Source organism: Haliotis asinina, chromosome 11, assembly GCF_037392515.1.
Source record: "Haliotis asinina isolate JCU_RB_2024 chromosome 11, JCU_Hal_asi_v2, whole genome shotgun sequence".
In the NCBI taxonomy this organism is placed as follows: Eukaryota; Metazoa; Mollusca; class Gastropoda; order Lepetellida; family Haliotidae; genus Haliotis; species Haliotis asinina.
The window spans coordinates 42,030,242-42,318,599 of NC_090290.1; the positions used below are offsets into that span (position 1 = coordinate 42,030,242).

A 288,358-nucleotide genomic window follows, 5' to 3' on the forward strand; every position below is an offset into this window, starting at 1 on the left:
TTTAGACGACACCCCATTTCCCTCTTGTTCCAAATGGAATGTTCTGGAGAGCGTTCCTTATATGCAAATTGGGGTCTTTTGTCAGGCCGTGGCTCATCTAATCAAACAGTAAGGTACTTGCATGTACCATACTCACTGTAAGTCCCCATGGTCCTTAGTATAGTTATCTACCTTAAGATTAATGTTGTATTGTCTTCGAAAATAAAATAGGTTTACCTTTACATGGTAGCTCTAGAAACCATCTGTAATACTCTACTTATATTAGTTTACTGACCTTTAGAGTCAACCGGTACGTATAATATTTAAATTTGTTTTTATCCATTTATAAATCTAAAACTTTCTTAGTCACGATATGGTTGAAATACTGCCGATGTGGCATTAAATTTTAACTCAGTCGCTATTTATACATATCTAAATGTTTTATGTAAAGGACGCACGATTTGTTTACAAGCACTCTCAACAATTAAACTGTGTTAAATATTCGCGAATTTTGGATATCTCATTTTACCCATATTCTTATTATGTTATATTCATTATTCATTTGCCAATTATAGGAACATTTTTTCCGCAAACACATTTCACTCTCTTTTCTTCGATTCAATTCTCTTCAACTTAATTCCATCTCATTTTAACTGAATTACGATATTGATTCTGGTAATTCTTTAAATAAAGTTTTCGATTTTCAATTCCCACTATCTTGTAGACGCTATAAATAGAATATCCCCTTCTGCGTTTCGCAAGGAGTGGTTAAGTATTATTAAATTCAGGAATTATTTGGACAGCTATAAAAACGAGAAGAGATTTTTGTTTAGATAATCAATGTCAGAAGATGAATGACGGGTTCACCGCAGTGGGTGAAAATGACATCAAATTGGTAATTGTCGTTCTTGCTTTTTCAACCAATTGCAACAAAAGGACCTATTACCGATTTCCCAAAGTTTGGCTGTCACATCAATCATACAGAGCTGTAGAGTTGGCCATCTTCCTCTCTGTGTGATCAGCATGGTCGCTGCGGACTGGTTTTGTGTTTCCTATGTATGTGCTTATATGTGAGCGGCCCTGCCATCACACCTGCTGTTCACTTCTAAAAGATTTTTCTGCCATAAATAATCGTGTCTTGACCAGACAATCGGTGACTGACACCAGGAGCATCGGTCTCCGAAATATTGATACGATGTCAAGCCTAAACCAAGTCAGCGAGCCACCTCATCCTCAAGTATGACGTGCTAGAGTGGAATTTCACAAGGAACGTCAGGTCAGTCCCAACAGTACCGAAACAACGTAGATACAAAATTAGTATTTTATTAAATAAGACTTCACCCATGAAGACTCCGATTACAGCTGATCTTCAGCAACCCCTTGATTGTCGTGACAGGCGATTAAGTGGATCGTTGACTTGGTTTACTATCGTCGTATCCCATTTGTGTAGATGGATGGTCATGATGTTGATCACTGGAATGTATGATCCAGACTCGATTATCTGCATAGGACCGCCATATAGCTGAAATACTGCTGAGCAGGGCGTTAAACAACAACCAGTCAACCCCCATGTGTGCATTTTAAATTTTTGGGCCGCTTCCTGATGCCCCCTCCAGCCCCCATTGCACGTGTCATATAACCAATTAACTCTCTGTTTTGTCAGTTAAAAATTATAATCACCTCATTCAGTAAAATAAAGGACGGAAAGAAAACCACAACGCATTGTGAGTAATATATTTGCGGCTTACACAACTGTTGACTCATGGTTTGTTTCTATAGTGAAAGAGTTACTTCCCTTAGATTACCAGCACAGCCCCGCAGTCAATGCGATCTCGTATTTTCTCAAAGTAAACCTGAACTTGCTACGTAATGATAATGATGACAAATAACTTATGGCATTTGGTAAGACTCATCACTGACTTTAATGTTCCATTCATGCAGGTTTCATACCTGTGACAGGTAACATAAACACAGTTTGTCCCTATGTTCTCAATCAGGTGTTACTGATTAGTATGGTTCCATGTATGTTGCATGTGGTGATTTTACTATCCTTTCTTCAAGGAAGTCTAGTGTTTCACTTGTCAAGGTAAGGGGCAGTGGGACAGCTTAATGGATAAAACGTCCGCTCGTCACGCCGAAGACCTGGGTTCGATTCCATACATGGATACACTGTGTGAAGCCCATTTCGAGTGTTCCCCGCTGTGACATTGCCGGAGTGTTACTAGAAGCGACATAAAACAACACTACTCGTTTCATGGAGACAGCGCAATATATAGTATTCCCAGAAATTATTGAGAATCATGTTGCGTCATATAACTCATTACGTTTATTAACTTCTGTCGTTTTACTTACATAAACATGTTAAAACATCATCCATTTACAGTCTCAGTCTTGTTTTAGTACTTTGTTAGACCTCCTCGCTCAGCAATGCATGCCTGAATACGCCTAGACACACTACCCATCAAAGTTTGTAGGTAATCGTGTGACAGGGTATCCCAATATTGGACCACCTCGGCCTTCATATCTTCAATATTTCTCAGTCCCTTTTGGTTTATTCTGTCCTTCATGACTCACCACACATTCTCAACTGGGTTTAGGTCTGGGCTGTAACTGGGCCAGTCTAAAACTTGAACATTTTCGCCCGACAACCACTGTTTTGTGTAGCGCGCAGTGTGTTTTGGGTCATTATCATGCTGGAAAATCCAATCATCTTCATACAATGTTTGTGCTGTCGGAAGAAGGTGACCATTTAGAATGTCAACGTATCTTTCTTTTGTCAAGTTTCCCGTGAAAACACACAATGGCGTCACTCCGCGAGCCGATATGCCACCCACATGTGAAACTTCGGGCTATGTTTTGGTCGCTGGTAGATAGGTTTGACAGTATCTTTGGTCCAAATTTTCACACAATTAGGGAAAAGCCAAACAGAACTTTCATCCGAAAAGAAAACATTATCCCAATCTTGATTTTCATGAGCCCGACACCAGTTTAAACGTTTTTCCTTTTGTGCATCTTTCATCAACGGCGAGGGAATTCCACGTTTTTTCACCCAATTAAGTCTCTGTAATTCCTGCCTAACTGTTTCATTGCATACCTGAAGACTTCCTCTGCTAATCATTTCATTTCTGATGTTCTCAACACTTTTCAAATTGCCCCTACTCACAATCTGCCCAAGTCTTCGGCGATCCACAACACTGAATTTCCTAAGCCGACCTGCCCCTGCTTTGTGCTCTATCCCGGTTCCTGTTTGAATATTCTTCAAAGTTCTGTATACTGTAGACAGAGGTATACCATGTCTACAAGCTAACACTTTAGCATCAGCCTCACCCCTTTCAAAATCATCTAGAATGAGCTTTCTTTTCTCTCTTGCTGTAAATTCTGCCATGTCAACACAGGAAGCCGTCTGCTCAGACAAGGGAGATAACTCTTGACGTAATGAGCTGCCTTCTAAGCCTTCGAGAGTTGTCTCCCTTATTTAGTATGCTTAGTGCATAGTGAAGCCCTTTTCCAATGTTAGCATCATTAGAAAAAAACAAAGATTTTCTCAATAATTTCTGGGAACGCTGTAAAAGCCTTTTTTGTTATCATCATAGTATGATAGTTGATAGAGTAGTTGATGTTTCTTGAACTAGTATTTCTGCTCTGTATTGAATGTATGCTCGATCCAGTCTCTGAAGACAATCCTCTTGCTGTGTCATATCATCCGTAGTATATTCATCTAGATTACAGTACTCGTCACGAAATGGTTCATCTCCCAGATTATTTGTTGTGTCTTCTAGGATAGTATTTTAGGCCTTCCTTCATACCAATTCTGGTATATATTGTGGACAGTCTAAGTGATAAGTTTAATATGACGTATTCAGAGATGCAGTGACAAAATATTCAGCATCGTGTTGTTTCTATGGACACTATGGCGATACTGAAGACTCCATAGGGATTAAGTCTTTGAAGGGCATTTAGAAGTGAAATGCATAAGAATGAAGATTATATGGATATCAACTTCTTTATATGAGAACACAACGTTTCGGAGTTAATGCTTACTCCTTCATCACCACCTGATGAAGGAGTAAGCATTAACTCCGAAACGTTGTGTTCTCATATGAAGAAGTTGATATCCATATAATCTTCATCCATAGGGATTAGATGTTTCGTGGGCATTAACGAGTTGGCAGGCTAATACAAGGCAGTTGTTATGGATATGCAAGTTCTGTATTGTTTACACACAACGTTTCTGGGCTAATACTTGCCCCTAATCCTTTAGGTCATTCACCTGATGAAGTATTAGCCAAGAAACGCTGTGTGTAAATAATAAAGAACTTGGGCATACATAACAAGTGTCTCGTGTTACTCCTGAAGGAGCTGAGAATGATCTATTAACTTACTGAGGTAATAATACAGTAGTAGTAGTAGCAGTAGTAGTAGCAGTAGTAGCAGCAGCAACAGCAGCAGCAGCAGCAGCAGCAGTAGTAGTAGTAGTAGTAGTAGTAGTAGTTGGTGAATGCTCCACCCACCTGTGATAAGGTGTTCACATGAACGTGTACTATTATCACTTACTTTGGACATTGGTTGTCACAGACGAAATGTCATCTTGAATCTTGACCTTTGGTTCCCCAGTTACCTTTGGTAGTTTCAGAATAATAGATTCTAGCCGTGAGAGCATTGTTTGCTAACACCTTTGATCGCTCCTTGATCAAGTGGGGCAGTGGCTAAAATGTTCATTCGTCAAGCCGAAGGTACGGTTTCGAATACAATGTGTGAAGCCCGTTTCCTGTATCAACGTCGTGATATTGCTGGAATATTGAAAAAGCGACATAAAACCGCACTCACTCACCCACTCACGTAGTTCGCGAATAATGGAGTCAAAAGTTGAAAGTTTCGCGAGTTTGCCAATACACTGGATCCCTTTTAAGCAGGTGGTCGACATAATATGTCATAATAAGTAAACTGAAACAAACGGACAGTCACGCTACACTTTCTCCGGCGTTTATGGTTAACATTTCAGAATATGGCATAGAACTACACTAATTCCAGATACCCTCAAAAGTCACATAAATGTCACATACATCACCGGCTCATGCCACACAACACACATGAGTAACGGGGGACGAATTTCTTAAAGTGTATTTATAGGCCCGTTGACGATGGCCATTTCTCACTACAGACGCTAGACACTTTGTGTGAAAGGAAGATAATTTACCGGTGAACGTGGAACACACAGGAAGCCCTATCGGTCGTACTTCAACTCTCCTAGATTCTTCTGGGCACAGTCATTTGAAGTCCCTAGCAGAAACAATGGGCATATCGACAACTACACCCCATCGAGTAGCCCTTGGACACTCGGTCTTAATAGAAAAGTTCTCGGGGGCTCGTCGTGGGTATAAAGAGAATCACGTTAAAGAGCTTTTCGTCTAAATCGACTCTGTTTATAGTCTAATGTATAGCCAAAGCGGTAACAGTAGTCGCGATGCGTATGGGCAAATCTGCTTGACGAATCCTGTACGAGGTCCCTGGTTTGCGCTTATTGTCAAACATAAATCACAAACCCTGCTGTGTACTGGAAAACAGTTTTGATTAACGACTGACTGTGTTTGGTTTGATATCGCTTTTAGCAATATTCCAGCAACATCACGGGGACACTAGAAATCGGTTTCACACATTCTACCCTTGTGAAGATTCGAACCCGGGTCTTCGGTGTGCCGAGCTAACCCGTTAACCACTAAGTTACCCCACCGCCCTCTTGATTAATGAAGTACATTTGGTCTTGTGAGTTAAGTTTTAGTTTACAGATGAGGAATGTTGTTAAGAGGAAAAATATGTAGAATGTTCGTGTAGATAGGATGGGGACTTGTGGGGAATGAGAATGTTGTTTCATTAACACCATACATGGTCACAAGTCACTCACGACTTGTTGGAAGACATTGGCCATGCTGGTGTTTCCTTTATTTCTTTTGGGTTAAAGGTTAGTTTACAAACACGTGGATATTAAGGAGATCAAGTTATAAAGCCTTTACAAATGAGGGCGGGGAAGTTAGGGGATATAAACTGCAGTTTCATATCTAACGTCACGATTTGTTGAAAGACAATGGTCAATCTGTCGTGTATCTTATTTGTTTACTGTTACGTTGTTTACGTGGCTATAGCAAACAAGTGAAACAGCGTTTACAGTGATTACGAGGAAGTGTATGGGAAGAACACTGCTATTTCAGAGACATATATGGGCAGGGCTACCTAAAAGACAATGACCATTCTGTTTTTTCATACGTTTCATTTGTGTTAAGTTTCTGTTTACAATAGTGTTGACAATTGATTGAAATCTCACAATTGATCATTGCTTCAATGCCAACGAGCAATCATCGAAGAAAAGCTGGTTGGCGTCATTTTTCTATTCAGGTTCTCAATGCAGATATGTATAAGATGATGTCTCTTGCTACTTTAAAGTGATGACTGCTACATCATAGAGAATAAGTGAAGAGAGTTTTTTTCTACGAACAAAATATGTTTCCAGCCGCTGACAACTTCGATGATATGTTCCATTGCCAAGTGTTCCAAAGATTGAATCAGTAGTTCCAAAATCGCTTTAAGAAACACCATGTATGGGCAGGACATATTGAAATACTGACCCTCTTTTGCTTTTGTTTTTTTTACTAACACGTGGGTAATAAAGGAAAAGGGAACAGTTTGTAAACACTTTTATCGATACGGTGATGAAATGGAGAGTATGAGAATTTGCTTTTTAGTAGCACTGTGTAAGGTCACGACTTGATGAAAGACAATGACCATTCTTCCGTTAATATTGTTCCTTTGGGGTTAGGTTTCAGTTTACTAGGAACTAATAACAAAGGAAAAAAAAATAAGTGAAACGGCTTTTATCACAATGATGCTGTGGGAGGCTGGGGGCGATAATCTGCTTTACAGAAACGCCATATATGGGCACGACTTGCTGAGAGACAATGGCCATTCTGCTATTTCACATGAATGGCGACTGAAACTCTTGACATCATTAACGCGCCAAGCTTTAGCTAAAGCCAGCGAATGTCCCAGGGATATAGACGGAGTCCGGTTTGTTGTAAGAAAATGATCAGAGGACTAACTGTGTCAGCCCTACGGCGAGCGTTACGTTATTTGTGCAAATGAAGACAGGAATGCTGATACCGACGTTGTATTACTGCACTGACGCATCTCCCCTCAGCGTCGACCTCGTTCAGCATTTCCAGACGACTTCCTAAGACCATCTTTACCCCTAAGCGTGGCAGTTTGTGGTTGCTTTGTTCTGAAATATGTCTAGAGGTCAGATAGCTGAACAAATCAAATTTGGAACGTCCATTTTGGCGTAAGGGCAACAACGAGCTGTATAAATAGGAGTACTTAGAATGCCGCGTGTTTAAATATGAGAATACGAGGTGCTTGTTATTAGCATGCTGGTTTAAAGGTGACATCTGATTGCCTAACGTGCCTTTACAGAAAGACATTTTGGCAACAGTCTGAGATGGTGAATATTCAACTGCCGACGGCGTCTACTTATAGAATCCAGTTACTCTGTTAAGCCACAAGATTATTTTCACATGAATTGTTAATTTAGACAGAAGTAAATCTAAATTTTCATTGCAAAGGTTATTTTGTTAAAGTTAACGCCGCCTTAGGCAAAACTTCAGCTATATGGCGGCGATCTGTAAATAATCGAGTCTAGAATGTTCACGTGTTCAAATGTTACTATTTGAGGTGGATTTTGAGCAAGATTTCAATCACATGACGAAGTTTCAAAAGTCCGTGATGATGCAAGTCAGATGTGATACCCTTTGGTCAAATCCACGAGAACGCCCTCCCCCCAACCACCACACACACACCACCACCACCACACACCATCACCCCTACCCCTTCCACCGTGGTCCCTAATATGATGAGCCACTTTCAGTTATTAGCAACATATTTACTGTTTTGTCCTTTGTCCTCTATAATTAAAATGTTTTAGATGTGATTGCTGGTTTCACGTTTCTATCTCTGATAATCTAGTTCTTCTTCTTCGTCGACAGAATTTTGCAACATAATTCCATTTCTTATAAGTTCATCACTTTAACGTAATGAACTATTGCCGACGTGACTACAATTGTTTAGCTCAGTCACCAACTAAGGGATTGAACTCTACTCAGCAAACTGCGACGTTATCGACGACCGGTAATTCTCTTCATCTATAACTTTCAGACAATGTAGACGCTGTTTGTTGCTAATACTAGTTCAGTCCTTCTCTAGTTATATGTCGGCAGTCTGTAAATAGACGCGTCTGGACCAGATAATCAGGACACTCAGCCTGTAGATTTACGATGGCTCTCGAAGACCCCTTCTTCCTCTTACGACATGCAAGGGTGGCGGAAGTCTATTTCAAACGTCTATCTTCACGTTTCGAGAATGTAACGTAAGCAACCGTGGAGAATTGTTGCAATACAGACTGAAAATGATCAAGTTCGTATGCTCGTCTATGCCGAACTTCATTAGTACCTAGAATGGTGCATCCATCATATGCCAAATCCATGTAGAGTTATTCGGAAAGCGTACAGACTAACTACTGGTGTCAATATTTGAGTGATCCGTGCACCAACGTCAATAACAGTAATACTGTGTGTGTTTCGTCTATTGATTGTTAAGCCCTGATGGGGCGGTCAGTGAATACCGTTAACCCCATTCGCTGACCCCAACAGGTTCACCCCCCACACATCACCATTCTGCTTGATTCCCATCCCCCACACTCCCGCAACCACTCGCGGTGTCCAGTAAGTGCCCCAGAGGCCATTCAGTGTCCGATATCTTCGGACTAATCCATATTACTCGGAGGAAGACGTTCGACAAAGTAGCTGATACTGAAATGTACTCTCGTCCAAGTTCCTGACACAGGGCGTGATGTAGCGAGTTGGACAGTGCCAATCAAGACTGATTGGAAACATAGAAACCGAACAGCTAATCAGCCATAATAGATCATATTCGTGTTAAGATGGTTAACAAGCAGGTTGTCACTTGTCGAAATGGGCTGAGGCTTCATTTCAGAAAGGCAACATTACCTATGAATGTTAAAAGGTTGCCGTGGAGAAACATAATTATGTTCTGAATTATCACAGTCAGTAGCAATACCGAGGTAGTTTTCCATATTCATCCGTGCCATCGGTGTTGGGTTCTGTATTTGCTCACACTATCTGTCAAAACTACATTTATCAAGATCCTATCACCCTGGCTACATTTGCCAGTCCGTGCAGTAGGTGGTGGTATTGTTTTAGGACGTCATGGACCAGAAGTCGAAGTTAAACCGTAATCACTATCTCACTATTTTTATGAAATGACCGGATCTTCTGCTTAATGATATGTATTGATACATCAAGCAACTAATTTTTGTTTCAGAAAAGAAAAACAAAGCAAAAAAAATTACAAACATATTATGTTTATTCAATATAAAGCTGAAATTCAAACTGATAAAAGAAATAATTAAAGTTATAATTTAAGTGCAAAATATATGTCTCGTTTCATGTTTCTACTGACCCGTGAAGAACAGGCCTTCAGCAACCCATGCTTGCCATAAAAGGCGACTATGCTTGTCATAAGAGACGACTACCGTGATCGGGTGGTCAGGGTCGCTGACTTGGTTGACACATGCCATCGGTTCCCAATGGCGAAGATCGGTGCTCATCCTGTTGACCACTGGGTTGTATGGTCCAGGCTCGATTATTTACAGACCGCCACCGTATAGCTGGATTATTGCTGATCAAGGTCAAGGTCTTATACTCTGGTGATTTCAATTGTTTTCAAGGTCAAGGTGTTGTTGACGATTCTGTGGTCATTACACCTGTGATCAAGGTCAAGATGTGTGTTGACGACACTGTGTTGATTAGACCTATGATGAAGATCAAGGTGTCGTTGACTACTCTGTGGTAATTACACCTGTGTTCAAGGTCAAGGTGTTGTTGACGACACTGTGTTGATTAGACCTACGATGAAGATCAAGGTGTCGTTGACTACTCTGTGGTAATTACACCTGTGTTCACGGTCAAGGTGTTGGTGATCAGTTGACTGTTACGTTTACCATGCAGTACTAACGTTCTAGCCGTGGCGTTCCTGTTTTGTAAACTTTATTGATCATTTTTAATTCCGTTACCTTCAACTGATGACGATATATAGCCCGTGTTTTATACTGTATTGTCTTCTTTGATTGGAATGTTTTAGCTTTGCTCGCAACTTTTGTATTTGTAGCTGTGAGCTGTCCATCGTCAACAGGTTGTAATCTTCCATCTGTTTTCACTCTTAATGTATTGATATTTATTTACTGTTTTCGTCACGACGTGACTGAGATATTGTCGATGTGACGTTAAGTATTAACTCTCATTCCCTCACTCACTTGGATTCCTAGATAGAGATGGACGTGTACTACCGTCACTCAGAAGATCTGCGACTGAGTTGCAGGAAGGGTGCAGGGTGTGGAACTAATTCATTGTATCCATTAACAACCCCCTTTCCCCCTCTCCTCACACACACACACACACACACACACACACACACACACACACACACACACACACACACACAACATAACTAACCATAACAAGAAAGACGCACTGCGTGACTTTCTGTTCGACGCAAACAGTTTCCATACATTAATTATATACTCGGTTTCTCTGGATCCCAACAGGACTTGGTAAACGCCAGTATCGTAATTAAGTAAGATGTAATGTGATATGGCGCCTGATACGAGTTTGGGTAGAGTGGACGTCTAGACCACTGTTTTTGCATAAAGACCTAACAAGCGTTCCCTTCGGCCCATTATAAAAATACCTAAATACACTCGTTGCAGATACGTTTGACAGCACATAATATTACTGTTTGGTATCGACATATCCTAGTCTGAATCACGTATATATACATATATATAAATGCAAATCATTTTGGAGATGATGAAGACGTCACAGAAAGCCAATGTAACCTGTTACCATTGATTGAGGGCTTTTGTCTCTTCGACCTCAAAGGCACCCTCTCTATTACAAGAAATTATTCACCCTCGTCTTCAATAACAATGTTATTGTTATCACATGCCACGCTAGTAATTCGATTTAGGCATTAGTTTCCCGTTCCGTCCTAAGGGGTCTGCTAACGAAGCGGAATAATTCCTCAAGGGTCTTTCAAATTAAATTCCGGGTTAGTGTATAATGGGGACAAGCTTCGTCTTGAGCTTATGTCATAGTTTTTCTTCTTGATGAATTCGAAATATTCGGGGTTTCGTGCAGAAAAATGGCACGAGTTGTGAAAGATTCGCCACTTAAGGCGTAATTAACCCCTAAGGATTTTAAATGTTTGAATAAGTCTAATTCATCCGCCCAAAGTTCATATTGGTTGAGATTGATTTTCTTTGTAATTAAACAAAAACTACTCATTTGCGCAGTTCTTCGAATCGGACAACTTGTATGCTTGTATGAAGGATCATATTTTATTCGTTGCACTTACTTTGAGTTCGTACACGCGAATAAATTGAACACTTCCTTTGAGTGTGCGCATTGAGGAAACGGGAAAGAGAGCGTCCCTGAGCTAACACGTTCCACTTAAACTGGTTTGTTAAAAAAATGATAGTTTTAATTGACATGGTAAAAGTATCTAATTTGCTTTTTCACTTATGTCTGTAAAATACAGAGGCCGTGAGGCAGCATAGTCGTGAAATCGCTTGTTCGGCAAGCCAGACAGTCGGGTTCGAATCCCAGCTTGGGTGCAATAGAGTGAGAAAATAAGAACAGTGTGTCAAGCGTACACGAGAGTCGAGACAATAATATCTGATCTGCACATACTGTGAACAAATGTAGTGAGGAAAGTCAAAACTTTATCAGTTGCGCAGTTTTGATGTGAATATCATACACACCATCTCGTACTGAGCACTACAGCACCGATACAATCACGGGTGTAACGGAGGGTATATTTGTGTTGCGTTAATTTTCTTTTATGGAAACTTCCATATAGCTATTTAGAAGGGACCGCTGAGAGTTTCCATACCCCGAGTTCGCACCATGCCCATTACCACCCCTCCCTTTTAGGAAAACATCAGATAAGACACGTTTCTGTTCCTTACCCATAGCTTTCCCAATGACCGCCAGATATATCTTATCGTCCATGATAGGGCCTTAACGATACCATTAGGTATATTTCTTAATCACTGATCAATGTGTACTAGACATGAAGACATGCTGGGGTCAGGGATCCAACCACGTGTATTTTATGCAAATAATCGGTACACACTACTCTTGTTTATTCGAAAGAATTGCACGAGCATGATAAAACCCTATTTACCTTTGTTGAGTTATAAGCTCTGTTTGTTTCACTGATGATCTGTGTCAATGTTCAGTATCTGCATAAAAGCTTTGGATACATTGTCATATTTCATCCGCAACGTTGTACAGATGCAACCATTTCCAGTATAATGAGGTCGGCACACACTACTACTGAAACACAATCATAATTTATCGCTCCACTACATCTATTTGTTAGGTTTTGAATAAACAGGGGGTTCATTGTAGGTCACTAACGAATAAATCGAATATGTGCATATTAAATAGATGCACCACTGCGGCAGGAATGATAATAATCTTTACAATAATATAAAACAACCGTGATCACAGATGACAATAAATGAGTACATGACAAGCTTTACTTAAGTGTTTTTGTAATTACATGCCGCACGGTCATCTGTCCTGTTAGTGGTGTTCGTCAGCAAAGCCAATAAATTCCCCGCCTATATAACAGATGTGACTGTATATCCAGTTGAAACTGTTCCAGCAGAATGCACAACACATGTCGTAAATGCAAGACAAACTGATCATTCAGATCCAGTATTGTAAGTCCGATCATTGTGTAAATACCCTGTGGGACTTGCACTGAGATGAAAAAGCTGTGTGTGCAAATCAGTAACATTAAAGATTAAACATACTCAAAGGCAAGCGTTAAAGTCACATAGATGTTTGTCATTGGAAATCTGAGGAATGGCCTTTTTTAGATTTGAACAAGAGAAAAAGTGTGTTTATATGGTCGACGAAATGCTCCTAAGCAGTTGATTGTCGAATTGCAGGACACTTCACATACTCGAGACAAATAATTCTCATTCTTCACATAAAAGGGACAGCTAAACTAGCGCAACTTTCCACTAAGTTCAGTCATAAGAAGTGCAAAAGGTATAAAAAAATCACCTCTAATTATCTGGACAAGTTCCATATGCCACGCGTACATATATGCTTCGGTCTAATACGTTGCTTGTCGATGTTTCGTCCACAGAAACACCGTTTGGCAATGATGGCAACGTTTGCAGCAAAACCATGAAGTTATATACCCTCGGCGTAGTAGCAACCACCATTAACAACCCATCTTCATGTCCGATGAATTCGGACCCCGCACCTACGGCACAGGATCCACGACTCTCACAGCCCCTGCCATACCAGCAACAGATCAGTATCTGAGAAAACAGTTCGACGAAATCTACGCGTGTACGACATTTGTGGGGGGGGGGGGGGGGGGGGGCGCCAAGTCGGACGACCAATTCTGATGCCAGAACATCGACGCCTTTGTCCCTTGCCATGAGAAGGAGGTAAGAGGAAAAGGGGTTTCTCTTCATCGATGAGGCTGTGCACCTCGTCACTGAATTAGCGGCAGAAAACGTGGCTACGGGCGCAAATTGAACGTTTAATCAGTCCACATGCTCTAACATGATTCAGAATTCGAATTTTTGAAATCCTCGTTGAAAAGGTAAACTGTCAATTAAACAAGAGCATAGTGGAAGAACAAAATATAATAATTAAGTTACGTTGTGCGCTTATATGACATGAAACTTGATAGACAGAGTACAGTGGCATTGCTGCATCCCTGCATACATCGTGGCTATTGAAGACGTAGAAAACAAAAACCTTTGAGATGTATTGACAGACATCTTGTTTTCAAAAGAGTATTGTTTCCAAACTTGTATTACACAAGTCCCCTTGTGATCTTAATTATTTAATGTCCCAGCAAAGATATGAAAGGTTTAGATCAAGTAGGAAACGCCCAGAAGCTTTCACAGAAGCTGAATATGGATTAGTGGCTCCGTTAAAGAACAATCTTGTTTCACATCCTAAACACGTGTGTATCGAAATCTATGGGAGTGCAGGCAAGATTAAAAGAGTTTCGAATCATCTAATGTTCCTTGGAACAGTATAATGTGGTGGTCGATCCATAGAGGGAAACAAAGATAATACATCACTGCATATAATATTTATGGAAACATTCAAACACAAACAACGATGAATGGTTAGTCTGGGATCCATTTCACCATCATCACATCTGCAATGCTTACTTTCTTTACTGGGTACAAACGATCCGCACCTTTGTCAAAGGACAAGCGTGACTGAATCCGTAAGACTTACCTCGAGTACTGGAAGCCTATCCTGACTGGTAATCTCACAGGGATTCTGCTTAACATCCCGTGAGTCTTGCCCTGTGTAAATATGTTTCAGCCTTGAAAGTTGCTGATCCCATAGCTCAACGTTTTGGTTTAAATTGTACTCTGCATATGATACCGAAGCTTAAACTTTTAACGGTGCCGCCATTTTCATGTTTCGAAAAGCGTTTTACCACGTGCGGTTTGTTTGGTTTGCCATGATTCTTGGCAATACTCACACTTTACACATGCTACCAATGTTGGGTCTCGAACCCAGGTTTTCGGCGTGACGAGCGAACGTTGTTACCACTAACGTGCCCCACAGCTCCGTCTCTGTTTAAGGGGAATGTCGATCTGGTTCTGTAAGCTTGATACTAGCGTTGCAAGTGATTTCGATGATGTCATTCATCTTTTACAAATGCCATTATTACATATATATTCGTATTTTTAGATAATTTTCTTGCAAAGCATTTTGTCACCTTTATGCTCATATCCTAAAAATATAAGTCCCAACCTTTATCAGCAAGACAGATTGAATAGCAAGTGCTATATCAATTTTTATTATCAAGACATGGTAATTGATACTGTTCTAATTTGCTAATGTGTAACTGAGGCGACTTTTGCGGTGGCATTGTTTGACAATCACTTAACTGCGGCTTATGCGTCTTGTTCACCAGTGTCACGAACATGTCACAGCAAAAATAACTTGGTTTCCGTTCTTGCGGAAACCTGATGGATACTGGGTAATGTACGTTTCCGCTAGGTTTCAGTTTCAGGAAATGCGCAATGAGAGTTTCCGCATAGTTTCCACAACTGAAACTAACAAGTCTTAGTTTCCGTCATGTTTCCGTCAACTGAAACTGTAGTTGGAAGTTTCCATTTAGTTTCAGTTTACTGAAACCTTTATAGCTGGAGTGAGTAAGTTTCTGGTCTTGCGGAAACCTTGTGGATCTTGGGTAATGTAGGTTTCCGCTAGGTTTCTGTACAAGGAAGATGACGATGAGAGTTCGCTTAGTTTAGAAAGCTGAAATATGTTGTATTATCTTGTTATATTTATTACATATTTATTTGAACAAAAAACAAACGCTGGAAATATTATGATCCAACTGTTTCATTTCTTAGAAAAGCTCACATTTTAATGCAACAGGGCAGTTGCAGTAGTACACAATTCGCTGTATTAAGAAACTGGGGCGCTCAGAGAAGAGTAACAGAATTCTCTGCACACAAGCATTGCTCAGGAAGTAGGCACACTGAATGAAGACGAGCTAGCCAGTACACAAAGTGCTTTGTTCTTCTGTAGATGTTTGTTGGTGTATGCGAGTCCTGGTTAATATCTGGCGAAACATCAGGCTCTCACATTGTGGTGGTAATAGCTCGCAAACCTTGAATGTGCTGTTAATATCTTGGTCACTGTCAGTGTCTGGAAAGGAAAAGGACATTCAGTTTGAATCATCAATTCAACTGAGAGACAATTCAATGAATGAAACACAGCAATATATATGATAATGCAGATAGCATGTATTACAAATATTAAATACGTATTACCATTTGCTCACTTTCAGTTATTACAGTTACATGTATGATACATACATTAAATATATTAAACATGGATGGCAAAGTGACAGTGCAAACTCGATTTTTAGTGAAATCTAAAAATTCTTTGATGACTAACCTGATGAAACATTTGTCATTCACCCGAAAAATCTTTACAAACTAACAAACATCTTGTTACGGAGATGGAGATAACGTGTTTTTCTTGAAACAGACGTCTGGCAGTGAGGACAGAAAAGCCGTATTTCTCCTGGAATTTAAAATATATGTATATATTATGCTTGAATCCATGTACAGTTACACTTTGAGTGAGGTCAAAAAGGTTTGTTGTATGTATTAACATAGTGTCAGCTTCATTATAAAGCTATATGAATAATATTGTTATAAAAGAGATTCCCTTACCGGGCATCATTCTCCGAGTTTGTTGGTCCACAATCCATATCTGTAAATCAAATAACTGGCACAACGATTCTTTCAGAAATATGAAACTTGAGGTGTGATGATAATGTCAATGCATTGTAGGGCTAACACATGCAACATGTACTGATGGACAAGGTTTTAATGGTTATAAAACAAATATCAAACCATGAAACTGATTAACTGGTACAACTGGTACAACTGGATACACAGAACATAAGATACTAGATAATTTGATGAACTAATAAATGTATGATGTGACTTGGTTGAAATATTTCTGGAGTACAGATTATATGAGTAGATATAACGAAGACATATATGCGGAATATCTCTGGGTACCCATGTTAAAACAAATATTGTAGACACCAACCATATTTCAGAAACGTATTTCTCGTGATCTTAGGCTGTTTTTCTTGACAATTACTTGTCGCAATGTCCACAAAGAACTGTGTCCCTGCAGCAGAAAGTGCCACGAATAGTCTACAGAAATTATGCATGTACAAATCATAGCCAAAGGGTCAGTGGGATTGTGCTTCATTCACATTGACAAATGAATTAAGGTTTCAAAGAAATTGTGACACATCACCAAATTATATTAGTAATAGTAGTAAAGTTAACTTAAAGGGTAGATAGGGATAGTAGATCTGGGTGTATAACTGAAAAGAACAAACAATGTTAATATTTCTAACCCCCGTGCATGTTGTGAGCACAGTGCGTAAATTACTTACATGGTACGTAGGGGGGGGGGGGTCCATCCAGCAGAAATATATCCGGATACTACCTTCTCCTGACAGGATTTTAGAAAATAACTTATTTGCCACAATAAAGTTTTCCATGAGTGCTAAATCAGTAGGACTCATGACGCTCGGGCATGTTAAAGTAAGGTGAACATGTTTTCACAATTAATCACTGTTAATAATCACAAGGTCTACATATTGATGCTTGACACTGAGAAAAAGCAATCAGTGACGCTAATGCGATGAAAAGACTGCTAAAACCATAACTGCTCACTGTTGTCACTTTGAGTACTTACATTCAATCCGCTGAATTCCACTTTTCACACTCCCCTTTGATGTCGGCAATGTAAACAAATAAACGAATGGCGACAGGATCACGTCCACGCGAGACTATCTAATTGTTAACAAAACAACTCACAACAGGGTGCACCTTCCTCTTTTGTTGTAGAACGAGGAAATCTACTGTCAAATGGTCACATTAGATTTATTTAAAAAAACACAATGACAAAACTGTCTATTTCCCGTGAGTGTTAGCGAGACGCCATCTTGTTTGGCGGGTAGGAACAAATTTGTTTTCCTAGCAATTATTTTTCAAAACTTTAAGCATAAGATGGCTGCGTCGTGTAAACTTTGCCATGGCCACCTCACTTTCCCCAAAAGCACTCGACGAAAGAATTCGCGACTTGGAGAAGAAAGCAGAGAACGGATGCGAGCAACTCGGAGTACCTCGGATGTGTCAGGTAAGACCGAGGGTATTTTATTGTAAATAACGTTTAAAGAAATATTGCGTTAATGACAGAAATCCGGATAGATTATAAAGTTTATCCCGCGAATGTATATTTTCGCTCGTATTATTTTTAAATGTTATCGTTAAATCTAAGTAAAATAGGCCTGAAAAATAAGTTTGTTTATATTCCATTCCAATAGATCGATATGGTATAGAATACACCAAGCTTGTATTTGTAAGTAACTATCTTAGTACTAACCACAAGTATTTATTTAAGTTTAAAGGGGCAGACTTTTGATTTTAGTGCTCCTGTTAATAGTTTGCAAATTTTAGCGTTGCAACTCGGTTAACACTTGTACAAAAGGTGTGTGGGGGGGGGGGGGGGGGATGAATTACGATCTGCATCAAAAAGATCCGCAATATGTAGTCGTTCACTCATGGGTTTACTGGGTATTGCAAGATGTATTTCACCAATTCAGATATATTTTAAAGAATGATAAAAATGATGGGCTTTTACAATGGCAACATTTCGGTGTAATTTATTAAATGTACTCCTGGATCATTAGTGAAATGAAATTGTTTACCCCCAAATTCGCTCAGAGGGGTCAGATGTGTTTCTGAACTATTTGAGGCAAACACTAAATTCATATAAGAAACTGTTAGCTCTGCGTAGGATACATTTAAAATTTCATGTAATTTTTCAATAATTTAATACATACGTGTTGAGCATAATCATATATATATACCTGTTATATTTAACGTATTTGATTTAATCTTTTAGGCTGTTGTGAGAAAAATCTGGACACGACTGTTCCTGGAGGATCACCCTTGTCTATCGAAGGTATGTGCTCATGTTACTAGGTAATTTCACTTTGAATATTTCATTAATTCACTTCCCTACGTACGTTTTCTCAAAATGAAAAATACATGAAAGTATCATTTGCAAATGGATTCGAATAGCCGGTAAACTAAATCAGTTTAACATTACACCTGTGTGAAATTGCCATCAAACTGACCCCTTGATTTTACAATGCTTAATTGCTGCAAGGTTATGTCATGTGATATAACTAAACTTCTTTTATCATGATCTTTATGTCAGTTGTTCACTTACCGGTTGCATAACTTTGGCAAACAGGATGTACATAGAATTTGCACGAAATAACACAAAGGATGGTTAGCCTTTTTGGAAGTTATTTTAAATAATTTAACTACAAAATGGTAAACTTTCAGAACAATATATGTATTCAAAGTTATAAATCTGCAGTTTACTTGGTTGTATAATTTTCACTGACGATCGTTAATTTTAATAGACATTGTGTTGAATGCATGATTGAATGAAGTGCAAGAAAAATGACATTTGTTTTTATTTCAGTAAAGCCGATGACGAGGACTCTATGAATATAGTAGTCAAAGAAACAAGTGACTATATCACGACCAAGGATGGTCAGTAGGATCTTGTGAAGGTAATTTTCACTCACCTGCCTGTCATTATAAATAGTTAATAATTTAAATAATAGTGTAAAGACAGATTTATGGATGTTAACTTCAGTAACCAAGCCAGCATGGCATATATAAATACCTTTGCCTAACAGATGAACTAAAATGTGTGAAACATGCTGTATAGTACTTTAAACATTTATTTTCAGAAGCGCTTTGTAGAGTGTGGCGGAACAGGCGTGATGATCTCAGTAGACAAGAAACCGAAAAGAAAGTGTCACACAGAACAGCAGCAAAAAAACAAAAAAAACCAAAAAGAATGAAATCCGTAAGTATATCTATTCGAATAATAACATGTAACAATTCTTCTCATTACAATGTGTGACAGATTCTAAGTTCCGGAAATATACATTTAAAATGTTTATGGATTATTGCTTTTTACATTCTTAAGATATGTAACACATGATTCAGATCATAATTTCATAAATCATAACATAAGAATCAAGTCAGTTAATGGTGATATATAAACATGTTATTACACTTCAGTGACTTCATGTCACTTCAGAGCAACAGATTGTGTGTCCATAAGAAAATAGGATATGTCATTAAATGTGATGAACTGCTTAACTTGTGTTGGGGTGATTAATGAAGTAAATAATTTTTCACGACACTTCCTTTTTAATAATTTGCAATCCATCTTGGCATTATGGTTTATCTGTTGATTGATTTTTGTTTAATTTTCAGAAAATTGCACTGCGCATGAAAAGCCTGAAAACTATTGACTGGCCAGATCGACGAAAGGAAAGGGTTTCAACTATACTTACCTTGGAAATGACTTCACCAGTTGTGAGTGATGAAGAAGATGCCAATTCATTGCTCTCTTACCCCTTTACCTGGGAATCTAAACTCAAGATGTCTGCACTGGACTCAGCTACAAAAAAAAACTCCACCACCAAAGCTAAGGCCAACATGAAGACCAGGATGCGGCATCCAACCACAATGACAGAGATATCCGCGCAAGGATGCCCAAGTGGGCTAGTAAATAGCTAATCGATCACATGAACGTAATTTTATCTGTGATCAATTAAATTTGAATTATTCTCAATGTAAAACTTTAATAGTTTTGATATTCTGATTGTATTTCAAATAATACAATTTTATTCAATCTTAATTTTTATCTATTTTCCAAGAGACCTTTATTTACTTTAAATACATTTTTTGTACTTTCAATGTAACCTAAGTTCTTTATTGCATTTTATTTCATTGTTGTATTGTATTGCATGGTGTGTGTTATTATATGTTTAGCATTGACTGACTGGGGTGTTTTTCTGTGTCAGCGTGAGGAGGTGCAGGAGGAGTCAAGGGATGCAACGGTTATAGCATGTTTTTAGAAATATTTTTGTCATAAGTGACAAATATTGATCTGTTATCTAGTGCTATATCTTTTTATTATTTATTAGATATATGTTTGATCCATATTTGTCTGAAAATAAAACAGTGAATCTTATTGTATCTTTTGTTTTTCTTTATGTATACGTGATGATTGTACACAAACTCCTTATATTGTCTTTGCCAACCAGGAGTAACAAGAATGTTATATGCAATGACACACATTGAATGACTCCTGTGAACCCGAGTAAATGAAATGCTGTGGAAAGTTTTCTGGCAACAGAAACTCTGCGGAAACCTGATGGAGTCTTGGTGACTGAAACCCTGCGGAAACCTGATGGATCTCTAACTTAACTGAAACTCAACGGAAACTTGTTGGAGCATGGGTAACGGATACCGTGCGGAAACCCTTAGAAAGTGGGTAATTGACAGTTTCCGTCATTGCGGAAACTCAGTGTAAAAGAACGGAAACTCACTGGATTCTTGGTGGAAACTTAAGTTTCAGTCCACTTTCCATCAGGTTTCCGCACTGCGGAAACCAGGTTATTTTTGCTGTGTGTATATGTTTTTTAACCGTAACAAAAAGACTGCCCTGTCTCTTTCCTTGGACCGTGAACATATGGTCATCTTCGAGTGGCATGAAAGACGTTGGAAAGTATTATATAGATAAACTGTACGGATAACAACTTCTTTGTTTCGAGATTGTGATGTTTCGATACACGGACGGTACACGAAACTGTATGAAAACGTCGTACTCACGAAATAAAGAACTTGGTATCCATAGAGGTTGTTCATACTGGACATACGGTCTTGTGGACAGTTTTCAACATCTACACACAATGTACACTGATATGTTCAAATGTTACATATGTAATATTTGCGAATACACTTTTTTCAGTAAAGTACATATTCTAGAGAGGTTGGTTGGGTCCCATCAGAGATTCGAACCTCTATGGAAATCGGGTATCTAATCACCAGTACACAAAGTCAGCAATTTAACCCGTCCAGCTATCAGGGCTTGCAGCTGCACCTTCTTGTCTTTCCTTTTAAGCCACGGTGGCTGAATAGGTATATCCTAATTCTAAAATATGTTAAATCTTCATCATTTATCACTCTATTTGTTTGGGTTGTACGATACTTTTGGCAAATAGATACAATAGCAATAGCCTAATTGAAGGGAATTTATGCCTTGGTGATAAAGACATAGTTGAGCATCGAGCATCGATCGCGCAGAGGTATCTTAATAGGTAACAAGGCATTCTGATAAATTACTAATGATTTGTATGGATATATTGCAAAGGAGAACAACAAACAGTAGAGACATGTGTTTTATTTATTACATGTGCCTGGGGCTGTGGGAGTCTACTGGTCTTGGAGGACCGTGCTCATTGTTCAGTGGTCCTGCGTTTTCTTTTAATTTATCATAATTTGGAAACACAAAACAAGCAACGTAACCAGCCAGCAAGTATATGACGTTGGTTTGTGATCGAATACGGGTTCACCAGCTGCGGTTTCGTGTCAGTCACACCATGTTCTTACCGCAGGTTTGCTTGTTAAAACCCACACTCGCACTGTTTATCGTAATTGTTAAGGCGGCGAAATGTAAATCTCTCTTCAAATTACAAACCATTAGATGCTTTTGAACTTGCGTTGATCCACAAGCATTCTATCTATGTTGTCACATTGTGTCTCTCGTAGGCTATCCGGGCAAATATTGTGTACATCTTTTAAAGAATTATGATCACGCCATTTATGGATGATATACAAAGTCACTTTGATACACTCTGAAATTAGATACCATGTATCATCATCATCATCATCATCATCATCATCATCATCATCATTTATTTTCTCATAGGATTGGAGATTAGATGTTGATTACATCATACGACTGTGAGAGTACATACAAAAAAGTTAAGAGGTATCAGTTTACTGGAAGTTTGATATTAGTAAGCTAGGATGAATGTTCATCTGGAGTGGCTTGGCTGTCAGTTGCTGGTCACACTTTCTATGGTGATGAGGTGCTGGTATGCAGACATTGCAGACATGAGGAAAACAGAGAGTTAGCGAATGTGGCGGAGCACCTCTGCATCAGTGCACGCTCTCTGTGGACGACCCATGAGCAACTGCAAGAATGTCTCGTCGTCACAGTTGTGGAGATGTGCATGTAGCTTCAGGAGCAGATGATCCAGCGTGTTGTTCCAGAATGTTAGGACCTTCAAGGAGCTTCCACTTGGATACAGACTGTAAATTATGCGACGACCTTCCATAAATGTTATGGGATCTATAATATGTAATATGTAGTTAATGGTCTTGTACCATATAGTTGAAAAGATAATAAAGACTGATTGACTGACTGAGATTTATATTATGTTCATACATCCGTGGTAAGAGTAACGATCCTTAGCAACTGGCTTATCGCCAGTGGATAGGATTACCAGAATCCGTGACACAGCTGATTGCATTTCGTGTGATTGAAGCTGAAAGACGTGGTTTTATCCTAATGAGATCAGCTCATGGACTGTCTGGATCGGACTTTTTTTTCAAACCGCATCCACGTCGTTATGCATTATGGGTAGAACAAGCATGGAACAAGCAATTTTCAGCTACGTGAGAGATCTTTTAACAGTACGGTCACACGGTTACACAAATATGAGACAAGAGCTTGTATGTGCAATCGTGGTTTCAGGATCCTTAGCGAATATGCACCACGTGAGCGTGTGCATGAGATGTCCCCAAATGATACCTGTTGAAAACGTGTGCCATTCTGGCACAAAATTACCTTCCCGTTTGAAATTTCACTAAAAGCGAATGTAAACCCAACACCAATCACATGCACTTGCAGTTCCAACTAAAGATATTTTCATACCGTAAATTTCCATTTTTACCAGAAATTTAAGTATTGAAACGTAGTTAGACGTCAAATATCCAAACGCGAAGCTTTCCAATACAAAGAAATGTCAAGTGGTGGTTAGCAATTCAATATATATCCGTCACGTTTCGAAATTGTTCGGTATGAAAATCACCACACCTCTGCCCATTCACTAAAGCCATGACGGCTGTCGCTGGTTGATCGCTTGGGATCCTTTCTAATCTACCCAGCGGTACAATAAACATGTACATCACATGCAATAATACATTTACAATGGGAAAATCATTAAAACGCCATAACCAAGCCAACACAAACACCATCATCAGCAGTTCAAAGACGTGTCAACGACACCCGCGAGGTTTCACAGAGGAACAGTTATTTGCGTTGTAGCAGCTCCAGGCCATATGGGTATAAGAAGAACAGCCTGCTTAGCATTCGACATGGCGCGATCGTCGTATCGAGAGACACAGGCACAGTTTACCGTTACTGCTTTGTCAATACAGTTGAAAGACAGGTCAACACATCGCCGTTGTCGGTGTTGGATGCTGTGTCATGGGAAGGAGTCCCAGATGGCCACGTTCCTATGTCCACTACCAACAATGGGGTTCCTGCTCAACGACTTGATCTGGTTATGTCTCTCTGGTGTACAGCCCTACCGCCGCACTTGCTGCTATTCACAAGAGGAATATTAAGGTTCAAGATTCTGGAACCGTGACAGTCAGATTCCTAAAATGTCAATCGTACTTACAGCCATTCCGTAACACTTCTTGCCAAAGGTGAAGTTTTGTATCTCAAGAGCTTGTGTCTTGCACCTCATGTGTCTTTTTCTTCTCACATTTACTGCTAAAAAGAATTTAAGAATAGTTGTTGGTGAACTCCAGAAACTTAAAATCGATGAGACTAGTCCTTCCTGGCGTGACCGTGTGTTATTTGCTATTTCACTAATTTGACCATTATTTTTCTTACTTGTGTGCCGCCACTATACGTTTTAAATCGTGTAAGGAAGAATGTAATGTAGTGAACATTTTATAATCTATAATCACAAAAGTTATTTTAACATTTATGTAGATTCTTCTTTCTATGCCAGCTTAGAAGGAACTGGCATCACTTTCCCGAACGGCCTGACTACCATAAGATCCGGTAGTCGCTTCCTATGACAATCATTGGTTAGTGAAAAACTGGGGCTCCTTTCACAAAGCAATCTTTACTGAGGTTAACCTTAACTCCCATTCTGTAACACTGCACTAGGTTACCTAGGTGTAAGATACGAGTCGCAACCTTACAATGTTAAAGAATAGGAGTTAGGGCTAATCTTAGTAAAGGTTGCTTTGAGAAAGGAGCCCCAGTTTTTCACCAACCAATGATTGTCGTAGGAAGCGACTACCTTATGGTATTTCTCGATGATTCAGTTTAAGCATACGTGTTCGATCAGATCGGGGCCCAGGATGTGATTCCCAGGATGGTCTAATTGAGACTGGTGTTTTGGAAACTGACGTCGTACAGCTGCAATATTAGTGAGACAAACACAAGGTAAAATTTTATACAGAATAGTGAAAGAGGAACGTATACTTTCATACAGAATGAAGGGGTGTGGCATTAATGTAACTAGGGCGGGGCATTAATGTGAACAGCCATGGCGAGGTATTAACATCAAATATAAACTGAGAATTGCTGCCTCCACACAAAACGATATGTCACAGAGTGAAATGAAAGTAAATTTCACACAGAGAAATATGGCGAGAACCATTAAACTACACCATCATACAGGAAACGTCTCTCGTGTGAAATTAAATTTAGCTACCACACAGAGCAGTACGATGTGTGGTATTAACGTAAACTGTCACACAGAACAGGACGGTGTGTGACATTAACGTACAATGTCACAAAGAAATGTACGGAGTGTGAAATTAACGTACTGGTCACACAGAACCGCAGGGTGTGTGACATTAATGTACACTTTCACACAGAACAGTATAGTGTATGACACTAACATAAACTGTCACACCGCGGTAAGGTGGGTGTATGACACTAACATAAACTGTCATACAGAGCAGTATGGTTTATGACGTTAACGTAAACAGTTAAGAGTGTCGACAATTACAATTATCGGGACCCATGAAGGTCCCAGGGTAGAATAGGCCTGCAGCAACCCATGCTTGCCATAAAATACCACTATGCTCGTCGTAAGAGCGACTAACGGGATCGGGTGGTAAGGCTCGCTGACTTGGTTGACACGTCATCGGTTCCCGATTGCGCAGATCGATGCTCATGTTGTTGTTCACTGGATTGTCCAGGCACGATTATTTACAGACCGCCGCCATGTGGCTGGAATACTGCTGAGTGCGGCGCAAAACTAAACACACTCACTTACAATTATCGGCTGATACGCATTTATCTCACGAGACAAAAAATACACACATGTATAATGGCTGAGTGTACTGATTACCAAACACATACTGTTGTTTTAATGTTTTAATGTGCTGATTTAAAACCGTACAGGACATATTATCACATGAGCGATGTTTGTCTTAACGTGAGTATATCGGCTGATAGCGACTGTATTAACAAGCATTGCAGGACAGAAAGGTATCACAGCAACGTGGCTGTGTTTCCATGGGGTCGGAGAGCCTTGTTTCCCAGGTTAACATCTCGATGAGGACGTGATTGTTGAAGGAACAAGAAGGACTGGCCTAGATGGAAGGATACATGAATAATGAACAATAAACACATTTGAAAAAAAATAATACAATTAATTCTGACATAGCAGACCTCGCAGGGCCACTGCACATGAATGAACCGTAAAACTGAACAGACGTTAATAATTTCCACATAGTTTCACATATTGATTCTCTCAATAACGATGTAATATTCCTTATTAATGATGCTCATACAACACAATTGGTCCAGGATGAAACATGCATTGCAGGTGTTACGACATTGTTTTAAATAGTTATTCAGGGCAGTCACCGTTGATCTCTTCTTTTTACACCGTTCCTACACACTATTAATATTTATTCACGAGGTTGCCTCAAGTACAAATAGTCTGAGTCAGTCACAAATATAATACTGTATTGTTTGGTACTATACAAAAAAATAAGCTAAACGGAATGAAACGGAACAAGTCATTCATTACCTACATTCACGATATAATTCGCCTTCCAACACAAAGGTGCATTTTTTCTTGGGGTGAAAGTAAAATAAACGAAACAAAGGAACGGACACAAACGTTTTAGTTGTTCCCCAAAACATTTTTTAAAACAGTTGGGAATGGATACCTTTGTGTCCTGTAGATTGAGTTGCAGCTAGCTTGAGGATGTCCAGAGTCGGGGGCCATCGACACGGGACAGCTCAAAGCCTTAGATTCTACCAACGGGCAAGCACATATTAAGCTACTCACGAGATGGAGCAACAATACATTTACAAAAATACCTTTAAACCAATCTGGAACTAAATGTCTATGTCATATCACTTGTGTTGTGTTCTAGACGGCAGCTCGTCAGCATGTTGGTTATATGGATGTATATAGACAAACATCAATGATACAAAGCGAATAATGATCATTCACTTCTATGGGAATGTCAACGTTATGATGACTTTATGTCATACTAAGAATCACCTTAACGCAATGTCCCAAGTTCCATCCAATCCTTCTCGTGAGGGTTAGAATTACCCTCAGTAAATGTCTCTGCTGTCGATTATGTACACGTCCTGGAGTCATTTACTCTACCAATCCTCCTCTGGATCACAAAGCGGTAGACTTACGAGTCCCATAATAGACACAAACAATGCTTGTCATGAAGTAGCGCATTGGGTGATGGCGTTTCAGAGTCTGCAGCAAGGAGCAGCGCTGACGTCGCTCTTGTTTCATCCCCGGGAAATCCTGTTAAAAGTACATTTAGATGCTTTTAATCTCTTGAGCTACACGCCAAGAGCCATAGTGTTAAAGGCCAGGTTGAGAACACTCAAAAGTCACAGCATACCTGCAGTTGCAACATTTCAAAAAGTCATAAAAATAGATACATAAATACTACCACTGTAACACAATACATTGTTGGCACTGCCGAAACTCATACAGTCACTGTCCATGGCGGTCCAATGGCCTTTCAGGCAACAAAACACAGTTGCTGGAATTCAGCTGAGGCCGATTACCTATCCCGGGAATATTTTCCAAACAAAATCTTCCGGAACGCATTTCTAAACTCGGGACTGAAAATTGTGTATATGACTGGATTAAGCAGGCTGTTAAGATACCCAAGCCAAAGAACGATGCTCATGACAACATGAGGGACTTTGTCTGCTTCTCGGAGGAAGGGGTTGACAAGAGCAACGATAAAAAATGGGAGCCAGCACATGATGAAAGCTCCAGTGATGATTGCGAGAGTTCTGGCTGCTTTCCGCTCACGCTTTAGTTCCAGTTTTTCCTTCCGAGACATTGCGATTTTAGATTTTTCTGCAGCGGTTTGCAACATGGCCGCATTGGCGTCATCTTGGGAGTGCTCATTGCCGTTGGGAACAGTTTCGTTCTCCGAGCTGTTCTTTTCCTTCTTTTTCATGCTGTTTTCTGGGGAGCACCCATTGCAGTTGGACACAACACTATATTCTGTTTTGGGCGATATGGTCGTCGTCGTTGCGTCCTCTTTAACCATTTTCTTCTTATCTTTTTTCTTATTAGGGAACTTGTTTTTCCTAATCCTTGCTCTCGCAACTTGGTATATTCGAATGTAGATTATTATCATGACAAGCATGGGAAGATAAAAGGCACAGACCGTTGAGAAAATAGTGTAGCCATGGTCTTGGCTAATAACGCACACGCCGGTTTTATCGGGATCGTTATTTGCGTCCTTCCAACCAAAAAGTGGCGGAATGGATATCGTCATTGCAACCGCCCATACAATAGCAATCATGATGCTGATCCGTTTAGCACTGCGGTTACGAATATACTCTATGCTGGTGACTGCCCAGTATCTATCCATTGCTATGGCAACGAGATGCAGAATGGAAGCAGTGCAGCAAAGGACGTCGAAAGATATGTGCATGTCACAGATTTCAGCTGGAAGGAACCAAACCTTACTAATTTCGGAAACAACAGAGATGGGCAAGACCAGAACCGCCACCATTAAGTCCGCTACTGCCAGTGATAATATCAAATAGTTGGCCACGTTGTGGAGATTCCGCTCTAGGATCACGGCAGCGATCACAAACACGTTCCCTATGATGGTAACCAAGATGAATAGACCCAGCACTGTAGTAGTTATCACTAAATGTTCAAAGCTGTGCATTTGAATGGAGAAAGGAGTGAATACGGTAACATTGTTCACGGCCTCCGTCGTAGGACCCGGAAGCCCTGTCTGATTGAATTCCATGGTAACAAGGCTTTCCGTTTTATGGAGATTCCTGCTACAACTATTGTGCAATACGCTGATCAGTCATAAAGGTAGATTCCCATTGTGGAACATGTAGATGTACACACTTCTAGAATGTTTCTACGCGAACGGTTACACAGTTCACATGTTGTAAAGCACTAGTGTTACGGAAGATGGTTCCCCACGCCGGGCGGCCCAGGTCCGTGGGTTCTAGGGAGGAAACCACTTGATGGTTACGTACGGCATTCACATTTGTGTCAGTCGGTCGTGCGTTGTTTCTGTGTTGCTATAGCCGGTATACGGATCCAGGCCTTGCCGTCATGAGTTGGGTTTCCTCTCTGAAACACGGAAGAAACATCTTGTTTAGTCCATACATTACACCAGACAGGCGGAACATGCTGTGGACACTTACAATGCAGGTGAAGATGCTGGTTCAAGATTATTGCACTTATACGCACGTGTTTGTTTATAGTGCCTGTGTGTGTTTAAGTGTGCCCGGTCGTTGTGTTTGTGTGTGGTGTGCACCTGCTTGAACTCGTTCATACATTTACCGGCTGAAAAGCTTTACCTAACTAGCTAGCCCACCTAGGCACAGTGTTTACTTTACGAGCCACACAGTCCTTGTTTATATCCTGACTGCCAGACATGGTAACGACTACAATTGTCTATTTGTCTACTATTCAAGGAGTACATCTGCGTCACATCAACACCTCTAGGACCTAGCATAGAATGGTTTAAACCGGTGTCGCTCCGATTACATTTAGGTGTGACAGAACCATACCCGAGTTCACGGGCTGTGGTAAACTGATATGATAATTCACATACTCACAATAATCACAAATTATCACAGCTGATATATTATGCGAGACGGCGTGACGTCAGGGAGAAGCATGGGTACATATGGGTACAATATGTGAATGCCATTTCTAGTAACCCCCGCCGCGACATTGCTGGAATATTGCTAAACGCGGCTAAAAACCATACTCACTAAATAGACAACATGTGTTTCCACCTATCGCTCATGCGAATAGACCATCTGTCGAGGGTGAGACGCAAAGGTGATAAGTGCTTCTAAATTACTTTTTCTCAACAAATATAGATCGGTAAACAGTATCTTGCAATGTACAAATGAATGAACCATTGATATACAACATGGGGCTGGGTGTGATTTTCGTAGCAGTAATTGGAATTACGCCAGTGTGTCATTTCAACGGAAAAAGGAGTAATTAAAACGATCGAAACGCAAATGAAAGGTGAAAGAAAACGTTGGTAGCTCGCTTACCATTATGTCTGCTGAGCCACCATGCATGATATTTACTGTTATTCACACGAAGTAAATTAACCTCCCCGAAAGACTGCCAGATGAAGGTGTTATAGCACCATCAAGTTTATTTTTAATCGGTCCATGAACGCTAGACTTTAATTAATGTATTCCGGGTTGTGTTCTCGATACACACATGAGTGCACTATGCAAATACTTATTGATATCATTGTTTACGGGAACGATTTGCCTGAGGACAAATGCATAGTATTTGTATGAACGTTATTGTCGTGGAAATTGACGCTGGTGTATTAAAACAGTATTTGTTTTACAGATCATCAAACAAAACGCCACTACTTAAGCCTCAGCTGGGCAAAACCCGCCCGTGGGTGCATTATCGCATCTCATCCACAACGCCTGACTAATGCAGAATACGTCGATTCATCATGCTGGGAAATCCAAAGAGGATTCATCACACTGATAAATGTTCAAACGCCAGGTAGTGGTAAAGGCAAAGTGTTCATTGTAAGTCATTGGACAGGATGATGAACATTGTTAAGTGAGATGATCTGTTTTCATACCTAATGAATAGCTGAATATGTGCAGTCCTTGAAGTAAAGTATCACACTGCTGGAGAAGATAACACTTGCTGTGATACATATTCCAAAAATGGATTATAATAAATATATGTTTGAGAAACATTTCTAAGTGTTATCATACATACAGCTGTGTAACCATCAGTACTTTTCGTTATTTGTCAGTCGAGCTCATAGATTCCCAACCTACTAGACAGATGTTGCTGCTCCAAAGGAATGTACTATTCATGCCGCAAGCACTTCATCTTTTAAATATTGATCATTTAGGCATAACTGTTGTAGTGAGATCTCCATTTTCAACATATACACATATATATACACACACACGCACACACACACACACACACACACACATACACTTACACACACACACACACAAATGATCAAAAGCATGGAAAAGATAGTTTCATAATAACGACTTCCTTCCACTGTTCTATTCTGCATGACGAGCATGTTTTTTTGAAACACGATCTACAAGAGACCATACCAAGTGTCATTCTTGTCTGTTGTTGTTATATACCTAACACAATATTCCACCAGACAAGGCGATGGAGCGTAAGAGAAGAATCTAAACCAAACAAACCTGTGATTGACATCATGAGCATCGATCCACAAGATTGAGATATCAACGAAATCAGTTAGTCCCAACATTCATTTATTCGTCTCTCCGAGAACGCGGGTCAATACGGGCCTATGCACCAGGTTGCACTAAGTGTAAACGGACAGTTAGACAATATGAGAAACAGAACTCGTCGGCCGAGCATCACTGACCTTGACAGTAGAACAGTGTTTCTACTTTCTCACAGTGACGTACGACGTCTCGTCGAACGCAACCTTTGACCACAACACTGGCTCCCAGCGACTCGGGGGATGTATAACCAACGAGCAAGTCAAAATGGCTGCTTACATAGACAATTGATGGAGCAAAATATAGCGGTAGGCACACAAATTTATAATCTGGAAGGATATTAGAATGATGTGCCCGAAAACAAATGAGATACTTGTAAATATTTATGTAAAGACCGAACGGTCAACAAAGTTGATGGATTAGCGTGGCTGTTTCCGCGGATGACGTTATATTGAATCGCGGAGAATGATGAAGCCGGGTTTAATTATCATCGGACGGTGCTGATTACACTGCGTGATAAATGACACCTTTATTCACACTAAAGTGTAGAGATACAGCGTAACGAATGTAATTACAGTGCATGTCATGTTGGCTGGTTTGTTGTTTAACAACTCAGTGAGTGAGTGAGTGATTCAGTGAGTGAGTGAGTGAGTTTAGTTTTACCCCGCACTAGCAATATTCCAGTATGGCTGCGGTTTGTAAATATTCACGTCTATACCAGACAATCCAGTGATCAACGGCATGAGCAGTAGATTACGCAGTTCAGATATGATGACATGTATCAACCAAATCAGCGAGCCTGACAACCCGATCCCGTTAGTCCCCTCTTACAACAAACATGGGTTACTGAAGATCATTTTTATCCCGGATTTATAAAGGTGTGTAAGACCTATTATCTTACCTCACTTATGAATGTCGCTTTCTGATTGGCTAAGCGCTATTCTACTATTTTCAATGTACCCCACTTACAGGCGATGTATTATTTTCAATGTACACCACTGGGTATGCCGAACTCTTCTGGTGCTTCACGGAAGTGCTTCTTTGCCTTGAATACCACTGAATCACGCACGAAGCACGGAAATAACCGATGTTTTGCGATTGAAAATCGATGGAAAAGGAGATAACTCTAAATCTGTTTACCTTGTGTCGTCTGCAAAATGGCGATTCGCCCATGTGGGGAATCGAACCTGGGTCTTCCACATGACGTTTTAACCACTATTCAACCCCACCGTCCAGAAAAGCCATGATGTCGAAATGAAGTAGTTACAGGAAACGGTCGAAGTGTCAGCGTATGTATGTGGGTGTATTAGGGTTATGCTAACATCAACACCAATGTTATTCACCTACATGGCCATTCAGTAACCATGCTCAGTGTATCTTTCCATCTAGAAAAAGATTTATAAAAAATGTCTAGTCTTCTTTGAAATTTTTGAAAATCTTCATCAATGCCTGCCTTCATATGACAGTATCCATTAAAGAGGAAAACCGCATAAATCTCAGAAAATTTAGTGTCAGTGTCAAATGCTATTTGCAAACATGTAGCAATTTTGCTTGCCCTTGGTTCAAATACTTATTGTTCCGTTTTAGACGCTGAATATTGGTGCCGTTTTGCCGCTGTACAGCTCAGGTCTGATTCTCATCCCAAGTAGAGATAACACAAGAAGGGCAAAAATTCATATAAACACAACAATCAATCATAAATTGAGTGTTTCCAAAATTTGACCTGATCGATAAGTGTCGGTATTCTTCATCGAAGTATGACAAATGGACAAGGGAGATGCTGAGGAGGCGCTTCCGAAAGGACCTTGGTAACTGAACACTGCGTAGAAAATCTATATCATTACTCTCAACACGCAACAAACAGATTTTTTCTACCAATTTGAAACCAAAAAACAGCGCATGTATCTTGCTTCCTGGCAAAAATGACCTTGCGAGCTGCCCAGTAGATAGTACTCCCTCACTTCACTCTACCACTCAACAGAACGCGCCACGAGTGTATTGCCAGGAAAACACTATAGCACCTAAGTGTTAAATCATTTTTTGCTGCCAGATACATTTTTTCAGCTTCTGCGTTTAACCTCCACCGGAAAGTGGAAGTGGGGCTGTCAAATGATGTTACTGTCATCGCCTAAGGCCGTACGCCAATGAATTGCATCGATAGTCTTTGAAAACAGCAGGAGAAATCTGGAGAGCATGTACTGTATCCTCTTAACCACATGAAGAGACCATGGCGAAAACCTTCCTGAGATAATGCAGGTCGGACGTCTGTTAAATGGAGTGTCGTCAATGCATTTCAAGCTCCCCTGCTGAAGGATTCAATACATTAGATGGTGCTGTCTCGGAGTGTGAAGAACCAAGGAGGTAGTCAAAGACACAACGCGTCACAGTCATGGGATCACACACAGCAGAGTCCATCTTAAATTTGCTTGATATAGAAATTGATCGAAGGAAATGGAGTTTCATGCCACGATGAAACAGAAACGTATTTAGATACTTTCCAAGTCATCAGAACGTCTGTTTTTTGTAAAATGGCAGAATACATTGAACTTTTAAACTAATTAGACAGATGTAGATTCTTAGCACACATTTCAAACACACAAATCAAGTCTAACGAGACATGTGAATGCAGCGCCTCCAGCTGATAGTGTTATCACGTACTTTAAATTTGGGTAGATCAACTGTACAACAACTGATAGATAAAGCGACCACTGATGACTGTGTTCCGCTTATGGAGGATAACAGGATTGTAGTTGCTGCCAGAGTATTGACGCTGTAGACAAGCATTACCGTCGATCAGACAGCAGATAAGGGATTCCAAAGACGCCTTAACTGACGATACTGTATCTGATTACAGGAATCCGCTCGCTCTATTATGACTTTATCTAGTCTGATTGTTTCTGGTAATGACAAGTGCAACTGGCGTTTGTTAGACAGCTATCAAATCCATTAAGCTTACCACATTATTCTGCAATTTTCATTTCGGTCGTTTTATCTATTTGACTCAATTAGATCGATACTGGAGAGTTATGAATCCCACAGGAGTTGATGGAAGTTTCAAGAACATATTTTCAGAGAAGTTGGGAAACTTTCATAAAACATTATTTCCTTGATTACCCAATGCCGACAGAAATGAAACCTGCATACGATTGCAACGTTACAGAAGTCCAACTATATACTATTGAAACATAACAGAAATATTTCAACATTTAACTCTGTCTTCTTAGAATAATGTTCATCACTGATAGGGTGATGATAAAATGATCCTTGTAAGGACCACCATGTCACCATGACCATTGTTCGATGTGGGTTTAATCAGTTCGACGATTTGGCAAACATTGTACTTATGCACCGCCATAACACAATGGCGGTTGAGAAAATCATTCCGTGCAAGCCCGGATTTTATACACTAATCAATGCAATCATACGATTCGAAATAACCACCTCATTGAAACCATTGATTCCTACCGGACTGTATGAAGCGCTATGCGCTTAGTACATGTTTTGGACCTACAAGTAGCTCTGAAAAGACCCAAATATACACTTCGCAAAGACGGTGGTTCTCATCCTTAACCTAATTTCAGAAGCAGACACTTTGCGCGCTCTTCAGAAGGGTGGAAATGGTCAAGAGAGGAACCGGCTAAGCCTTGTGTCGATTTCTGATAACTCTAAGAGTCCATTCAGCCCAAGGGAGGGGACTGGCTGTTTGGTTTGGAAGGAACAAGTATTTGCCTTCCCCTTTACAGTTGACAGAGACGGTGAGGTGGGGCACACAACGGCGCTTTGATAAACCCGTCAGCCGACAGACCCAGCACCAGTCTAACACATTCCACCTCCAAGGCTTTGGTCAATATGGTCATCTTTGGACGCCGTTGAGTGTGTCGCTAGCACTGGGCGACTTCTCCTACGGTGGCATTGATGAAACGCAAAGCCGCGTGAACTTCTGGTTCAGACGTTCGGTTCTTGAAACTTACCTCGGGGCGTACCTGTCTGCATGTTTGGTTTGATGCACTGGGTTCTCCGACGTCCACGACCGGCAACGTCCTCAACATACCGCTGTGGTGTCTGTTTCGAGAATGAATCAACTGTGCACCAGACATCGAATGCTTTTTACGCTTAATGTCGAAAAGAGTCCGTTTCGACAGTCAACCGAGACTGTTTTGTTTCTGACATTGACATATAATATTTATGTCGTATGCCAACCAGGCAAACTCTGAAGAGGGCGCTCGTATGTACAAGAGATCGTGCCCATGTATGATACATATAATTCTAGGTATATTTAGTACCGGGCAGAAGAAGGTAAACACCAATGTATGATTGTAATAGTGAAACATACAAGAAAGTGTTACCCTATGGTGATGTACTGAATACGAATGTCATGGTTTATGTAGAAACATCTCGCAACAGGCGACTGTTTTCATCCTGTTATATTTTGTAATGTTTTAATCTCAAATACAACTCCTGTCAAATACGAAAGAAAGTGAATACATTTGTTTCTCATAGAACTCTTTAACGGGTACGCAAGTCCGGGAATATTCGAGGTAAATTTAAAACTTACAAGGATTGAAAAGTAGGTTTTTGTGACTTATAATTTTGGTTAAATTTGAGTACAATCACCAGCGGCACCATCTAGGTAGCAAAAGTTCTCTGTGCCCCTTTTATAGTGATCTACCTTAAGTCGTTTGCGATCTATAGTCCGGCGATCTATATTATATTATATTGTCGTCTTTAAATTTATTACAAAGTTACAGTTCGTCAAACTATGTTTATATTCACTTGTCATACTCTAGTATTTACTATCCAGAATGTTTTCATCTTTATTGTATTAATTGTTCACACGTTGGTCCGAAATTGCAGATGTGACGTTAACTATTAACTAACTCAGCGAATGATGGTGCCACCTGCAATCACAGTTACTGGGTGTACTAGAATACTCGGGAAACTTTGTCACCCATGACAGAGTGACTGCCCAGGTCTCAATCTATGAATAGTTAATAACCATAGTGAATGAGGATTGCGTCGAGGTGAAAGCCTACATCTCGGGTTATGGGTTCAGTTTCGCAAGGTTCAGTCGGCTCCACACTTAACTTTATTGCCTCTATATATATAGCAATACTCCTTATTAGAACATCACCGACTCGGGCCATTGATCATTATAGGTATTTGACCTCTCCTTTCATAATAAATAAACTCGCAAATTACTCGTTAACATCATTGTTGATTCCGTGGCGCCTACATTTACCAGTTCATTTGTCAGCTTTCTATCGTTTTCAGAAACAAGATTATTATTTTACGAGGGTATTCGTCAGTGACTCAAGTTTAGTCCAGTTTTGAAAACATGCGATAGAAACATCACGACTCAAAGAATAGTCTCGGCCTACTGAACTCAGACCAATGCTTTTGGGGTGGCGATTTGTTCCAAAATCGTAATGCTACACGAACCATCAAAGGTGTCAGAATGTACAGTGACTACTCAAGCCCCCTTCATGGAAAACAACAACAACAACAACATAAACCAACATAAAATCTAGCAGTTATGTATGTTTTTTTCCTACTCGGTGGTAAAAACGAGGCCATTTTTCAACGAAGTGTTGGACTCGGCAAGTTAAGCTCTCGGTGTGTCATTGTAACGCGCTAAGTGTTGATCAGAAAGATATTCTTCCCCTGGTGTCATGGGAAGGTCGTAACATGATCAATGCTGTTGCCTGGAGTCACAGTCAGGTGTTGGCGACAACTTTAGCAAGCAAGAAGTCTGGACTCCAGGGACAACCCTTCAGACGTTGTGCCAGATTTGTAACACCTTCAGAGTCATCCTTACCAAGAATGTTGCCTGTTGGTGGTATATTGTCAGAACACGACAGACTATTCCTCTGAAAAAAAATGTCATGTTCCTTTCCGTTGCATCCACAGGATCATTTCAAGGACGTCACCACAATTCCTTATGTTGGCATTTTTTGTATGAAAAAATGAAAAAAGATTAACTTATATCTCAAGTTCTGGCATATGGTTGTCATGGTAACCAGAGTGAAATGTACATAAAATGCACTAAACAAATTACGAAATTATTTTTTTCTTTTAAAATACTGAACAGTGAAACATGTTCTGTGGCCCATCCTTTTTCCAAATAAGAGTGAGTTGTGTAACATTATATGATAACTGTTATATTTCGGCTTTGGAACCACATTACATACTGTGTAATCTAGGAAAGCATTCCTTTACGACGTGTGTTGTATGTTCTCAGGTCACAGTGTTTTGTAATGTGTTCATTGCTGTTTTATGGTGTTTGGTCGTAGTAACATGTTTTCGTGGCATTCCCGATTTCTTACAACTGACTAGCCTTTGCAGATGTTAAAATGATTGATAATATGCTTTCAGCTAAAATTTCATATTGATGTGAAAAGGGTTACCCCTTAATCGTAGTGTGTACAGCTATATCGGTGATCTGCTATCGTCCAATAATCTTAATCACCAACTCCCTCAAACTAGTTTACATGCACAGAAATATCGTATTTAGGTCTGGGCATAAAGAATAGGCGAAATAGAAACATGACACTTTACGATTTCTACAGTTATGGCTAGAAGTAATCCATTAACTTTAGACTTTGGTAAGCTTTTTGAAAGTCGATTAACTGCATCATTCCGCGACTGATGCTAAAATGTTCTTTGATCAAAGATGTCACGACGACAGTTAAGTTGCATTATGGCCATGTGAAGGGCAGTTGCAATCCATGTATAAAAAATGGTGACCGAATAAATTCCCTTTTCCCTATTTGTTCAGGTTAACGTTTGACTTGCCGTTGGATGCACTGACAGTATAGAAGGATGATCTTACACAGCAGCTTCTACCATAACTAACTACTTTATAGTGAGTCATACCCACACACCTGATAAGACAGAAGCCAGTACGGGAACCACAGCTTATGAAGCCAGAATATGAAGTTACAATACCAGCAAATACAGCTTTTATTCATGATAACACAAAGCTATCACACATTGGTTACGCTCTGTCTACCGCAGTGACCGGGTTATTGAAACAAATTCACATCAACTGATTGCTGCCAATTCATCAGATGGACAATGATCGCTTAATGAGTACACTGTAGATGAAGTACTTGAATTGTGTTCAAATGGCATGATATGCTGATGGATATAAATAAAGGAACGCATCGCAATGCGCATATGAACTAAAATCATTTTCAAGCGATGCTTTTTCCAAATAGAAAGGTTTCCTGTGGCATAAATGTGACTTTGTTAAGAATTAAGAGTTACGAAAGATTGTTCATGCCGTTGCCAACAAAGAGAGAATAGACGAACGAGCGATTGAATTCATGTTTTTGTTAAATCCCATGAGCACATGCTCGCGCTCACAAACCTAGGAACACAAAGGGAGATAGTGTGAGTCGAATCCAGGACTTCAAAGTATTGGCTAATCTGGAGGTAAAGCTTACGCGAATTGCGGTTAAACATATATTCATTTATTATAGCACTTTGTGAAAGGCTGAACATCCTCCTTGTCATGACCTTAGTATGGTGATCTACCTTGTTGGTGACATAAATCCCGGTGTTTATATTGTAATATCCACTATTGTGATGAATGTTTTAATGCTTACAAGCTAGTCTTAAATTTCATTCTGTGTCTGTGTACATCTAGTTGTTTTACTGTCCTTTGTTGACTGATTTTAGAAAACAAATTATTCATCATTGAAGTTTATATTATTATAGTCAGGATATGGTTGCAATATTGCCGATGTGACTCTAAATTTTACCCACTCCCTGACTCCTCCTTGTTAAAGATTACACACACCCTTCATCAAACAGTGGGAATCAGATTAAATACACATTCAAGAATAACTCGCTTATTCACTGCACAATGTCTAATCCCAAAAGTACCTACTGTAAAGTCAAACATCAACAGTCAAACATTAAAATTAATGTCATCATATAACAAGGTGTCTAAACGCCTCAGTCTGGCGATATCAAACTTCAAAGTATCATCCCAAAATTTCTGATTCCAAGACAGCTTCCTGCGCGAAAAATGTCCTCTGCAGTACCACTTGCATATCACACATCAAGGTGAGTACTGCATGAAAACAGGCGTCACCTTATAGTTTTGCGGTCACCGCTGGCGTGTGAGAAGGGAGATACAGGCGCATAAAAAATGAGATTATCGTGAGATTGGAAGTTTTGTACGTCAGAAAGTAACGTTGGGGAATACATATACGTGAGTGTGGCACTCTCAAGGACACAATAGCGAGTGTATTCAGCATGGTAGTCACGGAAGCATATAATCTTTCTATTGCAAGGTTACAAATAAAGACCCACCAGCGCTTGATTATCCAAAAAGTATATTTCTTCGTCATCAACATAAATTAGAATATATAATACCAACGGGGTGGTGCTGACAAAAAAAACCCCAAAACAAACCAAACACACACGCACACACAGGTTTGGGCTCTAAGGACGTTACTCTGGTCTAGAAATTGAGACGCCCTAAACGACCAAACGCCCAAAACGTCTCTCATGAACAGAAAACGCCGTTTATCTCCCAGTTATCCAGTCTACCGAATCTCCATTACCGGAGTCTGCAGCAGAACAGGGGGCAGCTGAGATAGGCAGTGTGGGTCCAGAACTATGTAACAAATCCATGTAAACGAACCATGTTTATTGGACTTAAGGAATTGAAACCGTGACGTTTATTGGATTGAAGAAATAGTGCAAAAGGGTTTTATGGCTATTGGTACAATATACCAATATACTTTACCATGGTCTTGTTCTCTAGTATTTGGTTGGCTTGGAACAAGGGATATCATTTCTTGTAATGAATACCATTACTGGAACACTGGAATGAATACCTCGTATGTATATTACTACGTTGTAATCTGTAGGTCGTATATTTGGGAATTACTCTTATCGAGGCTGTAAAGATAGGGTAAGTAACCTAGAACATCGGACCTGTCTGGTTCTGAATTATAGGTTATAAACACACATGCGGGATCTGTAAGTAACCTAGAACATCGGACCTGTCTGGTTCTGAATTAAAGGTTATAAACACGCATGCGGGATCTGTATTGCTGAGGTAATTGGCTGTCGAAATACAGCTGTGTCATCCAGCATCGAAAGACTACCCAATTGGAGAAGTATGATCGCCAGGGGTATGGTAAAGTCAAAGGAACGCTGACAATAACAACAATTGAAAATTATATCCCAAGTACACTGTGGCCAGGGTCCCCATTGTTCTCGTGCCCTTGGATTGGTACCTCCTGATGTCTTGGCGCAGATCAGGAGGGTGCCCGGGTCCTCAACCGGGAACAAAGCCCTTCTGACGCTCGGGGTAATGCAGAAGGCTGCAGTGTTTGGGAGTCTACATATTCTCCTGAACATTCTTGGTTGGTTCGACTAGGCAGCAGTTCCTGGGAGAAGTCCCATCCGCTGTCTGGGTTGAGGGGGCAAGGGGCATGGAGCTGAAGATGAGCCTTACCAGACTGACTGGGCCAGGATCACTCGAATCCTCTCTGCTACATTGTTTGGGGTCCAAATCTGTCAAAATAATAAGGGGATACTTTCTGCACACATTTTCTTTCCTTTTTGACATCAAGATCATTGGCAAGAATTACAAAAGGTGAGATACTTATGCAGACCTTGCCTTTGAAATGCCTGGCATACAACCCATGTACACTGTCGCCCACTGTTGTCGGTGGCCTTGGTTTGGTACCTCCTGATTCCCTGGCGCAGATGAGGAGAGAGCCTGGTTCTCAACCGGGAGAACAGTCTTTCAGCAGTTTTGGAGCCTTCTACATATTCTCCGAACATTTCTCAGTGGGTTCGAATAGAGATAACCATTCCTTGTCTTGGGTGTCGAGGTCCCAGAGCTGAAGATGAGCTTAACAAGCCTGATAGTTCACCTCTTTCTGTGCTGCAGTTTATTTTTAATACGTGAATCAAACTTTTCTAGCGCACCGAGCAAGGTTTGGATACAGCGTTGTAATCATAAGCACATAGTGATGTATAGCATCCACAATATGGAACCAGCTGTACCCGGGTCAGCAATAGTAGATAACAATTTTCTGCACGCAGTAAGGCTCTTTAAAACGTGGTGTTCTAAACACAATATACTTGCAAAATCTTCCACATATCAGAACATAAACAGCTCAACAGCTTTTAGTAGCAACATAAAACAATTTAAGTATCCTTTCAAATAAGAGCGAGTGCGAGCATTTTATTGAATTTCGTCTTTCTGAGTTTAAAGCAATACATCAGATCACCAACCCTCTCCAAATGCACTGTTCATCATCAGAGGCTGTCGTGTGGCCTGCGGGTCGAATATATCAAAGTCTTAGGACAAGCCGTGTCACCGTCAGATGAGCCTAGTAATGCCGTAAACGGGCAGTTGCAACGTGAACGGCAAACGGGGCATCGTGTACGACACTTTACAACGACTTGCTTAATGGAGCGATGACAATCTATACAAGTGTTGCTGTAAACCACCCATCATCTGTGAGTGAGTGAGTAATTGAAGGACCGAGCGCGATGCTGTTGAAAACAAGTTGATTTGTACAGCCATCTGACTTATAGAACGAAGAACGGGGGTCGATGGGCCACTTGAAAGGGGAAGCACTGGCAGCGAAATTAAAGAAGGGGAATTTAGTTAGCGGTTTAAGTTCAGGAAATGCGTAAATTAAATTTTGATTTGCTGCTTGCTGAAATTAAGCATGTACATCTTCTCCTTGGTCCGAGGTGTGATAAAGTGGCTTGTGTTGACGTTACGGGCTCTAAGGGGAGATAATTCACTTTGATCGCTCGCTTAGATACCCAGCCGTATGTAATTTAGTGCGTGTATTTTGTAACAACCTTTAAATCCCATCCCTGCGTTCTCTAATAGTTTGTTTGGATCTCGGTCGATTTCCTTCTGCCTGTTCAACCTTCTTGGGTGTTAGGTTTATCAAGAACTTAGACTTTCAAACTTTCAAGGGGATGGCGGAAATGTTCAATATTGTTAAATCATCCGCGGATCAGCTTTGCTGTCCAGCTGGGTATAACGTTTAGGCAGTTTTATCATCAAAGAAATCTCCCAATTTAAGAGTTTCAGATGTGTAATGGCTATGAAATGCATTAATTGATCGATATGAAAGAGAAAACGTTTGAATTTTTAAAGTTTATTTTCAATTTCCAATGAGTTTCGTCATTGATGGAATGAAGTTAGATAAAAGAGGAAAAAACAAGACATTGTACACTGGGTGACTAATGACTTGATATTCGAAAATAGAAATAGCCTATTAAGGCTTGCTAAGATGCGAATAATGAAATTCTGATTTTTACATATTGTAATTTATTATGAACGATGAATGTTGTCACCTAATGATGCCCAAGATAGCCCTTCAGACGAATTAACAATCTGGATGAAACTGTAAGGAGGCGTTAGTGTCGCTGTGAGCTATGCATCTCCATAATTCGCGAAAGCAATTAAATGTAAATTTAGAGCGTGTTCTAGACTATTTAATCCAGAGCACTATGTTACATTTCTCATCGCACGTCATTGAGGAACGTCATTACGCTTTGGTTTAGACCATTACGCTATGGGCTCAACGAAAAGAAAATATATGTTTGTTACCTTTCCTTGCATGGCAATATAAAGCATCTTCCTAGAAGACGGGTGGATGGATAAACAGGTAGATGGTTAGATACTATGCATAAATAGATGGAAAGGTGGTTAGGTGGATAGATCACTAGACAAATCTATACAAAGATAGATTGGTGAGTGGATGAGTGGATGGATGACATAGAACAAATTTTAGGGACAACAACTTCCTTATTTCGTGAGAGCCACGTTTGGATACAGATTAATATAACCGGTTTGCACGCTATACCCTTTATGTACTCACGGGCTTCCTGAGCCTACTGTGAACCAATTATGGCAATTTTCTTCGTCGATTATGTTGTTTCATTGTTACATTCATTATATATATAAACGGTTCATGAGCCTATTGGTTCACAGTAGGCTGTTGAAGTGTGTGAGTACATAAAGGGTAGAGCGTGCAAACCGTATATGTACAAAGATGTACAAATAAATGATGGTTGTTTGGATGGATGATGGATGGGTGGATAGCAATAAAAGGCGAAGAAAAACAGTTTCACTTAAAGTTCTGTTGCAAATGTCACCTTATATTTATTCAAATTCCTTCATCTCAAGTTTGATTACGTGAAGCAATTTTTTTAAGCTCCCGGTCACTGGATTGAGGACCTCCCCGTCGATTATTAACATGAAGAAAAGCAAACATACGTACGTATTGCTCGCCTCTAGACGAGCGAGAAATAAAACCAGATACTGCATCCACGAAGCTGACAAGTTGCCATCGCTCGTCTTGTCACACTTCATCAGCCTATTTATTATAATTATTATAATTCTAGTTTCCTTTTGTTTATTACCTGCTAATGGTTTTTTGTTGTTGTTGTTATTGTTTTCTTAAAGCCACACTCATATACTTCAGCAGTATGACGGATTCATTTTAATATACATATTGAATTTTAACAAGTTTTATTCCTTATAAAACCACCTGTCAAATCATCGAAACATTAGAAAATGTGTGCAATTTATATTATGTACTTTTGTACACCTTCCACTATCGTTTACGTTATAACTGCAATTTGAAGAAACGTTTAGAGACCGTTTACTTCAACACAGACAGACAGACAGACAGACAGTATTATTTTCAGTACTTCCATGCCAAAAAAAAATGCAAAATGCGCACTGGTATATCATGTTGCACATGCTGTACACATACTGGTCGAAAACAATGTCATATCACAAGCGATCTCCAAGACAGATACAGTGTTTATGTTGTTTCAAGAAACTGTTCCCAACAAACGCAGTAACGAAGTTCTGTGGTTACGAGTAAACAGGAGGGAAGGAATATTTGTCTAAAATCTACATCTCTCACATATTGATAGAAAAGGTAGGCACAATATTAACATTGGATTGTAGATGCTTGAATATTGGTACTGTGAATAAAATTAAATGCACATTCCAGTATCACATTTGTTTCTTCCTTTCTTCATACAATGGAAACGTACATGGCAAACCAATGGGTATATAAAATTGCATCAAAATCCAAAATTCTACCAAATATAATTATCCAGACTTCAGTTAAGGAGTACATGATAGAAGGCATTCGTGTCTCATATATTCATTTACCCACATACTACCATATTAATACAAGTGCTGGCACAATGTTAACATCATATTGAGAATGCAGTATGCACATAAACCCAGAGACATATTTTAAATAGTGATATAATTTGTGGAATAATCTTTCATTAAACGACAGTTTAGATCTGGGAACCTTTGCTCCTATCAGTGAGTTTGGTGTGACGCTTCCATCAACGCCATTGCCTTTTTCTGAAGCTGTCGCTGTCATGCACTACGTATACAACGGCGTTATAACGCCTGAACTTGTTAGCATAACGCCTAAATGAACTAAGATCTGCAATCTTAATCACAACAGATTAGTGCCCCATTTGTAAAATATATTTAGCTTTAGTAAATAAGATTTCACCTACCTTCTAAACTCTTCATCTGGCATAGCATCGATTTCACAAATGTTGATGTCAGTAACGTATCCTAGTAATTGAACGTTTTAACCACACTCTGAGACATAATTACATCAATTATTGACTGTGTTACACATCGTTTATCAAAAAAACATGTGTGCCCCGGAGCAGAATTTTGCCTCGAGGTATGTAATTACAAACCACAGAATTATTAAAACCATGTTAATATACCTCACAGATCTGGCATCTGGACGAATGACAACGAAGAGTAGTATAACTAACCTATTTACTAATCTAATTAGCGTAATACTTCCTTGGTTAATTAACATTTGTCTCATGCACTAGACGACCACCTGCACGCACTGTGTGAATAACACATAGTGAATTATTCATGCTCAATTAGAGGTAATAAACACCGATAGTGATAACTAGCAAATAGGATTAATTCTGGTGTATAAAGGTTCACATGTGATTGCCTAGCACCCCTGGATCTCTACGTGGGCTATGAAAGAAAATGTTTTTCACATGCTCCCACATATTTTCATGATGTGCTAACGTAGTGTGTTCATGTGTCTACAAAACGAGTTTTGATCTTATATTACTGACATGGAGAGAATGAGATTGCTTCTTTATGTGGAGAGAGAGAGAGAGAAAGAAAGAGAGAGATTTTATTATGACTTAGTCGGGGGTAAGGGGGGGGTGGGGGTGGGGGGGGCTAATTTCATTGTCTTTTAGAAGAAGGACCGTTTATCGTTCAGTGATCATATTAACAGATAGCTGATGCAGCGATTTTACTTACATACCTACTAGTACCTTCGATCTATTCTCATACGGAGACATAACTGATTCTGATGTTACTCCGGCGAATGTCTTCTTGTCTCACATGTCACAGCAGATTGATTTCATTATATATGCAAGATAATTTCACGCAGCTTTAGGTACCCGTGAAGATAAGGGGTCAAATAGGTCTTCAGCAATCAATGCTTGCCATAAAAGGCGACTATGCTTGTTGTAAGAGGCGACCGGGTGGTCAGACTCGCTGACTAGTTTAACACATGCCATCTATCTCAACTACGTAGATCGATACAGTTACTTATTCTGGTGATCACTGGATGGTCTGATGTAGACTCAGTTATTTGCATACCTTTGCCACAAAAATGGAATGTTACCGTGTGCAGGGCTGCATACTAAGAGAGCACACATCTTCTTGTGATCCATTACTCATGCGAAGACATGGATAATTCAGTAATGTTACTCATACCAATACACACTTTCCTTCCATTACTCATGCGAAGACCAAGCCGATCAAATGATTTATTAGACGAATACCTAATTTTCACATTACTCAAGTCAAGGCATAGCTGATTCATAGCTCACGGGAATACGAGTATCTCCGCGAAATCCTCACCATCTTCTTGTACACGGGTGAAGACCTTGAAGGCTGAGTTATCTTATGAAAACTGGCTTTCTTTTATTTTACATAAAGACCCGTTCAAGATGTTACTGACGTCATTCAAGCTTGAAAAAAAATGTTTGCAATATCTTCAAGACTGTCAGACTGTGATATTGCTTTTTAGAAAGCAAGCTTCAAAAAATGTTTGCGAGATCTTCAGGACTGAGCATTTGGAACAATACTAATCGGGTGGACGCCCTGAGCAACAAGGAATTGCAAGTTCCTAACATTGCCTCGAGATAGTTTTGCACGGAAGAATATATAGTGTGTGAGTATATAGAGTGAGTTTCGTTTTGCGCCGCTAGTACAGATATTGCAGCATCTGTGCTCGTGTGGGAAATCGAACCAGGGTATCCGGTGTGACGGCAGGACACTTTAACCAGTACGCTATCCAACCACCCTTTTTGAAGTATTATTGTGGAATGGGCGACAAACGAAACGAGGTCGCTTAATGGTTCCCTGCTTCAAAGATTCTCATGCAAGGCCTGGACATAACATGTGTCTAATGAAGCTGTTTGAGACTTAATCTGAACTGACGTGATTTGTTCGTTTTTTTATGTGGTGTATGTTTGTTATTTTTCATGTTGTAAATGGGGCAACGCCTTTTTATTTGCAGCTGAACCGTTAATGGGTTTCCAAGGGCAACATCAGATCTACTGCGACACCTAAGTCCGAGTAACCGAGAACAGTCACGACAACCATCTTTACAAACAAGGGTTCAGCATCTACTCATTATATGAGAGAGCTAGATATTATACAATGTCACGTCTCAACTTGCACAGCATGAGTGTCATATTGGGTACAGCACACGAAGGAAAAGGTTTCAAGCACGTACGACAGATTTCAAATGCCCCCAGAGCATAACCTAGTGGCAACGAATTTCCTTTCAGGAGAAATACTTTACCTGAAACTTCATTGTAGATATTACCATAGATGCAGGAACATGTTGGTGAATAGATTACACTTGACCAGCTCTTAGCCCTCCTAGAAACCATAGAAACCACACACACACGCACGCACGCACGCACACACACACACACACACACACAGACGTTATTCAAGTCACGATATATTGTTGAAATATTGCCGATGTGACGTTAAATCTTAACTCACACACACACTCTGATGTGACTTTAAATTCTCTCTCTCTCTCTCTCTCTCCCTCTCTCTCTATCGCTCTCTCTCTCTCTCTCACACTGTCAACACTCTTGGTTTAGAGCATCATTAACATTAGAATGAATGCACACCATGCTCAAGGTTACCCTCTAAAATATCCACCTCCCTTAACCAAACACGCTCCTCCACACCCGAGCATACCCCATCCCCACCCCCATTCCACCCCACCCCTGCCACCCACTCCCATATTCCATCCCTCAGCTGAGATGATCAGGTCTAAACGGTCGATGCTGGCCAAAATGAACGACAACAAACGTACCGGGGCTCCGTGTTAGCCGTGTAATGAGCTGAGGCTTACCATTGACAGTTGAGTTTGCCTCTATGTCGATGATTGATTTGGGAAGCTTAGCGCTGCGATAGTCGAACTATACCCATTTATCTTTATAAATCTGCTGACAAGTATTTAAACAAATGTTTCAATTGGCGAGACACTGTGTTGTCAGACAAACAAGGGGATTTGCTGCGAAATTAACTCCACAGCAGTGCTTGGATCGAGATGAATTTGGTGAGCATAAACCGGTTTTCTGTTTTTTGAGCTTGTGCCAACGAGAGTGCCTTTGTGCCGAAATGTGCTTGCATACACATGACGTTATCACCGTGATCGTTGTTACAGAAACATAATTAACTAAAGTATATATTAACGCTAGTTTTCCATCATTTACACATATTTTTCTTGTACTAATTCACAGGTTACTGAAATATGTCAATTAATCAATACAATCCTTTCTAATGACGTCTAAAATTACGGAGTAGTGAGCGAGTGTAAATGGGGTACGATGACATGCGTCAACCAAGTCCGCGAGCCTCTCGATCTAATCCTGTTAGTCGCCCCTTGCGACAAGTATTACTAAAGATCCGTTCGAACCCAGATCTTCACAGGCCTATAATAATATTGTAAAGATTTAGCACAGGTCTTTGGTTCTAGTACTTCAAGGTCGCACAATTTGTGGCTCATCTTTGAAGAAACATCAGCCCTACCAAATATTCACGTCTGTTTATCATTATTGCAAACATACGCCGCTGTCGCGCGCTTGCAAGCACGTACGTACGCACTCGCGCATACATAGTGATATTCCATTTTCAGTCACCATTTTCCGGTTCTCTCGAACGTAGGATAATTGGCAGACTTATAGTTTCTTAAAGTTCGGAAGAAATAAATTATTGTCTAAATTATTCCGTCTTGGCCTCTAACACTGTCCCCCTGCCCATGGCATGTGTGTGATGACAAAGACAAGTTGATTCCTCACATGCCCAAACCTATACATGTCTCACAAACCGATGGCGTGTGGGTAATTATTTGGGCTAATATTTTGAAATGGTCTAGCAGACGCTGCTGGTATTCACAACGATATCAGTATCAGCAATAACGTCTTTAGTCTACAACCTAGCTGCTAACCTCATGAAATATACATGTGGGAAAAGCACAAGAATAGAAAATTGGGATTAAGGAATTTCCGCATCGATGATTCTCGGTCTTATTGCTGAAGTATTTCTTATTCAGGAATCCCAAAGGAATCATAAAGAATTCGACTGTGCTGCACATTTATTCAAGATTTCGTGAAGAATCGGACAACGGCTCTTTATCATGTGATAGTATTTTCAACGTCGCTTCCCTGCTAATACTTCACCCATATCAACTATTGTAACGAGCCAGCAAACCATTGAAGTGGATGGTTATGCTTCGTCACCGCTCCAATTGATACTTTGCATTCTCTACAGTAAACGCAAAAAGAGTATTTGTCACGCTTTGGGCGGCCACGTGGTATGTGTTTCTTGTCGATGCCGAGCTAATTTACTGACACAAAGCGACCATGGAGGCGTAGGACTCGGCAGCAGAACAACAGCTTTATGCCAAATGCCAGGCAAATGGGGAGCCCGTCTAAAAGAATGGAGGATGGATAAAAGAGTGCAAGAAGCATAGCATCACATCGTTTTTGTTGCAAAATAATTGCTTTTACTCGTATCCTTGAGTATAAATATGGTAATACGTTAGCGAGTTTAACTCGGAATATTATATTATTGCAACTTAAAAGTGGTAGAAGACTTACTTGGGAGGGTTTACCATAGATTGGTACAGTATTTGAACTTTATGGTAGAGGATTTTCGTTAGTGAGTTTAAGACGATTCGGAATAACATTGAAACTTCCGTTGGTATGGTAGAGGCTGTTGTGGGTTATTTTTCCTCGGAACACTCTTGCAACTTTATTTGGTAATGGTGTTACATTAGTGGGTTTAACTCGGTTTGGGATAGTATTGCAACATTGTGTGGTAGAGGTTTTACGCTAGTGGGTTTAAACTGGCTGACAACATTATTGCACCTTCATGTGGTAGAGGTTTTCCTTTCACTTACTGAGTTTAACTTGGCATACAACAGTATTGCAATATTGTGTGGTAGAGGTTTCACTTTCACGTTACCGAGTGTAACTTGGCATACAAAAGTATTGCAACATTGTGTGGTAGAGGTTTTACATTTACGTTACTGAATTTAACTTGGCATACAACGGTATTGCAACATTGTATGGCAGAGGTTTTACGCTAGTGATTTTAAACTGGCTTAGAAAAATATTGCAACTTCATGTGCTAAAGGGTTTCACTTTTTACGTTACTGACATTAACTTGGGTTAGAACAGTATTGCAACTTTATGTGGTATAGGTTCACGGTAGACTTAGAACAATATTGCAATCCAAGTGATTAATGGTAGGTTTAATGTTAGTGGGCTTCATTTGGTTTAAAATAGTATAACAAATTTATATGGCAGAGGCTTTAAGATGCACAATGTAGGTTTGTTTGATGGTACAAGCCAAGAGCGGAAGTGAGTGTTTGGAAAACTATGTAATTTGCAATTGTCACAATGCTGAGATGGATACTCGCTTAGCATCACTTGCCTTACCATGGTGCATCCCTGTACTCGAGAACCATTCTCCCACACTACCGCATGGTGTTGTAATGAAGAGTAGCAGTTGAAGTCGCTTAACAAAGTACAACGTCTTTCACCCCCTTGGAATGGACCACACGGAATGGACAAATGTAATATCTGAGAGTGCGTCCCACTTTCACCATAGTACAACGTCGTACGAAGAGTAGAAATGTGTTTAGCATTGAACGACCTTGTACTCAAGAACACTGTCACCAACTGTACAGTATGTCTCGTTGCACCTAACCTCAGTCATATCCATTCCTCTCAGTTCGTTTCATCTTTCCTTCCAACCCTAAATTAAGCAAGCTCAGATTTACTCACGTTCAGGTCTGCCATCTCAGTACGGCTCCTTTTCAGTTTAGACGGAATTGTCTTTATCAATCTGAGACTAAGCACTAGTTTACCAAGTGATACTGATATGGTGGTGCATCACCCAGTGTGAGATGACGATGGTCTCACATGTTCACAATAGTGAAACCAACACGAGCAGGTAGGGTGAGCACATGGATGTAGCCATGTCTCCTTCAAAGACCTAGACCCGTGAATGTCCGCGATAGAATATGCCTTCAGCAACCCATGCTTACCATAAAAAAGAGTACTTGTCGTAAGAAGTGACTAACGGGGTCGGGTGGTCAGACTCGGTAACTTGGTTGACACATATCATCGGCTCCCATTTGCGCAGATGCTGTTAATCACTGAATTGTCTGGTCTGGATTCGATCATTTACAGACCGCCGCCATATAGCTGAAATATTGCTATGTGCGGCTGTAAGACACACGGTAAGACCCACAGAATGCATACTAACATATTGCAGCGGTACGTAACCATTCGCGGGGCTTCAGTAGGTTTCATGAGCCCTAACGGTCTGTGTACAAGAACAAGAAAGTGTGCCTTCAGAAAATGCCCCTTCGTGTGTCCGAGAACGACATTCGTTGGCTAATTAGATAATAACATTGTTCTTTTAAATAGATAGAAATGAAATATAATTTGTGCTTTATTAAATAACCACTGTTAATTACAAAATGGCATTCCAGACCAAGCCAAGAATCGGTACAATCTTTGGTGCATAGTTTTGTTGAAGCTTGACTGTTGAGCTAATGGACCAAGGTTACAGAGACGTTCTGACTCCACTATACTCTGCTAACCGAGGATTTATGGCCTCGATCAAACAGTAATTACCCTAATTATATTCAGTTCATGTCTCCTTCTCACAAAGCACTAATTAAAACGTCTAGACTGAGGATGCGGGGGAGAATTTTCTTGTTGAGGAAGTTATGTGATTCAGTGAGTGAGTGAGTTTAGTTTTACCCCGCACTCAGCAATATTCCAGCTGTATGGCGGTGTTCTGTTAATCATCGAGTCTGGACCAAACAGTCCAGTGATCAACAGCATGAGCATCGATCTGCGCAACAGGGAACCGATGGCGTGTCTCAACCAAGTCAGCGAGTCTGACCAATCGATCCTGTTAATCACCTCTTACGACAAGTACAGTCGGATCTCGGATCTTCACGAGTGTGTTTGGTTCAGACAATATTGGAATAACCATCAGACACTACATATGTAAGGCACAAGGTCTTGCAGCATCTTGTGTTCAAGTGTATCGCTGACTGTCAACATGTAAGAAAGTCGTACCAAAGAGTTTCACTCGGATTCAACAACCCTAAAATATAACTCTCTGTTATGTACATCTATTTCTCTTTCAAGGCACTTCCGGTGCTGTCACAACTCCTAGTGTAAAGTACACAACCCAGTACACTTGAAAGAACCCACGAATCATTTGGTATATGACCATATGGTGGCCACGTGAATACATGCACACACCTAGTTGCGGGTACAGCTACGTGCAGTAAACTTGGACAAAATACTGTGATTGTGTCCCAGTTCACCAAACTGTGAATGTCAATACCGCAATAACTAGTGGCTGCAAGAGTTATATGATCCCTGGGGAGTTGAGATTGAAAATATGATGTGCCGTTAAGATTGACATCCAGCGATCGAGTAAAACATGCCAGCGCCTTGGTCATGTACTAGTTGCATGGATAAGTGCGCTTAATTAACATCCTATAATCGTAAAAGTTTATTTTTGGAATCATAAAATAGACGGGCATGTATTAGGTCCTCTGTCCTTCATTTTGGTACACATTTTGCTCTCTTGTCTGTTGTCCTTAAGTGACAAAACAGTCTTTCCTCTCTCTCAGATATTTCAGCTTCAAGCGTATTTTCAAATTAATATTCGTATAGAATTGTGAAATAACCAACATTTAAACTGCTTTGTCTGTCTTCGGTGCAGTATTCGTTTGATAGAATGTTGTATGTTCGGGTAGATCAGGGATAGCGTTAGGGGACGTTCTATTTACCGTACCAGTTGAAATTACAAGGACAGGGACTGTCAAACCAAAAGTCATAATCAGAAAGAATATTTGTTTTGTATTATGCGTTTTGTCTCCATTTAATTAATATCCAAAAACAGGGACACAACGAACTGCATCTCCTAAGAACCGTATGTCTCACTGCCCCTCGCATGGGAGAAAAATATGAATCTAATTTCGGCAGCATAACGAACTGCGTATACTCAAATATCTAAGTACTTCAACGGGTAGCCGCTTTCAAAGTGTACAAGATAACGAGATCAAACCGTACGTTCAACGCAGTGCGTAACCCCGCTTCGCAGTCATTCGTATAATTCGTCCAAGTAGCCATTCCTTTAATGTTTTATAGACCATCTGACTGGTATTTACATCCCATTGGCACTCATTTGCTGAAATATAGCACTGCATCCTGGGTACATTTTGGACGTAATAGCTCAATTCCTTCTCGGCAAATCGCTGGTCTATTACCAAACCGTAACCGCGCCACTGAGTGCAAGCATCGGACCTCTCCACCCTTCCCAGACTGACCTCGGAGGAGGGCCGTCACAGCGGCAGATAAACCCCGGCAGACTCATTACAAAGGAAACCTAAATTCAATAGATGGATGTTTTTCTCGAAATTGTTAATATCCGCATGATGCTATTGCCGAGGAGTCGCGGAAAAGGCTACTGGATTCAGCTTACATGGCTATATTGTCTTCCGCACAAACAGAACACAATTATCGTTAGAGAAATCGATTGATAATCATTCCAAACAAGCATGCACAGAGAGAAAAGATATATGAGAGCAGTTCAATTCAACTTAATAAACCACAGCGCTGCTTCTTAAAGAATTGATGGCGTTGGACATGAAGCTCAAACAATAATGCATTACCACTATTTGACGAAGAATCATGCTTCCTATGTCAGTCAAGCTGTGTTGCCTTGTCAGTTCGACATGACGTAACTCTAGGGATAGACACTCCACTTCATAAATAACAGTTTTTTTACAATGACGTTAAGAAAATAGCTAGATCAACTGAAAACTTATCAGTTTCTTCCATCTGGTATAATATCATGCCGCCATATAGCTGGAATATTGCTGAGTGCGGCGTAAAACTAAATTCACTCACTCACTATAATATCTTGATACTGAAATAAACCCAAGAAGACGTCAGGCATCGCTGGTTTTGCTGAAACAAGACTGTCGAACTAAAGATCTTAGTGGACATTAAAATTTCAACTCTGATATCTGAAGATTTATTACCTTGATCAACCAGTGATTACCGTAATCCCATAAAAGTTACTCCTTTATCTCACAAAGTACCTGCCTGATTCTTGAGGCAGACCCCTGAAGATCCATGATAGAATTGGTTTACAACAGATGCTAGTCGTAAGAGGCCAAAAACGGGATCGGGTCGTCAGGCTCGCTGTCTTGGTTGACATCGTACCCCAGTTACTTAGATCGATGCTCATGATGTTAATCACTAGATTGTCTGGTCCACTCTCAATTATTTACAGACCGCCGCCAAGTAGCTAATATTACTGCGTGCCGCGTAAAACTGAACTCACTCGCTATGCAGCATTTCCTACACACACTCTCCCATTTGCACAGTACCTCCTTTATATGTCCTATTTATCAATAGGATATGTTCTTCATAAACTGTTTCTTGTATACAACATGTCCATGTAATTCTGTAATCAAACCTTCATAAAATGTTTCCTTCCTGCAATATTTCCTTCATATATGTGTACCATACATACACCATATTCTGTTTCCTCTTAACAATACAGGGGCGGTGGGGTAGCCTAATGGTTAAAGCGTTCGCTCGTCACGCCGAAGACCCGGGTTCGATTCCCCATATGGGTACAATGTGTGAAGCTCATTTTCTGGTGTCCCCCGCCGTGATATTGTTGGAATATTGCTAAAAAGCGGCGTAAAACTAAACTCACTCACTCACTCTTAACAATACATCCTTCATAAAACATTCCCTATATATGTATCCATCACAAAAGTTTAAATGTGTACATATATATAATTTTATTATATAACATGTAAAAATCAGGCACGTATAAGGCACGTATCCCAGCCAGATATATTCCGCCTACAACCGTTGTACAATTTCGTAATGTGTTTCCCATATATCTACCAGCTAGGTATTGTTCCCCTTTTCAATCCATTCCATTGCACGGTTTCCTATTTACAATATTCCCTTCAAAAAGTATTTCTGATATACAATACTTCAAAGAAAGTTTCCCATAGACAATATGAAATTCATGAAGCGTTTCCCGTACATCTAAAATCTATTTATTTTCCCGTTTTACAACCCATCCAATTGCACAGTTTTGTATTCACAATGTTTCCGTCTATAACTCTTTCTGATATGCAATCCTTCAAAACAATTTTCCTATAGAATATATAACTTTCGCAAACAGCATATATACACCTAGTTATCCTTCCCGTCTACAAGTCAACCAAATGTTCTGCCATCATGCGATAAACTCGCATGATTGTCGCCAACAAGTCAATATATCGACTCAGGCCATTGGTGTGCTATGAATGGGAATGGTGTGTTTTATATAACAACAACCACGCTCCTCGCATTCATTCATTTCAAACAATATGAACTGAAGGCGGTACTCTCAAGAGTTCACTGAATGTATTACGATCCTGAAAGATGCGCGCGTCTATAGTCCAGTGACAGCCTATGTTTGCAGAATCCATGTGTTTTGTGGCTCCCACGCGATCGCTACCATCATCAGTGACCGCATTGTGACTCCAGTATTATGCGTGCTATCACAAAGCAATCAACCACGGCCGATCAACCCGCTTCAATAAAATAGTACGTTATAACAAGTAATGCACACAGACACCGCCATGAAAAATGAATTAGATGTCTCTGTAGGAATCTTTACCGATGAAATTCGTTTTCGTTGGCCTGCATACTGATGAAGTATTGCAGCACATTACGTAGTGTGTGTCAGGCCAGCTGGTTACCACGTAATCACGGAGATATCTTCGTGCCCGCAATATTGTTTCTTACTGTTTCGTCAACATAACATAACCCCCATACTATGCTGTCTGTGTACAATATATCTCTCCTAAGTCGTTGCCTGTGTACAATGTGTGGCTTATACACCGATTTCTATACATATTTCTGTATACATGTCTCATAACACTGATTTGTATTAATCCTATCTTACAAGGAGATGCGGATCTCTCAATTACTGAAAACCAGAATGTTTTCAAATGTGGACATCTACACCACCTATATGTCCGAAACAAAACACTTTCTCAGTCACCTTCTGTTGTACATTTCCTACATGTCTGTCACTTGTGTACATTGTTGTGAGATGAATGGTGCAATTTATCGGCGGAGGACTTTTTTAAGTTGGGTAACTTGCGCCAAATCCTTTTCTTAATAAATAAAATATTTTTAAAACAAAACATCATAAACTGTTTCCGTTTTGCAAACTGTTTCCTGTGTACAATATAAATCTCATAAACTGTTTAATAACACATGGCTCATAACTTTTTCCAGTGTACAATATATCACTCATAAACTGTGACCTACATATGTGAATATGCTATATCCTTCAATAACTGTTTCGTTAATACAATGTCTCCTTCACAAACGTTTCTGACATATGTCCCGGCAAGATATTATTCCAGTCCCCAGTTCTACAACCCATCCCATTCATTCACTGTGCATCCAAGTTACAACATATCTCACGGTCACTTTTTATCATCCACACAACGCAACCTTACTAACTATATCTTAGACTGATTGTTGTGTACAGTTTACGCTTCGTAGACTGATTTCTATGTGCACTCCATGCTTCATAAAATGTTTCCTGTATGATAAGCTTCTTAAAATGTTTCTCAACATGTGACATGTATTCCCGACCTTTCTTAAGTTTTAATGATGCAATGAATGCATGCAATGAATGCATGCAATGTATGCATCATGAACTGTTTTCTACAAGTTTTCTACAGTCATGCAATATATTCTCCAATGTTCCCTTCACACAACTTTTCTTAAGTTTTAATGATGCAATGAATGCATGCAATGAATGCATGCAATGTATGCATCATGAACTGTTTTCTACAAGTTTTCTACAGTCATGCAATATATTCACCAATGTTTCCTTCACACAACATATGCATATGTTTAATTGCAATTCATTCACCGATGTTTCCTTCACACAACATATGCATCATGAACTGTTTCAAATATGCCATATCGTTATTAACAATTCGATACAGTCAGCCTCATAAGCTGGTTCCTATTTCCAATACATGCCTCAAAATCTGTTTCATACGAACATACAAAATACCTCCTTAACGCATCCTTTCCTGTAAGCAATATATCAATGTATACACCGTTTCCTGTATGGGATGTGTCACTCAATCACACGTCACAGATCCCAAGAGAGGCAGGCGATCGATTCATAGCGAAACATTCAAAAGGAAAGATGCATTCTAATTGCTAGTTTCGAGTTGGTTATTATCTTCTTTCCAATAATCACAACTGCTGCAAACTACTTTAAATAGCATCCTTACTGCCTTCGAGAGTTTAAGCAGCTGTAACTCAAAACACGCATAGCATCATACGACAAGAGCCCTTTTTACATGGATTGTGTGGAATTGTTCTCTTCTTTTGTCCGGTCCAAAGTTTGAATCACTATATATGTTTGCATTACTTACATTTGCAAAACAACATGCAAGAAGTGCGAGAAAAAGTTTAATTCATTAAATTTAACAAAATGTAAGTTATAAAACAAAAGCAAAAAATGACCAGAACGTCCGTGAAAGTGTGCCATACGTGTTGACGTGGCGTTACAGCAGCTCAGTCAACCAATTTAAAGTTTTCGAATGTGAACAAGCATCAATACCGCCACAGAATGATGGGTGGATCGATGAGGAATAGGCATCTAGTTGCAGAAATTCAAAATTGGCATCAGAATCCAGAATTTCTCATTCCATAACAACACATGGGTGATGGACTGACAGAAACTTATGAAAATCAGCACCGAGGACTGTTGAAAAGCCAAACTGAAAGACTGTTGAAAACTTTAATTTAATTTAACATGACAGTTAATGCCCTCAATAGGACTGATTGAATAACAAGTAATATATGTTGCTGCATACGCCATTTTCTTATACAGGTACATTCTTCATACACTACTGACTACAAGCTTCTTAAACGGTTTCATGTAAGCAAAATAAGTTGCGTTCATCATGTTTTATAGACAACGCATCTATAATGAACATTACCTATGCATATGCCTCAGATACAATATCTTCCGTACATGCTGTTTAGTATATGCAATGTAGCCTTCATAGTACACACACTCTAACACGTACTGCCTCCTTAATACACGTTTTTTTAAAACTTAAGACAGTAAATTTCCCCATTAATTATTTCGTATATACACACAACACCTTGAAGATATTGATTCTGCTCTGATCAGTTAGAAATGTATGTCAGGTCCATGTCTAGGTTGAGATGACCTACAAGATCGGTTTAAGTCAGTTTGAACATCGCGTATGGCGCGATTGTGAGTGCCATGTTGCTCCACGCTGTTTCCGGTTCTGCTCTCCATCAACGACGTTGACACGGCCGTCCCTTTTATATTCTTTGATCAGTACTTCACGGAGACAATGCAAATTCAAGCGGCAAGACGAATGTGACACGGCCTAGCGCCCTAATGGTGATTAATACCTCAATTCCTTCAACGGACCTGCAATTTTAATATCAAACGCACCGGGTTTGGCCGTTGATGTACAGAACCTTTTGCAAAAAATACAAGCTTTTCCTCGTAAACACCTCACAACAATCAGGCAAGGTTTCCAAGCAGGCGTTCGCGTCTAATTGCGTGTTTTCAGCCTCTATGGCAAAAATAAAAGTGACCATGTCAATTACTCGCATTACCCGCTTTGAACAATGATCGCCATCCAAATAAGCCCAACATCGAACACATCTGAGTCTCCAGTCAATATTCGACATTCTTTCGGAATACATTACCATAAAAGGTGCATAAATTCCATCCCGGTGACACATATAGAAACAGTCCTTTCACACGCAGCACATGGTACACGTAATGTAAGCGACATTTCATTCAATGTGTTCACAACAATCACTGGTCTATTGAGTTTCTATTCATGCATTGACAAAACTGAAATAGTGCATTAAAATTTACTCGATAATACGCTTGAAATTTCCCGTATGTCAATCGCAAAGCAACAGTCTGTTCAGTTGTTCGACCTACTAAATTTGAACCATAAAGTATTCTGTCAACAACTCGTACACACGTATGATAATTATATGACATTCAAACCAAGCCATAAACAGTTTGCTTGTACTGTTTACCAAATCATCATAAATTTTAGGCTGTTGTGATCATAACGCTGACGGATTTACCGCATATTTCAAATTTAGTATGCAACATCAGGTCAACTTGAATATGATTGATTCCGTCTTCTGTCTCGATGCGTCACACACACCATGTGTGGTATTTTATTGTCAATTTTGGTTTGGATTTCAATCGACTTAAAGACCCTGGACTGTCATAGATAACAGTTTACTCCAGCCAATACATCACGCTGATCGGCAGTGACAAAGTTGAACGAAAGAATGTTCTATTTCAAATGTAACCTGTAAGTCAAGATGACAGACAAGTTTAATATAGGAGGGTTATATTAATATATACACACGATAAAAAGTATCGCAACACACTCCAGTTTTCTGATTGGTCATATATACCATGAAAAAGTAGGGGATATTCCATCTTGCAAGCATAGTGCCCCCATTGCATATGAGAAAAAGAAATGTAATATACATCCATTTCCAGAGGAATGGAATAAATTATCACAATTTCTCTTTATCATCTGTTCCCTCCTTGGCATTATCATCTGCATGTCATCTATCTTGCAAATCAACTATGCCCTACTTCTTGTGATAGTGTATTATCATTAACAGAGGCAATCGAAGTTATCCAAACCTCTGTTTAGCTTACTGTCTGGATGAATTGACTCACAAGAAATAATTAAATCTAAACGCAAAAGGAAGGAAAACTGTAGGTAAATTTCCTTGAAGAAAAGAGAAGCAACATTGACAAAAACATGTTTCATTTTCTCGATAACTCTGCTCGAATGACCTTAACGGTCACGTTCAAGATTCTTGGCAAACACTGCTCAAGGCCCCTCAAGTATCAATAATTGATGAATAATTGATCACAATGATCATTGCTCGTTTCATCTGCCAATTGCAATAACATCTTACCCTCCTCCTCACTGACTGTATCAGACATTGAATTTGACGTTGAGGTATTGCGTTCAATTCTTGATGGAAGTCTTGCCTCGCGGTTTTGTACTTGAGGATCTCTCAGGCGTATTTTGCAACCCAAAATGTCCAAAGCATGTTCTAAGGGACTGAAATGTGGCCTCCTGTCGGGTCAAGGCTCATCTGTCATCGTCTTTCGATGTAAGACGTCGCCAGTGTGCACGATATGGCCTGGCACTGTCATCCATGAAGACTGTCTTCACTTTCTAGGACCTCATCGATGTACCGCTTTCCATTCAGGTTTTGTCTGGTTGTTAGAATTCAGATTTACAGTAGTATGAGAGAAACCATCACACAAACGATGAATCCCTGTTTAACGGTTCTCGATCCATGATATTCCATTGTGTACATGCAGTGTTTCTGCGCTCTGGGCCTAACAACAAAGAGTCGCACGCTGACATCTCTTAACACAGTCTTCAATAACACGCCATAATTGCCATCTCTGAACCAAATATAAGCTTGTTAACAACGTAATCAATTGCTTTTCCATGTGATCGATCTGTAACATCGGTATGCGAAATCTTGACATTGGCTTAATGGCGAGTACACGTATTGCATGTGATGATTCTCTTTGATCTTATGGTAATAACAATGCACCACAATAAGTATAAAAGCAAATATAATTATGATATAAATGAATGTGGCTAAATAGGGTTGAAAATTATAGGTGTTGCGATACTTTTTTCTTTGTGTATAAATATATCTGTGCAAGATGCGTGAGCTGGTATATTTTACGCCCTTTCACCAATGATATAATAATGATATATAATATAATAATATCAAGACAATACCACTACTACCAATACTACTATGCTACTTCCAAAGATACCTCTAAAATGTGCTACTACAGTACTACCAAAACTGACCCGTGAAGTTCCCAGGGTAGAATAGGCCTTCAGCAACCCATGCTTGCCATATTTTTGTCGTAAGAGGCAACTAACCGGAGCGGGTGGTCAGGCTCGCTGACTCGGTTAAGACATGTCATCGGTTCCCATTTGCGCAGATCGATGATCATGCTGTTGGTCAATAGATTGTCTGGTCCAGACTCGATTATTTACAGACCGGCGTCATATGGCTGGAATACTGCTGAGTGCGGCGTAAAACTAAACTCCCTCACTCATTCACTCACTACCAAAACTACTAATATTGCCATTGAAGATAATAATAATTTTGCTTAGTGTATATTATGCAACGTAGAATGAAATCCATTTCAGCGACTTGCTAGGAAGCTGCCAGGTAGGTGGGAGTGTTAGTATAACGTTATGCAACCCTTTGGAACTGTTGCACCGATACTGTATGCACGTCCATTAGCCATCATCAAGCGTTCACGTCTAAAATCGAGAGAGCTTTCAACGATTCAATAGCCGTTAATCCCCTTATGAGAATACGCGACGCGCGAGTGCAGCGAAATTAGCGAGTCACTTGTCAACGTGGTTCGCGACTAAAATACCACTCACCACCAGCATGTGGACCAATGTCAGATACGTGATAAACTCCATCTGCATCTGCCGGTGCACCCTAGAGTTAGATTAGTTTCATATTATCACACTCGCCGGGTTTCCATCAGTCTCACTAGAGGCCGGGATTAACATGAAATGGGCCGACTTTCAAATCCTGTCTATAATCTGTCAATTTGCGTTGCCAATTATAAAATTACGAGTAGTTTACATCTCATACACAAATGGGAAACGGTAACGCAAAAGCCATGTCAGTCTCAGCTTCCATTGGACATAGTTTTGATTAAGTTCTTGTATTCGACACTGCTGCTCCTAAAACAGTGAGTGGCAGACTGAGTCAGTCAGTATGATTTCGCGCAGCTTCTGTCAATATTCCAGCAATATCAGGACAGAGGACACCGGGAATGGGTTTCACAAGTCACCTATGTAGGTGATTGAACCAGGACTTCGTCCCGTACAGATTCTCGTCCCGTTGTCAAATATGAATACAACTATTTTATCACTCTTGTATCAATACCTTGGCCAGATGACAGGACAATAACTTTACCAACATATGTCATATTTGGGATTTCACTTTCTTAGTAAAGTACAAATTCTAGTACTTTTTTTCGGTTGAGTCCCATCCGGGATTCGAACCCGCACCCTCAGAGTCAGGCACCTAATCGCCAGCACACAAAGTCAGCCGCCTAGCCCGCTCAGCCACCGCGACTTCCTGCACTTTACTAAGAAAGTGAAATCCCAAATATGACATATGTTGCATTTGACCACTTTCTAAATGGCATCGTGAAATAATAACTTTACCATTAAACAAGTTGGGATTTTTGAACGTACAAGATTAATAAAATGCACATGATGAAGCCAAAGAGGAAACAGATGATGAAAGGGAAAATGTGACAATGTATTTTCATTCATTTGGAATGTTTCATCTGTATAGAACTGATATATATTCCTTTTTCTGATATACACTGGCACTGGCTAGTGGTATGACACAAATGTACTATCCCCTACTTTCTTTGAGTGGTATATCAATTTCTCCATAATCCATACATCCCATCCCATAAGACTGTATCCGTTCAATGGTTTCGTGATAACATACAAAGCGTTATTCAAACCAACTCAGTGTAGTAACTCATGTGTCTGTTGCATTAACGAAGACACAAACCTGTGCATCAATGCAACATCAACCAACAGCTGTGCTGACACATTTTGGAGCGACCAATTAATCATTCGGTGGAGGTAAGTTGGGACCATGCACTTTTTACATGCAAAACCAGATGAGTTGTTTAATAGAAATCATGCGCTTATGCGCATAACATGCACTTAACATTTTGGGGTAAAAATGTCATTTATGTGACAAATTCGTTACTTTTGAAAAGTATTTTCTAACCCGTGAAGATCAGGGTTTGGTTTTCCTCAACCCGTCTTTGTCTGAAGAGACGACTAATTGGATCGAGTGGTCAGACTCATTTACGGACACATGACATCATATTCCCATTGCAAAGACCAATGTTCATGCTATTGATCACTTGACTGTTTGGTCCAGATTTGATTATTTACAGACCGGCACCACATAACTGGCACATTATTGAGTGCGGCGTTAAAAACAAACACACAAAGTAATTTCTGGGAAAATATATCTTTCTTCGATATGGAAGTGAAGGAAAGTTTCACTCCTCCCACGCCTGTGGTCGTTTACAAGTCCAACTCAAAGTTTGCAATTCAGCAAGCGTATGATGTGACATCAATAAATAATCAATACTCACACAATACCCCAACACCAGAAGATAATCAGTTACGATTATCTGCATAAACAGATTCTATTGGACGTAAAAGGCAGAATAGCGATGGAAGTTATATGAATGAGTGGCGGGAAATCATTGATGGTACCAGGTGCATTTGACATGACACGTTCATGACGTCAGTGTTGTACAATAGCCCTTTTCCATACATTCTAGCCAGTGAAGATACTCGTAAGAATCTGTCTTCATTGACCCATGTTGTAATGGCTATGGAGGCAACCTATCTTGTTTTTATATATCTACACGTGACAGAATGATTTATGTACATATATACATAAACATATAATTGTTTAAAACCAAACCAGAATGGTTTCTGGACGTATGATAGAGTGGTTTACAAGCAAAACAGTATGGCTTATTTACATTTGTCATAGTAAGAATTAATCATAATTACGGATAGAATGTTTTAGAGCCAACCAAGATTGGCGGATATGCATATACTACAACTAGAATAGTTCGAGGCACATGCTGGAATGTCTAGAATGGTTTTAGGCACATGCTAGTATGGTTTGTGACGAAAGCAGAATGGCTTATATACATATACTGGTGGTGTACTTACATACCATGGAATGGTTTGTGCATTTGTACATATGGAAGAATGATGTGCTTGCTTCACGTGTGCTAAAATATTTTATACACACATGCTACATTGTTTTGTCCAGTAAAGGCCTGTGGTTCAGGCGTTTCCCCTGTTCGAGTCCCATGTGGGCACAGCACGTATAGCCAACCAGCCTTCATTGATATAGTGGCTATTGTGATAAAAGCCACTTAAAAAACATCCTTCCAACTTGGCCCCTGGGACAATAACATAAAGTCGGGAACAGAAACTGAATCATTTCGTTATCAGAGCTGCCAGCTGACATTTAATACTGCATTACTTTCAGCTCGCCACTAATCGCCTCATATTGCTTTTGTAGATAGTACTTTCATATACGGTGCACGGTATTCGAATTGCCCTTATATAGGTTAAAGGATGAGACACTAGCCTCGGGAATAATTTCATATGGTTGAACCATAGTGCCCGTAAAGCTACAAACCGATCATTCATTGACAACTAGGAGCCACACGGAAAAGATTTCCGACAAACATACATAACCGATAACCGTGTGTGTAGTTTTTGACAAACATAGTATTGAACAATATCATAGATAACCACATCACTGAAACATTTGCTATATTGAAGTCAAACAGTTTTATGGTTAGACAACTTCATTGCCAACAAACCAATGGTTTACCCATAGGTTCACCTCTCTCCCCCGTCATCACCGAGGTCTACATGGTGGAACTCGAAGACTCCCCTCACCTAGCTCGTCACACTAATTTCTAGGGTTCCGAAAACTTGACGACACCTTTGTTATAATCAACACCACTGATGATCCTAGCTGCCTTGTCAATCATCTCAGTGCCCAACATCAACGCATGAAATTCGCAAGAAACCGACAACAAGCTACCATTCCTAGTCGTCCAAGTAGAAAAAGACAACAACAACGTACAAACTCCACACAAGTGTCTATAGAAAATCAACCAATGTCTACACTTCTTATCTAATCACTCAAGTTGTTTATCCATAAAAGTCTTCATCTTTATCACACCAATTTCTAAAATGCCACTTAAAGAAACTTCATTGCAGTAGATGCGACGTCTCCGGGTAGATGCCAACTCCGTTCCAAACAAGTGATCCACAAAATTATGCACAAGGAATACACAGAGAGATAGATAGCAGTTTGATACGTGGTGTACTGCAAGTTTGGACACTGTCCACGCATGTCATTTTATACCGTTTTACACCAGTCGTGGCCGAGTGACACCGGTAATGGATTCACTCACATGTAGACAATTGAACTCAAATATTATATGAGAGGGACGACTGCTTTAACCGCAAGACTTCCTAGTCGAGCCTTACATGCCCTGAGCAGATAAAAAGCCATCCACTGTATTTATTCATGCAGTCAACAACCGAGCAACTAGAACGCTGTCTTGAAACAGTTTACCGTTGGTAGCAATGACTTTGTATCAGCTGTCTCTAAAATACATCAGAAAGTGTATAAAAGTCGCTTACCTAATGTCCACAGATGTACTCTTGGAAGAAAATCCTGCGCACACGTCCTGCAATCAAATTGGAAGAATTAGTGCTGCTGTTGACATGCATCGCACGTGATTACGTAATGACATTGACACGACGACGCAAGACTTATGATTACTTGGAGAGATATGTAAATTCGTGGTTATATGTACATGTCATCGATCGTTACGTTAATGACCCCGAGCGCCCTACCTGCTGGGGAGGTGGTCGGGCGAGAGCTAGATGTTTGGATCAATGCTCAACAGCACTCCTCTCACGAACACTATAGATTACCATTGTGCGTTTCTGCTGGTTTGATTGACAGCTTGTGCACAGGTAGAAACAGACGGAAAAGACCAACTGCAGTTTTCGTCAATATCAACAATGCTTCCAGTTGAAGCGGGCATGATGAAGGCTGAATGCATGATTCTTTTACGATAATTCCATGCATTGCGTATTATGAGAAATCTGCTCTTTTTAACTCAAGTGAAGAATTGGTGTTTATCGTGGTCTAATGACAATTAGTTGTCAGTTATTACCTTCTCTCCGGCTCATATTGCCACTTTTATTTGGTTTTCTTGAGTGTTACAGTAGAGAGTAGAGTCAAATTCCTGTTATTACGTACTGTTATTTAATAACGTTTATTAGAGGGATAATTAAACGGCGATAACGTGTTATTGATGACGCGTGTTTCCTCACGGAAACATATAGCTATAACATGCTGATGGATTACACCGGTTGAACGGTGATGAAGGGGAAAGAACTGTACGAGTTGAAACGGTGCTTAATCTATTTCAACCTTTGCAATGAGAATGAGTAAGCTCGGTGAGTATAACGTGTTGGCTCTTAATTCAACTTCGTATAATTAATTCAATCAAACATGTGCTTATGATAAAGTGATTCAAGTGAGTTCAATTAGGAATCAGTCGTTGTCATGGTGACAAGACGTAAAAAAGATGTAACGGTAATTTTCGTCACGTGACTCGATAGCTTGGTTGGGTACAGGTTATAGGTTTGTGGTCCTAACGACACACCTTTTGCGTGTGGTTTCAACGATTAATGACAAGTCCTTTGAAGTCACTAAATGTGTGCTGTTGGCGTCGTATTACGGACATATATGGAATGAAGTCAAACAACACATTTAAAGCACCTGATCAACATGCACAAAACATCTCCATCCGGTCCGACATTAAAATGTCACCAAATTTATTTGTGTATACGGATAGATTTTAAAAACAACGAAACACATTGTTGCACACACATCTATAACACCCTCCCTCTCTCTCTCTCTCTCTCTCTCTCTCTCTCTCTCTCTCTCTCTCTCTCTCTCTCCCTCTCTTTCTCTAGGGGACGTGATGTAGCCTGAGGTGAAAGCGTTCGCTCATCATGCCGAAGACCCAGGTTCGATTCCCACACAGGTACAATATATGTGAAGCCCATTTCTGGTGTCCCCTGCAGAAGTATTGCTGAAACATTGCTAAAAGCAACGTAAAACTAAACTCACTCACTCTTTCACTCTCCAAGAGGTCTGTCCCAAATATTCCTAATTCACTCACTCGCCCACTTCACGTAGATGACCAACCAAGCTGCCGCCGCTAGAGGATACAGTCATACTGCCTGCATTCATGCAATACGTCTTCAACTCACTACTCTATCGGGTCATCGATCCCTTCCTATCCTCAAGGGCTTAAACGAATCTCTTAAAGGGGAAAAACCAGTCATATCTCATCATAAATGCACTGGAATTTCTGTTTCTGTAATCTCACTTTCATGACAGATGAAACGTACGTCTCCCAAATATGAAACAGCTTAGACATTCACAATACAATTACGGGACGAATACCATCGCAAGTTTGAATCTTTCTGACAGCTTACACAACAATTTAACACTCGGATTCACAATATCTATTGAAATCAAGTTATCATTGATCACAAGTTTCCGACAACCAGGCAGCCATTTTAGGAGTAATTTTGCAGAGTATGGGCTATTTAAATGGCCATTTGCAGGAGAACGCAACTCCGCGTTGCTAAAGCCCTCTCTTCGGCAACCAATTATTCACAAGATATTTTACCTCAGGTTTGTTTAATTCTGAATGAGAAAATTATGATAATCAAATGGAGTGATTAATAAGATCAATGCTGAGGTATTTTCAGGTTATTTACACATGCAAATTATAGGCATGCTGGAAAAGGTGACAGCTTGACCCACTGGGACCTACTTGCGAAATCTTTCGCAATTACGGACTCAATTTTAACCAGCGACAATGTAAAGAGTTTTCTGTATGGAAAAGTCATTATGCGTCAGTTGTGATTTAAATAACAGTGATTGACCCAGGCAAGCAGCCGTGGTTTATAATTCCACAACACCTAAATCGAGCCACAGGAAATGGTTTGCTGAGAACCCTAAAATAGACACGCGATTAATCATTCACTATGAACTCCTAGGTGCTGTGGGGCTGCGTTACTCGTCACGCCGATGACCTGGGTTCGATTCTCCAGTGGGTGCAATATGTGTAGCCCGTTTCTAGTCTTCGTTGTGATATGCAGGAGTATTGTTGAAAGCGTTATTAAACCTGATCTATGTCACTGACTGAATTGCACGTTTGAGTGAGTGAGTGAGTGAGTGAGTTTAGGTTTACGTTCCTTAAGGTATTCCGGCTATATCACTCTGTGTCGGCTTAATGTGCGACAAAACCCTGAATAATGCAACTCTCAGACGTTTACAAATTGGGAAATCTACTAGTTCGGGTATAATGCTGACAAACGTAGGATTATGGTTGGGTCGATCCTGGATTCGAACTGGTAATATCCTCCCCCACATTTATTTTGATACCGATTTAGAAACTAGTACCAGGGTCAGTACATACGTAATATACATAGTCAATGCAATAAGTGAGTATAAGTATTTGGCAGCACCGAAGTGAGCCACAGATCGTGCAGGATCCGCAGATCCTTGGTTTGAATCCCTGATTAACCTTGATGAGGGTACAGACACAAAGTGTTGCATGCATGTGGTATTCATCATTTCGAGCTTGTATGTCCTCCTGGAACAAGCTTCCCCTATGCAATATAATTAAGTTAAATTATTGTCCAAAGGACGTACCCTTTCAAGAGAATACATTGTATCATCGTCATGAAGACAGTATATATTCTTAATTTATTTTACATGATTTCAGGGGAAACGGATAAAAACGTTTGAGTGTTCTTTCGAACTAGCCTCTATCTGTGATCCCAAAAGGAGACTTGTCCTTGTGTTAACTCCTAACGTCAAGATCAAATCTAACTTGTTCGCAGTATTCATGAGTCGGTGTCCTGTACCACAATCCACTAATGCCACAATCATGTTCGTAATATGATACAAACGTCCATTCTCCATATTAAAAAATTAGTTTTATATTTCATAAAATGCAGTCGTGGTACTAGTGTGTACGCTTCAGTAATATCACAGCTGTTTGTCAGAATGTGTTATGTTTGTTTGTGTTTTTGTTTATTGATTCTTCAAAGGCATTTAGAAGTTGGCGTAGCAATGCAGGACAAATTGTTCTGTCAATTGAACAGTTCAGCTCAAACTGATGAGGGGGCTAGTATAAGCCCCAAAACGTCGTGAAAATAAACTCAAGAAGTTGCTATCCATAAAATTTGTCCTGTATTTTTGTTTATTGTTTAACACTGCACCCCAATATTCCAGGTATATGACGCCCTTCTGAAAATAATCGAGTCTGGACCAGACAACCCAGAGACTTACATAATGTGCATCGATCTAGTGAGTTTAGTTTTACGCCGCACTCAGCAAAATATTCCAGCTATATGTGTCAACCAAGTCACCGAGCCTGACCACCTGATCCAGTTAGTCGCCTCTTGCGACATGCATGGTTTATTAACGGCAGTAAAATGTTACTGAAGACCATTTCGAATCCGGATCTTCACGGGAGCACACAGTAATCGAATCTGGACCAGACAAACCTGTGACTGAGTTTATCCTCATACAATGACCATGACGTCACTGGTGATAACATTAACACATTCAGTCATTACGGACGACTGCAATAGGCCTTATCGTATGTTACACGCTCGCCTTATCGCTTAGTTACGTGAAATGCATTTCAATATATACACCACTAGTATCATTAGCAAGGCTTTTCACATAAATAAAGGCGAGTTGTGTGCAGATCAATCCGAAGATGTGATCGACGCTGACGTTGTTTGACGCTAACACGGAGCACGTGCCATCAAACGCCCGCATGGGCAATAAGGCACGTACAAAAGAAAGCAACATATTTAGTGTCTCTATGAATGGTGAAAGAAAGAGGGGAATTCCACAATATAATATTTGAAAGGCAAATTAAGTTTGTTTCCATCACGTCCCATGCCTTTGTTGGTGATATTATCGTCAGAAGCGTATGGTCCTAAGTGATGTTTTATTTTCGGCTCGTCTATTCTTTTTCGAGAAGAGTTGATACTGGCAAATTTTATAACCCCGAGCTACCATAAAGCACACATTCTCCGCTCCGAAAAAGCTGTATCATTTACATCGCGGGAAAAGGTCTTAAGAGTTGCTGAAACTGACAATAAATAATATAGAAAACTTACACAGTGGAGTGATGAAGAGCCCCACTCAGTCCCGACGCGCCGAACTGTACTTGTTTTTTCTTCTGCTGCAACACTAATTTGCCCTACTTTGAGATTTGCTAATTACGCCATTTTCAGGACATTTGTGTGCGTCCTGATCAAGCAGAGACCCAGACGGCGATGACTGCAGTCCTATCGTGATACAATGCTTTGCTATTTTGAGATTTAAGATATGATTGTGTTGACCAGCTAAGCGTAAACAATTTTTTTCTCCTTTTTTGTAAAATATAATCATTATCTTAATTCACACTTGTGACTCCACTAATGACGTTTCTTGATGAGAATGGGTTGTCGATCTGTTTGATGCACAGAAGGTCCATGTTATTGCTTTCAGAAGGTTATCGCTAACAGAATTCGCACATAATTGCGCTTAAGAAGCTGGAGGGATGCAAAACGTGGCTGGTTAAATCACATTGATAGAATGGTTTGAGACCAGGAGGTAGTTTCAGAGTCAGTGAGTTCGATTTTACGCCGCACTCAGCAATATTTCAGTTGCCTGTATATAATAGAGTCTGGACCAGACAATCAAGTGACTGACATCACGAACAACATACCAGCAAATATAATCACAGGTCATCATCATCATCGTCATCGTCGTCGTCGTAATTATGATCGATTTTTTTTATAAAGACAACTATATGTCCTCAGCTGTTGCAAGAAGAAGAAGAAGAAGAAGAACAACAACAACAACAACAACAAAAACAATAACAACAACGGCGATACTCTGCATAATGATTATTCCTTTCGATCCATAAAGTCGCGAAACGACACGAGTTAGTATAGTAGCGATTGACTAGAACATTGACTTGAGGGGGCAGTAAATAATGCAGCGTCTTGTTGAAATAAAGTCAATAGTATTACCGGTTCACGTATGTTTGTACCACTGTACTCTTATGGTGATGAAAACATTGACACAACTTCGCGCGTATTGGTGACATTTTTCTGCGTTGGTGGTGATAACATTTCACGCATATTAGTGACATCTTCCTCTGCCTGTCATGAAAACACTACCGCAACAAGCCTATAAGAAACATTTTCCTCTGCCTGTCATGAAAACACTACCGCTTCAAGCCTATTAGAAACATTTTCCTCTGCCTGTCATGAAAACACTACCGCTTCAAGCCTATAAGAAACATTTTCCTCTGCCTGTTATGAAAACACTACATCTTCAAGCCTATTAGTAACATTTTCCTCTGCCTGGCCAACACTACAGCCACAAGCCCGTTAGTGACATTTTCCTCTGCCTGTCCAAAACTACAGCCACAATCCCGTTAGTGACATTTTCCTTTTCTGTCACGAAAAGAGCTACACGCCTATTAGTGACAGTTTTATGTGGGAGTGAAGATATCATTCCAACAACCACACGTTTGTTTCTGACATTTTCCTTTTGCTTGTGATGATAACGTTACTGCAACCACGCATATATTAATGACATTTGCCTCTGCCTGTGATGACATTAATACAGCCACGCATAACAATTATAACATTTTCCTTTGCTTGTGATAATAACATTAACACTCCACACACACACTGATGACATTTTCCTTTGCTTGTGTGAAAACAGCATTAAACACCAGTTGTATATTTATGACATATGCCTCTGTCTGTGATAAACATTATTACACCCATGCATATATTTGTCACAGTTTCCTCTGCACGAGATAATAACATTAATCACCACGCATGTATTCATGACATTTTCTTCGCTTGATAATAACATTAAATCACGACGCATATATTTTTTTTATATTTTCCTCTGCTTGTTATAACAACATTAAAACACCACGAATACATCGGTGACATTTGCCCCTGCCTGTGATAGCATTACTATAGCCATGCTTATATTTGTGTGACACTTACCTCTGCCTGTGATGATAACAATAAACGCAACACATATATTTAAGACACTTATCTCTGCTTTTAATAATAACATTAAAATACCACGCATAGGTCATATCATTTTTCCGATGCTTGTAATAATATCATTAAAATACCACGCATAAGTCATGCCATTTGCCACTGCCTGTGATAACATTTCTACAGCCTCGCGTATATTTATGACATTTTCTTCTGCATGTGATGGAAACATTACTATAGACACCGACATAAATCCTACATTATTCTGTGATAATTATGATTACAGTCATACAGCCACGCGCAAATTTATGTCCTCTGGTTGCAATGATAACAGTAAAGCTATGGTGAAGTAGACACCACGCCATCACGGTATCGTGCCAAGACGATGACAGATTGACAGTGGTGGATATTAATATAAAAGAGTCGTGTTCTGCAAGGTATAAAATCGCTGTTAACGCCTGAAACCACTCTGCAGAAATATGCCAAGCTAACGATTTTCTTTAAGTGCAGTTTGATATATTTGAAAAATTCCAGCTGAAATACATGGAAATTCACACTCTTTCAGTGCGTATTGCACTTTGTTGCAACTGTCAAGTCACATTTGACATGCATAGAAATTAAATGAAAGCAATTCAATTACTGAACATTAATTTTTTGTGCCAACTAATATGAAATATCTTGATTGGAAGACCTTTCTGCTCATATGACCCATCATGTCTCTATCAGCTATATCCACACAGGAGAGCGATAATTGCAATAAATGCTATGCTAACATACGTCAGAGCATTTCACAGAACTGTCAGTTATCAAGAGCGTCCATTCAAAGGCATTAACTCACCGAGGTATGGGTAGCTACAAAAACATGGAACGATTGCTATGGTCCACAACAGTTCCATTTCCGAACACTCTCTTCGCAATTGTTCATGGCAGTGTTCTGTTTTCGTGCACACGGCGTAAGTAATCTTTCTGATATCCCCCATCCGCTTGCATTATGGGATGCCCCGAGAGGGCGCTATCATGTCAATTTTTGTCACCCATGGGATAAACACAGCCATCTCAACCGGAATCATGCTGGCTTCCTATTCGTCGCTAATTGGCGATTACGGTATTTGTTGGTATCACAGCAGTGAAATGTATCGGCGGACTGTCCATGGAGGTTTTGCAGTGCCGTTGCCTTATCTTAAATCGCCCGCGTGTATGAAAGGAAAACCCCCCTACTCGACAGGTGTGGTCATTTGAAACCATAAGTGTTTCGCATTGTGAAAAATGCCCACTACCCCAAACCAAATTACAGTTAATTTACAATAGTAACGGCACCGCAGTGTATACGTGTCTTTCAGAATCAGACAACTGTAAGTAAATACGAGCACATTTAAGTGATGAGCTATCATAGTCCGAGGTAATCCTGTACAAATAATGCCACTGTATGCCTATGAATTATTACTAATGCACAATATTGATGAACTGACGTCGGGTCTAGACTGGTTCTCCGCTGGGATTAAAGTCTATAGGCGTACATATCGTCAAAGAAATCATATTCCAAGTCGACAATTTACAGAGAGTCCTTTGAAGTCTTAAGTAAGGCGTCTGTCAGTGTACAAGGGACTCACAGTCTAATCATGCAATACTCTATTGGTTTGGCCTCTTGGCAATGTTTAGCAACATGGCAAAATGAAAAAGTTATTTCGGGTTGTCTGCATGGACTGGCATCAATAGTTTTAGAATTGATTTTTAAGGAATTGTTGATGTGTCGAAAATGGATTTTTTAAACAAAAAACACCCTGCCAGCAAATAGGAACGAAATCGTTATCTCTTGCACTGAACATAGTATGCCACGTTTCGTAAACCCTTCCCTCTTTACACATAAACGCCAATACGCTCGCCCTTGGGACAATGATTAAAATCTGTATTGCAATATGTAAGACAAATGTTGTTTTGTTTGTTCAAGTGAAAGAAAGGTGACAGTTTGGTGGAAGAAACGTGCCTATCCGAAGTTCCCAACGGTAATTATATTTGGTTGATGTTTTACCATCGGCAACTCTCTTCCAGGTTGATACGCCGACGAGGAGACCATATCTCCTAATTGAGTCTGTCCAGAGAGATATATTTATTCTTTCTTCCGGGCCGCAGTCTGACCAAATCTATCCCGGGGTTAAATCTAAAACCCACAGTCTTCTTTCCCCTATTGCAGTCTGATTACAACGGGAACATAAATATAATCGACCAGACAGAGGGTCAACTACGGCATGGACGGACTGTGCCTGTCTCGCCCAGGGGAGGTTGGTACAGTCGACGAGCTACTGATAACTTGTTTGGATACTGTCTTTGGTCCCCGCTAGAAACAGATATAGTAGCATCTCTGTAATTGTCCCTGTGTTGTGGCAGCAGGTGGTATTGAAGATTGGTAGTCATGAAGTGGAGACAAGGCGACGATTTGATTCCATTTATGGACTAAAGCGGGTACACAGGAAATACCAAGACAGTCTGATATAATATCTCCTGGTTATGTTGCCCGTGTAAGACATGGATATGAAATTCATGGGGCATGACTGCCTATTTGGGGACAGCCCATGGGGAATTGTTGGAACAAAGATGTTTTAAATTGATTATGTATAGCTACGTGTTAGCCTTGCCCGTTGGGTGACGTCTTGTTGACAAGCATCTGCAGGGACCCATTGTTAACTGTGATATATGTGTCTCTAGGACTGACATGATGGAGTGCCATTGTCCAGCACTATGCTAGTGTTATACTTCTGCCATATACTGTCGGAAATGGACACGTCAGACACATGACGTTAGTGGGTACATTATAAGTTGTTCACTGCTCACGAGGGGTCCATAGGCTGATGTACCCTCAAGGTTTGTTTATGTTCCCCTCGCCCTGAGCCCATGGACCCAGAGGGACCAGTGAACAACGCATTTATCTTACCGAACACCTAAGTTTTAATTTCTGACTGAAGCACTTCTGTTGAATGCGAGACGAATCGCCATTTTCCAGACTACACAAGGTAAACAGATTTAGAGTTATCTCCCTTCCATCGACTTTCAATCGCAAAACATCGGTAATTGACACGACGAAACACGAATGTTATTCACATCGCTTCAATTGAGCATAATATTAGGTAACATTATGATGCCTTTCTGGACCAAGAAACGCAATATCGTAAATGGATGAATGTTGCTAGTATACGCCCTCAGAAAAATGAATTGGTTTACGAGCGAACGCTACGCGGAGAGGACGCGGAGAGAGTGAAGGTTAAATGAGGGAAGAACGCGGGTAAATGCAAAGAGAATGCGACCTTTCGAGATAACTACCAGCATCAGCAGTGAATCATCGGTGTTGGGGGCAAGGTCAGCATGCAAACCTCTTCAAGTTGCATGATCCCTCCATATCATTACGTAACTAATTGTCGACTAAATGGCCACAAGCAGTTTTAGTTTTACGCCGCTTTTAGCAATATTCCATCAATACCCTACAGGAACACATGAGTTTTCCTTAAAGAATGTACCCATGAGGGAATCGAACCCGGGTATTCGGTGTGACTAGTGAACGATTTAACCACTACGCTGTCCCCAAAGGAGATTCATCGGTACATTATCAGAAATCTATTAACGCACACCGTAACGCTGTGTAACCAAACGTGTTGACAGATGGCTCAACGAAATAAGTTCCTTCGTCAATATTGCTGACATGTACTCAGGTTACATATTACTGGTTCACTGTTGTCCTGGTGTGTTATTGAGCGAAAAGGTACACTCAGTATACTACAATCATAACGGACACAAAGAGACCACTACCTTTTTCGTTATACGAATTTCGACAAAACAGAAAGAGTCGAGAACAATAATTGGTTAGTTATATCAGCCTGTTCGTTGTTAGTGGGCGAGTGAGTGAGTGTGGTTTTCAGGCCAATTTTACCAGTATCCAGCAACATCAAGTCAGAGAGGATCGAACTCGGGTCTTTGAATGCTTTAACCACTAGGCAACCCAACTGCCCCCGGTCGTTATAAGAGTTTTAGTTAAAAACTTATAAACAAATGTATATCCCACCTTATGTCTGTGATACGACTGGCATATTCGTTGTCCGTGGTCAGTATTTCACTCAGTGTAAAACATTTCAGCGTGATTATTGCTGTGCATGTGCCTGTCGACTCAAAAGAACGCGCAGTAAACTACGTAATAAGAGTGACAGGACCTGTCCAAAAGTCTTGAATGATTGCATAAAAGTCCACGGTACAATTCGACAATTGTCAGTCCACGAGTCTAAATAACATGACATTCTGCCATTCTCAAACACATCCTTTGCCTTTACAAACAGTCCTTTGGATGAACCTAACAGTTGCTCTGCTCTGCTCTGTTCTGCTCCAGAACGTGCTCTGGAAGCTTATTTAGCTAGCAGCCAAGAGCGTAGTAGCTGAGATATACTCTCTTACGACCTGTGTTGCTGAGAACAGCTTGTTATGTGCCGTAAGAGGAGATCTTGGTGATTTCTTTTTGAAATTATCCGCTTCCCTTTGATGACTTTAGGTCTGCAAATCGTGCTCTGAGACCTCAGTTCTGAATATTGGTAGACGCGGCGAAATCCAGAAGATTAGATGCACATCGACACTGATCTATGTTACAGTGCATGTTATATCATGCCCGTCTACGTGGGCGTCAAACGATCTTGGACATGGCAAGTTTCAAACAAGGAATAGCTATCCTATATATACTTACAGGAGAAAACAAACGTTCCTTTGACAGTTTTTTCCATCTAGTTTTCATCACCAGCTTTCAATAGCGTTGTGGGAGGAAATCCGATAATAAATTAAGCTATGAAGCGGTGTTCCCTTATTTGTTTGACTTTGAATATGTACATGGACCCTCTCATGTTTTGTAAGATATCAACACACATAGATTACTCGATGTGCATACACCAGTGAACAGAAGACCTCATGCAGGGACAACGTCTTTTTATTCAATTTCAGGGACTAACTAGTCTCGAATATTGGCCGACATGGATTGTATAGGGTGCCGCGGGAAAAACAGTGATAAACATTGATGATGGCTCACCATAATCCTAGCCTATCCTGCTCTTCTGTGTGCAATTATTTAGTGCAGTATTTTTGTTTGCTAACCTGTTTGTTGTCTAACACCACGCTAATTAACATGACAACGGTATTACGGTAAATAATCGAGTCCGCATAAAACAACCCACTGACTGGTACCGAGAGCAAGGATCTGACTTGCAGGAACACCCGACCCTGTTAGTCATCTCTCACAAAAAGGATGGTAGTTATAGAATATTCAATTCTCCTTTTCTTCAACAACGGATTTTATTTGCAAAGAGCAAAATAGCTGTTAAAACGTGAACTCACTACATAACTGATTAAATGTCGATTTTGGCTCAGTCCGTAGACATGTATATAAGCAGCATGTGTATTTTCAAAGGTGTGCGTCAGTTGGTGCAATGAATGTACTATATTGCATTGTTGCAGGGCCATCTGTTGGACCTATTGTTCGAATGGGTGTGGCAATACCGTCGGGCTTTTATCTAAAAACAATCATGCGTTTGAATGCGCAACACTTTATTTTTATCATTTAACATTTCAATAGGTTTACTTACATACACGCTACAGCGCTGATTAGTTTAATATTACACACGTGATCGGACTGTCCGCATTTGTAGCTGTAGAGTAACTCCGTTGATTTAATTAGTTTCCGCAACAGAAGTCCGACGTGCGTATGGAGACGGTCGTGCGCAGTTATGCCTTGGTAAAATTTCATCACAAGATCGTGTAGTGTGTAAAACCACATCAAACTTTCCAACTTGGCAATCCTCAGGAGACAGGAGTGTTGGTATGTCGTCACAAGCTTGAGTTCCTGCTCAAGATTTTCCAGCCTTGCTGTCAAGGTGTACAAGCAGTCAGACTAGCGTGTGACCATGGGCTGCTTTACATTCACCCCTGTCATCCAACTCACCAGCTGGCAGCCATTTTCACAATATGCTGGAAATTCAGCGCCGGAAGGTTCCTGGTCTCTATTTGAGAAGTCAGCTGCAAATTGGCTTCACACTTGCACGAGCACAAACCACTGAAGGACGGTCCTCTGAGTTGAGCTTATGACATTGATTGCTTTGAGGGAAGCTATGTTTATCCGTTGTCTCCCAATAGAGTGACAACGTCTTCATCAGAAGTAATCATAGTAGGGAACGCACTTCACCGCGGAGCTGCAGAGAGGGAAAGAAACCTCCCAGAAGATCTCGACAACTCCTCCGAGCTGTCAGTTTGAAATTGTAACATTACAGATCGTTCATGGGCTGCTCAGAAAGAATGAAGACGATTTTACATGTATTCCATAACGGAAGATTGATCAACCAAGCATGGCAAACACATCAAACTGTACAGCTGTTCCACCTTATAGTTTTATATCAGTTAGCGGTACACGTATGCAATTTATCATATATTTGACATGAAAAAATAATGAGCTCTCCTGTGATTTTGTGCGTGCCATCCTTGCCCAAATAGACAGTTGTTACCAGGAATATATGAGTTGGTAATAAAACAACAAGGGGTCATGGTAATATGCCTACTGTTTCATTACAACAGTCAATAAAACCGATTTCAGACGACCTCATAGGCATGGAGTGTAGCCTAATGCAACTACAACCGTACCGGGGATCCCCGTCCACAGACACCATGTCTAACACTTCATCACGCTACTCTTTCTACGAGAGAATGAGTATTATCTTATGCCGCTTTTAGTGCTATTCTAACAATAAAATGATTGGGGACACCAGAAATTGCTTCACATCCTGGATCCATTTTGGGAATCGAACCAGGTCTTCAGCGTGACGAACTGACGCTTTAAACTTTAAGCTTTCCCATCTCATCTGTTTGACACCAAAGGATGCAAGTATTGCGCTTTTTAACAATGAATACCGAGCTTTATAACAATGAAATAATGTTCAACAAATACGTTCCGGGATATGAACGTAGTCAATGATGGTGACGAACCCGATCCCACTAGTGTTGTAGGCTTTCCTGCTGTGTAGAAACTCATCAATAGCAATTACGTCGTCCTCATTATGGTTAGTGCATAAGTTCTACATAATGTCTACCAGACAACATCCGCTCTAGTTTTGAGTAGAGGTGGAAATCCCTAAGGTCTGCATCTGGTTCGTATAGAAGATGTGCAATGAGACCAAAGTGTAGGTTGTCTACTGTATCCACACACATATGATGTCTGCTCGGCACATTGTTCTAGAATGCATTTTATGACGTTTTCACCACGTGATATTCTTAAGAAGATTAGCATTCAGTCTGACCTTTCGGGGCAGGTACACCATAAGGATTAATTTGATATGGCAGCTAATGGAACAGACTTTGCCATCTTAAAAGTAGCTGACTTTAAAGGCTTCCACTAGTTCTACTGTTCTTTAGGCTCTGGCTCGTAGTGTGAACCTTTGTCTCATTCCAGCTTACAAAAGCGCACGATAACTCTGGCTCGTCGTGAAGTCCCAAGGGAGCTTTTTCGATCAGATGGCAGAAACCTTAGAACCGACGTGCTGAAACATTTGTCATGCCTGCTACATCCATAAGACTTCATCTCCCATGAGAGATGTTTACTATACGAGTTATATCACGTTTGGCAAGTCGTGGATCATCCATACGTACATACTATATCATGTATGTCAATAACATTTTCCTTAATGGTGGCATTTTAAGGTCTTCCAAATCGGTGGCCATCGGCGACGCTTTCTCGTCCCTTTCTACTTCTGTCTCGCAGTGAAACGCTGACAATGTATGGGTGACTTAGCCCTTTCATTTTAAGAGCCGTGTTGTCAGTACTGAAGCCATTTATGATCATTGTCACCATCGGAGGACATCTAGTCAATTTGACGCAAGCTGGAAGATGCTGGTTATGTATTTGATTCAGCATGTAAGTCTGAAAAGCATTTCAATTATTACATGAAACTGGGAGTACTGTAAATTGTGCCCGTCACGGGATTCCAGCTTACTCTCCTATATTGGCCTATACCCAAAAGGTTATGTGCACAGATCAGTAAGTTTGATTTAAAAGGTTACGTTACAGATTAAATGGTAGAACATGCACCAGGGGCTCTAGTAACTATGTTGCGTGGAAATTGCCTTTAGAGTGTTGGAGGATACATATTTCAAATTGAACTTTTCATGTCGATGGAAACGCGAGCTATTAAAGTGAGTCCATGTAACTGAACAGAATACAAGGATACAATAATCACTAGAAGTCTGTCTGTACATCTGCCTCTCTCTCCCGCTGTACAGTGCCAGTTCAGTTCGATATCATGAGAGGGTTATGTTTTAGCAATATCCTAGCTATACGGCGGGGGTCTGTAAATAATCGCGACAGGACCAAATAATCCAGCGATAAAGAACATAGGGACCACCGGATGATGACCTGTGTCCACCAAGTCAGCGAGCCTGACTACCTGACCCCGATACAATGACAGTATAAATTACTAAGCCCCTAAACCAACACTTTTCTTCTATCTAATTCTTCCGAGCTCCAGGCAGGATAGCCACAATTACTCTCTTAACCTCTTTGGGAATCGAACCAGTGATTTACCTTTCTCCGGAAAAAATGCTTCATCTGCATGATGGCAGGGGTGGCCAAATTGGCTGATTGTGGTATGTAAAATCTACCGAAGCTTACGCCACCATGCAACATCGACGGTATGTTTATACACCTTGTTGAGATCAGCGGGGACTCTCGATTAGAAAGACGCGTGATGCAGGAAAAGGAAACGTTCAACTTATTATGAAGACCGCCTCTGTGACAGCGAGGACTTGTTGCATGCAAAATATCTCTTTCCTGCAGGACCGGTGGCGCCACCAGCTGTGTTCACACAGTCGTGACTAATCGTTTGATTCATTGGGCGGACTAGCATATTATATAAACCGTAGCTGCATAAATAGTGATATTGTCGCGATAATGGAGATATTTGACGAACATCAATTTATGTTACGTTTCCTGGATTTTTTTTATTTGTTGTTTGTTATCTCACTCAGCAATAATGTCAATGATGGCGGTTTGTTTTGTTTACTGTTTAATGACACGTTAAAGAATTATTTATGAGGACGATCTGTGAATAATCGAGTCTGGACTATGGTTAGGACGGGTAGGAAAAAAAGAAATTGAGTACCCGCATGTACTAACCCGAATGGGAATCGCGTACCCGGAAATGTAAGGAATAAAGCGTTTCAGTCAACTCTCTTAATTTTCTGTCAGTCATGAGTTGGCAGAGATTAGTATAGAAAGCTTGAAAGGGTGGCACTAAGGCATTGAAATTGACTGCTGGGCTATTTACTTTACGTGCGTTTAACCAATATAGACTGCTAACATTCCTCGCTAAAACACCTTTCGTCCCAGCTGTTACTGTAACTTGAGAACACACTGCTCGTGTGAAGATAACTTACAGTCATTGAAAATAAACTCCATTAACCGGGCAATATGTCAGTAATAAAGAAAGACAAGTTATTATCTTCCCTTGTCATTAAAGAGTTCTCCCCCTTTTTTCGGGTACTCGATTTCTAGAAACAGGACTCGATTCCAACTGGTCCCGACCAGGAGTCGAGTACCCGAATACCCGTCTCTGCCCTAGTCTAGAGCAGAGATAAAGAGCATGAGCACAAAATGGCAAGTCAGCGAGCCTGACCACCTGATCCCGTTAGTCGCCTCTTACAAGCGTGGGGTACTGAAGACTACGCTAAAAGTAAATGTTTGTAAATAGTCGACTCCATATAATCAAGTGACTGACATCATGAACATCGATCTCTGCAATCGGAATACTAGATTTATCACCAACTCACCGAGCCTCACCGTCCGATACGTACGGGTTGCTGAACTCTATCCCACCTCTTCTCGGGTTTCGTGGTCAAGTACTGAAGTGTCAGTGTTGTCATTCGTGCTTGTAGATTCCTCAACAGCTTCATCAAAGCCTCAGTGAAACAGATGGTGGTACAATGGTATTTCATTTCACGAGTAACTATTGTGAAATTAGCGACCTAATTCACAACTGGTGGCATCTGTCATAATATAAAGGCAGCGCCCTCTTTTAGTAAGACATGTCCGGTGGTCGATTCGAGCGGTTCATCGCGTCGGGTTCAATTCTGAGATCGTGTACAAGCGTCTGAGTTGGGTTCACGCTTCTTTGGACAGAATTCTACAGACAGTGACTACATTATGGTGTACGCCAGGAAAGCCAGGAGCAACGCAGGTCTCAGACGTTTAACATTTAAAACACGACCCAACCACTCATCGCTCATCCAATCATCCTTCGCTTATCAAAACTCACCAACTCACGCACACAGACTGGTCCGAATAATCAGATAATGTCATCCATTGTGTTGTGACAGTCTGTACAGAGTGGGGCAGGTATGTGAACGCCATGTGTGGTGTTGAATGGGACCAGCTGCTGCAACCATCATCGCGGCTAATTACCTAGTTTATAAAACTGATGTTTCGATTGGTATACTCAATGGAGATACAATGAGCGGAAAATCCGTCTCCTCAATGACTTCCAAGAGCAACCGCTGTCACCAAGTTACTCTGCTGTCGTTACCCTCCTGCAATCCTTCACTGAGTCATACCTCTAGTCATTTCTATTTTTTAATTTTTTTATTTATCAGTTTTTTATTTATTCATTTATATATTTGCGTAATCTTTTTTTCAACCCGTGAACGTCATTCTTACGATACTGAGGGCACGGCAACGACTTTAGCTGTGCTTGGGTTCTTCCAAGCAGTAAACAGTCTCGAGTACTGAAGGTGTTCCTATATAAAACAAGTACTAAGATCATCGTGAACACCTATAAATATGACGGAAATGCCTCTTGAAAAAGGAACAAGCAACAGTGAAATCATCGCAGCAATTACTTGGGATATCCCTACATCGAACAGAAACACGTACTGCGGAATTCCCCGCAGTGAACAGCAAAACGCACTGGGGAAATATCCGTACTGAGCAGCAACGCGTACTGGGGAAATCACCGCAGTGAACAGCAACACGTACTGGGGAAATCACCGCATTGAACAGCAACACGTACTGGGGAAATCACCGCAGTGAACAGCAACACGTACTGGAGAAATCGCCGCCGTGAACAGCAACAAGTACTAGGGAAATCACCGCAGTGCCAGCAACACGTACTGGGGAAATCACCGCCGTGAACAGCAACACGTACTGGAGACATCGCCGCCGTGAACAGCAACAAGCACTAGGGAAATCCCCGCAGTGCCAACAACATGTACTGGGGAAGTCCCGCAGCGAACAGCAATACGTCCTGGAAAGACCCCTGCAATGAACAGCAACAAGTACCGGGGTATCACTGGAATGAGCAGCAACAGGTAATCGAGAAATCAGCGCAGTAAAGCGCAAAAAGTACTAGGGAAATCCCCGTAGAAAACAGTAACAAGTACTGACAAAGTCCCTCTAGTGAACAACGACAAGTACTGGGGCAATACGTGCAGGGAACAGCAATTACCCGGGAAGCCCGTACATTTAAAATGCAGCAGTTATTGAATAAATTACTATCGTGAACACAAACAACTACGAAGGAAGTCCCTGTAGAAAACGAAGCAAGTAATTGGGAAGTTTTGCCATGAGCAGCGACAAGCACTTGATACTTCAAGTTGTGAAGAAGCTCCTTAATGTGGGACTCCCACAGCTGACAGGTATTGGGTCCAACCTTGTTTAAGTATCTAAGCGTATAATACCTTAACAAAACACCATTACGGCTTCACATCTGATCATTCAAGAACAATATCGTCTTGGAAATTAGTTTTAAAAAGTAAAAAAGTTTGTATTACAAGAGAAGTCTTGAAAGGCCTTTGACGTTCCATGTTTTCTTAAACATAAAACACATCTAACGAAATCAATAAAACACCAAACTTCTTAATCCGAACTTGGCATCTGTAAGCCATGATCACCTTCACAAAGAACCAATTCCTTTATACGAGGACGATAACAGAAATACCTATAGTCACTTTATTCCACAACCAATCATCTGAAACAAACACTGCTACAAAGGAGGAACAGCAGTCTGCCTGACGCGTAACAACTAGATGATTAAACACATGTAGCTTTCTGAATGGTTGTTAGTCCAACGTATTTGGAACTCCCATACCTGTTATAGCCCCTGTCTGTGAACGGTGTTCCTTGAAACATAGTTGATGTTCGCCAACATTTCAGGTTATTGATCCCCCTTCAGTCAGTAGGATGGCGTTGTTTCATCGTAAAAAGTTTCGGCTCGTTACTTGGAGAAGAGTGTGCTGTGCTGTAATCCACGTGGACTGATCGCCGGAGATTGCAAATATACAAGCCCAACCGCTCACTGAAGCAGACTAACATCATCATACCTGCCTAATCGATCGGCGCACAGTCGGAGCACTCATCTCATTTGTAAGCGCCGGTTCTTCAATGAAACCAATAAGCCACGAAAAGACTGACTTGAAGCTTACTTTTGTGCTGTGGCGAGAGGTCTTTAGATACCTACAAGCGTTCATTAACGAAGTAACAACAGTACCAACTGTGCATTGAGATGGTATTGTATGCGATCGTATGTATGTTTGAGCATTGTCCAAGATTCAGCAGAATTGATTAATGTATTAGGTGTGTTATAAAGACGGATGCTTTACTCAAGGAGAGCAATATCCCCCTGATTGTACAATAAAGGAAGAGTGTAGGACAGGATATCAGGGTACGGAAGTCATTACTGGAAGGCCAAGCTGAGCACGAAAGAATGCTGAGGGTAGTTAAAGGGACTGCCCTGAAGAAAGTGATGTGATGTTGAAGACAACTAGTTGGGTTTGAGAAGACAATGATTGGAGATCTATTGGATTTGTCAGCCACTGAAAGAAACGTTTTCGTTTTAGTTACATGACGGGATATTCACTTATATATACTGGGCAGCAAAAGAAACGCAACTCTGGTTTCCGTCAGGGTTTTAAATAGAACGCTTACTTTTACATTTCATTTTTCGTGTGTTGCGTTTCTTTTGCTCTTCAGTACATAATTCAATGGCAATGTGTATATTGGAAAACGCAAACGATGAATAACTTGGTATAGTTTCCATTTATGTAATTATTTTAGCAAGGGGTGGAAACACCACAATGGATTTGCACACTCATGAGAATCCAACCAGGTCATGTCCTGACGAATCAACAAACAATCCAACCAGCCTTAGTATGTGAACAGGTTTGGGAAGAAAGTGCAAACAGCACACAAGCATGTGACTGGGTGAGATTGTTTAGTTTTACGCCGATATGGCAATATTCCAGCAATATCACCACTTGAGGCACCAGAAATTGGTTTCACACATCGTGCCCATGCACATAGAATCGAACCTGGGACTTCGACGTGACGATCGAACGCTTTACCTACCAGCCTACCTCACCGCTTCTACGTAACGTAGCCCATGTAAACTCGTCAACTGACAAAACGTAGTGCCGGGTGGTCAGGGTGGTTGCTTTGAGCAATGGATGACATCCAATCATGTATCCTCGTAGTCAGGACATCAAAAAGTAGATTCGGGCGTCTTGATTATTTCCAACCTGTCGTTACACAGCGGACATGATATTTACTGTGGCGTTAAAGACTACAAAATGAAATTAACTGTACACTCTGTCTGCAACAATTCTCCGATGAACTAACAAACCTATCAATTACAAGAATTACAAAGGTATCGCGTTTAGTTCGGTGTGCTTCTGTGTACTCTGTTTCCCCTGTTTGTGTCCATCCTGAGTACAATGGTACATTGTAGTATAACTAAATTTGAACATGTGAACAATGTGTGTTCAGTTATTCCAATTGCAAAGCCCGCCCCATTAAACTGACAAGGTTTTTAACTTTAACCTATCAGGGAAACAACACAGTATGGCCACGGTAGAATTGTCTACAACAACCCAAACAGCATTGCAAACATGCTTAAATTAAGATGGATGAATTAGCAATGTTTGTATTCCTTGGTGTGTATTGTAGTCACGGTGTTGGATAAAGATGCCCATTGTCATACTTTAAGAGGGCTTAGGTTATTTTCGTTGGCCAAATTGCTTTACAACCAACGTAACTTCGTTCCCGATTGTTGGTGGGAGACTGGTTGACAAATCGAAAGTGAAATGTTTTACGGAAATCTGGTTAATCTGTTCCCTGCGTGGCAATTTGCAGTGTTTTCCGTCGAATAGCGAACGAGCAACTGAAGTGATGAGAGTTTACAACATGGACCATCTCCTTCGGGGCAACAACAAGCCATTGGAGCAACTTCCAACAATGCCAGGGTCAAAGTCTGTTATTGGGTACACAATGCCGTTATTGCAATCGGAGCTAGAACCAAGCAACATTCATTAGTGTCGAGGAATATGCTAGAGCTTCTGTTGAAGAAGCTATAAAAACATCGTTTCTAGAGAGCCAGAATTGGCTGGTTATGACAACAGAAAAGAGTTTGCACGAGAGCACGTTCCTGAGACCATTGCTGGAGTCTAAGTGACTCCGATTGATCGTGTCAGGTTGTTTAATGAAAGAAAAGGTTTAAAATTTCTCCCTTGTGGGTGCCATACAGATCATCAGACCACCTCCGTCTGTCAATGAACGTCGATTGTTCCATGGTGAGGTCGTGGCGCCATTACCTTTCTTATTATTGCCCATAACGAGGATTTTGTTGCCGATGTTCAGCTTGTGTCGAAGTGACTTCACAACATGCGATAATTTGCTAATGCAGCGTATTGACTCTCATTGGCAATTGTCAGTAATGATGTGTTATTTCAAAGCCATTCTTTTGAGAGTTTCACAACTAATGACATATTATAACCTTTCGAAGTATTTCTGGAAGGTTCTATTACTGTCCCTTTCAAGACAAAAACCGGAAATGTATCACAGACAATTCCCCGTCATTATAAAAGAGCTTCCTACCAATATTAACCTCTTCAAATAGTCAAATCAATATACAAGTATATAAATTGATGCCTATTGATATAGAACATCGATCAGAGTATTTCGTCTTGTCTTCAGATGGCACCATTAGCAGAAACGATATAACGGTCAGGAATGGCATTTCGCATCATCCGTCTTGTGTATTTTTAGCCTTGTGGTGTTACACTGTACAATTCACTGACTTGCATATTTCCTTTGATCACTGCCCCGGGGATAGTCGGCGCGTTATCCTGAGAGGAGAGGAAAAAAGGTCTCAAAGACGATTTTGACCCATCTCTTGCCGTTTTCAATCCATTAAGCAACGAGTCCCGACTGGACATCAGAGCAAGGTATGAAATCTGTGTGAAGAAGGGTGAATGTTGGGATCATTTAGCTAATGTTCATATCAGATTTGTCGGCTAATTTTGGGCCTATGTTACCAAAGTGCTCGTCGGTGAAGAGGACATTATGAGATTGCTTCCATTGCTTCCCGAAATGGCAATTTTAAAGGTGTGCTTGCCTATAGTGAATGAGTGAGTGAGTGAGTTTAGCTTCACACCGCACTCAGCATTATTCCAGCTATATGGCTGGAAATAATCGAGTCTGGACCAGGCAATCCAGTGATCAACAACATGAGCATCGATCTGCGCAATTCCGCCATGTGTCAACCAAGTCAGCGAGCCTGACCACCGGATCCCGTTAGTCGCCTCTTACGAAAAGCACAGCCGCCTTTTATGGCAAGCATGGGTTGCTGAAGGCCTATTCTACCCCGGGACCTTCACGGGTCTGCTTGCCTATAGTGGCTGTAGTAGCATATGTAGAGGTATCGTCCCGTTGTGTCGAAGGGAAACACTTCGAGTTATCCGAATTTGAACACCGCCGTTATAATGATTACTATGAAGAAAAATGCAAGGATAATTTCTTTTAAACTTTGCTACAGCTATACGTTCGACACAGAGTTGTTTGTGAAGAAGATGATCACGATCACTCCAGCAAATGGGGCCGCACTTTTGAACAGAGTACCAGCGTATCCGTTTATTCGCCGGTCTTCATAATGTGGCAGGAATGGGAATCGAACCAAAGATAATTGATTCCGATGTCCCTTAGGCATGCCAGAGTTCACCCTGATTATGATTTTTGGTTTGACATCGTCATATACCAATGAACTGAGCCATGTGCAGAATCCAATCCGGCGTGCCGAACGAACACTTCACCCACTAGGCTAGACCATGCATATCGGCAACTCTCACAAGAAGAAGGACGAGTGAGTATGTTTTTTTTCGTCACCTTTAGCAATATTCCAGCAATATCACGGCTTGGGACATAAAAATGTTCTTCATGCATTGTACCCATGTGTAAAATCGAACCCGGATCTTTGGTGTGACGGAGAAAAGTCTTTGTCCACTAGGATACCCATCGACCACTCTCACCCAAAAAATAGATTTATATTCCTGTGAGCAAACCAAGTACCAAGCATACTTCTTGTAACAGAATACAAAACAGCAAACGCCTCATTAGCAAAATGTAACAGTGAGGCATGTCTTTTTTTCGGATCTGGCGCCAAATAAGGTTTAATGGCACATAAAATTGGGCAAATCAAACCTGAAACTCCCGCCACTGCTTCATGAACTGTGGGTCTATTTTCACTCAGCGACTCCGACAAAAACACTCTAAACTCAAGCTGCTAATCAGCGCAAAGAGGAGACATGTACAAGAACTGTCAACGTGATCATTGTGTACGACGCGCTCTGTCCAAACCCTAGCGCCACCTACATCTGTCCCAGAGCAACTAATGAGACTGGCACGACATAGTTTCCTTCGTAATGGTGAAGAAGGCGAGCTGTGAACTATTAAAGGAACATACCTCCATGCTGCATCGGCTTCAGTGATGTGTTGTGACAATTGGCTCTTGGGTCATCATGTAGGTAGAGCATTTATTATGCGCTAGACTCCATTCAATAGGTGAATGCTTATAGCGTTAGCAGTCTGGGCCTAGATTTTAGAAGCTCTCTTCGCCCTAAGACAGTCGTAAGTGCCATACATTAGCATTAATTTACGACCATCTTAGCGCTAAGAGAGCTTCGAAAATCTAGTCCCAGGTAATTATTCCCTCGATTCCCTCTGCCTGTGAGACGCTGGAAGGTTCATATGAAAAATCCCGCCGGGTACCCATTTTCTGCTGAATGAACAGAGGCAATTCTAAAGAAACTCACTTGCCTACGGTGAGATAGCATGTGCTTCGTCATGGGGCTCGACTGAACACCTAGAAGCTCAAATAATTTCCATACTCACTCTCTAATGACCAATAATGACCAAAGTTTGTGCCACGGTATCTGAGATCTAGAGGTGTGAGTATTCGCTCGTCACACTGAAGGTCCATGTTCGATTCAACACATGGTTGCAAAAAGTGAAGTCCATTTCTGGTATCGCAGTGATATTGCCCTAATATTCCCGAAAGTGGCGTAAAGCTAAACTCATGAGTCATAAAGGCTCAATGTTCCACGGGACAAGAATGCTAGCGTCGTTTTCTTGCAATGTTGGTACATGTCTCCGCGTCACCTCTAATTACTTCTAGTTTTTGATCATTTTATGTAATCCACGTGTGACTCATTGTTAAAGCCGACTTTCATCATTTGAAATCAAATTTATTGGCAAGTCTGGATTGCCCTGTCCTATCTTAATATTAAGACAGTGTTCCAAATAACTTTCAAACCAGTAATATGTCAGCCGTGTCATTTCCCAGTCTGTTATCCGTAATTCGATTGATTTGCTGGAGGACTGACATTTCGGGCTATCGCAGCACAGACAATGTTGACGACGAGCCACTGACAGTAATCATAATAGGTAATACGGTAAGCTGCGACGAGTCTCGTCTTTATCACAACGTACAGAAATCGGCAGACTTCGCATTTGCATTCACTATGGAATATAGCAATCAGTCCTCACCGCGCACAGTCTTTATCAAGCATTTTAGACAGTCACTGTCGTCTAGATACTGATGTCTCCATATTTTAAGCCTGTACGCTGGAATGTGATGGTATTAGTTTGACATATTTCATCTGAAATGGATATAAAGCGTAGCCAAATGTCGACGTGGTTAAGTGTGTTCTGTTGTGGAAGCTGGTGCGTGCTGACTGGCCGTGTGATGACATCGTTACGAGTAAAAGGTTCACATTGTTACTGTACCTAATGAGTTGTCTGTAATTCATAGACAATATTGGATGGAACACACTGTCATGGTGATGTGGCTTTATCAATTAGAGGTCTACCATACACTGCAGAGGAAGGATTGCCTGATCTCTCACATATGAATCAGTGAAGTGCACTGGGTTGTTTTTATTCCTTCAGTCAGTTAGTCAGTGAGTCATTCATCCACATTTTCATTCATTCGATCCTTCATTCAGTCATATTATCAGTCTTGTATCCACTGGTTCGGTTTTCATTCAGTTAGTCAGCCACGTATCAATAGTTCATTCATTCATTCACTCATTCATTCAGCCGGTTTTTTATCCACTGTTTCATTCATTCATTCATTCTTAATTCATTCAGTTAATCATTTATCCAATTTTCAGGAATGCATTCACTCATTCATTCATTCATTCTGTTAGTCATTTATCCACGTTTTAATCCACTCATTCATTCATTCATTCGGTCGGTCGGTCGGTCGGTAATGTGTCATTCATTCTTTCATTCATTTACTCCACTTTTATACTATTATCAATAATTAATAATTACATATCTATTTGTTTCATTCTGTCAGGATGGCTTGATAATATGCATATATGCATTTAATCATCAGATACCTATGAATACACAATGACCTTTAGGAAGTAGCAATATATGAAAATCCCGGTAGGAATGCGAAAGAAGCAGCGGTGACTAAGTGCATCCCTATCTTGCAAGTGCTGGTATTTTCACTTAATAATTTTGAAATTTTGCTTCCGATTTCCATCATTTATATGTGTTAGATTCCATCATTTATTTGTTTCTTGCTGATTGGCAATATATTCTAGGTAAATGATGGTAGCAAGGAAATCATGGGGTGTGTAACAGACATGCAATGACTGCCATAGTTGGTGTCAATTTGATAAGAACTAACAAAGAGTGGCCGTCCCATGTCGCTTCCTAACACATGCATGGGCTACGTTCTTGAAAAGCATTTAGAAGCTAGACAAACATAAATAAATGACACTTTTTTATGGATGACAACGGTATTCTTTATCACAATTTTTCAGAGCTATTCTTGTTCCTTAATCATTTTGAAGAGGCGATCACCCGATGAAGGAGCAAGGATAAGCTCAGAAACGTCCTTATAAAGAATAAAAAGAAGTTATTGTTCATAAACTTGAAGTAAATGTTCACGGTGGTCACGTGATGAAAGAGCAAGAATTAGCTCAGGAACGTCGTGATAAAGAAAAAAGGAAGTTGTTAACAATAAGTTTGTCGTGAATGTTCACGAGATGTTCGTCTAATGAGCGCGCTAGAAAGGAACGTCGCAATAAAGATTAAGAAGTATTTCTAGCTATAGACCTGTCGTGAATGTTTACGGTCTTCACCTAATGAAGGAGAAAGAATTTACCCAGGAACGTCATGATAAAGAATAAAAAGAAGTTGTTATCAACAAGCGTGTCGTGAATGTTCACGAGATGTTCGTCTAATGAGCGCGCTAGAATTAGCTCAGGAACGTCGTGATAAAGAAAAAAGGAAGTTGTTATCAATAAGTTTGTCGTGAATGTTCACGAGATGTTCGTCTAATGAGCGCGCTAGAATTAGCTCAGGAACGTCGTGATAAAGATTAAGAAGTATTTCTAGCTATAGACCTGTCGTGAATGTTTACGGTCTTCACCTAATGAAGGAGAAAGAATTTACCCAGGAACGTCATGATAAAGAATAAAAAGAAGTTGTTATCAACATGCGTGTCGTGAATGTTCACGAGATGTTCGTCTAATGAGCGCGCTAGAATTAGCTCAGGAACGTCGTGATAAAGAAAAAAGGAAGTTGTTATCAATAAGTTTGTCGTGAATGTTCACGAGATGTTCGTCTAATGAGCGCGCTAGAATTAGCTCAGGAACGTCGTGATAAAGAAAAAAGGAAGTTGTTATCAATAAGTTTGTCGTGAATGTTCACGAGATGTTCGTCTAATGAGCGCGCTAGAATTAGCTCAGGAACGTCGTGATAAAGAAAAAAGGAAGTTGTTATCAATAAGTTTGTCGTGAATGTTCACGAGATGTTCGTCTAATGAGCGCGCTAGAATTAGCTCAGGAACGTCGTGATAAAGAAAAAAGGAAGTTGTTATCAATAAGTTTGTCGTGAATGTTCACGAGATGTTCGTCTAATGAGCGCGCTAGAATTAGCTCAGGAACGTCGTGATAAAGAAAAAAGGAAGTTGTTATCAATAAGCTTGTCGTGAATGTTCACGAGATGTTCGTCTAATGAGCGCGCTAGAATTAGCTCAGGAACGTCGTGATAAAGAAAAAAGGAAGTTGTTATCAATAAGTTTGTCGTGAATGTTCACGAGATGTTCGTCTAATGAGCGCGCTAGAATTAGCTCAGGAACGTCGTGATAAAGAAAAAAGGAAGTTGTTATCAATAAGTTTGTCGTGAATGTTCACGAGATGTTCGTCTAATGAGCGCGCTAGAATTAGCTCAGGAACGTCGTGATAAAGAAAAAAGGAAGTTGTTAACAATAAGTTTGTCGTGAATGTTCACGAGATGTTCGTCTAATGAGCGCGCTAGAAAGGAACGTCGCAATAAAGATTAAGAAGTATTTCTAGCTATAGACCTGTCGTGAATGTTTACGGTCTTCACCTAATGAAGGAGAAAGAATTTACCCAGGAACGTCATGATAAAGAATAAAAAGGAAGTTGTTATCAATAAGTTTGTCGTGAATGTTCACGAGATGTTCGTCTAATGAGCGCGCTAGAATTAGCTCAGGAACTTCGTGATAAAGAAAAAAGGAAGTTGTTATCAATAAGCGTGTCGTGAATGTTCACGAGATGTCCGTCTAATGGGCGCGCTAGAATTAGCTCAGGAACTTCGTGATAAAGAAAAAAGGAAGTTGTTATCAATAAGCGTGTCGTGAATGTTCACGAGATGTTCGTCTAATGAGCGCGCTAGAATTAGCTCAGGAACGTCGTGATAAAGAAAAAAGGAAGTTGTTATCAATAAGCGTGTCGTGAATGTTCACGAGATGTTCGTCTAATGAGCGCGCTAGAATTAGCTCAGGAACGTCGTGATAAAGAAAAAAGGAAGTTGTTATCAATAAGCTTGTCGTGAATGTTCACGAGATGTTCGTCTAATGAGCGCGCTAGAATTAGCTCAGGAACGTCGTGATAAAGAAAAAAGGAAGTTGTTAACAATAAGTTTGTCGTGAATGTTCATGAGATGTTCGTCTAATGAGCGCGCTAGAATTAGCTCAGGAACGTCGTGATAAAGAAAAAAGGAAGTTGTTAACAATAAGTTTGTCGTGAATGTTCACGAGATGTTCGTCTAATGAGCGCGCTAGAATTAGCTCAGGAACGTCGTGATAAAGAAAAAAGGAAGTTGTTAACAATAAGTTTGTCGTGAATGTTCACGAGATGTTCGTCTAATGAGCGCGCTAGAATTAGCTCAGGAACGTCGTGATAAAGAAAAAAGGAAGTTGTTAACAATAAGTTTGTCGTGAATGTTCACGAGATGTTCGTCTAATGAGCGCGCTAGAATTAGCTCAGGAACGTCGTGATAAAGAAAAAAGGAAGTTGTTAACAATAAGTTTGTCGTGAATGTTCACGAGATGTTCGTCTAATGAGCGCGCTAGAATTAGCTCAGGAACGTCGTGATAAAGATTAAGAAGTATTTCTAGCTATAGACCTGTCGTGAATGTTTACGGTCTTCACCTAATGAAGGAGAAAGAATTTACCCAGGAACGTCATGATAAAGAATAAAAAGGAAGTTGTTATCAATAAGCGTGTCGTGAATGTTCACGAGATGTTCGTCTAATGAGCACGCAAGAATAAGCTCAGGAACTTCGCAATAGAGCTTTTTTATCCATTGACCTATCGTGAAGTTTTACGGTCTTCACCTAAGGAAGGAGCAAGACTTAGCTCAGGAACGTCGTGGTAACAATAACAAGCAGTTGTTATCCATAATGTTCACTAGATGTTCGTCTAATGAGCGAGCAGCCTCTGAAACGTCCTGATGAAGACAATTACCATTATTATTACCATTTCCAACGTCCGAGTCATATTATCGTCTCATCAAACTGGATTACAGTTCACTGTCGGAGACCGTGTTTGTGAACATCACATGCGTACTAACAAAATCAGAGATGCACCTTGTTGACTTCACTTCACATATTTAAAAGCACTGGGTAAAGAGTAATCAAGGTTAATAGAAATGTAAATACTAAACAAGGAAATAATAAACAAAATGAAGCCCGACTATATGAACTCCACTCTTTAACAACCTCTACACGGGGTGGTCCAGTGGGTAAAGCTTTCCCTCGTCACGCCGAACGTCCGGGTTCGAATCGCCTCAGGGGTAGAGTATGTGGAGACCATCGCTACCGTCCCCGCTCTGATATTACCAGAATATTGCTTAAGGCTGCGTAAATTCCAACTCACTCGCTAAATAAGCACGTTCATGAATTGTTGATATTAAGTCACATGTAGTAAAGATCATATTCAATTAAGGAAGGGAGATGAAAATTGATTTATTTTAATATGACAGACCTATGTTGACAATCGATCATGTTGATGATATAGACAACCCCCATTTTGACAACCCGCTCACAATCTGGCACAGACATTGGTTTAAGTGAGTCACCATTAAGTACAAACATGAGTGATTGTCCCGTCAAGATACGCTACACTACCTTATAATGACGTACACACTAAAACCATTCCATTAATAATTTGAATAATAACCTACCATCGTTGTAACTTGATAGCAGAGCTGGGAGATAATGTCCCGTATAGCACCCTCCCGTGCAAAGAGTTAAAACACATTAAAACAGCAGAGGGAACCCAAAATGTAAACCCGCAAATCACCCTTTTACAACGTGATCGATCCTACTAAAGAGTACTGTATATAGCTTACATTATGAGCCCGCCCGAGTAAATTGCTCGACATTTATTTCTAATCCATTCTTGCTTATAAATCAAAGGAGCTCCCAAATATCTTCTTTGTGTATTGAAACCGGTTTTCACTTCACATTACGGCACCAAATCATAGGGATTATACAAGATCGGACAGTCGATTCTTGTCATAAACAACGTTGCCAAGCTGTCTTGGTAGATTTTTTTTGTGTTGGCAATCAATTTAAGAGATCAGTCGGTGGCTGTATATGTATGGCTGATGCCAACATGGAGATATGAAGAAACGATTGGAAGTAATGCATTATGAGAAGGCTTGTAACTTGGTTGGTGCTCTGAAAGCTAATATTTGTCTATATATGCCCAGTACTTGGGGAGACGCGCAGAGAGGGATTGTAATGTATTTATGAAGAAGTGTCTGACGAGATGATCCTGGGTTCTATCCAGATCAATACACGAGCAAGAAGTTAGAGAGCAACGTAGAAATAGCTATTCATAATCGACAGGAAAGCAAATAAGTTTCGGGTATAGTAAAAGCAAAAATGGAAATTCATTCTGGGAAGTTGCAATGTATAAATTCTATGAATTCTTGACGTTGCAACATTAATATGAAAGTCGGAGTAGAGGAGAGAAAACTCATTTCAACACGCCTGGGCCCGTGGCACGATCTCGGTGAAAGAAATGTTCATGAAAAACATTATCGTGGACAGCAGTCAGTACGATGTCTCAGTCGCAAGCGATCAGAGCTGCCGTCGATGTTGACGGAGGAAGTGAGTTGATGAAACGACCACACGTTTATGAGATGGAGATATTGGAAGAGATTAGGAAACGGATTCAGAAGAACATACGGCTAGGGAAAGACGAAAGCTGTGAAAACGCAACATTGTGCATTATGGCGTCCACCAATCCCTTGAACACAATAGCGCCTTCTGAAATGGCATGTGCTTTTTGTCCACAGTGTAAAAAACGGAGCATTTTTTTCATCGCCACTGGTTTTGTCAGTTTCACGCTGCTAATATGCGTTATGTGGGATTGATCCAAACCAGGAGTATTAAGATAAATTGATTTTTTTCTATCGATTTCGTGGTTACAAAGCTCGTGACTAAAACATTCTAAAACAGGAACACCATTGGGATTGTTTTTATTTCTTAAGTGATAATATTGGCTCTGAGTCTCTGGTCTCTTTGAATGTCATGGGGAACGCTGTTCTTCCACCGAACTTAAAACATTGAGGTTCCATGTTTTATAATCGTCTCCATTTCGCACATGGCCTATAACAATATGGCTGATATCACAAGCAATCAAAGATCGCACAATTCCTATTACGAAAAATTCCATTATTGCCATAAATATTCTTTTAGGAAAACTGCACGTATATTTATTGATTATCTGCCATGACGCATGTTACTGGAGATATGTAGAACACGTTTACGCGTTGTAGCATGATCTTGGTTTTTAAAAAAAATATGATAAAATTTATCTAGTTTCCAATTAACATATTAACATATCTCTGAGTTAATCAAGTTAACCACTATCCCCACCCTGATTAAACCGCCACGACAGTTTCTTCGCACAACCAACCAACAATTCATCCACAGATCAATCCAACCAACCATCAACCTACCAACACAGTATGTTAACCCACATTCATGCTATTGGTCAATGCAACTTAATCCACGGTGTCAGGAAGTTAACTGACAATTCTACCATGACTTCGATAAATGCTGGATTGTGATTGGTTAATCAAAGCCATTCAGAGGTATACAATCACGTTATATACCTCTGATTTATCCAAAACAGAGGTACGCGTTCGGTATTAAATTAAATTTAGAGAGGTGTTATAATTTCGTTATACACCTCTGATTTTCAACTGTGCATTTATCTCCTAATTATATCGTTAACATACTTACATTTATCAAACCGCACTCACCCGCATTCACCAGAGCTCGACCCATCTTAACATGCGTGAACACTGATCAAACCTAGTAAATACGCGTAAACATTACTGCTGCAACCGCATTAACACAAATTCACACTGTTCACCAAACATAGTTAACTAAATCAATGCTAAAACCAAGTTGACACTCATCGGACATCGATCAAACCAAATGACCAAAAACAAAAGAAAAAAAAAGAACCAACACAAATCATCACACTATTGATGAAACTAAAGTAACACAAAATCAAGCCATTGATCAAACTAAGTTAAACTAAATGGCATCGTTGATCAAAATACATTAACACAAAATCACACTATTGATAAAACTAAGCTAACACAAAATCACACCATTGATGAAACTAAGTTAATATAGAATCACACCACTGATCAAAGTAAGCCAACAAGGAATCACACCATTGATATAACTTGGTTAAAACAAGTCACACAACTCCTAGCATCTGCAGTTACACCACTGATTAAGTCAAGTTAAACAATGGTCAAAAGGTTAACCGTCAATCACCCACTTGATCAAAATTACGATCAGCCCACAATCACATCAGATATCAGTTAGGTTCACCAAAAGTGGTACCAGACAGTTGTCCACCATCACCCGTGCACATAAAGTCTACCTGAATGCCAGGCCATGTCGCGTCCAAATGGTTCTTGTTTATAGTCAGCTCGAAAACACACACACGTACACGCACACGCAAATACATACACGCACCTGTGTATGTACATGTTCATATTGAAGCCATAACCATTGTTCCTGACGCCAAAACCAATTTTACTTAAGCTTCATATACAATGGAGAGATAGTAATTAGGAAGCCAACAAGCGTAGAGAAGGTGAGCTACAGGCGATCTAGGACATGGCGTCAATGTGTTAATAATGTCGTCCTGACGTGAGTTTGACGTCATCAGTTTCCAGATGAGTGGCCTTCAACTAGAAACTAGCGTCAGAAGTTCATATGAGCTCCCTAACTCACAGTTAACCAAACGTTCAAAGGGTTAGTGAATGGAAGAAAATTAGCTCTGCTGGTTGGTTAGCTTTCACAGAAGACTAAATTTTTTCACCTTTGTGAGCAACATTTTTTTCCAGCCGACATCTTTCTCTGTGTCAAAAGTGGAAGTGCAAAGCTGAATTAACGATCTTGTCACATGATAGGTATTTAATCAAGAGAAGTTATGTGAACATTATATTTTATATTAGATTTTCATAGAATAGTAATAGCTCCAATACAAATTATTATGATGGGCACATAGAAAGGCCACGGGGCTATTGCACAGACGGATACCATTTGAAACTGCTCATGTATAAATATAAAAATATATTTTCCAGATTAATAATCTCGTCAATTGTATTGACTTTAGAAACGTGAATACTTATCCTTAAAGAAAAGAGACAATATGGGGTATGTAAAATAAGTTTTTAAGATTACTGAATTTTCGTGTCATTGGTCACTCCCTGAAACGCAGAACTGCAATGCCAATCAAAACGAGCTGGTTTCTGTGACAGACTCGACCCACTATGAAGATCTGAGTTACAACTGGCCGTCAGCAACCCACGCTTTCCTTCAAGCTGTCTGGCGGGATTGAACTCACAGGCATTGTGATAAAAGATGTGGTGTTGAATGTTTCCGTGTACATGTTAGGTCGATGTTGACGTTGCTACTCAATGGATCGCATGGTCCAGAGTCGATTAATTACCAACCGCCGGACAAAGCCGGCACACAACGAACAAGAAATTATTATTAGACGGTGATGTAACTTGTTCTGGTATCCTTACTGTGAGACACTAAACTTGCAGTGTATCGATGACAGTTATCTGCCCTGACAAGATTTTCGTTTACAACGTTTACAAGACCGATGCGTCTGTTATGTATTGTTTAAATCAAGTGCATAATCGAGTGTTTTTGAGTGTATATTTCTGTTGCCGGGCTGTGTGAAGGACGGATATCTAGGGTATGGCAATCAGACAGAGCCAAGACAATGTGGATAAAGTCTGTTATATATCTACCAAGAGACCATGCTCCATGACCTTTCGTCCACGTTCTGCCTCGGTCTAGACTGAGTAATTAGTGGCCTGGTTGAACTGAAACATCGCTAATCAGCGATTGCTTGATTAAGAAACCTGTTTATCACAGAGTTAGTAGACAAGCAATGTTGTCTTGGATAGCATTTGGCCTGGAGGGATAATTTGACAACGCTGAAAATCACTGTACAGAGTCGTCTCCCTTTTGTCAGGGTCAACTGGTCTGCTTACAGTATTCCGGCTATGTGACGTCAGTATGTGAATAAGCAAATCTTTACCAAACAATCCAGTGATTGACACCATGAGCATATCCCTACACAGTCCGGTTTCACATCATGCCAGCGAGTCTGACCACCCGGAAACTGGAAACCACTGTCCCCAAACCAATGTGAGTATGAAGCACAGGGGTTGTACATTGTGGTAGGGATGTACAAAGACATTTTCGCCCTTTAAACTCATAAGAAGATAGAATATCGTAAATTGGAAAGGACATTGAAAGATTGTTAAATCTGACCCTGAAGGTGTTGTTCGATGAGTGGGTGTTGTTTCATGAGCCTTTTAAAAATTGTTTTCAGGAATAAAACGATATTAGCACTGGGGACGCCAATGTGTATTCTATTGTTCACACTGGAGAACAGACCCTTTAACAACTAGACTACCCCACCCGATCTCTATCACTGAACCTCAGATAAGTGTTATAAATAACACGTAGTTTCTCACCCCAAAGGTTAAATCCACGATAAATGAAACATGGATCCTTGACTTAATATGACTACATCATTTCTAAATGAGGCGAACCCTCTCATCCCTGACCATATTAAACCAAACAGTGACAGTCAAGAGTCAGGTATGTTTCCAGGAAAGCTACAGGGCCTGGTTCCGTAAATAGTTACTGACTTTAACCAATTTATTTCTGAGGCAGTGTGCCAGACACTCCTGTCCAAATAACCATAGCGCCGCCATCTGTGACAACACTACATCCATTCCCCCACCCAGCACATGTATTCGTCATTTCAAGTAAGCGCGGAAACAAATGTTTTCGAAGCACATGCCCATTATACAATCATTCCAGCTCACTCCATCGCGATGTCCACGAATAACTTAAGCTATAATATTCCAATGTTTTCGGCACTCACCGAAAGAGTTATTGCAATTTTCATCAGTCGTATTACCATAAGTAGATAGCGTCAAATCGTGTTGGGTTTCTCAAATGGGTCTTGCACACAACCATTACTCAAAGAGCTCCAGTCTTCCAAACACTTATTCTGCTGACCTAAAATGTCAATAAGGTCATGAGTTCGGTGGTTCGGCAGTTAATGAAATAGTAGGTCAAATTAGATTGTCCTTTGCTCTTAGATCAATCAACAGGAAAATATCATGTGAGTTTATCCGTTGAATACTGCCTGTTTCTTGCATGTATTGAGAACGCCCGTATCATAGTCATAATCCCAAAAGGCTCGCAAAAGAAAGAAGAATTATCATGCTTTTACTGTAAACCTTGTCAGAGGAAGAACCATTCATGGAAGTATTTATCACTCACGTGTAAAGGCCTGGGGAAATACGAGGTAATTTGGCTACTGAGGACTTACGAATGCCATTACTTAAAGAGAAATGGCTGCAGACCGTGTGGTTTTCACTGCTCTGAGATGAAGAATTTCAATGAAAGCTTCAAAACGGTGCTAAAATCACAAGATCACCACTCACATATAGTGGCAATATCAGAGATAAAATCTCGTGCTCCCGTAATAGTTACGGTGCATTAAAATCCACGTATCAAGGCATGGTCTTAACGTCCATTGTCCTTAGAGGTAATTGGGTTTGTTGAACATTGAATGTCGTGATTTTATAACAAAGGAACAGAAGAAATGGGGATAATAAAAGATTTCTTGTAGAACCCTTCACGTCTGGATTTGCAACTAAATTAGTTGCCGGATGGCGTGTAGAGAGTTCAATCAAGCTAATAATTATCAAGATTAAATCTTATGGTGATTTCGGTGTATGATTAAAGGCTTTTTACGGCTTAGTCATTCACGTCACCAAAGGCGATGATGCACATATGTTTTGTCGCTTAATCATCTTACTTTAGTTTTACACAACATACATAATGGTCATTTTTGTCCAAATCCAACTGTAAATGAATGAAACGGCCACGTTGTAATTTAATTTTTAGTTTAATGGTTCTACGGTTTCAGGACATGATTACGTGGTCAAAAGCTGTATCGTGGAAACTGGTGATTGCAAAAGGAAATAGGTTTTCTTCAATTGATCTAAGTACATTCGCACCAGCTTTTGCGTTATGTGATCCGGATTTATCTGAATGAAAGGCGTTATTATGAGTGGCGATTGTCCTGTATCTGGAACTCCACTAGATTGAACATTGACGTTGCCAATGAGATCGTCGTTATTATCAAGGGACATTGGCATGGCGTAATCCACGGGGTACCAGAGCTTAAAACCTCTTCATTATGCGGATCTGCAGCTAGTGTTGAAACAGTGGATCAACTTCGGTGATTGCACTGTGTCAACTGATGGACAACCTCATCGAACTTCCCACACCAACAGAATATGCAACAGCACCGTGACGCTCAAACATGCAAATATTGGGCACGATTCGTGACATGAAAGCATGTTGGCGTATCTTTCAAATTAGTTCACTTTGGATTGATGCAATGATATGTTACATGCCTTAACCCCACAGGGAAATTATGTCAGAAGTTTTCAATCGTCGCTGAAAACAATTTTTATTTTGTTTTCCTTGGTGACCAATTCTACCAAAGTGGAAATCTCTAAAAATACTATATTCTAACATCTTTTTTGTAGGAATTGTCCCCAGAGTTCAAGGCGATTCGCTTTTAATTTCAAAGCAAATTAGTTCCATCTTTTCATGCATGCAAGTTTCGTTGGACATTATTTACTCATCATAATGTTCATTCCAGATATCAACACATACATGATATCAAACTGAAAATTAGATATCTCTGGGGACATCGCAAGGTGGTGATGCTTGTGCTCTAACAATAACAATAGGTGATTTGAAAACAGTCGACGATCCCGCAATCACGAAATGGCAATCGCTGATGCAAGCACACCAGAAGCGTTAGCTTCACTCTCGGCAATAATTCATACCCAAATGTATGTTGGCGTATAGGCTTGGTCGAGGAACTCGGTGCGAACAAATACCTCCCCAATGTCCAGAGCTACTCCCAAAGTCTCCACACAATAGGCAGCTTCATGTTGTTTGTTAAAGCCCCCAATGCACCAGGAACACTACGTTAATCAAGGCTCCTGAGGATTGCTGGAGAACAAGTTTCAAATCACGCTATGATCATCTGGTGCTGTGGTCGGTGATTAACTCGTTACAGACTGGTATAAGATGGTCAATAAACACTGAACAATCAACAGTCCTTATTCGTGCAATATTCTCTACGGAAGCCACAGCCGTAATTAAAAGGCAGGATTATTTTTAAAGTTCTAAATTACATCGCTAGTAGAGTACTGGTATCCCTTTATGGCTTTTTAGGCACGTGTCAGTAAGGAAATTTGTCTTAATTCTAGTACCCGTTGCAAAGATGCGAAACCAGAACATCTTTGAACTTTCTCTGAAGTAGCATTTCTTTGCATTATATTTCAAAGTTTATTCACGACGAAGAAAAATACCTATTTGTTTAATATCTACAATGAAAGTCCAAGACAATGTATTCTAATTTTACACGATGCCATGACGTTATCTCACAGTCTATGAGTAACATAAGTTGTGATGTGTTCAAATCCAAGACATTAAGACATGATAATGAGACACAGCAATGTATGACATAGCCAACAGAGCAAGGAAAGACTATACTTTCACCATCATTAACAGCTTCACTGCTCAAGGAAAGATCTTTAACGCACGCTATTCGGTGTTTTGGATTCAAGGTTAAACGATTCAAGTCCGCCATTTCCCAAGTAAGTGGCTTCTATACCCTAATTCTTTATGAGGGCCGAATGACTGGCTTGGCTGTACTATGCCAGTATGTTACTCTTGACGTTGGCATTTACGTTTAATGCTTAAGTGAAACCCATCAGCAATGGTATGTTGGCGACAGACCTAGACACCTAATAACGGCGAATGTGCTATTCCGATCATCGGAACGCGATGCATCTAAGGGAGGCGACTCGGTAGGGAGAATATTGGTTTGCGATTTGATGAACTGCATCGTTGCATTGATCCGGAAGAAAAAGATGAAGTGGAATGGTGACTGGTTTCCACTTTTTACGCCGCTTTTGGCATTAGTCCATCAATACTCCATCACCAGAAACTGGCTTCACACATTGTAATCGAACCCGGAGCTCTGGCGTGACGAGCGGACGCTTTAACCACTAGGCTACTCCTAAGTGCCTGAAGTGGAAAGAAGTGGGAAAGGATATCCGCACTGGTAAAACAAAATCATCATGAGTGGAATAAAAAGTAATTCACGGTCATAAGCTGTTGATACTCTTCGCTGAGTCATTGTGTGAGTTTAGTTTTACGCTGCACTCAGCAATATTCCAGCTATATGGCGGCGGTTTGTAAATAAACGAGTTTGGACCAGACTATCCAATGTTTAACAACATGATCATCGATCTATACGCAAATGGAATATGACGATGACAATCAAGGAAGTCAGTGAGTCTGGAAATCGGATCCCGTTAGTCGCTTCTTATGACCAGCATGGAGTACTGAAGATCAATTCTACCGGGATCTTCACGGGTCGACACACACTTAAGACAGCACGAACATTCCGCAAAGCTGTGCTGCTGTAACCAGGAAGTCAAAAAACAAGAATAAAGTTTTAGCTGAAACCTATTAAGCTTCCCAGTTTTATTCCAGTCAGCTAACTGTATATCGTATCTATATACTCAATGTAAACGTCAAAAAACACATTTGTTTCCTGACTATGATAACCGATTCGTTAAATCAGATTAACTATACAATCTGCATAGCTACGTTACCAGGTGGTGACGTCTCATGATCTGACCAAGAGTTGTTCATGGTGATTGCTTCAGCCTGACAGGGGAACCACTTCAAAGCTTAACACGGCTTAAGTTGCTTAACATAGTGAAAATCCAAAAAGCAAAATAGCTATTGAACCAAACAATAGTATAGTGGACGACATAAAACGCACGATGTAAAGTATTTATGTTGGCATATGGAATGAAGGAAATTATCATATTTACCTGTATAAAATATTGCTACATTTCGAAAAATGCCATGGAAAGTTGTTTACTAGTGTAAAAGATAACATCTATTATCATGTTTACCTGTATAAAATATATCCGTTCACATTTCGAAAGATCCCATGGAAAGTTGTTCACTAGTGTAAAAATTAACATCTGGATTTGGTAACATACATGCAAGTTTATATAACTGATCATTTATTAAAGTACCCGGGGCAGAGCAATTAGTCTCGATAACACATGTGAGATCTTCCTTGTTAAGTGGCAGATTTAAAGAACGTGCATTTTGTCTTCCAAAATGCGTGTGTGAGCGAGATAAATGTTACGCCGCACATCAATATTCCAGCTATATGGTGACAGTCTGTACATAATAGAGTCTGGACCAGACAATCCAGTGATCAAAAGCATGGACATCTGGTAACGGATTACATTTGTGAACCAAAAGAGCGAACCTGACCATCCGATCCGATCAGTCGCCTCATACGGCAAGCTTGGGGGTCATGAAGACCACGGGTATTGTCTTCCAGAGAGTTTACACAGGTAAACCACAACCTTTACCCCACTGGAACATTCTCATAGATCCGTGTTCCGTATTCAAGTGGCGCAAATCCACACTTGGGCTAAAGTGTCCCTTTGTGGTTTTGGTATCTGGGTTCGAACCTGGTGTTTTGTGGATTGGGTGGTCATAGTGTCCTATATAAGATTAAGTTTTTCTTCCTCCTGACTCGCGTGATTTCCTTTCTCATTTACATTTACCTTTCAAGTGATGCTTGTTTTACTAGTGTAATGTGCAAGTTTCACTTGTAATTTTCTAGTCATAGCACCCTTGGGTAAAATTAACCTTCACAATGACGATAAACCACCGATAACAAGGTACTTCAGATCAACACAACCCAACAGTCCCGCTGTGTTAAAATGTTTCAGCCGGGGTATCACAGTCCGCGTCAAACAAAAGTTACACAATCATTAATTTTGAACACGTCGTTGCGCAATGCTCAAATTATTACCACCAACAATCATCATAAAAAGATCCAATTAATGTCCTTTTTATAGTCACTTTTAACATCAAAGGTATCATTTCGATCATTGATACATAAAACAGGGTCGTATCAAAGCAAAAAGCAAAAGATGCTATTTGCGCATACAGTAATGGAAATAGCTCATGTGATTCAAGACGATCGTAACAAGCATTCAAGCGACTCAGCAAACCGCTGCATTGTACCAACAACGACATACGTGATAAACTTCAATCGTTTTAGGTTATTTTTCGCTCCAGTGCCGCCATAAGAGCAGGAAGAAATTAAAAGGACCTGTTTGATAAAGCTGCAGTTAATACTGGTGCTTTCAAGTATTTCTTTCGTGGTTGTTTGGCATACAATATTCGTGAATACGACTCTTTGACCATTATGCTTATAAGGACTGTTGAACTTCATTTCTACCGACGATTGACGATTCCGTAGAGAATGTTCCATGGAACATGTTCCCGAAATAAGAACATTTGTAAATAACTGGCTATCTATTCGTGAAACATTCATACCCCTGCGAACTTCTTAAGTCCATTCTTAACACATCGGCTACGATCAAAATTAGGCATTCTTAGGGCTAAGAACGTTTCGAGAAAAAGGCCCTGGGTTATTTCAGATATTGTCCCCATTCGTAACAGTTGTCCGTAAAACGCAGTGTCCATACTTTCCAAGTTTCTTTGTGTTATGTGTTTACATTCTTAGCATCGATCTACGCATCATGTGTCAACCATGTAAGAGAATCTGAGCGAGCGACCCCGTCACTTGCCTTTTATCACAAGTGTAGGTTGTATACCAGGGTCCTTATTCTCGAAACGTTCGTAGCCCTAAGAATTCTTAACTTTCATCGTAACCAATGTGCTAAGAATGGACTTAAGAAGTTCGTAGGGCTACGAACGTTTAGAGAATAGCTAGCCTGATTTCTATTTGTTTCTTTACGCCGCACTCGGCAATTTTCCAGATTCATTGCAACGGCCTGTAAGTTATCGAGTTAATTATCCACTGATCAAAGGTATGAGCATCAATGTACGCAACTGAGTTACGATGACATGTGTGAACCAAGTCAGCTAGTCTGACCGCCCAATCCCGTTAGTCGCCTCAGTTTGGCGATTGTGTGGAATGACAAGATGGTGGATCCAATCAGCTTCTATCAGAATGAGAGGAAGAAAGTTGTTTGCTGTTAAAGCAGCATGATTCGAGAAGTCCGAGACATAAGTGCACGGATTCATGGCATTACAGTCTCGCTATTGTCGAAGCGAAGTCTACTGTATACTTTCGACATAAAACATGTTTTACGATGACGTTAACACGACCAAGCATAATGTCAGATATGTTCTTTGAAAATATACATGTTATTCAAGTGATATTGATGTTTTGATTTACGAGAATCAGATAAAACATACCGAATGTATGCTGCTGTTTTGCCAAGATGTCTAACGGTATGTGCTGTTACATTTACAGAACTCATTGCACAAGTTCATAAATGAATGATACCGAGGAACGGCATTACCTCCAGGAGATAAACAGAAGTTACCGGAAAATAAATTGCAGGCATGTTGGTGAAAATGAATATGGGTAAATGTGATGCATCGTTTAGACGTACGCAGAATGCCATTAACTGTAAAATACATCATCTCAAGAGCGTCTCTAATAAGATTGGCAATTTGAAACTAGCGAATCAAATATCGGTCAATGATAGAGACGTGACACGTTTCTATGGTAACGAAAACAAAATTATTAGAAATTATTGCTAAATTGCCAGTTGTCTCTGTCAAGTGCTATCGTGGTGAAAGGCTTGAGACGAAGTCTCATCTGATGATGAAATAGTTCTCGGCTCGGTAAAAGGCTAATATTATCTTCATATCCGCTATTAAGAAGGGAAGTCAGTGAACGTGCTGATGAAACTGAAGGTATTTGATATGACTTTAAAATACTGATTCACATTTTCAGCTTAGAAAAGCATTATAGGTTTGATGGTCAACACCGTCACAGTTCATCACGTCACCATTGCTATAATCATCATAATAATCATTTCCAATTTCACCACCACCACCACCACCGCCGCCATCATCATCATCATCATCATCATCATCATCATCATCATCATCATCGTTGTCGTCGTCATCATCATCACCACCACCACCACTCAGTCACAATCAATATCAGAATCATCGCCGTCGTTGTCACCACCACCACCATTATCATCATGGTTGCTGTCGTCGTCAACATCATCACCACAAACCTAAAGACTTCGTTGCATTTATAACTAGATGGTACATGTAGCGTAGTTTGGATGAGCATTACGAGTTTAATCGTCATCATCATCATCATCATCATCATCATCATCACCATCGTCGTCGTCGTCAGCCTTAACCCTTTGTTGTTCCTAAAGCTACATAGCATATGTAAAATACTGTTCGGTGTGTCACCAGCATAAATGCAAATGAATGCATACTTTCTGCTTGTAAAACATTGTCATACTGCCAGAAAAAATACCGACATGTTTCCCAGGTGTCACCACGGTGTAAGACCCGTATGCAAATTACATCCTCCCGCTGTGATAAATATGTTATAAAAATGCTAGTCATTTTGCGGCAAAGTATGTATGTAAAAGACTTGCGGTGATAAATCTATCTATAAGACCGTAACCCCGCGCTAATAAATGCATATATGCATAGAGAGCTAAACAGTAAAATTGGGTTGCTCGGATATGGCTGTGTTAGTAGGCTTTTGGCAATAAAATCTGAATCTAATAACGTAAAGATATTGCTACAATTTCTGAAAACTATACCGGTTGAGTGGGCTATTTATACAAGTACAATGTTAGACGCATAATGCATAACATGCAAGAGAAAATACCTAAACGAATAATCCCTCGTACAATACAAGGTGAATACCATATGTCACATTTATGGAAATCAAGAACTCTAGTCTGCCACAGGGAGCAGATATCAGGACTGGAGTATTGAGCCAAGCAAGTTGTTATTCCTGCTTCGATCTGAGTCGAGATTGCATAATTGACTTGTAACAGGGCGTCGATAGTCGACTGTAGCGTCTCTAGCTTGTAACATGCATTCGTTGGTTAATTATTCCACCATCGATTCCAAGAAAGGAAAAGAGAGACACGGCGTCTGTAACTTGGTTTTCTGGGCACACGTGCCTCATTCTTAAACATGAGACTTCCGGAAACAGCACCAACTTCCGGAGCCGGTGGGATTGGCCGGATACATACAGTATTTGAAGCAGTCTGAGTACAATGATGTCAAAGAAGCTGTTTGACCCAATACATTTTTTTCATTTAAAAAAACATTTGAAACAAAGCAGATTTATTTGAATTCGAAAAACTTTCCTTTTCCGGGTAGTGAATCGACCCAAGTAACTTCCTTTCCACAAAGATTGTCAACTCTTGAAAGAAATAACGCGCGCGTGTTCGTTGTTTTAAACTTCCTTCACTCAAATAAAGGCTGTTCCTTTTTTCTGGAATTGCGTTTATCTCAAAGGAAATGTATTTATATGTTGTCCTGGTTACACGCATGGCATGCCTTCTAAGCAAACAATCAGCCCCCGTAGATCGATTCTTGAAATATTTTATTTGAAATTGTAATCATTACACCTGGATGTTAAATATTATATGTTCGGAACACGCGGAATGCATACTTAGGTTTACTCAGCCTTTAGGAATAGTCCAGCAATAAACATTAGAGATGGGCTTCACCCATGTGGGGAATCGAACCCAGGTCTTCATCGTGACGAGCTAGGTTACCCCACCGCTACAGTGGGTGAGTGACATGGGTGTAACGAGATGGTTTTCACGATCATTTGCTATGACTATTCCAATTATATCAGGACATGTCAGTTTTAAAGCTAAATGGATCCAGATATCCGACGATTAGCCCTTTATTGAAACAAACAGACGAACTAAGAAACATAATCAGGCCAAACACCATTCAACCCAAAAGTCACAGGCTCCTGGCGTGTTCAAGAGGCACACATCATGTAATAAGCAAAAAGGTGAAAGTAAATTGTACTTATAATACATATATTTAACTCCTTCTTGCAATCGAAAAGTCTGTCTCTCAATTAAGACATAAGGTCTTAACAGTATCAACTTCCGGGTTTTGGGAAAGTTACTTCCGGGTTCCAAACTATACGCAAGTCATCGCATCAGCTGATGATGGTCTATCGAACAACTCCACAGTGTAGTCTTACTGACAAGTTTAAATGCATTGCTTCACAATTATCTGCTTGCGTTGGGGGATATTTACACTAGTTTTCTGCTAGGGATTTTAATTCCAACAAACCCATCGATTGCAATTTAAGGCAGACCCAGTGTAACTCACAGTAAATTGTGTAAGACACCGTCTTTGCATGGGAACGGCGAAAAAATATAAACTTAATTGAATGCTTCGACGAGGACTTTGTGGCAGTGATGAGATTCATTCGTTACACACATGGCGTTACTGCGGTAAATCAGGCTGTTCCAAACGGATCTTCATACTTAGGTGTGTTCGATCAGAAGCTCAAAGGTGAATAAAGTCGGTCTACCATGGTATTAAACATTAAATCAAGGCCTCCCTTGACTGTAACAGAAGAGGTGATGAAAACGATGATGGCAACGTCGACGCCGCCGACGACAATGATGATGATGATGTTTTATAGACAAGAAGTGCTGCACAAAGAAACTTAATGTTCTGTTACAATATGAACAAAGACTCTTTACTCCCTTACTCCTGATTGAGAACATTCCTACTATTCTTTACTGAAAACTGAAAGCAAGCTTCTCATAAAGGGATTCGAGGTTCCAAAACCCATTCGACGATGACCCCTTACGATAACAAAATTTGCACGTGTTATATTACTTTTTATTTGTTTGTTTGTTTGTTTTCACATTCATGTTTGAATCTACTTTAGCGGTGACAGCTATTCGAACTAATAATCATAGGTTTCTCAAAGGCACATATCTATAAAGCGACAACTGCTGTACCTATAGCGAATCAAGCTTGTCAAATTTTTGTGATTCATCTGATAATGCGCAAGCCTAACGATCTCACACAGTACTGGTAGAATGTGTGCTGTAAGTCTTTTTTCGGACAGAATACCTGGTGTTATCACTGTATTCCAATGATGTATTCATACAATCGTATTCTTCCTCTTGCACATCAGGGAATCCATTTTGGCCGATAGTAGCGACTGGATATTCTCAAACGTCGACGTTTTTGACGTTTTGAATTTACGTGAAAAACAACAAGTGCATGTTTTCATCTCAATCATCTGCTGTGAGCAAGTAATGATTTCCAACACCAGCATTCGTATACAAATTAACTGAGTGTAAAATTAACATGCTTATTTCATTAGCTGTACTGCAAGTAGCATCATAATGCAATTGCTGATGCGAGGCTACATCAAGCGATCTCACGCGCTGCGTGGTAGCTTCCATGTTTGATATATTCTACCGTAACGCTGATAAGGTTCGACTGTCGTTTTAATTATCGCTAATACACTCCAGTCGACGTGTGTTTTGAATTAGCTATGTTTCTACTTTCACAGGTGCGCATGCCGGAATAAAACTGTTTCCAACTTCGCATTGATTGTCATCTGCAGTCACTTTCTAACAATGCCAGCTTTTCATCGGAAAGTCTGTTTGCTTCTGTGGCACAACACTGTTCCAATAATTGGCGATAAAACACACGTGAATATTTTTATGATTAATTCCAGATACATGTCTGGCAACAAAAGGATGATGGGCTAGGAAAATAATTCAATTGAACATCCTCTATTTCCATCAGGACTGATGGCCTATTCTGAAAAGGGATCTGGAACTGAGGGGAAATAATAAAGTCATGTTCGTTTTAAGACTCCCGCAAATGTAATTACATAAAATAGAGTTCAGCTCAGGTACACGTGGTTCTGTACGTGGGTTTGACATTTGTTGAACGGTTCACAGTCGAAATAGACTTTTCGATGCATATACTTAAGAGAATAATATCATTTGAAGGTATTTGTTTTGTTAATAACCAGTAATTGCTCGCGTGCCTTCTGTACGTCAAATGCTGAGAACGTTTCTGGTTTAAATAAATACATTAGACAATGGCACTGAAGATCGGGCAAATCAGTCGATACTCTAAATGTGAGCTCATCTTGATGACACACCCATCGCATTGGAATTTCTATTAGAATCTTTTTTTTCAAATTGTAAATATAATATATAAGATTTACCAGTGTAGAAGTAAGTTGTTTCTGAAAGGGCGTGTTTCGTTTGGGATAGTGTAAATTAAATGGCTTGTTTTACGATCACGAGTCAACAGGCATATATGTAATACTATATATTATCCTATTGTTCCAAGGCAATAGCCTGTCTACGTTTGTCACAGAACGTGTCAATGGGCATAAAACGAACCCGTTGATTTTACGCCATTCTTTCAGTTTGTGTCTTTGAATGTACTGAATGAAATCCCGGAACAAACTGATATACAATATCAAGTACGGGTTGCTTAACTATTTTATTTTTTTAAACTATTATCGCCTTAAACAAGCCCTGATCGTGTATTATTTAAGAAGGTCTTACAAACGTGAGTTTCGTTTTACGCCGCGCTCAGCAATAGTCTTACACTAAGATGGGAAATGATGTCAGTGGACGTATCAACGCTTTGAGTCACTTCTCGACCAAGTACCATAGATCAGATCTTGATCAAGTGAAAATCGATGACGTGATACGATTGTGTATTTTCTCTACCGTAATCATTGCTACTTTCACTTCTAGGGTCCAGTCTTCAAACAATGTCGGGCAATAACAAAACTATTCAAGGAACTAGACTCACCGTAACATAGATTGACAAGATGATCAAATCGATACAAACCAATCGCGCAAGAAAGGACAAATTAATTTATAAAGTAAACACAGGGTTACATAAACTAGGTTAGCGATGGTGACATGGACGGCTCGCACGCGTTGTTGAAGTAGAAACGTTCCTAATAACGATGCTACGGGAAAAACGCGATGGGGCACTCAAAGCGCTGCGGTAAGATATCTGAATGGAAGTTCCCTCATGCAACTGTTCAGACATTTGTAACGACGATGGATTTCATGATGCCGAAGTAGACGACTTAGGAAAGGAATCAACTGTGAGTTATGTCCCTCTACGCGTCCGTCGACAGGAGAGCGCTGTGGAGTGTTTAGTTTGTTAGGTATATACTGCACAGCAAATGAAACGCAAGTTTTGGAAATATCATGAAAGTAAGCGTTCATGTTTTGCCTCCTGTTTAAAAAAAAGTTTTTTCTGTTCAGAATATGTTGTGCTTCTAATATATACGCTTGTGTCGAAGTCAAAATACCTTCGAATTATCAAAAGTTCGATACAGACAACCTACGTTCGTCACATCAAAGTTCGCACGATGCACGTAATAGTTAAAGCAGAAGACCCGGGTTCGATTCAAAACATGGATGCAACGTGTGGAACCCATTCCGGCCGCCCTAACATTGCTGGACCATTTACTGAAAACAGAGTAAACCCCCACTCGCTCAATCATACACTCACCCACTCACCCTCATTGGACTTTCGCGCAACGATTCGCGCAGTTTTGCTAAAATCTCACTCACTCCGTCATATATCAAGACCCAAAATTAATGCAATTTGTGTCGTAATGTGTGTCCCGAATTAAATATCTTGCCTAAACGTATTGCCCACGAAATGCTTCCTCCGTCCATATCAATCAAAAAAAAGAAAAGAAACTACATATCAGATCCTTTTGTGACTAAGCCTGTAGTTCAGCGTCTGGATGACGAAACCAGAGCCCTACTTGTTATACACAAACTATCCCAATATTCTCTCTGTATTCATATGATCTTAACACCGGTTTAGAATGGTTGGGTGCCTCTCGGCCATCCCGCCCATGCGCCATCAACGAAGCCTTGCTGACATGGTAATACCCACAACGGTAAACCGAGTCTTAGGCAAACCTTGACCCCATGTCCTCACTCCTAGTAATAGAGTATAAGATTTTTTCCCTAGACAGTCATCAATAAAAGGGAGATTAGTGGCATATCGCATGCTTATACATTATTCATAACGTAAATAATATCTAATTCGAACCAGCAGCATGTCACCATGATGCCGGAGAAGATGTTATCATACAGACAATTGGATGCAACTACCCAACAACCAGAAGAACCACGGTTCGGAGACGTTATGAATATATAACCTTTGAAAAAACGAATGCTGGAACATCAGCTACTGTTGCAGTCACGCTGGAACCTGTTTCCCTAATGTCTGTTTTGAACCGGAAGTGACAGTATATTAAATAACTTTCAATTTCAGTGGTACTGCATTTTGTATTTACGTTGACGTACCTCGCTGGATATGGATTACCTCTGTTTTCATCCCCATAGATCGGTTTAAATGTTTGTTCCTATTGTGAACTTTGATTTACCATAAACGAACGTTCTCTCTAAACTGGTAGGTTCATTTGGATATCCTATTGGTTGAAGAGTTTGCTATTCACGTCGAAGATCAGGGTTCGAGCCCCACATGGGTACAATGTGTAGAAACTATTTCTTTGTCCTTGCTGCGAATTGGAATATTGCTAAAAGTGGCTTAAAATCATACTTACTCACTCTAAACTCGTCCACGTTTGGCTCTTTCATGAGCAAATCTCAAAGGTACACTAATGGAAACCAAAGGTTTTAGGGTGCTCTAATTCCGTGTGTCTGCATTTACAATTCCACGTGAGGACCAACAACAAATCATCTATGTAGGACATGACCTTCAAGGAATACATGCCAATCCCTTAGACCAGTCTGCTTAATGTTTCAAATCCACCATCTCCCACCAACACAAAGCAACCCATCCCGACCACAACACTACCCGAAACATAACCACGAACGCGCAGTCAGGTCTTCAACAGAATTACTTTGTTTTCCCTGCGACACGCAAACAGTCACAGAGTAAGTGCTTACGCTGCAATCTGGCCAATCGAACTGTCTCTATCTACACATCAAGGCAGCAATTATTCATCAAAGACCAAGCAAGCGGGGACTCTGGTTCGAGGGCTAATGAGGGTCAGTTCAACTACCCCTATCGATCTTGGCGGAATTATTCCTAATATGACCACACTTAACGCCAGGTTCATGATATGCGTACACATTAAACTGTTTAGTCTGGGTCCTTCCGCTTTGTCCGTCTCCCTGACCAACGTCCGTCCAACATGTTCACATTACTTCATCAAACAAAAGGACGCTGACATGCTTAAGAAATCATTTCTATTACATGACTAACAATTTGACGACATTGTTATCTGTACAGCTTTGGCCGACGATGAATATGTGTTTGTCTGTCTGTCAGACAGACAGGCAGGCAATCAGGTAGGTAGGAAAGAAGGTATGTGTGTGTATGCGTGTGCGCACGGGTGTGTATGTGTATGTGTATGTATGTGTGAATATACATACGGCAATCACAACAATGAATTTAAAATCTAAACCCTTAAAATGACAAGTGATTAGGTTAGCAAAGCTCTCCGAAAAAACTATGTTTGTTTCTTGCGAAGGTTTATGACATAAATTAAACACGGATGTAACATAACAAATTTTATTACAACGCCTGAACTTCATCCGGTTGTATTCTCTAGTTTGAATGATCAGATACATAATTTTGTAGCTTGACACAAAATTTAAATCTAAGCGCTTGTTGCCTTTGCATTATGGTTAGAACAAAGTTACGAAAAGTCAAATTGAGGTATTATTCAAACAGCTCCCTAAGCATAATGGGCCTGACAAACACATTGTACATACTGTTTATTCATCGCAGACAAAATGTAAACACCGACATGTTGACACATTGTCCCCCATTCTACGTGTAAGGAATTTCCGCTCTCAAATATATACAGCGGTAAAATGTTTTCCGAAATCTTACAAAATCTTCAAAAAGGCGACGATTCAGACTTAATCACCAGCACGTGTTGTTGAATCACTTTGAAACCCTGAAGATGTCTAGCGAGCGAGGATGTGAGAGTTACCTCAATACTCTGCCTACTTTCCTCACATTCAACCCAATCACTCAGTAATTATTGTGAAGGTATGTTTACTGTGCCCTTGACCGTCATTTCTGCTTCTGGAATGTACCTTTGGATACCGACTGAACAAACAACGCCTATCGCTCTCTCTACTTATCAAGCTCGTCCATCTTTCCGTCATCACATGGATGCGCAGTATTTGTGGAAACGTAATGTGTCGGTATTCTGTATACTACCAATAGATTCATACCACGTTTCATAAACCTGCTTTGAAAATGGATTTGTTTCGACGTGAACGATATTAGTGATGTTCGATTGAAACTATCGCAGATGGCTGGAACGTTGGACTGGAGAATCATCGACCATTCATTGCTATTTTAGAGGAATCAATTATCAGCGATGCACAGTAACCATGGTATTTTTTAAAAGTATATACTTGATTGATAAAAGAGGATACAAAACATGCTATCACAAAATAATTCCAACGTCCCTTCGAAACCGTTATTTCAGAAGCTCATGATATGTTTTCAAAAGTACAATCACATATTCAACACAGATTTATTATGACTATTTAAAGAGTTTCGTCGTTTTTTCCGACGTCCGTTTTACTGGTGATAACTGATTTGCAGAAAAAATACTTATTAAAAGATTGATTCATTCTCATGAAATAGGGCGAGAAAACTCAGGGAGTGGTGATGGATGACGGATGTTGATGATGATGAAGCCAAGCTGCGTGCTTACCAGCGATAGGGCTTCTGACACAGCGTCAGACATTGATGAAACGGGAAACTGCACGAGAAAAGGAGCACGCATGAAAGAAATGAAAAAATACACTATTCACATATGTACGCCGTATGTGGTAGTATGTGATTAGGCTCTACTTGTCCAACAGCTCTGTCTTCGAGAAGAGGACTTGGTGTTTGTCCTTAAGTGTTCGAGTCGCATGCTCATGTCTCATTTATGCCCTCTTGTACACTACTCGCGTGTCTAAAGTCCATATTGGTCGACAGTTGGTGTAAACGCCGCTGTTACTCCACTTAAACTACAGCGATCACGAGATGAGTCCTGTTTGGAGGAAATGTGAACGTGATGAAGGTCGTGACCCCTATTTGTGACCCCCTTGAACGGAAATAGTGCTGACAAACCATAGATAACTAACAAGGTGAATCTTGGATTCACATACGGGAGACCGTCCACACTCTGGTTTTCGCTAAACAGGCACCAGATGATGTTTGTAAACCAAGTCAGCGAGTCTTACCGATAGGGGCCTCTTGCAACAAGCATAGGTTACTGAAGGTCAGTTCCGGTATCTTCACTTGTCAAGTGGTAAAATAAAGGATTGGACGACACGGAACCTACATATGTGTCGTAATAGTCAGAGTTAAACTGCAACAATCACACACGCGCACACGTACACACATAAACATGGCACTAAAAGCGCAACAATCTTTTGAACTGTTAACCCCCTTTCACCTCACCCTCATATAAGTCCAATCCACCACATCCGTCTCTGTTTACCATCTGCCAACTACTCCACAACATACACTACAACATCAGACAAGCCCTCAAACGTATACGCCAGCCACTTTAGAACTATACCATAACAACGAATAACGATATCTTCCAACTAATAACCCTGTAATAATACGCACGCGAGATGAAGAAGGGTCCAACAATGAACCGTGTTTAGTCGTAAAGTGCCAGATGTAATTTGCCCTGTTTTCTTTCAGCCATTATCCTGAACTCTCCGCCCTTAGAAGCTTTTAAGACCCACGGTGATAACAAAGAGAGTATGCGGATCTCGACTGAGGTCATTTACAAGCTGTATGTCTGAACCGACATTGTGAAAGCTGGAGACTATCTGTGATGGAATTATGGGTCTCTTGTGACGGAAGGTTGTATATACTCTTGTGATAAGTGAACCCTCCCGTGAGAAACCTAAAGATATAAAGCTAATCGCGACCAGCGAGGCTCAATATTGTCATATACAAGTTCAGATATATGTTTGTACGCTGGGTCTATACCATCGGGTAAGGGCAACGGTCTGATAGAGGTTCTGAAACTAAGTAATGCAATACTGACAATCTACAAGAGTGGTTGTTAGCCTCAAAGGCCGGCAATTATTGTCACGACGTCGAGTAGGTGACAAGGATTTATGTGAATGAGAATAATTTCGTTCACGTGAAGACGATGGGGCGAGCTTTGGCACCAGCAGCAACTGATGCGGCTATGGTTCTATCAGGGTTGAAATGGTTTTATGGCGTTCTTGGGGATATCTTGAAGACACCGTTTTTCACCATGATCAGAGTATCATCAGAGTAAGGAGGTCTTTACACAAAACGATTTTTCAAATTATTCAATATTGTAAGACTTTTTTGCTTTAAAAGATCACATGGTAAACGTAGAAGGGATGAGGATCGGTGAATCAGTAGCAGAACACGTAAACAGATGACAGTCAAAATTGGGTAATGGCCATCATTGGTATCACGGATACATGAAATACTTACCATTTCGTGCCAGTAGTCTGGGTTTCTACCAGTTCCTAACACATTCGAAGACAAATAACGTAAATATTCTAAACAGATGCTCACCAGTAATGCTGTCCATTATAAGTCATATAAGCCTAATATGAACGTAAACAAGGCAAATTACATTCACATGTACATCACTTTGATAGCCTTGTCTTCGTACATTTATTCTGTAAATACACTGTGTCAATGCCTGTTCAACTCCAGTGTCAACCCTATCAAATCTTCATCATAGCAGTGGAATCAGGACCAGGCAAACCTGTGATAGATACCATGGAAAGGTACTCACCAGAAACTGTGGCACTTGGGGACAAACAATGACAACACCATCCGAATGATCCATTGGAGTTATTTTCGGAATTGGAGTTTATTAGCGTTAGTTTAAGAATTGGTGTCATTTGGAGTTGGTTAAAGAAATTGAATAAGCTCAGAACCGTGACGTCAAACAAGGATTATAATGTGCCGTTACGTCAGCTTCATTTCACTAAAACGAAAGGACAATATGAGAGATAAATTCTGAGCGCAAACATAAAAGCATCTGCAGTACCCGGTTTAATATTAGTTATCACGGGGTCTTGATTAATTTCTCACTTCGAATTTGATCAAAATAATGCTATTATCGATAAGGCCGGTCTAGTGCCCTTACTCTTTGGTCACTAGCAATATATCTGGTTATATTTGGGAACATTACGAGCAATTTTATTGAAAGATGTGTTCTATGTGGCGATATCGTGTCTTGCCAATAGAAAGAGTGGATACATAGAACCACTAGCAGGTAGCAACCAATCCCTTGGCAATTGCGAGTGGGATGTGATTGTCGCTATCTTATCTATCTACCAGTGTAGTACGCACCACCTTTATTACACCCTCACGAAACACACGCATATTTCACCGACAAAGTGCTAGGTCCTATGATTAATGCATTTGTAGCGAGTTGGGTCTAAATTGACCACTTATACCACCAAAATATGGTGGAAGTGCTAAAGTTGGCTCCAGGCTAGACGCCCGGCGAAAATCACAAGTGAAAGTGTTAATTTAACCGTAGCTTGGGTAAGGTTTCAATGTCCAATGAAATGCAAACACGTTTTTACATCTTCCCATTTACAGAAACGAAATTAGACTCTTGGAGTGATTCCTGTGGGTCGTTGATGTCCAGTGTTGCTAAGCTAGGTACAAATTGCAAGGCTGCATGCGAGCTGCCGTATTGTTAGGCTGTAACGCAGTCCTAAGGTTCTTGAATCCCACTCACACCGCGTCTGGTGCACTGTTATTGGGATGAAATCAAGGATGGGGTTTATGGCACTAACACACGCTAGAACACGTCAGATTATTCCTGGTGCCAGAGTAACATTTAAAAGTATCGCTACGAGGCCAGTGTGACACCAGCATTTATTGCCTGGGCATCAGCTCATTGTATACCCCATTGGTAGTTTGGATACTTGTATGTTTGGTTTCATTGGGACAATATTTGGTGTGTATGTTCAATGTAGAAGCGGGTTATCTTGACTGATTGAAATAGTGTTGTATCCTTAAAACCACGAGGTCAGAAAGGGAGATAACCATAGGGAAGAGAAGGACGATAACTATGCAGATTATCTGATCTTATCGTTGCCTTCCTGATTCGGGAAGGACGTAATATGTAAAGTGTATATCTAAATGTATTCAAGCTACTTTACCGCGGTCTATAAATAATCTACTGTGCATATTCAATTGACATCAATAGCATCGGCATCATAAATGAAAAGCTATGACCACCCGATCCCGTTGATCGCATAGCCCCGTACCTGTATTGGTAAGAACTTGTAAAGCAACGTCTCGGGTCTGTTAGCTCTGTCTTTGAATTGAAAACAAACATACAGATGAGGATAAGCTGATCACGAAAAACCCATGGATGACATATCAATGTGATTTTCAAACATCCAATTGTTTTGTTAGAACATCGGCCATTGCTTTGTCACAATCATTCCCAAAGTACTCTAGTGCATTTGCACCCTGTTAGGACGAATGTGAAGAATGGCGTTCGACCCAATAAGCTTTGCAAAGTAAAAGGAACCACAGGCATCAATACAAGTGATGTTGGCCACATGTGGACTAACACTGATATACTTCAGTCTGAAACCGCATTAAACGTACAAATGGCCGCGTGGTTGGTGTCATTTGAGACTCGCATCACTGGGAGAATTACTCACCACATTGTAAGGGAAGCCGTTGGTGCGCCCACTCAGGACGCAACGTTCACAGAGGCGTTCTTGGCAGAACACAAATGCGCAAAAGACCTTGGATGAGGTTGATATGGCATCGCACTGAGATGAAACCTCTTTGCTTGGTTATGAATATGTGCAAAAAGAACCTTAAATTTTTACTAATCAGTCAGCATCAAAAGCAGAACCCTTTTGTATATTTCAGCTACTTCACAAACGTACGTGTATTAATCACTATAAAATAGTGATGTACCAAAAAAATGCAAATAAAATAGTTATTCACTTGAAAACTGAAAAACATACATGTAGAGGTCAAATTTAAGTGTGCAACTGAAATCATCAACGTCGTCAATACAGAATAAAGAAGTTCTATATCCATTACAAATTGTTTTCATATCTAAGAAGTTATATAATGTCCAGTAGACATCGTTGTTTCACCGTTGAAGGGGCCTAATCGACGTTATCCTATGTTCACGACAACCACAAAACACCGACGGGACATGCACTACGAAGGGAACAAGCTTTGCTTTCAGTTTGAGACAAGCATAGCCTGACACATCACAGTTGACCAAATGGTGACGGACACTAAATAAGTGATATTCCCATGGTACGTGCACGGTTGTCATAGTATCGGATTTCATTCACTTTGTAGAATTGCCGAAGCATCTTTTTGTGAAAGACTACGGACGTTAACACAGACAAAAGCATACCCTAGCATATCTTCATTATTAACATGTCTAAATTCGGTTAACACTTCCTTTAATGAATGTTTTGTGACAATGACATCGACCTTAAATTTGGATATCGTTTCGGGCGTGACAGTTGTCCTTCAGTCAGAACTGATTGATACAGGACGTGCTGATAAAAATACATGAAATGTGTGTTTTTTCAGATTTGCTTGACAACCAGCGGAACCAAATGCAGTTATGATAATTGGGAATGAATTTGTGTTCCCTCATTTTACATAGCAATTCAGCAATATGAAGAAGATTAGGGCTCCATCGAATATCTCCGTTTCCTTCGATGAGCAACCTGTCTAATCAAGATGACCCTTAGGAATGGCAATGTTGTCAGCAAAGGTAGTGTATTACCCCCTCCAAATGGGACATGTCACTTCTAATTTGATACAAAATGATATGGATAACGTTATAAAGGCCTTTAGATGATGTTTCGAATTTTTCACAGTGGCTCCCAGAAGATTTGTCTCATCCATTCAGAAGCGGCAATGAAACGCCTCGCATGTATTCAACAGGCTTCGGAGCCAGAAGTTAAAGTCTTTACGCACGTGGAATGATAAAATTATGGTAATCACGAACAGAACATCCAGCAATAGCAATTAAACCAAGGCATTTAGTTTAGTTTGTCGGGTGTCAGCTTGCAAATACCAACATTTTCTAACATATATGAGGAATCGTATTGATGTCAGTAGAGCGCAGTCTCCGGAAGATGTTCATATTCCAATTTCACCTGTTGGTCATTCGTCTTCCGTTGTACATCAAAACATTCGTCTAGACCAAAGCTAATTACGAGCGGTGGATCATTAATCCAAGCAAACATGACATTTACGGAACGTTAATTGGGCTTTTAACATTACAAGTCGTCTGTAATGAAACCTCTGTCTTCAGCAGCATTTAGTCATGAATCAGAGACTTTTAAGGTGAAAGGATTTGCAGCATGCGCAACACTGGACACTTAATGAACACAGTATTTATTTTGCCTGAGAGTAGTTTATAAGGTATGTAGTTGCGATGCTAAACTTTAAATGTATACGGCAAAACAGGATCGACTTGTCATACTTCATGACTCGACGCCGTATGTTAATGCCGTTGATCACTGGATTGTCTCGTCCAGACTCGATTATTTGCAAATCGCGGTCATGCAGCTGGGATACTGCTGATTGTGACGTTGAACACCGAATACAAAAAATAATGGCAGACTTTGTGACTACCATTACTTTGCTTACCTCCCCTCACCGCTTGTCTACCGAATTTATGATCCCAGACTGTTTAATTACCATGATAATCACGCCAATATAATCCATATATTACATGCATTTGGATCGACTATGTTGTCATGTCACGTCACTCCGTAATCACTGACGGTCCACCTTTAAAGTCTGTTCGTGAATGCATGATATTTTGCGTCTCAGAGCGACAAATATACCACTACGTAAACCAGAGATGCCACTGACCATGATGCATGACCTATCCTGGATGAATATTGTGATTCTAGGGAATATTCTAACTTGACGATTCCCAAAGTATATAAACAAGATCAAGTGATAGTCAAACCCCATATTTTGTTCGTTAGAAAATGTAAAACCCTGATCTCTTAAAAGATGCCTTAATGCCGGAAACAAGCGGAAATGAAACGGCAACATCATGATACCTTATTGTAGAAGTGCACAGTCCACGTGGTATTAACATTTCCCACTGATGGCTAATGACAGCATCCATTTCCTATTCTGGATCAATATTGTGATTCTAGGGAATATTCTAAGATAACACATGTGGCGCGTAATTCAAGACCATTCCCAAAGTATGTAAAATAGAGCTAGTGAGAGTCAAACCCCTTATTTTGTTCGTTGCAAAATGTAAAACCTTCATCTCCGAAAACAATACCTTAATACTGGGAGATATTATGAAACGGCCATTTCTTCAGGCCTTACGGTGAAACTATCAGTCTGCTTGTACTAGCCTTCTCAGTGATGTCTAATGACAGCAGTGACTATGCTTGTCGTAAGAGGCGACTAACGGGATCGGGTGGTCAGACTAGCTGACTTGGTTGACACATGTCATCGGTTCCCCATTGCGCAGATCGATGCTCATGTTGTTGATCACTGGATTGTCTGATCCAGACTCGATTATTTACAGACCGTCGCCATATAGCTGGAATATTGCTAAGTGCGACGTAAAACTAAACTCACTCACTCACTAATGACAGTATCCATGACCTATCCCGGATCAATATTGTGATTCTAGGGAACATTCGACACAAGAGGAGCATATATAACTAACGACAGTTCCCCAAATAAACATATAAAGAGTACGTGATAACCAAACCCCTTAGGGACCGTTCATAATTTATCACTAGGGGAGCGATGAGGATTTTTATATTTTTTCTGTACAAATCTGGTAGCCCACCCCTTCAATACTTGGGACAAAACATATAGCCCCCCCCCCCCTCCCCCTTTATTCTATGTTCAAAACACATGCCCCCCACCCCACCCCCTGCCTATTTAAAATAACCAATTAAAATATCTCTACAAAACAGCTGAACCCCCCCCCCCCCCCTATTCTGTGGACAAAATGAATGACCCCCTCCCCTCCTATTGGAAAATATTTTTAAAAAATGATCTCTGAAGAAAGATAACTTAATGCCGGAAATACCAGCAAGGAAATGACTACTTCCAAGGACCTTATTGCAAAACTATCGTGGTTTTGAACGAAACCGATGACAGCGAGTGAAATGCCATGGATAAATGCCACCATACCCACAACTGAAGTCATGACATATAAGCAGAGATGCCAACCCCAAAGGTATTGAAATCAGCTTCGCTAAAATTACGTTTGTTACTTGCAATCATTCCAGTTCAAATATGTCATTCAGTATGATGGATGATATGGAACTTTAATGCATTTTATTCATTTTTCGTAGCATTTCTAGTGGAATCGTATTGGCGTAGTTTGACGTTAAAATTCGTAGCGACTGGCATCTATGTATAAGACTAAACTTTTGTTCGTGACCAACCGCAGTGGTTGAGTGAGAAAACACTGGGTTATAATACAAGAGAAATTGTGCAGTGGCAGATTCGATTCACATCAGAGTGAATGAGGTTAGCTTTACGTCGAATTTTGCAAAATTTCAGCAATATCAGGGCAGGGAACACCAGACATGGGCGTCACACACTGTACCCATCTAGAGAATCGTAAGGGGTCTCGGCGAGATGGGCGTACGCTTTAATCACAAGGCTATCCCGCCGATTCCCGTCAGAGAAAACAATCAAATTCAAAAACATCAAATCAGAATTAACATATTAAATATCAACTTTAGATTGTATCGAAATACAGCTTATCCAATTCAGTTGTGAAACCCAACTGTCACGAATTTTATGTTAGACTTTTTTGCAAAGTCAAATATAGCTATTGTGCATTTCTCTCTCAACAAATGTTACAACCAGATGGCAAGACACTAATTAGTGGCAGCGGACATAGCAGCACGCTTTAAGACCTGCACTCAGCTGTTTACTGGGTTTAACCACCCACCTCCTGATTTGTACGTCAGGACCACTGACAATGTCCACCTCCTGTCCAGATGATCATTGGCCCCCTTGGCTTCTGAAACCAACTATCCTTCCGACCAAATTGGCTAGTCCTACGCTGCAATTTCTAGTGGAATTGCCAGTGCCATTCCCACCATCTGATTACATTGTTGTAGCATGCTCATCATTTTTGTGAAACTCGCACAATATTGTTTTCCACCGGCCTATGACCCAAATGTAGACCGAAAGCTAATACAACTTGACAAACGGTAACGCCTGCATATTTCCAGATATAAAATCCCCATCGAAAGAAAGTTATTTCTGTCGGGATCAATATACTTCACACTCAAAGGGTCAAACTAGTCCAAGTTCAAATTTCATTTAGGTTCCACAGGATAATCATCTCCGGAGGGTGACCAAAGAGACATCGACCGCCTTGGTATCATTGCCGTTTAATCCTCCCTATTTTGGCCCCGTGTATACGGACCAAGGTTTTCATATTATCTGCTGTCGCACAGTATCTCAAGACAGATAAAGTCGACTCGACTTTCGTTTACAAGAAATTGCCTCCCTTTTTGTACCACGCAAATTAATTATTTTTGTCCTTTTTGCGTCTTCGGGTGTTGAGCATTTTGGCTGTTCCAATTAGCAACTCCCCAGAGGGCGTGATTGCGATTGGCTGTTTTTCCAACCTATTGATAGTGTGGGAGCTGAAGATCAGAGTTTTTGAAAATATTTCCTTGGTAGTAAGGTTGAAAGGTGTTTTTGAAAGATGTCCACAATAGACCGGGGGTCGATTTCTGAGAGCTTTAGCACAGACATCTCACGAAGTAATAATGTTATTTCCATGTGTTTTGGGAGGACCTTTAGCCGGCCGATCTTCATTGAAATTCACAGAATGTCCTAAACATTTAGAAAGAAGCCACAAGCTGCAGCTGCGGCTGCGCTACGTTCATAGTGATGGCTCAAAAAATGTTGACCTTTGCACTTGATGAGACGGAGACTACCAATGTTAACTCCATGTTGGATATGGTTTCCCTGTTCCAGACAGGAACACGATCTATATTTAATCGAATTGTACTTCTCTTTGAAGTAAGAAGGATTCGGAGGGAATCGTTTCTTCATATATAAATACACACTTTATATTATACTTCATGCAATTAGGTCTGGCTACACAATGAGGAATGAGAACACAGTTCGTTCTTGGTGATGTATGAGAAATTGCGCATCTGTATTTTGATACATTTTAGGCATTTTGGATGCAATAATATATATATATATATATACCAGCAAGTAGGGGAAAGAATTGTATGATTAATGAGAAACTAAACATCTGTTTGTTTGATATGTTGTAGATACGATCGACCCCAAAATAGAAAAGAATGAATTATTTCTTAACGAAACAAAACTGAGAAGCCTCTGTGTTTGGTTTAATTGATCCGCAAACATCATTCGTGATAGTAAATAAATAACCATCAGGCGTTCTGTTACAGTATGTTAATGATCGTCAAATGATCTTGAAATATTCCTTCCTTATGCCTACAACACGTACAACTTCCACAAAATAGTGATCGAATATCGGACAATATTCCTTCAGTGATAACGAGAAGCGAAGCATCTTTCATGGGACGAGTTAACAGGTCTATGTTTCATTTTGAATTATTTCCATATTGCGAAAGTGTATGGAATAAATGTTTACAAATGTCGAGGTCGGAGTTCTAACATGCGTGTTGTCATTAACTCTGATATAGAGAATGCCCTTTAAAAGAACTGATAGGCCGTCTTTGGACGATGTTTACAATGTTAGCTTTGACAGACCAACCATTAACATCAAACGCGAATCAAATCGATAATGGTGATACAGATTGAATGAGGAGGGCCTCACTGGCTGAGACAACAGCACAGATAATATTTCACGTGGAAATGTGCAAATACCCTTACTCTCCCAGGCCAGGGCTATCAGGTTAGACTACAGTCGCCCACAGACCTCGGTAGTAGCTCGATTTAATGGAAATGTATGTTCTTTGAGCGATCAATGTGCTGGTGTTCTTCGCTATATATCAGGGTATAAGAATTAAAGCGCCGTATAGGAATTGTTAATAGTACACTTGGATTATAGGCTCTTGTGATAGATCGCCATTGTAGGGAACTCTAGTGATCCTTCCACACCGAACCTTCATCATCCGTCACAGAACGGCCATGGCAATGCGTTGTTATCCATCAAGCCAGTCCAACGGTTCGAGTCCTTCCACTCCTTATCCATTAGATTGAATGAAACAGTTGCCAACTCTCTGGCATGTTCCTGAGCAATTAGGTGCCCATTCGAACTGGGATTTGTAGTAAACAATCTGGAAATTGATTATGTTAGAAAACTTCACACTAAATACCACAACATGGAGATGAATGATGATGGAAGATGGAAAATGAGAGTTATTGGATATCAATTGAAATAATTAACATTCCTTTCATTTTTAGAAGATTGCAGTCTAGTTACAGTGCTGTCGACATGAGGCATCGGATATAGAGGCGTGATGAGGTCTCGGCAGATCCCCTCAAGAGTTGGGTCGTGGAACACGATTCATTACATTGCAGATTCACTCAGAGCTCTTTCATACATGGGCTGCTTTAGGTGTGGCGGTCCGCGTACAATACTTAAGCGTCCTCGAACAGACTCTAATCAGCTTACTCCAAGAAGGGATTATTTTTTAGATAAGAGACCGTGTTTACACTTCTGAGCGTCATAATGAATCCATGTGGCGAATCCAAGAGTAAGCCATTAGGAGCTCAAGATAGTTATAGAAGTCGACTGAAGACGTTCTGGCAGTTTGGTTTGGTGACTTGTTGTCAGAATACTTAAGCAACATGGATCGTTTTCCACTCATATTTTAATCTCCGGATTGTCTGGCCCTGGTTAAGTCTGCCATATTTTGGATAAGCAACCTTAACCCGCTCACTCAAAAGGACACTGACGTACCATAGACGTACATGAAATCTCTGTATGATATTTGTGATATTTGCTTTTCCTTGAACTGTTGAAAGTCTGACTTCCCAAACTTCTGTTAATTACCGTCATGTTTCTTATTCATACTTCTGTAGTTCAGTGAAATATTGTACTGATTTTAGCATTAATTTTCTTGAGATTTCCGTTTTGGACGAAGTCATTAAGGCACATGACCACAGTATGCTTGGAACCAAATTAATTCCCAGACTTAAACAAACACCTGTGATCTCTGAAAATATATTCCTTACAGTCTCCCAAAATGTATTTATTTAAAAATCCTCATTCCAGGAAAAAATATTAAATTATCGTTTGGTGAAAACGTGGCCAAGTCACGTTTTAATCATTATTAGTTTCATAGTTCATACATCTCAATTTTAAGTACCTGTGTATATAATTTATAGGTGTCAGCTTTTATATGTACAAATAAATATAACAAACTCTGTCAGTTAAATGTATTCATGCACCCACAATCACTCAATTTGACAATAGCCACTCTACTGGGTCAGGCCAGGTTCTGACCCTTCGCTTACAATCTGCACATGCTTCTTTTGTCCTTCTGCCTCAGTTTCTCTGGTCAGCTTGCCACCTATTGTCTGCTAAGTTTTAAAGGTTTGTGCCACACAGCTTGTTAACAGTCAACACAGATCATTTAAAGAGGATCAGATCAATATGTTGGATATTTTGAGGACCATTTTTGGGATTTAATGAGGAGTTTATTTATCAGGTTAGTACATATATTGTATGTGTATTTATGGTATCGTTTATAGTGTACTCCTTACAGAAGTGCTATATTAATGCTTCCGTGTATAACTAAATGCATCTATTGTTCTCCAACTATCAGTACAGTCGGGTGGATGTGTAATTAAAGTGAAATTTATCTAAATTGCGTCATTGAATACCAATTACCTATGTACAGACCCGTGAAGTTCCCGGGGTAGAATAGGCCTTCAGCAACCCATGCTTGACATATTCTTGTAAGCGGCGACTAACGGGATCGAGTGGTCAGGCTCGTTGACTTGGTTGACACATGTCATCGGTTCCCAATTGCGCAGATCGGTGCTCATGTTGTTGATTACTGGATTATCTAGTCCAGACTCGATTATTTACAGACCGCCGCCATATAGCGGGAATATTGCTGAGTGCGGCGTAAAACTAAACTCACTCACACACCTATTTACATTAAATTTGGCATTTGCAGTCTAAAACTAACTAGACAAAATTAATATGTGGCGTGAATGTATAATCGTGTGAATGAGATATGAAACTGTGAGGGTAGATGTGAGATTTGTTGATTTTATCATAACGTATCTTATATACCATTATTAGTATTCTCAAAGTTGTGTTTTAATTTTCTTAGAATGGTCTGCGACTACACGACTGCATAAGAGGTTGTACTCACTCATTGCCACGCAGGGGTAAGTGTACTTCATAGGACCTTATATGTATTAAACCTTATACATTTTCCTCAGGCATATGTGGGACATGTTTACTGAATATCCTAAATGATTTATGCATGTATAAATAGCTTTAATGTTGCTTTTTATATTTAAAATGCATTTGTGCTAGTGCATTATCAGGGCTAGCTGTGTTCCGTGAATATATTGAAAGTGTAATACATCTATATGTATGTCACGTATTGTACGAGGGGATGTCAGTAAGTTTTGAGCCTTGCATAGAAAAACACAAAATATTGGTATGAGCCGCATTTATTTTTCAACATAGTCCCCTTGTGAGTCAAGCCACTTGTTCCATCTTTTCTGCCAGTCTTTGATGCCATCTCTGTACAAGGCGCCATTTTGCTCCTCAAACCAAGCCTCAGTAGCAGCAATAAGTTCATTATCATCCTGAAATCTACGACCACGCAAGTGTTTCTTGAGATTTGGGAACAGATGGTAATCACGTGGTGCCAGGTCTGGAGAGTATGGGCAAGATTTCGTACCCGCATTCCTGGACAGCAGCGGCTGCAACGCGAGAGGTGTGTACTGGAGCATTGTCTTGATGTAGAAGAATACCACGTCTGATCTTGTCCCGGCTCTTCTCCTTGATTGACTGTCGCACTTCCCTCAACAAGTTAGCGTAATATTCCCCATTCATTGTTCTTCCTTTTGGTAAGTAATCTATGTGGATGACGCCTTTGCTTTCCCAGAAGACTGTCGCCATTTCCTACTGCACTGATCTGGAGGCGTTGAACTTTTTGGTCCTGGGAGAAGTGACATGTTTCCATTCCATGGATTCTTGTTTGCTCTCAGGATCATAGTGGTGGATCCAGGTTTCATCACAGGTTACTAGCCTAAAGTGAAAATCTTCTGGATTCTTGTTGTATCTGGTTAGCATGGAGTTGCTTATGGTGACCCTTGTTTGCTTCATTTCATCTGTAAGCATTCTTGGCACCCATCGTGCGCACACCTTAGACATGACGAGATGTTCATGAAGAATTGTCTCAGTGGATCCGTGTGAAATGCCTGTGGCCTCCTCTAACTCGTGGAGTGTGATTCGACGATTTTCCAACACAAGTCTATGCACTCTGTGAATGTTTTCCTGACTCGTGCTCGTTGTTGGGCGACCTGGAGGGGGGTCATCTTCAAGACTCTCTCTACCATGCTTAAATTCATTGACCCATCGTTTGATGGTAGCCGATGAAGGGGACGACTTCCCATAAACTGCTGAAAGCCTTTCTCCAGTGTTCTTCGCCGAGTTTCCTTCAAGAATTAAAAACTTAATTACAGCTCTATACTCAATTTTATTCACTTTCACTGCCGTGAGGGGGATCTCTTTCTGTCAATGTGAGCTGTTCAATAACTTCTGAGAGTAGGATACCAAAACTTATATATCACATTACAGCCTAATGTTCAATGTCGTACCATAGGCCTGGGTATGAAAAATGCTCAAGGCTAAAAACTTATAAATATTGACATCCTCTCTTAAGCTACGCTCATATATGTAGTTACATGTATGTATGTTTTCAGGGTGACCTGAGCCGCTCATTTTAATGGAAATAACTGGCTGTCAACTGTAACCACCATTAGCGTTGTGTTGTGTGCACGCCTCCACCAACATTATCCCCCTACCCGTTACTACAAAAACTTCGATTTTGGTTTTTGAATTCAGCCTGGATCCTGATGCACCCTTGTATAACTTTCTGATTTTGCGTGTTTCCAAATATGCTCCAAATTAGCAGCTTCGTTCAAAGGCCTCAAGATAAACATCCAACTGCTGTGCGATATCTCGTTGACGTTAATTGGTTTTATATCACGTTTTCCATTCATGTGTAGACCTACAACTCGGTTCGACGGCACAAAAAATGAATGAAACATCAAAGGAAGGTTTTTACGGCTCTGAAACTGGTGACAAAATCAGATCCGGTTTGCAATTATATGTTTTTCTTCCAGATTCCGAGGTTTGAAGGGTTTAATTGGGTTGGTAATCTTTTTGCATATGGTCCAATTGCTAGCGTGTGAATCATAGCATAATAGGCAGCTGCAGTGTCCAATTTGTAGATTACAGTAACTCCACAAATCAAAGCGTTCCTACAGTATATATTAAGGCTTGTGGAATATAAAATATTTTAGCAGGCTGAAAGGGACTGCAGCAGAATCGTGATTATTTGATGGTCAGATCAGATCGGAGACCTTTTTGGACATGTTTCATACTGAAGGAGTCAAGTTTCCATTTGTCATTTTCATATCAGCTGTCAAAGGCACTGTGGTTTCATTTCTCCGTAATATTGCAGTACCCAACGAGGAATTGCGTCAATGATGATTGAGCTTACTATATTTGCTTATCAATTTTTAATGACTCCACACCAGTGCATCAAAGAGCAAACAGACGTTTTCGGGATTCACATTATATAATTATCACGATGTTTCAAATGTCCATGTATATCCTTGATAACGGATATTAGATTGTTGGTGATTTAATAGTAGAAGAACGTTGCAATCACAGATCAATGATGTCCCGGGGGAGTTGTGAGGTAGATAACGATCGAAGTGCTGAATTCAAGATTTTGAAGGTGACTAAAGCGAGGATTGGAAGATCATGGTATCTGCTGTATAAAGAAAACGTATGAATGTATGGGTGATGGTGATGGGCCAGGGGATGAGTTTGGTGTAGCTCCAGTTTGAACAGTATTTCGGTTATTTCCAAACGTTAAATCGTGTCACACAAGCCGTGAATATCTCCTCTTGCTCCACACAATTGTCAATGCAGCCAGCAAACAGTCAATCTCTTCTTACAAAGGTTACTCAAACCATACCTTACCACATAACCTCTGTTCTAATACGGCCCTTGCATGGTGCGAGCGGTCAGAATTTCTTTGTGCAGTCAGCGATGTTGTTTCAAAAGTGATCATTCGCAAAGTCTCGGTAGTTTCCGTATGCTTCTGGAAAACTAGTACCTCATCCTTTTTGCGATGCGGAAACGCTTTTTCTAGACAGAACGCAGGGATGTAATGGTGGATCAATGGCGTCTCCGCCGCCCTCGTTGACAACAGACAAACATCTTGTCATTAAATATCTTGCGTGTCACATTAACATAAGTCATCGGCTGAGGAGGGATATTTGTGACCCTACTGTCTATTGCTACTTTCTAATTTTCAGTTAAACGTGAAATACCGAATCTGTCAACTAACTCCATGGCGGCCGCCATATTGGATCTAAATCGATGTAACAAGTGTTCCGATTGGATAGAAAGAAGGGAGATAATCGTGTTCCGATCCGAGAAATATGTCCGTATTGGAACAGAGGTTACGTGGGAAGACATCAATTGAAGAACCTCTGTGGAAAGAGGATGGCAAACAGGGTGTTTCTGGGTTGCTGATTTGTGGAAACGTAATCTGAAGACATTGAATTAAAACAAGAACAATTCCCTGATGTTTCGTTCTATTTGTTTGTCAACGTTGATGATCCTAAAATGCTGACACCAAATGTAATACTATCATGATGGCAAAGTAGTATGGTGGCAGTAAACCAAAAGCATTGACAGACCTTGACTCAAACCAAAGATTATACTATTCTGTGATTCCGAATTGACGCACACTATTTACCTCTGCACTGTTAATAGCTGCGTCTGAGAAAACTGGGCCACTTATTTCGCGAATATTACGACTCTATGGTGAGTATCCCAAGCACGCAATGGAATGAAATGAATAATATATATGCCCTCAACACCAGCACTCCTGTATTGATCTAATCTAAGATGTATTCCGTACCAAATTCAAAGGTGTCACTCAGATTTTGAGGCCAGAATGTCTTGTTCTACATTTGTACAATATGGCTCTGACGCCGAGAACAAGCGTGTGATATATTTAGGTCATATAGCGATTATGTTTAGTTCATAGCTTCATGTGTTATTGAGTACATGACGCTCACGAACTTTATCCGTATGCTTGGCCACTATTTGATAAAATTTCATTCACCCAGACAGTCAGACTGATCGATATACACGCGTAAGTACGCATGCAAGTACACACGCACGAACACACACACACACACACACACACACACACACACACACACACACACACACACACACACACACACACACACACACACACATACATACATACCCATCTATCTTTGACCAAAGCTGTATATACATAGACGGGACAATGGGTTCGCCTAATAGATGTGTGGAGCCAATTTCTACAGTGATATTACTGGAATGTTGCTAGAAACAGCTTAGAACTTAATCTCACTTGCTCTCATAGGTGTTTACATGATCCAGTGACTCAATAAGTCACAGACAAATGTGGCGCCTGAATTGACTGGCCAGATAACAGTTGATTCCCTTCTCGTGTATTTCATCACCAAATGGAAAAGGCGTCAGTTTCAGACAATTTAATTGAACGCTGTACAGTTGTGGTTGACGCAATCGCTGGTCACAGAAATCGCTCGAGTCCACAGAAGGATACAATTTGTGAAGCCCATTTCCCTTCCACCCCGAACCTCCCGCAAAAGTCCTCGTTATATCCCCCCTCCCCTTCTTCCTCCTTACGGAACGAAGGAGAAGCCTAGTGGTTTAGGTGTTCGCTCTTCGCGCCGAGGACCCGGGTTCGATTCCCCATACGCACACTGTGTGAAGCCCATTTCTGGTGTCCCCGACGTCATACTGCTGGAATATTACTAAAAGTGGCGTCATACTGAACTCACTCACTCACTATTCCGCAACAATATTCATCCTGGCCGACAACCAGGGTCTTTCAGTATTGCTGATCTGCACAGGCTTAACCTCAATTTGAACACTTTGAATCGTCACAGAAACAATTCCCCTATGTTTCATTCTGTTCGTGTGCCAACGCTGATGATCCTAAAATGGTGACAGCCAAAGTAATAATATCATGAGATGAATACGCCAAGTTCTCCAGAGAGAAATCTCAGATTTAATACCACGACGTTAACATTCATGAGTTGATGGTAATGTTGCAAAGCGTATACCTTTGAATGTGGAATGTCTCCGGAGTGTATTGCATCGATAGTGCCCCTCAAACAATGCATCGCTTCTTGTATCTTTTCTAATAGGTTTGTTTCCGGACAAATTCCAATTTACATTTGAAGATTAAGAGTCCTCGCACATACTCTGAATTAATGCCGCGGTTGCTTCAAAAGCAATTTCCCAAGACGATTTCTTTCAAACAAAAATTGGAAATATTTTAAGTGTCGCATTACACGGTGTTATTTGAATATGTTGCTTGGTATATGGGCCAATGTGCAAAATAGTTTCGAAATTTTGATTACCAGTCGGGAGAGCGATGCCTGGAAGTTACTTACAGACAAAATCCATTCACTAGCCGAAAATGTGAATGTACAGATGGGTTTCATGATAGACATATTTCTTTCCCATGAAAATTCACTACCCAGTCGAGTCAGTTACTGTAGTCATTTACTGACCCGACTGGATTTATACTAGCTACGGACTAGCAAGCCAGTGTTGAGCAGTCACACAGCTGATGTTTGCAGACACTTATTGTGACCCGCTGTCGTTTTCGTTCATGTACTGATGAATAAAAATAAGGGCTCACTTGTCCTTTCAGATCCCTTATTTCTTTCCCTCTTTATACAATGCGTATACAGTATACAGACAGGGGTAATATGTGCCCTACATCACAATCTGGGATCCTTAACTGCATCTGTCCACGTGTATAATACCTTTAAAGATCCGGGTTAGAATTGATTTTCAGTAAGCTTGTCGTAAGAAGTGTCTGACTGAATCGGGTGGTCTGGTGGTGACTTGGTTGTCACATGTCATCGTATCCCAGTTGTGTAGCTCAATGATCACTGGATTGTCTGGTTCAGCCGTTCTTAATTAAGGCGAGCGCCGCTCAGACGCTCATCCGTGCATTCCCTCACTCAATGTCTCAATCATCAAAACTGACACCTAATCACTCGCTTAAACCAAATCTTCCTCACTCAGTCACTCAATCATCCACCACTCACTCACTCACCCAAAACCTACCAACACATTCACTCACTCAGTCAAAACCCACCAACCCACTCAGTCAAAAACCACCAACCCACTCACTCAGAACGCACCGGCCCACTCACTCAAAACCCACCAACCCACTCATTCACAAATCTCGCCCACTCATAAATCTCACTCAATCGTAAATCTCACTCACAAAATTCACTTACTCATAAATCTAGCCCATTCGCAAATTCCACTAAAAAAATCTAACTAAAAAATTTCACTCACAAATCCTTCTCACTCACAAATCTCATGCACAAATCTTATTTGCTCAGAAATCTCATGCACTCGCTCACAAATCTGACTCACTCAGAGATCTCACTCAAACACAAGTCTAGCCCACTCACTTATAAATCTCAATCACAAATCGCACTCAATCACTCACTCACTCACAAAATTTACTCATTAATCTCAACAAAACAAGCCTCTACGTCCGCCATCCTGTGGGGCAATCTCGTTTTTGACAGCTGTCATGGGGGATGTTTGAGAGTGTATACGCTGTCTCTGCATGGTGCTGTAGATGCAGTGGTATGGAGAGATGCGAGGAGCGTCGTCCATGTTGATGATGGATGTGGAGCTTTCGCTATGTGAATGATAGCTTCCTGTCTGGTTGGCTCTGAACAAACATTGACTTAGCACCAACAATGAAATGACTGTTCACATGAACTTCGTTTGCAGTACCTAAATAACCTACGTTTTGTTGTGACATAAATAGAACTAGGATTGCTGTTGTTTGTTTCAAAGTTTGACACAAAAAAAATTAAAATTGACTAAAAAACCTACACGTTTTAAAAACAAATTAGTAGTATTATATTACAAATATATTCTGAAAATTTAAATTTTAAAATCGTTTTGTCATTATGTCATTGCAAATGTATAGATGTTTAATGAGGCTTAACCAGTTTAATAAAGGAAGTAATCTTTAAAAAGTACATTGCTTTAATATGAAAAGATTCACGATGTTGTTTTGCGAAGGCTAATCTACCGTCCTTCTGCATTTAATTGTAGTGATCATAGACCGCATTGATTTTGCTACTAGTAGTGAAGTATTTTCAAAAGTTTAAATTTCAAAACGTTTGGTCGAGGAAATTGGAAATATTTTTAACTGGTCTTTTACGGTTTTCAATTTCGAGTCGCTTCCGGATAGACAAAACGTGTAGCACGGAGTGTCGGTATTTTAACGTTGACGAGTTCATACCTCACGACGGCGATGTCCCCGGGGAGAAAGTCGCAGCCTGCGATGGTGGAGCGAATTCACGTCATTCACGGTAGATTCCGATCCTCCAGGAGACGAGACACCTAATGAGATTTCAGACAAAAACGTACCAAATTTTCTTCTGCTGCAAACTGACAACCAAAGAACGAAAGGTATTCACAACTGGCTGCCAGTTTTTTTTTTCTCTACTTATCTTAAGAGGCTGTATAAATAGTTTGGGAACATCAATAAGTGTTTTTAAATTGACCGATTTGCTGTGAAACTTAATTGATTTTTAAAACATTCAAGCCGTCTGTTTGAATTATTCTGTTGGTGTTGCAGATTTATTTTAAGAAGACCAACGGAATTGAATTTAAGCGAAGTATTCCCCTCTGATATTCATGTAGTATTTGTTCAGATATAATTTCTCGAACAGCTTGTCTCATTTTTTAACAGAGCTTTTGAAAAGAAGTAGGCAGATTACAAATGATTGCATTTCACATGTTTCTTAAGGGATTTTACGAGTAACATATGAGTCAATTTAAGTTAATTGGTTGAACAATGACACTAAATCTTTCTTCCCTAGTGTCTAGCGGATAGTACCTGTCTTGTGAGCGTATGGTCGATGGTTCGATCCCGACCGAGTGGTATAATGTATACGTACCAGTATGTTAGAAGATATTACTTGTTGTTATTCTATCTAACGCGACCCGTGAAGGTCCTGGGATAGGACAGGCCTTCAGCAACCCATGCTTGCCATAAAAGACGACTATGCTTGTCTTAAGAGACGACTAACGGGATCGGGTGGTCAGGGTCGCTGACTTGGTTGACACATGTCATCGGTTCCCAACTGCGCAGATCGATGCTCATGTTGTTGATAACTGGATTGTCTGGTCCAGACTCGATTATTTACAGACCGCTGCCATATAGCTGGAATATTGCTGAGTGCGGCGTAAACCTAAACTCACTCACTCACTGTCTAACGCGAGATAATCAGGCGATGTCACTAGGTCTGCTTGGACTAGTACATGCACGCGCGCGCGCGCGCAAACAGAGACACACAAAGTGAGATCAGCATTACGACCGGCCCCTGCACAAAGAGTAAAAGACGCTAACATTTACAGGAGCGGACGCCAAAACACACGCGCACACACTTACAGTAACACTCACATTCCGAACAGCAAAAGAAACTCTTTTGTCGTGTTTGTTTTTATAGATTTAAACATATAAACATGAATGCTTACTTAGTGAGATTTCACTTTTTACGAAACTTGCGTTTCTTTTGCCTCTCAGTATATTATCTGGCGCACAGAAACTTAATCACAAAGTCACACACACACACACATACACACAAGCTAATATACTATCGCACAGTATTTTCTTTTTACATTTCATACACGAACAACTCATACACGAACAATAACATTTATATCTATCTATCTATCTATCTATCTATCTATCTATTATATATATATATATATATATATATATATATATATATATATATATATATATATATATATATATATATATATACAGGGTAATTTACTATCGCATAGCAACTTTAATCTTTCACACACACGTACACTACCATTAACAACCGCGCACTAATACTGTAACACTGATACACTATCATACACTAAGACAATAACATAATCTCACAAGCACACACAGGAACACACATACACACGTACACACGCTCATATCCAAACATACACACTCTGACCGCCTCATACTGCTCGCATTTGTTGCATTCCACGTACAACGGGTCATCATCTTCTTGAAAAGGGCACTGACCAAGAAGGTAAGTCGCTACAAGAAATAGATCTGATTTATTTATACCTGTTCTCCACAGTGACTGCATCTTAAGGTACCTCAACCTTCTTAAAGAGTTCATTCCCTTAGAGCCCCCTTAGGCACGCTGCATCCAAGATGGCGCTGTTTATAAAATTAGCCGTAACTGGCTCAACTAACCATGACATCCAGTTGGTTACAGCCTATATGTTCGCGAAGAGGATCACAGATTGGTTCCGTTTGAGATAAAAATGCGATCACTTGTGCCTGTTCATTCGCTTTACGCTTAGATCAATGAAAGCAACCGCCAGTTCGTTTCACCTGGTGTGCTTCCAGAACAGACTGGTTGCTCGGAACGAAAGAGCGTTGGTGTGTATCATGATCGGTTCCAACGAAATCTTCGGGTTTTTAACTCAAAAATCAAAATTATATTAAGTGAAATGTTGATCCTTTAAACATGTCTTCGTTTTGTGGAAAATCAATTTTAAGCAGCAACTCTCGAATCATTAGCCACAATACCAACCCCTAGCATTTTTAAAATATTTCAATTCAGCCGTTTTACTGATCGACCCATGTACAAACGATACAAATTCATATAATCGCTTTACCTCACTCTTGTCAATCAAAACCTATAAGTAGAACCCTGCCGTTTAAAGTTGCCCACGCATGCGCAGTGGTTTCACGCCGGCCAGTAAACATTAATCCATTTTGCACTTCAGTCAGAGAAATCCCTAACGTCACATTCAAATTGAGGAAGAACAGGGGATGACCTTCTCTGACCTGCAGCGATTTCCGGGTAAATTTGGACACTGCCTCTATGACGACTACTATTGATTGTTGGCCGCTTGAAGACGTCTGTCAATATTTGTTGCCTCCCAAACACGTAGTTAGTGGAAGGAGAATAGTACAAAAAATTGTAAGGTCAAACATCCCGGAGGTTCGTGATAGTGATGAATCAATGGCCACGATGCCAACGGTTGCCAACTAATAAGACGAACGAACACAATAGGTATTATGGGAGTGGACGATTGGTCGCAATAGGCTACAAAGCAACGGGGATAAAGGTCCTTTGTGTGGCCAATGTTTGCTTTGGTTGAAAAAAAAATTGGAATGTCCCAATGGTTATTTCGAAATCACAGCTAAGTCTGGAGTTTTCTATCAAATAATATTTTTTGCTTGAAGTATGTGTTATGTATTGCCGCGTGTATGGTTGCCAGGGAAGCGGGGATTTTAGATTCAGCAACCATGTCGGTAGCTGCCAAACCCCATTTTTTCAGGATCATGGTTTCAGGTTTGTTTCATCACGAAGGCATTTGATCAAGCGCAAGGGATTGGTGGCACGATAGTACTTTCTCCTTTGTGGCTATTGGTAACGAATCTTCCGATGTATAAATTTGGTATGGTCTAATTGATATATTTACAGCTGATGGAAATGACTTATATTTGAACAACTACTGACGGGTATATACCAAGCCTAAGGAAGTATATATATATATATCTGAAGTGGAATACTATACAATATAAAGATATATTTTTCTTCTATAGCTTCAGGAGATCCTTTCTACGCTCAGATCCATTCGCCGACCTACCATGTGTTGGTAGGTGGTAGCTGTTTTTAAAGTGATCTACACATCAATTACAGGTGTCGGAAATATTGATTGTTGAGTTAAAATGGGTAATTATCCGAACGGTTTAATGATGTCCACAGGTATCAAGAGCAGAAACGGGCCCTTTAATGGTGTGTGCCTTGTTTGTAACAAACTGATGCTGGTTGTTATAGGTGAGTGAGTGGGTTTAGTTTTACGTCGCACTCAACAAAATCCTGAGCATCGGTTTACGCAATTGGGATACGATGACATGTGTAAGCCGTGTAAAAAAATCTGGACACACGATCCCGTTAGTCACCTCTTACGTCAGGCTTGACCTACTGAAAACCCATTCTAAGCCCGATATTCACGGGTTTAGTGTTGGTGGACGTATAATGTGTATGACAAAAACATATTAATTTGTTTTATTAAGAAACGGAAACATGCTGATGTTCAGCCCAGTTTCCTTCCTGGATGGTTACTGGTGACGCTACCCTGATTGGACAACTTGCACGGTATTAGATCTTGGAAATCTATTTGATTTGTATCTTTAATGTAAAAGCTAGTTCCAAAAGAAACTCCTAGCTACCAGCGAGGAGCATTCTTCTCAACTGCCCAGGATGATCGAAACTCGGAACACCGCGCTCCGTAAGGATCTAATTTGTTTCTTACGCTAAATTACGAAAACCGTAAAAATATTTACTGTATTTTTCAGGGGTCGCAAGAAAAAGTTTTTAATTTGAAATGATTAACGTTCCATCAACCTCCTCTCTCAACTAAACCCGTTGTACTTAATGCGTTAGTTTGCATTAAGAATCGAATCAAATCCGCCCCATTGACAGCTAGATCATTCCTTATGATTAGTAGTGATGGCACAGGATTGAAATCTATTCAAGATTCACGGATATCAGCTCGTATTTTTATCGCCTGTCGTTTGCCCTTAACTTCATCATGAGCTCAAATACGGGCTCAGATACAATTTGACCTAACTTCATGAGCAAGTCCATCTGCCAGTTCCCACCATCACGTATGTTTGCTCAATTCAAATAGCCCACGAGAACAACAAGTGAGTGGTCCTTTGGTGAAAAACTCATTGGATTTCGATATCATCTTTTTTTTCCTAAATGCAGAATTAAAAGCAAATATCTGGCCTTTATTTCACAATGAATGAGCTATGGTTTTAGAAAATAAGGCTCCGAATCAGCACCTTATCTCGCCGAATTCAGAACCCGTTGTAACCCATTCCTGTCTGCTGGCGACTTCATCCGCCTGGATTAAGTAGTTCAGTTTTATCTTGTTTTTCCTCACTTTTGTTGAAGTACTTGAAGTCGTGGATGTTAATTGCATCGTCGATTAAAAATGATACCAACGATCTATGAATGTTTTTAAACGACATTAATTGATTGCAGCATTCCCGTATAATTCACTGTTAATTATGTAACGTCCGAGGGCAGTACACAGCAATGTTGTGCAGTCAGACAGCGCTCGGCTAGGAAGTCAGCGAGCAGGATAATGTCAGTACTCATAAACCGACATAGCAGGAGTTGCTGATGCATGGTAATGGGGGGATGTGGATGGGGGAGAGTGATGAAGGATAGGTTGATTAGAAAGCTAGCCATCACACTCATAGTTATCCTTCCAGGGAGGCAGTTCTCCACTTCCAGGGAGGTGCGAGTTGGTTAGGGACCGCTGTCACAGATTACCGTGTCACACTGATACGAATACTAGACATTTCATGTAAGTAAAGTCGTATCATTGCGCAGACGAATATTGCGATATTAGCACGGGGCTGGAAACTTGCATGCCATTTCAATATTGTCAGTAGACAATTTGTCTTGTAAATGTGAAGACCAGAACGGCCATGTATGGCTTGTTTACCAGCATATTAAAGTAGTTGCATGTATTATTACAAATATTCACTTCCAAATGGTTATATCAAGATTTTGGAAATTTGAGGGATGGTTGTTGGTGGCTTTGTTCAATAATTGGAACGTTGTTTCTACATTAAAGGCGTTTAATAGGCCTTGGCACGGTATACAGGATGACGTAAACCCACTTATATACCTCATTATTTGCAGAAACTGTAAATGTATCGATAGACTACAATATTGTCTATTAACATACCAATTTCGGACATTTCCGGGTAGTATTTGAAAGAACAAGGCACCACAGAAAGTAGACATTTATCAAATAGTCTGGAACGTAGAAGATGAACATCTTGCTCTATGGTTTCTTTGACTGTATACACAACAATGTCAACACCGTACATGAACCTTTGCAACTGTTTAAAGTCGAATAGCCTTTATGTGTATATTCTCTCTTATGATGTTGTGTATCACTTATATCATGACCGTGTTGGCATCTGCACCGTCGCATCTGTTGCAATGAGAAAGTTGTCTAACCATAAAAAACCCGTTCCTTATCATCATACCAGCTTCTAAATGACATTTACAGAAACTGAGTTTGTGTGTGTACTCCCTTGGACATAATTTATTAATGGGTCTGATGCACGTGTATCTCTAAGACAACACATGCTACTGCATCTGATGTATGTACACGTTATGGACAAGATGGTGGCAGTTCGTGTCTAGGCCAGGTCACACATCAGTTGTAGTTTAGCAACGTTGGTCACTGAGAATCCTTGGATGAGTGACAGTGTTTGGCAACGTGGCTCATGACTGTTTCAAGGACTTCTGTCCTGTTCACAAAAGAAACACGTGACACGTGTGGTTTATGGACACGAATCGAAGTCGACCTGTAGCTAATGTTTATGTCGAAGGTGTTGTTAGAGTCACGCTAATCCGCAAGGCGTGGGCGTTAGGCGTGTACTTAGTTTACTTAACATAGTTCACCCACATAATTCACACAAAATGTCACTAATGTTAACATATGAGAGTGTTTTTTACAATGGATGTATATGTAAGAAAGAACTCGAGGTTTCGAAAGACAAATGCACAGCTGAATCAGAGATTTCTTCCTAGATACCTATATGTGTTTCTGTGTGGCTTCATGTACCGCGTGAATAAGAGGAAGACTGGGTATACTGAAAGTGCACAGAACAAAAACCCGTATTCCACTGAGGCAACCGTCGATGACATTGTGATTAAGATGAAACTTGTCCATAGTAATCCCCATGTCTTTTTAATCCCCTGTTAATCGGTATAATATCCCAGGACGTCGACCTTTTTTCTTACTTGAATCGTGACATTTCAGCTAAAGGTCGACGTCCTGTGCAGATACCATGGTCTCCCCACAGGCGAACTCCTTCGTTAACAAATGCCTCTGTTTTACCAGAAATGTACGGGTACCCGGTGGGTTAATTAATGTGACTGCATATCTTCTAAGCGCATTGCAGGCAGCTTGGGTGATCGGAGTAAAAATATCTAATGCACAAATGCGTGGATATTGACTCTATATATGACCATTATCAATAACGATTATGAATATCCAAACATGTCCTCCTTTGCGACATTTGAGTGTCAGTTGAGGTCAATACCCTACTGTGCTATGACTGTACAAAAGTATCTGTTCAGGATAACGTTCTTTCAGGCATGAAAACTGATTAGGTCTTTTGTGGTGTAAATTCAGATGTGATAAATATGCACATTTGTGGCTAGGCTGTCACAAACCTAGAGCCCCGAACATGATTCTGTTTCACTGATTTGAAGTGCATCTGTAAAGCTTCATCCTCCAGAATGACGGAATTAAACTCATTCGAGAGGCAGATCGGCCTCTGCCTGGTGTCTTTGATGGTTGGCTACCGTCTGCGGTGAATGTCAAGGACGTAGGCGTGACCTCATATGGATGGAGTCGATTCGTGGATGAAAAGAGGTACCCGTGAACGTTTACTTCCGGGTCACGAAAACTCATGGAATGTGTCATTATCGGAAAATGACGCTTTGTTACACATAAGAATTAGTTCCTAGTGTCAACTAGCGAGATGTCCATTCATGTATATAAATTCCTCATTGATCAATGGCTGAAACTAGACTCTCTCTTCAAAACACAACATTCAAGTGATGTTTCAGGAGCTTTGTGTTATCATTCATAACGCCGAGGTAATGGATCAATTCTCTGAAATTAATTTCATAGCTGTGAAAATCCTTTTCGTAAAATGTGCTAGTTTCAATGCGTAAAATCGATATCAAACTTTTATTCAAAAGAGACTTCTGAAATCAAAATGGAAACGTCTGAAACATAATTGCGTGTACAGGAATTAAATATTATAATCAATAATCATAACTAAGATCATATTTCTCCACCTGTGACCTCTAATGTGCGAAGCTGTGGGGTAGTTCTGTGGATAATCCGTTCGCTCTTCACACCGAAGACCTGGGATCGATTTTCCACTTGTGTACAATGTGTCAAACCCATTTCTGGCGTCCACCGGCGTGAAATGAAATATTGCTAAAAGCGGCGTAAAAGTATGCTCATTTAATCTAATGCATCCTGCACTTGGTGAACTAACATCTATTTACACCCGCCCATATACCGATTCAAATTCAATAGGTTGATGTTGAAGAACCCCATAACGCCAATGACACTTTAGTCTGCCATGTGCTCAATCTGACGGGGTGAGGATAACTTACAGTAGTATCTAATTAAGACGCATGGCGGTCATCCGGGTTCTTCTTATCAACTTATCAGGAGTGAACCATTGCTCAGGTTTTACATGTCAGTGGTGCGTGCCGTTAAAAGCATTTTTTACGCGAATGTATATTTCTGTACTTAACATTACGTCGCTTTGGGAATAAGATTTGTATAAGTCAGCTTTCAAGTCATTTATCTTTCAAACATCTCAAACACTTTCAAAGTGTTTCCTACATCAGCTGCCGCCCTAACACCAGCGACTTGATCGGTGTTGAACCAGTAAGTATAGTTAAGGAAGCGAGCTGTAATTCAATGAGCTCTCACGATCCACTAGAAGGTCTGTGTTTTTTTTCAAATGAAGACTCAGGGTTGTCTTTGATTACCTACATGGTCCGACGTCGCTCTTTCCAAAAGCTTTTATAATATCTTGCTTTTTCTGTTTAAAAGAGTCATATTTTATGCATGAATATAATCCATTTATATGTATGTGGTGCCACCATTTCATCACTTGTGCCTCTCCTTTCAGTTCACATCGCGCCGTTTCTAATGAATTCGTAATCGAGAAAGCAATGAGGATTTCCGCAAGATTTGTTCTGTTTCATTCATTATTATCTTCTCTTGACTAACAATGTACAATATCCTTTATTTCTTTATTGCCGTAAAGTAAGCATCAACAGTTCATTTAAAATGATAATCTGAATTCAAGGAACTAGGTTTACAATTTGTGAATTTATGCTTGGTGTGTTGTGACATAAATTCACGAGCAGTGCAAATTCCACAATCTGGAATAAGGTTTGAGTTACGTGTCTATGCGACTTCTGCTTGTATGTCCAGTTTAATGTGTATGCTTCTGCTTGCAGGAATTCAGTGCAAACCACGGTCATTCCTCTTGATTTCATGTTTTATGTCCATTTTGTTTTCTCGGCTTCTGGTTGTGGGAACTAAGTTCAAACTTTCTTTTGACCGTCACTTCGGGTTATATGTCCATTTGGTTGTGCCGACTTCCATTCAGAGCCAACCGACATGAAGATATACGCGGGATTTGATTTATTTTTCATTGATGATTTTCTTCTCTCGACCAACAATACGCGATTGTTTGTATTGCAGCTACCAATCTCTTGACTTTGGGTTGTATTCTCATTTTGTTGTGATAACTTCTGATTGTAGGAATTCATTGCAAACCAGCTTCAACTCTCCCGACTTCAGTTTGAATGTCTGTTTTGTTGTGTCGGCTTCTGGTTATAGTAATTCAGTGCAACCAACTTCATTCCTCTTGACTTCGGGTTGTCTGTCCATTTTGTTGTGATTGTTTGAATTCAGTGCAAACAAACTTCATGCCTTCATTTTGTGGGGAATTCCATGCAGGACAACATTTCTTGACTAAGGTTAGCATTTGGGTTGTATGCCCACTATGCTGTATTGGCTCAGGTTGTGCGGATCATGTGCAGTACAATGCCATACCCCCTGGGAAACAGCCAGCCTTAATGATCGCCAGTAAATGTTATTGTGGTACGGGATGGGATCTACTAAACAGTAATGAGATATGGAAGTTCAATGAGGCCATCCGTGCCTCATTGGTCATAATATACTGACCTGTATAGTTCAATTCTTTCGGTACAGCTAACTACCTAAAGTATCATTGATAAATTGCTTTGGACACAAATAACCTTACGTAAAACGTGTGAACCGGTTTAGGAATCGTCCAGAGAGTTCTTGCAAGTATCGTATTACTAAACATGTCAGCTATTATGACTGTATATGGCTTTAGAATTGAATAGAAAGCATCACGGCGTACCAATGGTAAAGACATCATGTGTATTACATCAAATTGATTATAGAACGAGGTCCGTGATAAATGTGGTTGGACAGCGAGCCAACTACACAGATAATGTCCAGCGTGAGTGAGTGAGGGGGTGCGTTGCCATGAATATTAATTAAAACTGATACGTATGCACTGTGATGAAACGGGTCATTAACATGGCGGCTTATTACATACAGTTTCCGCCGAGGCATAGGCGCTAGTGACGTAATACAGGAGGAGAATCGCTGAATAGTCAGTCAACAATCCAGTAAGTGACTGAAAAAGAAATCATCAACAAAGGTTCAGTGACAACGAAGTATAAGAACGTCTCGTTCAACTTTTCAATTGCAGAATAGTGAGTGGGTGAGTTTGTACTTATGTCGCCTTTAGCAATAGCCCAGCAAATAAGGCTTCACACAATACATCCATGTGGGTATCGAACCCGCGTCTTTAGCGTGGCGAATGGACGCTTTATCCACAAGGCTAGCCCATCGCCCAAACACTTGATTCGAGTGTTCCAATCTAATTCATACCATTAACAGGCTTAATCTTTAGTTCAGTGGATAGAATGTCTGAACGTACTGTAGAAGGCTGTTCCTATAGACGTTAACGTGGTATGTTTTGTTATCCTGCAGATTGATCGACCCCGATTCAAACTCGGGCATGGTATCTCTGGGTGTCACTATAAACCCGACAATTAAGCCCTTATTTTACATAGAAAACGTTGATTACAATAAAATATCGTCAACATATATAATTGTAGTGAGTGCGTGATTTGTTTTACGCTATTTTAGGAATATTCCAGCAATATCACGGCGGTGTACACCAGAAATAGGCTTCACACATTGTACCTATGGGTAAAATCGAAACCAGATCTTCGGCGTGACGAACAAACGCTTTAACCACTGGGCTAGTCCATATCATATGAGTAACTGACCATCATGAGTTATAACCATTCGGGATAAAATTGATTTGCCAAAGCCACCTGTCAGCAGTATCGAATTTCGTTATTTCCCGAGTTCATTGTGTGATACTTTGGGTTCATATTACATACATGCTGGAGTATGTTATCAGTGACAGCTTTCGGTTTAGCGCTACATCACGTTTACATTACGGCGTGTCAGGTTGATGTGGACAGGCTGCTGAAGTGACGTAGGTATGCAACAATCCTGGAATCGCGATTTCGTGATTCCTAGCGCACAAAAGGGAAGCAACTCTCCACAGTACATTTTGGTGCATGGGGTGGAGTTTGCCGCGCCCCAAGTCTGTCTGATTACATGAAGTGAGTTACTCGATGAATGGCTGCAGTTATGTCTCGTATGTGCGTGAGGCACTATCCATCAAGCATGCATAAATGTGCGTACATGTGCAATGTATGTATGTATGTATGTATGTATGTATGTATGTATGTATGTATGTATGTATGTATGTATGTATGTATGTATGTATGTATGTATTTAGTTAGGTGGGCAGGTGTGTATGTACGTGGCTGCGTATGTACGTACGTAGGTATGTATGGCCGTAGATATGTATGTAGGTATGTGTGTGTATTGCATGCATATGTATTCGCATACGCACGCACACACATGCCTATGTGTATGGAAAAACGCATGCAACATGCATAAATGTATGTATGTGTGTGCGTGCGTGTATGTATGTGTGTCAATGTATACGCACACGCAAGCACACACACACACACACATGCCTATGTGCTTGGAAAACGCTATGTAAATACGTAATTGCATGTTATATTGGTGAGAATATTTCAGTCAGTTGGATGTGATTGATACTGATCCGGCAGGTCTTGCTGACAGTGTTCTTCAGGTTGATTTCAGGAATGTGAAGCCTGAGGCTAATGGTGTCACGAGGTATAAAATTCAAGCCAAATATTCCACGTGAGCGTCTATTTTCATACAAAGTTAATATGCTTAATCGCCATCACCTCGCACAAGCAACATCTGCATATCACGTTCCTAATTGGAAATTCTTATGAGTATTTTAATACAACCCACATGCTACACAGTTACGAGTGTATTGTATTTAACACGCTGCGCCATTTTTGGTCATCTGCTGCAGTTGTTCGCCATGTATACTGTTATGACTATGTTTTGCTTAAAAAATGTATCATCTTATTTGTTTATACAAGGTGGACGTTTACTGCTCGTACAAAAAGAATGTCACAAGTAACGAAGCATGTGTCGGCAGCAGGTGTACCGTTATACAACGGTTTATTGAGAAAGTCACCGCCTTATCAATACACCGAGCCAACATATGCCAAGTCTGTTTATTTCTGTCTGTCTTCTCTTAATGTATATATTGTTTTCAATTAATCAACATCGGTTTATGGTGAATCATGTCGTTTAATACATTCCCATGTCATGATAATGTCTCTCTTGGTAAACATAGAATCGTTAAGTAGGAATTCAGCGTACAATGATGTGTCTGATTACGCCCACAGGGGGACGGGAGAATGAACCTTTGCTATATGTAGTCTCTGTATAGTATGTATGCCTCTTGTAAATATAAGTATTGTCTTAATGCCGTATGTATATGTCTGGTCCCATTACCGATGCAGTGTGATATAAGATTTCATTTTTATATACAATAGACCAGGGAACACATCTCGAGACAACAGCAGTGGCCAGTCTGACACCGACACCTCTTCCACATGTACACAATACTGGTCCAAACATCGATGACACCCGATGTAAGTTCTTCAAGGGGGTAAATAAGATAATACATGTTGTCAACAACCACAAACATCAATTCTGCCATACGACACACGTAAACAATCAAGTCTGGTCCAAACAATACGATGCGTGTGGCGTCATACAACAAAGAGCATTTTTAGGAACTTTTCCCAATCTTTGGGACGAACAGTAGCAAGAAAATCCCCTTAACACAACCCGTTTTGTTTGCGCGTGGTTTCCGTTTCAAGAACCTCATTTGGATAACATGAAAACCAAACAGCCAAGCCAATCTGCTAAATGGTTTTCTACCCTTTAGTGGTTGTTGGGACGGTGTGTATCATTTAGTTATATCAATAACCCACAACGGCTCTCATTTTGGAGATAATCTTAATGAATGATAATGATACTATAGGATGACAGGAATATTTTCATTTGAGATACGCATCAGTTCCTTTCATGTCCACATACCGAATTTATGAATATTCTTTTGATGTTTTTTCATCAAATGTCAATAATATATTCTGTGTATCTTGCTTCACGTTTACACGCTAAAGGAAATTATAACGGTAATTAGGCCGAAAAAAATGCCCGTCTGCAAACCTTTGATTAGTTTCAAATAGGTCCTGACAGCATGTAGCTTTGATAAGGTATGTAGCCATGATAAAGCAGATAGCCCTGATAGTGTAAGTAGGTTTGATAACACAGGTGGAACTGATAACGCTCGTAAAGCAGGGTCGGCTTGAGAAAGGATGGCAAATCAGGCGTTCTCTTTTACTCCTTCGACGTCCGTGTAAGGAAGGTGCTGATTGAAAAGGTTTTATTGGTGAGGGTAACGGCATGGGTGTGGATAAGGACGGAGGTTGAGATAAGGACAGGGATGGGGGTAAGGACACGGCGCGAGGGTAAAGCGTAACGACATGGGTGAGGGTACGGACATGGGCGTGCGTAATGACAGGTTGTTGATGTAACGACATGGGTGTGCGTAATCACAAGTGGTTGATTCAACGACATGGGTGAGAGTAAGGGCGGGAGCTGAGGTAAGGACAGGGATGAGGGTAAGGACAGGGGGTGGGTGTAACGACATGGTTGATGACGGCGGTTGGGGTGACGAAATGGGGTCAGGGTGATAACATGGGTGGGGGTAAGGACAGGGGATGAGGGTAATGACAAGGGTGAGGGTAAGGGAGGGTAAGAGCAGGGGTTGAGGGTAACGACCAGGCGTTAGGGGTAAGGATAGGAGGTGAGGGTAACGACATGAGAGAGTGTAAGGACAGGAAGTGAAGGTCACGACACAGGTGAGCTTAGGAACAGAATGTGTGGGTAACGACATGGGTGAGTGTAAGGAGAGGAGGCGACGGTAACGATATGGATGAGTGTAAAGGCAGGAAGAGAGGGTAACGATATGGGTGAGTTTAAGAACAGGACGTGAAGGAAACGACAAGGGTGGGGGTTACGGCGTGGGTGAGGGTAAAGTGTAAAGACATGTGTGAAGGTAGCAATACTGGCACAGGGCTGCTATTCCAAACGCGCTCAGTACTGGACATAATATAGGGTGAAGTCTGAAAATGAGAACACTGGGCTCAGCACTTTGGTTTTATTGCACATTACGTAACTACCGGAAAATAAAATGCGAATATGCGTGCATGTTTCCTGCTGGAGACGAATCCAAACCCGTGTAAATATTACCTCCACGTTAAACCGTAAACGACATTTTAGCACGCAGGGAATATCTCTAATCACTTCGTTGTCACAAAACCTTTTATATTTCATGTTCTGTTTGTATTGATCAGATTCTGCATTCTTTTTGACATGCCATAAACCGGACTAACACCAGAACAATTTGAAGTTAGTTCAGTGCACAGAATAAATGTTCATATTCCATTTGTAATAAATTGCTTTTTGCGACATCCACACAATCCAAACCAGCCTTTGTCACCAGAAACAATCGAAAACGTGACTAGGCAACCGACATAAAGCGTTTTCACAATCGGAATCGACAAGATGTAAACCTTTTTTGACCAATTCCAAAATTGTTCCCACCAACTCACCTCGAGACCCAACGCTCTTAACGGCTAGAAGAAGCAATGTTAATGGCCTTCGGGTGTGGAACTGTAACTTGAAACACTAGACACAAACGCATGTTGTGACATGTGTTAAATCCAAAATAAGTTTCCTTTAAAGACCTAGAGTATTGGCATTATCTGGTTGTGAAATTTTTGTGACTGTTTTGGTTGTTGTTACTTAACTGGATTGGATTCAGCTGAACACAATGTAAGAGAATGGCCTGGTTCAAGACTGCCTCGAATATGAGCGGTGTGTGTGTGTGTGTGTGTGTGTGTGTGTGTGTGTGTGTGTGTGTGTGTGTGTGTGTGTGTGTGTGTGTGTGTGTGTGTGTGTGTGTGTGTGTGTGTGTGTTTGTTCGTGTGTGTGTTAAAGATATTTTTTTATACTACCCCGCTGAATTATCATACTGGGGTTTCATTCCGTCACGCTGCAGTGCGTCCGAGTCGATCCGACAGTATTTCCCTGTTAATATCAGACTCTAACGCCTTATGGTGCTACGCAACGGGATCGAACAATCGTCCATCTCCCTCCGATATGCATTACGCATTTCACCCATGTTGTGATTCGAACCCGATTCATCGGCCTGACGAAGAAATGGTTGATCCACTCGGCTATCCCATAGTTGTCAAAGGATCTCTGATCTTCATGCAGTCGTAAATACAGATTATCTAAAATGAAGACAAACTTTCTCGTGTGTCTGCGTTCAAGAGAAAACACGCTAGTTGCTTGCAATTAACCGCGTCTCGAACAACACATCGAAAAACACCGCGTGTAATAGTGTTGTAGGATTAAAGTGTTCGACATAACGGTAATTCGAGACCAGTGCGAGATGGAAAATCAACGATCACAACCCGAGCAAATCCGATCCGTAGATCCGGGCACGAGGAAGGGACGGAACTCTGGCACATCTGTCATTAAATTGCTTGTATAAACACACAAGGTAATCGATTCTGAAAGCTCCCTACCACAAATACAGGAGAGGTCCACGTAACTCGGCTTCGGCACAGATGCAAACCTAGCAATGAAATCCGAAAGGCCTTATCATCTTCATTTATTATTACACACCGCTGTCCGTACACTATGACTGTCAGAATGCCATTAGACAGCCACGGAGTGGTAATTAACCCCTGAAATAGACGTGATATTGACTCGTGATATGTAATATATATTTACAATCCATACATAATGATTACTTTTACGTAAGTGTGGACATGGGGACATTATAGGTCAATGAAAGGGACATATGCACATAATATGTGTGGTTTGGTAAGTGCCGTTTGTAATTTTTTTTCATGTACAATATCTACAGAGTGCACAGTGTGTGAGTTGTTTAACGAAGCGTACAGTATGTGTGGTGTGGAATAATGTGAACAGCGTGGACGTGTTGTACACCATTTACAGTACTACACTGGCTGTGATACTTCGGTCACACTATTATTGTACAACTTATACAGCTCGCGCGGCGTTATATCACGTGTACAGCGCGCGCAGTGTTGTAATTGTGTACAGTATGTGTGGTTTTGTACATCGTGTGTATTGTGTGCGTAACGATAGAGCCTGCACAGTATCAAAAACATGTGCGGCGCTGTATGAGGCATACAGGGCTTGCGCTATTGTACAATGCGCACAGTACTGTATAACGTTTACAGTATTTGTTTCTATGTACAGTAATGTACAACTTTGTTAACTCTCTTACAAAATGCTGACAGTATTGTATAGCCTTTACAATACGTGCGCTATTGTACAATGTTGACAAGCATTGAATAGCGTTTACAATACGTGCACTGGTGTACAATGTTGACAGTATTGTATAGCGTTTAAAATACATGCGCTGCTCTACAATGTTGACAGTATTGTGTAACATTAACAATACGTGCAATGTTGTACAGTGTTCACAGTATTGTATAGCGTTTACAGTACGTACGCTGTTGTACAATGTTGACAGTATTGTATAACGTTTACAATACGTGAGCTGTTGTACAGTATTGACAAGCATTGAATAGCGTTTACGATAAGTGCTCTGCTGTACAATGTTGACAGTATTGTATAGCGTTTACAATACGTGCGCTGTTGTACAGTGTTGACAAGCATTGAATAGCGTTTACAATAAGTGCGCTATTGTACAATGTCTATGATATTATATATCGCTTACAGTATTTGCGCTGCTGTACAATATGTACAGTATTGTATGGCGTTTACAAATGTTTATGCTGTTACACAATGTTGACTGTGTTGTATAACGTTTACAATCCGTGTGCTGTTGCACCATGTCTGCAGTATTTTATATGGCTTACACTATTTGCGCTGTACAAATATATATATATATATATTATTTACAGAGTTGTACGTGCCTTGATGTACAGTGTTGGCAGTACCGAATAATGTTTATAATACGTGCGTTTTGAATAACGTATACAGTAGTGTATAGCATTTATGAAACGCGCGCTGTTATACACTCTCTTCAAAACACAGTGTTGGTACACTATGCCCTGCAAAACGGTTATTTCCATATACCAGTAATCTCAATGCTTCATAAATGCAATCGCGGGAATACAGCAACAACTTTTCCGTTGTTGTAGGAAAGTTTCGTGACGTTTTCCATAATATACACGTAGCAAGCTATCATATTGATCCCGCCATACAAATGTTAATATTTTTCTCCCTAGCTCTTTAGACTTGTATGTCAAAGTACTTGTAGCAGATAATCACAAAGCAGTTTACAGGACAGACAGTTGTAAACGCTAATTCCCGCAGGAATGGCTCGAGTACATATTACACGGCTTAACAGACTAGCACAACGTCTGAGGGTGACGTGTACTCGGGGTGAGACACTCTAATGCACAAGTGCATCCTTGAAAGTGAGTCTGTGTGGAATTTGAAGAATTTGACACTCACATTATGATCATGGCTCCATTGAAAAAAAGCCATGAATGCAGAGCTGTTCTCGGCCGTTGTACGAAGTGCTACGGCGGTTTTATCTATAACCATAGCTAAAACAACATCTGTGTTTTATTAAAACTAATAAAACAGTGTACTTAAAGACAGCGATTACGAAACAAAGTATCCCAGTTTCAGCCTCCTACAAGATCTGAAGGGTTAGAGCCATACTTGCCAGCGTCTAGGGAACAATGTCCATTAACGTCAATGTGCCTCTCTTGGATGTGACAGTTCGAATTACATTTGTATTATAATCAACGCTAATCAGACACACATTGGACTAATAGAATTAGGGTGTGTAATTTTCTGATAGTTCCGTATACATTGGTCCAAGCCGTCAACGCTAGCTGAAGAATTGTCATGAAACAGTGAGTGACAGCGATTTTACCCCCCTTTTACCTGATGTCTTTTAACACTGAATATTCCAGAAATATCACGGCGAGGGACACGAGAAATGGGCTCCACACATTGTACCCTTGTGGGGAATACAACCCGATCCAACGATCCAACGCTTTAACTACTAAGCCATCCCACTGCCCCTCTCGACATTGAGTCCATGTTGTGTTAAAGGTGAAGTACAGGTAGACTTGTAGGTTATGGTCACCTAAAGTCAGTGATAGCACCGCTTTCTAAATGACAGTTACAATGTGATATTACGGGAGAATTTTCATTTTCTCCAGTATCCTTTGAAACTGTTTACGTTGAGTATAAGATGGAAAATACGCCCATGGCATGAGGCCTTAACTCTATTTCTTTAGGTTTGAGGTCGGTCGTTTTGTTTTAGAGTGTGTCTTGAGATAAACATAGGTGTAATCAACAACGACGTTCTTCGCTACGTCTCGTTGCACACTAGCGACAATAGACCCTGTATTTGCAAGTTATATCCAATATCCGTGTGTGTGTTTTTCCAGTTAAATGTAACGTAAAAAGAAAATACAACAGGTGCAACGAGTTTACAGGGTGCAATTAAATCATAACAAAACTCGGTTGTTTCAATAAACTGAGTAATTGAATGGGGATGATGTAATTTCGTTTTTAACTGTTTCATTGCGGTTGTCTTTGATCATTTGTTGGTATCTACGTCGCATGCCGTGACTCACTAGACAACTTAGATACGGTTTTCGAACTGATATTAAAGCATTAGCGTATCTGTACACGTATAAACAGACAATTAAGATTAGGCACCGAAGTAGTTTGGACTGCGTTTGAACAGACAGTACTGTCCGTGTCTAGCGAACAAAACTCAAACTTGAAAAGAGTCCAACAAATTAATTTTCAAATAAAACAAAACAAAATTCTAATGCCGAAAAGAAAAAAAAACACGCGTCATGTTTGCATCTGACCCATGATGTTGCGTATGTAGGAACGTAAATATTGACTATTGTTTAAACAAACGTTCCAGGAACGAGAGTATCAACATGTCAACATTATTAATACATTGAGACAAGTTTCTTACCTTGGACAAAGAATTCCAACATGTTCCTAGTTCGTTTTAATTCCAATTCCCTCTTTCTGGTGTATCCTCATTCGTCATTCCCCTCATACAGCGGAGTGATACAGTGATACCTTGACTTCTCACTCATAGCTTGATTGATCACTTCTCACAAACAGTTAGTACCTTATCCGAAATACACCAACAGTCTAATAGACCAGTATGTGAAGCAGGATTTTGTGGGCATGCTTGTTATCACGTGATTTTGTGCAGCCAATCAAAGACTAGTACCAGTACGCGGCCGAGACCAAGGGCCAACCGACAGTAACGGTATACACGTATAGTTGCTTCGTCGTATCGATCAGTTTCTGTAGCAATCGGCGTTATCTCTCGTCTATGACAGCATGATAATCTCAACCAATGCCACTTACAGCACAACCAGGTGAGCTTGGATAAACTGATTTTACTGGAAGTTGCAGCGGGCAAGCTGCAGCAATATATATGTACAGGAACACCAGCAGTTATAGTAAAACGATTGGGCAGTTCGAGGGTGAGAGTTTTGACTTCTGCTATCACTGGAGTCCACGCGGTGCCGACTTCCGTTCACAACCTGCAGCAGTCCTGTTTGAAACATCACCTCCCTCTGCCAATCAATCATAAATCACACGCCCCTATACACGAGCAGACGATAATCCATTGACAGACTAGCAGAGGACAGTTCATTGAAACACGAGCAGACAATTCCTTGATCTATGAGCAGACGACAATGACTTCAGATAAAAACACCTCGTCGCGTGATTACAAAGTTTCATACATGCATAGCTACAATTTCCTTTGCTATTGTGTCAACTGAATGATACCTGTGAGACAAGGGACAGTAGTCTCGCTCCGCGTGACTACACACACACTATAAGCCTTGATCGTCGAAGTTGGAGATCTGTCAGCCACAATGGTATTGTGACTAATGCATATGTGACTTCCTGTGATGTTGCTGAATATGCCCGGGACAGAGAAACACTTGCTGGTCTTCTTCCAGGCGTGGGGTTATCTATGTACTGCAAGATCGCCTTCGCACCCTTAAATGTCTACATTTCAAGTCTTAGGGTCATTAGCTCGACAGAAACGTTCGATAGGGAACACAGATTCAGAATCGTCGGTATTTTTTTTTCCTTTTTCGAAATGACAGCACCTTTGATCAAGCAGGTTATTAAACGATATCTAATGCCAGTTCAAGCGTTATAAAACAAAGCAATGTTTTTCTCAAATGGATTTGGTACGCAACTGTACGAACAAAATCTTCTGTCCAGCCTCAGTGAATATAGAAGTGAATGGGTGGTTGTCTCCCTCGTCCTCGTGTCAGATCCTGAGAAATGGCACTGAATTGTCCGTATCTGTAATTGTTCACATTCCTGGGGGCTAGTTTCACGACCAGTATGGCAGAGAATGCAAACAAACCCTGTTTGTACCACATACAAATGTATCCAGCTACTAAACAATATGAAACTGGCACTGGGAGACGTTTGGTGATTTTGGGCAAACACCGGACCCGAGAGAATTGGAACAGAGAAGCCGTACACACTTCCAATGCAAAGTTATTAGCCCTGGTCGGTAGCTGCAGTCAAGATGGTGGATCTGTAACAGGATTTCTTGGTCAGCTTGACTAATAAGAATGTTCTTTATCACATTTAAACCATCAAGGGACGATGACCTCCCTACATCAAGTCAGGTGCTTGCTGACTGTGATCCCAAAAGGTGCATCTCGGTCGCTTCATGAAGGACTGTTCGCCATTCCTCACTGCGTATATTGACAATGACGTGCCCTCGAAGAATGTTCTGGTGAAAGTACTGTTTCTTGGTTGTGGTGTTCTGTTTGACCTCTGCGGGATGGCATGTCAATGTCTAAAACAGAACTTGATTATACCGTCAAGTCAATAACGACATCAGGACACTTCAGACCAATAAACAGGGCGTAGTTAGATTCTGGAAAAGCGATTGAAGCCCCAAAAGTGTTTATGAATCCTTATAAAACAGACCACGGAACTTTAAAAAAATGAACTCCAGTGTCTCATCACGATAGTTTTAGAAAAGACCATTGTTCAAAGTGTTTCTACTTTGACAGGTCATAAGTACGGAAATGTTACTATGACCCTCAGCTGAAAATAGACGTGCTTACTTTTAACAATTCTATAAACATCAACCTCATAGTGAAACATTAAAATATATTTGCAAACCCTTTTACAACTCTTAGAAGTGAAAACTAAACTCAGGAATATAACTGTTTATGAGCTGTTATGATTTATTGCACTTATTGTTATGATTTAAAGATTAAATAGCGATGATGCATGTTCCATACATAGTTGAATTCTACTTTGTATTAGCCTCTCAGCATAGATTGCTTGTTTGTTTGTTTGTTTGTTTACAGACTGGAATATTTCCAGACTCATCTCACAGAGCTAGAATATTACTGAGTGCTGACAAGCAAATACTGTTTGTTGCAATTCCATACAAGACAAGCCATTTGGTTTTTTGCGTCGTGCTGTCAACTTAAGAGTCCAAATCCTATAAAGAACATTTGCTAAAGCCCCGTTCTCTTAATGACAAATATCTCTTTTTTTAATATTGGAAAGGAATTGTGAAGCGCGCTTGTCGTTAAAAGAGAAAGAATAATGCATTTTGTACTCATTTCTCTATCTATGTACCTTAAAACATACATTTTCTACGTCAAGTAGTCTGTGCACGATGTTAAATAGCCCTGACATACGAAAAAAGAGCATATTAAGAGAACAAGAAACATAATCTACTGCGTAATACATATGAACTTTTACATGATGTAAGAAGTACGTGTTCAGAACAAATAAAAAGACTAGTACCTTATGTCAAGTAAATCCCAGAATGTCATGACATCATCGCTGCTGTCAACGTTCACGACAGCGCCGGCAGCGATGAATACGCTTTCAGGAAAACAGCAGAACACGGAGAACAATCGTGCCCGTTGGCTGGAACCGAAAAGCTATCCTGCCGACAACGAGGGAATCTCTCCCTGCTTGTGGACATGGCCCCATCGATTGTTGGCAATCTCGAGTCCGCTTCAGTCACCGGCGTAAGGAATTACCATTCCTGCAACTACCTCCGGGAATGGTTCGGAAAGGCTGTCTTTGGACTACTTTTCCATACAATTTATCATTTACAATAGATAGGATTAATTGTGAGGAGGAAGCCAAGCGAATCAATTGCGGTTATATAACACTTTGTCAACATTGTACTAGAACGATGTACCCCTGGCGTCTCCATAAACTCTTGTGACGTTTAGCTTACGGTTCATCTAACCTTATACGATTTTCCGTCAGTTGGAAAATTTTGGCAAAATATTTCGGCAGCAGATTAAAGCTGATAGAGCGGCTTCGGGGACGTGAATGTGATTGGGGATCTCGCAGATGACGACTCTGACGTCTCAGCGAGGCGAAGACTGGATGCTTCTGCCGCGACTGTAATTACCCCGAGTTCCAATAGCCAGAAATGCTGGTCGTTGCGGCAATTCAGCTTTATTGACACCAGTGCGATATGTATTCCTGCTGCGAACTTCGATTGTAATATAATCCCATGGTATTGCTGATTATTATAAAAAAAATGGACGCTCGATATGTTTTGTTGGAAATGGTGTTCTCTTGTTGAATAAAATATTTGTTATATTTTGTGTATACCCGATGATGCTCCTGACCCATTTCGATTATTGTCAAGATGAAAAGAGGAATGACTGTTATTGCCCGAGCCTGAAGGACATTCTCAAGAGCATTTAGGTGAGTGAGTGAGTGAGTGAGTGAGCGAGTGAGCGAGTGGGTTGTTTTACGTCGCTTTTAGCAATATTCTAGCAATATCACGGCGGGGGACACCAGAAATGGACTGCGCACATTGGACCCATGCCTAGCATTTAGATGAGTGAGTGAGTTGGTTTCAAAGAGTCCTCCACTTTAATCAAACAACACTGTGTCGAAGATTGCGGGACCGACATAAGTACTTCGAGTTATCCGATATTTGAAATATCCGAAATTTAACGAAACTACGAAAATACACTGACGAAGCAGTTACTTCCAGACAAAATTAAATGCGGCACAATGGTGCGACACAGTAGTGTCGCTTTGAGCGCGTGAGTATGGTTTTGCGCCGCTTGGACATACATTGGATATAAATTATAATTTGGATGTATAGTTTTCTGATAATTGCGTATGCATCGGTATAAGCCAGTGCTAGAGCATGAGTGATCTCGAAACATTGTGTGAGTGTGGTTTTACGCCGCTTTCAACACTATTCATCGTATTCCAAGCACGCAGCTGCAGATAGATGCTCATATGATTGATCATCGGATTGTCTGGCCCAGACTCGCATATTTACAGAGGTCCTGTATGTAGATGGAATATTGTTAAACAACAAACAGACCAATACATTCTTCGCCATGAATCGAAAAATGAAAGGACTCCCTCGGCTTTCTAAACATTCAACATACCCTTCTTTCATGTGTAGCGAATGTTTTGGGTCAGGTTCTATGACCCGCGGGCTGCGTGACATTGACGAGCATGCGTCACCCGATTGCCCGGCCCAAACCCTAACGTCCCGCCACTGTGATTCAACTGAAATGTATTACTTTTGCTAGTTTCGGTAGTGCCGCATTCAGCATTTTATGGCGGCGGTGTGCACATGACGGGACCAGACGATTCAGTGATTGACATCATGATCATCGATCTACGTCACTGGTATATTACTGAATGTGACCTAAAAACAACAAACAACAAACAATGCTAAGCCGTCCGAACGTTCTGCAACAACACATAACCTGTGTTTTCTTTATTGACAACATTTAGTTTCATGAGGGTGTGCGATTTGGTAGTACAGTAGTGTTCACCAAGTCGGTCATGCTTTCAAACGGTAATGTGACATCTGAGATGAGTGAAAAGCGTAATATACTCTTCAACAAAGAAACGCAAAACAATATTACTGACCTCGAAATAAGTATTCATTCTGAAATACAATAGTCGAAATGATGCATAGTTGCCCTCATTTGAACCAAGTCCCTTTACAGAAACTAGAAAGCCAAGGGTACAAGGTCTAGGTCACCTGCAGTCAATAACGTGTATGTCCGCTCCGAGCATTGAGAACTGCCTGACACCTTCTCCCCATGGACGCAATCAAAGATTGAATTACCGCGCGGGGAACGGTGACCCACTCGACTTGCAGCGCTGAAGTCAGCTGCGGGAGAGTTTATGGCTGCGGTTGTCAAAGTCTTCTATACAACTCATCTCACAAATGTTCTAACGTGTTCAAGTCTGGAGGGCAAAGAAAAGCAGGGCGTGTATTCACATGCTGAAATAAACCGTTGGCGTTGACAATGACTTGGATGACGGCGGTTGGATTGTTTTTGACGACGCAGCACTATTCCAGCTGTTTGTCGCTGGTCTGTAAATAATCCAATCTGGACCAGAGAAACCAGTGATCCGCATCATGAGCATCGATGTACGCCACTGACATATGCTGACATGTGTCAACCAAATCAGGGAGCCTGACTGCCTGTTTCCTTTAGTCGCCTCTCGCGAAAAGCATAGGTTGATAAAGACCAATTCCTATTCCGAGCGTCACAGGTTTGGATAGCGTGAGGCAAGATGTGTGAGCTGATAGGTTATTAGTTATATCTGGGTATGTTTTATATGTCATTCCGAACCATCACACGGTCACTCCTCTATGCAACTGGCGCCACTAATGTCGCTGTTGACGATGGTGACGTGTCAGAATGACTTCTCGAGGTAGATGTTTGACTTGAAGAACCGTCTCCTGTTCTGAAATGCCTTGCTCGGTATTGTCCTCAGGCCGTGTATTGCCGATGCGGGCAAGTATTGGGGTGCTAGTCGCAATTGCCTCATGTCAGTCAGTATGATACCTGTGTATCATAATGCTACTGAGTGAGTGAGTCATGCGTGTGTGTGTGTATGGGGAGAGGAGGGGGAGCATTCGTGCGTGAGTGAGTGAGTGAGGGTAATAAGAAAGTGGTATGCGTCCATTTGTATGAAATGTTGTCCTACCTTCACACCTACACAACGTTAGTAAACTGATTCCTGTGACACTTGCACACTTACACTGTGTCAATTTTGAGGCATTTGGATCAGTTTGGAAGTGCAACCTCAGGCATATATGGTGTACACCCATTGTTTAAAATCAACCTGACATATTCTGTAAGCAAAATCCTGATTCATCATCACACCTGTCCTCCGCCAAATAGTCCAAAGGTTCCTTTCACGAAGCAACTATGGGCAACCTTAACTTTCATCGTTTAACATTACTCTAAGCTTACCTTAGTGACTTTCGATCATCACAATGCTTTGTGAAAGAAGGCCAAGGTGTATAGTCTTAAACTACAATTACTAAACCACCCCCACCACACCGTACCTGCGCTCCCCACCCCCACCACACCCATCGCATTTCGCCCCCCATCGTTTTCCACTATATGGTGCCACCTATCATGTTATATTTAAAAGATATCATTCTGCAACGTCTACTGTTATGTTTTTGTCATGCACATGTCTCTAGAACTACACCACCAGGAAACCATCAAGTTCGTTATTCCAAAGGACACTGTCAATGTTACAACCCACGTGCGTAATTGTAGCAATGTGAGGGCAGTTCGAAGCATCTGTTGTCTTGCGATTTAAAATGTCAGCCGTTGGTATTTTGAAATAACTGATCTTCCACACCTGCACTACACTCTTGTCCTACTTTCACCAACACAATGTCAGTAAACTGATTCCTGTGACACTTGTACATTGATGAGTGAGTAAACCGTTTGCTGTGCTACTTTCCCCCTACATTATGCGATCCCTGTGACACTTGTACATATATACAATGTCAGTAAAGTGATTCTTGTGACACGAGTGCGTCTACACTATGTCAGTAAACGGATTCCTGTAACACATGTACATCTATACAATGTCAGTAAAAGTATCCCTGTGAGACTTGTACCTCTATACAATGTCCGTAAACTGATCTCTGTGACACTGGTGCATCTATATAATGTCAGTAAACTTATCCCTGTGAGAATTGTACATCTATACAATGTCAGCAAACTTATGCCTGTGAGACTTGTACATCTACACAATGTCCGTACACTGATCCCTGTGACACTGGTACATCTATACAATGTCAGTAAACTTATCCCTGTGAGACTTGTACATCTATACAATGTCCGTAAACTGATTCCTGTAACACATGTACAGCTATACAATGTCAGTAAACTGATTCCTGTGACTCGTGTGCATCTATACAATGTCCGAAAACTGACTACTGTGACACTCGTACATCTACAATGTATCAGTAACGTGATTACCGCGACACCTTTACATCTACAGTGTATCAATAAAGTGATTACTGACACACCTTTACATCTACAATGTATCAGTAAAGTGGTTCCTGTGACATTTTTACATCTAATATGTATCAGTAAAGGGATCTGTGTGAATTCTAAACACCTGATAGCAGTAAATTAGATTTTGCAATCACCCTTCGAGGGAACAAAGGCTCCAGACAGGTTGTTGGCGTAGGCTGAACCGAGGTTGATATGGTTTATGTACACCAGCTGGTGTTCCTATGAGTAAAGGAACGTGGTTTCAGACTGGATTTGTCACCAGAGCACCCGTGGTATTGAAATGTTGAAAATCCAGGTTCCCTCTCTTAGCGTCCCCATCTACATTTACTTATTCCCTGTTATAAGAAAATTTCACATGTGAACCATATGTACGTTGTATCAGTATTGAGAAAGTAAGAATATCCCCGTCACAGTTTCATTCCGTTTTTTACGATTTAAGTTGTTGTAAGAGAAAGTTTCTTAAGAAATCTAATGAGTGCAAATATGTTAATTGAATGTCTTGAAATATGAATACCATATTCTGCTAATTTGTGATTATCATGGAAACCTTAGAAGCAAATATATACCCAGTTAACTAAACTACCGTCAAAACATAAATTCATCCAAATATTGTCAACTTTTAACCAGATATTTATAGAAAAAATTGCTTTATTTATCTACCCTGTCATTTTGAAGAGAAATCCACTGTGCTGTTAAACTGTACATATGCTTGAACTATTTGCCTGTGGCCTTCAGACCTCGATAAAGATTGATTCTGGATGAACAAAAGGTCCACATCCATGAGTGAGTGTGTAGTTTTACATCGCTTTAGAAATATTCCGGCCATATCCTTGGGCAAGTGACGTCAGAAATGCCCTTTTCACAATGGTAAATCGAACCCGGGTTTGGGGAGTGACGAGCGAACACCCTGACCACTAGGTTACTCCACAGTACCTCAGAGAATGATCAAGGTGGTTCCCATCACTGAGTTCTGAAGCGGGAAAGCTAGAAATATTATATGCCTTGCACTGTGTAAACTTATTATCTTCCATGAAACATTCATTACAACTGAAATGATAAACGGTTGGAACTGTTACACTCGCCATCTGTCATATTGGAATAGGGGCGGAGGAGAATAGAATTGCGTTGTACATGCAATCGACAGCTGATTGAAATTTAAAAAGAACGTCGATTTCAAAATAAAATAACAGTTTTAATTGAAAACATATGTGTCTCTTTTTATTAACAACGACCAAGTGTCGTGATGTCGTCGGGTGATATCACTGTCATTTGCACTAACAGTCTTTGTGTGTGTGTGTGTGTGTGTGTGTGTGTGCTTGAGTGTGCGCGAGCGTACGTGAGGGTGTTTTCTTTCCTTTGTTGCTATCATTTTGCTTGTGTCTTTGTTTTGTTTGTTCTGTGTTTGTTGTTTTGTTTATTTACACGAAGTTCTGTACAAAAGTACATTTCCACGTCACCTAACTCTGTCGTCGATTTTCTGGTCCAGACTCGATTATTTATACACGTAGCTGGAATATTGCTGAGTGCGGCAAAAAACTAAACTCACACTCACTCACTCACTCACTCACTCTGTTCATACATGTATTATGTCGCTCCATTAATATGTTGCTCCATCCATGACGTCTATGCAGGCGTCTCAATGCAGGGAAAAATCTTGGACCTAACTCGCCTCTCGCAGACAATTAACGCTTGTTTGGTTAGATACCCTCCTCAGGCTTGGCATATGTATGAACCTCAGTCTCAGGGATATATGCATGACGATGACGGAGATGAACGTCCCTAAAGCAGAGGTGGTGACATTTGGTCTGCCACTTCTCGGGTTGATTTGAACTGAGACGTGCATGTCAGTGCCATAAACGTGATGTGTTGTACTGCCAAAAACTACTGAACGCTTAGGTGCAACCCAGACTAGGGCACTTCTCGGGTTGGGTTGAACTGAGACGTGCATGTCAGTGCCATAAACTTGATGTGTTGTACTGCCGAAAACTACTGAACGCTTAGGTGCAACCCAGATTGGGGCACTTCTCGGGTTGGGTTGAACTGAGACGTGCATGTCAGTGCCATAAACATGATGCGTTGTACTGCCGAAAACTACTGAACGCTTAGGTGCAACCCAGACTGGGGCACTTCTCGGGTTGGGTTGAACTGAGACGTGCATGCCAGTGCCATAAACGTGATGTGTTGTACTGCCGAAAACTACTGAACGCAACCCAGACTAGGGCACCGAAGCTATCAATCGTCCAATGGCCACGTTGCGAGTGAAATTAGGTTTACGTCGCTTGAGGGCTCACTCGTCACAACCTTGGTGAAGCCCATTTCAGGTGTCCACCGTTGTGATATTACTGGAATATTGCTAAAGGCGGCGTCAAACTAAACTCACTCACTCACAAATTGAAATACCTTATAAACCAACCACCAAATGTATAATCAAATGTATTGATCAAAAACTATATCCTGCATTTTATTAGATTTGTGATTCAACATTCTTAATATCTCCCAAAACCTGTTTTTCATATTTTGTGTTCTTAAATGTGATGTAAATAATATCCTTTCCTCGATACATCTATATACTCTGCTACTGCACGTCTTTCCAAATGACGATATTTAGATTAACTTCAATCCAATATTGGGTACAGTGATGTTAGCAACATAAATTCCTGTACGTACATCTATAGATCGGGCTTCTACGGATAGTTCCAAATAACTATAATTAGATTAACGTCAGACCAATAATGGATATAAAATGCGATTTTAATAGCATACATTCCCGTTGGTACACCTATATACCATGCTTGTACAGATATTCCAAGTAACCCTAATTAGATTAACTTCAATCCTATAATGGATATAAACAGTCAGACAACAGCTGGTACTCTCAGTGACTCTCAGACGAAATCTCCGAGAAAGGAGACAAGTGTAAATTATTCAGTAAACTCTAGTACGATGTACTGATGCACGCTGGGCAGGGTAGGCACTTGCCCCAAGGCCGGTAATTATAGTTGGAAGCTTGATACCTGCTTGTGCTTCCAGTGCGCGCCGACAAGCTCAGTTTACAAACGGAATAGAGGAATTTCTGGAGATTGTTCCAACGGCCGTTAGACACATGATCCGGTTTAGTTAATGCTAGCGTATCTGGAGGATTAACGGGATTAGCTATGCTGATCTACTGTTTCTTATTTACACCATTAAACTGGACACAATTATGCATCACTCGTCGGCATGAGGTTCTGATTAGTGCATACTGACCGCACACTTCTAGACACTTGTTTACCCGGAGTTGTTTTGTTATTGGTTATAGCTTTGTTCTGCGGGCGGGTTACTGTTTATTTCATTTTAATAATATTTGTGTATTTGTTGTTATAGCTATATGGTCTGTAAAAATACTTGATTCTAGGCCGAAAATCCTGTGATCAATATCATAAGCATCGAAATACGAAACTGGGATACGGTGGTATGCCCTGTATCTGCAAAACACTCTCACACACACACACACACACACACACACACACACACACACACACACACACACACACACACACACACACACACACACACACACACACACACACACACGCATTCAATGAGGTAATCGGTGAGGACGTAGAAGCATTTATTCAAAAGGTACCGATACAGCATTCAATCACAACAAAAAAAACTTAGTTATTGGATACTGGGTAATGTAGGTTTCCGCTAGGTTTCAGTGTACGGAAACAGACAATCAGAGTTTCCGCATAGTTTCCAAAACTGAAACTAACAAGTTTAAATTTTGTTTCCGTCATGTTTCCTCAACTGAAACTATAGTTGAGAGTTGCCATTTAGTTTCAGTTCACTAAAATAGTTATATCAAAAGCAACCCAGTTTCTGCTATTGTTAAAGTACACCAGATATTAAATGTTCAAGATATGGATGTTTTTTACGTACCTTTTATTCCGTGGGTGAAGGGTAGCCTAGTGGTTAAAACTTTCGTTCATCAGGCGGATGACCCGTGTTCGATTCCCCACAAGGGTACAATGTGTGGAGCCCATTTCTGGTGTCCCCCGCCGTGATATTTCTGGAATATTGTGTGTTTAAAGACAGTTACAAATAGCGTAAAATCGCAGTCACTCACTGTTTCGTGACAACTGATCATATAGCGTTGACGGCTGATACCAATGTATACGGAACTAGCAGAAAAATACACACCCTAATTCTATTAGTCCAATGTCTGTCTGATTAGCGTTGATTATAATACAAATGTAATTCGAACTGTCACATTCAGGAGAGGCGCATTGATGTTAATGGGCATTGCTCCCCAGACGACGTGATATTGCTGGAATTTTGCTGGAATATTGCTAAAAGCGACGTGAAACCAAACTCACTCACTTACTCACTCACTCCAATGAATGAGGTGAGTTAAACCGCAGATTGCCTGACAAAAGCTCCACAAGACAGAAGCCCCACAGACAAAAGCCCCTTTGGACAAAAGCATAAGACATCTCAGACGAAAGCCCCAGATAATATATACGAAAACAATTCAGATTTAGTATGATTTATTCATATCTTAATATCAAACATCAACATAGCATTTGAACACATATTGTCTGAGCAGCACTACTTTTCAGATCAAACCTGATACTGAAAATTGTCACATCATATTTCTTAAATACAGCCCTAGTTACATCTTACTCTAATCTTACAGTGTGTATGACATGGGTGTTCTCCTTGTGCAGTTGTGACAAGTTCCAATAATATTAATATTTGTATTTTTCGCCATGTGCTCTGGGTGAGGTGGTAAAAACAACCTTTGGTCTTCATGTGATTTCCAAATACAGGCAAAACTGCTCTCATGGTAACCATCTCAAAGTCACTGACTACAACAGAGTTTGCATACCCTTTTTAACAGAGAAGACCCTGTTAACATTCACTGTGTTCATTAATCCTTCCTCAAACCGTCCTTGAAAAAACACAACACTTGAGTGTCTTAATTAATCCACAGTTCCTCAAGACTCAACTCCTCCTCAAGCCCCACTTCATACCCAGATCACATAGAGAAAACATAGTATGGGGCTTCTGTCTTGTGGGGCTTCTGTCTTGCGGGGCTTCTGTCTCATGTATTTTTGTCCAAAGGGTCTTTTGTCCAAAGTGGCTTTTGTCCAAAGTGGCTTTTGTCCGAGGGACTTTTTTCTGTGGGACTTCTGTCTTGTGGGGCTTCTGTCTCATGTATTTTTGTCCATAGGGTCTTTTGTCCAAAGTGGCTTTTGTCCGAGGGACTTTTGTCTGTGGGACTTCTGTCTTGTGGGGCTTCTGTCTCATGTATTTTTGTCCAAAGGGTCTTTTGTCCAAAGTGGCTTTTGTCCAAAGAGGCTTTTGTCCGAGGGACTTTTTTCTGTGAGACTTCTGTCTTGTGGGGCTTCTGTCTCATGTCTTTTTGTCCAAAGGGTCTTTTGTCCAAAGTGGCTTTTGTCCAAAGAGGCTTTTGTCCGAGGGACTTTTTTCTGTGGGACTTCTGTCTTGTGGGGCTTCTGTCTCATGTATTTTTGTCCAAAGGGTCTTTTGTCCAAAGGGTATTTTGTCCAAAGTGGCTTTTGTCCAAAGAGGCTTTTGTCCGAGGGACTCTTTTCTGTGGGACTTCTGTCTTGTGGGGCTTCTGTCTCATGTATTTTTGTCCATAGGGTCTTTTGTCCAAAGTGGCTTTTGTCCGAGGGACTTTTGTCTGTGGGACTTCTGTCTTGTGGGGCTTCTGTCTCATGTATTTTTGTCCAAAGGGTCTTTTGTCCAAAGTGGCTTTTGTCCAAAGAGGCTTTTGTCCGAGGGACTTTTTTCTGTGAGACTTCTGTCTTGTGGGGCTTCTGTCTCATGTCTTTTTGTCCAAAGGGTCTTTTGTCCAAAGTGGCTTTTGTCCAAAGAGGCTTTTGTCCGAGGGACTCTTTTCTGTGGGACTTCTGTCTTGTGGGGCTTCTGTCTCATGTATTTTTGTCCAAAGGGTCTTTTGTCCAAAGGGTCTTTTGTCCAAAGTGGCTTTTGTCCAAAGAGGCTTTTGTCCGAGGGACTTTTTTCTGTGGGACTTCTGTCTTGTGGGGCTTCTGTCTCATGTATTTTTTGTCCAAAGGGTCTTTTGTCCAAAGTGGCTTTTGTCCAAAGAGGTTTTTGTGCGATGGACTTTTTTCTGTGGGACTTCTGTCTTGTGGGGCTTCTGTCTCATGTATTTTTGTCCATAGGGTCTTTTGTCCAAAGTGGCTTTTGTCCGAGGGACTTTTGTCTGTGGGACTTCTGTCTTGTGGGGCTTCTGTCTCATGTATTTTTGTCCAAAGGGTCTTTTGTCCAAAGTGGCTTTTGTCCAAAGAGGCTTTTGTCCGAGGGACTTTTTTCTGTGAGACTTCTGTCTTGTGGGGCTTCTGTCTCATGTATTTTTGTCCAAAGGGTCTTTTGTCCAAAGTGGCTTTTGTCCAAAGAGGCTTTTGTCCGAGGGACTTTTTTCTGTGGGACTTCTGTCTTGTGGGGCTTCTGTCTCATGTATTTTTGTCCAAAGGGTCTTTTGTCCAAAGGGTCTTTTGTCCAAAGTGGCTTTTGTCCAAAGAGGCTTTTGTCCGAGGGACTTTTTTCTGTGGGACTTCTGTCTTGTGGGACTTCTGTCTCATGTATTTTTTGTCCATAGGGTCTTTTGTCCAAAGGGTCTTTTGTCCAAAGTGGCTTTTGTCCAAAGAGGTTTTTGTGCGATGGACTTTTGTCTGTGGGACTTCTGTCTTGTGGGGCTTCTGTCTCATGTATTTTTGTCCAAAGGGTCTTTTGTCCAAAGTGGCTTTTGTCCAAAGAGGCTTTTGTCCGAGGGACTTTTTTCTGTGGGACTTCTGTCTTGTGGGGCTTCTGTCTCATGTATTTTTGTCCAAATGGTCTTTTGTCCAAAGGGGGTCTTTTGTCCAAAGAGGCTTTTGTCTAAAGTGGCTTTTGTCCGAGGGACTTTTTTCTGTGGGACTTCTGTCTTGTGGGGCTTCTGTCTGATGTATTTTTGTCCAAAGGGTCTTTTGTCCAAAGAGGCTTTTGTCCGAGGGACTTTTTTCTGTGGAACTTCTGTCTTGTGGGGCTTCTGTCTCATGTATTTTTGTCCAAAGGGTCTTTTGTCCAAAGTGGCTTTTGTCCAAAGTGGCTTTTGTCCAAAGGGACTTTTGTCTGTGGGACTTCTGTCTTGTGGGGCTTCTGTCTCATGTATTTTTGTCCAAAGGGTCTTTTGTCCAAAGTGGCTTTTGTCCAAAGTGGCTTTTGTCCGAGGGATTTTTTTCTGTGGGACTTCTGTCTTGTGGGGCTTCTGTCTCATGTATTTTTGTCCAAAGAGGCTTTTGTCCGAGGGGCTTTTGTCTGTGGGACTTCTGTCTTGTGGGGCTTTTGTCCGTCCACCAAACTGCAGTATTTGTGTGGCACTTTGTGTCTGTTTCATGTAGGAGGAAAACCGGAAGTGATGCAGTCACAATACCGGGATTTGAACCCATACCAATACGTCTCTGCTCTGTCCAAGGGACATAGAAGTGAAAACTCGGCCTAATGGAAGTCGAATAACCATGTACCTACCCCGGTCGAAATATGATCCCCACAGTAATTACGAAACAAAATACATCTGATGATATCTTCCTCTGACAGTCATCTGTGAAATAGGCTATTCAAATTTGAATATAAATTGAAGTAAAATCACATAACATTTTCAAATTCAAAAGTTTTTTTCCACTAGTAATTGCAAGGCTTCTATGTTCGGTTTTCTTTGTGGCGATACGAAAGCATTAGTAGCAGGAGATGTGTGGGTTTAAGTTTGCGTGTACGTGAGTGCATGTGTGTGTGCGTGTCTCTGTCTGTGTGCGTGTGGGTGGGTGTTTGTGTGTGATGTCTACAATGCCTTCGTTGTTTATTGGTTCCACAACGTCTTCCTCAGTGTAGAGAGTATGTATGAAATCAAATCTGGTCCAGACAACCCAGTGAATGATACCATGAACATCGATCTACACAATACAGATACAAAGACATTCTTGACCCATTGCCAGTGAATCCGTTACTCGCCTGTAGCGACAACCATGAGTTGCTGCAGAAACCTTTGCGGCCCTAAATTCACGACTAACGTTTACTTTAAGTTCCTTTGTTGGTGAGTTTGAACTGATCTTCATCCACCCATGATTGTATTAAGACGTGACAAACGGGATCGGGCGTTTAGGCCCCCTGACGTGGTTGGCATATGCCATTGTATCCCAATTGCGTAGATCGATGCTCTTGCTGTTGAACACTGGATTGCCAGGTCTACACTTGATTACTTACAGCCCGTCGCCATTTAGCAAGAACATTGCAGAGTGCGGTGTAAAAAAATAAATTCACCCACTCCTTGTTAGCATGACACCACAGATCATACAGGACACGTTTAATTATCATATTCTCTTAAAGTTGTACATGCCCAACTCAGGTTACTATTGTGTGAGGCACAATTAACTGTTACAAATATACAACCATGTTAATGGAAGGTCGGCTGCACTCACTGAATGAAAGTTCCATGAAGACTGTAGTGCGTATCCCTTGCTGCGTGCCATCATTTGGGCAATATTGTCTCTCGAAGCATTCAGCGTTATGGCTGACTGGCCCGTGGATTTGAACCAACCCACACGAAACATATTCCATTCAAATAATTTATTACAAAATGAAGGTTAATTGAAAGAACCTACAGAAAATTATTGGATGGTGTAGAAAAGGTGGCATATTTAAACAGCTGGCGCCGCTTTGATGTCGTCACGGTCAATTGTTTTGCAATTATCTCGAACTCCCACAAGTATACGATCACTGACGTTGAGTAGGGTAGTGGCAGTTTGCCACCTGATAGTGCAATAGGAATGGTTGTTTGCTTAATTGAAGCCGTCGTTAGTGATGATGCATCTATGGCATGTCGGCTTGTAAACAAGCAAGCATGAATCAACAAAGCGGAAAACCAAATATTATGAGAAATCTCAGACCAATTGGGCAGAAGACGTCGCCTCTTAAATATCTAACGTCAATTTAGAGAACAGATAGTTCTATTTATCTGGCGAAACAGATTATATTGAGCGTAAAGGCGGTACTGCGGCGAAAATTATATGACATCTTTGGGCGTAAAATGAACCGACACCGGGTGTCGCGCAGACACAAGTCGAGTGTTTAGCAGTGGATGTGAATTACAATTGATTTCATTAAAGCACCAAATACACGTCCCTCTTCTTTAGGTCAAAGCTGTAGTTTTATGAAACAAACGATAGGCTCTGCGCTGTGCTGTTCGGTGACATCTCCAGTTGTCACTTCTGATATATGGTTCAGGTGAAAATTGACTCTCCTTTGCAAGTGTTTGTGATGTTAACGCAAACTTATTACTCTCAAGTCTGAAAGTATATAAAGTGCATATATATAATATGCAAGGAGGCATATATTGTTGATACAAATAGATTCTCCAGTAAATGCAAGTAAAATACCAGAGGTTAAGCGAAACTATCAGGCCAATATATTGGGAAGAATGGACGCGATTTTCATGAAAATTTAACAGAATCATTATTGCTTTTGATCAACCGTTCTGGTTAAAGTTAACCGAAATCACCAGGTTCAAAAATACGGAATGATGGAGAAAAGTTACCCAATTCATTAAAAACACCATGGACATTTAATATTATCTCAATTAACAAACTCAAGTTAATTATATGGATTGAACCGGAACTTGGGTTTTGATTTTGATAGCTAATCCACATGATTTTGTGATCCTTTAATTGTCACTCTATCTGTGCACTGCAATATGACCTTTGCACTTGTGGCGAAGTCTTCCACAACGTTCACTACATTCGTAGTGTCAAAACACTTTAAGGAGCAGTGGCAGCCGTACTCACAGATTTATCCTACGTCATTGCCGATTACACGAGGAAACACTGGTGCCTTACGTTATGACTAGGTGAGTTAATAGTGTGTTTCGTGCATGCGTGCGTGCGTGTATATGTGTGTGTGTGCGTGTGTGTAAAGGGGTGATGGGTGGGAAGGGAGCCGTGTTGGAGAGCACAGTGGTTAATGCGTTCCCTCATCACCGGTTCGATTCCTCACATGGTGTTCCCGACGTGGTATTGCCAAGACTCACTCACTCACTCACACACTCACTCACCATTAGCTTGGTTTGCCCCCATTGACGGTACCGAGTGGCCAGCCGGTCAATGATATCCACTGGTCGTGAAGTCCAGCACCAATAAGTACTCTTCCGATTATAATTCTTGCACAATGCTTGTAGATTGCGAAGTGTTCTGCGTCCGCGACCTTGTCCCCTTTGAGTTTCTACCAGAACTCAAAGTAAATACAAAAACATTACATTCAGACCCCAAACCAATTAGATAGCTCTTTTTAATTGTATTGGAACAAAGTATATTAATTTAATCGACTGTCATGAAACGTGTCATGCTGACCCACTTTTGTCCATCATTAAACACCGGGGGATACCAAATTCCGAACTGAATTTAATGGAAACAAAAACCCTCACAACATTAACAAATCACACAATTCCCCAGCTCCCCCAAATTATATTTCTGACTCTATAATGAAATAGTTTAAACAATAAATCTCAATCTATACGTGCATACATTACAGCATTCGACGTTTTTGCACCACAAACGTTGCATATCGATTTTATTATGTCGTTGTCGATTTATTCTTAATGTACAAATCTAATATATATGCAAACTTAACGACATCAGAGATGGGCTACTTGTATTCAGGGATCGGTATGTTTACGACTTTCGTTACTTATGAATTCTGAATAGGCATAGCATCGGTGGCATAATAATTCAAGATTTCTGTGACCTCCGTAATTTTAAAATTTGAAGATGGACGTCGGAGCTCCGAATTCTGACTCCGAAGGCTATTCTGTGTGACTTGATGACATGAATAAGGAAAGTACACAGACATAAATATTCACTGTCTTTTTAAGAAAGTTGGTTGGTTGTTGTTTAACACGGTACTCAGTAATATTCCAGCTAAATGGCGGCAGTCTGTGAGTGACTGAGCTTAGTTTTACGCCACACTCAGCAATATTCCAGCTATATGGCGGCGGTCTGTAAATAATCGAGTCTGGACCAGACAATCCAGTGATCAACAGCATGAGCATCGATGTGGGAACCGATGACATGTGTCAACCAAGTCAGCAAGCCTGACCACCCGATCGATCGATATCCACGCGGTGATATTGCTTGAATATTGGTAAAACTGCCGTAAAACTCACTCGTCACATCGGCAAAAATTCAACCATATCTTAACTTTAACAAATTACAAAATAAATACAATTAAATTATAAAATATGAAAAAAGTCTGTCGACGAAGGACTGTAAAATAACTAGATTATCACGGAGAATGAATACAAGCATGTATCTGTAAAATTCAACAAATGTTATGAACAACGGGCTTGACATCACCAACAACTCAAGGTAGGTCTCCTGACTAGGGACCATGGGAACATAGAGTACCTTTGCTACCTGCATTGACCCTAGTTGGATTTACACCATCGATATCCCTTCAACTGCTGGCGATTATAGAGCATTTAGCTAGAATTAAAATTAACACAAATACTACGTTTAAAAATCTGGTAAGTATAAATTTGCTTTGAATGTTTTGAGCATTACGTAGTCCCACAGTTAATCACTCGATGAAGCTGTGGTAAGTCACGATCCTGTTTTGAAACCGCATGCAAACTAAACCTCCGTCCACCTGGCGTTTTCTGAACAGATACCATTTGATCAGCCAGTAGTTTCTGCCAATGCAGTTTGTGAATATAACGGATACGTATGTTTAAAATGCAAATACATCTGTGATCCCACAAAATATTTATGCCTGCAAAGACATCTTGTGTCTTAGTAACAGACAAAATAACAGCCATTGTTTCCCTCAACTTGAACATCCCAACTCTGTCAAGGTCGTCCTCCTTTCCACGTTATCGTCGACGGATTTTATAAGAAAGGGTGTACTGATGGATAAGACACCATTATTTCGGCTTTGCAGAGTTTCCTCCCTTGGTCGTGTCAGAATCCCATGCTTGTGGGATCGACCCAAGTTTTCGATAATTCAATGTAAGGCTTGTCGTGTTTGGGTTTTCACCAAGGTGGTAAACGTTCTGAATGAGTGAGTTTAGTTTTGCGCCGCACTCTGCACTATTTCAGCTGTATGGTGATAAATGTTAATGATTTGCATCACTTCGGGCCTGTCTCACACAATAAAACTGAAATACTTCCCTTAGCGAGACTAAACTAACTCCTGTCAGCAGCTTTTCGTTTCTTCTTAAAATAATGCTGTTTAGTAATACATCTTGTTGCTGAATTTCAAGAAACGCTGTTACTAAATGAACCACGATTGAAAGCTAAGACTGGATGTTATTTTAGAAGAAGTGAATTGTTTTCTTTTGGAAATTAAATTGGCGTCTGTTTATTCAGATTTGTTCATATAAGAGTGAAATTCAATTTGATCGATCTGAATTTGGCGTTTTGTTGAGAACAGATATCACGTGAATCGGAACAAACGTATTGAGTTTCAGTTTAAAAATCTCGTTTGAGAAACCGGAAGCGTTTAGTCTTCTCCACGTGACTGTGCATGAAAAACAGAGTTCTGGCAATGTGTCCGTGTCGCCCTGCTTCCTGTAGTAATTGTTGATTTTTCAACTGACATTCCCATCTCACACTGTTATATCGCGTGTTCTGCTGCGCTAGTATTGGATGTGTGGGCTGAGGTAGTGCAGATTGGTAAGTGGATGTTGGGAGGATGGTGAGTTGCAGAGGAGGGGAGGGGGTATTTCACGAGCTGCAAGTTGAACCATATAAACTTGGAGACAACTTGAAGATTACACAAAACTATTCAGATTAGGAACGTTACGTACAAAGTTCATTATCGGGTCGGATTAGTAGCCTAGTACTCAAAGTGTTTCGGATGAAGCCGGTTAGATTCAGTGACCAATCCATACAAGTCTACCTCTATTTCGTTTTTAACACAAGATGGACTTAGTTTCTAGAGGGGCGGTGGAGTAGTCTAGTGGTTAAAGCGTTGGTTCGGCCCACGGAAGACCAAGGTGGTAAACGATAAAGTGACTGAGTTTAGATTTACGGCGTACTCAGCAATATTCCAGCTGTATGGCACACTGAAGACCATGGTGGTAAACGATAAAGTGACTGAGTTTAGATTTACGGCGTACTCAGCAATATTCCAGCTGTATGGCACACTGAGGACCAAGGTGGTAAACGATAAAGTGACTGAGTTTAGTTTTACGACGTACTCAGCAATATTCCAGCTGTATGGCACACTGAAGACCATGGTGGTAAACGATAAAGTGACTGAGTTTAGATTTACGGCGTACTCAGCAATATTCCAGCTGTATGGCACACTGAAGACCATGGTGGTAAACTATAAAGTGACTGAGTTTAGATTTACGGCGTACTCAGCAATATTCCAGCTGTATGGCACACTGAAGACCAAGGTGGTAAACGATAAAGTGACTGAGTTTAGTTTTACGACGTACTCAGCAATATTCCAGCTGTATGGCCCACGGAAGACCATGGTGGTAAACGATAAAGTGACTGAGTTTAGTTTTACGGCGTACTCAGCAATATTCCAGCTGTATGGCACACTGAAGACCAAGGTGGTAAACGATAAAGTGACTGAGTTTAGATTTACGGCGTACTCAGCAATATTCCAGCTGTATGGCACACTGAAGACCAAGGTGGTAAACGATAAAGTGACTGAGTTTAGATTTACGGCGTACTCAGCAATATTCCAGCTGTATGGCACACTGAAGACCAAGGTGGTAAACGATAAAGTGACTGAGTTTAGATTTACGGCGTACTCAGCAATATTCCAGCTGTATGGCACACTGAAGACCAAGGTGGTAAACGATAAAGTGACTGAGTTTAGATTTACGGCGTACTCAGCAATATTCCAGCTGTATGGCAATAAACGTTAAGGACATGCATCACCTCGGTTTTGTCTTACACGTTGAACGGGAGCGGTGGAGCAGTCTAGTGGTTACAACGTTTGCCCGTCACACCACAGATCTGGGTTTGATTCCCCAGTTGGATTCAAATCTAGCCTTCATATACAGGCACCGTTGCATCAAAGTTGAAGAGGACAGTGGGATATGCCTGTCGTTAAAGCGCTCGCTTGACACGCCGAAGTTACCTGTTCCGGTACACCATCAAGTTTCCATGACTTCTTGATGGAATAAATAAAGGCTTCATCACGCATTTCTATTTTTGTTGTTGTTGATGGTATGTTTGCTAGATTTTGTTTTGTTATAGGGATAGGGGGCTCTTTCTTTTCTTGTATTTATTTTTTTATTTTTTAAATCAATCGGGTCTTAGTTAATCGGTTATGTTTGCGTGTAAATGTACGTTATAATGTTTTCTGTGTGGACCAATCTAAACAACCTGTTAATACTTTCTTGGTATATTCGTTCCATGAGAAAGAAAGGTACAAAGATTATCTTTTTAGAGACAATATTGAACAGTGTTTCTGTGTCAACAGACTGTATCTCTTGTATATTTAACTATCATTTAGTCTTCGAATTAAATCGCTCTCTCACTTGTACAGCCTTACATTTGGTTCAAAAACCTGCATGTCAAATTTGCATATGCATGGTATCAGTCCCTGTTTTTTGGTCATAAATGTATGAATGTATTTTACAGATAAATGGTTTAGGTACGTGACAGATGGGTGTAAAATACTTTGCAACTCACCAGATTTAACAAACCAGAAACACCTAGGCGTCCGGTTACTCGAAACAGAGGTCAGTACACACTGATTCTGATTGAAGATTTGATAATTATCATTAAAGTAGCAAATATTACAGAATGAAATTTTAAACAGGACACTACAAAATTTAACCTACACTGTGCAGAGTGGATATCGAAAATAGATCACCGCCGACGTTGTCACAAAGGCAACAATTTGATGTATCGATTCTATCCTGCTTTATTCTATACATACTACATATTGCGATGTTGTATCTGCGTGCAATCAAATTATAAATGAATTTAATATCGATAATACTCTCATACATATTGATGGTTCTGTCATTCCTGACTCTTTGTGTTCAAGCAACTACACTGTTCTCGCATCATGGTATCTGTTCAATATTTGTCTATGATAATCATTATCAACGCAGATGTGAAGCATTAAACAGCTGGTTGACACTTCTGAAAGCCTGACGACGAGCATCAAGCGCCAGAAAATGTTCAGTTGCAACAACTCATTTTGATTTGGACACACACACACACAAACACACAAACAAACAAACACACACACACACATACACACACACACACACACACACACACACACACACACAAGGACGCACGAAGAATATAATTATAATTATATATGTTGTTCTGTTTCCTAGATTTCCATTTTCACTGTACCCGAAGCAAAGGTACTGTATGGGTAGGAACGCTTCTCTATCATGGAGACTCCCTGGACATTTTAAAACTTTCCTCCAGCAAGCTGACAACCGCCTCCGTGGTGTAGTGGTTGGAGCGTTGGCCCGGAGAGCGAAAAGTCGTAAATTCGATCAGACGCCGAGTCATTCCAAAAGACTTTAAAACGTGGCACCTGTTGGTCCATCTCTGGCTGGCGATTGGCATTAATGGGTAGAGCAAGGACTGGTCCACTCGTAGTCAGCATAATGTTTCTGAATGGGTTATTCGTGCTAAACTGGGGCATGATATCTCAGAGCTGGCACTGTAAGAGCATCTTAAGTCTGTTGTAGTATGAGCATCCACACATACACATGCTTGCACATTGTCATATGAGCGAAATATTCTCAAGTACCACTTTAAATCCCATTTCACCTCACCTCCGGCAAGTTGAAAAATCGTCACATGACACTAAACCATCGCATTTGGTCGCTTTGGCCATCTTTCCGGAAAGTGACATTAACCGACAATGGCTCATTAGTGCATTGTCATGGTAAGCTAACGGACAAAGGAAACGATACACCAATGCTTGTGTGTGGCCAAAGTGAAGCAAGAAATGTATTTGGTAATCACGTTTATTATTATTTTTTTTATTTTTACCGATGTCTGCAGTGTTTCGGAGACTATTGTCAGACGATTAATGTTTTGACAACGTTTGAAAATCTCAGCCAAATCCAATTACCAGGCGTAGAGTTCCATCATCCCGCATTTTACAAATTCCTTGTTAACAGATGTAACGATGTCTTGATTGCCCTTACTGTAGGTATCAGAAGAAGAGAAGGTGACAAAGTTTATTATGTAATTCATGACTCAGCAAACCGGATTTGTTGGGATAACCCATGTACAGATCTTCCAAACAGAACACAACCAATACAAGCAACAAGACTTGCACTGCATTGACGGAATCGTTTAAAAACCAAACAAACAAGCAAAACAAACCAAAACAAACGAAAAAAAAAGAAAACACCAACAAGAAACAAACTGTACACAATTTCATCCAAAACAGATGTGGCGGTACGTTACAAGAATTTCTCTGAACCTTCAACACACCTGTGCCAGCCTATATCGTCTCCGGAACAACTGTTAGCGTACTGCAGCAGTGTGCAATCCATCTTTAACACACAGGTCCCACAACCAATACCACTACTTACCTGGTAACAGAGCACCTAGAGTAACCCGATCATCAGATCTAGAGTCAGAAAAAACCTGCATCGTGATGGATGCTAGTTTCATTACAGGTTTCAAGAACGCAAATAAATCCATACGAGTATCATTTTCTACTGGGGTCCCTTAGAACACTTGCATATGCTCCGTCACCGTCAAGTTTCCCGATCATCATTTACACAAAAAAGTCAGATTCCCCAATGGATCAATTTAGGAATGAAACAAGATCTAGCATATCGTGTTGTGTTCTTAGATTCATCTTTCCTTCAAAGCTACCGCCGTATTTCAAGTGTTTCGGGACTGTCGGAATTGATGGAGATGGCGTGACCACATTTACCTACTTACATTATTCTCTATGTTGCTGCTCTCACTCAAAGCCTGCATTGAGCTCAACTCACAAAAATATTTGCTGTTTCTTCCGATGTGCGTGTGATTTTGGAATAAGGTAGAACTCAAAAGTACTACATAACCCACGGCATGCGAAACTATATCACAATATGCTTTGATGTAGCTAACGACTAGGGTGCAGAGAATGTTTGAGTAGGTTTGATAAAAGACTCGGTCTTCAATGGTACATTGGCTAAGCATCAGGAATAGCATGACTATTTTTATAGACATGGTATATTGTGTGGTATGGCGTGAACGCAGCTGAGCTCGAGAGTAATTTTTAATTGAAGACATACTTGATGACATAACTGATGGCAGTTCTGGAACTCTGCCCACCCGTTATGTGTTTAAGATAACCATTTAGTATCTACCCATGCTAGAACAGATCTTCAGTAACTCATTGTCGTCAGAGGGAACTAACGGGATTGGGTGATCAGACTCGATAACTTGGTCGTATCCCAGTTCAGATCGATACTGATGATGTTGAACATGAGATTGTCTGGTCCAGTTTCGATTATTTGCAGACAGCCACCATATAGCTTGAACGTCGTTGAGTGCGGCGTTAAACGATATTCAAAACAAACCAGTCGTGTGTGGTATTAATCTCACCTTCAACGTACCAAGACGACCGGCAAGACCACGGTCCACTGGGCCAGCATAGGAAGACGGGGTTTTGTCCTAACCCAGTATTCCCACAGGGCCGGTCAATTTAGACATGCCTGTAGCGTTTAGGTTTTCAGAGTCAATCGCTGAGTGAATGATTTTACGAATAATGTCTTGACATCTGACGGTAATTCAAAAGGACTGTTTCAGCTCACAAACACGAAATCCCAACTCGTGTGCTGTCTTTCTAGTGGAGGCCTTGAGCGCACCTTAAATCAAAAACAACTTTGCAAAGTCACGTTATTTCAGTTTTAAGTGCTAGCGAGAGGGCGTCTGAAAAAGAAGAGTGTCTCTTTGCACGTTGGTCAAAATTGTGTTATATTTCTTATGGTGGTATAATCCTTAATTATCTGTAGCTATATTATGCAGTATTTATGCATGTGTAAGTATATTTCATATGGAGAGTAGCCTATATAAATCCTTGCATTTACTGCCTGTTTCAACACAGGCAACTAAGCACGTTGCTGTTGTATTATTGCTTAACATGTATAGTGCTGTTTTGTTGTTTGTTGTTTGTTGTTAATTACATGCAAATGGTAAACTTCCTGTTGGCGTCGTTGTGTAAAAATGATGCCGTTGCTAATGCTGCAAATTGTTGTCGTTGCTGAAGTTTTATTCTGCTATTGCTGTTGATGTCATATGGTGTTATCGTTTCCGATGTAGTATAGCCTTTCCAGTGCTGATGCCGTGTAGTTGTGTTGTAGCAGATGTCGTATAGTGTGGTCGCCGTTCATGCTTCATCAGGTGTTGGTGTTCATGCTGTAAAGCATTGATGTTGTTGTTGGTGGTGGTGGTGGGCGTGTTACTTTATAAGTTGTTCACTGGTCGAACAACCTCGTGGGTACATGAGCCCATGGACCCCGAGGGACCAGTGCACAACGTATTTATCTTACCGAACACCAGAATATAATTTTGAACTGTTTGAAGCAATTCTGTTGAATGCGAGGAGAATCACCATTTTACAGACTACACGACGTAAACAGACTTAGAGTTATCTCCCTTCCATCGATTGTCAATCGCAAAACATCGGTAATTTCCGTGCTTCATGCGTGATTCAATGTTATTCGAGGTAAAAAAAAAGTGAAGACATGAAGCAAAGGAAGAGTTCGGAATTCCCAGCGGTGTACATTGAAAATGATACATTGCCTGTACGCAGGGTACATTGACAATATTAGAATAGCGCTTAGCCAATCAGAAAGCGACATTTACGTGTGAGGTAAGATAAAAAGTGTTTTGTGTGCATTGTAGTACTGATACTGTAAGTGACATGGTGACATTGCTGTCACCTTGTGGATAGTGATGTCACTGTTTGTGACGTAGTGAATGAGTTTACTCCAACAATAACAAAGCGGGGGGTACCAAATGTGTTTCACACCTATCTTACCTCAAACATAAATGTTTTCTGATTGGCTAAGCGCTCTCCTGTTATTTTCAATGTACCCCGCTTACAAAGGTGGGACATTGCAATATACCCCTCTGCCAATATCAACTCATTTGGTACTTCGTGGTAGTTACTATTTTTATCTCGAATAACATTAAATGACCCATGATGTACGGACATCGCCGATGTTTTGTGAATGGAAATGGAATGTTAAGAATGGGAATTACATCACGGCGACTTTTCTGAGACAATACCTCCGGGAAAAACAGTACGATGCAATATTCGAACGTTTGATTCACACAGGTTGGCTGAAGTGTAAGATCGGATACCCATGCTTCAAACAGTTCAAACTTAACATTGAGGTGTTCGGAAAGATAAATACGTTGTTCACTGGTCCCTCGTGGGCCATGGGTTGCGGTATCTTCGGGCTCAGGGAACATACACAAACATCCAGGGTACCTCAACCCATAGTCCCCTCGTGGCCAGTGAACAACTTATATTACACCTGTGGGCACCTTACCTACTAGGCTACCCCACCACCAGTCGTGACGTAGTGTTGATATTGCTGTCCTTAATAGAGCAATCATGTTGATATTTCATGTGCCACACCGATGTTGCTGACAGTGGTTAAAAGTGTAAAGGTTATATGAAATATTTATTACTTTTATCGTTGCTGATGTTAATTTTCTGCATCATGACTATATTTCTCGGCGGTTGAAATTGTTTATGAGATCTGTACTCTGTTTGTATTGACCCGCATTGATGTAAGTTGTGTTGAAGGCGACGTTTAATTCAACTCACTCACTCCATTATTTTATAAACAAGCCTGCCTGCCTGCCTGCCTGTCTGTCTGTTTGTCGGTCGGTCGGACGGACGGACGGTGGGTGGGTGGGTCTGGATTTGCACATTTTTACCCAACGTCACCTCGTCTACTTGTTACTCAGCTCGAAGGCCAGTTTGTAAATATCTATCTAATATTACTCTCATCTGTATTGGTTTCAACACTGCTGTCTATCTGTGAATATCCATCAATCTTATAGTTAGCCTTTCAATCATCCCAACGGTCTGCATGTCAATATTTATAAAAGAACCTTCTCATTTGTCTTTGTGTCACCTCATCCGTCTGTCCATAAATACATATCAAACAATCACAGTGTCTGCCTCTCTATCAACCAGAATGGCGAGCTGTCTAGAAACACCTTCTTGTCTATCGTTTATCAGCTGTTGCCAGTGTAACAATATCAAGCATTGTATTGTTCTTGTCTCAGCCTGTCTAGTTCATTGTTCGTTCATTTCGTTGAGGTCAAACTCAACAATATTCCAGCTATATGGCTGCGGTCTGTGAATTATCCAGTCAGGACTCGACAAGGAAGAGATTGATATTGTGAGCACCGGTGATCTGTCATACAATCATCCATGTCAGTCAGTCTGATCTGAGCATCTGGTGTGGACCATTTTTAACTACCACAGGAACCGGTGTCTGTCTCTAACTCGGATTCTCAATAAATCTGTTTCAATATCTCTGCCCCATGTCTGTTGTCAGTCGGTTTCTCTGTCGCTCTATGCTCTCACGGACAGTTTCAGGTATGTTTGTCTGCAAAGGATTCCTCTAGGATTCTAATCGATGCGCTGTTGTGGTCTGTCGATCTGTTTGTCCATCCACGACGCTAATTATCACTGTTACTGCTCCCTTAGGCCGAAACATGTTTCTCCTCCCGTCTCATCCACGGTAATCCAAAACATTTTATTTTCACTACATTATAATCACTCACCCTAAACCGTTCGTTGCCATAGTCTTGTTGTAAGGTCTATTAAAACGACACGAGGCCACAAATACTGTCCAATCAAATAACTTTCAAATGCGAGAAAAACTTGGTGCCAAGTTGAAGACTAGCTTGGTTTGTTGTGTTACGCTGCTCTCAATATTTCCAGCTATATGGCAGCGGGTTCTCAACACGAGTCTGGCCAGACAATCCAGTGATGAACAGCATGAACGTCAATCTACCCAAATGAGATACGATGGCGTGTCAACTAAGTCAGTGAGCCTGACCGCCATATTATATCGCAGTTTACGAGAGGAATGTGTCGCTGAAGATCAATTCTAATAGGGAACTTCATGGGTAATGACGTCGATGGTCAAAAACTGCAGACAAAGATGAAAGAGAATATTAGCAATATCTCATTCTGTCCCATTTCATGTCAGCATGTTCCATTGTTCCTGTTAACATCTGTGAAATTGACACACCAGAAAATATACACATTACAACCCTACATCATATTTATTACCACAACACCTTGTACACACAACACCTTGTCAATGCATTAGTTGGAAATAATAATTCACTGCCAGCAATTACCACATGAACGTTCTGCCTATACATTGAACGCTTGTCTGTATAGCTGTTGACTGTATAACTGCTGACTGTAGAGGTCATCAGGTTTTTCAAAGTCAGTGAAAAAACGTAAGCGTTGTTGAACACAGGGGAATGTATAATCCGTTTGGGTTCATATGAGAACGATAAATGATTAAATAACTGATAAATGATAAATGCAGAAAACAAATAGGACAGGATCAAACAGGATCCGAAATCATACGTTTTAAGATCGATCACGGAAAAGCTTGTTCAGGAAATCATCATGCCATTTTCACGCTTCACAGGGAGTGGTGACAAGCGGCTGATGAAACAGCACCAGTAAGCACTTCTGGTTCAACTCAGCACAGCCAGGTGAGATGATCCCCACTTGTCAGGAAACAGCGGGCACTGTTCCATCAGCCGTTGGTCACCCCTCCCTTGGATGTATGAAACTAACACAATATTCATGATGGCTTCTTAAACAACCTTTTCTGTGGTCGACATACAAAGTAGTGTTTAACATGTGACAGTTTCCCAACTATGTCACAGCGTGTCAGAGCTATATGTGGGACTGAGGCTCGAGAAGACTGAAGTCTCTGGCACCAGCATGTTGGTGACAACCACTGGGATTCGAACCCACAACATGCGCGTCTGAGACATCTTGGCCACTCCTTCCAATCTGACTTTAATGAATACATCAATGCTGTTTTTGCCGATAGCTACAGGCTGTAAGTGAGTATCATCAGTATCACATCGGAGGACACCAGAAATGGGCTTAACACATTGTACTCATTTGAGGATTCGAACTGGATCTTTGGCGTAACTAGCAACTACTTTCACCAAAAGGCTACCCCACCGCCCCCCATATTTATGTAAAATCCAACCGATGAGGGACACTGTTCTTGTTGTATAACAAAGGCTATATATTATCCTGGATACAATGTCACCCAAATGTCTGTCTTTCAGGCATTATTCTAAATTTTGCTCGAAGCGTAATTAAATTATACTCACTAAGTCATTTACACTGTAACCTTGCTCTGAGTAACATCAATAAAACGAGTTGTCTATCCCATGACTCTTCATCAGCCCAATCTGCACACAATGGACTACGGTAGACTATTTCTATCAATACCACATGGTCTCAAATCTCCCAGTTACCCTCAATACACGACAAGCATCCTCGAAATAAGGTATTCGGTTTTCATTTTGACATTTTGGAAACCGAGAACGTATCTGTCTGCTGTCTTCAAGTAATTCACCTTCAAAATGTCAAAACGACCCAAGTGGCCTGCATTTCAGTGTATACTTTCAGAAATGTCCTCCGTCGTCACCTTCGTAGTGATCAAAGGCGTGGTGGTGTCTATGTTGTCGGTCCTTCTCTCACGCCGCTGTACGGTTTAGGGTTTCACAAGGAGAAGCTACGAGGAGTCCGGTCCTGCTTGTTACATCGCCCAATTTACAGATCCTTACTTGTTAGACCTGGGATCAATCGCCACAACACGAAAATGTGCCGTTTAATTAGACATCGGTATTTTGGTCACGGCCCTTCAACAGAAAAGCCGGCCATTAAAACACGAAAATCGCTTGTAAAAGTTGGAGAGGTAGAATAGTAATTAGAAGGCATGCTAGCCCTTAGTTCCCGTTTGGACCTCAATGGGGATAGTAATTGATAGTTAACATCCATATTAAACAAAAGAAGCCCAGAGTCGGTACAGATCGAATATTCATTGAAATTTAACACAGAGGGCTTTGCTGCCCTAACAAGAAGTTGAACATGCCGTTTTGTAATTGGACGAGGGATCGTCAGACTCAAGGAAGTACAGTGATCAATGCTGTAGATCCCTTGGAAACAGCCGTGTTTGTCGTCTGCCTTCAGACAGCCTCGGTTTCATTACCCGCCGGATCACCAACCTTTCACCTGTGACATTTGACATTAAATAAATGCAGATGACCCGTCTTCCTTCCGGTGTAATTAGCAGTCGGCGTCTCCACCAGAGGAAGAGGTCCCAAACTTCAACGACGACTAGGTTTTAATAATAATTAGAAAAACGAGGAGCCTTTTGGCGGTTTAGTCATTTAACTAAATCTACTGAGAACAATTAGTCTAGACAACGGATCAGTAACAATTTTGTATCGCAAAGTAGAGCCTGTTAACGCCACTGTTTTGTTTGATATGGAGCCATCATGGCGGTGGCGTCTTTGTTTAACTTCAACGTCTTTGGTTGACGCGAAAAACATGAGATTATATGAGAATGTACGAGCGTCCAAACCGCTTCTGAGGATATTCCGTGAAGACAGTTTCCTGCTTTTAAATGAATTGCAAGCTAAACTGATCGATTTATTGCGTTTTCGAAATCGTGACCAGTGCTAAAAAGCAATGTTGGATTAAAACATGATGTTTAGATTGCTAAGCGTGATGACCATTATTTGTATAATTATGGATATCATGGCTTGAACGACCCAGTCGAACGCATGTGAGCATGTTCTACAGGTTGTTTTTTGTGGCACGTGTGTGCGTGTATCCGACAAATCAGCCTTCATAAAACTTCATGCGTGTGTGTCAATGAGCGAGGCATGTAATTATGTGAAGAAAATGGAAGGCTTCTAGGGCCACTACTGCCTCAAGAGCACTTAGAAAAAAACTAAAAATAGACTGCTGATTTCGTGTCATTATTTGTCCAAAACGGTAAACGCAGACTGCAGACTGAGGCTGACCCGTAACGTCTACCATTGTAGTGTCTGATCGAGAAACGTTTCTGGAGATTAAAAATAGGTGAATTAAAGCTCCTTAGTCAAATGTTTGCCTATTTTTGCATCATTGGGGTAGCCTGGTGGTTGAAGCGTTTGCTCGTCTCGCTCGTCTCGCTCGTCTCGCTCGTCTCAATGATCTTAAGGCCATGTGTGCAGCCAATTTCTGGTGTCTCAGGATGTGATATTGGTGGAATATTTTTTTTAAAAAATGGTGTAAAACTAATCTCACTCACTCACCATTTTATCATAGACCATAATCACCTGACACCTGACTTCAGAGACGACCTCTCGAAATTCCGTTTACATCCATCCGGCTTGATATGAAAAGAAAATCCAAATTCAGGGTACCCATAGTTGTCCTTTCTTTCTTGCTTATGGGGGCGAATTTGGGATTCGAACTCATGCCAACCAGATCAGGACACTGCCAAGGACATAACCCTAACCATACCCTAACCCTTACGAACACATAGAAACGGGCTCCAGATTAATTTCAAGCCAAGCTTTTGCTTTGTCATTTAGTTTAAACAATATGTCCTATATTAAATTCTTAATTCCAAGAGTTCCTGAATCGAATACGTATCAAACAGAGAAATATTCTTCTGCATCGACAACTTGCCCACACTACTCAACTTTCAGTTTCTGGATTGGCAAACATTGCTTCAAGCTTTTATCTGATATGGCTCCATAAAGACAGAAATCACTGGACTGGCTAACATGACGTTTTTTCCCTGATGTCTCCAGTTGTTGTTACCGACCATGCGTTCATGATATTGATTACAACATGAATGCCGTTGCTTTACTTCCACCAGTATTCCTGATGCTGTTTGTGTGAGAGATGCACCACAATCAAAACTCGGGCGCTGTGCCTCCTGGTGAATTTCCCCTAAAGTCTTGGTTATTATATCCCATCCCTCCTCGACGGGGTGGAAGGTCAGGAACTAGTTTGTCTGGTCCAGATTCAATGATCTTTAGGTCATTGCGATGTTGGGAGAAATCCAAGTTCTATGCATAGTCAACTTCTTTATTGCAATGGGTGCGACCGTTCGGTGTAGGTACTAACACCGTTATCAAGCAAGTGATCATAACGGTGTTAGAAAATGAACCGAAACGTCGGATTCATTGCAATGAAAAGTTGACTATCCATAGAACGCGGTTTTCCTCCATCTATACACATTCTATGCATATATTCCATTTCAGTGTTAAATGCTCTCGTCACGATATGGCTGAAATATTGACGATGTGACGTTAAAAAATTACTCGCTCACTCATTTTCCAGGTCCAATTGTGCCCGCTTTTCTGGGTGATCAGATCGGAACATGAACTCTCGGGAATATCCGTGGTCAAAGAAGTCATTGTTATATTAACATTTCTGACTCCATTCGAAGCAGCACCCAACTATTCCGGTGTTATTTGCACGAACACATATTTACATTATGTAATTGTAAAGCAGATTGGCATCACGTCACGTCTCTTTTATTAACAATATTCTATGACTGGGGACACCAGAAATGAACTAATACCAATGTGGGGAATCGAACCCGGATCTTCGCGTCACGAACAAACGTTTCAACCTTTGGAGTATCATCGGCTCCAATCCCATGACAGATTTCCAGTGATCTGTTGCATTTTGCTTAGAATGGAATTTGTTAGGGTGAAAAGCGAGATGCTAATTCCAAAGTGTTGATGTCGTATATGTAACCTGTCATCGTCCCAAAGGACGCCAGTGCATAATGTATTCCACTCCCAACATTCTCCCAAGACAATAATGATACTTATTTCTTCTTAAGTGTCTTTATGCTATGACATATTGTATTTACTGTATGACATTCATTTATTATTTCATATGACAATGTATGGTGAGTACACATGTCCTGGCAGACAAATTAACCTTGTTGTGCTTGCACTAAGATTTGAAATATAATATCCTGTCATTAATGTGACTGAATGGTTTCATACTGTGCCATGCTTTCACCAGAATCCTGCGTCTGTGCTGCGTCTTCACCATGAGTGAGTGAGACGGTTTCATTTTACGCCGCTTTAAGCAATAGCAATGTGACTGTGGGGTAAGCCATATAAGAGATTCACACGCTGGGCCCATGTAGGGGAACCAACCGCGTGATGAACGAACGCTTTAACCACTAGGCTACCCCACCGTCCTCTTCACCATGAACAACAGAGCATTTCTCAAAAGCCAAAAAATATAGTTTTTATTAGATTTTAAATCGCCCTTGTTACATGGCAAGGTGAACCCTAATTCCTTTAACATTTTCAGACACTGTGAGATATCATAGAGTTTAGCGTTCATTGGTCTCGCAGACGACCAGGGTTCGATTCCCCAACATGTGTACATCGAGTACAACATGTGAAGCCCATACCTGGTGTTCTTGAATAAGGTGAATATTGCGTTGTAAAATCATATTCTCCGCACGCCCTCTGTGTTCAGTCTCTTGACAATGAGTTCAAATCAGTGGTACTATGTTGTGTAAAATAATTATACATCGCATTCCTGTTGTTAACAATCAAAATACCAAACAATGTAAGCAAGGCATAGACATATATAGGGATTTGTTGTCTACTTCTCCAGTGCATTTCGGTAACCATATACTAACGGCGTTTCGTGGTTCTCAAATTACCCGCCCTTGGTCTCCCTTTACGTTTTAACGACCACTCTAACGACGCGATAAGGAAAAATTAAATGCAAACGGGAGGTCCTGGCATCGGCAGTTGTGATGGACAAGGAGAATCCTTTCAATTAAAAGCATTTAGGGGGCTTTCGTTTGCTTGTCAGGCGGTTTAAAATGTTGTAATTCAACTTAATCAATGGGGCTGGTCGTCATGATGTTGATATTGAGGCTGTTTTGTAACTTGCATTCTGATTGGTTCGTTCGACTGGGCACCATAGCAAATCAAACTGGCTAATGAAAATGGACGGCGGGTAATTTGAGATCGCGGAAACCATGGTAATGAATGAATTCAGTGAAGGTTTACCAGATTTCCATATATGATGATGAAAAGGAGGGCTGGTTGTAAAAGCTGTAAACTTCGTACCAGAACACTTCAAACAAATATATACTGGATAATGTATAAATACTCTACAGTGTAAGCAAGGTATAGACACGTGTACTTGGATTTATAACTGTGGGATTGGTTACGCCATATGGTGTAAACAAGATACAAACAAGTATGATTTGGTGCTAAACCCAAGCATCTTTTTGCCAAACGGTGCTGTATTTCGCAATGTGGGGGAATATTCCCCGTGCGGTAGTGTAGTGTGTTGTCAAGTTTGTCTTTACACCAGACCGACATGAAAAAGATTTTGGAACTTATCAAACATGATATTTTTCTTCTTTCTGAGTATTAACCATCTTTAAAGCTAACCTATTCAGAATAATTTGTTTGGTAAACATCGGCGTCTACATGAATAACGTGAAGGTGAAAGCATAAAATTTCAAGTTGAAGTTCCATAGTATGTAAACCTCGTGTTAAGTCTCCCTCCACTATGAACTCTGGATGACCAAGTTCTAATCCAGAGCAGAACACCTTAAGACTAAAGTATCAAGACTTACAGGGACACTTTTATACCACAATATCTGGCCTTGCCCACAGCAGAAACACTTATAACCAATATATCTATACTCACTCAACTCACTCAAGACACTCTTAAACCAAAACAACTACATGTAGCCCCATGGTAAGCCTTCTATTTCTTTCTCCAGGCGCTATCTGATTTTGTCGTCCCCTTTTAGCAGATCCCTGGCCGGTCTGCTTGCTCAAGACTTCTCGACCACACAAATGCTCAAGCCTCTAACCATTCACCACACCTTCAGCACCACTGCACAAAAAATTCTAGCACCACATTGCCAAAACCAATTCCCAAGCAAATTGATAAATGCAAAACTTCAACCCCAGGGGCGGATACAGCTTTTTGAGAAAGGAGGGTTGGGGGTGCACACTACTAAGGAGGGGTGCACCCTTTATTTTCAATAGTCAATTATAAAAATTGAGGTTAGGCACCCCTGCACCCCACTACCCCGCCCTCCACCCCCAACCTCTGGATCCGCCTATGAACCCTTTTGCTAAATCCCATATCCAAAATCTCCAGTCTAATCAAGTACTCCAAATCCCTCTCCCTTTCCATCAGCTTATCTGAACGTCCACCTGCCAGAGCCCCGGACCCCATCCACCAAGCCCCTTATGGAATCCCCTTCCCTCAATCCCTTGTCAAAGAGTTCGCCTGAGGAGCCCCACTTCCGATTGACTTCAGCTCTATCTCGGAGCCAACCTGCAAGCCACAGTGCTCAATAACGAGCATGATAGAGTGGAAGGTACATGTTCCCGCTCCCGCTCCCTTCGGGGCCTCCATCAGACAACGTCAGTGCACGTGGAGGCACAACACAAGTGGGAGTAACCCCCAAGGCAATCTAGGTTCTGTTAACATACACAGGTACAGTCGATGTCATCCGCCAAGCAAGGTCTCATCAATCTTTTCCGTTGTTTGTCTCAATCCTGAACACAATGCACACGTGAACACGCCAGTGGGTGGGGACAACGTTATACGTTATTTTATCAAAACTGGGAAAAAACGCCATTTACTGACGGCGTGACACGACTGAGGTAGGTCGGTGTATTAATACAAGCGCATCAAAAGCCTGACAGTGAGGAATCAGTTATTTCCGTGCTCTCGTGTATGTCTGATGAACAAAACATATCAATGCATAGACTCTAGATCTCGTTGTACCAGGCCGTGCTCATTGCATGGGAAAGTAATTGTTTTTGTTCATTAAATGATTATACTTTTTTAAAGTCCGTATTCACTAATTAATTACGCTATCCTTAAATAAATGAATGTCTTCAACAGAAGCCAGAGTGATACTACAGTTACACGGATTTATTTAACAAATTCAAATGTTTGATAATTATCTGGACTTCCTAATGGGACTCTTGAGGGTGTGGGTGCTGGGAATGGGGCTGGGGCGAGCTTAACAGTGGCGTCACAGTTATGTTACGACAATAACGTGGGAGGAAAGGCCAGATTGATGCTGATCACAAACGTAGGATAAACCCACGAGCACAAATTCCATGTTGTCAGAGAAATGTTCCAGTGAACAGCAGAATATTTTCACCAAAAGGACGCTTTATGAATAATTGTTTAAAACAGACCCCTACCCGACCTCCTAGGGGTATCCTGAAATGAATGGATCTTATCACTACTACCCTTCGGCTATAATTTGAAAAAGAAACGTTTCACCCGTGAAGATCGGTAATATAAGTCCCACAATGTCTGGGGCGCTTGTGTATCCCTCACTGACAGAATAGATATCCGGGATGGTTACTTGTATCATCAAATAAGGTGGGCGAATAGGAAAGCACAAGGGAGACTTGTGGTAGGAGCCCATGGGAATATAGACGACTTGGGAAAGCACAAAGGAATTCATAAATGAAGATAGACGAACAGGAAAGCACAAGTGAGACACGTAACCAAAGCAGATGGGAAAGGAGGAGAGTTGGGAAAGCACAAGGAATTCATACTTGAAGAGAGACGAATAGGAAAGCATAAAAGAAAGTAGCCGATCAAGGAATGTACCAAATGAGATGGGCGAATAGGAAAGCACAGGTGAGAGTAGGGGCGTTTGGGAAAGCACAAGGAATTCATAAATGAAGATAGACGAATAGGAAAACTGAAAGGAAAAGAACCGATTAAGGAACGCGACCAATAAGATGGAGGAATAATAAAACACAATCGGGACTTGTAGCCAAAGCACATGGGAAGGAAGACGAGTAGGAAAAGTACATAGGAAAGCATAAAGGAAGCTAGGCCATTGAGGAATGCACCCAATAAAATGGGCGAATAGGAAAGCGCAATAGATGCTAGACTGTAATAGAGAACATTAGGCGGGCACAGATCAGTGTCGTGTGAACTGCAACAAATTTAAGAGCATATGGGCACATCATAACACATACCTAAAGTCAGCATGTAAGCCTCTATGAATTGTAACGACAAGTGCGAACATTATTAATGTAGACGAAGAACTCGTCCTCGATAGAAAGAAAGACTTAACAGACTCACCAGATACACATGAACGTATACACGCAACCAATCCCACTCACGCTAGGGGGACAACAGCGCATGTGATCTGCGCCGTGATCATGTCACGTAGGCAGCCATGTTTTCTATTACCTATTACCTATTTCAGTCTCACACACCATCGATACATAAGAAACGCAACCACAGGTCAATTAATCATCTCTCCTTTAGAAATGAAATTACATAATTACAAACGGGCCACAATGGAGCAATAACACACCATCTTAATACAGAATGTGACAATGTTCGGGTTGTGGCAACTCTCTGTGGATGCTAAGTCTTCAGTGATGCCACGGATCAAACCGTCTGCCCCAAACCGCCAATCGGATGACGGGGTTCTCTGTCTGCACGCGATCCAGTGCTCCATATGGGTTCGGTTCCTGTCTCTGAGGAAGAATCGGTGTCCCGCGTTCTTTGAGAGCCGCCAGATCATAGTTATTTGTCTGGGCATCTCATAGCAATTTTTCTCTCCCGTAGAGTATTTAGGTATTTTTTTGTAACATTTCTTTCGCGCACTTATAAACAGATTGGACAAAGTTGTTCAATTTCAACTGTCGAAACTGATGTGTTTCGTTGCATCTCATGCTTTCCCTCAATAGATGTCCTATTACTTGTATGATGTTTCAGCTGGGTCAGACTTTTAAAGTGATTGCGAATGCTTCTCACTATTTGGGGATAGGATTTTCTCACCAAATAAAAGTGTTTTGAACCACTTCAACGCTGAGTCTTGGGGTAACCCGAATTCCAGTGGAATATATGTCGAGATACTTGTAGATAGAGGGGTTGTTTGGTAACCAAGTGGTTAAAACCTTCGCTCGTCACGCACAAGACCCGGGTTCGATTCCCTACATGGGTACAATGTGACAAGCCTATTTCTGGTGTCCCTCGCTATGATATTGCCGGGATATTGCTAAAAGCAGCGTAAAACTAAACTCACTCCCTCCGTAGGTAGAGACAAAGGAGTGTCGATACTCCACCAACAGGAGCAAGATGATTATTTATTTATTTATTTATTTATTTATTTATTTATTTATTTATTTATTTATTTATTTATTTATTTATTTATCTATCACGAGCGTAGCGTATGGATACGACGACATGCATAGTCATCTACTATTGCTGCATGCTGAAGACCAATTCCAACCCGGATCTGCGCGGACGGGTAATTACGTTCGAGTAAACGGGTAGATTTGGTTTAACAGTATTTCAGATATAACACTGTGTGTTAGTTTAAATACATGTCAGGGTAGAAGGAAGGTCGTTGTAGTGCAGGCCTAACAGTCACCATTCGTGAATCAGGGATATAATGCAGGCGGGACAAGACCGGTATTCGAACCCAAAATGATAGGTGCCATGTCCTCCGGTTTCAGCTTTGCATATCTCATAAGCTGCGCAAAGTTCTGAAAGGTTGTCCTCTCATACTAATATGTCAAAGAGCGACCTTTTCCTGCGCTTCTACAATGTTTTATGCTTATGATTAACATTGGTGCCAACTGGTGACTCCAAAACAGCGGGAACAGATCTGTGAATCAGGCCAAAGTGATATTGTACCACAGGCTTGAATTCTTCAAGAAATATGCTTGGGTCAAAAGACTTGCTCCAATATTGAAAAGAAAACTCTTCTTTGAGGCCTTTAATCAATCTATTCAGCGTTATCATGAATCCCGCGCATGAAAATGTTGAAAAACCTTATTGCCATTCATATCAGCATGGCTGATAATGTTCATGGGTTGGAAAGATATTTTTCTCAGTTCTTCAATTGTGTTCATACAATGAGGGAAATGGGTCCTTTTCCTTTGTGAACGATATGCAGGCGTGAATTAATGTAGCGACGTTGATGAAATCTTATGACGAGAGTAAGATTTGAATAGAATCCTGTGAATTTAATGCCACCGTTGTTACTATGGTGACTAGCGAGTTATGTCCCTTCCAATCGTCATTCAAAGGTTGTGACTCTCCTGTGGTCAGAGCTCTTTGGATTAAAGAATTTGTTAAAAATGCTGCCATCCCCCTTTCACTTTAGCAGTGAATGAATACTTTTTAAAACAAGAGAAAGAAATCAGAGAAGTTTCGATTCGAATGAAATATCAATAGATACATGGTACATAGTCTAAACTGTCTGGCAAAATATTACACTTGACAATTCGATTTGACCAAATAACTGCAAACGGTATCAAAGGCTGAAAAACATTGACAAAAGCGTTTTGATTACTAATTTTCCATTTGAGTCACCATCAATACTTGTAAACTTTCTTTCGCCGAACAATTTTCGTTTCTGAACATTTTTTCAGCATTCAGCCTAATTGTGGAGGAACAAGGATATCAGCTTATTTAAAGTCATATATATTTATTCAAAACCTATTCCATTTTCCACAGACCCGGTATAGAATAGGCCTTCAGGAACCCATGCTTGCCATAAAAGGCGACTGTGCTTGTCGTAAGAAGCGACTAAAGGGATCGGGTGGTCATGCTCTCCTACTTGGCTCAGACATGTCATCGGTTACCCGTTGTGCTAAATTCACTCAACCCATTTTCCACACAGGAAATTTATTTACACAGCATTTATATTATCTCAATATGCTACGTTAAAATCCTGCATGTCCTGCTTATATTATATGGCAGATGGAACATCTTACATGTAAAAGAATAATTATATGTTTACATAAATATGTTCCATTCACTGCCACCAAAGTAGCTTTAACATTGCTTCAGTGCATCAGGTACCTTCCACTGGATGATTCGCGATATTCATCTCTTTTAATCACTACAAAGAGTCGGGACTCTTCCAAATGGTTTTGAGCAAGGAGAAAGTCTGCTCACGCTAAACATTCTCGGTCAAGACGAACCAGACCTGAATGTGTGGGGCATGAAGGGACATGGCGTTTTTAAATGGCGTGGATCCGCATGGATAAAAGCTATTCAATTTTATCCACGTGTAATAAAGGCTGACAGGGGCAGAGGTCCCGACATCAATGGCAGTGTTTGTACGGCATTGAGAACTGTCGAATTAGAACGTGACGCAATTTACCAAGATGCCAAGCTTTCTTTCAGACGAATAGAATTTCTGTTTGCAGGTCCACAAAAAAATATCCTTCGCATCTAAGGAATAAAGTACACTGACATATGACAATTCCTTGCAAACAGAAATCCGATTAAATCAACAGTGTTCGGGAGTGTGTGTACTTAGGAAGACGGGGCTTTTTATACGATTATGAAAGTTTAATATCATCGCACTAATCACATAAAGCAAAATCTTCTTTCTGGTGATAATATTAGATAATGATCAAAAGGTGTTTGATGATGCCGATTCTATCGTCTCCGAGAGCATTAATTACGACCATTCAGTCCCCAACTTGAAAAACGTCTTTAATCAAAGTGAATCTTCTCGAGTATTATTGGCAAAAAGTGGCCTTCTTTGATCCACAGAATCCTCCGTGAATTTTGTTAATCAGAATCAAGATCGTTCTTGATAGTCAGCGGCAAACAATTCATAAGTATAGACCTTGATGACAATGACATCTTTGAAAGTGTTAAGGTGTTAATTCCACCCCGATGCCACCAAATCCACATCAACTAATGTGTGAGTCATATTGGAAGACGCCATGGTGATTCTTTCCTGGATTTACCCTAAAACAGCATAATCCCATGCTCTTAGTGGCTAAAAAGTGCATGTTCAATAATTCTGAAAGGATATAAAAAAAGTGTTGCCTAATATGTGGATTCGAAGGATTTTACCGGAGGACTGTGATTACCATTATTAAGAGATGACAAGATGGTTGCGGTATTACCAGCTGGATGCCATTATCGTTATGGGATATATGAGAAGATGATTTCGGTAATAACAGTGGGTTATTATTATCATTATCAAATATATCAGAAGACAGCTTCTGTTTTACCAGGGGGCCTTTACTATAATTATTAAATATATCAGAAGATAGCTTCTGTTTTACCAGGGGGCCTTTACTATAGTTATTAGGGGGCTTTATTATCATTATCAAATATATCAGAAGATAGCTTCTGTTTTACCAGGGGGCCTTTACTATAATTATTAGGGGGCTTTATTATCATTATCAAATATATCAGAAGATAGCTTCTGTTATACCAGGGGGCCTTTACTAGAATTATCAAATATATCAGAAGATAGCTTCTGTTATACCAGGGGGCCTTTACTAGAATTATCAAATATATCAGAAGATAGCTTCTGTTATACCAGGGGGCCTTTACTAGAATTATCAAATATATCAGAAGATAGCTTCTGTTATACCAGGGGGCCTTTACTAGAATTATCAAATATATCAGAAGATAGCTTCTGTTATACCAGGGGGCCTTTACTAGAATTATCAAATATATCAGAAGATAGCTTCTGTTTTACCAGGGGGCCTTTACTATAATTATCAAATATATCAGAAGATAGCTTCTGTTTTACCAGGGGGCCTTTACTATAATTATCAAATATATCAGAAGATAGCTTCTGTTTTACCAGGGGGCCTTTACTATAATTATCAAATATATCAGAAGATAGCTTCTGTTTTACCAGGGGGCCTTTACTATAATTATCAAATATATCAGAAGATAGCTTCTGTTATACCAGGTGGGCTTTATTGTCATTATTAAATATATCAGAAGATAGCTTCTGTTTTACCAGGTGGGCTTTATTGTCATTATTAAATATATCAGAAGATAGCCTCTGTTTTACCAGGTGGGCTTTATTGTCATTATTAGATATATCAGAAGATAGCTTCTGTTTTACCAGGGGGCCTTTACTATAATTATTAAATATATCAGAAGATAGCTTCTGTTTTACCAGGTGGGCTTCATTATCATTATTAAATATATCAGAAGATAGCTTCTGTTTTACCAGGGGGCCTTTACTAGAATTATCAAATATATCAGAAGATAGCTTCTGTTTTACCAGATGGGCTTTATTATCATTATCAAATATATCAGAAGATAGCTTCTGTTTTACCAGGGGGCTTTTACTATAATTATCAAATATATCAGAAGATAGCTTCTGTTATACCAGGGGGCCTTTACTAGAATTATCAAATATATCAGAAGATAGCTTCTGTTATACCAGGGGGCCTTTACTAGAATTATCAAATATATCAGAAGATAGCTTCTGTTTTACCAGGGGGCCTTTACTAGAATTATCAAATATATCAGAAGATAGCTTCTGTTGTACCAGGGGGCCTTTACTATAATTATCAAATATATCAGAAGATAGCTTCTGTTATACCAGGGGGCCTCTACTAGAATTATCAAGTATTTCAGAAGATAGCTTCTGTTTTACCAGGGGGCCATTACTAGAATTATCAAATATATCAGAAGATAGCTTCTGTTTTACCAGGGGGCCTTTACTAGAATTATCAAATATATCAGAAGATAGCTTCTGTTATACCAGGGGGCCTTTATTATGGTTATTAACCAGAATAGAAGATGGTTTCAATCTGTTCTGTTATTATCGTCACTTAATAGATCAGGAGATGGTCTCAGTCTTGCAAGTAGTCTCTTATTGTCATTATTAAACATATGAGAAAGCGGGCTCGGTCTTACAGATGGTCTCTTATTATCATTATGAGAAGATGGGTGCGGTCTGGCCCATTAACAGTGGACACTTACTATGGATATTAACCATATCAGAAGATGGTGTCTTCAAGGAATGTCAAACTGAATTGTTGGATTTGCATCTCTTTTTTGAACCTCTAACTCACAAACCACGTGAATTGTTGTTAAACGCACGCTGCAACGCTCCAGCTGTACGGCACGGTGTGTAAAGCAAATCTGTACCAGACAATCCAGTTATCAACAGCTTGACCATCAATCTACGCAGTTGGAATACGATGAGGTGTCAACCATTCCATCAGTCATCTCTGACATCAGTCATGGATTGCTAAAGATTAAATCTAACCCAGATCCTCCCGGGTTTGCAAGCAATGTTGGTGACGTTGTTTTTTATTATGATTTTCTTAATTGTACACCCTCCAAACACAGTCGAAAATTGATATCCATTCTAAATACAGACATCAACCAAATACATTAGAGTTTACTATTTTCCTCTTCAAAAATATCTTTGCATTTAGATACTGAGTCTGTCTGAGTCAAACTCAGTCTGAGTACTAGAGGATGACTTGCTGACTGAGTTAGCTGCACTAAATGTGAAACGGTTATGAAAGACTGCCACTTCAGATCACAATTCTACAGTAAGTACATGCAGACGAACAAGAATCCCTTGCCATAGCCCATTCATCATGCCAATATAGACAAATATATGGTGTGTTTATATTTTGACGTGCATCACAGTTGATCAAACACTTATTAATGCCACGTCAACCTTTAAAATAGAATTACTTGATCTATTTCACTTTGCCCGTCGGTTTGTACTTGATGCCGAAAGCCATAGCTTACGTATGATCTCCCAGTAAATTACAAAATGAATCCTACTCAACTCAAGAATGACATGACCAGAGGAGATGCCTTATCTCTGGACTGTAACCTATTTCTGAGACTAAATATCAGTCACTAGTGTCTATCATTGCATACACAATATAATACAGAATTGATTAGGACAATTGTAACAATGGGTACTTCACATACTGCATACAAGTTTATCCAGATCCCTCTAGAAGACAGACCCGTGAAGGTCCAGGGGTAGAATAGGCCTTCAGCAACCCATGCTTGCCGTAAGAGGCGACTATGCTTGTCGTAAGAGGCGACTAACGTGATCGGGTGGTCAGACTCACTGATCGAGTGGTCAGACACATGCCATCGGTTCCCAGTTGCGCAGATCGATGCTCATGTTGTTGGTCACTGGTTTGTCTGGTCCAGACTCGATTATTTACAGACCACCGCCATATAGGTGGAATATTGCTGAGTGCGGCGTAAAACTAAACTCACTCACTCACCTCTAGAAGACAATTACTTCACGAATATATATGTATTACTGTGACAATACATTCATGTAGAGGAACCAATATTGCAAAAATAACTTATGACATCTACTTTTATTTGAATAAAGTGAATGTGTGAGTATGGTTTTACGCCGCATTTACCAGTATTCCTGCAATATCAGGGCAGTAACAACCAGGAATGGGTTCCACACACTGTACTCGTGTGGGGAATTGAATCTGAATCTTTGGCGTGACGAGCGGAAATTTTATCCACTCGGCTACCCTACAACCCTTCATTTCCCTATAAATCTGTATGTATATTCCGATTGGAACAAACGGTAGCTGTTTCCAAGTGCGTAATTGCAAGAACATGCATGAGATTAATGTGTATGTGTGCTACTGTTTATGACATGATCACAAGGGTGAATTAATAGAAAAACTGTAGGACCTCCTTTATATTTCAGTCCATCGAATGCTTATGCATATTAATATAGGTTCTCCATTACTGTGTTATTCCACAAGCTGATGATGACGTTAGCTTCCAGTCAAATGCAATGCAGTCACCGTCTTAACATCCAGTGATCAAACACTTTCATGCCAAAAAACCAATACTCTATGTCTAGGAAGTTTATCAATTCTCAAAGTTTTGGTGAAATAAAACTCCAAGCAATGCATCTGAAATGCAATTGCTTATTTTGTTTTGTTATGTGATTTTTTTACCTGATAAAAGTCAGGTTTCTTTATCATCATTTTGATTATAAAAATAATAGAGGAAATAAACTTTAATAATTCTCCAAGTCGGATCGGCAAACAAATTACCTTTGCAATTTGATATAACCGTTCTTTTCCAGAATGTTTTTCTAATTTAGCAGCAGGCTAGACTAGCAATGGATGTGAGTGGGTTTCATATTTTCATAAAGCTATTCTTGTTCTGACATTGCGAAAGTACTCTTGATTTTCATTTGGAGTCCATCGTGATCTGAGCTGTCTGGTTGCGCGGAAGTGAATTCATTGTCACCAGGATCGACTCTCACATATGTCACATATTTTGTGTGTCTTTGCCGTGATATTCTTTTAAAAGGCACCACAAAACAATACCTGTTGTATATATTTGATATTGGACTCTTGCTGGCATCTTAATACTTCTGATTAGCTCAGAAGGTAACCTTTCTCGTAAGAAAAGCTAATCTTTGATCAGTACTAATATATTGATTGAGAAAATAGGTACAGTACGAATTTAAAATGTAAAACGCACATGTGAGTCTCTCGCTGAATGAGAGGTGCTTTCTGCTGACGAACATGTGCGGCTCTCGCTGAATAAGAGGGCTTGCGCTTTTTACTACCGCCTATACGCGGCTCTTGCTGTGAGAAGCTAATTAATGTGCCACACATACGCGTCTCTCGGCCCTAATGGGTTAATAAGTCTGGTTATCTTCAGGCTACCAATATTGTCCACAATATCGTAAGACACTCGTTTCCTCTATGCGAAGCCACACCTATGTTCGACCATTTTCTAACACCTTCGTGAATATAAAACAGGGTAAAGAAGAGCTCATGCTTGTTCACTGATACAGCGATGAGACCTCCATAAGATTTGTCCTACAAGCCATATTGTTCTCTTATTATAAAACCATTTCAGTTTCCAATGTCATGCTTCCAAAGCTGATATCATTACATCTCCATTGTCATGTTGACAGTGATTTATTGGTTGTTTCTTCTATGAATTTGAATCATGCATTTGGTAGCATGCAGACATGCGAGGTTCTTTTGATCCTCTCAACGTGACGTTAACTCCCAGCCAGATGTCTGCGTGGACATCCCAGGGCGGGTAGGCTTGTTCCATGATTCATTCTAAGCTGTTCCCAGCGACATTCTGCCATGGAGAGAACAAAGACGTGTCTGTACGACTGCCACATTTTTCTGAGGAATCGAAAAATCCCATTTAGAATCCAGACTGACAATACGGAAGAATAAGTACGCCGACACGTCACGCTTTTGGACGTCTATGTTCTAACCCACAAGGGACAGTGTATTGTTACATCTTGTATAACGCTATGTGCAGTGTTTCACTAGGTGGTGACCATTTGCAGTCTTTTCCTTGATGTTGCAATTAGTCTCTTGTTGAACTTAGACGTAAACGAATCAAGACTGCTAAGTAATAATTAGTTCCAGTCAGCATACAAAGTATCGTTTACAAGACTTTGGTAAATCTGTTTACACCTGTACGTAGGCGAGCCGTATCGAGTCGTAAATTTGGCATGAACAGATATGCCGTATGAGTGAGTGAGTGAGTGAGTTTAGTTTTATGCCGCATCTATATGGTGGCGGTCTGTAAATAATCGAGTCTGGACCAGAACATCCAGTGATCAACAACATGAGCATCGATCTGCGCAATTGGGAACCGATGGCATGTGTCAACCAAGTCAGTGAGTCCGACCACCCGATCCCGTTAGTCGCTTCTTACAGCAAGCATAGTTGTCTTTTATGACAAGCATGGGCTGCTGAAGGCCTATTCTACCACAGGCAGTAGGAGCAGCAATAACAGTAGCAGCAACAGTAACAGCAGCAACAGTAACAGTAGCAGCAGAAGCAGTAACAGTAGCAGTAGCAGCAGTAGCAGCAGAAGTAGCAGTAGTAGCAGTAATAACAGCAACAGTAGCAGTAACAGTAGCAGCAGCAGTAGCAGCAGCAGTAACAGCAGCAGCAGTGACAGCAGCAGTAACAGTAGCAGCAGCAGTAACAGTAGCAGCAGCAGTAGCAGTAAATGTGTACCTATAACGATTTCAAACAGTATGTCAATATTGAACAAAAGGAACTGTATGTGTACCTATCACGATTTTAATGAGTAGAACCAGGAGGGATATGAAGAGCTAAATAGAGGTTTCAAGTTCGGTTTAATGTTTGCTCATTTCATCTAAAATTCTGACGCAAGAGACCTCCAGAGTCGATTATTTGTCGATTCCTTTGGGCACAAATGGTAAAATGATGCTTACAACTTCATGAATGGTTCATTGACTGAAAATCGTTGGTGAATATGGTCTTAAGTAAATTAAACTCACTGTTGGGAACGACTATGGTTGTGTATTGATCAGATCGGATGGTCAGACTTACGCATGTCGTCTCATCCTTACATCATGGAACGATGTTCATGATGTCAATCACTTGATTGACATGAATATGAAGAGACAGCTCTACGTGTTACTTAAATAACGGAAAGGTTTCAGTAACAAGATCCGAAATAAATAATTGTCCATAGGGTGAGTGCAATATTGCAGCGGTAAGGCAGCATTCTGTAAATCGAATTTGACCATACAATCCAATGATCAACATCATGAGCATGCATCTGCGCTTTTGAAAACCGATGACATGTGTCAACCAAGTCAGCGGGACTGACTCCCCGATCCCGTCAGTCGATTCTTACGACAATCATAGTCACATTTTGTGGCATTGAGTTAGTGATGCCTCGTGTAGTGACATGAATGACTGATGACAATTGTACCAGATCATATCTACAAGCAGCTGAGATATACAACACGTATCTCAGATAATTTTGGATCTGTCTAAAGGTCAACTGAATAGTGTTTCTGTGTACATTGTCTAGAGAACGGGTCATGTAGGTGCAGTGTACACAAACCGACGTGATGGGTAGGATCCCTTCCTGTCAGCAGGATGCAGTGCGACATGTTTTAATGACTAAATACACTCCAGCTAGACAAGCTGATATAAACTGTCAATATTCAGCGTTTAGTGTGGCCTTCGCGTGATATAGTTTTTCTCAAAAAAAGGCAACCTTGAATAGACAACAAGCGTCTTCACTATTGATATTTCCAATATAGCTATATATAGGCGTCTTATAGAGACGAATGAGCTTGTCAAGGTACAGGACACCAACAGACGTCAACGCAACGTGACTAAGTGAGTTTACTTAACGGTCGCTGTTTCTATATGTATATATTACAGCCGTAAAATTACTCAAGGATTCTCCGCCTGTTATCTCAAATACAGAAACTGCATTCAAACACCAATGAAAGCACTAAACTTATATCAGATTACTTGAACACTGAAGTCAACCTAGGGAAATTTCGGGAAGCTAACCATCCATCGAACCACTCATTGGGGTTTAACTTACTTCAATCAAACCTACTTCAACTGACCTCATCCAAGCGATCAAACCAACAGGTTATATTAATCAAACCTCTGTCAAACGGTCCCAGAGAAATGAGCTGACATTGGTCAAACCTCCCTCACACGATCCGAATGGAATTATCTGACTTTAATCAAACCTCTGTCAGACGATCCGCTAGGACGCTGATCAAACCTCCGTAAGACGTAGAATTAGATGTCATTGACATTTTTTAAACCTCCGTCAAACGATCCGAGTGGAATCAGCTGACGTTAATCCAACCTCCCTCACGTCATCCGACAGGAATTAGCTCACTTGGGTCTAACATCCACCAAATTATCCAAGGGAATTAGGAGACATCAATCCTACCCCCGTCAAACACACCAAGGAGATTGACGTTAAGTCAAACCTTAATGTCGCTATTATCTGAATTCATCAAACCTTCACCCAGAAGAATCAACAAACAATCCCAAAAAGATTTTACGACTTAAATCAGTCTTCCCTAAATTATTTAACAAATAAGTTTAAAAATTACCAAGGCTTCGATAACTGAATAAGGGAATGGAGCACCCTAGAAATCATAAAGTCGATTGCTTAGATACACTCGAAAACAACACGAATGTTACTCCTTCGTTCGTATCAAGAGATAGTATTCCAATTCTAGTAATGTCTGGTAAGCTTAACAGTGCCCGGGATGGTATTGTGAAGATTATGACTTGACGAATCATCTCGCAGCATACAGTTTTAGATCAAATAAATAACTCCTCTATGACCTCATGAATGGACATAACTGTCTGTAGTGTTATTGTTATAATTAGAAGCATTCCTTTCTAGCGTAGACCCTAGAGGAAATTATCCACATTGTTATAAACTTTCGTCTGCCTTTGGACTGCATTTTGGGATTAATTATGGCACTGCGTCTGTGTTGTTGAGAAGGAACTACTAAAGATCAAAATGAAACAATCGTTTGAATGTTTCTTCTCGACGTTTCATCTCTGCTTTCGGGAGATTCCACGAGACAGCATGAGATTCAGTTTCTTATCATATGAGCCCCGTCAGCATTAAAAACACCGTGGATGTTCAATACAATCTTTGCAAGCCATCTTAGCGAAATTGGCCTTCAATTAAGATGTTATCTGTCTGGTGGAACACAGAACATGTACTGAAAGAGGTTTTGGTGGAGTAGATTTAGTGTATTCCTAACGAGCTGGCTATAGCATTGCTTTGATGACCCACAGATGGGAGGGTCAAGAGCACATTGATGAAATAGTAATCAATTGAATTAGTTTGGACTTAAGAAAGGTCAAATAGTGAAGGTTATACCTTATGGCTATGTGCACTTAAACAACAGAGAGGAAAATAGATAATATTTATATTGGCGCTCACTGTCTTTGCACAGCATTCGCATTATCACCGAGGGAGTTTTTTATCATCGCTTTTAACACTTGAAGTTTGTTTTCTTTACCCGTTTGCCATGTTTGGTCCTTTGGGGCTTAATTAAAGATATGTTTTCTCACTGGAAGTGTAAGTCAATAGATAAAAATGTAAAAAAAATGAATTATTTAATGAACGAAATTGCATTGAATGACATTACAGTGATCATTACATGAACATATATGTTTGTTTACTGTGTAGATTTCTTTATGAATGTTGGGGCGATCGGGTAACCTGGAGGTTTAAAGGTAACGCTGAAGATCCAGTTTTGGTTCACAAGTTGGGTACCGTGAAAACCACTATCGAGTGTCAACCGCCATGATATTGCTGGAACATTGCTGAAAGCGGCGTAAAGTAAAACCATAACTCACTCACTCACTCTCTGTCTGTCTGTCTGTCCCATTTTGTCCGTCTCTCTCTCTCCGTCTGTCTGTCTATGTCTGTCTGTCTCTCTCTCTGTCTCTCTCTCCCTCTCTGTCTCTCTCTCACTGTCTGTCTGACTGTCTCTCTCTCTCTGCCTGTCTGTCTCTTTCTCTCTCCCTCTCTGTCTCTCACTGTCTGTGTGACTGTCTCTCTCTGTGTGAGACAGCATGAGATTCAGTTTCTTATCATATGATTGTGTTGTACATGAAAAGGTGCATGTTCTTTGTAAACATTCATATCCGTTTTATTAATAAAGCGTACATGTATTATCCATGCACATATGCACAAGGTGGCATCTACATATACGTCATGTATGGAAGTTTGTGATGTGTCAACTTTGTAATTTCATGCTCGTCTTATACACATGGGACATATGCTTTTGTAAATATCATAATATCATAACTATACACATGTAAGCAGAAGAGATAAGAGATTTACGGGTATAGAACCGTTCCGGACCTCGCTGAAATCCAGTCTTACATTTTTCCACCCAACACTTTACTGTCTCCACATGGGGCGGTGGGGTAGCGTAGTGGTTAAAGCATTTGCTCGTCACGTCGAAGATCTGGTTCAGACTCCCCATATGGACACAGTGTGTGAAGCCCATTTGTGGTGTCTCCCTCCGGGGTGTTGCTGGAATATTGCTAATGGCGACGTAAAGTCATGCTCGCGCATTCACTCTGCCTTCACCTGCCCCAACCTCTCAACACTGCATCTCTAAAGTTGCCCAACAACACCTACGGTTCAGATCGCAAACATATTTGCACAAGCTCTGCGCTGCGACAGCGTTTTCTTTATAAACATGCCCCGAACATGCTTCATCTGGAATCGCTTAGATGGTGTTAGTATTAGGGAGATTTCAATGATAATCGACCGGTTGCTCAATATGCGATCAGCTTACACCAGTCCTACCCAGACATATTATTGCGTTGCTTGGCAACAAATTACAACGTGTTATATCAAGTTGTGGTTTAATATTTCTTGTAAGAGTCTAAATCCAGTGGTGTCAAGAACAATATCCCGCATAAATGCAATCAGCATACCCTCTCACCCCGACCATCATCTACACGGAGACATACAAATCTCCCTCATAAAAATGACCCATCCTCAGGTTTAACACGAAATCGTTGTTGCACACAATTGTGAAAACTAGTTAAGAACACTAGTACCAGGCTTTAAATACCGGGTACAAATCTACTCCAGTCAAGTCTTCTGCACTACGGCACTGCAATGCAGTACAATAAGTTGAACTGTAAAACAATACCGCATCACACAAATATGAACTTCGATCTTGTCTATATGGTTGTATTACTGGATAAATAGTTATATTCACCTTCCTGCTGTTCTAGCTATGAAGCTCGTGTGCGTAGTCATACAAATCGCCTTCAAAAGACACTTCCAAGACAGGTCACGTGATCTGTTTTAATCACGTAATCTGATAATCTTACCTGTTTATTTTTCTGTAACGTTAGAATTGATTTTCTGTAATCTATACTTGTATCTGAAGCATCATTTGAAAGGCAGACGCAAACGTGAATCAGAATGACACCAACCTTGATCATGTATGATACCATGACCACCTTATCCACAAAACACGTTGTTCCAACATCGATATCAAAAGCACAAAGGAGCGCTTCAGTCCAGGTGTGGCGTTGTGCCACTTGAAATCATAACAGGGTTGTATAAGAATGTTCCATGGTGGTATGAAACAAGTTTGCGTGCTGTGGCCAGCGTTATTCTCAGATTTTGTTATTGACTTGGTTAATGATTATTGAACCAAGCTGTTGTTGAATGAGCACACGAGATACGAGCTTGTAACGGACTGCAACGGGGTCGGGTGGTAAGGTCCTGATTGCGTATATCGGTTTTGGTGATGTTAATCGCTGCATTGCCTGGTCCAGACTCGGTTATTTACAGACCACCGTCACATGGCTGGGGTACTTCTGAGTGTGGCGTAAAACTAAACGTACTCACTTACTCCAGCTATATGGAGTCTTAATAATCGAGTCTGGAGGACACAATCCGCTGATCACATTGGGAGCATCGGTGTACACATGTGGGATGTGTAGACATGCATCAACCATAATGTCAGTTAGCATGGTCATATCCTCATGGCTGTATCCCAGTGGCATCATTCGAAAAGCATGGGGTATTTTAATACGGATATTTATGCATCGATTATGGCACTGCCCAATGGATACCTGTGTGTGTATGTGTACCAAACTCGCTGTTTGCCTACCTGTATTAGTTTCGGTAACTAATGGATTGCTCAATCGGTTTTACTTTGTATATCCACTAAGCTTCTTTAAATCTGTCTTGATTATTAAATGTCAACATGTCTAACTGCATTAGAGGGCATAGGTTTAGGTACCCTGGCTCGTTCAGTCGGTTTTACTTCGTATATCCTCTAAGTCTTGATTGTGACTAGTAATAGCAATAGCAGCAGCAACAGTTGCCGTAGTAGCATTAGTAGTAATAGTAATAGCGGTTGCCGTACTAGTAGTAGTAGTAGTGGGAGCAGCAGTTGGAGCAGCAGTAACAGTAGCCGCAGTAGCTGTAGTACAAACAGCAGTAGTAGTAGCAGCAGTAGTAGTAACAGCAGTAGCAGCAGCCGTCGCAGTAGCAGCAGCTGTAGTTGCAGCATCAGTAGCAGTAGCAGTAGTAGCCACAGCAGTAGTAGCAGCAGCAACAGTAGCAGTAGTAGTAGCAGTAGCAGCAGTAGGAGGAGGAGGAAGAGCAGCAGCGGCAGTAGTAGCAGGAGCAGTAACGGAAGTAGAAGTAGCAGCAACAGCAGTAGTAGTAATAGTAGTAGCAGTAGTAGCAGCAGTAGCAGTAGTAGTAGTCGGAGCAGCAGTAGAAGTAGTATCGGCGGAAAGAGCAGTAGCAGCACCAGTAGCAGCACTAGCAGTAGTATCGGCAGTAGGAACAGTAGCAGTAGTAGCAGTAGTAGCAGCATTAGGAGCAGCAGTAGTGGTAAAAGATAATAACAGCTTAGTTCAATAATCATTCGCCAAGTCATTAGCAAAATCTGAGAATAACACTGGCCACAGCAAGCAACCTTGTTTCACATCACCATGAAGTAATTCTGACCAATGATCACTTCTGAAGCTCTTGACCGAATGCCTTCACAACAGGTGTTTTGATGTCTCAAAGCTCTTGATTATATTATATCTTGAACATAAGGTACACACTCTTTGAATAGTATTTCCTTTTGCAGATCCCATTATGAATAACAATTTTATTTAGAACGAGGTCAGATGTAACAAGTGCGTGTCTAAATATAACATAATGTTCTATTTTGTTAGTTAGGGTTACTATCATCACTTTGAAGTCAAATGCTAAAAAAAGGTATTAATTATTAAAAAAATGTTCGTGAACTAACACTGAAGGTAAAAAACTCTCAATATGTCGATCCATTTAAGCGGTTAAGCGGATATAAGGTTGACAGGTTACAGCATTTACCGACTTTATCTTGGTCAACAGGTCGACGTCCTATAAATACTACGGAGTATTGGATCTGGTAAGAAAAGCAGTCGGCGCTATGACGACTTTCTTTCCACTCCACGTATTTTGTTTCACCAGGTTTGTATTTATTCCACCGTTGACCCTCGATGCCCTTATTTTTGTAAACATGACGAAACGTGGAATGACATGCCTGCATGTTATCCTCGTCAAGATTATTTTGGTAAACCTGGAGATACAACTTCTGTCATTGATAATGACCCACCGCGAAAGTCCTGACGTACAATGTGGTCTTAAGGCCCCATGGTATCTGCCCCGGCAAATAATCGAGTCTAATTATTCTGTGGCGTTGACGTTTTGTGTTTAATTGGCAATGGAGAGTATCATGTAGTGGTTTACTTCCTCCTTTGGGATTAGTTACACGTGATTAAGACTTCTCTCCTTTCCCCTGGTAATTGGTATGTGTCTTAATGGTATTATCAAGACAGAGCCCAGTTTCCCATAGCGTTGCCTATTCAAGCGCTTAGAAGCGCTTGGATTAGATTGTAGCCTCCTGATCAAATGCCAGATATTTCTGAAGCTATGTTGCATTATGATAGCGTGACACTAAATGCATATGTCAGTGTTATCGGATCTCATTTTGTATTTTGACGAAAGAATGATCTTAGTAGGAAAGGAATTATCTTAACGCCTTGAAACAGGTTTTTTACCTTCAACCAAAATTGGATTTTGTTCACCGTGATGGAATTGTCTCAGCCTGTTGTGTGTGTGTCTTTTTTTGTCTTTTTTTTCTGCTTGGTGACGTAATTTTAACCTGAAAAAGAGACTCCGACAAACAGCTTAACATGCTCTGCCTTGTTTTCCAATGTACGACTTGAAAAAATGCAGTTAGTGTTTGCAACTTGGGAAATTCAAACTATTGGCTTCCTTTCTGTTATTTGGGGCTAAATCTTAAAGAAAGAAGCGAAAACACATGAAAAAAACACGTTCGTTCGCCAGTGTTGCTTGCAGGTGTGGCCGGTTTGCAAGTGCGCGAGTCGGGAAGTGTGCTTGAGAAAACAAAACCCCAGACACATACTCAAATTCCTATAATTGACGTTCTGTGTTGATGGTCATTTAATGACGTATACACAGACTCACACACACAAATGGGTATGTTATTACAGTGTATACACATTTACTCATATATTCGTTGTGTAACATCACACAGAATTTGGCGGTATTGTGTAAATAATCCAAACCATCTGACCAGCATCCAGTAAATGAAACCTTGATATCTACATATATTCTTAGTTATCAACAGCCCAGCCAGACATCCATCCAAACCTGTTTATCGGCGCATGCTGCAGATCAGTTTTTAACCTTCAGAAGATCAATCAACGGGATCTTCCGGTTTGTATTCACCCCACCTCAGCATCTACGTGTATGTTTGCTATTATCTGCTACTGTACTTCGGATGCAACGTTTTATTTTATTAATGTTTTATTTCATTTTATTCAGATCACGCACAAAGGTTAATTGGGCAGTTTCGCTTTGTATGTGACAAGCACGGTCATGTTTCACAGCCCACCATTGTTTCAACCAGACAGCATGAGCTATGGTGTTGCGCCATTGCTTGCACCTGACTTGCAGCCCATGTGTCAAGCATTGCGAAACTTTGTGATATGAACACGCAATTACGAAGAACACACAGACGCTGAATGTCAATTTTGTAATTTCTATTTCTGAAGGAAGCCGGCAGCATCCTGTTACCCTATGAGGCCAGCTGCATTCAGGCAGCTGCAACATTTAGTGTCAACATTTCACAACTTGTACTGTTCAGTCAAACATGCTCTTTTGTCATTATTCACAAAAGGACCAAACAACTTTGCTGACAGTTTGTTTGGTCATCGTTACAATGTTCAAGGCCTCGGGAAATCTATACATTTTGTGAATTCATGATGACACAATTGACGTCCGATGTCATTTGACTAGTACTATATGTTTGTTATAAGACTTTAAACGGACATGAACGTTGATCATGATCATGCAAACTGTGAGAGTGACAGTTTATGGAGGTAGGACAGGACATGCTGGATGCTAATTAGAAGTCGACTCTCTATCTACCGAAATTTATAAGAAATGTTGAATGCCTCACCGAAGAACAAACAGACAAATCAAATTAGACTTACGAATGCAAAATGTGTCACAAGTATGAATAAATCGACAAATATTCATTACTCGCCCGTAACATACCCAACATATGTCATATTTGGGATTTCACTTTCTTAGTAAAGTACAAATTCTAGTACTTTTTTCGGTTGAGTCCCATCCGGGATTCGAACCCGCACCCTCAGAGTCAGGCACCTAATCGCCAGCACACAAAGTCAGCCGCCTAGCCCGCTCAGCCACCGCGACTTCCACAAATATGAAAGTCGGACAACTGGTAGTCTAGACTGCGTACTTTGTGTAATCCCAAATATGACATATCTTGCATTTGACCACTTTCTAAATGGCATCGTGTAATCGTAACATACCCCTACCTTAACGTTGTTTGTAACACTTTTCAGTCGTTTATGTGTCAAGTACCCGTCAGAATTGGGGTTAGAACTGGTATTCAGTAAACCATGCCCGTGGTAAAAGGCGAGTGACGGGTTTTGATGGTCAGACTTGATGACTGGGTTGAAACACGCCATTGCATCCCACATTCGTAGACTGATGATCATTCTGTTGATCACTGCATTGTCTGGTCCAGACTCGATTTGTTTACTGTGAGAAAGTGAGCTATGCAATGCTGGAGGAAAGCAGTAACGGGCTTCACGCATTGTAATCATGTGGGGAATCGAACCTGGGTCTTCAGTGTGACGAGCGAACGCATTAACCACTACGCTTCTCACTGTTACTTACAGACCTGCGTCATGTGGCAAACAGCCAGACACATGACGTTAATCCGACGTTTTCAACTTCTGGACTTGCCCAAGGAACACAACTATCTGAGAAAAATGCAGCTCTTGTACACATTGCTCAGCATAACATCAAATATCAGTTTACATTAACCAAAGTATGGTATTGTGAAAGATGCTGTTTGACCTTTAAAACTGTTTCTTTTATATGAACCCTTGGAGTAAGTACTATAGTGAATTGATTTGAACAGATTTAAGCTGAGAATTTTCAACTAAAACGACATATCCCCTGGTTCCAATTCCCCAAACAAAGGTTAAATGGTTACTTTGATCTCCGAAGTCGTGGAACTATTTTCAGAGACATTCCTTAATGTATAAATGCAGGAATCCAGATGAAGGAGAAACCACGAAACAAAAACATTATGTCAGACTTGTGATTAAACTCAGCCAATGGACGGTATAAATCAATATTTCGTTAAGTATAAATTTGTTTTGCAGCCACAATTTCACAGTTTCTAGTCTCAGTGTTATTCCCATGGTACATGTATTGACAGACGGTATTGTATCACGTCTGTTCGCGTTACATCAACTTTCTATTTTGCAACTCTACAATTATATTCATAAAGTTAATTTTTATACTCTTTGATCATTTTGACCCGTTCTGGTCAACAAAATGTCTTCAAACTTTATAAATTTCTAATTACATCTAGCCGGCGGTTGAAATACAATTTCAAACAATATAATTCAGTTTTCAATCCGGCATCATATAACAGTTTTAACAGCCACGAGTAAGTACTCTTTATGTGCACTGAAGTTCGTCGTGGTTTGTTCAATTATGTCTGTCTCAAAATACAATAACCTTAGTCCATTTGTGCGTGACGTTTGGTATTTTGCACCTACCCCCCCCCCCCCTACCCCGTAATACCAGTGAGAATGGATAATAAAATAAACAGCATTTTGAAGACTGTTCCGTAGACACAGAGGTTCTCTAATCAATGCCTGATGTTTGGGTCAATGTATCTACATAACAAGAAGAAGAGCCCATGCGTTGACCTCGATGGACAAAACAGCATGGGGTATGTTCTGTAATTGGACAGGTTGGTTTTCGGGAATCTCTGTGGAAATATTTCGTGTCTGAAACATCCAAAACTATATACCATTGTCCGTTTTCACCTTCACCTTTAGCCACGTGACGTTTGTAATGGTATCATTAAAATTCAAGTGGGGACGTCAACAGAACATTTCAACACTGAGCTGAAATAAACATGAAGCTCCAGAGTAATCGAGCCTAACGTCAATTCGAAATCGATCCTGGCACTTATCATAGCAGATGGCAACAGTTCATTCCGCCGACCAAATCGTTCACGCAGTGATCGAAGTCATACGAAAGTCTGCTATCCATATGTCTGGGTTTACTAACATAATAGCTCGGCCATTGTATCAGACGGGGAGCCTTGCTCAAACATAGCCCGGATCAAACACTACAACAAACTCTTTGGACAGATTCGCGTGGAAGTCTTCTCAAACCAGCCGCCATCTTTGATGACTTGACGTCAACCGGAAGTTGGCCTTCTCGCCCTTGTCTCTCAAAAGAATGAAATGAGATCTGATGTCAATAAAATGTGATGGCAGATTAGAGTTGCCACCTAGTTATATCAAGCGAGGTGTATTTATTCAGCTGTGTGACGGCACTTGGTATAAATAAGCAAGATAGTTTTTGACTGTTCCAATCTAGAATCTGCAGCATATCCATTACGCTAAACTCCTTTTTTGATTAGATTTTCAAGTCGTAACGTGACCACATGGTGGTTAAATCATATAGTTGACACACTTTCTACGGAATATTAACAAATACTGTTGTCACCTGTCATGTCATATTCATTTCATATCTTTAACGAGCCTCGAGGTATTTTCAAAATTGATGGACATTCAAACTGAAAATTGTATGATCGATCATAAAATGTCACTACGACATAAAATCAGATTATGTTGGGTACAGTGGTTTTAGGACCATGTGTGTTATTTATGTTTTGTGTACTTATCACTTTTAGGGTATCCAGGTATGGTGCTGACTGAGATGGATAAATAATGACAACGATTCAGGTTTCAGAACGACTATTATAGGTTCTGACTGCATAGTCAGTTTTGCCCCGGTACATCCTGAAGACAGGAATCTGTATTAAAAGAGAGTCAAGACTCTATTGCACTGAAAAGCTATGTTTATGATGCTGGAAAATGTAAAGTAGCTATGAAAAAATGTGACATGTTCAAGTTTGACGGTATTCATGAAAAGCTTTCCTTACACTGGGAATCCAGTGGTCTACGTCTAAATACCACTTGATGTGGATAAATGCAGAGGTTCATGTCAGATGCAGCGTTACTCTTGGTGGATGAATCGCAACATTTCTTAAAGGGACCTTTCAAGAATGAATGAGAATATCGTCTCCATCACTGCATACTCTGCAACAGCGAGTAATTTCTTTTTTCGAACATTGCGCATCAGGGCAAATGTGATGTTTTGGTGACTTGTCACATGTCCCAAAGATTAATAAGAAATAGTAAGTGTCTTGAACGAGGTATGGTTTTAGGGTAACTGCAGAACTCAGGCATAGAGGAAAGTGTTCCATAAAACAAGACTAATACCAGAGAAAGCTCTATCACCCTTGCATGTCTTGGTGATTGGAACATATATCTGTATGTACTGATCTCAGTGATCTTGCGGGCTGCTTACCCTTAACATATTGTGGTTGGTGAAATGGTGTCATTCAAGGTTATGTTGGAAATAATTCAGTCTGGACAATAATTCATTGCTTCATTGGGAGCCAGTGGAGGGATTTGGGCACAGGTTTTATGCGATGCGATTGCTTCTTGTGATGATCCTAGAGGCTATGTTGTTTATTCTGTGGTGATGTTTCTGTAACACCTGGCACTGTCACTGATTAATAGTAAATCAGTCGGTCAGACTGACACAACACACAGTGTGGGTGGTTTCTAAAGCCAGTATATTAACTAGGCAAGACATCTGCTAAAGTCGTGCATCAGTCGCTGGCTTGACTCAAAAATCTCAAGACGTTTCCTATTGACTCAATTCCAAAGATCCATATTCATCCCAGTAAAGGCACATACATTTGGGTCCATCGCATAGACCACGATTATTTATCTTAGAGATTAATTTAATCCTTAACAGGATCTCTAGGAGTCCCTGTATAAAACAAATGCAGTATTTCTGACAGAGGGAATTAATACCAAGTGGATTATCAACACTTCAAAGGACTTACTTGAACTTTCGCAGTCTTAGAAAAGGATCACGTTCTACCATGCCAGTTTGATTGTTCAGCTTAGCAACTATCGCACAAATTCACTCAAGAACAAAACCATAAATGAGACTGGTGTGGCACTTCATTGCACATGGTAGACTCAATTAAATCTTTATCTTCCAACTTTCGAAACAATTGACGATGATGAGCCTAAATGTCACGTGCTTTTTGCTGTACAAAAATGTCAAAAAATGACATTTAAACCCTGCTGTATCAACTCTCATATAACTCACCAACTAAAAATGTCCCAAAACTTTTGTCACCAAGACTAAAAGGAATGTAAAAGCATGATATATTTCTTCTATTTCTTCAGTTCCAGTAAAAACAAGAGAATTGTCGTCTAAATAATATTTATGTGAATATGTAAATCCTGATACGTCTAGGGGACTGGAAAACTTCATGCATTAATTAGTTCAATACCACCTGCTGACACTAATGTTAATCACACACTAGTTTAACTTCTTACAGCTGTCACCAATAGAGCCGTTCAGAATGCATTAGTTCAGTATTACCTCGTGTCACTAATAAAGGTATATATTCTTCACATGAGGTCAAATGTGTATATATGTGCATGTATGTGTATATGTGCAATATGTAACTTATTGGGAAAGCGTGATACGGACTTCGTTTTTATTGGTGGATACAGTCAAGATATTTCAGCTATATCAGTTATATCGCAGTGTTGATTTGATTCAAAGCAATGTGCCGAGGCGACTATTGCGATCGTATTTAGCATAGAGTAGAGAGATTCATATTTACAAACCGCTAGGACGGTAGATTGTCCTCGTCCTCGTCAAAACTTAAGTACATCATAATCAATCGTACATCACGATCGATCGTCATCATAATCTACATCTAATTACATCACGATCGATCGCCATCATCTATGTACATCACGATCGATCGCCATCATCTATGTACATCACGATCGATCGTCATCATAATCTACATCTAATTACATCATAATCCATCGCCATCATCTATGTACATCACGATCGATCGTCATCATCTATGTACATCACGATCTATCGCCATCATCTATGTACATCACGATCTATCGCCATCATCTATGTACATCACGATCTATCGCCATCATCTATGTACATCACGATCTATCGCCATCATCTATGTACATCACGATCTATCGTCATCATCTATGTACATCACGATCTATCGTCATCATCTATGTACATCACGATCTATCGTCATCATCTATGTACATCACGATCTATCGTCATCATCTATGTACATCACGATCTATCGCCATCATCTATGTACATCACGATCTACCGCCATCATCTATGTACATCACGATCTATCGTCATCATCTATGTACATCACGATCGATCGTCATCATCTATGTACATCACGATCGATCGCCATCATCTATGTACATCACGATCTACCGCCATCATCTATGTACATCACGATCGATTCGTCATCATCTATGTACATCATAATCCATCGCCATCATCTATGTACATCACGATCTACCGCCATCATCTATGTACATCACGATCTATCGCCATCATCTATGTACATCACGATCTATCGCCATCATCTATGTACATCACGATCTATCGTCATCATCTATGTACATCACGATCTACCGCCATCATCTATGTACATCACGATCTATCGTCATCATCTATGTACATCACGATCTATCGCCATCATCTATGTACATCACGATCTATCGCCATCATCTATGTACATCACGATCTATCGTCATCATCTATGTACATCACGATCGATCGCCATCATCTATGTACATCACGATCTATCGCCATCATCTATGTACATCACGATCTATCGCCATCATCTATGCACATCACGATCTATCGCCATCATCTATGTACATCACGATCTATCGCCATCATCTGTGTACATCACGATCTATCGCCATCATCTATGTACATCACGATCTATCGTCATCATCTATGTACATCACGATCGATCGCCATCATATATGTACATCACGATCGATCGTCATCATAATCTACATCTAATTACATCATAATCCATCGTCATCATCTACGTACATTCATCTATGTTCATGATAATATACATGATACATTATCATACGTCTTGTACGTAATTCATTATCGTGTGTCTTTACAACATCTGTGTACATAAATAATAACAAATAGTCCATTCATAAGGTACATTCAGTGTCACACACCTCAGGATTAAAGTAAGTTCATTTGAGACGATGTCGTACAAAGAGGGCTAAGTTCATTTGAGACGATGTCGTACAAAGAGGGCTAAGTTCATTTGAGACGATGTCGTACAAAGAGGGCTAAGTTCATTTGAGACGATGTCGTACAAAGAGGGCTAAGTTCATTTGAGACGATGTCGTACAAAGAGGGCTAAGTTCATTTGAGACGATGTCGTACAAAGAGGGCTAAGTTCATTTGAGACGATGTCGTACAAAGAGGGCTAAGTTCATTTGAGACGATGTCGTACAAAGAGGGCTAAGATTTATTTCTAAAATGTTCCGAGAAGGCGAAAATGTATATTTCGATTTTCCCTTGAGAGCTAGTTAGGGGAGTACCGCCAAAACTAAAGATAAGGGGTCGGAAAGTATAATCCATGTAGGGAGTATTGAGAATTCTTTTCAAAACAATTATAGTTATAATATTCGCCTCTTTAGAACTTTATGCTTCAACTTCATCTTCTTTGTTCTCATCAACTACCATAGGTTGGTTAAACATTTTAAAATTGACAGGCGACATGACCTTGATAAGTGTTGATTAATTGGCCCCGTTGTGACATTTTGGGAGGGATTAATGACTTTTTGTAGGCATTAAGTGATAAACATTTAAAAAGATAATGGAATTCGTCAACTAAATTACAGTAAAATAGTGTACATATTCTTTCTTCACTCGGTCTGTTCTGCCATCTGCCGGTTTCGATCGGAAGGCTTAGATTTGAGGTTTTAAATTTCAAAATATGGATATATATGGTACAGTAGATTTTGGAAATAAAAAATATTTTTCAGAAGCCATTTTTAAAAAATAAATATTGATGATAAATTCCCTTAGAGCTGTAACGTTTACCTTTTTGCCATTTTTGAATAAACTGATCTGTTAGAATTCGCTTTGTTTTTCAAACTAGAGACTTTACAGAATATGCCGTTTGATTTACAATTTTTTCAGATAAACCGATCTCGATTGTGTCCAATAAACGTGTGCCGTAGAATGTTGTTCATAATTATGACTAATATATTGGTATAATACATGGGGTAATTTGATCGTATTGAACATGTTGATATGGGTTCTCATTATTTAACGGGGCTCTACCAACTTCGCCACGAGTCTGGACTTCTCAAACTGTCTTAAACTCGAAGACAGACTGACAGAAAAGTGATTTACCATGGATAATGACAATTTAATGTCGAATTCAATCAAATGCCTAATGAAGAATTGTCGTGAAAATGTATAAATGACTTAAGTTATGTTGTTATATGTGAATTAATTAAAGAGCGTCCACGTTAATCCTGTAAATTGGTAAATTGTCAACTTGAGACACTTCAACATGTAGCGAAGCCTTTAAAAGTAAGTATCGCCGGGCATGTAGCCAGTGCAATCCCTGAAGCACAGTGAGTGAGTGAGTGAGTTTAGTTTTACGCCGCACTCAGCAATATTACAGCTATATGGCGGCGGTCTGTAAATAATCGAGTCTGGACCAGACAATCCAGTGATCAACAACATGAGCATCGATCTGCGCAATTGGGAACCGATGACACGCGTCAACCAAGTCAGCGAGCCTGACCACCCGATCCCGTTAGTCGCCTCTTACGACAAGCTGAGTCGCCTTTTATGGCAAGCATGGGTTGCTGAAGGCCTATTCCACCCCGGGACCTTCACGGGTCCCTGAAGCACAGGTGTGATATGGCTAGACTTTGGACATACAGTAACTACTTTTGCACAGGTGGTCTGGATCATCATCATCATCCTTGTACATTCTCAACCAGGAAGATCAATATGTATTATCGTCGTCGTCGTCGCCGTCGCCGTCGCCGTCGCCGTCGTCATCGTCCTCCTCCTCCTCATCATCATCGTCGTCATCATCATCATCATCATTATCATCATCATCATCATCCTTGTACATTCTCAACCAGGAATATCAATATGTATTATCGTCGTCGTCGCCGACGCCGTCGCCGTCGCCATCGCCATCGTCATCGTCCTCCTCCTCCTCATCATCATCATCTGATTCATCAACATCATCATCATCATCATTATCATCATCATTTGTGTATATTCTCAACCAGGAACACCCATGTATATCGCCATCATCATCACTTATACAGATATCATTTGTCGTCATCACCATTTAAGGTCTTCACCATCTGTGTAAATCATTAAATATCATCATTATCGTCATCTTAATTAGCTTTCATCATCAATATCACCATCTGTCGTCATCATCATGTATGGACATTATTATCTGTTATCATCTGTCGTCATAACCATCTATATTCATCATTATCTATCATCACCACTGCTGTCTCATCTCAGACTTAGAAGCCAACCAACCCGTTCAACATCACCGCAAGGTTCCGTTTCAAACTTGTCACAAGGGATCACGTTTATGTGTAAGTACGTTTCAGTGTCTACTTCGTGATGTCGTTTGTTTCACAAATATCGTGTGAACTGCTGACACGGCCCCTATAACCCTGGAATGAGCTATTCCTCCACAGCAGCCTCGAGTTCATCACGTATTACAGAGCTTAATTCGGCTTCCACTTTTAAATATCTTGCATTAATTTTTATGTAGCTCATCCACAAAAACTTCTGAAACCGTATTGTCATCATGAAAATAGGGAATAAATTCAATACAGCTGACATTTTTATTCCTTTAATTCCAGTTCCAGCAAGGGAATTGTCGTCTAAACGACACTTTTAAGTGAGCCGAATCAACATTGTATAAAGTTTACAAGCTGAGAGTTGCATTCGGATTGACGGCTGGATTTCATTTTTTGTCCTTGGTGCTTTTGTCACAAATCAGACAGAGCTGGATCACTATTTCAAATGTCTTGGGAAGCTTACATTGTGTGCAATAATGGACATCTGTCTGAGGCGGGATCGAGCCCACCTGTGACCAGGTGTAAAAAAACAAACTTGGAGTCGACTGTGTGCAGACTCTTTCAGCGGTGTCACAACCCCAGTGAGTTGATATTGAAAATACGACGTGCCGTTGTGTTGGATATCCAATGAACAAAGCGTCCTGGAGCAGTTGAACTGGCGAACTGGATATCGGCGCTATACAAATGTGTATGGAGATGCTTAGGAGATGGTTCTGTCACCACTATTTGTCTTGTTCGGTAACACCATGGGCGACCAATCATATCCAGTCATGCTAGTTCAACGCGTTTTTATGGCATATCTATGTATATGAATTTTGGTGGTTATGCTTGTGTTCTGAAAACAAATATGGCAACTCTGAGAGTGACACAAACTAAGATCGTATTTTAATCATTGCGTTCAAGTTTATTTTCAACAACATTCCCACTACCTTTATCACTGACTATCAATAATGAGGTTTAGCCAGGTAATCACATGACTGATATCATGATCGACATAGAACATTGCCGGTGACGATAACACACAATCAGTCATACCGACGGAGCAAAAGACCAAGTTTCCTCTTGTCCCCCTGGGATTTCGGTAAATTAATAATTTATTTCTTAATAGCTTCTGTAGAACATTCATCGACGTTTCAGTATTTATCTTCGCTACCCATCATTCAAACATCTGAAACAGATACTTGTTTAAAGGTACAAGTGTGTGCAAATACCACTTTGAAACATAATCAGGCGCATAAAACAACCTAATTCAGTATTTCAAATACTTTACACAACCATTGTTCATTTGGATGCCATACACGGCAGACTCTTAGACACTGTCTCCTCCTTTCATGAGCTCGTGTTTAGATATGTCTCTCGGGCCCGGTCATGGGCACCGAATCTTTCTAGAACAAATTCGGTAATTGAAAGTAACCTACTTTCTCGTTTATCTGGGGTATAAAATACTGGACAAGACGATCAAGAAGAAACGTCACTCAGAGTTGGAAAACCTTTGGCTCCTTTGCCACCATTGAGGGCAATAGTGTTTGACTCAATGAAGCAATAAGTTATACACACAAAATGTTGCTGTGTGAGGGGAATTGTTTGCAGTCCGTTGTCGAAACGGAGCACGAGGGATTCGAAAAAAGCAATAACGCCTTGTCCTATAGTTACCAAGGGCCGTTCTCTTGCAATAAAGGCTATTCCAAAATCGGGTATCCTATTACACGCATTTGCCCATTGTTCTCAGCTACCCTCGGAGAAACGATTCGGTTCACAATCAAAGTAAATACAATTTAAAATCGAACACATCTGGCACCATTGGCCATTTTATCCCTGAGTCGTGAGCTCATAAACCCAAATGCTATGTTCTGTTATGCCTTGAGGAGATAACTCCGATGCATTGGCGGACAGAATTTGGTGCGCCGATGAGTTACGACTTTTCCAGTGTGTTACTTCGCCTGAATTACGTCTTCAATCATGAATGTTTGTTTTCTAGTTTCACGACCTACATAGCAAAGATCCAGCTATATGATGTTATCGAGTCTAGATCTCAAGGCAAGTGATTGATGTCATGAGCATCACTCGCAATGTGGGATGCCATTTCAACCAGACATGTGAGCTTGATCCTGCTTGTCGCCCGGAAGAGCAGGTAAGGTTTCCTGAAGACCAATTCTGATCCGGGTCTAATTCGATTTGCACACATTAATGTTAATCAGATCCACGTTTCTTGTGAAAAGAAAAAAATCAAAACAGGATGAAAATTAGACACCAGAACACTCCACACAAAGAGCTGCAGAGATAGAAATACGTTTTCTTTGTGGGGAATGATTTATTCAGCAGACGCGTCCGTATCCTGTTTTGTAGTGATGAATGGCACCTCGACATTAACACACAGGTGAGTCCGTACACATGTAATGCTCATGATCCTAACGAGGACGCTGTTATGTCCCTTCCAAGATCAGCTCAGAAACTCAATACTGACATTATTCCCGAGTGCATACAATACACGGTGGCTTTGTCCCAAGCCGTATTACTTAAGCTAATATACGGGCAACATAGACAGGACACCATTTAGGCTGTGCATTTTACATAAGGCTTTAGTCTCCTTGCTCCAGTGGGGGTATCATGTGTCTTCGTCACATATTAACTTTACTTCCTGAACGTCATTACCCTAACGAGTCAATATATTTATGACCGACAATATTTGATACCAATATGGGTATTGTTGAAAAGCAATTAATCATCGGTTATATTTCAGACAGTTGCACAGATACAATACTCATCATCAATAAACAGAATGATGTGAATAATAGATATCCGGCAAGTGACAGCCATCAATATGCATCAGATTGCAAACAAGATAAGAAATGTCATTCGTCGCTGATGGAAGCGCGGCTTTGTGATTTGGCAACAATGGTGAGCTTTGGAGATTCCGGCTGAGATGCACACCATAAGTGGGTGGTCCTTGATAGGTCTCGAGTTATGGCATAATGAACTGTCATATCGTAGTTCATCATTGGGTTATGCAGGTATCAGTGTCACGGCAATTATACAATGTACTTGTCATTGTGACCACTGGGTGAAAAATGTACATACGTCACTTGGGCTTTGCGTTGGTATTGAGTCTTTGTTATTGCTTGCTTGTACTGTCTTAAACAATTTTTAATTTTTTCCTGCTCTTATCGTTTTTGGGTTTTTTTTCGTTTTTTTTTTATATTTTTATTATCATTATTATTTTTTGTTTTGATGTCGGCCTCAAATATTCAATCAAATCTGGACCTGATAATCCAGTGATTGTCATCATGAGCACTAATCTACACACTGACATGATGACACGCATGCCGCAAGTTAGCGAGTCGGACAACCTCTTTGGCCAGCCCTAGGTTGCTGTACACCAGTCATAACGTTCATTTACTCTTGAATAATGTTCAGCCAAGATACCATGTTGTAGATTAATATGGACACATCATTCAGACACACGACTTGTTAAGAACCATGTCAGAAGTGGTCTTTAGTAAAGCATGCTTGTTGTTGGAAGCGAGTGACGGGATCGAGTGGTCAGGCTTGCTGACTTGGTTGGTACATGTCATTGATGCTCATGATGCTGATCACAGGATCTTGTCAAAGCTCGATTATGTACAGCCATATAGCTGGAATATTGATGAGTGCAATGAACTAATAAATGAACGAGGTACTATGATGCAATTTAAAACACCTTGTTCCAGCCAGTCCCTGTTCAGCTGCTCAACGGAGAGTGCCAGGTTACAATTAAAATCTCGCAATGTCCTTTATGTGATGTAGACGGAATCGAACCACGGACCTTGAGTTGTCTAGACATTTGCATCATGACGAAATCTGATATTCAGAGCCAGTGCTATAATGTATTCCAGGCAGGAACGCCGAACAATACCACCTAAGAGAGTGCACTGTGGAATCCATATACATAAACATCCAATGGCATTTGACGTTTCTATCATTTTCCGCACTTGGACGTCACGTCATGTCCGTCACATGTCCGTCTGTAGAGAATTATCTCTGGAGAGAACCATTAGAATAATGCTGAAAGGGCATGAGGAGCTACTGTTTGTGAATGATAAGACATTCTCTAAGGTTTCGACTGTGATTAAAAGGCATGATGGTTGTAGGGACCGTTCCTGTAAATCCGAGCGCACAATCCGAGGTTTTACTTGAAATTCCCTTCCTATAATTCAAGAAGGGGCGATTTCCTTCTGTGGACTATAATTCTGTCAAATATGGTTTTTTTCTGCATATCTTGCAGTTTTGAGTTATTATAGTATTTGTTTGAAATACGACGTCTACAACACACGGAACATCTTTGAGCTATTGGCATCTCTTATTATAGTTTACTGTTGGTTGTAATATGTTTCCATCTATTCGCGTGTCCCGTGAAGACCCGGGTTCGATTCCTCATGTCAATACAAATTGTGAAGCCCTTTTCTGGTTTCCCCTCCCTGATATTGGCCGCGGCATAAAACCTAAACTTACTCACACACTACACACTAACTGTGTAGGAGACAGTAAGAGAAAATGATTTTCTCAGTCAAGCTATAACGTGAAGCAAGCCTTAAATTAATTTCTCAAGTGCAACTCAATCTTACTTGGCGGAATTACACAACACGCATTTACTTCACAACCATTAATACGGGCTCAATGTGTTTGTGTGACAATATTTGTCACCTAAAGCTGGGTCGTTAACAAACATGCTCCGGATGTCTTGACGCCTATGATAACAGTGCGAAAGCGACGTGTGATTGTAGTGTTGAGAGTGCACACACGACTACCTTTCATCTTGTCAGAAGAGACGTATCTATTATATTGATTGATACCACATAAGAATATATTTTTGCACTGTTCATATTTGCATTGCAATTTTAATGAATATATACAAACACATGCAAACACATGCAAAACTGCAAATTTACAAATTTCGGAACATTACTTTATAAAAAGTATCGTGTTCAAATACCATGCAACTGAAAGTAACGAGATTCAGTGTTATAACTTTGTCAATAAATACATCCGTGCACTGTGCTGGTGTAGAAATGGTTCCGGTAAACGTTGTTTGCTGTTTGACACGATATTCAGTGACACTTCACTTGCAGAATCAGTCAGAACCAGTGATCGATCTTATGAACAACGTCACGTTGACATGCAATTATCCATGTCATCGAGTCAGACCATCCAATCCATTATTACTTTTGTTGTTAATATTCTTATTATCGCAGAATGGGAGATCCTTTAATTCAACGACACCGACTATTGGAGTGATGTGTATCTGGAAGTAGATAGCGATCAAAACCAAGATGTAAAACACTCCACACTGTCACCTCACATATACACATATGGGCGGACGCCCATACATACTCATCACACAAACACATAAGATAGAAGTTAATACAGTTCCCAGTTTGCGTTTATTCTATTACAGCGCATAGGCAAATCGGCACAGATCCAATGCAAGATCCCATCGTCAATGGCCAATGCTCGGCGACATTCCGTATCGGACTCTACTGGGTGCAGTTTCATTCAGACATAAACTCAATGACAATTGCGCAACAGAGTCGTCTACAATTACCACATAAGCCTAATATCAACAATAATCTTCACTTGTTTGATGTCCTGTCAGAGGGATAATGAACGTGGATTTGAAATCCTGGCCAATATTAATTAATTGATGGAAGATGGCTTTGTGTTCCAACACATGAATACTTCAACGAGGGTTTGTGGTAGCGTGTAATAATGCATCTACTCTGTCATAATATGACATGCTTCTAACACTAGTTTCCTTTGAAGTGCGTTGCTATCTTTCATAACAAATCTGTCGATGCTCTGAAACCAGTCAGAACATAACACACGAAGGCAAAAAATCGGGCTAAATATCTGGAGTTATACTGAAGTGGTCTTTGCTATGATGGTTGGTAATTCTGTGATTAGGCAAATAGTCCTAAAGCTGCAGAGATAGTGTTTGCAACAAACATTGATCTAATCCTTTGCCTTTTTTCCTCCTATCTGTGGCAATTCTTCATTCTATAGCAACGCTACTTTGCTTGACCACTCATATCACTAGCTAAGCTTTTAACAGGCATTGTACAACTCGGAAAATGTGCCCCATCCCTTTGAAGCTATGTCGACAGATTTGAGGGCCTCGTTAGCATCTTCAATTACAACTATAGTCACCGTGTTATGCTCACAGGAAAACCTTTTAACGCCTCTTCTACACCCCAAGACAATTTCAATTGCAGATTCCACGAACTCAGCTGACAACACTTCAAACAGAAAACACATGGTGAATATCGAACTAGTACTGTACAACGTGGAACTTGCTACGTCCCATTTCGTTCAAACAATCACCACGGCACTTTGTCATTCTGTCAAAATTGAGCCATGCCTTCTGAACAGATCACTTTTTAATGATGACTCAGGTTTTCTTGTGAGCTTGAAAGAAAGCAACACTCAAAGGAACATAAAAATATGTCGTTTGTGCCAAAGCCATCTTTGAAAAGAAACATAAATATTTCCTCTGGAATCATCCAGAGAGTGACATTACGTGAGAGTCTTTAATATAAATCATGCTTGTTTTCAAAAACATCTTCGGGTGGTGGCTAGCATTTGTCGTCCAGACACTTCTGCGAAAATGCATTTTCAGGGCCAATTTGTCTGTTTATGAACACCTTAATTCACTTTGTGGGTTCGTCTCCTCAAGATCTTTCCAATGATATAAAATGTCTGTGCATCTTGCTTCTTTCTGTGTGTCAAGGTAGGACTCGGTGGCCATTCTCAAGTTGTCCCAGCCAGCATAACTGAGTGTATTTTTTCGGGGAAAAGGTTATTAAAACGTTGCGTGTGTCTGTCTATTTTCAGTAAGAAATGCTGGTGGGTTAGTAGTTATACCCCAGAACTGTGTTTCATATCTTACATCGAGACAATGAGTACAGACCACCGCATTTTTATCACTATGACCAAAACAGGAAAATACACATTCAGTTAGATAGACAGTCGTTCTCATGCCTGCACCCACACAGACATATTTCATACACAGTGTTCTGAATCTATTGCTAATGAAATGTGAAAGTAGCGTTTATCAGCATGCATTATGTAAGATATTTACGAAAGGTCCATCTCTATTGTGTCCATTCAAGGGCAGATCTTTCTCATTATAGCAATATTCACGGCGTCATACGAGGCTGACATTAATGTTCTTATCAGTTCATCTATACTCGTTTTGTACAATCCAAATGAGGAAAGTTTTCAGCTGTATGAAATGAAATTTTCGTTTCAATCAGCTATCTGCAATTCTTGTTGAATTTTCCAGCTTTTCTTATGTTTAAGGAAACTTTACTGACGTCACTGACAGTTCAATCAATCAATCAAACTTTATTTCTGCACAAAGGCTATCGGACCCATATACATACGGTTTCAACATACAACACAAACTACATATATGTATACACGCCCACGCACATACATATATACACATACTATGAGCTTACAATGTGGGTTACTAAGGGTAAAATCTATAAGCGTATGATATAATACAAATATGTGATGTGGTGTTTAATATAATCAATCTTGAAATAACTTACATCTGCGTTCATAAGAGTGCAATATATATAGATAGAGCATTTTCAAACTATGTACGTTATCTGTCAAAAGTAGATTCTTAAAGTTAGACATGTTCGCAAAGGAGGTCACTGGGTAAGTATTTACGACGTAAATCATCATATCTTGGACAATGATAGTAAAATGGTATTCGTCCTATAGGCCTCCCGAACAGATAGGATATATGTTCTCAGATTTATGTTCATTTTATACCGTCGTCCTTCATTAAATTTTAACCTTAATAATTCAGCTCTAAATCTAACTAAATATTCACGTAATTTGTAATCTGCAATTTCAAATAAGTATTTTTCAGGGTTTAATAGGGTTTTGAATTCTCTTTACAAAACATAACGCGTACTGTTATCAAGATCAGATCTCCAGTTTTGTTTAAAATATCCACTAAACGCGTTTTAAATGTTTTGATAAAACTCACACGATTTTCAACAGTTTGTAAAAGCCAAACAAATCCAAATCCATAAGAAAACAGCAAATACCGTATATTTGAAGCCCATGTCTCATAACCTAAGTTATCAAGATTAAGTAACATTTCATAGGCTTTCCTGGGATTCGATCTTTGTGCATAGTTGTTATTTTAATCCAGCAGTTTAGACAACGTTAAGCTGCGTTTACAAAAATGGGAAAACGGCCACATTCACCATACACCACTGCGTTAGATTTCTCAGATCCAACGCTTAAGTATAATTTACAAGCAGAAAGATATATTTTCTCAATACATTCACATTTTTATAACCCCACATTTCCGAAGCATATAATAGTATTGATTGTGTTTGACTATCAAATATTTTCATAAAGATAACCGGTGATAACGAACCAATTTTTGTAAGTTTGCCATTTGATTCCATTAATGCTTTTTTGCCACGCAAGGAGTGATCTGATAATGACTTGCCGCAGCTAACATTGCAGGTGAACAGAAAACCAAGATACTTATAGCTATTGACTATTTTCAAGTTATTACCTTTAAAGTACCGTGCATCTGTACCTTTAAGTCTACCTCCCCTCCTAAATACAACAATATTAGTTTTATCAAGGTTAACGTTTAAACCTCACTTGTCTGAATACAATGCTAAAATGTGTAGCCGGTCTATTACTGAGCAAATGCTGAAACAAGCCGGTGAGATCCACAATTTATCTAAACAGTTCGTCTGCTTTCCAGTAGAGAAGGAAGCTCCGGTTGTAGCTCACAGGGCACAACTAGTGCTCTTTTCTTCAAATCCAATCACTGTTTCAGCTTGTATCACTCTGCATATCAATCTACTTCTGAAAATGGCAACTTCTCTCTGTCCCAGTTTTGACTTTTTGGAAGCAAATCGTGGTAAGCACGCCAGTCGAAGATAACCGCTTGCCCCCCTGAAGCACCATCATTGACTTATTCGACACGACGTGCAGGAAATAAACGCTCCAGAGTCGAGATGTAGACGTTTGTGATCGTTTGTCCTTGTACACACAAAAGTATTTCTACGGGGTTGTTTGTGGAACAATAGTATTGCAAAGACACTAGATCATGATCACGATTTGTTGGCGACCAGGAGCTTTAGCCTAAACCCATACTGACAATTGAAAAGCCATGGTATATGTTTAATTACTGTACAAGCGCACCAACATTAACATTCAAACTCTGGACAGAATAGTCGTGTGCTTCATTTTTACACAGTTAGATGAAATGCGTTTCAATGAATAATTATCCCCGGAACATTCTCAAATAGAATTCTAAAGAACTTCCTTCAAGATGGATCTTCCAAGAGTTTAAAAAGTGTTGTTTTTACGTGATCAAGAAATTGGAAGCTACAATCAAAGTATTTTATCCGTGGCAATAAATTCGTCAGGAAAAAATTATTTCAACTCGTTTTCTTCAATCGTCATTCCCATTCAAATAAGCACGTTTGGAAATGGCAATGAACGTGAAGAGACTGAACATAGAAATGGGATTAAAATCTGGAGGTTGAAATTTCGTTTTTCTTAATGGTGCTCATAAACATGATTTTGACATATTTTATACAAATATCTACCAATTATGGGAAGATACTTTGTTTATTGTTTCAAATCAATGTCAACTATCTGTACTTAGTTTTTCATGTTACGTTTAACAAAACATATTTATAGCAGTCACAATGAAATCAAATGGGTGTTACAAGCGTTCACCATAAAGATGTGAAAACTGGAAATGTGGAGGGATGGAACTCGTTTATTATAGTGATTTCAGTTATATGCCTTTTATTATTCCAGTGAGACTAGGACGAGGTATGGCAAAACCTTGCTTTGTGGCAATGTGAAAATCGAACACCGCCCACAGTTGCAATGCTTTAACCAACCTACCATCATTTCATATGATTCAGATGATATTTTCTATTTTTATATATATATATTCCAAATAGGATTCTGTACACTTCATGTTCCCTTTTCCTCTTCATGTTTCCTCTCCTCTCTACCGCCCTCTCATATTTTCAGGTTTTACTTAGGTACCACATTGGTTAAAGCATAACACAGAAGACCCAGGTTCCATTCTTTAGATGGGTACAATGTGTCTAGCCCTTTTCTCGTGTCCCCCTTCCGTGATTTTGCTGGAATATTGCTAAAAGTGGCGTAACACTAAACTTACTTACTCACTCTGATGCCCCCTCCAAGATATTGCCAAAAGCGGCATAAAGACAGACTCATCTATTGTTATCCTTCAAATATTAATAGACGGTAACATGTCTCATTATTTTGGAAATTAGAAGGACTCATCAAGTTGTCAGAATCTTGCAACAATCTGGCCATTTAGAAAGGGCTGATTCAGATACGTTAAATGAGTTTGGATTGTCAAACTGCTGCTTAGCGAGCATATAAAACAAACCGTTGTTTTGCAAAATGCCTTGGTCATTCTTCCACTACATATCGGTCACACACGTAAATAAATATTGTTGTTTTAAACAACCAGTAGCATACATTGTATTTTGATGTGAGAGATCTTTCTCATCTTTATTTGAGTGCACACCATTTCCTGATGGGAACCACCAAACACTTTCAGCTGCATAAGCATGCTCGAAACTGGGTGCTCACAGTACTTAAGATCTTCTTTAGCTTGGTTCATATCTTGAGTTGCGTTTCACAATTTTTGAAAGTTACAAAATGTCCAAAATTTACAGTGCATAAACGTTCTTTACATTATAGACTGTGACAAAAACGTGTACCTTCTCAATGGAATGTCAAAACTAAGTCAAGACATAACAAGAAGCAGACTCTAATTTCATTTCTAGACACAACTTACTTTTACTTAATGGAATTACAAAACGCGCACTTTAAACGCACTACGATCGTTATTTCACAACCGTTAATGTGGGCTCAATGTGTTTGTGTGACAACATTTGTCACCTGAAGCTGGGTCGTTAACAAACATGCTTCGCTAGTCTTGACGCCTATAATAACAGTCAGAAAGTGCCATGTGATGGTGGTGTTGAAAGAGTATACACGACTACCTTCTACCTTGTTAGGAGTGCCCGACCGCATGTGTGATGTAGATACCACATTGATTTTGGCACCAACCATATTTACATTGTGATTCAAATGCGTTTTTACCAAAACATCGAAGACTGGGATATTATTTACAAGACGTTTCAATGTTTTAAGGACCGAGGAGTTCCGGAACATAAAAATATATAATTCCGAGTAACATTTTTTCGCAAAATGCTAATTAGGAAAAGGTGTTTAAACACCATGTAATTGAAATTAGGGCAATTCAGTTTTCTAACTTTGTCAATAAATTGCATCCGTGCACTGCAGTGGAATAGGTGTGTTTCTGGTGCCCCTGGTTTGCAGTTTCACACGATATAAAGTGACACTTCACTTTGTAGCAGTGTTTGATATCATGAACAACGTTACGTTGACATGCAATTATCTATGTTATCAAGCCTGAGCCAGTCTAATCCATTATTATTTTTTACAGATTAAAAATTGAAATGCAGCAGAGAGGGTTCGGGTGATCCTGGCACAGTCAGACTGGTCAAGCTCATCATCAGCTCAGGGCCCTCGCCCCCTCTACACGCAGCCAAGACAGCGAATGGGACTTCTCCCAAGAAACACTGCCTAGTCGAACCCACCAAGAACTTTTCGGAGAATATGAAGGCTCCCCAACACTGCAGCCTTCTGCATTACCCAGATTGTCAGAAGGGCTGTGCTCCCGGTGGAGAACCCGGGCACTCTCCTCATCTGCGCCAAGAGATCAGGAGGTACCAAACCAAGGGCACCGAGAACAATGGGGAGCCTGACGACAGTGTACTTGGGATGCAATTGAGACATTTCAAAGGCGAGATCCGCATATTTATCATGCTTTTCCTGAATCTTGCCAATCACATTGCTGTCAAAAGGGACAGAAAATTCAATGATATAAATAATTTCATTGGCTTTATCAAAAAGGACAAGATCAGGTTTGTTGGCTGGAATTCGTCTCAGGCTGTATATTGGCCTATTCCAGAGAAGTTTGTAGTTGGCATTTTCCAGGACGCCCTGGACATGTTCAGGGTCGTACCATGGATGGACCTCAGAGTCAAAGCCACAGGCATGGCGGAGACGATAATAAAAGCAGCGAGCCATGCCATCATGTCTTTTAAGATATGCTGTTTGTGCCAAGGAAGGGCATCCACTGACAAGGTGTTGGACAGTCTCTGTAAATTGATTGCAAAGACGACATTTCATATTGATATTTTCTTTAAGAATAACATTCTGGCGATTGCGAGTGGGAAGTGACTGGTCCTGAGCAGCAAAAAGGAAGCCCTCAGTTTCACATTTAAAACCAGCCGACTTCATCCAGGCGAAGGAGTCGCTTGGATTGCTGTTCTGTTCCACACACTGCATGTACACTCGATGCAATGGTTTCTCAGACAGCTTCTCCACAAAAGACCGACTCTGGGCAGACTTGGTGAAGGACTTCACCTGGTTTACTCCCATCACTGTACCGTCCAGCAGTACATCGCCATCAACAAAATCAATTTCAAATTTCAGATTGTGTCCAACAACCCTGGCACGCTTAAAATAGCTGTGGAATTCCTTGCTTTCATCATGAGTCTTGACGTGCATCACCAGAGGATCACGCGATAAATAAATATGTGCAAAAGTACACAATAAAATTCTGTCATGAAGAGCTTCCACATTAATCAAACCCCGACCTCCAGAATTGATTGGCATATATAAACGATTAAGAGAGGAACGAGGGTGGTATGCTCTGTTATCAGACATGATCCTTCTGGTCATGCGGTCAAGATTCTGGATGTCTTGTTTTGTCCAATCAACTACTCCAAAGGAATAGGAGAGGACTGGCACAGCAAAGGTATTGGTAGCTTTGACTTTGTTTCGAGCATTTAGCTCTGAACTCCAGATTTTCTTTAAACGAGATTTATACTCGGCCCGAAGTTTATCTTGAATCTGGTTATTGTCAATGTGATTAACATCGTAGAATACGAGATTCGTAAACTCAACGACCTCGATGTTTGGAGTAATGTGAGTAGGAAGAGATGGGGATTGCAAAACACCCCACTCTGTCACCTCACACGTGCACATATGGGAGGACGTCCATACATCACAAAAAGATATCACAAGGTAGAAGTTAGTACAGTTTCCTGTTGATGATTACTCTTTTACTGGCGCTCCTACGCTTCCTGGTTAGTTGTAGAGATCCACTGAAGGATCCACTGCCAGCTTCCATCATAGTTAGCAATGCTAATGTACGGCGAAATCCTGTAATGGACACTACTGAGTGCAGATTCATTCCGACGTAAACTCAATGACAATTGCGCAACACAGTCCTCGATAATTACCACACAAGCGTAACATCAACAACAATCTTCACTTGTTTGATGTCCTGTCAGAGGGATAATGAACGTGGATTGAAATCCTGGCCAATATTAATTAATTGATGGAAGATGGCTTTGTGTTCCAACACATGAATACTTCAACGAGGGTTTGTGGTAGCGTGTAATAATGCATCTACTCTGTCATAATATGACATGCTTCTAACACTAGTTTCCTTTGAAGTTCCCTGTTATCTTTGATAACAAATCCGTCCATCCTCTAAAACCAGTCAGAACATGACACACGAAGGCAAAAAATCGGGCTAAATATCTGGAGTTATGTTGAAGTGGTCTTTGCTATGATTGTTGGTAATTCTGAGATTAGGGAAATAGTCCTAAAGCTGCAGAGATAGTGTTTGCAACAAACATTGATCTAATCCTTTGCCTTTTTTTCTCTTATCTATGGCAATTCTTCATTCTATAGCAACGCTACTTTGCTTGACCACTCATATCACTAGCTAAGCTTTAAACAGGCATTGTAGAGCTCGGTAAATGTGCCCCATCCCTTTGAAGCTATGTCGACAGATTTGAGGGCCTCGTTTGCATCTTCAATTACAGCTATAGTCACCGTGTTATGCTCACAGGAAAACCTTTTAACGCCTCTTCTACACCCCAAGACAATTTCAATTGCAGATACCACGAATTCAGCTGACAACAATTCAAACAGAAAACACATGGTGAATATCGAACTAGTACTGTACAACGTGGAACTTGCTACGTCCCATTTCGTTCAAACAATCACCACGGCACTTTGTCATTCTGTCAAAATTGAGCCATGCCTTCTGAACAGATCACTTTTTAATGATGACTCAGGTTTTCTTGTGAGCTTGAAAGAAAGCAACACTCAAAGGAACATAAAAATATGTCGTTTGTGCCAAAGCCATCTTTGAAAAGAAACATAAATATTTCCTCTGGAATCATCCAGAGAGTGACATTACGTGAGAGTCTTTAATATAAATCATGCTTCTTTTCAAAGACATCTTCGGGTGGTGGCCAGCATCATAAACTACACTATCTTCTTTGTAGTGATGATATTGTGGACGGACTCGGGCGGTGTCTGCATGTAGATGATATTGATATGAGACACAAGATAAGCAAATGAAAAAACTGCAAGTGAAATCATCAGTAGAGGGATTGGCGCTGAATGAATACAGTGAACCGCACTGGTGTGGAAATCTTGCTATCTTCCCGTTAAAAACGTGATGGTAGAGAGATCTTGGTTCATTTTGACCTTAGTTATATCGACGCACTGGACAAATTTTCAATCTCAAAGCTCCACTTTGAAGAGGTTCCAATGTATCGACATGAGCTGAACTTGTGATCAGTGTATTGGAGTATATTGGGACATAGTCACTTACATGAGTCATGCTGAGCATCCGTACTATCTATGATGACGATTTGCACAATGAAGAAAGATAAACAGCGGTACCCCGTTAGTACAATCGTAATTATTTCAAGTAAAATTGCAGTACATTTCCATATACAATATTGATGAAACGAAATGTCTTTGGTGCTTTCAAACTACATCCCTTGACCAAATGGCGTGTCATGATCATCTGTATGTTCTTATACATACCACCATGTGTGTATATATATGATACGTCAATCCGAACTATATACATACAGTCATCATTTCAGCTTTTTTCTAGTAAAATTGTAACGATTTCCATTTACAATACCAATGGATCGAAGTGTGTTTGGTCCTTTCATGCTCACCCACTTGATTCAATTGCTTTCAAGGTTGTAACATGTTATATACTTGACACAAATAGTTAGGGATATTTGTAAATTAGTAGTTGTAAATGAGGCTATGATTCAGAGTTGACCCTAAAGTGTCCTTGTGTTAGCGAGAGTAGATGTATCCTGATCGTGAGGTTGTATTGTGTAACCTGGCATGGTACAGAGAATCATGACTTAAGTACATGCATTGTTGCCTATGATATCAAACACTGATTGCCTATATGACATCTTATGCGTTTAACGATCTATATTGATGTATATTAATGAACTCCAACAAGATGTCATGGTATTTCAACCTGAACTATATAATTCACGATGTCTTTTAGTTCACCTGATGAAGGGATCTGAAATGACCCCGAAACGTTGTGTGTCAAAGATTAAAAGAATATGTATCTATAAAGGATCTTGTGAGAGGGGAGATTTTCTTGTTTCAACAAAATAGCATTGTTTCTTATAAAGTTATATAAAAATAAGAAATCTATTCTGAAAATAGGAAATACATACTTACAAGTATTTGAAGCAATCATTCCAACATTATGGCGTGGTTCACAATGTGTGTTCGTATTTATGCATGATACTCTTGATGCGATCGTTGATCGTTCAGGTTCTCATAATGTTATTTTGCATAGCCTTATTTACTCTTTCTTGATTTGTTTTGCTTTAAGTTTTATTGGGGGTTTTTTCACGTGCATTAAGTAAGGACTTGCTGGCCTTTCCTAAGTTGACTATTTTTAATCTGTTTGCATTAAAAATACGTCATTAAGATATTGTGCTATTGCACTTGAAAAAAGGTATTATTTGGTCACACCCCTTCAATACAGACAAGTTTGTGAAGACAGCAAAATCCGCCTGTCCAGAGTCATGTGTACAGCTTTTTTAAAATGGCAACGAGCGCAGTCCACCGCGTTTCTAAACCAAGCCGAAAAACGAAATTTCCCATCCAGTCAGATAGACACACGTTCGCCGCATGCACACACACACACACACACAGAGAGAGAGAGAGAGAGAGAGAGAGAGAGAGAGAGAGAAATAAGACATTGTCTTGAATCCATCCGTCTACAACAACTAGGCTACAGCTACAAATTTTAAGCATTAGGCATATACATGTATGCGAAATATGTTCAGCATTTAATTTCACATTTTATATCTAATTTGTGAGGGTTCAGCATGATTATATTATAAAAATTGGGGACAATGTATACACAAATACAGTATAGCTGAGCATGGCAGACGTCCATCACGAGATCTCATAAATAAATCATAGTGACTGTTTGTCCCTCTGTTTGGTAGTCAAATTTCATCTGGCTCATAGAAGATTTTTGCTCCGTTGCTGATGGCATGTGCATGTAGAGTTTGTCAGTATGCATTGTGTAAGGTTTTCACAATAGGTTCTTATCCATTGCGTAGTTTTTAGGAGACGATCTTATATTATCATAACTACATTTACGGCGTCGTATGTGGCAAAAGTAATGTCCATAGCAGTTCATATATGCTCATTTTGTACAATCCAAATAAAGAAAAGAGTTCTCAACTGTACTTGTTTGCAATTATCTTCGCCGTGTAACAGAATCGACCTAAGACAGCATGCTTGCTGAGGAAATTTTCTTTTCGTTCATCTATCAGCAATCCTTGTTGAAGTTTCCAGCATTTCTTATGTTTAAAGAAACTTTACTGACGTCATCGACGGTTGCTGTTCAATACTGAGCGAATGCTGAAACCAGCCTGTAAAAGAAACACAATTTATCTGAAACTGTTCGTCTGCTTTCCAGTAGAAAAGGTAGTTCCGTTTTTCCGCTCACAGGGTCATTAATCGCACAACAATTGAATGGTCCGTGCCCTTTTCTTCAAACCCAATCACTCTTTCTGCTTGTATCACTCCACGTATCAATCTACTTCTGAGAACGTGCACCTTTTTCTGTCCCAGTTTTGACTTCTTTGGAAGCAAATAGCGGTAGGCACGCCAGTCGAAGATAACCGCTGGCCACCTAAAGCAACATCATTGACTTGATCGACACAGGATGCAGGAAATAAATGAGATGTAGACGTTAGTGATCTTTTGTTTTTTTTCCCAGGGAGGTTGTACACTAAAGAGTATTTCTACGGGGTTGTTTGTGGGACAATAGTATTGCAAAGACACTAGATCATGATCACGATTTGTTGGCAACCAGGAGCTTGAGTGTAAACCCATACTGACAATTGAAAAGCTATGGCATATGTTTAATTTCTGTACAAACGCTGGACAGAATAGTCGTATGCTTCATTTTAACACAGTAAGATGAACCACGTAAGAGCGGTTCAATGACTAATTATCCTAAGAACGAATAGTATTTTAAAGAACTTTGTACAAGATGGATTTCCCAAGCGTTTAAAAAGTGTTGTTTTACTTGATCATGAAACTGAGAGCTACAGTCAAGTAGTTTATTTGTAACCATACATTTCAGGGGAAAAGCCAATACATCTCGTTTTCTTCAATCGTCATTAACATCCTGCCATAAAAGGCGACTGTGCTTGTCGTAAGAGGCGACTAACGGGATCGGGTGACGCATGTCATCGGTTCCCAATTTCGCAGATCGATGCTCATGCTGTTGTTCACTGGATTGTCTGGTCCAGACTCGATTATTTACAGACCGCCACCATATAGCTGGAATATTGCTGAGTGCGGCATAAAACTAAACTCACTCACTCACTCATTAACATCCAAACAAGCATGTTCGGAAATTAGAATGAACATAGTAACGAGTTAAAATCAGGCTCTTATTCTCGAAACGTTCGTAGCTTTAAGGATTCGTAACTTTGATCGCAGCCAGTGTACTGAGAATGGGCTTAAGAAGCTCGTAAGGCTACGAATGTTTCGAGAAAAGCTGGCCTGGAATTTGCAGTTTGTTTTGTTTCTTAATTATTGTTTGCTAATGGAACCCATAAACATGATTGTGACGCATTTTATACAGATATCCACCACTAATTGTGAGATACTATGTTATTTGTTTCAAACAATACTTTCCTGTCAATTCTTATTTTGCCATGATTTAGTTAGCAATATGTGTCGCAATGATACCTGATGATTTATACAAACGTTCACAGTGAAGATGTGAAAACGGAATATTGGCGGGTTAGAATTCTCTTATGGCCTTTTAATATTTTAGCGGTGCTGAGACGAGAGACACCAAAAGCTCTAAGATGCACGTTAAACATCATTTGGCATGATCCATTAGAAACAAACAGTATCTCTAGCCAAGTCACCAAGCTTCTGCGCTGTTCGTGTTGTCTTTTCCTTATATTCGTTTTCAGATTTTTCTCCATCTGTACTATCCTTACATTTCCTTTTTCCTTCCTTCATCTTATTCAGTTTTTATTAAACCTTTGGCTTCTGTCTACTACTTTTCCTTCTTTTTCTGCTTCTTTTCGTTGTCTCTTCCATCTTTGTGGTGTTCCCCGCTTTGATATTTATGGCATAGTGCTAAACGCGGGCTACACCCAAACTCACTCACTCACTCACTTGTCAGACATTCATGTGGAAGATTGTGGTGCCGACCTATCATATTCACCTATGATGTTCATGACTCCAAAGGCATCAACTTTGTGCACAACTTCCTGAAGCACCCAATGTACAGCTATATTATTTTAGGAGCCTATTGATGTTAAATCACCTGACAGTTAGAGCTGTCAGTTCACGATGCATTTACATATACTTGTTAATCAGTTTGAACACGTCCATCTCTAGTTAATAAAGGAAGCATTAATAGCAATGAGGAACACAATTTATCACAATCAGTTTGTCAGAAAACTGAGATATGTTGATAGAGAGAAATCATTATAGCAGGTTTAGGTTTAAGTTATGTGTTTTCTTGACAGCGTCATGGACAGCTTCGGCGTCAGCAACTGCATTATAAACCTCGCAGTCATTCATCTCCATCATTCATAATGATGTTTTTGTAACTGCGAACAATTTGATTCAATTTGAAAATAGGTACCTGTCGGGATTCAAAATCTGAAATGCCTTCGAGGAGTGGCGCAGTTCGTTAAAGCTAGGGAGCGAAAAGAGAAGAAAACGTGCCTAGTGCTTCAATATTCGACCCAGCACTCCGGGTTTATGTAGCGTGCTACACACATTCACCACAACCTGCTTGCTGTTTTATGGCGTCGCAGGCAGCAATCACTGAATCATCGAGTCTCGACCAGACAGAATAAACCCATAAGCAACCTTTCATCATGGCTACATAATGAGCCTGGTCCTTTTTTATCCACGTACTTCACAGATTTGCATTCACTGGTGAAGGTGCCTCAGTCAACCGTGACCACACTCACTGAGCTGCTAATGCCGCAGGTGCATTTACAACAAAGGGGTAGCATTGTGGTGAAAGCATTCGTCACCCCGAAGAACCTGGTTCAACGATTCACCACATATGTACGATGCGTGAATCTCCAGGTCTGGTGTTTACCTTCGTGATGTTTCTGGAATATTGCACAGTTCAGTGTATCTCTTGAAACACCTCCAATGGTGGTACATGAGAAGACAACATTAGAATATTCATGTATTAATCTGTCAAAATGGCAAAGAAAAACAAGCAAACAAACAGAAGTTAATGCATCTTTGTGAACTTAAATATTACAAGGTAGTTAGATTACAGACGAGAACATTTTGTTGACTAGGAAGAATGCCGCAAGCGAGAGGGAAGCCAGTGAGAGATCAAACCAACAGGCGTTCAGATTAGATCTGGAAAACAGTGATTCTCGACAGAGACAAGTGTCAAGGCCAGGAATAAGTATTCACGCGTTATGGATTAGAAAACCGTTGAGTAATGAAAATACTCAGTACCCATGGCCTGGATCTTCAAGGTCCATGCAAATGTTCATAAAATCCTGAACTTGTCACAGTTTTGCCGATAAGAATTGTGTAGCTACTGTTTCCATGAATGATATATGAGTGTTGTTCTTTATGAATGGTGTCAGTGCTGTTTCTATGAATTTTATTACTTCTGTTTCTATGGTTGTATGGCTACCACCACTCTTGATGTTGCTTGTCCATTTTGCAGATGTTACCCACTGAATGGAAATGTTATCAGCCTGTCCTCTAAGTTGTCATAAATATTAATGTAGGGTGTTGCATTTTGCTGACTTGTCCTGTTGTGTCCGTGGCCTTTCTGACCATAACCCGTGAAGGCTGGGTTAGAACTGATCTTCAGCAGCCCATGCTTGTCGTAAGAGACGACTAACGGGATCGGGTGGTCAGACTAGCTAACTTTGTTGACACATGTCATCGTTTCCCCAATGCGTAGATCAGTGCTGATGAACACTGATTGTATGGTCCTGACTCGATTAATTTCCGACCGCCGCGATACAGCTGGAACATTGCTGAGTGCGGCGTAAAACAAAATTCACACACTTCCTCACAGTGATGTGACTGGAACAGAGTATTACTCTCTAATTTATTTCCGCCACTAAGAACACAAGCACCGCTTGAAATGCATGCAATAGCAGCAAGGCTTTGGTCTTTTTGTTTTGGTCTTTATCGGAAGTAGTTATCCATAGCGCAATATCTACAAGCTAAAGACAATAAACAATAACCTATTATCCTTTGTGTTTATTTCCTTGTTCACTGACGCCAGCGTCAAGAATGCCAGTCGACAAATAATGTTTAACCATTAACAGAATTCAGTTAAATGAATGTGGAAATTTGTCGAACAATTTGTCTTGACCACTATAATGGCAGGTACTTTTTGTCGAGCCTCTGGACGTTCAGCGGTTGACCTACGTGTTCTTCAGAATGTCCTGCTCAGCATATGGATATTTCCCCACCAGATCCCCCTTTCACACTGTTGAACGCACTCTCTATTGAAATCCGACTCGCTCGCTCAGATACAGAAGCGTCATTCGATCTCATTTGCATGTCACATCTTGATATTCTCCGATATTCCCTTCGAAAAAAGAATTTTTATATTGACTATTTTTTTCTGTAATTGTTATGTTAAGTACAATACTAACGCACAACCATTGACTACCTGATGTAAATTTAAGATTTACGATAAATCAAGCATGGGTGTACACACTTAAATTGTATGGTCGATCGACTTTTAAATATTCGTTTATTCCAGTTAGCATGCCAACTCGGACAGGAGAAGATAACTCTCCGTGATCGATGAGTTTCCGCGTTCCAATTAATCCCCGGAAATGCCTCTTTACCGTGTTTAGAGTATTGGTGTAGCATGTAAAGTCGTGATGGAATCAGTTACACGGAGCATATTTCACAATAAAGACAAATCTAATACCCCAAAAGGCATTTTCCCCACAAAAATGCAGGTTTGCTGAGCAGGCCTGTGTTTATTTTATCTTTTAGAAATTGGAAACTTTTCAAGTTTGGAATCCAGTGTTTTGTGAATGTTAAGAGCGGGCTGTAGGCATTATGCCTATGAAGAATGGGTTATTCAGCAGTTAGTTTCCCTTTGATTCCCAGCGTATTGTTGATTTCAAGAATCTTAGATGGAAGACAAAATTATGGCAATTTCAAATATTTCTGAAGGCTAGCAATGTGGTTCTGTGAAGACTAGGCAAAACAGAAAAAGAAAACTTTATTTTTTAATGCCACAAAGTTCAACATTCATTTTTTGCCTTGATCTTACTGTACATAGCCAAGCAAATAACAAAAAGTTCCAACTTAACATTCACGCGTGTATTTTCATTTAAGTTTAGAAGTTAGAATAGAAAGATATTTAGAAAAACTAGACCTAAGACATTTATAAGATGCACCACTTGTTGTAAACCAACTCATCAATAATCACTTACTGTTTAAACATCTATCAGTCAGTTGAGGTCGAAGATACGTGACCTTTCTGTACAGAGCAAAAGGTTGTCACGTCGATAACGTGATCTCGCGAGATCTCTGCCTGGTTCAACTAAGTCATCTCGTCATGCCATAAATCAAGACGATTCCCAACGGACACTGATAGAACTTCGCGTTTCCAATAGGCTGATAGGGATCTGCGTCCTAGGGATGAATGGTTCGTGTTGGCCTGTTTATAGGAGTATCCCACCCGGAAGTCTTCGATCGTCGATCTGAAAAGACAGGAACAAGTCACGGTAACCAAATATGATCAATTCTAAAATGGCTGGTCGCGAGATCAAAGACACAGACTGCTCATTATGACAAGAGTTTGTGGAAAGTCTCTTTGATCCCAATGGACTGTAAACTGACCCACACTTTGTGGAAGTAAATGAAGTGTACTTAGCGGTTTAAATGATTGTGACAGTTAACGAATGTGGTTTCAATCAACACAAAAACACAGCGATTGGGACGAAATAACCACTTTCGCGACCTCTCTTGAAGGATGTGTTTATTGTGAATTTGTTTCACTGTTAAAAATCGAACGTGCAGCTGGCATAGTTGTGTCGCACTTTACGGCATTTGTATCCAAATATTATCAGATTCTATCTCTATACTGGAAGCCTTTAGAAGCGCAATTTGACATTCATATTTTCTTTGTGCACGCAAATGTCAAAAAGTGTATGTGAACATTTGTGCATAATTTCATTTGAAAATGTCCAGTCCATAAATCATCAACAACGACATCAAACAAAGTAGGGGTACTTGCAGTCAGTATCGTATGTCCACCGTGCGCTGTAAGGCATGCTGTCAGTCTCTGGACCATTGTAAGACACACATTTCTCAGGAACAGCTATGGGATGGTTTGTGGTCTTACCATGGCACAGCCCCCTCCAAAACGATCATTTTCTCAAGGACACAGTTTGGCGGCAGTCTTTCTCTATCCCTTGACTCCATTTGCAAAGGGTACGTTGTACCTGGATTCATCGGAAGAAAATTACATTTCGCCACAGCCTGTTGCCAAGACTGGTTCCCCTGTGCAGGCCATCGCTGTCTGGCAAGTCTGTTGCGATGCAATAAGGTTTGACCACGGTACGGGTCACGACACCAGATATTGAAGGCAGCATGGTGTCTCCACACGACGTTGTCTTGTCCCAGTTGTCCACCTCGCAAAATCACCAGCTAGGAACCGTGTGAAACGCTTATATATTGCGGTTTTGTCGAGCTAACGTCACAGGTCATGCACCAGATCGCGGACGAACAGCAACACTTCGGGTGACCCGAAAACGTTTTCAGAGTCGACTAACAGTGGATGGATGCACCTTAAAGTGCCTGAAAATCATCACATCTGAAGCACCTTGGTTGACCCTACCGGTTGCCAGATATCTTTCGTCTTGTGTCAAGCATGGCATTTTCTCAAAATGATTTTGTTTCACATTTCGTTGTGTTTTTAAGGAGCTGGGTGCAGGTAATGCATGTGCACAACGTGTTTCCTAAATGTTGTGGCGCACGTGTTTACGAGAAATGTCAAAGGTTCAGTTTTAAGCATCAAAGTTCCTGTGAGAGGAATGCTCTAGAACTCAACTCGAAATGGGTCAGAATAGCACCCTTTCATTCCTACATCCTTTGTATCGCAGAAAACAATCTTCAATAGAACTTTTATAAGTTCCAGGGCATCATAATTGCGTTTTAGTGGTTTTCAATAGGTTAACCTGAACATAATTATTCTTTTCTGATACTATCGGAATTGTAGAAAATAATACGTTTTTAGGGTTCTGCAGTTATGGGAGCGGCGAGGTTGTAGCGAAGCTGAAGGGATCGTAGATACTTCAAGTAATCCGAGTTTCAACACAACCAAATGAAAACTAGTATGTCATACGCAGGGACAAAACTTTTAGTACGACAAAATCCTAACTTCGACAAAATACTTAACTCGTTAAATCCTGAACCTGAGTTAAAATACCACGTGAAAGCAAAGTGATCTCTGAGACACGGCTGTCCACGTTTCCTGGAGGTACGCATGAGGTACGACAATGGAGACGTACTCGATGCTTTGCAAATTAAGAACACAAAGACGTGGGAGTCATTTCTACATTTCTACTCAAGAGGCACATGGACTTTCTGGAAAGTGGTGTTATGTTCAGAATGACATTAGTTTATAGCCCGGTTCGAGATAACCTTACCCTGGGGCAATAAATACAGCATTATTGACATAAAGAAACTCCTGCCTCAATCAGAGTTGGTCTTGTCACCGATCTATCCACCCACACAATCCAGTCGCTGAAGGTATGGCTACTTGTGGCCTTGCACGTTCAGTCCAGTGGAAGTCCAGACTATGGCCAAGGCTGATGTGGCCTCAAAAATGGCCTCTACATAATTGGGGTTAGTAGATATGGCCGGGTCGCCCTAGATGTGACGAAGTATGTCTAAGTGACCTCAGTCAGTCAGTATAACTCATCAATCTTGCCTTCCCAAATTGAAGTATTGGCCGAAGATGCGAGGAAAAACATATTCCAAAAATACATGATTAATTGATCACTAAATACTTGACCCTTCGGTTGTCCTGGAAATGTTTGTTAGGAAGGTATGGATGCAACCATGAAGAAATGGCATCTCAATGCTAGGAACAAAGTGAAAACTGGCGCTTTTTAATAACAATTAGTCTAACGATTTCGTCACAATTACGAAAGCATCTGATTCACACATCCCAAAGCTAAACACTCCTGCTTTTAACGATATTAAAAAGAGACGTAAGTTGAATTTATTTAAGGTTTTGTTTGTTTGATGCGCAATGTGGTCGCAGTATTTTCCCTTAAGGTTGGTAAACAGATAATGGTTTGCAGTGTTGTACATCACTCCCAACAAAGAGCCTTTTAGAGTACTTGAGTGATTTTAATTAAATATGTCAGCACGTGCCGTTAGGCAATACTCTATATGTTTACTTTTAACCGTTGGACGATTGTGTAAACAGATACGGAAAACAACATAAACTTCCAGTGTAAGTGTGTGAGGAAATGCGTTTCGTTTTAAACCTACTTTAACAGTTTCAATCAGTCAGGGACGGCCAGTCATCCTTGTCGTTCAAGCGTTCGCTCGTCACGCCGATGACCCAGGTTCGATTCTCCACATGGGTACAATATGTGAAGCCCATTTCCTGGTTCCCCCGCCGTGATATCGCTGGAATATTGCTTAATGCGGCGCAAGCTCATATTCAGTCATTCATTCACCGTCATATCTTTTTTCCTTTTCTGACAGATACAACGCATATGCTCTTGACAAACCCAGAAACATAAAACTGGTAAACGGAGATTCGAACTCACTATCACAGGTGACCTGGATATTCGGATTAATGCACAAGGATACAGGCCAGAGAAAGTATTTTTTTCAAGAAATCACCTCCCAGGAATACTCGTTCCTGGTTCTTAACATTACGTCATCTCATATGTGTGTGATATCCCCGGTCCAACGTAACAATGAAGGCTTGTCACTCTGGTATCACGCTTAGAATGGACTTGGGGGATGGGTCCAAGGTATTTGTCAAAAAGTGAGTGAGTGAGTGAGTGAGTGAGTGAGATTTTCAGTAGCATTGCAGCAGTATCAGAGCAGGGAACATGTATGTCAAATAAAACTCGGACTTTCGGTATGACAGGTGAGCGTTATATCCACCAGGCTACCCACCGCCCTTAATTAATGGCATGCACCAGGTTCCAGGTCTCCACAACTCGCCATTACGTCAACCCGGAAATTCAGCAATCATCAGAGAGTAAGCCGAGCGCGTATTTCAAAACAGACATGCCGGCAAGCTCTCGCCACACTCTCGACAATTCATACACAGGATAGTCCAGGATGCGCTGGACATCCATTGTTAGTCAATTGCAAAGGTCAGCGGTTTTCAGCGGTGGTTTCATTATAAGTGGCAGTGTCATCAAACAGGCCGGTGTATTTCTTTCACCCGTTATTATTCATTTTAGAGTAGCAGAGCATAAAGATTCTTCAATTTTGCCATTAAAGTTATTGAGTTGCCTGTATCTGCAATTCAAACCCACAGATAGCTGACGATTTCTGATAATAATAAAACACAATGGCACGGTTTCATAGAGAGTTTATTGGCACCCTTTTGATATTCTGTGATGATAATGATAAAATATTCATTCTTTATGTGCGGTTGACTGGATCAATCCTTACCGCGATTTCTAGCTGATTTCATCCAATATTTTACTGACGGGACAGGTTTCGTCACAACTGCCACGTACGCTAAATCAAACGGCTCGATTCGATTAAAACTCAAGAAGCAATTCCCAAATCACACTTGTGTTGTATTACGTTTAATGTTTGGTGCCTTATTATCATGAACCGGCTAACATTTAATCCATCTTTTAATAACAACACTGTATGAGTGCGATTTGGAAAAGGACATAAAAGCAAAATTGATTTACTCCTTTTGATGTAAATGCTGCAGCAAGTGTACGCGTCTTTTAACATATCGGCTTATTCAATACACTAGGTGGTTAATATCTATGCGCTGGTTAATCGTATTTCCCGAGGTTTAAATGGTTTCAGTTGTTGAAGTCATCAGAATAATTAAAAGGAAACAGTAAAATATGTGATAAACATTAATTGTCTAAGATTAATCAGGACATTATCACTTTAGCGAGTGCTTCTTCGGTGTTTTTGGCGTTTACTATCGATCATATTCACTCCAATATTAAACGTGCACAATCCTGGTTCGTTTTAAAGTTCCGGATCTAATTTCTCCTGACGACCGAAATGGCCCAACCAGGACGTTCGCTCAGACCCGTTGTTTGTTTTTAGACCTCTCAGAACAGAACCGAGTGCACATGCAGCAAAAAGCCAATCATAATCATATTGACTTCTTTTCCAACGGACCGACCCTCTAACGAAGTTCAAAACACCGACATAACCACCTAATTTAATTTACACGCTCCCCTTTCGTCCACGGTACTCATGGTTCTTGTGACCAGCCAACGGCCATTTCTTTGACTGAGCTATTTAACATTGATCGTGGATTGCAGTTCTTTCCAGTCATATCATTCCCCACTGATTGGTTTGCTCACTCTGTAGGCTAGGAACCGTGTATTACCGAAAAAGTCTTTGAAGTATCGCATGGTATTTTAATTACGAAACAATAAGTTAATCTAAAGTATAATCTCACTGTATGCTTTCATTTAAATATTGGGTGCGATGATTAAAGCAAACTGCTTCCTCTGATGCGGCAAAGGATTCTCGAAAATTATATCACACTAAATTCCATTTCCTATTGTCAGGAAAGAGTTATGAAATCATTGCTGACACTCGGGTCGTGTCCGAAATGGATTACTCTGTCACTGAAATTGATTACACTGTTGTTAAGATTTACAGCTCTGGTTTTGTAAAATGCATCACAGACCCTGTAATTTACAAGATAAACATTGTCATTGAGCATCTGTATCTGCATCATGCAAAGAGGTGGAATGTCATTGTCAAGGTGTTGTCACAACGTGAATGAATGGACAATGGCGATATTCGCATCTTGCTTATAAAAAAAAACAATGTTAACTCTGTCTTGAAGCCCTGTTTCTGAATGTATAACGGGAAGATCGTCTTGACCGTGGTATGATACAAAGATACAGATTGCATAAAAAGAACATGGCTGTTCACGGAATATGTATGTACATGGAACATGTGTGTACATAGAGTGTGTGTGTAGAATGTGTGCGCGTGTAGTGTACATGGAGCGTGTGTGTATATTGGTTGTGCGTGTACATGGTTATGTGTAAGTGGGATGTTTGTGTACATGGCGTGGGTTGTGTGTAAAAAAATCCTGTTTCTCCATATACATTGTGTATGCATAATGCACTTTTTACACATTCACTATTGTGTGTGTTCTTGGAGTATATGTGTGCAGCATGATTGTGTGTGTATATAGATTGTGTTTTCACACTTATTATTTGCATGCGACGACTCTGTGTGTGTGTGTGTGTGTGTGTGTGTGTGTGGTGGGGGGGTGTTGTGTACAAGTGACCCAAACATTGTGTATGTACTGTCACGTCCAGGTCTTCTACTGCGTGTGCATCTGCCTCTAAGCACTGGAACATGTTTAGACATGAACCTCTAGATCTTGGGATGTGTGTACATTTACTTCAAGATTTTAAATTGTGGGAAGATGGGCCTCCAGGACATTCACTGTGTAAACATGAAGCCCAGATGTCGGATATTCCGACATCAAACATTAAGTGAGTGGATGCATCTGGAGCTACGTTTAGAAAGACCCCGGTTGTCCACTGAAGGTCACCAAGAACGAGTGGTAGCAAATTGAAATATTTTCTGTCAGTGATTTATCTTGAATTCCGATGGCATTCAGAAAGGACTGAAATGTTACAATCATACGGGATGGTGACCCTTACCTATCCACGGAGGATGTTCAGACAATAAGACAGATGACTTCTTGAAGCAGCCGCCCGCCGAGATATCAACGCTCTTCTGGCACCTGTCCACGAAGGATCTCATCAGACAAAATGTTCTGCCTGTATCTATCAACGTGGTATAAAAAGAGAGAATATTATTATGGCAAATGTCCACCGAGGTTTCATCAGACAGAATGTTTTTCTTTTTCATGGAACTGTCCACTGAGGTCTGATTCTCATTTGACAGAATGTTTTAATAATTTAATCAGAATCGACACGCTCTTTAAGCACGTGTCCATAGATGTTTAATTGGACAGGATGATCATCTGTTACCTGCTCGCAAGGGGCTCATCAAACAGAATGGTCTTCGTGTACCTATCCATGGGGTTCATCAAGGTATCATCAAACAGAATGGTCTTCGTGTACCTATCCATGGGGTTCATCAAGGTATCATCAAACAGAATGGTCTTCGTGTACCTATCCATGGGGTTCATCAAGGTATCATCAAACAGAATGTTCTTCTGGTACCTTTCCACGCGGGTCCCATCAGTCAGGTTCTTGAACCTCTCCGTGGGGTATCAAAAGACAGAATGTTCTTTAGGTATTTGTTCACGGATGTATCATGAGTGAGTGATTTAGTTTCATGTCACACTCAGCAATATTTCAACTTTTTGGCTGCGTTATGTAAATCGTCGAGTCTAGACCAGACAATCCATTGATCAACAGCAGGAGCATCGATCTGCGCAGTTGGGAACCGATGACGTGTCAACCAAGCCTTCACGGGTCGATGTATCATGAGCTAGGGTGCTCTTCTTTCACATGCCAAAAACGTATCATTGGACAGAATGTAAGACTACATCGACATACCACATACTGTAGGTAGATGAAACGAATTGTGTATTAAAAAAATTGCTTATAATTTAGTCCCAAACCTAAAATAAAACAGTAATAAAGATTTGGGGAAGTTTCCCACCACATTTAGAGGTGCACCCAACAAAGTTGCCTGCCACCAATATTACGTGACTCACACCAAGGTCATACGCGAATCTAGCCGAAGAAAGAATTACCGATAATTACATGAAAAGGTAATAAACGTGATGTATATATTTTTTTCATGCTTGTATGAAATAACTGCTGCTTATTGATTGGTAGACGTGTCAAACAAGTAAGTCCTGAAATCGAAACGTCGGGGTCGTTATGACCAATTCAATTCATCACAAAAACACGATAGCAATTCGGAAAATATGTTTTCGTGGAGTGTATAAGCTGCCACTAAGATTTTGATCCGTCCCGTTTTCTTTCTCCTACTCTCAAAGAATCCCACGATGGTCGGTTTGAATCTCAAGCGATAAAGATAAAAAATGTATTTTGATGATGTTTTCAAAACATGTTTTAGGCTAGTTATTTTTTCGATAATTCGATAGGAAAAATAACTCACTTTCTAAAACCAAGTGTGGTCAGAAGATGACAAATCCCACCGTCCAACACAAATTTGAACGAGCGCACACTCTCACAGTTACTGAAAGTCCGAGAAGATTTGTTTAGACTACGTCCACATTTGTAGTTCAAATCTTTTCCTTGAGAGACAGTTCAGGTTTTCAATGACAGTATTTTAGAAAACCTCCGTTACTGTGTCCACGAGGCGGTGTGGTATCCTAATGGTAAGACTCATCACGCTGAAGACCCTGGTTCGATTCCCCAAATAGGTACAATGTGTTCGAATAGCCAAATGGGTACAAAGTCAGTTTCTGGAGTACCAAGTGGTATTATTACTAGAATATTGCTTTAAGTAGGGTAAACAAATACTCATTCATTGTGCCCCCACCCTAAAATCCAGACTCATACCACAAGCACAGATCACATTTGTGAGAGCAGGTACCCAAGGTGAATGGAGCATGGCATTCCAGTGGGCAAGCACTATATTTGTAAACAACAAAACCTGTTCTCAGTCGCAGGGAATCTGAGCTGAAAAACCAACGTTAGCGGGTAGAAAGAACGGCCATTCCTCACAGCTGAACTTAAAAGTACCGACAAAGAGCAACAGTTAGCTACTTTGCTTTCCATAGGGCTTGCAGTGAGTAGTTGTCAGCTATAAGAGGGCATGAGCGTTTGGCAGAATGAGTTCGATTTCATCAATTAATGAATTCGACTTTCCATATTGGCTAAATTTCTATCATCGTGCCCATTTTAAAGAATGCTCCCTCATTGCAAAATAGTAAACAAACATGGTAATGCTACCATGGATATAATTCATTATTTGATCCTGGACAAACGGTGGTATTATGTTCAGGGTACATGTACACGGTATGTACGTGGAATGAGATCATTTCAGCTCGACATCATCTGGACGCATCTTGGGAATCATCCATGCTGGCCATTCTCTTCGTTATTGTCAATAAATCACAATGATGATACCTATAAACGATGTCAATAGAAGGGGAACTTTATCTTGAGACCCTTTCCATGGACACATGTTGAACAAGATATCGCAATCGTTATAGATATTTACAACATCTTCATATCTGCAGTATGTTGTACATACCAGTTTGTACTATGAATGAATTCAAGCTAGTCTGGCGTGTAAACGACGTGGAGCCAGTTACTGGATCAGACCCATATATCGTCGATCTTTACAAGAACGTCTTTATCTACAAGGCGCATGGCGGAAGTATATCATTGGGGTTCAATACTGAATTAGGAGTTGGGGGCAGTCAATGTGTTTGATGATTGCAAAGATTGATATGTTTACATGATCAACCCATTTGAGACAGGCGTTGGCTTGTCTACTTTGGTACGCAGCAAAGCGATGAGCTTTGTCCTATACACACAATTATGCCCATTATAAAAATGGACATGGCTATTCGGGAACCTCACATCCATAGGCGTGGCTCATGGAAACGGTTTCTCTGCTAAATAGTAAATGGTTCCTGCTTTAAATGAACCTGTTTTAATTTGGTGCTACTGTAAGTCACACAAAGTATCATTAACTCTCTACTTTTTTATCCTTGACGTAAAAAAGATCTCGATCGCCAGGTGTGTTTTCAAATAAAGTGTCAAGTGTATTTAGAAAGTTGAATGTATGTAATATTAAACATAGAGGTTCATTGATCTGGAGTAGATTCCCAGCTATTGATCTATGACGTGGAATATTTTTGTGATATCTCATAAAGAAGTGGAGTCGTGAACTTGTCTTTTATTCAATCAAAAGATGGCCGTAGTCCAGTATCCCAAAGAAACGGTTCCATTTCATTAAAAAGTGTGAAAAGACGAATGTTTGACAAAGAGGTAATTCGTAACTAGCCAACCCAAGAAATCTATTTTATTACCTGTATTACCCGTCAAAGGTTTAGTCGCACTTGTATAAATGCAGCTATTTATTCGGTAAAGTGTTCTAAACTAGATTTTGCAAAATATTCTATACTGTTTGAAAGCATTTTTTACATATGAACTAATGTATTGTAAAACATGTAACACTGAAAAGATTATTGCCATGTGTTCAGTCACTAAAACGAGGCTGTTCACATGCGCCATATTTGCACATGCTTTTCAGCAATTTAATGCATTATCCTCGTGCAATCCATTCGCATACGGTTTGCAACTGGTTCCCCCAAGATAGTAGAGAAAGTCATCTAAGATGTGGCCATGCATATGTAAATAACATATCGTGGGTGTTTTAAGTGAATCTAAACGTTTGGTGTTTTTTTATACTTATTTGCTGGGACGAGGACAGCTGTGGTAGGCTGTGGTAGGCTGTGCCTGACCTTGACTACCAACATAACGCCAGAGCTCCTGTGTACAGGTATTAGGAAATTCATGCTGTAACATTGTACATGTCACAAAAGACCACGGTCCCCTCTAAATCACCATCCTTCTCTTTTCAATGGCTTAGAATGTCGATGACGTCGGCCTCTATGTAGGCATGAAGTGCAATGGGGGCGTTGTTGTACAATCATGTTGATCTGAAGACATGAGGGAATGTCACAATTTAAGACTGACAAGTATCGTTGTTGTTGAGTAGCAACTCGTTTAACACCTCAAACCCAGCTCTTAATGCTTCTCATGCTTCTCATGCTTCTTAATGCTTCTCAATGCTTCTCATGCTGAAGCCCATTCAATCCATACAGCTCCTACAGGAGAGATTGTTGCAATAACGTCGCATCTGGTTGGAAATGATGAGAGTATACTCTTCGTGACATAGCATTGTCAGGGCATTGTACAATTTAAGTTGTTTACAGGTGACGAGGGGACATGGGTTGATGTACCCTCGATGTTTCTTTACATCGAGGGTACATCAACCCGTGGGCCTCGAGGGACCAGTGTACAACGTATTTATCGTATCGGACACCTCAGTGTTAACTTTGAACAGCATGGGTATCGGATCGTACACTTCAGCCAGCGTGTGTGAATCGGATGATTCGAATTTTGCATTTTGCTGTTTTTCCCGCATGTATTGTCTTAGTAAAATCGCCGCAGTGTAATTCCCCTTCTTAATATGAACTACTATCGCGAAGTACAGAATGAGTTGCCATTTGCAGTAGGGTATATTGAAAGTAATAAAAGAACACTTAGCCAATCAGAAATGACATTTATGTGCGACGTGAGATAACATCAACTGTCAAAACGAACTCTCCTTCGGGGTATCGTTTGATTTCACACAAGCACTATCTCCAGTAGGACATATTCGAGTGACAGACCTGTCTTAATTTTTTATGTCCTACACTTTGTGCAACATAGTCTTTTCCTCCGAGGTATTTATAACTCCCATGAAGACCATTGCATCTTGTATTTTCGAGCTTTGGACATTTTATCGAGCAGTATTTTGAAATTTGTCCTTGCAAATTCAGGATACCTCAGGAGTTTATTAAGTGTATTAAGTTCATATCTGTTTGATCCGTAAGCGATTGCTCGTTCCAGTGGAACACGAAACATGTGACTAAAGACTCAAAACCTTTGAACATCAACAATTCATGAACTAATGACCAAGCTGCAAACATCAGTAAATGAATGCGTTCATTCAGTTCCTTTGAAGCAGTGAATCCTGGTCAAAAAATGTTCACCTGGTGACATTTCTCAAATGAACTGTGTTATACAAGGTGAGAAGCGTTATATCTGACGTGTCAAATTCATACATGGCCTGCTCATACAACCCTGCATGAAGTTCAGCTTCAACCCTCGAACACTACTTTGAAGGAGACAGCACTGGCGAAAACAGATCAAAGTCTTAATGATAACTAGAGCAGTAATTTTCCCTCAGTGGAATGACTTCTGGGAATGTGGTTGAAGCGCACGTGATAGTCAACAAATACTGATTACCAGACTTGTTTTCGGCAAGGGACCAAAACAATCAATAATGACCTGACAAATGGACGTCCCAACGCTGGTGTGGGCTTCAGTGGACAGAGGAAATCTTTCAATTAGCTTTCCTACCGCATGACTTGCATGACAAGTCCTGCAAAACTGTGACTCGTCATCACACAAAGTAGGATGGTAGAAATGAGGAAGTCTTATCAAAAGCTTTAAAACCCAAATGACCAACGTTAGTGGTATCATGGTAACCCATCGTTTGTTTAAATCTCGAGAGAAACACAATATTGGTAAAATAAATTCCATTCTTTGTATCTTTAACTACTAGTGGACTCCATTTTCTCAGCAAGTCAAATCTTTGCAGAACAGACTAAACAGGAAACTGTACACCCTCAGCAGAAGAAAGCTGACTGTTTTGGTCTTCACTAAAGTGATGTTTTTGTTAATAAAAACGATGGTTTTTCGCCTAAGCATAACTTAAACTCTGATCAGCTGAAAGTGCTGTAGAGTTTCCTTGCGTTTAGCCTTGACCGTGAAACAGATAATGTAGAGTGTGCCAAAGCTGTGGCAGGAGTTGGAAGTCAGTCAGTATCTATGGTTTTAATGTATATTCAAGCAACATCACGGCGGGGGTAAAACATAAATGGTTTGCACAGGCTGTATACCTTATCATTAATTATTGCCCTCCCATGACGATCATTCTTGTCTGTCTTAAAATATGCTTATTTCCGTTCCCGAATCCAGAATTCTGTCACCATCTTGTCGCTCCCTTTATGGAACTATGTGTACCCATCATTCACTCTAGAAACGTTTAGATAGATACAACCTGCTACGTTCATGGAAACAATTGGGCAGTTAATTGTAATTCTAAAACAAAACCAGTCCTGATGCCAGTACAATTATTGCGACGGATAAGTAAATAGTTTACACATATGTTTCGACCTTGTTGAAGATTAATTTGTACGTTTGTTATTGTGTTGATGGTTTGGATTTTGTAGACGAAAAAGAAGGAATAACAGTCAGTAATGTCACAGAAGCTGTTTTGTTTTTGGGGTTATATTTTGTTATGTCAGTAACTTTGTTTGATTGAATAACTGGAAATAATTGGACCTGTTTATCGATTTTATGCCTTTATATGTAATGACTGGTAATGAAGCGTGCCAAATTACAACATTATATTCATTTGTATATGAAACTTTAATACAGAATCGCATGAATATAATATATGAATATAATATAGTACGCGCAGTTGCCACGTCTCTGCGTGCGTTTGTATCATGGGATAGTGCAAGTGATTCATAAACACATTGCAACCGATGAAGTCGTACAAGCAACACTTCTTTTGGCAGATATTTTTTATGAATATGGAAAGGATCTTGTCGCGATTTTAATTGACAGCATATGACTTGATGCTCGTTACAGGACAGCTACCTCCGGAAACTCCCTTTACAAGGATTTCATCCAGAGGTCATTAATAAAAGTAGACTGAAGTTGTCCCCCAAGTGACAGTATTTCGGCGTCATAATCACTAGAAGGTGCCACGAAGTCGGTAGCGAGCGCCATTGCGTGATCCGGGCCCCAAGGGACGTGCTGACGCTACCTGAAGCAGGACGTATATTCACAATACACACTCTGCGGCTAAGCTGATGTTAAATTCAATTAGGTTTTTTCCTTCAATCTATCTCCATTAAAACACACGGTGACTTGATCTCGAAGCGTGTTTCAGCCAAGATTGCCAGGTATTTAATGTGTTATTGGAAAACAATATTCGTGCTGGAAAAAATCAGTCAGGTTACAGTGATTGGTCTTCCCGCCCTTGAGTTGAGATGTTGGTGGTCACGGTGACTTAAAGACTGTGCGATGGTTGTAATGTTACGAAGCATGTAATCTTGGCGCCTTGTCTTTGAGATACAGGTAGTCATGGTAACGCAATGAGTTTAAGAAGGTATTTACGTTGCAGTGCATACTGATGTGGATTGATGTTTTTATGGGATATTTCAGAACACTTTCACTCAATGAGTGTTGATGTCGGAGAGGTTACAGTGGTGCCTATAGTTCTGGATTCCTGTCCTTGAGTTATGATACTGGGGTGACGGAAGTAACAATAATTTAATGAGCGTGAGATGGTCAAGCTCATAGTGTCGCTAACCACCCCTGTGGGGACAATGGGGGGTCACAATGACCTTGTGAGTGGCTACTATCTAAGGTTCCCGTGTGCGTGAGTTAAAGTTTAAAGTCACTTTAATAAATACTTTACAATGCTTTAATATAAAATCTGCCACCAAAGGACAGTAAAACAGCTAGTGTATGGCAAATACTGATTTAAAACTAGCATTGAACTTATATATATATAAGGTCTCTCAGTTCGCCGTCTCAAAAGTCTGTCTGTGTGCAGATTCTGGTGATCTCGGATTCTGCAGCTGATGACACGGGTAACTTGTGTCAGGTCAACGTCTTAAAAGTCCGCCTTTGTGTGCAGATCCAGGCCATCTCGGATTCTTATAACCGGTGTAGGTTCACCGTCTTAAATGAAGTCCTCTCTGTGCAGATCTCGGATTCTGATGGCCATGGTAACTTGTGTCAGTTCGCCGTCTCAAAAGTCCTCCTCTGTGTGCAGATCCAGGCCATCTCGGATTCTGATAACCGGGGTAACGTTCATCGTCTTAAAAGAAGTCCTCTCTCCAGATTCTGATGATCTCGGATTCCGACGGCTCGGATTCTGATTCTTGTGTCAGACCGTCGTCTTAGAAGTCGTCACCGTGATTCTGGTGATCACGGAGATGCTGCACACAAAAGGCAGTTGGATTATGGCTGCTGTGGGGATGCCATGCGAATCCAGCACGTTACGTTACTGCAGAATGTCTAGACAGTTAATCGGATTTCTGATGTAACAAATCAAATTTCCCACGTACAAGGTATGCATGTAACCTATCACAGCAATAAAGGGGAGAAATAAGTCGCAGAATGTGTGCAGGTGACGTGCTGTTATGCTCTCTATCCGGAATTGCAAATAAAAATTGCACAAAACTCGCCAAAAATATTATCAAATATTCCTCACTTCGAAAATTACCAATTATTTTGTGTGTAGCAGAGCTCGATGTCGTTTGCGTAGTCAATATCCTAATCTAGGCAATAAGTCCAAGACTGGCAATGCCCACGTAAGCTTGGCATTTACAGCCATACAAAGTTCATAGAGTAAGCTGAGCATCTAGAAAAATGTAATAAACCTTTATCATAAACAGTCTTCTGTCTGCACGATTAGGTTTAGAAGATTTGGTGGAGACACGGCGTTTCGAGTCTGCCCCCGTGTGTATGTACATATGTGTTATGGATATGTGTGTGTCTGCCAGATGTATGCATGTGTTTCTGCATGTGTATTGTGAGTATTAAATAGCAATGTCCTCGCTTTACTATAAAGTTACTAAGCTTACCTTCACAGGGTGTGTTTCCCCCCACAAGCTATGTCACCCGAAAGGTCCCCCAGGAACTTGTACCTGTGAGAGGCAACTAACGGGGTTGAGTGGTGAGGCTCGCTGACTTGGCTGACACATGTCACCGTATCCCAATTGTGTAGGGCGATACTCATGCGGTTAATCACTGGATTGTCTGGCCCAGATTTTGTTACAGACTGCAGTCATATAGCTGGAATATTGATGAACGCGGCGTTAAAATCAAACCAACCAGTCACCAATGTTACCTTCACAAGTCATATGCACCATATGTTAAATGTTTAACTTCACAAACCACATTTACCTTCATAAGTCATGGTTACCTTCACAAGCCATGTTTACTTTCACAAGCTATATGTGCAGGACACATATAATTTGCTTCAGTTGAGCTGCTTACCGGTGGACAAACTGTGTTTACTTGAGTGAGACATGTTTACCTATATTGTCATGCGATATTAAATAAGATATAATTAAATGTGAATCATGTGTATACCTTTTGCATGGGACACCACATTTACACGCAAAAAGACTTCATCTGAGACATATTTACGAGCGCAGTCCATGTTAACATGCGTCTAACGCCAAGTCCCCGACCGTACTCAGTGTAAGCTCCATGCAGCGTCCCTGCCTGACGGCCCTGTTGACAATGACAGGCAGACTATTACATGCCCCGAGCAGCTGGCGAGGCGATAACACTGATTCAGTCCACCACAGAAAGAGGTCATTGGGTTATGGAGTGTCAGAAGACTGTTATTAATTGATTACAGCTGAATCATTAGATAACACGACCAAAGATGAAGGTCATGTGCCTCTGTGACCAGCACCATTGTCAAAATTTTCACGTTGTCGACATGCTGTGCCAACAGAGTTAACCCCCTTATAATTAGTACTGTACAGTATCCAGATTTAAATGGACATCCTTAGATACGAATAACGCCAACACTCAAGACATTTAGTACGGGGAAGTTTATTTTTGAGAGATCAAAATCTGCTGTTAGAACTGATTTCAAAGAGTTTTTTTAACTTCTCAGTTCGCTATTTAGCTTGCATTAGTTCCAAATGCCAACAAATGCCATGTTTAGTACCACCTATTCGGACCAAACAGAAGTAAGTCATCGCCAGCCATATGTAGACAGGAGCCTAGTCAGTCAGGGCAGTGAGTGAGTGAGTTTAGTTTTACGCCACCCTCAGCAATATTTCTGACCCAAACATTCCAGTGCTCAACAGCATGAACATCGATCTGTGCAACTGGGAATCGATGACATGTGTTAACCAAGTCAGCGAGCCTGACCACCCGATACCGTTAGTAGCGTCTTACGAAAAGCATATTCGCTTTTTATGGGAAGTATGGTTTGCTGAAGGCCTATTCTACCCCGGGACCTTCACTGGTGAAGGGCAGTGAAGTAACCTAGTGGTTAAAGCGTTCGCCCGTCACGAATAAGACCCGAGGTCGATTTTCAATATTGGTACAATGAATGAAGCCTAGTTCTAGCGCCTCCCTACGACTGTAACATAATTCCGACCATGCTTTCATCTCTCAGAAACCTGCCTACCAAGTTACCATCTACCCAGCTCTTCTAAAACTGAAGGCGTTGGAGTAGCCTGGTGGTTAAAGACCCGATTTCTATTTCACACATGGGAGCAATGTGTGAAACCACAATTCTACCGTCCCTCGCCATGATATTGCTGGAATATTGCTAAAAGCCGCGTAAAGTCATACTCAGTAGGTCACTCCTTCAAGCTGTTGATTTTGTCTCAACGGTAGAGCTGATAATCCTCATATTAGCCTACACTTGTGAATAGATATTTCTATACTTCTGTCTGTCAGATAAAGTACAGAAACAACTGTGTGATAAATGGTATGTGACAAGCATGAGTGCATTAATCCGTTTCTTACCCACGCTAAAGCAAGGCTCATTGATTTGGCACTATGTATATGACTATTCGCGTAGGAGGGAAGTTTATGTTTAATAATGTAATCTACTGAACTCAACCCCTTTATATAAACAAGGCAATAGCAGACGTTGCTAATCTATATATCTGTCCACCTATCAACCCATAAGTATTCGTGTGTGTGTATGTGTGCGAGAGAGAGGGAGTGTGTGTGTGCGCGTGCGTGTGTGCGTGCGTGTGTGTGTGTGTGTGAGTGAGTGTGTGAGTGTGTGCTCTTCCAAACAAGAAACTGTTCATGCCGTTTGGGAGTTTCCATACTGAGCACATATAATTGATTCAAACATGACACCATTGCTCAATTACAGTAAAAGTATTATTTTGCAAATTTAATAAATATGATTATTCAGAAAAAAAAGTTTGGTACAACCACAGAGGGCTATTAAAGCCACTTTGTAACAGTAACATGTCAGTATATGGTGTGACCGCCTTAATCCAGAAACTTCTGGGCTGGCAACTCTCCAACAGGTCTGGTAAAGTTTGAGAGTTATCAGACCACTTGTCTGGCTGAAATTTTGTGGAGTTCACAACACTGGCAACACCTGAACATTGTTTTGCTGGAGGAAGTCTGATCAAACGTGTACAACATGAGGTCGAGCATTGCCGTGTGCCAAAGTTCAACCGTTTACGTTGGGGAAGGGAATGACGTGACGTTGAACTGGACTTTTGGCAAACGGTCTGGCTTCCCAAAGCCCAATGCACAGATTCGGCTCAGTCGTGGGATTGTTGTGGATGATATGGCCGTGGTGTTTGAACGAAGATGTTTCAACTGGATGTAGCGATCCTGGGCGGAGGTGGTAGCTGTAAGTCGATTATTTACAGACTGCCGTCATATAGCTGGAAAATTGCTGAGTGTGGCGTAGAACTAAACTCACTCACTCACTCACTTGTGTCGCATTTTTCTCCTGTCGACATGATATAATCATCTGAAGTTTTATGCCTGAAATAGCCGACAATAGTGTTTTGTTCATCATTTTCCTGACTGCATTCTTTCAGAACAAGGACGATTAGGTCTGTAACTATTGTATCTTTAAGTGACTTATAGCGAACGATAAAATCTCTTTTCTAGGCAATTTCATTAGACTTAATCACAACAGCTCGCGTTTATATCCAACATGCCGCAACAAGAGCTTGTTTCATTATTCAGCACCATGTTGTAGCACTTTACTGAAGGATTGTTGTAGGAAAGGTGAAAGTAACACGAAGTTTGATTGGCAGTTGGCAGTTGTAATCTGATCTATTTGGAAAAGACATGGAACACTTCCTTTGTCAGAGTGTTAGAGATCTGTCGATTTTTTATGTCTAATTAAGACATGTTGTTTTCGAAGATTAATTATACATATAGGAAATGACCGAGAGATGGGATTTATCCATGCAGAAGTAACACAATATACACTCTGAATGTGGTAGTCTATTTCTTTTATGGCAATGTCATTGACTTTATGCTCACGATATACTGGGCAGTTAGGGGTAATGAATATTCTGAGAGATAAATTGTTATGAAAGCAGTGTTCACTACAAATCACACAACCAAACAAGTTCATGATCCCAGAGGATTTCTCTTCATTCTATTTGTAAAGAGGCGATAATATTGTGTGGGCTATATATGCGCTTGGAAATGTTTGTGTATTGTCTTCATTATCAAAATGCTAAATAATATTGATCTCCACTCTCAAGAAAATTGGCATATTCTGTTGACACGTCACGATCGTGTTTACGGGTAGTTATTAAGGGAGAACGCAGATAAACGGGAAACATCTGATCTCTGAAACAAACAGCGGTTAGCTGCACTGACAACTAGTCGCCAAAAGGTCATAAAACGACTGTTGTCAGTACTGACAGAGTGTTACCCGAAGGTTCACAGAGCACTGGTAGAAAGTATTACAGAGTATGTACAGTTTGGACAAAAGCATTGACAACATCACTGAGGGTATGCTGACATTTAGCCTTGATAAAGTTACAAAGTAACACAATGTGTTGACATCAAGTGATGACAGAAAGTGTTGTCAGGTAGTGATGACACTGCCTTCCTAAAACTGACAAAATGCTGACAGAAAGTGTTAACAAATGGTTCTGAGAGGAAAAGCGGACACGATGTGTTGAAAGAGCGCGTAAAAAGAGTTGAACCGGACAGGAATTGACTACAGTGTGAGGTTGTATAAAGACCTTACAGAGTGCACGGACAGAGGGCATTGGCGGAATTATAAGAGAATTACATTACATGGCCTAGACAAAAAGTTTAGAATCTCTTACTTGAAATACGTGAACGCCTCGATCTACCTAAGTGGACATAGTTTCCATAGCCCATCTGGGCCCTACTTCCCCACATAGAGCGGGGTAGGGTAGTCTAGTGGTTAGGTCGTTAGCTCGTCATGCTGATGACCCGTGTTCGGTCCCCCAAATGGGTACAATGTGTGAAGTCGATTTCTGGTGTCCCCCCGCCGTGATGTTGCTGAAATATTGCTAAATGTGGCATAAAACTAAACCCACTCACTCACTCAATCCCCATACAGAATGACAACACGTGACATACCCTACCCCTGCATCGTCGCAACAACGGTAGCTGAGACAATAAGGTAATAAAAGTATTTTCAGCTGAAAATGGCATTATGGTATTTCATTTAATATCCTATCACTCAACGGATATGAACACAATGCAATAACAATCAACAACAAACATAAGCAAAGACCATATCGACTGGAAAGAAATCTGAGTGTTGCATAAAGATTTTTATTGTATTAATTGCGTTTGATTCATTCATAAAGTTTGATTTCGCCAGATTGACGACGGTAACATATTTCATTTAGCGCATAATAACAGAAATGTTTATTGTGAAAATGTTTACAAAGGAATTAAATAACATGAGCCCCGTCTTTCATTTCAGTGTTTTGTCATAATCACAACACCAATCATTACAACTGTAACAGATTTATTTTGGAGGTAGTATTTACTAGGAAATACCTCACCTGACGTTATCACGTCTATTGTTTCATTTGACCTTGCTATTTGACTTTATAAGATTTGATAAAGGTTCTCAAAACAAATCATACATGCTCTGCTCACATGCATATAACAGTCTCGAATTTTCAGGGCGCGCAGCGTCATTGGGACCAGAAGGAATTTTGTCTTCCTCAACCTGTCATGAATTCATAAGTCTTAATTCAACAACATTAAACTGTACCTCACCTGACGTTATCACGTCTATTGTTTCATTTGACCTTGCTATTTGACTTTATAAGATTTGATAAAGGTTCTCAAAACAAATCATACATGCTCTGCTCACATGCATATAACAGTCTCGAATTTTCAGGGCGCGCAGCGTCATTGGGACCAGAAGGAATTTTGTTTTCCTCAACCTGTCATGAATTCATAAGTCTTAATTCAACAACATTAAACTGAAGATCCCACGTGCTTTGATATTCTGTAGTGACGGTGTCCCACGTTGAGTAATTCATGATGGGCATTTACGTGGCCAGATGGGTAAAGCGTCCACTTGTCACGCCGAAGAACCAGGTTCAATTCCCGATGTGGATACAAAGTGTGAAGCCTATTTCTACAGCTCCGTCGTTATATTCCTTGAATATTGCTCAAACCTTAATCCATTACTATTGAAATACTTTATAATAAAAAAAAACAACATTTCCGGTCGATATGAATGAAACGTTTATTAAACGTTAAATTAAATTCTTGAAGTGCATTTATGTACTATATATGGTACTTGTTTATTAACTGTCAATAAGGTATTAGTATGCATTTCACTTTAAGGCGTTTTCATTAAATAAAATGACTATTACTAATAGCAGGATTACATTTCGTGTGAAAGGAGTATGGGTGTGGCTCCTCCATCTTGACTGACACGACTCCTCAGCAAGGGCGTGGTTTATAAATACAGGTGTGGTCCCTCAAAGGGGAGTTGTCTCTCCACATAAGAGCTTTGGAAAATACTCCTAAAATGTTTAGCTTATTTGATTGCAATCAGCGATATGTCTTATATACTTGACGTGCGTAAATAATCGACTATAGATAAGTCAAACCAGTGGTCAACATCATGACCATCGATCTCCGCAGCTTGGATACGATGGAACGTGTTAACCAAGTATGCCAGACTGACCATCCGAAACGGTAAGAATGGGATACAGATTTCGCACACTGATCAAGATGGATGTCAAACTACCCGTGAAGGTCCCGGGTAGAATCGGACTTCAGCAACCCATAAAAGGCGACTATGCTTGTCGTAAGAGGTGACTAACGGCATCGGGTGGTCAGGCTCGCTGACTTGGTCGACACGTCATCGGTTCCCAGTTGCGCAGATCGATGCTCATGTTGTTGATCACTGGATTGTCTGGGCCAGACTCGATTATTTACAGACTGCTGCCATATGGCTGGAACACTGCTAAGTGCGATGCAAAACTCACTCATTCACTCACTCACTCGGGTGTGAAACCACGTATGATTTGTTAAGGCATGTCTCGTATCAGCCAGATCAGTGGCGTATATGTACATGTTCCGTCGTGACCAATGCACAACTTCATCAATTCGGGTGTCCGTCATCAACATGAAGCTGGCCCAGCGTGACGGAACTGCAAAACTCTTCCACTCGCTCTGCTACTTGATAAACGAGGTAAATGTCGATCGCATTAATCCATTTGAAAAGGCCTCATTGTGATGTAGACAACTGTATGCTACGAAGTTATCTATGACTCTATAGCCGATTTCTGGTGTTCCCCTGCCGTGATATTGCTAGAATATTGCTAAAGCGGCGTCAAACAGTACTCACTCACTTTGAGTCTACCTTTCTAAAGTAGATACGACCACGCACCTGTTCACATCTCTTGGATCTCTTTACGTGCATAGTAAGACATGGGAAGCTCGACTTCAGGCCATTAACGTTTACTCTACTCCTCTGATACTGGTAATAAATATATCTGCGACACAGTTGTTACTTTTTATTTTTTCAAAGTTGATTGCCGGCTTTTTGACACCACATACACGGTGTTTAAGCTCCTGTGATGTTTGCTGCTGTTGGTTTGTAGTTGTTCTTTATGTCTTGATGTTTCAATTCATTTCATTTTAACTATTTATTATTTTTGTCGTTTGTGAGGGTCTGTGAATTCATCCCCAGCGACTTTTTTTGTCGTGAGAGGTGACTAACGGGACGTGGGCTTGGGCATATCTTAGTTTCTTAGATCGATGCTCGTGCTGTTGATCAGTAGATTGTCTGGTCCAGGCTCAATTATGTACAGACTTTAAACAGATACAGTTGAAGCTGTCAAACCCGGCATCTGTCCAGTCTGGCACGTTGTAGACACCGGCACAAAATCTCAGTCCCATCGGTGGCTTGTACATTTATCATCAGCTCTACAATCCTACACATTGTCCAAACAAGATAATTTCTTCAGTCACAGTGAGTGCCGGTTTAGACAGCTTCCACTGTAAATGAATTATCCCTGAGTGTGGCGTAAAACTAAATTCACTCACTCACTTATCATTTGCCATTTTCACTAGATCTAATCGCTTTACATTAACAAGCTGGGGTTTTTCTGCGTTGTTACATTAAGATAAAACAAACTCATGTATTTCCGGATAAAACAGCAGACACACAGGCTAAAAATGTTCACTGAAAACTGCCTCGCGTCGTGTGTTTCCGTTTCAATGGTGTGTCACACATTACTTGTGTTGAAACAGATACTGTGGCAAGCTGGTAATGAAACAACACTCTCACTTTCACGCATGTGCCACATGATCCTGCTCCACAACAGCTCATTGGAGGCTTTGAAAAAGCTCAAAATCAATGGCAGTAAACACCACAATTAACACAGACGAGACACTTCCAAAAACAATAGACGGAAAGCAAGAGAATGGACAAAATTGAAAAATTTAATTCCTGCATAAAAGGTCGATTTCATTCGTACAGATAATAACGTCGGCGATTGGACGTGGACGGTTTAGTGAGATAGCGGGTTTTAGACAAGATTTCCTAAAAGGACGTTTTTCCTAAGTAAGGCTTCAGGGGTTTGTGTCTGTAATATATAGGTTTCTGTGTCTGTGTGGCTTCCATAGTGTTTGAGGCAACACTGAAATAGCAATGGTATTAGCTGCTTTATGTTGTCAGTGCCAATTACCAAAATCGGATCAGTTGTTTGTCGGGGATTGTGTAAAATACCGGCGAGTTCATCAAATGCAGGCTATTTTACAATATACAGGATATTTGGCACTTGCAAAGACAGTTCCCTTTACGTGATGTATACAACACATATAACCCTTATTATGAAAAGATACCTTTCGTTATGGGGCATCACTGTGTTACGGTTAAGAATTTAGCGTGACAAACAATGTAAGAAATCCCCTGTGAACCAGCAAAACAGAACAAAGACAAGTCTGAAACATTCAAATTCAAATACAAAGTCACAAGTCAATTTCACAACACAGATTTCAAATACAATACAAATGCGGCAAAATCTAAGGCAATGGGTCACAAAATATAGAGGATGTTTTGTTAATGTTGTCAAATAACATGTATATTTCATCGAGTGGTCTGACAAGGCTGATACGTTCACGAGTGGCGCAGTTAATATTCTATTTATTATATTTTCATCATTGTTTTTAAATGATCGAGACATCAAGTAAGTCTGCATTTTGTTACGCAACCTAACTACAATCTAGTCCCTGCGCACCCACACCAAATAGTTCGCTGAAAAAAAATTATGATAGAATAATTCATGCCATGTTTCTCCTTTTTGTAGTCATACTTTGTGAAAAACAAAGTCACATAAACAGTAAATGTATAACTTTAATAAAACATACACGTCAGTATTTGTCTGGAGATGCAATCAGTGCGCGTATTAATATACACAAACTTGCAGAGCCGCCATTGTTTGATTGAACACGAAGCGAGGAATCAGTCCGAGAAAAGCATCAAAATAACAACTTTGAAGTAACAAACAGTGGACGTAGCATACGGACTTCAGGCAATTATCCCCCTAGGTATGTTCATCATGTTTATTGAAGCATGTCACTTTTGTCTGATGTCATATTGTTCACACTGGATGCAACGACCTCCAGCCCAACACGCACTGTCGACTGCGAGAGGGATACTGCATCAGCTGATTGTGTAGCCGATGGCCGGAGCATATCTGCACTAATGATAATGTTGCCATAAATGTTATTTCCAGAGAATATACTGGAAAAGGTTGGCAACTGGTGTCGTGACCGCGTTTCGGAGGAAAACGTAGCGAGGACAGGCGGCGTTTGGAGCCCTGGCAGTTTTTGACAGATACCGGACTGGACGGGTGGGACGATCACGTCACCCTTGTCAGCTGATGTGGCAGTTGCACAAGTAGCAGTGGAAGATTTCTTGGACAGGAGATGAGACATGTTTTTTTGCTGATCAGGATTTAACTTTGAGTAGTTGTTTATTGAGTTGACATTCCGGTGCCCTGAAAGTGAAAATAATCCTAGCTATTCACAAGAAAATAGTTGGGTTTTTTTGTTGTGTTGAAAATGGTTGAATTTTTTTTTTTATTAGGGCTATTAAACAGAATCAGAAATATTCTGGACATGTAAATAATAACAAATTCTAAATATACAATGCATATTTTACAATGCTACACAATACATGACACAATGCTTATGCTTGACATTTATAATAGTATTTATTTCAGCTGGTTATTTTAGTTATTTTAGTTATCAAGTTACCACCATAATTTCACATTGCATATAATCTATATACTTTAACATTTCCATCCACAGTACCTGATACTTGGATTATCTGGTTGGCAGGGAGCCCTTCATCTGTGAGAGTCTGCATCAGGTGTTTTCTGGCACTAGAAAAGGTAAAACCATGATATAAATTTGATTGATTGGAGAATGGTGATAGATCTACACTGAATGGGATAATTATAAACTTATTAGCATCATTGGTGACTAGCACATTTGTATTAAAAATTAGAAAGTGATCAATTTTATGAATTTATGTTTAGAATTTAATATCTAACCTGTAAGGAGTTATTGTTTTGTTTTCTTTCATTGTTGTCCCTTCAGTCATTGTCTTCATTATCTTGTACAAAGAATTGATCCCTAGTGGACATTTTTGTACCACGGTGTACCTTAATGGTAGTTGGTATTCACGGCAAGAAAGAATGGACTATCTGGTTCTGACCAGCCAAGGGGTCTCTTTGCCGAAAATAATTGGTATTGTACAACAGGGTCGGAGTCACTGCCATCAGTTGAGTATGCTCTAGGTTTTACAATGCGGATATCACGAGGATTTTCACCCGTTCTGGTTTTTGTTTGCCGTTCCTGTGTGTAAATGAGATATTCTGCTCCTTCTTCTCTAAAGAGCTTCACATCTCCCCATCTCAGATTATGGGTCTCTCTACCTGTACGCATGCCAAATTGAACAGTACAAATCATCCACATAGAATTCTGTAGGGCAGTGGGATTTGAACAACCTAGAGTTTGGACCTGGTACATCTCCTCAATGTTGCTAGTGGTTAGTGGTTCTGCAGCATGAGGTTTGTTCCCCTTTCCCATTGATTTTAGGTGTTTTTGTTTAGCTTTCAGTGTTTTTCTTGCCTTTTCAAAAGTATCATCTTTTAGAATGTTTATGCCAGTTTCTTTCTTTTTCATGTACCGGTCCAATGATGAAAGGTAGGATCTGAGGGTTGAGAGCTCATATTCGCCGCCATCACGCTTCCGAACTGCCATCAGGAAGGAACAGATGTATTCATTCAGCTTGGATGCTGGTATCTCCTCTGGTAATCTGAAATCTCCCACTGAAACCAAGTACTGGCAAAATACTTTGACATCAATCTCTGTTGTTTTTTTTGTATTCACATTCTCTTGCTCATCAAGGAACAAGTGACTGAAGAAAATCTTTTGTTACCTTCTCTGCCTTCTTGTAATACATTAAAGTCAATACCCTCAACTACTTCTGCAATTTCTTCCTCTGTAATGTCAAGCAATTTGCTTATGTCCAATTCAGCCATGTTTCTAGCAGACGAACAAAGGGACACAACTCTGTGGTAGGGGAGGTAACTCTTTAATCAGAAAGTAGTTCCAAGCAAAAGTGATATTCTACTCAGTGAAATAACATGTTATTCTACTCAGTGTAAATATCATTTATATTTTCATCAGTATTTACTGTATTTCACTCATAAAAATATAATAAATACAGAATGTCAAACTCACCAAAGTCTTAGTGTGAGAGAGAAACAGTCCTGCAGAATGAACACAGTGAGCGGTCTGACAGAAGTAGATCAGGCCTTGACGGATAAAGCGGTGGCAATGTAACTCCAGTGAATGAATGTGAATGTGTGTCTCTGTGTCCCCCACACAACACGGCAACTACCCTTTATATATACTTTCAATCGTTTTCCGAAAGTACCAGCACCTACGGTCATCGCCAACACCATAGAATGCCCAAGAATAACCTCCCGGAAGTATACAAACAGGAAGTCAAGGGCAGATAATTCCCGGACAAGCCTGCTGCCAAAACCCTAAAAATGCGGATCATCGATTATACGAAATGTGAATTAATAACAAGATATACAGAAAATACACACTCGTAACACTCTCCCCTTTGAGGAAAAGAAAGTTTCACAGAAACTTTCTGTTACAATCATAGCGATAATAACATAACAACATAACATGTCATACTATGAGTAATATGAGAAACTCCTTGCAGAATTATTATGACAAAATACAGATACATACATACATACGGCATCATCAGTGTGGTCACCATTTTCACAATTGTCTTCAGTACAATCAGTAACTGGGGAGAGTGTGGCAATACAATTGACATGTTTGGTTTCTAACCTGTCGTGATATTTCTTAATCATGTTGACATGACACAATCTCTTTTGTTTACGACGACCAGGCATCAAGACGACATAGTCTGTGTCGCTAACCTTTTTGTCAACAACATATGGACCTTGATATCTTGCTCTCAGTGGCTAACCAGGTGTAGGAAGCAAAACTAACACTTTCCCACCACAAGTGAAATTTATCTCTTTTGACTTTCTGTCATAGTTAAGCTTTATTTTTTCTTGTGAAACTTTCAAGTTCTTTCTGGCCAACTCTTTTGCTTTTGATAGTCTGTCCCTAAATGTAGACACATAGTCTAAGAGATTGATCTCAGGTCGGTCATTGAGCCATTGTTCTTTTAAGTGTTTTAGTGGCCCACGCACACTGTGACCAAATACAATTTCAAAGGGGCTAAACCCTAAACCTTCCTGAACTGACTCTCTGACAGCAAACAACAGCAAATGAACACCCTCATCCCCACCTGTCTCTGTCTCAAAACAATAAGTCTTGATCGTATTTTTCAAAGTGTGTTGAAACCTTTCTAAAGCTGCATGTGACTCTGGATGATAAGCACTAGACTTAACTTGCTTAATACCTAACTGGTACATAGCTTGTTGAAACACCTTAGACATAACATTTGAGCCCTGATCAGACTGAACAACATCTGGCAAACCAACTAAGGTGAAAACTTGATCAAAGTCTTGACAGGAGCAACAATCCTACGAAGCTGAATTGCTTCGGGAAATCTGGTAGAAGCACACACAATTGTGAGTAAATACTGATTACCAGACTTAGTCTTAGGTAGTGGACCAACGCAATCAACAATAACTCTACTGAAAGGTTCCTCAAAAGCCGGTATAGGTTTCAAGGGAGCGGTAGGAATTTTCTGATTTGATTTTCCAACAATTTGGCATACATGACAGGTCTTGCAAAATTCAGCCACATCATGTCTCAGACTGGGCCAAAAGAAATGTGCCAAAATTTTCTCACAAGTCTTGTTTACACCCAAATGACCTGCCATGGGACTTTCATGTGTCAATGAAAGTACATGTTTTCGATATAATTTCGGTGCCACAATTTGATGGTACAATTTCCATTCATCCTCCTCAGGAACATCCGGCGACCTATATTTCCTCATCAAAACACCATCCTTGTAGTAATAACAAACTGGAACCTTGCTAACCTCCTCATAAGAAACAGCCTTACTAGACAGCTTCTGCACTTCAACATCCTCACCCTGTGCATTAAATCGCTGCTCTCTGGAAAGAATGTGTTCACCACCTGGCAAACTCTGATTTATCAAGAAGTCCTAAGAGCTACTACTCTTTGAAGATAAGTCATCCGTCTCCACCCCACACAAAGAATGATCCATGAATGTACCTGACAAATCATAAATGGTATCATTCGGCAAAGATGTCTTGGAAGAAATGCCTTTCGACATTGAACGAGTCACTGCACGAGAGGGAAAAATACCCTTTTGGCCAGAAAACTTTGTATTACCCGGAGACTTAAAAGAGCTTTTGTGAGTCAAACAATAATCATCTGCCAATATTGCTACCTTATGTAAGTCATCAACCTTTTGTTCAACCAAATAAGTCTTAAGGTCAGCATGAACACTCTGCTTGAAATCTTCCACCAACACTAACTGTCTGTTTCCTTTTCTCTAACAAACTCTACAAAAGTCTCATTGTCCCTTTTGTGAGCATTTCTGAATTTCTGACGATAAGCCTCAGGCACTAACTCATAAGCTTTCGAAAGTGTATTCTTCACAAGATCATAATCTGAGTTTTGTTGTACTGACAAAGCTGAATAAGCATCCTGAGCTTTACCCTTCAAAAACGTTTGCAGTAACATAGTCCATGCCTCCCTAGGTCACTTGAGATTTTCAGCAACTTTCTCAAAATGTAGAAAATATTTGTCTACTTCTTACTCATTGAAAGGGGGTACAAGCCTGACATGCCTTGCAATATCAAATGAGGAAGAATGTAAGGGCTGAGGAGGGTTTTCAAGTTTTTTCAACTTAATTTCTCTGTCATTTGCCATTTTTTCAGTTCTATTTCTCTCGCTATTTCTTTCTCCATCTTTTCAATTCACTTTCTTCTTTTTCTCTTTCCTTCTCAAACTTTTTCATTTCTATCTCTTTTTCTTTTTCTGTTTGAATTCTTTTCAGTTCTGCTTGTTTTCTATTTTCTTCTTTTTGAATTTGTAACTGAATTTCAAGTTTCTCATCGCTATAATGATTCAACACAATTTTCGAATGTGAAATTTCCTCATTGCAGGTTTGGCATCAAGTTTTAACTGAAATAAGTTTCACAAATGGTCTCAAATGTCAAAGGACGTCTACCCCGGACGAGCCCCAATTCTGTTACAGTTAGGAATTTACCGTGAGCACAGTAAAGCAGGTTTAATCATGGATGTATCACAAGCCAGTTTCTTCTGCGGAAATTGTCATATTCATCCATAGTTAACGTTCCTTTGGTATTTGAGGAGGGATCATTTTTCCTTATAGAATATAATAGAGAAGTAAGTGGTTCAGACCGTATGGACACTGTACCATTGGGAACACTACCAAATACAGGCCAGTTTATTCTGGTGGAGTATTAGCACAGTAAAACAGGTTTAATCATGGGCACACCAATATATTACAAACCAATTTACTCTGTAGAAAATTGTAATTCATCCATAGTTTCTTTGGCATTCGAGGAGGGATCATTTTTCGTTTTGTGATAAAATAGAGAAATAAGTGGTTCAGACCGCTACCAAATTATCTCCTTGTTGACGAACCCCACCTTATCTGTAAACAACCATATTTTGTAAAAGCAGAGAAGCACCTACTTCCTTTTCACACTTTTATCCATTCTTCCTTATGCCATATAACATGCCCTACCACTTAAGACTACATGTATTTTATCACTTTTCCTTGTATCCGGTATCACGAATTAGCTGACTTCAAGCATATTATTTCCATTTGATGTGTGTCAGATTTTATACCTTGTCGAGCGAGAACATTCCTCTCAGGTTTTATGCCTTAGGTTTAGTCCTCGATTTCGAGATTACAGTGTTTCAGTAACAGATATGAGAGTTGGGACTTTTCACTAAATTGTATCTTCAAAATCTCTTCCGTTCCTAACTGCTTACCAGAGTAATTAGGTGTTGTTTCCTAGGCAACTTCATCAGACTCAATCACAACAGCTTATGTTGCATTTAAACCCAGCATACCGCAACAAGAGCTTGTTTCATTATTCAACATTGTGCTGTATCACTTTACTGAAAGATTGTTGTAGGGAAGGTGAAAGTAACACGAAGTTTGATTGGCAGTTGGCAGTTGTAATCTGATCTATTTGGAGCACTTCCCTTGTCAGAGTGCTAAGTACCAGTCCAATTTGGAATTTGATTCCTAACTGGGACATGTTGGAAAGTTGAATTAATTATATATACTAAATAATCGAGAGATGAGATTTAACAATGCAGAAGCAAAGCAACATACAGACTCTGCACGTAATACTTTGTTTCTTTTCTGACGGAAAGGTTGAAATTGATTTCATATAGAATTTCCTCTGGTCAAGACATACAGGACAAAAAATGTTACAAAAGGTGAAATCAGCTAATTCAAACCGGAGAGTGGTGAGTCATGTCAACACGTTGTTCACACTGTGACAGTGCTCTGATAGAAGGCTAAGAAAGAGACCTGTCGTGCTGTCAAAATCGCTGATAGTAAATTCACATAATAAGCACTGAAAGAAAGCGTTGATACTGTGTGCTTAAAGAAAGTCTTCACACGGTGTGCCTGTAGAAAGTGTTCACCGGATGTACTATTGGACCTGTTCACACTTTCTTCCTATACCAAATGTGCTAAAAAGTTGTCACATCATGTGCTTAAGTGTTCACCGCGAGTGCTGACAGAAGGTGTACCCAAGGTTAAGTTGGCATAAATATGACAGTGCTGCGCAAGAAGAGAAAGCAACTAAATGAGACTAGTTGTTCGGAAGAAAAGCGTCGTGAGTCATGTCAACAAAGAAAGTGCTCACAGAACATAGATGGGGTTGTCAGAGAGCTGGAAAACAGAGCGTTGTCTGTTCGTGAACTGTTCGTGGCAAAACGCTGGCACAGAATTGAGTATACTCAACCCATTTAAATTTAAAAAGGGATCCTCAGTGAGACCAGAGATTCCTCAACCTGGAGAAATCTAGACTTGTTTCATTTGGGGCATTAGCTTTGCAAGGAGGGCTAGACTGTATGGAAAATATTCAGGGATTCAGGGACTGTGAAACAGACTCTGTCTTGACAGTCTGTACCGAAACTGTTCACTGAATTGGAGTTCAGACATTCAGACACTGAAGATGATATGATACTTTGTTTCTTTTCTGAGACAAAGGTGGAAATTGATTATGAGATATAATTTCATAACAATATGGTTCAGACACTATGTATTGTCTGCACTGAAAGTGTTCACTGAATTGGAACTGGCGAATGCAGATAATGAATGCAGATAATATTAACAGAATGTGTTGACATTAGGTGCTGACAGATACTGTTGACATGGGCAGCAGTCAGAAATTGTTTTCATGGAGTACTTACAAAATGTGTCAAGAGTGAACTGACAGAAGGTGAGGACAGAAACTTTGTATAGCTTAACACTGAAATGAAACACAGTTAACGCTTGGATCTGTTCAACACTATCAACTGGAAATAACCTTCAAGTTTCCAATCATATGCAATCATTCTTTATGAAAACCATTCATATCAAATATAACCGCATTTTTACCCTATCGGTTGAAAGGAAATATGAGAGCTTCTGATAGAAGTTTATTGTATCAATTGCCTTCGATCCATACTTCAAGGTTGATTCCACCAAAGAGATTGCGGTAATTGGTTTTCATCCTATTTTATTTAGCACATGGCAACGTCTTTGTTTATTGTACAAATATTTACAAAGGAAACAAATAAAACAGACTTCTTCTTTCATCTCAGAGTATTGCCATTACTGGAACATCAATTATTCCAATGGTAACATATTTTCGTGTCAGGTATTGTTTTACTTGGAATCATTTTACCTATTCACATGTAACAAAACTGACGCTATCACGGCCGCTTGTTTGAATTATTCGCTGTCCGTTGTTGCTTTATCACACAAGATGTGTCAGATGGGTTCAAAACAAATCAAGCATGTTGTTATTTCTATTCAGTTTCAACTTACATGACGTATAGTGTCATTGTGACTAGAAATGTGGAAGCATCGTTTTCCTGAATTCATGTCATTGAATTCCACGACATTGAACTGCAAAGATATTAAACATGACATCACAGGCTGTGATGCTATCCTTTGATGATTATGGAAAGTTAATTTTAGATCATATATTCACCTTTCAATAAGAAAACGCTTATTGTTAATTGATATCACAAATTCTGCATTGCTCAATTTATGGATGACCGTGTTTGAATTATTAATATAGTATGAGCGAACACCGTTTGTGTAACAAGGCATCTTCATTAAACAACCATTGTGCCAGTTTCAGACATCCAGTTGGTGACATGGAGTGTGTAGGCGTGTTTCCTCCATCTTGATGGACAATGCTTGGAAAGGGCTCCGTTTGTTAACATGGATGTGGATCTTGCAAAAGAGGTTGTCACTCCACATAAGCCACACATGTCACATACACAAGGTTTGTGTTGGAATTTGGAAACTATTACTATAAAAATTCCACAGTCGTTCAGTAGCATCCATTCAGAGGCCGTATCGTAGCAACATCAAGAACTTGCTCATATGAGAAATAGCCTGCAAGACCTCAACCTCTCTTGATGTATCACAGACGAGCCATTACGTACCTGCAAGGCAGTTCAGTACAACGTTAAACTCAACTCAATCACGTTCTTTGATAATAAATCTGTATATTGTGGTCGTATACCTTGTTTTGCAGCTGCTGTCCCGTGTGTGATGTTTTGAGAGTGTTTTCTGTAATTTGCACTATCATTGATAAGTTATAGTTATCAATAGGCCTCAGTGTTTAGAGTTTGAGTTGTGGTTCACATTTCGTATCATGGCAATAGTATCTTTAGTATCAGGCCTTTTTGATAGCGCTCCAGAGTTACCTGCCCTTGCCAATCTATTGTTTACTTCGCTTAGTAAATTCTAAGTGAATTGCGACAACCGTATTTTGCCCGAATGTTCTCGACTGTGTGTCGTATATTTATAGGCTGGTTGTTGTGTTGTGGGACACGGAAGATCACACACAGACTTACAATCAGAATTACTGGTGTTTTTCCTCTGCTATCATTGCCTGTCAACAACATCCGACCTACAACCTGCATCTGCCACTCCACGTCTCACTGCTCACTGTTGAAACAAGCTTCATTTAGAATTTCTGCTCTCTGTAATACCATGATTCTGATGAGTTAGAATTTAATATTTGTGACTCTTTGCCTGAGTCTTGTACTAGAAATCTGTATTGTGATTCATTGTAACTTTCTCATTGCTTGCTAAATATTATTATTGGATACTGTAGACTTCTCAGTGTTATTTTTTGCTGGTTCAGATGGGATTTCTTATACCTTTTCTCACGGACATATATTAACCATAAAGGTAATAACAAGCGATACTACCTTTTTAACAAAAATACGACCATTCACTCATGAACATTTGTTGAGAAGACCTCATCCAAGTCCAAACAAGACATGGGTGACCGGTACAAGACCCGTGTTTATGAATTTCAAAATCTTCACTTGCAGACACAATCGTATGTAGTTCTCACAAATATCAACATCTGCTCTACTCTTTTGAAACTACTAAAAGACATATCACTGGTGATAGTTTTTAAGATTTCTTAAGAATGGCGACAGTATATCTGAAAGGACACTGTTGTCGTTAAGCTCCTATGATGTCTTTTTATGTATGTTAGATTCGTTTCTTTACGTGATTTTTTGTGTTTTCTTACTTTGCATGTCTTTTGTTTTCAGCGGTTTTCTTTCCTTTTACCGTCTAAATGGCCAGGTGGGTTTTTTTTATTTTTCTTTCAGTATAGATTTTCGCTTTTACACATACAAAAACCTTCTTATTGTTAAAAACTGCCTTGAAAGTTTGCAAAAATGTCGAATGTTTTCTTTTCAATTTTTTTAAAGGTTTTCCATTATCAGTGTGGAAACAGACACTGGGTCAGTCTAATCACGAAACACTGCTTTTGTCATCAAGCATATGCTACATGCTATATTGAACGTGGACAGATCAGTGGCTCTGCTCCAAAACAGCTCATTTGAGGCTTTGGAAATACACAGAATCAATTACAGGAAAGATCACGATAAAAATAGATCGGACACTTCAGGAAACCATAATACAGGACACAAGGAAATGGGATATGTTGACAAAATTGAAATCCTGGATACATGTTATCCTCATGGGTCATACTGTCAGTAATTGGAGGATACCAGGATTAAAACGGTACTCTCTATACAGTTGGTGATAAGACATGAACGGTTTAATGATTTATCTGATATTGGAGCCAAAACCAGATATTACGGACAACATTTATTTCATTGTGTCTGTAGTATGGCGTTTGTATGTTTGAATAGTTGAAATGGCTCAAATGTCTAATTGTAGTAGCGGGTGTTTAATCAAATACAGTTCAGTTTCCTCTAGGGAATAATGCCAACAGTTCATAATTCAGGACTGCTCACCAAATACAGGTGAGTTTACACTTGATGATAATGTTAAATATAAACTACCTTTCCGTTTAGGATAAAGGACACCATATTCATTATATTACGTCTGGAACATTACCACATTGTGACAGAGTTTGGTTTTATGCTCCTTTAAACATTATCCCAGAAAAATAAAACAAGAAAGTGGGATAACAAGACATGGAACTCACATTGGCTACCCCAACATCCACAACCATCCTTTGGGATATTTCTTCAAAACACATACACAGGCCATTTATTTAGTTGAATCGCCTCCACCAATTTTTCTCCTTCATTGCGAAATAACGAGTCAGCTCACTCACTCAAAGGCAACATTCCCCGAGAGTGTAGCCAAAGGGATATGAACAAACATAACCAGTTTACTCTGAAGAATATTGCTGATATGTTCAACAGTTACTGTAGTTATCATAAGGGACACGAATGTTCTTGTAAGATAAATTCTCTTAGAAAATAAAAAATAATTAAATGGTTATGAATGGTTATTGTAGAAGAAAATAAAAGTAAATATATGATTATGACTACTATCAATTGTTTTATTGTAGAAGAACCCTACTTGTCATGAATACGGTGAATAAGTCTCATCTGCAGTTTCGGGGGGGGGAGGGTTGCTCATGGGAAAAAAAGCTCTTTAGAGTACTCTTGTATTTCCTTAATCGGAGATAATGTTAGGTCGATAAGAGAGAATGTGAATCGGCTGACCTTGAACACGAAACTAAAAGAAGACGTGGGACTAAGCTTACACATCTTCAGTAATGTTGACAGATGATTCTGATGTGTCCTGGTCCGACAATTTATAGACTGACATCTTTGAACTATTCAAGGTATTTCACATCTATATTTAACCACAAGAAAATGCACAAATATCATGGAAACAAATTCAACATTCTATGTTCCTATGATTAAAGCAATTTTGAATTTACATGGCGTGTAGCGTCACTGTGACCAGGATTTTAGACGCATCGTCTTTCCAAGACTGTCAGTAATGCAGAAATCTTAATTCGATGATATTAAACTTAAAAGCAAGCTTGCTATGATATCACGCGATCATGCTGCCCTTTGCTGATACTGGTTTCATTGCCACTGGGATTTACAAAAATATTACTTTATCATCGAACACATTTCAGTTAATCAAAACGCGTATCAATTATTGAAATTAAAAATCTGAATCGCTATTTACATATTCAGTACATACACATGATGTGAGTATCAAACATGAACGTCTTGTCAAGGTCATGGGCGCAGTTCCTCCATATGGAGGAACATGGCTCCTTCGTAAGACCGCGTGTTTTCTTAAAATAAATGTCAACAGTATTAGTAGCTACACTGAAACGTATTAGTAAGTACACTGAAACGTAAAGAAGTTGTGTATCCATAGAACTCTCCTTGTTCAATGGTTCCACCAAAAGACTTCGTCCCTCCATTTGTCTACCGTCTGTTAGAATTTGGGATATACCGGTAAACCTATTTGGAGAACGGAGACATTTCCTGTATTCCTGTATTCAGTCTACTGACATGAACTCGCTTCATTTGTAGATGACCGTTCATGAATCATGACTAAAATATGAGCCAACACAGTCTGTGATTCAGTTCAAGGTATTTCCAGTAAACTTGCCGTCATACCAGGATCATCCTGCAGGTTATAACAAGATTGTGTGAAGGGACGGCGTGCTTCCTCCATCTTGACAGACATGGCTGCTTGAAATGAACATTTTTATTATTGGCGAGTTATCTGAAAACCTACGTTGTCAACCCACATATTCGCTTCACAAAAAGTTTTTGTTTGAATTTGGAGAATATTAGTTGAAATATTCCAGAATCAATTATTCAGGGTAGTAACGTGTCATTTAGCATTAACAATTTGCCTTCGTGAGGAAAATTCTGCAACCCTCACGACACTGAGACTCTGTTACCAAACTGCTAAACTCAACTCACAGTTTGATAAGAAATCCCTACATTTTGCTTGAACCGACCACGCTGTAATGCATTTACCATGAATATGGCTTAAAACATGATCCTAAGTTTGTAAAATACCTACGAGCAGGCACTTATGTATATCTCTTGGGATGACAGCTACATCCAGATCTTTTCCGTCCACAAATAGACATGGGTGGCCTGTCCGAGAGACCTAATCCCAAAACCTTCCTTTACAAACATAATAATCTGCAATTTTAACCGAGGACACTAACGTCTCTTTAGAAGGTACTGAAACGCATATCACTTCTGTATGTTGGATATTCTTTGCATTTCAAAAGATTTTATTATTTACGTAATTTGTTCACCTTTAGTTCTTAGCTGTGGCAGTTTTAACTATTTTTCGCCTCTACCACACATCTTTCCTCGTTAACACCCTAAATCTGTAAAAAAAACTCACAAAGTCCTGTATATAACACAAGACTCTCCATGTTAGAAAACGAACAAATATTTCCAAATCAGTATTTTCAAATCAATACATTTCCAGTAAAAATATTTGCTTTTTTTAAAAGGTCAAATGTGTCAATTGCTCTTTAGTTTTTCCCATTACATCTGTTGAAGTAAGTACTTGGGCAAGCTGGTGATGAAACAAGGCTCTTGTCATCAAGAATGTACCATATCCTATTTAAACGTGAACACATACAGTGACCCTGCTCAATAACAGCGTAAAGGAGGCTTTAAATATCAAAACCTCTAAATCAGTGATAGTAAACACAATGATAAAACTAGACGAGACACTTCAAGAAACCATACACGGAAAGCAAAAAATTGGAAAATCTTTAAAAAACTGAATTTCAGGATTTAAACGGTGGCTTGTATTTGTAGATATTCGATGACTAGACGTGAATGGTTCAGTGAGATTGGTGAGTTCAGGGTCGTTACCGGATACTAGATACTGGATACGTTTGACAGGCTTTATCAAAGTAAGGGTTGATGCCTTCCGTCTGTGATATAATGATTTCTGGCCTGATGAGGCTAGTGTTGTACAGCATTGGAGGCGATATAGCAGTAGTATTCGTGGTCTAATGTTGTCAAACAACAAACACAGATATGTATTCTGTTGGTGATAACGCCAAATATGGCATAGTTAAAAAAAATGTTATTGTACAGAAGGGAATGCTATAAAATACAGACCACTGTTCCCTACGTTGTACTGCAATATGCAAAATGACGGGGTCTTAACGGGGAGTAACAGTGTGCATCTGATATTGTTTACTTTGCTTTGGGAGACATTACTAAATACTCGAAAAAGAACACGAATACACAAAATACCAATGGCCATTTTGACCTTTGTGATATTACAGATGGGGTTTCCACTTTCGAAGATTACAGACAGTGTTTTCCCTGCCTCCGTTAAATGCAGGTTATATCACCACATATAGACCTGTTTACTCTAGGTAAAATACCACTGTACCACTGGCAGCTTAAACCAGGGGAAAGTGCTCTATGCACACCATCTTTCTGTTCGGAACATTAACAATTGCAGGTTAGTTTACTACAGCTCACTTTATATTATTCTTTAAGAACGTAACTTGAAAGGTCACCTCTTTACTCGAACGAGGGGGATTTGTATTTTTAAATCGGTGATACTGATGGCTCTAGAAGAGGAAACTTGAAGCCCTTCTCTCCAAGAACTTCTATTTTCTTGGATAAAATTGGAATCGACTGATCTCGAACGCCAAACCGATACAAGAAGCGGAATGGTTCTTTATTAATGCCAACAGTGTTCGCGTTAAGGTATCTTAAATGCCCACCTTTTTCATTAAAAAAGTTCAAACAGTAGCCTCGGCAGCATCGGCGGATGCGGCATATGTTGATGTTTACAGAGAATCCACCCAGTAGAGGTTTAAAAGAGTGAGTGAATTAGTTTAGATTTTAAGTCACATCGGCAATGTTTCTGCCATATCCTGACTAAATGAAGATCTACACATATAATGATTAAATATAAATTATACACACCTGTCAACGAGGGACACTAAAACAACTAGATTGTCACAGATGTAAATTTAATACTTGTGATTACATCTGAAACAGGTTACCTATAGAAGACGATAAAAGCTGGACATAGATCACCAACAACCGAAGGGTGATCATCATTCTAGGACTTAATATACCGTTGCTACTTTCATGGACGCAGACGGTTAAAAACAATCTGGGAACTAATCAAAAGTTCCTCGGAACTAATCCGTTGCCGTATTACCTGCAGTGTCCTTTCTCAGTAATCATATTTTTGGTTGTTAAAATGTAGGTTGTGTATATGTCAGTGAGCTTTTTACTATATAGGCAGAAAGGTCATACCTACAAGAACAAATATGTTCATTGTTTACATTTATAATCTGGTCAAAATCAGTGGCTCGAACTGGAATTGGTTAACTAGAACAGAGACTTTTTAATAAGGATTATCCAATCTTCCAATGATTAAATAGCTCAACCGCGTTAAAAGGTAACACCGTTCATTGTTTCCTCTCTTAGGGTCTTCCCGTGAAATATTGCGTTTTAGTGCCAATAGCAATTTTGAAAAAGAACGCAGCGGGACTACTTACCTACGTCGATGAGCTATACGGTTGCTGTGTGTCTGATGAATAAGCAAATATATGTGGATGCTATGAAAAGAATGATTAGAATATATATGTTCATAATCAGTGCGTGCGTGCGTGCGTGCGTGCGTCCGTGCGTGTGTATGTGTACTAGTTAACGTTCCACTCATGACGATAATGGCATTATTCTGAAATCTAGCTAGGGTCCATGCAGGAAGCAAAAGTACTGTAAGTCCAAAAGGTCCCTGGTAATAGACTTTATTACAACGTACATGTTTTAAACCAAATCTGGGATAATGTTGTATGTTACTGTCCTTTGAAGTCAGGTTTATATGGTACAGATTTATTTGGGTTAAATTAATAGATTCTTCACGATCAGGCTGAAATAGTCTACATGTGACGTTAGATACTGACTCACTCACTAACTCACCCTCCCAAAACAAGTTGACAAGCCGCTGATCGCAATTTACACGGCATCAGCCATTACCATTACAGACTGCCCATTCTGACCACTATACCTTGCCTCTTGCCACTAGCGAAGATGCCAAGAATGGAATCTAAGCCTGAATATATGATCATATGAATATGACCTCACTTCTGTTGTTCGTTTCATTTCTCATAGTAAGAAAGACATATTACGTCTGTACATAATCCATCATATCGCTATCTCAAAATATCAACAGTAGAGAAAGAAAGTCAACACTGTCAAAAACACTGTCACTGTCAAAATTACGAAGAAAAAGAGTAGCATGTTATGTCCTGAAATAGACTTAAATAACAAAAGGAGGAAGGGGGCATGATGGGGTACGAATTAGCAGCACTATACCTGTTTATCTTTAATGGCAAAGGGGGTCAGCAAAAACCTCTGTCGAGAGAGAAAGAAAGTCCTTTACATAACGTAGTGAAAGAAAAGGTAATTCATTTAGACTGATATGCCATTGTTCTCATGACTTACGACAGAAATATATAACAGACTTCAAAAACAACCCCTATATGCATATATATGTATGTTACAAACTAATAAAGAAAATATTCTTGTTCAACTGTTTATGTACAGAAAGCATACATTGGCAAAGAGAGTAAAAAGAACTGTTTAGTATCACACTTGGAAATATATTGAACATCAAACATTTCCTCTTATCATTGTATATCTCATATATATGGGCCGGAGGCCTTTCATACAATAAACATCGTTTGACTTGACACTGATCAACAGTTTTCCACTAATCTTGCCCCGTCTGCAGCTACCTTCTTCCCTCTTGAGAGGCGTTTAGTTGGTATGATGGACAGGAATTATCTTGTTATGGCTAGACAACTTCTTCATTCGCATTGGATGTGATTGACAACGCTTCAAGGATCTTCTTTGCTTCTTGTAGCTGGTTTGTTGGTGCCTTGTATGCTTCATTCATCTGGAGCACACCATCTATGTTGACTTGCTTATTTAGAATCTTTCAAACGAAAGAGGACTAAGTCTTAGGACGTCTATCTTTGATGTGCCTCATACCACGTTAGAAAAACCTCTGGTTATGAAGCCGTCATTTGGCTTAATAACGACAGCACGCTCATGCCGCGACAGAGCACAGCGTTTGTTTCGTTTTTGAACACCATGTAGTAGCACCTCTTTGTACGATTGTTGTAGAAAAGTGAAAGTAGCATAACGTTTGATTGTTAGGTGTAATCTGCTTTACATGTAAACGACATGAAATAAGGGCCGATCCAATGTAATGCCTATGTTGGATGGTAGGATGTAATGATACATATTTAAGTAACCGTGATATGGGCTACATCCAATCAGAAGGAACGCAACATACATACCCCTAATGATGAGGCCACTTGGTTTCGTTTTATGACGCAGAGATTGGACAGAACGTTCTCTGTTGCTGACTGAGTGCAGATATTCGTCAAAAGGGAGGGTTTGCAGAAAGTTCTGTCGGTACGTACTGTCATAGACGAAGACGAGAGAAGACTGATGCCAATTTGACAGAATAGCTCCCAGAGAGTTGTCACGTCACAGAGGGGCTGACCCAAGTCTTTGCAGCTGACAGGTTGCACGGATATAAGGTAATGACTAATGTGTACCATAAAAGGTGCTGATAATTTTTTGACAGAAACTTCATTAAGCACTACCGTGAAATAAAACACCGTTAACAGTTTGGTCTGTCCAAATTTGTTTTAGCTTATCAGTCGTCCTGCGTCACTTGTTGCAGGGTACAAAACATGTCCTCTCTACAGCTTCGTCCTAACAACTACATCACTAGAAACTAGAGGAAAAATATGTATTATCACAAGGACATAACGTTGAGGTATTTCATTTAATGTCCCATCATTCAACGTCTACGAACACAATTACATAACAGTTAACACAAAATATAAAAAGACCGCATCCACTGAAAAGAAACCAAAGTATGAATAGCCCTAAGCTTCGAACCGTTGATCAAGATTGATTCAGTTAAATTGATTGCAGTTATTGTTTTCAATATATTTTATTTAACTCATAATAACAACAATTTTGTTTCTTGAGCAAATATTTACACAGGAGACAAATAACAAAGTCGCCTTCTTTAATCCCAGAACTTCATCGTTATCACAACCTCAATTATTCCAATTATTCTACACGCAAACATAAGTGTGATGTATAAGAGGCCTGTCTACCAACATCTACCCAGCTAAAGCATTGGTGCGTCACGCGGAAGACAGGGGTTCCATTCCCCACATCGGTACAATGTGTGAAGCCGAGTTCTGGTGTCCCCCGCCATATTGCTGAAAGCAGTGTAAAGTCATACGCACCCACTCTTCTGAAACTATTGAAATTATGTGCAAAGGACGATAATTGCTATTTTTTCATAAAAATGTAGCATGGTTTCAGGATATATGTAACATCTAGGCATGGACAGCTGGTTCCACAGGCATACATCTGCGATTTCCTAAAACATCTTCTACAAAAAACAATCCTGTGTAGTTTTAACACATATTTACGTCTACTCTTTCAAGACTTGAAAACGATATATCAAGGGTGATAGTTGCTAACTTTCATATTGTTTTATGGCAACATGAAACGTGGTACCACATAGAAGTCATTAAACTCCTTCGATGTTCTTTTTACTGTTTGTGTGTCTTTTTATTCTTTTTGTCTGGATTTGTTATTGGGTTCCTATGTAAACGAACAGACAGCCAAAATTCCCATCCAAAACAATTTCATTTTTTACAAAAAAACACCTCGAAAGTATCGTTATAAGTCAAATGTTTCCCGCCGTCTGTGTTGCAACAGACACTGGGGCAAACTAATTTTGATAAACGCTCTTGCCTTCACACATGTACAATATTCTTTATAAATGTGAATATATACCCACCAGCTGGTTGGAAGCTCTAAAAAAGTCCAGCATTAGTTGCAATAATACTGTGTTAGAAAACGACGACACTTCAAGAACCATGCACATAAAGACGAAAAATTGGAATATATTAAATAAATTTAATTCCTACATATAACTTGAATAATATTTTGGCATGAGTTAAATGGTCAGTGTTTGGACGTGAACAGTTTAGGGATATATCGACAGTTAGGGCCAAATTCAGATATGTTGCATGAAGTAAGGGTTTACATCTTTCGGTCCTCAGTGTGATTGTTTCTGCCTTTGTGTTGTTTTAAAGGTATTTGAGGAAACGCTGAGATAGAAATGGTATTTGCGGGTTTAGGTTGTCACGGTCAATTAACCAACCAGAGATGATTTTCCTCTTGCGGAAAATGCCAAACACAGAATAATTCACAAACATACAGGTTATTTGAAACCTGGTGGCACAGACCAATTCGTTGTTTAGGCTATAAACAGGGTATGCTGCAATGCACGGGTTATTTTTGACAAGGTAACACTGGCAAATACAGTCTTTCCCACAGACTTCATATGGACATCCGAGGATACAATCTAACGCTCCGTAGTAATTTCAACATAACTGTAGCACACACCGTCATTCATCAATTCATTTTATGTTCAATGTTCAAATGAATTAATGTAATGACAATGTAATAGAATGTTGTGAGTGTTGCCATAGCTGTCACTGCTGACAGAGTGCAGAGAGAATGGAAGATGATTGACAGAGCACACACTGAAGCCATAAATATAATCTTCAAAAAGTTTGCACACAATGCAAATGTGTGTAGAATTAGGACATAGTGAGCTAACACAACTGTCAGAATGCGATGACAAAAAAAGATGTCAGAAAGGGGTGTTCACAATCTCCCAACATTTTACCTTAAGTGTCAATTATATACTTGCTGTGTGTAAACAATCGACGATGGATAAATCAAACCAGTGATCAACATCATGACCATTTATCTCTGCACCTTGGATACGATGGAATTTATCAACCAAGTAAGCCAGACTGACCATTCGATACTGAGGATCATTTCTCACCTTGATCAAAATTGGTTTCAAACCGCGGATGTGGTCTTGTACCAGGAGTGACGTAAATAATCCGTAGTGACCAATATCAGAAATATTCTGTTCCTCCAACATGAAGCTGATCCACCGTGACGAAACTGAAGGACTGTTGATCACTTGATTGCCTGGCCCAGACTCGATTATTTACAGACTGTATCCATGTTTCCATTTCAGTTTTTTTCAGCGTGTCCCCTCCAATTGCTTGTGTTGAAACAGATACTGTGGCAAGCTGGTAATGAAACAACGCTCTCACTTTCACGCTTCTGCCACATGACCCAGCTCCACAACAGCTCATTGGAAGTTTTGACAACAGCTCAAAATCAATTGCAGTAAACACTACAATAAAAACAGACCAGACACTTCGAGAAAAAAAGAAAGCAAAAGAATGGACAAAATTGAAAAATTACATTTCTGGATAAAAAAGATCGATTTCAGTCGTGTAGATAATAATGTGGGTGATTGGACGTGAACGGTTTAGTGAGATAGCGGGTTTTAGACAAGACTTCCTAACAGGGCGTTTTGCCTAAGTGAAGGTTCAGGGGGTTTGTGTCTGTAATATATAGGTTTCTATGTCTGTGTGGCTTCCATAGTGTTTGAGGCAACACTGAAATATCAATGGTATTAGCTGCTTTATGTTGTCAGTGCCAATTACCAAAAGCAGATCAGTTGTCTGTCGGATATAATGTAAAATAGCGGCGAGTTCATCAAATGCAGGCTATTTTACAATATACAGGATATGTTCCCTTCACGTGAAGTTATACAACACATACAACCATTATTATTAAAAAGATACTTTTCGTTATGGACAACATTGAATACATTTGAGTGGATGAGTATGGGTTTAAGCAATATTCCAGTAATATTCCAGGGAGGGGAACATCAGAAATGGGCTTCACATCTTGTGTAGACCATGGGTCTTTTGCAAGGAAAAGCAAACACTTCCACTATAAGGCTATACTGATTTCCTCTTTGAGACGTTTTGGATATTTCCTAATATAATGTGCATACATGGGACCAACGATATAATCAAATAGAGGCCTGTTTACGCCAGAGATATCACAACATACATGTCAGTTTACTCTGGGAAATTTCAGGAGTAAACACAAACCACTTTCCTAAGAGGAATATCGCCGAATGAAGGCCATGTACGCATACGGATACGGCTAAATACGGGACAGCGTACCATGGGGAACACTACCAAATACAGGCCATGGGTACACCGATGTATTACAAAGCAATTTATTCTGCAGAAAATTGTCATTTATCCTTGGCATTCGAGGAGGGATCATTTTTCGTTATAGAATAGAATAGATAAATAAGTGGTTCAGACCGCTACCAAATTATCTCCTTATTGACGAACCCCACCTTATCTGTAAACAACCATATTTTGTAAAAGCAGAGAAGCACTTATTTCATTTTCACACTTTTATCCATTCTTACTCATGCCATATAACATGCCCTACCACTTAAAACTACATGTATATTGTCACTTTTCCGTGTATCCCGTATCACGAATTATCTGACTTCAAGCATATTATTTTCCTTTCCTGTGTGTCAGATTTTATACCTTGTCGACCAAGAACATTCCTCTCAGGTTTTAAGTTTTTATTCCTCGGTTTCGAGATTGCAGTGTTTCAATAAGACATGAACTGGGACACCTTGCTAAATTGTATCTTCAAGTGCCATGATCAAAATCTCTTTCGTTCCTAACTGGTTACTAGAGTAATAAAATGTTGTTTCCTAGGCAATTTCATCAGGCTCAATCACAACAATTCACGCTGCATTTAAACATAACATGCCGCAACAAGCACTTGTTTCAGTATTCAACATCATGCTGTAGCACTTTACTAGAGGATTGTTGTTGGGAAGGTGAAAGTAACACGAAGTTTGACTGGCAGTAGGCAATTGTAATCTGATCTATTTGGAAAGGACATGGAACACTTCCCTTGTCAGAGTGCTAAGTATCAGTCCAATTTGGAATTTGATGCCCAAATGGGACAGGTTGGAAAGTTGAATTAATTATACATACTAAATAACCGAGAGATGGGATTTAACAATACAGAAGCAAAGCAACATACAGACACTGAAGATAATATGATACTTTGTTTCTTTTCTGAGACAAAGGTGGAAATTGATTATAAAATATAATTTCATAATAATATGGTTCAGGTACTGTGACACAGACTATGTATTGTCTGCACTGAAAGTGTTCACTGAATTGGAGCTGGAGAATGCAGATAATATTAACAGAATGTGTTGACATAAAGTGCTGACAGATACTGTTGGCATGGGCAGCAGTCAGAAATTGTTTACAGGGAGTACTCACAAAATGAGTCGAGAGTGAACTGACAGAAAGTGAGGACAGAATATCTGTATAGCTTGACACTGAAATGAAACACAGTTAACCCTCGGATCTGTTCAACTGCATCAGCTGGAAATAACCTTGAAGCTTCCAATCATATTCATTCATGCAAAGGCAATGCAAAAACCATTCCTATCACATATAACCCCATTTTGACCCTATCTGTTGAAAGGAAACATGAGTGCTTTTGATAGACGTTTATTGTATCAATTGCCTTCGATCCATACTTCAAGGATGATTTCGACAAAGAGATTGAGTTTCCAACCTATTTTATTTAGCACACGGCAACGTCTTTGTTTATTATATAAATTATTTACAAAGGAAACAAATAAGACAGACTTCTTTCATCCCAGAGTATTGCCGTTATTAGTCCAATGGTGACATATTTACCTGTTTTACTTTGAATAAATTTACCTTTCACATGAAGCAAAACTGATGTTGTTTGAATTGTCTGTTTTACGTTGTTGTTTGACCACAAAAGATGTACCAGATGGGATCAAAACAAATCAAGCATGTTGATATTTCTGTGCAGTTTGAACTTACATGACGTGTAGCGTCATTGTGACTAGGATTTTTGACGCATCGTTTTCCTGAATTTCTGTCATTGGATTCAACAACATTGAACTGTGAAGACATTAAACATGACATCACACAGTGTGATGCTGTCCTTTGATGATTAGGTCAAGTTGATATCAAATATATTCATCATTCAATATGACCACTTATTGCTTATTGCTGTTACAAATTCTATTGCTCCATTTATTCATGACCGTGTTTGAAGTACTTTACAGTATGAGCGAACTCAGTCTGTGTCTTCATTAAAATTACCATTATGTCAGTATCAGACCTGCAATTGGTGGCATGACTGTGGACTGTGTGGGCGTGGTTCTCTCCATCTTGACGGACAATGCTTCGAAAGGGCTTCGTTTGTTAAGATGGATGTGGATCCTTCAAAGGACGTTGTAATTTCACATAAGCCACACATATCACAAGGTTC

General features: G+C 40.2%; 2 protein-coding genes and 1 pseudogene across 2 annotated transcripts; all 3 read right to left on the bottom strand.

The window, feature by feature from the left end:
• Positions 1-25,985: 25,985 nt before the first annotated feature.
• On the bottom strand, positions 25,986-157,825 carry LOC137255797 (5-hydroxytryptamine receptor-like). Its single transcript, XM_067793338.1, has 4 exons — positions 157,559-157,825; positions 154,713-156,587; positions 65,474-65,520; positions 25,986-29,229 (listed from the first exon to the last, which is right to left on the bottom strand). The coding sequence occupies exon 4, from the start codon at positions 28,889-28,891 to the stop codon at positions 27,674-27,676; it is 1,218 nt and encodes a 405-aa protein (XP_067649439.1). The 5' UTR covers positions 28,892-29,229; positions 65,474-65,520; positions 154,713-156,587; positions 157,559-157,825; the 3' UTR covers positions 25,986-27,673.
• A 9,665-nt stretch (positions 157,826-167,490) lies between these two features.
• LOC137255443 (uncharacterized) lies at positions 167,491-219,187 on the bottom strand. Its single transcript, XM_067792883.1, has 5 exons — positions 219,014-219,187; positions 207,590-208,184; positions 205,151-205,347; positions 168,123-168,249; positions 167,491-167,723 (listed from the first exon to the last, which is right to left on the bottom strand). Exons 1-5 carry the CDS (start codon positions 219,185-219,187, stop codon positions 167,491-167,493), a joined length of 1,326 nt encoding a protein of 441 aa, XP_067648984.1.
• Positions 219,188-265,555: 46,368 nt separating this feature from the next.
• Positions 265,556-267,359, bottom strand: LOC137255444 (uncharacterized protein KIAA1958-like; annotated as a pseudogene).
• Positions 267,360-288,358: the final 20,999 nt, after the last annotated feature.

Coding starts and splice junctions, on each gene's coding strand:
- LOC137255797 (XM_067793338.1), bottom strand. CDS start 28,891: ATGGAATTCAATCAGACAGGGCTTCCGGGTCCTACGACGGAGGCCGTG.
- LOC137255443 (XM_067792883.1), bottom strand. CDS start 219,187: ATGACGACAAATGATATCTGTATAAGTGATGATGATGGCGATATACAT. Junction 205,348..207,589: donor AGACTTAGAGGATATACGAA/GTAAAACCGACT, acceptor TGTCTCACACAG/AGAGAGACAGTCACACAGAC. Junction 167,724..168,122: donor CAGAAGTCCCACAGAAAAAA/GTCCCTCGGACA, acceptor AAAATACATGAG/ACAGAAGCCCCACAAGACAG.